Source organism: Cyprinodon tularosa, unplaced genomic scaffold, assembly GCF_016077235.1.
Source record: "Cyprinodon tularosa strain WSP-4 unplaced genomic scaffold, ASM1607723v1 ctg212, whole genome shotgun sequence".
NCBI classification, from domain to species: Eukaryota; Metazoa; Chordata; class Actinopteri; order Cyprinodontiformes; family Cyprinodontidae; genus Cyprinodon; species Cyprinodon tularosa.
The window spans coordinates 1,166,821-1,395,039 of NW_024038786.1; the positions used below are offsets into that span (position 1 = coordinate 1,166,821).

Here is a 228,219-nt window from a genome sequence, read left to right on the forward strand (position 1 = left end):
TATAATGGTATTACCCGTTAACTTGTCTTTTTTTTTAATGCTAAACTAACACTCGAAACAATAATCTATGAACTCCATATGTTCAACAGTAAAGATGATAATTTGCATTTTCATTCACAAAACATTCAATTTTAATAAAAATAATAATTCTGAAACAGGAAGTTACCTGCTGTTCCGCAATGGATTTGCCGACTTTTCAAAATAAAAGCTGGAAGTTTCCTACCGGAATAGCTTCTCTTTTTACAATCTAGTGTAATAACATCACACTGCTACACAAAAGTAGTATTTTTTTTAAGATAACTAGGAAATGTACTTGCCCAAACAATATTACAGTATGACAGATATGGATAATGAATAATATAGAGTTAACATCACTTTATTGTGAACAAAATTTCTAATCCTTCTCAAAATACCTAGAGATTTAGTGACTTTTTTGCAGACTGTACCAATTTGTTCTCTCCAAAGGAGTTTGTCGTCAAGTTGGACACCCAAAAAACGAACAGTAGAAACTTTATCAATTTGTTGGTTTTGAATACAAATTCTTATATCATCAAATGTATAATTTTTGTGCCCAGCAAAAACCATGAAATTACATTTTTTCACATTCAAAGATAACTTATTGGCTTGGAACCAGGTTGAAAACTGGGCTAGATCTCTGTTAAATTTCTCTGTAATAGTAGTCAAGTCTTTATGAGAGATTAGAAAATTTGTATCATCTGCAAACAGAATAGGTATTGTAGAACTTGTGACATTAGCAAGATCATTAATGTAAACTAAAAACAATAAAGGTCCTAGGATGGAGCCCTGCGGTACTCCAAATTGTATTGAGTTTTGCTTTGAATCAAGACCATTCATTGATACATACTGATGTCTATTTTTTACATAACTAGTTAACCATTTATGAACAAAACCTTGAAACCCATATTTAAATAACTTTTTCAGTAAAATTTCATGATGAACAGTATCAAATGCTTTAGAGAGATCCAAGAACACTCCTATTGTATATTCATTATTGTTTAACGCAGTTAATATTCTGTCAGTAAGTTCTACAAGTGCCATATAGGTGGAATAATTCTTCCTAAAACCATATTGATACTGATAGATTATATTATGTGTATTTAAATGTTTTAATAATCTTTTATAAATCAATTTTTCTAGAACTTTTGAAAAACATGGTAAAACGGAAACAGGACGGTAATTTGTGAACATACTTGGGTCACCAGTTTTAAATACAGGGATGACTTTAGCTACTTTTAAATCTGCAGGGACAATACCAGTAATCATTGACAGTGCACATACACTATATTGCCAAAAGTATTTGCTCACCCATCCAAATTATTGGAATCAGGTGTTCCAATCACTTCCATGGCCACAGGTGTATAAATTCAAGCACCTAGGCATGCAGACTGTTTTTACAAACATTTGTGAAAGAATGGGTCGCTCTCAGGAGCTCAGTGAATTCCAGCGTGGAACTGTGATAGGATGCCACCTGTGCAACAAATCCAGTCGTGAAATTTCCTCGCTCCTAAATATTCCACAGTCAACTGTCAGCTGTATTATAAGAAAATGGAAGTGTTTGGGAACGACAGCAACTCAGCCACGAAGTGGTAGGCCACGTAAACTGACGGAGCGGGGTCAGCGGATGCTGACGCGCATAGTGCGAAGAGGTCGCCAACTTTCTGCAGAGTCAATCACTACAGACCTCCAAACTTCATGTGGCCTTCAGATTAGCTCAAGAACAGTGCGCAGAGAGCTTCATGGAATGGGTTTCCATGGTCGAGCAGCTGCATCCAAGCCATACATCACCAAGTGCAATGCAAAGCGTCGGATGCGGTGGTGTAAAGCACGCCGCCACTGGACTCTAGAGCAGTAGAGACGCGTTCTCTGGAGTGACGAATCGCGCTTCTCCATCTGGCAATCTGATGGACGGGTCTGGGTTTGGCGGTTGCCAGGAGAACGGTACTTGTCTGACTGCATTGTGCCAAGTGTAAAGTTTGGTGGAGGGGGGATTATGGTGTGAGGTTGTTTTTCAGGAGCTGGGCTTGGCCCCTTAGTTCCAGTGAAAGGAACTCTGAATGCTTCAGCATACCAAGACATTTTGGACAATTTCATGCTCCCAACTTTGTGGGAACAGTTTGGAGCTGGCCCCTTCCTCTTCCAACATGACTGTGCACCAGTGCACAAAGCAAGGTCCATAAAGACATGGATGACAGAGTCTGGTGTGGATGAACTTGACTGGCCTGCACAGAGTCCTGACCTCAACCCGATAGAACACCTTTGGGATGAATTAGAGCGGAGACTGAGAGCCAGGCCTTCTCGTCCAACATCAGTGTGCGACCTCACAAATGCGCTTCTGGAAGAATGGTCAAAAATTCCCATAAACACACTCCTAAACCTTGTGGACAGCCTTCCCAGAAGAGTTGAAGCTGTTCTAGCTGCAAAGGGTGGACCGACGTCATATTGAACCCTATGGATTAGGAACGGGATGTCACTTAAGCTCATATGTGAGTCAAGGCAGGTGAGCAAATACTTTTGGCAATATAGTGTATGTGTGTCAGAGGTTTGCTCAATGGGGTCTGCACATCTTTTATCAGAGATGCTCTAATGCCATCATGCCCTGGAGCTGAGTTTTTTAACTGCATTATAACCTCACACACTTCATTAATGTTTGGAAGATCAAAGCTATCCATTATTGGAAATGAATCTTTAATATAGTCAACTGGATCAATCGTTGTGTTTTGGATCTTGTTGGCAAGTGTGATACCTATACTTGAAAAAAAATTATTAAAATGACAAACAATTTTATATGGATCAGACAGAACAGAGTTTCCATTAACAAAAGTTGAAGGAAACTTTGATGCAGCCTTTTTTCTTTGTAATAATTGGTTAATCATTTTCCAAGTGTTTTTTATATTATTTAAACATTTTCTAAACTGATTGCTGTAATATTTTTTCTTAGATGCTCTCAACAAATGAGCAAATTTATTTTTATATAATTTATATGTAGCCAGATTTAGTGGAGTTGGGCATGTAAGATATTTTTTATATAATTTATTTTTAATTCTAGAAGATTTTTTCAAGCCACTTGTAAACCAAGGGTTATTTTTCCTCACAACTCCATACATTAATGGGAAACATTTATCAAAACAAGAATTAAACAGTTTTATGAACACTTTATAGGCAGAATTTGGTTCATTTTCATTATAAACTTCATCAAAATAAATTTCTCGTATCATTTTTTGAAAATTGATTTTATTTGATTTACTAAAATTTCTAAAGTATTGAGTTTCAACTTGTCTTGTCTTCACATTTTCATTATATTTTGCAAAAAGAAATACTGGTAAATGATCAGTTATGTCTGTAAATAATAGCCCAGACATCGTATCATATGACAAAGTATTAAACAGTACATTGTCGATCAAAGTTGCAGATTGATTAGTTATCCTGGTTGGTTTGTCTATAGCTGGAAAAAAATAATTAGCATGCAGCATATTTAGAAATTCATTTGTCGGACCATGAATTTCACTTTTCAAAATATTAATATTAAAATCTCCCATAATATAACATTTTTTGTCTTGATTTATTTTTCCAAGAACCTTGTTCATTCCATCATTAAATTTAATAATATCAACATCAGGTGGCTTATAAATTTGACCACAATATTTTTGTTTTTTGAAGTCTCAAGCTCGACAAACGTTGATTCTATATTAAATTCTTCATTATTGAGAATTAGATCATCTCGTTGAATAAATTTAAAATTTTGTTTCACAAAAATTGACAGCCCTCCCCCTGTCCGGCTCTGCCTGATAGTATGGACAGAGTTGTATCCTGGCAGTTCATATAAACCAGATTCTTTAGAATTTTCTGTAAGCCATGTTTCACTGAGGCCAACAACCGAAAATGAATGATTTAATGTAGATAAGAATGTGACCAAGTGATCATAATTTTTAGGAAGACTACGTATATTCAAATTAAGAAGAGAAAATACACTATCCTTAGATGCAGACTCCAACAAAAGATTACATTTTTCTTCATTATAATATTTGCAGGAACGATTATTTAGAGCAGTGGTTCCCAAAGTGTGGGGCGCGCCCACTAGGGGGGGCGCAATGCCATTGCAGGGGGGGCGCGGGAAGCGGTATGAGTGAAGGAAAAAAAAAAAAAAAAAAACAGCGCTTGCTTGACTGAGCATAATGGACAGTTGTGACACTGCAACCCAGATTTGAGAAGATCTACAGCAAAAAGCAGGCTCACTACAGCCACTAAAAAGATGGGAGGATTAAAGTACAAAGAAAAAAAACTCTCAGGGAGCTGTTAAATGTTTTCACTCCATTTTGCACAGAGGCTTTTTTATGTATAGATTATAGCACAGTTAAATATTGTTACAAATAAAAAAAAAAGAAATATGTTTAAAATAACACAGACAACAAAGAATCCTCTTCTAATCTACAGTATAGAACTATGAAAAAAATACAGTTACACAAAAGTGTTCCACTGTAAAGATGGTGTAGTTTGTTTTGTTGCAACCTGAAGTGTGAAATAAACTTCAGTGGAGTTTGAAAACAAAATATGTGTATAGGTTTATTATATCTGTTTGAACGATGTGTGTGCCCAGTTGATTCTTTTTTTTTTCTTTTTTTTTTGGGGTCGGGGGGTTATGGTGGGGGGGGGGGGGGGGTTGTTGGGGGGGGGGGGGGGGGGGGGGGGGGGGGGGGGTCGTGGACATCTTATTGTAATCCAAAGGGGGGCACAGAAGAAAATCTTTGGGAACCACTGATTTAGAGTACCATAAAAGAAGTTAATATCAGGATCAAAATCATCATTATAAGAATTGTCAAGATCGTTCAAATCAAAGGGGTGAAATATTAATACATTTTCATCTAAATTTCTATCCATAGTATTTTCGTTATGACTTGAAAGCAAGTTCTCATCATCAAGCATGTAAAAAGGAAACTCAGCAGAGCAGTCTCTACAAAACCAAGAGAGCCAGAGTTTAGAATAATGTCCAGTTATATGAGTACATTTTAAATGAAATCCTCTCTTGCAAATAGAACATAGTACTTGACATTTCATTGCCTTTTGGCATTTAGAACAACTATCTTTGCTGTCCATGTCAAACATAATCAAGTAAAGTCATTCACTTCATGATCATTTACATTATTGTACTTTTGCTTTGTTTGTGGGACGGTGTGTTATGAGCTTATCAAATCTCAGATAAGCTATGTCCCCTCGCTTTCTGGCTTCTTTCATGGCAGGAATAAGTTCTTTGCGCTTTTGTCTCACAGTCTCAGAGTAATCCTTATTGATGTAGATGTTCGATCCTTTGAGGTATCTTGCCTTCTCCAAAACAGTATTTCTGTCTTTGTAACTTTGTAATGTAATGTTCTACAAAGCAAGCATCCAACTGATAAATCCAAGATCAGCAGGAGGTTAAATGTATAGGCGGAGGGGGCATATTACAGCTGCATTCCAGAGCCATTTAGGGAAATATGGTTGATATATAAAACCTGTCTGAGGAAATATAAAATTCAAAGAGAGTGCCAAAAATAAATGGAGCACAATCAGACCTCTATGTGAGCAACCTCAGAGGGGGGGTTCAGTTGGCTGCTGTTCACTAACATCTGTGAAATCAAGTTTGGATAAATAGGATGAGGTTCATGAAGTTTGAGTCCTCAAGAGGAGCAACAAACATGCTTGTTTCATTCCTAAGGCTGCACAATACACAGTTTGAAATGAGTTGAGACGGAATCAACCTGAGACATAATATCGCCCTCTAGTGTTTATCATTTATATTACAGCAAAATTAAATCCACAAATAATAATCTTCATTAGAGTCCTAAATAACCATTCCTGATCATTTACCTGGCCATGGATTATTTTAATTAAGCCCTCATTGATGGCTGCTGAATTCTTATAGAGAACATAGATCTCATAACTGTCTATTTATTGCCCAGCTAGTAGCTAGAATGAGAATACTTATAATTGTGACATTCCATTATTAATATTTAAATTCCCTTTTAAAGACCAAGTGATTCATTTGTAATAGATAATGGGGAAAAATAGAAACACAAATATTTATTTATGGAATCATATCTTGACAGTGGTAGTGGTTTGCACTAATGTCCACCATTTTCCTTTATTAATTACTAATACTTTTTGATGCTGGTGAAGATTCTCAGTCATGCAGGTCATATTCATTTAAAAAAATAAAATAAAAAAAATTCCGCTGGACTTTCCCTTCCCATCCAGGAAGCTTTTTCAATTCAAAATGTGGTGGACCCCTTCGTCTATTTCAATTTGCATGTTTTCAAAGCAAAAACATGGTTTTGATGGGCTACTGTATAAAACCTCGAACTCAACGCTATTCCTAACATTTTGAATTGAAAAAGCCTCAGGGATGAAAGCGAAACATCTTCAAACTTGGAAACAAAGTCCAGTGGATGTTTTTAATTTTTTGATGAACAAAAGGAAATCCCTTTATGGTTTGTAGAAGACTCTGTATGCATTGGCTTTGATTTAAATCACTGCACAGTGTTTGGGATTATCCCAAAAAAAAAAAAAAAAAAAGATTTTCATGGATTTTACATTAGTATTAAAGCATTTTTATAGTATATTTAATTAAGTGGGAATGCTTATGCATTTCAACAATTTTGGTATCAAAACGCTCAGCTTGTTCAGGAGAATTATGCTATGTCTTTTGGTAAAGATATTTTTTGTAGTTTTCGCGATATTCAGCTTTTTCTGCATTTTTTTTTTTTGTCCCATTGAAATGCATGTAGAATTCTTAGATTTCAGCAAAAATCAGCTAAAATCTTTGACCTTTAAATACTTCAGCATACTTTCAGCTAGAAACACCATTCAACTTTTAAAATGTTTCCGTATCTTTCTGCTATTGCTTTTTAACTCAGCTTTTTGATAACTTTTACAGTTTTGCTTCAGTGAAGCTTCAAACTTTAAAAGAAAATTTTAAGATTTTCAGATTTATAATGGAAGTCTATAGACGTAATTCTTCAACTGTCAGCGTGCTCTAGCTTTTAAGCTGTTCTGGTTTTTCCGAACAAATTCTTCTCACTCCCTCATTTTTCACTCAATTGAAATAAATTATACATCAAAGCGTAGGTATTTTTGTCAGGATTCAGGAAATGTTACCCTCATTTGTGTGGCATTTACAGTTTTCCGACAGTGTGACCCAGACCGCGAAGAAGTCCACACTTCCCCAATAGAAATCCAATGAGAGACTTTCCAAAAATCACAGACAAAATCCAAAACGATACATATTTTCGTATCGCTCCCATTTCTTAACTGTACAAACATGAAACTTGGTATACACCATCTCCAGACGCTTCTAGCACTCACATTGAAGGAATTTTTTCAATATAATTTATGGTTTAGCTGTTTAGCTGACTTGTTTGGGCATAGGAAAACGCTGATTCTGAGAAAAATCCTCATACTCAGAAAAAACACATATTTACATCGTCGCCGTGGCCAAATAGTTTTTAGTAGAAACATGAAAGTTGGCACAGTAGAAGCCAAAGGATGGCTGACGCCAACAGTGAAAGAATTTTTTAAATACCTTTTACGGTTTGGCTCAGCGCTCGTTTGTTTGGAGGGGAAGTTTTGCTTTTGAGAGCTATGAGCTACAACCATGAAAGTTACCCCAATCGGAGACAAAGGATACCTGTCGCTTAGACTGAAAGAAGTTTTTAGATACCATTTACGGTTTGTCTTCAGCACTCGTTTGTTCGTAGCTGATTTTCCCATTCAAAAAAGCCTGAGAGGAAAGGAACGAAAGTGAAGCGCGTTTCTCTCTGTCACTGACAGGCTCGTTAAGCGTTGTCAATGTAACCGAGCTTCGAAGGGATTTTACCTCTGCCACTTTAAACAGCACATTTTAATCTAATTTAGGGAGACAACACTGATTTAACATTGGGAAATGGATAATATATGACTACTGGCTATGACCCTTCCCTTGACACGCAACCCTGATAGACTTTCAAAATAAGACTCCGGGGACCCTACAAAATAAAAGCCCCTACATTAAACACATATTTTTTTCCCCAGCATATGGCTCAACATTATGACCCAAACTCAACCACTTTTTTAAAATTAGAGTCACGGGGGGTTTTCAAAACACACCCCACAGCAAATTTCAAAATAAAAGCCTCCCATTGCCACTTCATCTACTGCCCTAATATCAGGGGAAAAGAGTGATTTAACGATTGGAAAGTCATCAAGTATCACTGCTGGGACTGACCCTTTTCTCAACACACAACCCTGATAGAGTTTCAAAACAAGACTCCAGGGACCCTACAAAATAAAAGCCTCTTCATTATACTCATATACTTTTTGCAGCTTAAAGCTCAACATTATGACCCAAACTCAACCACTTAAAAAAAATTAGATCTAGGGGGTTTTCAAAATGCCCCCAATGGCAAATTTCAAAATAAGAGCCTCCCATTGCTACTTCATCTATTGACCTAAAAGGGGGTAAAAGAGCACAAAATAAAAGCCTCTATATTACACTCATGCGTTCATTAATGGAAATGACTCAGCATAATGACTCAAACTCCACCAGTTTGTTTCTATTAGACACTTGGGACCTTTTCAAAACACACCCCAGCAAATTTCACAATAAAAGTCTCCCATTTATGCTCTAATATAGAATCTATTCACCCAAAAACATGGAAAACTCTTTTATATGCACACTCTTTCTTTGTGCCATATTGGTCATAGGTATGACCCGAACTCAACCAATTTATTCAGATTACACTACCAAGGGCTGTTGACATCACACCTAAGTGCACATTTCTTAATGAAGCTCTAACATTTCTACTCTAATAATGCATCAACTAACGTCATAAGCAGATGCTTTGCTTCTGTCAACTTCCAGGTAAACAGATACTTTTAGACTTTTTCTTCTGGTTAATCAACTTTAACTAAAAATGTTTTGCTTTTAAGATGAGGGTGTTTCTGCCATTATTCTGCCAAATGATTCTACCCTACAAAATCTTCAGATGATTCCACTTTTTTCTGTTGTTTGAAGTTTCTGGTTACTTCCTATCACATTTTTTTATATGTTCCTCAGCTAATTTGTGCTTCTTTTCCTTCTTTCAGTTTCTTTAGCTAATTTTCCTTTTCATTCAGCAAAAAAAAAGCATTCCCACTTTGCTGTTTCTCCGAAACAGCTTCTTCTAGTTTATATTAATTTCAATTTATATTTTATTTATATTTTAAGTATAATAATCTTTTATAACAAATAATTTTAACAGTCAACCTCATTTACAGCAGTCTTTGTGGCTTACCTGGCTAGTTTAGGGTTTTCAAGTTGCCTTCCCCATTATTATACCAAAATCAGTTCAGTATTAAAAATCTGTTGTTTTTTATTTGATGGAAAAATTTTCTGAGAAACAAAAAATTTAATTGCAGTAATCCATGTTTATTAAAAAATAAAGGTTCAAAATAGATAATCCTGTAGAATAACTGGAATAACATAAGATATTGTTCTTGACTAAATCTAATCATCAGATAACAAATATAATTCCTTGGTTTGATTGCAAGTAAAGCTGTTAAACTTCCCAAAACCTTAATTTGTGAAGGCATGATATCCACAATGCTTTTGAGATGAAACATAAAAAAGAAGATATTTATTGCTGGCTCTGTAATTACTTTGTTATAAATATTTATACCATTTCCTTTTTGGTTTTCTAGCTTTTTTTCTTACACTTTTAACATTTTAGATCACTGAACCTGAATAAACTCAACAAAAATATAAATGCTACACTTTTGATTTTGCACCCATTGTTTAGGAGATTAACTCAAAGACCTAAAACGTTTCCCTCATATGTGAATAGAATTCCTCTGCAAAGTGCCAAACGCCAGCGAATGTGAGCATTTGCCCATTCTAGTCGGTTACCACGAAGAACTGGAGTCAGGTGGAGACCCTGATGAGAGCGACAAGCATGCAGATGAGCTACCCTGAGACGGTTTCGGATAGTTTGTGCAGAAATTCTTTGGTTATGTAAACCGATTGTTTCAGCAGCTATCCGAGTGGCAGGTCTCAGACGATCTTGGAGGTGAACATGCTGGATGTAGAAGTCCTGGGCTGGTGTGGTGACACATGGTCTGCGATTGTGAGGCCAGTTGCTTGTACTGCCATATTCCCTGAAACACCTTTGGAGACCTTTATGGTAGATAAATGAATATTCATTACACAAGCAACAGCTCTGGTTGACATTCCTGCTGTCAGCATGACAATTGTACACTCCCTAAAATCATGCAACATCTTTGCCATTGTGCTGTGTGATAAAACTGCACCTTTCAGTGGCCTCTTATTGTGGGCAGTCAAAGGCACACCTGTGCACTAATCATGGTGTCTAATGAGCATCTTGACATGGCACACCTGTGAGGTGGGACAGGTTATCTCAGCAAAAAAGTGCTCAATATCACATATTTAGATTGATTTGTGAACCATATATGAGGGAAATGGTGATATTGTGTTGTATTTATATTTTTGTTGAGTGTAGATGTCTAACATTAAGTGGGTAAAATACCTCCAAAAGCTGATCTAAAGAGTCAAAAATCAAGTTAAATCATCTCTACTCTCAGTCTGAAAGTTTTCTAAGCCATGTTCTAGAACTGAAGTGAGAGCAATAATCTCTTTGTGGAGACTCCCAAAGAACCCACAAGAGGAAAAGCACCACCAGTCCTACTTGGCTTGGTTAAGGTCAGTCTTCATGGCTTAATAAAACTCTCCAAAAATGGCATCCATGGGAGAACTGAAGGGCAAGGCCCCTGGGAACATACGGAGCAAGAAAAGAAAGCAAAAAGGATTTCAGATGAACCTCTCCTCAGCAGATATGATGGTAGATTGACTGTCTGGAGCTCAGACAGTTCTATTAACCCAACTCCTGCTTTATATCAGAAAAAAAAAGCATTTTAAAGTGTCTGATTGTGGGTTAAATCAAAGCTCATTTGGAATTTGCAGAACAAAAATCCAAAACTGAGCAGCAGGTCCACCACTAAATGATATTAAACAATAAGGCAGGTTTTAGAACTAATTTAATATATTGTATATTAAAATATGAAGATGTTTGACCTACAGTAAATTTTACTGAATTAAAAACATGCAAAGAAAAGTAGGTTAGAAATGAGGCGATCTAAAAGCAAATCTGTAGTTATAAACCACTGTTTTGTATGTTTTGGCACATATAGCCATGTTGTTATGGGTGGCTTTTATTCCCCAAAAAATATATTTTGTACCTTTTATATCTGATAAAATAATTAAAAGTAACAAAGGAAAAGAAAAATGCAAATAAAATTTTAAATGGCTTAAACTCTGATCCCCAACATACAGCAGACAATTTAACAATCTAAAAATATCAATTTTAATACCCACAAATTAACAGCAGTCAAATGATTCAAGAGGTATCAAACTATATTTATTGTTTACAGATAGGGACAACAAATAATGTACAAATTAGGAAGAAAAGTCAATGTCCCTGGTAGATCTTAAAAGTTACATTTGGAACATCAGAGAAGATTATAAAAAAAAAAAAAAAAAGTGATGAAATCTACAAATTTATGACCGTTTGCATGTTTTTAAAAGCTTACAGATGTCAGTAATGGACCAAAGATGGTGAAGAGTTTTTCCGTATTCTAAAAAGGTTTTGGTAGATATGAAGAAGTCAATTTTAAATCAAGGAAATGGTTTCTCACCTGTAGGACGAACAAACCAACAATCTACAGTAACTTCTAGATCTACAACTCTTAGAGACACACTTTTGGTCCAGCAAACCATTCAACAAACTTCAGATTTTGTTTAAATATAATACAGATATTTAACCCCATCTTTGATCAAGAATTCATCCTGTAGATACTTAAACAGGATCTAAAAAAGAAAAAAAAAAAACGCTACCAGAGATCAGAATCTGGCTCCGATTCACACACAAGCCAAATCAGTATGTCAATCAAAACAATTGAGCCAGATTTATATCTAAATGCTGATAAATTGGAACACAGAATAAGGCAATGAAGCTTAGGATTCTACCCCCCTCCCTCCACCCCCACAATACTTCAGAGCTTCAGACAATTGTTAAATAGTTTCTCAGAGAATAAAACACTTTTAAAAGGGCTCCCCTGCATCATTTTCGGGGTCAGGACGGCCCCTAGAATGTGTGCCATACACATTAGCCTGACATTAAGCCAAGCACAGAAAGATAAAAAGAAACAAAATTTAAAATTGTAGAAATAAACAATACAACATAAGCTGACATTACACCAACACCATTCAGTAGACTCCTCCCGTTTGCTGCTGAAATACATCAATAGTGTCCTCATCTTCCATCTCCAGCTGCAACAGAGAGACATCAGTGAACAGACATACAGAATAAAGTATATCATATACATACCAGATTGATGCGCATACATATATATATATATATATATATATATATATATATATATATATATATATATATATATTTTAGGGCTGTCAGTTTGAAAGCGTTATTAACGCGTTAACTGCTTTAGACTATAACGCAGACATTTTTTTTAACGCAAGTTATTCGCGCATCAAAACAAACGCACCGTGCGCTTTTGTTCTTTATTTTTCCGCAGTGCTCGCTAGGGATGGGAATCGAAAACCGGTTCCTGTTCAGAAGTTGATGCTGATAATCAAACTGTTTGTTCTCCTTTTTTCCCCAAATTGGAATCGAAAAAAGAATCGATAAAGAATCGAATCGTTTCATAGAATCGAAAAGGGAATCGGAATCGTGAAAATCTTTTCAATTCCCAACCCTAGTGCTCGCTGTACTGTTTGTTTTACCCTCGGTGCTTTCCGTAGCTTCAGGAACGCTAAGTTTTGGGAGAGACCGCAGCATAACAGACCCGTGCTTTGAATGAGCAACAATGGCCAGCAGACAAGGTATCCTGAATGATAAGTTTCATTTTAAAGTTATCCCAGAAGGCTGTCTTGACAAAACCTGAGTCCTATGTCTATGTTGTCCAGAAGAAACGAGCGTCTCACTGGCTTAGTGCCAACAAGACAAAGAAATAAATTAAGTCATGTGGAACGCACTGCTGCTGCAATTCCTGTTCAGACCAAAGAATTATTAAAGCATTTTGAAAAAGTTCTACATGTAAAATGTTATGTTGTTGAGATGACTGCAAAGCCCAGTTATTGTAAATTCGTTTGATTTATTTATTATTTTGAGTAACTTCATTTTATTTGAATTAAGTCTGAATTTCATAACATACGGTCAAATAGAATCATTTCCCTTTAGAGATTAAAGACTTTTTTTAATTCTTTTTCCTAATTTATGATTTTCTGTCAGTGTGATGAAGAAGCAGCATTTCCTCTGCCTCAAGTTGGCTTTTACACTTGCTGCCAAATTCCAGTGAGCCTGCACCTTTGCAGAGTCGCTATTTAAGGGCTGAGCGGTCCACTGGCTCTACAGTCTACGTGGTTTTAGACAGCCCTCGATGTGGCGGGTCCTCCATGGAAACACGCCATTGGACGTTTAGTGCTTAGTGTTAGAACTAGTGCTTAGGGGACAGTTTGGGCCTTAGTTTCACCTTTGCCCCTTCTCAGAGATCCACTCCTTGGGAGCCTGGTCACTGAATGAAAGTTACTCATTTGGGAAACTTCAGTTTAAAATTAAACGCAGACATAGCTCAGTTAGCAATAAAGTGTGTGGGGTAGGACTTGTTTGGTACATGCAGACCGGCCTATTGCATCAGCAGTGAGAGGAACTGAAAAAGGTCCTTGCAGGGTTTATGTTCCAGGGGACAGACTCCTCACACCAACAGATAGATGGGATGAAGACCTTACCAATTTTAAGATGCAGCCTAAATACTTTATCATCATGTTTGATATAATTTCCGACTAAGTCTTAAATATTCCAGAAAACTTGGATGTAGACTTAACCGCACAATGAATGACAGTAAACTCATTTCATTTAATATTAAATAAGAGCTTTATGGGGATAGAGTTAAACAGGTTTTAGGTACCATAAAAAGACAATGAATCTACTGAATTAACCAACAGAAGATCTCTGATGTGTATTGGTGCAAAACTTGTTTAAGTTTTCAGCAGTCAATCAAGAATAATAAACCCACTTTAACAAGTTGCACATTTCTAAAGACAAATGCTTGATGGGGAAACCCCTCCCTTCCTGCTGTACAAATCACTTCTACCAAGAACACTGAAATGCACCAGTGAGCAAAGCATCATTAAACTGACTAAACCACTGCTTGCATATAATAGGATTTATGCCGTTGTTATTACTGTAAATTGTTTTGAGTGGAAAAATATCTATAAAGTTGCTTCATCATTCTGCTGTCACCTTAATATTTTCCCTTCCTTTTCTTACAGTGGACTTCCTCTCTTTCCCCCCCAACTCTCCCTTCCTTCCTTACTTATACTTTAATCCTTCAGTCACTCTGGGATACTTTTATTCTAATCTGTGATTATAGTGTATTTCCATGGCTTTATTCGCTGCCTTTTCTGCATCCTTCATAGTCTCCTTCCCTTCTTGCCACCTTCCTACCATCAGCCCCCTAGGTATCCCGAACTACTAATCTAACATCTATAGATATATCCGCCAAAAATCAATTGAAAATGTATGTTTTATATAGATTTTCACATTACATTTAATGAACTGGACTATAAAAATGTAATATGTATATTACTGTCAGGAAGAATGGGAAAGATTTTCATTATTTGGTTACCCAATAGAAAAAAAACATTACTTTAAACTTTACCACATGTATTTGACTGGCAAATTAGATGACTCCATCTTTCTGTTAAAGTTATGAAAAATAGCTCAAGGGGAGGACTTAGTGCATTAAAGATTAAGTTAAAACATTACAGATCTATTTGTAAAACATTTATAGTTTTGACACAAATCAGGAATTAACAACCTTGGTGCCATTCTGAGTTAAACTGAAGTGAAAAGCAGTCTCTTGTTGCAGCATGACACTCTACTGGAAAAGTAGCAGAGGCGCAACCAGAAAGTTTTAATAAGGGTGGCCAGGCAATAACCAAAGTACACTGAGGGGTGGCCAAAAGTAGATATGCACCAAAACCTCAGGGTCAATCCCTACTGTTCCAACAGGAAAATGAAGACAAAGACAAACTATACTTTCCTACAGTCTTTCCTAACAAATAGAGGAATATATTATAATATCCGTGCTTTCTATATAAAAGGTATAGTGGGTAAAATTCTTTTGGGTTTGAGTTTTGGGTGAACATCTTTTCCATTGTCATTACTTACCTACTTTTATCAGTAATTAATCTGAATAAAACTGATATTTACAAGTACTAATATCTACATAAATTGATAATTTAATGTTTTTATTAAAAGTTATTCATCCATGATTTCACTGAAGACTCCCAGATGACTGAAAAGAGCATGAATTCTGTATTTATTATCTTCAATGTTAGTATATTGATGTGCATAATTAACCACAGTGTTTTTGTTGTTAATATATGAAAAAATTAATGTTTTGCCACCATCTGTGTTAGAGGGAAATAAATGGTAGGGGTGGCCAACGATTGGCTAAAGGGCTGGTTATACTCCCAGCAGCGTGTCGTTTGACGCAGACATCTTTGATTTATGCTCAATTGTGAAGCGTGGTCTGTGCCATGTTATATTCCAAGCCACAACACAAGAGGGACAATCTATGGGTCTAGATAAGGCCGAGGCGGTAAAGAAGTGGGGGCTTTTTGTGCGACAACGGAGGGACATGAGGGCGAAAGAGAGCGGGGATCCAGGTGGATAAAGGGCCCCAGCGTTCTCGCCCACCTCCCTCTTCTAGCTGGTCCATCTTCGCGAGTTGTTTTCTGCCATTGCAGTCATAAAAACAAAACAAGCCGGCCTCCTGTCTGCAGTCACCTACAATTTGGGAGAGGTGCAGCAGAGTGTCTGTGGAGGGGGTGTCTTTTTGTTCACTGCGACACCTATGCAGTAGGGGTATAAATAACAATCGTTTTGTATCGATGCATCGATCCAACAGCCGACGATACAATGCATCGACAGGTCCGCAAGAGTATCAATTCATGTTTTTTTTTTTCTCCAGTCTATTTTTATCCATTTGCTCATGGGTGTAATTCTCACTCCCGTGCTGCAGTGGCACTAAACCTATTTTGCCGTCCTACCTCGCTTCCTGCTTATCCTCCCGCAGCAGTGTGTTGCAGCGAGCTTGAAGACATTTTTGATTTATGCCCAATATTAAAGCGTGGTCTGGGCTACACGTACACGCTGTGGGTCTAGATACGGCCGAGGCAGTGAGGAAGTGGAGGCGAGTTTGTCCGACAATGGAGGGACACGAGGGCCAAAAGTGGAAAAAGGGTCCCAGCATTCTCGCGCACCTCGCTCTTCTAGCGGGTTAAACTTCAGAAGCTGTTTTTCTGCAATTTGGTCATAAAAACAAAACAAGCCGGCCTCCTGTTTGCGGCACTGTCTGTGGTCAGCTACAATTTGGGAGAGGTGCAGCAGAATGTCTGCGGAGGGAACGGGGACGCCGACACTCTGGAGCCGAGGTATTGCACTCATTGCACTGATTTTGTGCAGTTTTTTTGTTGCAAAGCCTTTCAGAATCTATAACGCAGGGGGCATTATTATTTTTCAGCGAATGAGGTTTTATGGGAATAGGGAGTACAACTTTTCTACTTCTGTTAGTTTCTGTTTCTCAAATAAAATGCATAACGATAGTACAGCTTTCATTGATTTATTTCAAATTTGAAACATTGTCTAGCCTGTAAGGCTAGACAATGTAAAAAAAAAAAGAAAATTATTCGAATCGAATCGTGGTGTATTCTTGATTATCGAAAACACTTGAATCGTTGGGTCAGGAAATCGATACTGAATCGAATCGCCACGATGGGTGTGATTTACACCCCTACTACGCAGACGACCTAGTTTCAAAGCATAAATTAAGGGTGGCCATGGCCACCCCTGGCCCCCCATCTAACTCCGCCCCTGAAAGTAGAGGTGAACATAGCATGGAAGCAACTGCTTAACAGACTGCTTCCAACATGCAAAATTTTGATCAATCCGAAAAAATAAAACCTTGCTTTATATCAACATGTGAGATGTGTTGAACCAACCTGTGCAGGTGTGTCTGTTTCATTGATCGGCTGTCCATCAAACCTAAACCTTATCTGACGAATTGAAAGCCCCTGGAAAGAGAAACACACAATCCTGATTAGAGTCAGATTTTACATCTTAAGGCAGCTGTTGTGATGACAAGGTTTAAAAAACAGAAAACAAGGATCTCTATTGGAGACAAACAGGGAGTATTTGAGGTGGCTTGCCTGTCTTTCGCAGTAAGCCTTCATGAGTTTGCTGAGCGGAGTGTGCCTCTTGATCTTAAACTGGACCACTGATCCATCCTGACCCGCCACCTTCAGGTTGATGTGGTCGTTCTCTGTCTTCACTCCTTCCTGCAACATAATCAGCCATCATCACCATGAGCGCCTACAGCTGCCATGATCACCGTTCCCCGCATCCATGCCGCTTCTCTGTTCGTCCAGGAGGTTAGCTTAGCATGCTAAGCCCATGCTGAAAACTGGCGCAGAGCTACAATGGCGCAAACACTGAGGGGAAAACGCAAACGGTTAACCCCCCCCTAAACATCCTCTATGCTAGTATCTGGAAACGGAGCTTGCTTCAAACGCAGCTTAGCATGAAAGCCTTCTGATAATCAGTTAGAAAGAGGAAATTTAGGTGGAATATGCGCAAAAATCTAGAATATCCGCAAACCTTTGTTTTCCCCGTCTACCCGCTCAAACAGCATTACCGCAGCCTTCGGGGATAACTTACAGCGGGAATGAAATATTCCCCTTAAACTGGACCTTTCGCGGTTCGGACCCTTTACCAACCTTTGGTTTCTCCTCAGACATTCTGCTACTTTCTCCGGTGTCTAGAAAAAACGTAGAGCCTGCTGTCGATGCTACTGAGGCGGGTTATTCTCACCTCCTACGGCCCGGCTATTTGGTTTGGAGCAGGAGAAATTCTTCATTCTGATTGGTCCTACCGAGGTCACATGATCTGCCGACCTCATGGGCGCGCGGATACATGAACGCGTACGGAGATTTTGCGCACTCCCGCGAGAAAACTGGAACGTGTGTTATAACAAAATCTGTGACCCAAGGGGGCGCTACACTTAGGTTTAGGTATTGTTTTAGGGATTTTATGCTTAAGCATTAATTTTGTGACATTAAGTTTGGACATTAATTATTTTTTTCTATTATTAAGCCTGGGATGTAGTAGAGAGCAGTCTAGTGAGGAGACTGCCACAGCAGGCAATTGAGTCACAATATATAACAGGTCACAGATTTTTTTTTCCTAATATAATTTCACATTTGTTTCATTATAGGGGAAAAAGCAGCTGAGACCAGATGTTCACTCAGACATAATGAAATAACTGTTGTTTTCTTCCCCTAAACTTCTAACATGAAAATATTTCTTATTTCTAATTATTTCTTATTCCTGTAGGTATTATCTACAGGTACTTAGAGATTCACTTCCATACACAAAGCCATATTCTTATCTTCAGCTACCACAGTATACATGTCAGATTAAATAATACCACTTATACCTTAGCTTACCAATTATAATTAATATTTATATTAGACTCAAGACTTAGACTCAGCTTTATTGATCATTTGGGGAACTCCTTCAGGGAAATTCTGGTTCCAGTAATACACTCACCGGCCACTTTATTAGGTACGCCTGTCCAACTGCTTGTTAACACTTAATTTCTAAGCAGCCAATCTCATGGCGGCAACTCAGTGTATTTAGGCATGTAGACATGGTCAAGACAATCTCCTGCAGTTCAAACCGAGCATCAGTATGGGGAAGAAAGGTGATTTGAGTGACTTTGAACGTGGCATGATTGTTGGTGCCAGAAGGGCTGGTCTGAGTATTTCAGAAACTGCTGATCTACTGAGATTTTCACGCACAACCATCTCTAGGGTTTACAGAGAATGGTCCGAAAAAAAAAAAACATCCAGTGAGCGGCAGTTCTGTGGGCGGAAATGCCTTGTTGATGCCAGAGGTCAGAGGAGAATGGCCAGACTGGTTCGAGCTGATAGAAGGGCAACAGTGACTCAAATAACCACCCGTTACAACCAAGGTGGGCAGAAGAGCATCTCTGAACGCACAGTACGTCGAACTCTGAGGCAGATGAGCTACAGCAGCAGAAGACCACACCGGGTGCCACTCCTTTCAGCTAAGAACAGGAAACTGAGGCTACAATTTGCACAAGCTCATCGAAATTGGACAATAGAAGATTGGAAAAACGTTGCCTGGTCTGATGAGTCTCGATTTCTGCTGCGACATTCGGATGGCAGGGTCAGAATTTGGCATCTACAACATGAAAGCATGGATCCATCCTGCCTTGTATCAACGGTTCAGGCTAGTGGTGGTGGTGTCATGGTGTGGGGAATATTTTCTTGGCACTCTTTGGGCCCCTTGGTACCAATTGAGCATCGTTGCAACGCCACAGCCTACCTGAGTATTGTTGCTGACCATGTCCATCCCTTTATGACCACAATGTACCCAACTTCTGATGGCTACTTTCAGCAGGATAATGCGCCATGTCATAAAGCTGGAATCATCTCAGACTGGTTTCTTGAACATGACAATGAGTTCACTGTACTCAAATGGCCTCCACAGTCACCAGATCTCAATCCAATAGAGCATCTTTGGGATGTGGTGGAACGGGAGATTCGCATCATGGATGTGCAGCCGAAAAATCTGCGGCAACTGCGTGATGCCATCATGTCAATATGGACCAAACTCCCTGAGGAATGCTTCCAGCACCTTGTTGAATCTATGCCACGAAGAATTGTGGCAGTTCTGAAGGCAAAAGGGGGTCCAACCCATTACTAGCATGGGGTACCTAATAAAATGGCCGGTGAGTGTAGAGTACAAGTAGTTAAAGCAAGGTGCCATTAAAAATAATAATATGACAGACAATATAAAAAGAGTGTATTTAGTACAAAAAAAGCATAAAAAAAGAAAAAAAGTTGTAATATCCTGGAATATGTTTCCCTTAAATATAAAATTATCTGCACAGTAGAGAGCTATGGTAAGACTATATAGTTGACTTGGGTTATTGCACGTGCATTGCGGACCTGTACTGACCATATAAATAAGTGACAATTATACAGGCTACACAGTAGTTGGCATGTGTAATAGTTGGCACAGTGAGAGAGAGGAATATTGCACAGGAGTGACAATAGGTAATGTTTTTCATAAGATGTCTAAGGAGGGGGTCCCCCGTCCTCCTTCCCCCAAGAGAGGAGTTGTACAGCTTGATGGTTTGGGGAACAAAGGAGGTCAGCAATCTGTTAGTCGTGCAATCTCCCACCTATTTACATAATGACAGAATAATGCTAATTTTCAAATTTTTTGAGAGTTAAAAAAATGTAATAAACATACATTTACTATGTAAATGTACACTTGTGTTTTAAGCTTGTTTTTGCCCATTATTCCTAAAGAGAACTGTTCTAAATATGTCAGGCTGCCATATTTGCATAGAACATCAGGGTATTTTGACGACTGCTCCAACACACTAACTTTTTTGTCCTTGTTTTTTTTTGTTTTGTAACTTAAATAATGGTTTAGGGTTATTGATCAGTTAGCAGAACCGTTTGGACCAAAACTTAACTGATGTCTGTTTTTTTCCACGTGTCTAAACATTTAGCCTTTCTGTCTCTGTGACACAGAACCAATACATTTCATGAGCATTATGACAGCTGCGAGTTTCCATGGTGTTTTTAATTTGGTAGAGATGTTTTACCAAAAGAACAGACTATCTTCATGCTTCAGATTTAATCTAAGATTAAGGTTAGAAGGTGATTAATTTACAGAGTGTACCAAACCACTGTAAGGGATTTCTCAATTTGGGTCCAAGTCCAAAACCACGCCCTGGTTCCTGGCATACTCAGCAGGTTTCTAGCTTCATTCTGTCAAGAAGAGTGCAGATCTTCAACACTTTATATTACTTCTCTCTTTTCTGCATTGAGGTCAAGAGAGAAAACAAGGTTATCCTCAAGAGACACTGTTTCTAATGAGAGGAAAAAAACATCAAAAAGTTTGCAAATCCAAAGGAAGGATTTTTTCATCTGCAAATAATACCTGCCTATGTTAATAATGGAAGGAAACTGAAACAGAAATGTCAAAATAAACTAAAACTGTAAGCAGTAATAAAAAGGATACAGCCTTGATCTGTTCTATACTATTTATACCATAGTTCAGAGCAACATCTTACAACTGGAACAGTTGTTTTTTGTCAACAATACATACAATTTGAGCATTACAAAACTGGACAACTGGGTCATGATAAAGGTATGATGTTAGCATGTAAGCAATGATTAAATAAGACATGGGATTCTGTGCAAATCTTTTACCTGAGATAAGGAGAAAGTGATCAAACTGCTGCTCAGTAATCCAGAGTCCTTAAATGAAAGTAAGGCTGGGCAATATGTTGAGATTTTAAAAATATTGAGTTTAAAAAAAAAAAAAGAGAAAGGCGATCAGTCTATACTGTTAACATAGAAATGGTCTCCATTTCAATTTAGTTATACTCTTATAAACACTGAACGTTTTTTTGATATCAGGTTTCTCTAAAGCTGTTAGAAAATGTGAAATTTTACATTAGGGACAAAGCCTCCTTTAAATGTGTCTTTTTATAACTACTTTAGGGAAATAGAAATGGATATGATTTTGCCCAATTTTCCCAATTCCTAGATGAAAGTTTACATTTCATTATGGAATCAAGGTCCCAGAGTCTGGAGGAAGAGTGGAAAGTCTAAATACTTCCTTATGCTGACAACCGTTAAGGAGATGCTGTCTTCATTTTCAAACAGGACTTGGTACCAGCACAAACTTCTACATGGAACAAACACGGGTTCTACTTGGCAGCAAACACACAGGAACTGAACCCCTTAGAGAGGTTATAGTCACTTTTTGTAATGTTGGGACAAAGATGTTACTCAGCAAAATGTTACTCAGCAAAAATCAACATTTGATGTATTTTAAAATTAAAGCCCTTTAAGATTCTCTCTGCCATGTTGCCGTCAGTATTGCAAACAGAACTGTTTACCTCAGCAGTGCCACGGGCTGATGGCCTCCAGGCCACAAAGCATTGATCCAGTCATATAATAGCTGACAAAGTGCTGAGTGCATATAAATACTCAGCAGTGGTTCAACATTTCTGTTAGAAATCCCATTTTTTAATCAATCTATCGAAATGAAATGACTTTATCAATCAAAGATAACAAAGCAAACTATTGTTTATTCTTTTTATTTTCAACTTTATGATTCTCTGTACAAAGATCTGATTTACATGTGATTAAAGGACACCGACTTTAAAACAAATCTAATAAAAGGTTAAAATCAGATGAAACATAAACCTGTTAATGGGCCTTTAAAGCAGACCGCAGTAGTAGAGTATGAAAGTGAGGCTTGTGAATCCTGTAAATACTGTTGGGTCGAAGCAGACCAGCTAAAACACAGATGTTTTAGCTTGTCTTGTTTGATAAAATACTCTCTTAACACATTTTGTTCTTGAACAGCTTGTTTTACATGTGTCCAGAACCATATTAAAGGAATAGTACACCCAAAACATGATTAGCCTTCATTTTCTACTCACCCCCATGCTGAACAACACTCTGGAGTACTTTTTTGATATCTCAAATGCATCTGGAGATCTGGGAGGCTTCTTGCTGTCTGCTGACATTCAAATAATGGAGGTCCATGGCGCCCGAGACAGAAAGGTCCATAAAAGTCCACAAAAACGTGTCAATATTCCTCCATACTGCTCGTCCAATGTAATCCAAGTGTCCTGAGTGGGTAGCATCCAGAATTTACTCGAAACGAAGTCATTTAGAATGTTTTTAGAGCATAAACAGTAGTGTATAGGATTTCCTAATAGCGCCCCCATGCGCGCTCACGACGCTACGGAAGCCGGCAGACCAAACCGGAAGAAAGTGCGCATTCAGCGTCTGGTCTGCCGATAATGCAAGCGTAGAAGAAGAAATGTGCTGTTTACCTGTGCAAAGAAAGAAACAACGAAAGAAAAATGTCTGAGGACTTCAGTGTTGAGGAAGAGCATGAGTTCTTTGCCGAGCTGAATGCGCTGGTTTGGTCTGCCGGCTTCCGTAGAATCGCGAGCGCGCATGGGGGCGCTATTAGGAAATCCTATACACTACTGTTTATGCTCTAAAAACATTCTAAATGACTTCGTTTCGAGTAAATTCTGGATGCTACCCACTCAGGACACTTGGATTACATTGGACGAGCAGTATGGAGGAATATTGACACGTTTTTGTGGACTTTTATGGACCTTTCTGTCTCGGGCGCCATGGACCTCCATTATTTGAATGTCAGCAGACAGCAAGAAGCCTCCCAGATCTCCAGATGCATTTGAGATATCAAAAAAGTACTCCAGAGTGTTGTTCAGCATGGGGGTGAGTAGAAAATGAAGGCTAATCATGTTTTGGGTGTACTATTCCTTTAAGTCCTTTTAATCAAGCCCAGACATTAGAAAGCATTTTCCCATAAACAAACGATAAGCAAAGAGAAAGTTTTCATTCTTAACTCCGTCAAAGTGAAATTAATTCAGAAGATCATAGTTTAACAACAGACACTCTGTACAGGCAAGTCTCATTGTTACTGCCACCATTAAGATCCTCTTCACTGACATTCCTCCTAATGATCATTCATGCGGGCATATGGATTCTCCTTTGTTATACCTATAAAACATGTGATCAAAGACCAAAGTTAAGGAAAACATAATAGCTTTATTGTTTCATTTATTATTTATTTTTATTATTAAAAGTGGATTAAATGTGTGCTTTACAGTTTTGCCTTTATCCACTAGATGGCAATGTTGACAATTTAAACATGTTTCTCAACCTACCTTATCCAATAAATCTTTATTGTACTTTTGTTTAAATTGCATATTAATGATCCTAAAACCTCTCACTGATATTCTCCACTTTAATTAGCCGTCATGATGAGAAACATTGAAGGAACAGGTCTCACCATATTTGTGCCTGATTTCATCATGCCTCATCTGGATCTCGGTTTTCCTAAAGAGGAAGAAAACATGGACAGAGTGTTTATTTGTACGCTAGATTTTAATGTTATGTGTAATTCACAAGATTTATGTGCAGAGTATGTTAGAAATTGTTTTTTTTTTTTAAGTGGCATTAATGGAATATAGGTCAAATTAGATGTTCGCAGAAGAAAGAGGAAGAGGGAGGGTTTGATTCGGTACTTAGCAAACACATACTGAACAGCCATTCACCTGGCTTTCTGACGGGCTTTCCTCGCTCGGGTCTGTCTCTCCACCTGCGCATCTTCTCTGCTGCTTCTGAAAAAGAAGATTACGTATTTTTATAATCATCACGGTTTTATTTTACAGGTTCAAGTATGAAATGGTTTAAAGATATATTGAAGGATGTTCTTTTTCTGGGTGGATCATCAAAATAAGTGGTCCTCCCAACTGTCAATCATTCTGGTGATATGTTTACGTAACGCCGTCCTACATGCTTGTCCCCAACTTCACTTACTGGGGGCGATGCTAACATAGTGGAAAAATTGCTAATTTTCTTTTAGAAGGTGCAAACAGCAACTTTTAAACAGAGCGTGCACAAGGAGAAATGGGCTTGTGAATGCCCTTGCACGTTGAATTGAGCTGAATTTAATTCTGATCAGCATGGAGGAGAGACAAGAATAAATACATTGCTGAAGGAAAGCCAAAAGACAGTGTTTGTTCTACTTAGATGAAGTAAAAGTTAAAATGTTTGTTATCAGAAATGAATTATTCAATTTGTGTAAAGCTAACAGTACTTTAACCGAAATATAAAGCAGCCCCGAAAAAAAAAAAAAAGGTGGTGGTAGTGTGATGCTGTGGGAAAGCTTTGCTTTGAAAGGGAAAGGGAAGAGTTGATTGGTAGAAGCATGGAATGAAATACAGGGCGGTTTTCACTTACTGGGGCGATGCTAACATAGTGGAAAAATTGCTAATTTTCTTTTAGAAGGTGCAAACAGCAACTTTTAAACAGAGCGTGCACAAGGAGAAATGGGCTTGTGAATGCCCTTGCACGTTGAATTGAGCTGAATTTAATTCTGATCAGCATGGAGGAGAGACAAGAATAAATACATTGCTGAAGGAAAGCCAAAAGACAGTGTTTGTTCTACTTAGATGAAGTAAAAGTTAAAATGTTTGTTATCAGAAATGAATTATTCAATTTGTGTAAAGCTAACAGTACTTTAACCGAAATATAAAGCAGCCCCGAAAAAAAAAAAAAAAGGTGGTGGTAGTGTGATGCTGTGGGAAAGCTTTGCTTTGAAAGGGAAAGGGAAGAGTTGATTGGTAGAAGCATGGAATGAAATACAGGGCGGTTTTCACTTACTGGGGGCGATGCTAACATAGTGGAAAAATTGCTAATTTTCTTTTAGAAGGTGCAAACAGCAACTTTTAAACAGAGCGTGCACAAGGAGAAATGGGCTTGTGAATGCCCTTGCACGTTGAATTGAGCTGAATTTAATTCTGATCAGCATGGAGGAGAGACAAGAATAAATACATTGCTGAAGGAAAGCCAAAAGACAGTGTTTGTTCTACTTAGATGAAGTAAAAGTTAAAATGTTTGTTATCAGAAATGAATTATTCAATTTGTGTAAAGCTAACAGTACTTTAACCGAAATATAAAGCAGCCCCGAAAAAAAAAAAAAAGGTGGTGGTAGTGTGATGCTGTGGGAAAGCTTTGCTTTGAAAGGGAAAGGGAAGAGTTGATTGGTAGAAGCATGGAATGAAATACAGGGCGGTTTTCACTTACTGGGGCGATGCTAACATAGTGGAAAAATTGCTAATTTTCTTTTAGAAGGTGCAAACAGCAACTTTTAAACAGAGCGTGCACAAGGAGAAATGGGCTTGTGAATGCCCTTGCACGTTGAATTGAGCTGAATTTAATTCTGATCAGCATGGAGGAGAGACAAGAATAAATACATTGCTGAAGGAAAGCCAAAAGACAGTGTTTGTTCTACTTAGATGAAGTAAAAGTTAAAATGTTTGTTATCAGAAATGAATTATTCAATTTGTGTAAAGCTAACAGTACTTTAACCGAAATATAAAGCAGCCCCGAAAAAAAAAAAAAAGGTGGTGGTAGTGTGATGCTGTGGGAAAGCTTTGCTTTGAAAGGGAAAGGGAAGAGTTGATTGGTAGAAGCATGGAATGAAATACAGGGCGGTTCTGGAAGAAAACCAATTGGAGAAGGCAAAACATTTCTAAATTGTTGGCAGAACTTCTTTTATTGGGATAACTAACCTAAGCATAATGCCAGAGCCACAATACAATGGTTTATAGATTAAATTATAGGTCTATATAAATACTAGAATTGTCCAAGGAAGGTGCAGACTGTTCTAGAACACCAGCAGGCAAAACCTGAACACTTCTGTTCTTAACACATTCCAGTTCTTGTTACCCAGAGAAGAATTGGTAAACACTTTAGTCTCTAGACACTGAAAGCAGGCAGACACATTTATCCTAAAGGTCTTGCAGCTGTAACTGCAGCAAAAGGTGGTTCTGCAGAATACAAAATGTACACCAGACTTTTCTTTTTTTTTTTACTTGGAAAAAATAAAACCACATATTTTCATTCAGCTTATAATTATTTTCTTTGCTTTGCTCCATCGTGTCACCTTGAAATAAAATACATTAAAGTTTGCAGCTTTTAATGGAAAAAGTTTAAAAGCTTTAAATACTTTTCAAGACAATCTACTTTTTAAACTTTGCAAATAACAGGAGGTACAATGTCTTCAAAATTGTGTTTCCAAATTTTATGAAATAAAAAAAAAAAAAGTTTAAAAAAATACTGAGCATTAAAAAAATAAAGTGTATTTCTTCTCTTCCAACCCAGCCTTTATTCATCAGTGAGAGAAAGTTGTTTGGAGATAGCGGTGTCAGCCCAGCTGTTCACAATAATAGGCCTTTGTCTCACGCTCACCACCACTCTACCTCCTTCAGATTGCACTACCAGTGTGTTTCCTTAGACTCATTGCTTACCCAATTCGCTCACACTTGCAGCAGCAGAAGCAGCAAACGAGAATGGCGATGATGATGACTCCAGCCAGCACCGACATTGTGATAATCAATATTTGGAAGTTGACTGTAAATTTTAAAAGAAGAAAGGTGTAATCCTCCATCAATAAACAGAAGAGCCAGCTATGCAACAATCTGACCTGCGAGGGTTTAAGACTATTATTTAATTTGGAGTTAAAAGTTTCCAAGATAGAATCTGATTTTAAAGTGTTTTTAAAAATCACAGCAAGAGTTCCCACATTTTAATAACATTTTCCTGTAACTGCTGAGATGGTCAAAGAGGCTCAGAATTACAAGAATAACAACCAATGTTGGCAATAGTTCACTGACTGACATGCCAGCTAGAAAATAGGCTAATTCCTGTACTGAAAAAAAAAAAAAAAAGTGCAACAGTTTTTGGCTTTTACTTAATCATATTTAGTTTAACATATTTTTTCCTCTTAGAAGGAGGACATAAAAAATGTGTTAAAGTAACCAATTGTCAATATGTAGATGCCAAAAACGGCTATATTGGGAATCGCTGATGCCTAACAAGAAGGATCCTGTTGCCAAAATAGGTTTGATGCAGGACACGTTTTAAGCTTTTATAGAAAATGTGTTTTGTGACTGGGTTGTACTCAAAAGGTTTTTAAATGTTATATCATTTTTTACTTTGCAGTTTTGAATTTTAGACATCTGATAAACTGAAAATGTGATTACAATAGTGATAGATTTCATTAGAAAGGCTATTAGTCACCTTGGAAATCTAATTTTATATAATTAATCATTAGTATTGTAATGTTTTTAATTTATTAACACTATATACTTGTATATCCTTTCATGTCTAATTTAATGTATAAAATATTTTTTGTTTACAAAGAATACCAGTTTTACATTACACAGGTACATTCTGTGCGTAAACCAAGTGTTAGAAGCTAAAGATTCCATCTAAAAATATTAAAAGTTATGCACAAAACTAAAAATACAGTGAAAAAAATAATGCAACCCTTATTAGCCTTTACTTAATCATATTTAGTTACTTTAACACAATTGTTTCATATTAGCAGGGTAGGACATAAACAATTGTGTAAACTAAATATGATTAAGTAAATGCTATAAGCAGTTGCATTATTGTTTTTAGTGTAAACTGCAGCCGAATAACTAACAGAATATTAACATTTAGTAAAAAAAGATCATAATTAAAAAAAGAAATGATATTGTGAGAAACTATAGTAAGAAAAATAATAATAAGTGGAGATCAACATGTAAAGTGCACTAATAATATCTTTGGTACGTGAAAAGCTGACGAGTTTGGGACAATTTTTTTAGTCTTACCCCAACAAACCCCCCAACGTGCATCATTCAGAGGGCAAACACTGCTGGGGGGCAGGATGTTCTTCACTGGGTAGTCAATGCACTGTTTGTTCAAAGAGCACCACAAGCACTGCAACAGGAAGGGAGACACAACACTTTTATTGGTATGCAGGGTAAGCTAGATATGTCCATGTTCACTTGCAAAGGAGAAATGAAAATCTGACCCATATCTATCAATCTATCTGGAGCTGTTTCCTCTGTATACCTTGAGGGGGTGGTCGCTTTTCCAAAATTAATACAGTTTAACAAGAAAACTGAACTAAACAAAGATAAAATATGATCCATTTGGATGAAGACAAGTATCATTTCTCATAGCAGTTACCACATTTTGTATGGCAGTGCAAGATGCATGTTAAAACACTCTTCAACCAATTTGGCAGTGACATCATGAGGGGAGTTGGCAAAAGATAAAGTTTCAGTTTTATTATATATCTTTTTTGTTTCGATCGAATAATTTCAATATCAAACAGAAAATTAAATAAAAAGTTGATTTCATTTCGGGGAGGAGCAAAAAACTAACAATCACATGATTATTGACCAAATATGATAGGGTTTAAATAAAACGGGTCACAATGCAAAATCAAACAAAATTTGTTGGCATTATAAAAACAGATAAAAATTGAAGATATTCTTTTAACTTTGTATTTTAAGTAAATCTATATGTTTTTATCGGGGAAGACGTGGAACAGGACAGGTAGGATGTAAAGAGGAAACAGCGCCACCTAGAGTCATACTCTACTATATTTGCAGAATTTGATGCAAGGCTAAAAATCTAAAATTTAACTTTAAAAACAATACAAAATTAAAGGGTCAATAAGTAGGCCTAAATAGTACAAAAGACATTAAACCCCAGCCAGCATATTTCTGCTGATCAGAATTCATTTTTTTTTCCATTTGCTGACCATGACAACACATCAGGATATAGGAAACAACAGAGGGGTGGGAATCTTACAGCCACATTCTGCAGACATTCATCACAGCTTGTGTTTGATGCCAGGCTACAAGGAGCTGAAACAAAGGGAAAAAAAACAGTGAAGATTTCTGCCTCTTATCTCTGAATTCTGACTTTAATCTAAAAAACAAACAAACAAAAAAAACAAAACAAACAAAAAAACAACAGATTTTTACATTTTGTTTCAGTTTAATATGAGAAAAAAGTCAGAATTCTGACCCTAATCTCAAAATTCTGACTTTTTTCTCAGAATTCTAATCTCTAAATTCTGACTTAATTCTGACAGCTAACAAACATGTTAGCATCAAGCTGTAGCCATGTCTGTTTTAGAGACTAGCTCTCTTGTTTTAATGACCTTCTGCTCCTGCATTAATGAAATAGCATCACCAGGGACCACTTGGGCACATAAAAAGTTGCCTAATTGCATTATTTTCCACCAATGTGTTATCAGCCCTCCCAAACCACTCACATCTTTGTCATTGAAGCTGCTTGCTCCCACATCTCTTCCTTCATGGTGTCCATCTGAGATTAAAGACAGAATTCTGAGATTAAAATCAGAATTCTGATTTTTTTCCTCATATTAAACTGAAATAAAATGTAAAAATCGGTTGTTGTTTTTTTTGTTTGTTTTTTAGTGGCCCTAATCCTCTTCCATACAAAGAAGAGGAGTGCTCCCAAATCTCTTTCTTTATGGTGCCCACCTACATTAAGATCCAAAATTCTGAGATTATAATCAGAATTCTGAGAAAAAAAAGTCAGAAGTCTAAGAAAAAAGTCACAATCCTGAGATTAAAGTCAGAATTCTGACTTTTTTCTCATATTAAACTGAAAAAGAAAACACACACACACACACACACACACACACACACACACACACACACACACACACACACACACACACACACACACACACAAAAAACAGTTACCTTTTTATTTTTTCAGTGGCCCTAATCCTCTTCCCTATAAAGAAGCTTGTAAAAGTTGGAGTGTTTTGTAGCCAGTTTGGGTTGATGCTGACCCAGACTGACCAACAACTTTAACTGCCAAAAGCAACAAGAACCCAGTTTTTACAAAAAGCTAATGAGAAAAAATCATTACCTAAATCGCTTATCTTTGCATTTCCTTACTATAAAACCAATTTGCTGATGTCATGTGACAACCTCCTGACCACAAAGACCGCGCAGGAAAAAAAAAAAAAAAAAAACTCAGAAAAGTGAAGAAAGCTTACCCGGAGCAGGGGAAGGCGTTGTAGTCTCCGCATCTGCTGCAGCAATAATGAACACAACGAAACAGATGTTAGAAAAGAAATAAAAGAAAGACGAAGCTGAGCTAAAAAAGCCGAACATGGTGCCACTAGCGATCAGTAGAGAGGAAAAAATGCTTTTGTGAGGAGGCAAAGTGAAGGCTGGACGTCTGCTTTATGACGTCATGAGCAGCTGACTCTTCTGTCATTAAACAGCTGCAAACATAATGATACTTTATAGGGTGAAATAAACGCTCAGTTTAAAACCAGCAATATGCTTATTTTCTGCAAGGGATTGCAAACTAATAAAAACCTAATTGTACAAAATGAGAACTTTACTCATTTTAAATTACAGGGCCCATGATGAACCAATTTAGGGCAAACCATAGAGTCATATAACCCACACGTTTTAGGCTGAAATGGCATTTTCCTAAAGATGATTGGCTGACTGAGGTATGTCTGACTGTAACTTTAAACAATGGATACTTTGCAATAACATGGGTTAAGAGTCCCTCTCTGCCAAAATCGGTGATCTACTGTGTCTACTCTCCTAAATAAAACCACTAAAAGATCAAAGTGAATAATCCTGTTTCTGTTCTTTGAGTTTTGTGTGCATGCTCATCAATAAATAATGGCCTGTACTTGGTAAACCATTAAACATTTTTTAAACAACCTCAAGTAAAACAAACAACATTTTTAAAAGCAGGATTTCATTACTGGAGGTATATGGGCTGTACTTGTATAGCTCTTTAGCAAGTGCATGGACTCCAAAGCACTTCATATTACATTCAGTCATTCATCTATTCACAAGCTGTTGGTGGTGAGCTACAGTTTAGCCACAGCTGCACTGGAGCAGACTGACAGCAGTAACAAGATGAACCACTATATCCTGAGCCATGGTCGCACCACTATAGAAAAATATTCTTGCTCCCTTTTTTCTAATCTTTTCTGTCAGTTTTGGGTTTTTCAACAGTGATGTGTAAAACATGCCAAATATAAAATTTTCCTCCATGTTAATCTTTTTCATTTTGATTTTCAAAGCTATTGAAAAAAATAGTGAAGTCTGGAAAGGTGTTTCCTTTGGCGGATGTGAAGAATCCTATATAAGGAGTGTAGTATTCTTTATTATTATAAAGGACGTCTCAATAACCCAGTGTGTGTCTAAATAAAGTTAAACTGCTGTTGTTTTTCAGTTCAAACAATGAAACATATTGATTATGTTTAATTTTTTCCTGCTTTTTTTATTGTCATTACAGTCACAAGTACAAAGCAATAAAAGTTACTCTCTGCTTTTAAACGATCCCCTTGGGGAGCAGTGGGCTGCCATCATGGGGCTCCTGGGAGCAATCGGAGGTTAAGGGTCTTGCTCAGGGTCCGAGAGTGGGAGTCTAAGGGAAAGGAGCTGGAACTCAAAACCCCGGGATACCAAGCGCAATGCCCTAACCACTAGGACACCACTCCTTCACAAAACTCTCAAGACTGCAGTTATCCTTATCTATTGTGTTTTTTCTTTTTTTGCCTTTTTGGTGTCCTTACATTAAACATTTTTGCAATATTTTTAGATAAACCTATCAGGTAACAGCGAGTTTCTTTGGCTCTTAGCTTTTGCGTCTAATAGAGGGTGTCAGTGAATCTCTGTTAACTGTCTGGTCAGCAGCCTTCTCCATGACTGACTAGGCTATTAAGTAACATTTCTGGTTTAGCAATGTATTTGTTCTCCTTTTTTGCTTTAATGTCATCATATTATTCAAGAAATTAAAATCTGAGTTTTCATTGGCTGCAAGTCATAATCCTCGAAATAAATAGAAATAAAAATATTAAATATATAACTTTTTCCACAGTTAGTCAGTCCATATGTTTTAGCTCTGAGATACAAAAATAAATAAACTTTTGATAAAAGGGATTTTTTATAGATTTTTTCAGGTAAAAAACAAACAGAATGAAATATATGAGAGAATAAGAAGTTTCATCCATCCATCTTCTTACATGCTTAATCCCAAGTGGGGTGGTGAGGGGTGCTGGTGCCTATCTCCAGCTGTATACGGGCAAGAGGCGGGGTACACCCTGGACAGGTCGCCAGAGAATAAGAAGTTAACTAAGGTTTAATATTTATCAGTCTTTTGTAACTTATTCATGTTTAAAGGTCCCATATTTTGCAAAACTCACTTTAAAAACATTTTCTAATAGTCATAGGTGTCCTGCAACCTGTGTACGAGGTTTACAAATGAAAAAAATAAAAGCTTTACCCTTTCTCATTGTTTTTTTCCCCCTCATAGTTAATGTGTGCTGAAAATGCTCAAGCCCTTTATCATGTCAGGTGGGGACATCAGGCACTCTCTGCTCACCAACACCCAGCATCCAACCAGACATGGTGAGGCTCCATTCACACTCCCGTATGAAGGGTCTCAAATCGGATTTTTTTTGCTCCTGTTGATTAAGAAATGAAAGATGAGCTTCAGCCCTACCATTCATGGTTACTTCCACAAACAAAGAGCACACTCGCATGCATGCATGCAGTTCAGACGGGAGATCACATACAAGTCGCATATATTTGGAAACATGAACAACCATGCAAAGCAATTGGATTTCACAGGAAAATATCAGAACTGAGCATTAAGGCCGGAAGTGTAAACAAAGCTTTTAAAGCAAGAGCCGGAAACAACTTTACTGTGTTGGAATGTTTAGCCCGCAAACATGTTAGAAATGCAGCTAACGTTTGTGTCCTCAGCTGTTTTGATTTTTTATATTTTTTTATATACATGGATAATCTTCTCTGTGGTTTACAAACAGCCTTTTCCTTACATGACTGTGACAACCTGCTGTCACACTCTGAAGCTGTGTGGTAACTTTTACATTTTTCATTTTCAAAATCAGTTGCACATTTCATATATTTTCATTAGCCTGACTTTAAGTTAACTTTTTGCAGTGCACACATTTAGTAAACTTTATTTTTCAGGCTGTTTTTTTTTTTTTGTCAAGTTGCAACTGATTAATTTTTTTTTTCTTTGAGTTGCTAGTTTCCTTGGGATCTGCTGGTGGAGGGCTGCAATGAGCTCCACCTTTCCTCAATTGATGGTTGCTGCTGGCTAATCAGTGGGTCAAACCATTTGTAATTTGAAGGGAAATTTGTTTAAATATTCTTAGTTTGGGTAATTTTGTTAATTAGTTAAATTTAAAAAGTATTTAGTGTCTGGCCAGTATTTATCTGTTTAATTAAGTTTATTTGTTTATTAGTTTGTGTGTCAACAGTGGTCTGATCAGCCACTATTTGAGTTTCCCTCATGTCCTGTTTGTTAGGTCAGTTTGTGCTTGAGTTCTTTATTTTAAAGCCTGAATTGAATTCTGTTTTCTTGACCTCTGTTTTTGGGCCCAGTTTATAATTTTTTTTTTTTACATTTTGGGAATAAATTAAGACTTTATTTGAAAGATTTCAGTGGTTTTCTGGCTGGTTTGTGCAAATCCCTCACATTGACATATGCAGCTAGTCTACTTTTTTTTCAGTAGCTGCTTGGTTAGTTCATTACAGCAAAAAGAGGCTATAGCATCACATGTTTGTTTATTTTAAGGTTGTTTATAATCTAGGTTTTCAAGCTCCCATGAAAAACAGTATCGTTCCGTATGTACAAGGAATGCTCTGTACTGAGATGATTAGAGTGAGATTTGTCCATATCTTGATGGAATAAAAAATGTGTATGATTGTTTTTAAAATCATAAATTAATGGCAATGAGACATTAATTTATGATTGTCAAGCTGATCCTGTTATGTGTTTTTTTTTCATTTTTTATTTATTATTCTGTTCTTCTGTCTGCCATCATTATGAGCTCTGACTGGTTGTTGTTGTTGCAGGGTGTTGGGGTACATCCTTCGGGAGGACGAAGAAAGCCAAAACAGCTCGTTCCAGAGAGGGGTGAAGGGGGAGGTTATCGGCACATGCCGCTCGTCTAATTTGAGAGGAATTTTCCTGCTCAAACTGTAAAACCATGCTCTGAAGGCATCATTTTTAAAAATGCACTGTAATATGAGCCCTTTACAGCTTAATATTCAGACATTTTCATGTATAAATTACAACACAGACCACATTTCAAATACAATAATTTATTAAAGCATTTTTAAAATTCTGATATAAAACATTTTCAGTCTTTTTTTTTCTTTTCCACAATTTTTTTGCCTCATCAAACAATCAGAAGTCTGAAAAAAAAAACAACAACACAAAAAACAGTCATTGTCAACGGCAACGTGGCTCGCTCTCTGGTGTGGCCGCCGGCAGCTGACCAGAGCGCCAACTGTGGGTGAAAATGGTCAGAACGCAACAGAGTATGAACAGTGATCTAACGTGAGGTAAATACTAAGCTCATTAGGTTGAAATGACATTACTCTAACCATAAACTATTCTGCAATGATAAAAAATAGTTTCAGTTTGTCTCTAACAGTCAGGGAAGCCCAGGAACATGGCAGAAAATGTCGATTATACATCTTGTAACACTAAGCAACATTTGCTTTGTCCATAAGAGAACAAATAAAACTAACAATGAATTTCAAGCTTCGTTCTCGCTCAAATCAAACGTTTTTATAAATAAATATCAGACCCCTAATTGGGCTGCTAACATTTCTAAAAGCAAAAAAAAAAAAGAAAAAAAGCACAGAATTAAACTTTGCTCTCAGATGCGATGAATGCTGTCATGCTTTTATTCTAAAACACACAATTTGGCTACTTTTAAACATACATTCAGCTCATGTTTGTTTTTGCTCATGGAGAGTAGCTCAAATATTCTAAAATTAGTCATTTTCAGTCATGTTAACAAAGATGTTATATTTTCAATTGATGTATCTGGTTAATCAAGTTTCATTAGTTGCGGTTCTTTTTTTTACCTGTTAGAGAAGTGTTTTTTGCCTCACACACGAATAATAACAAACCAGTTCATCTTCTGCTTCTGCAAGGCCACATTTATGCTGTTTAGTAAGGCAAGAGGAGGGGGACTTCATAAATACCCTGAGGGGATCTCCATTCAGGAGAACATTCATTAGAAAGGGGCCAAAAACACTTTCAGTGTGTGAATGCTACTGCAGCACATTCACAGATGATGTCTGAGATTTTCCAAATTGGTCATTTGGATGTTTCGGTGTTTCCAACTGTGCTAAAAGAAAGATCTTTAAATTATATCCAGTAAAAGAACACACCAGATTTTTTTTTTTTTTAAACAAGTGTAAAGGTTTTTGGAAGAGTACATGGCAGAGAGTGACATTGTGGACGTCCAAGGGGATAAACATTCAGATTTTCCGCCCATAAAAGTAGGAGAATTAAATATTAGGTTAATATTGTGGAGATTTCTAAATGGAAGAATGTTAATATCAACACTTTGTGGCAAAAAACTCCATGTTGTTCCTCTTTTAGTCCCTTCACATCGTCTCCATCTCGGTTATGCAGCTGAGTAGGTATGGCGTTGGCCTCCAGCAGATCACCGGATCCAGTTGGTTCCGTAACTGGACACAGATTTGACGCTGCAGCGCTTCTTCACGATCATGTTTATGTAGGCTTTCATGATCTTTGTAATCTCTCCAACCTGACAAAAAATGCAGCAAATTAAAGGTGAGTCTGTGGCTTTGGAAGCAAAACCAAAACTGCATTATCTACTGAGGCTTGCTAAACAAGCTATACTCCCCTAATGTTTTTTTTATTTGTATAGCTAAAAACACAGATTATTATGCATTTTATCTGTAATTTATTTGATAAACTTACACAAAGTAGTATAATATAGTATTTTTCTTTCATTTTTTGTTTAACAAATGAAAACTAAAATATGTGCCCATTTGTATTCAAGGTATCCTAATGCCCCAGTGGATTTGTATAAGTTCAAGTGCAACGAATACGTTTTTTTATTAAATAGGCAGAAGATACTGCTCATTAGATGCTCATTTAAAATATGGCCATTAAAGTTTTAAAAAACAATAAAAGTTCTTGTCAAATGTTTGACAGTCTTGTTTGAGGACAAAGCGATCATGTGGATCAAGTGTTTTAATCACATCAGAACAAACAGGAGTGTTTTAGGCAGGGTGTAAAGGAGTATTTGGAGGTAAATAAACACAGTATTTAACTTAAGAGTAAATAACAAATAACAGGGGGGGAAAAGGCGGATGTCAACATTACACAGGGGGAATGCTTTCTCTTAGGTGAGATCTAAGGGGATCAAATTTAACATGAAGATGGATTGAGCTGAGTAGGGGAAAGAAAAATAATTAGTGATTGCAAATGGGTTTTGGGTTCACCTTCTGGCAGGATGCCACTAAACATGCAGCCAGGTTTACAAGGGAATGGTTTAGAGCAAAGTACGTATATTCATGTTAGGATTACCCAGTGGAGCTTTAGACCTAAATCTTATTGAGAATCTGTAGCAAGAAGTAAAAATGACTAAAAGCGACTAAAAGTTTGAGCTAATTTCTAAGAAAAATTGCACAAAATGAAATCTCTGGAGAAACTCCATCAAATATATTGCTAACAGCAGCTAAAGTGATTCTTCAAGCCATCATGACGCATGGATGGGGATCCGAACAAAGTATTGACTCAGAGGGGGTAAATATAAATACACACCACATTTCTGATTTAAAATTCTGATCTAAAAATAATCTGCACCTTTTACTTGCTTTTTTTAGTATCATGCACTGCTGTGTGGACTGTTATGTAAAATTCATGTATAATACACAAAAGTCTGTAGTTGCAATGCGACAACATTTTAATAAGTTAAAGATGAGAAACTGAGAAGTTAAAAACTGAGAAGTTAAAAAAGTGTATAAAAAGTGTACCTCTGGTGTCTCAAAGAACATTTCCCTCTCATCCACAGTGATCTTGTATGTGCAGGACTGCGGGGCACCGAAGAAGACAATGTGTTCATACGGGAATGTCTCCAGAGGCTTTGGCTCCCCTCTCTTGTATACAGACACGTTCTCGGCGCTCACGCTTAACCAGAGGTCATGAGGGAATCCTCCTTCTTTACACTGCAAAGACGCATACAGGAGATTTTTTTCACATGAAAAAACAAGAACTTCATATTGGGGCAGTTTCAAACTTTACAGGAGTAGCACGATGAAATAATAATAAACAACCTGTGTTACATATATATATATATATATATATATATATATATATATATATATATATATATATATATATATATATATACAAATTTTTTCATCAATTTTGATTATGTAAATAATAGACATGCTTAATATGTGCAAAAATGGACCAGGCTTTATACTGCATTTTTAAAAAGATCCAAAATATTCCACAAAAGATTAGGAAACATCGACACTATGGAGGCTGATGAGTGCCATAATACAATAAATAAATAGCCTATGAAATATTTACTTAAATGTGTCATTAATTCATTAAAACTGGAAATTAAGAAATAATTTATTTAATAAATATATTATTATTATATTGGGCTCTATTAAATGTTTTAATTTTATTCTAAGAAGTAAACATAATTACATCATATTCCTACACTAATGTACTTCATTCATTAATTTAAACTCAGGCTGCAGCCTTTATAGAAATCCTGGGACCTGATTGGCTGCTTCTCGATGACCAAAATATAACAACTTCTTCCTGGTTTTCTTTTACTCTAAAAGTCAACATTTTTAATGGAACAGAGGTAAATAATCTTCTACAATTTGTTCCCATTTATACATTAGACTGGGTGAGCAACTCCAGTCTCTATATACGCAGATTGGTCTGCGTATATAGATATATATATATATATATATATATATATATATATATATATAAATATATTTGATATATTTTTTCAGACCAAATTAGTGACAGAGGCTTCTGCTGCTCATCCAACATGCTGTAAATAAACGCATTTTTAAAGTTATTTCCACCTTTTTCAGCGATAACGTTGACTTCAGAGTAAAAGAAAACCAGAAAGAAGTTGTCTCATCTGGCTCAGAGAGAAGCAGCCAGTCAGACATCAGGGTTTCTAGCCCCGCCTCCTTGACTTTTTTGAATATGTGACAGTTTGAATTAACTTAATAATAATGGTTTGCTTTAGAGCAGGAACATTTAAAAATGTATAAAATCATGAAATTATTACGTTCACTTCTTAAAATAATTAATAATAAATAATACATTGAATAGAGACCCAGATAATTCCTTATTTATTTATTAAATCAATTCATTTTTCCCCGGTCTTAATTAATTTGTGACGCATTTATATAAATATTTTGTAAGTTGTTTATTGATTGTATTGTGGCGCTTGTCAGCCTCCATATGAAGCATATTTGCTCATACTAAATCGTATTGATAGGGCAGCTGTTTAGTTATTTTCTTTGTTTTTCAGGGACTAAATATTTCTTTGAATATATCCACAAAGCTAAGGTATCAAAGCCAGCTATAGGTGCAATGCTGCCTGGATGTTCTTGCTAATATGATCAGTCTATATATCAGACTATAAAGGTCTGAGTAATAACACTTCCTTTTATTTGCTGTTGCTTTCAGCATATTTATCTGACTCTCTATTTACCTCCCCAACACATCTATTTGAGGCACAGCTGAGATCTGTAAAAGAAAATTGCTTGGTTTTGTGTATGCGTGCATATGGTTTTATAAACCAGGGCATACTGCCCTTTTCTACAGTATGCTGGTGTATGTAGATCTTAAGTATGGGTCCTACACAAAGTTTTATAAATGAGTGTACTTTCATGAACATGACAGCTACCTCAACATCAAACAGTGTGGATCCGTATCCAGGCCATTCCTTTATTATGCTCATGTATTTGAGCATAGCTTGGTGCTGATCCAGACCCTTAAGGTGGGACCATTTCTCCACTATGCTCGCCCTGGTGGCGGACATCTCCTCCTTTATCCACATCTCCAGCATCTGCTCCTCCTCCATGCGTTGTTTCTTCATGGAGCCTGTCTTCAGCCCGCGGCGTAGCGTTCCATCCAAGAAGCTGGTCCTCCTTCGCTCCAGAGTCTGGCCTGACCCGGAGGCCCCGCCCGCTTTGGTGAACTGCAGGATGCGGTGGCGCAGACGGCCCACAGGGTAGACGTTCTCCAGGCTCCAGGCGATCCGGGCCTTGTCTCCGAACAGGAACTGCAGGCGCAGAGCGGCGAGATGCTGCAGGGTCTCCTCACGGGCAGGAAAGTGGCCACGGGTCAAACTCTCATGGGCCTGACAAATCAAAATGTAGATTTGGAATGTCATAACTGTTTTTTTTTTTTAAAACAGTTTTATTAGAATGTTATCAGAATTAATCCAACAAACCTGCTCAAACATAAAAGCAAACTCTACTCCTTCCTTTGGCATGCTTTCAACATCCAGGAAACAGTAAAGTTTGAAATACAGCCTCCACTGGCCTTCATCCCGAGCTTCCTCACTGCCAGCAAGTCTGGAGGGAAGAAAGCCACAACATTTTCACTTCCTCATCTGGTTTTGTCACAATTTATTACCTTGTTAACATATCATTGTCATCCCCAGGAATCAGATTTCTGTTTAAGTCTGATTAAAAACAGACAATATCTGAAAATATGAAATCAAAACATGCCTTTCAAATTTAGCCAGAACATCAGCCACCAGCACCCTGCTTTCCACAGCTTTGTCAACAGTACTATTATGCTCAAATAGTGCAAACATGTTTCTGCTGTCCTCCATAGCCAGGCCTCGTATCAGCTTTTCCACCACCTGGAAAAAAAAAAACATTAACATATTTTCTAACAAAGCAGCTTTTGATCTTTATGGCACCCATTTTTAAAATATGCAAAAATGATTAAAAACAAACATTTGTTTGTGTCAGCATAATAATAATAATAAAAACCTTTATTGGAGTTGATATGCTACTCATTTATGATTCCTTACAGTTTAGGCTGATCAGTTTCAAGGGACCTAAATATAGTGATCTATACCATCATATTTGGTAGATAAATATTCAAAAAGCAGCTAATCCCAGGATACACAGCATGGGCCCATTTCCATGGCAGCTTCCAGGAAGGAGGAGTTCCCGACCTGGAATCCAGGTGATGTGACAGAGCTACAAACTCTATGGTGCAGAAGCATTTTTTTCTCTTGTCTACAGCTATCCACATGCTGCATTGGGGGAGGACATGCAATGAAATGTCTTTAACCCTATAATGCCAAATGTATGATATTTGATACATACGGTTTCTGAAATGTTTTGCATCTGACACCTTTTGCATAATTTAATGGTAAAAACTTTGCTCAAAATCCTATTGTACACAATCAGATATACCTGATAACAGCCAGTAGAAGACTACACAAAAAATAATCTTGACTTATCGCATAGTACTAAATTATTAATATCAAAAATGTATTTCTGTTTTTTCTTTTTACATATTTTGTTAAAAAGGGCAAATAAGGAATTCAAACCAAAAAAAAGTAATTTTCTGTTTTGTTTTATTCTTGGATCAGGCTTTAAAGGGTTAAGAGTAAAAGACTAGCTTCCTGATACTAACCAAGCTCATTTGGAAAATAATTGGAGCCAAAGCTTTGGCTAGGAGTCATTTAAAACTACAAAGAAGTCCCCCCCCCCCCCCCCCCCCCTTTCTGTCCTGAAGAGGATTGCTGTGAAAAAATGCAGCTCCTCACACTTGATGTGTTTGCGAGTCCCAGCGGCTTGACTGAGAGCAGTCGCCACATCTTCTCTGCACATCAGACCTGATTTAAATGTGATCTTCTGTTCAACAGGACGGTTCACAGTAAGAGTGTCTCTGGCCTAAGAAAATAAGAAATTCAGGATAAAACAATTGAATTTTACCTTACTTTTTTTTTTTTGCTTTGTTTTGATACAGGCGTTGATAAAACAAGAGCCAAGGAGATCAGTGGGTTTCTTTCTCCTCCCCTCACTGACCTGCGTGCATTTTGTCTGCAGTCCTTATGAAGGTGCTAAATCTCGCTGTTATTTTAACTACTAATGTAGCGACACCAGGAGTTTAAAACAGAACTTGTTTTGATCTCTATGTGATCAGCCGTAGAACACCTATCCACATACTGTATTTATCTGCAGGGGCGCCCTATTGGGGGGAAAAGTTTGGATGATTCTAAGGGCCCTTGACTGAGGAAAGAAGAAAATATTTGTCGCGCTATATTTTTCAAATTGAACTTTATCAACCAGACCAGGCAACAGGAAAACGCCATAGTTCTCAGAGGGTTAACATCAGACAAATGCTAGTAGACGTTTAGCAGGATAGGAGTTGAGGTCCCAATATCAAAGTCCTTCATGGGGCACCGAATTCCTGGCGACCCCCCTGTTGTCTCTGACCACGGAAGTGATTGGAACATCAAAGTGATTCCAATAACATTATAAAATTCAGCAAATCCCTTTGGAAATATACTATATTTATACTGAACAGTGATGTCAGTGTTTTATTAAATATTTGTTTTAGTTTTTTCTCCTTTTTTGGATCTGTACTTTATTATTTCTCCTTGTTCCTCTCATTTTCACTTAATCCTTAGAGTTGAATGTTACGAACCTAGCCCAGTCACTTTCTTAAAGGTACAGTTGAGGATTTTCACCTTTAGCACTCTTTACATGCCTACCATTTGTTAGGGAGGCATGTTACACTAAAGGCCTTTTCTGACCTATCATCAGCAGCTTAAGGGTAACAATCTTAGCTATCTTTTCTTTCCCTACCAACTAATCTAGTCTATAAATAAATAGGCCATCACTGTAGCCTGCTTACCTCTCCAGCGGTGGTGTGAGAGTTGATAGAGATCTTGCAGGAGCCTCCTCCATGGCAGTAGACTGTAGTGGTCATTTCCTGTCTGGTGAGAAGTGCCATGATCTCCTCCTGGGATTGAACAAACTCTCTGGTCTTTGTCTTCTTTAGAGACTCCCCAATGAAATGGGCAAACATTTCTATTTCTGTTCCGGGAAAAAGCTCCTTAATCCTGAAGAAAATAGAAATTTAGACAAGGGGCCTTATTTAAAAAAAAAGTGTACCTACAAAAAAACAAAAACAAACAAACAGCCACAAAATATTTGGATCAAGAACAAAACTGGTATAAGCTTTCCTGACAGTTATCCTCTGTGATGGCCTGACAGCGCTGTTGCCTCAGTGATATAGACACTAGGCGGCTGCTTTCTGGGTATTAATGCTATTTATATATGCATTTTAGAGACACTGGCAGGTTTGGTGATGCTTTTGTCAATTTCATGCAAACTGGGATGTATGAGGCTAATATTTGCAGTAACGCATGTACAACCGCTTTTTATACATCAGACGTTTTTTTTGTGTGTCCCAAGTTTCAAAATTTCTTACTACTACCATAGTATAAAAGCCAAACACTCAAAACTTTGACATGTTTGTGAGCCAAGAGTTAAAATTCAGGAATAAACTTGGCTGCTTAGTCCAAACAGATGTTCACCTTTTCAGGTGAAACTTGAGGTAGCGCAGGATTCCACGGCTGGGCAGGAAGGTGCAGCTCATGCAGGTCAGGAGATGCCAGTGGGTACGGTTGGCGGGACTGTTGGGGTGCGGGACGTGATTGGTTTGTTTTATCAGCTGACAGTAAACCTCATCTCTTAATGGCCTCAAGTCTTGACAGGTTTGCAGGATTCCCTGGATGATTGGCACAGGGTCTGACACAGCCTCCATCTCCTGAAGAGAGTTAAAAATCTTCACGGCTTCATCCTGCAGGCTGGTGTAACCCTTTTCCTTTTGCACTGGGAGAAATAGATAGGGCTACCGTTAACTTTTTCTAAAGAAACCTTTTCATTTGCAATCATATTGACGGCAACACCTTGAACTAAAAAGCAAAGGGATACAAATAAATCCTGTTAGACAGTTTGCAGTAAAATAAAAACAGAAGATAAGGAAAATGTAAGGTCCACTGAAACATGTATGAATATATAAAAATAATATATCTGAGATAAAACAGCAAATGCACAGAAAAAAGTTAAATCTCAAAACACTCACAGTGGACGCTGACATCCCCATAAGGCAGAGGTAGAAGGGGGGAGTGCAAAGGATGCTGGGTATGTCTTAGGATGGGGTTCCTCCAGTACGTCTGCTCCACATCATCCACATTCAAACTGCTCTCCTGTACCACCAAAATAGCAGATTAGCATTCGTATGCCTTCATCTATGAACGGTTCTCTCAGAGGACACTTCACACCATGTAGGACTAGGACAGGTTGTCAGTGCATCACAGAGCAATACCGATTCAGAAAACTTTCATTTAGAAGTCTTTGACTTGGTTTTTGATAATACTGCTGAATTATGAACCGACATGTGACTTTTGCAAAAATAAAATCTATGATTTGTGGCTTTCCATCTTTTTGTGGGACATAAGGTTATAGCTCCAACAGCATCAAAATCCTTCCTTCTGTCTCCCAGCAACAAGCACAGGCCAGTCTGGACAGAATTTGAAGATATATGCTCTGGAAGGCATTCTACAATGGTGAGGCCAGTGCATATTCATTTCTATGATGCACAGGGTGTCTAAGGGCAGCGCAGCATCCAGTGGTGCCAAGACACTAATCTTCTCTGAAAGGCTCCAGCACAGTAGGTATAATGAGTTCTTAACTTGGGATGAAGCCAACGGAGTCCTGCTTTAACCATCTGCTGATTAATTGACACTTGAGCAACCAGCTCCAACAGTACTCTGAGATCCTCCTACTTCAAGAATCAACCAATTCAGCCTCTGTATGGAAGGTTTTTGCATGCTCAAAGAAGTGGAGAAAAAATCACACAGAAGCAGAGAACACTGCATTCTTCATAGGCATTAAAACACTTCCTTAAGACACAGTGGAGATCTTTTAATTGGGTGTATCCGCAATCTAAATGCAGTGTTAATTGGTCCTAATAAGAATAGATGTGTGCTAGGATATAGCAAAAAAAGCACTGAATATCATAAAAGGCAATAAAACAAATGCACAGCACACTGTTCAAGTACCTCACTTCACAGCCGTCTGTGTCCCTGCCAAAGGTTTGCTAGACTAGAAACAATATTTGTCATTGCCCAGATCTCACTGAAAAGTTTAGCAGTACTGGGAAAATACATAGACAAGTCTTAAAGCCATGAGTTATGAATAACTCAGGAATGCATCACAAAAGACATAAACAAACAATAAGGGGGAGTACCTTAATGTCCCTGATGAGTTGCTGGGTCGGCGTTTCGATGGGAACTTTGTTGTCAATCACTCCCTGTATGGCGTTCGCCCACCGCATGGCTTCATTCAATAACTTTGTATAAAGTCTGTAAGAGTGTTTACGGCCAAAAACAATAATATTCCAGTAACCTATGTGAGGAAGAGGAAAGACACAATGCGTAGTGAGGAGTGATGTCAGGATACGCAAAAAAAGACCAACAACGCTTCAAGTTCTGCATTATAGCACCAGCTGATGTTAAACTGACCAGTGTCCTTGAAGACTTTCTCATCCGGTTGCACCACAGAACACAGACTGTTCAGGACCAGTGTTCCCAGTTTAGTCGCGTTGCGCTCTGATGACTTGTAATAATCAAGGGAGTTGGTGGTGAGAACAAACCAGCGCTTCTTCAGCTTCAGAGAAGTGCTCTTCACTCCTGACTTCATCTCTTTATGCAACCAGCCTGATAATTAGAATAGACATGCTGTCAACGATTGCAGCTAAGAGTTTCTATATTACATCAGTTTTCTCAACTTTAATCTGCTGTCTTATTCATGTTAATCCCAGGTTCTTCTGACTAACCTCTGACAAGGAACTCCTGCCCATCCACTCTTGTATCTCCTTTAGATTTTTGCAGCAGACCAATCCAGTGGTGCATCTCCTCAGGTGTGTCTGTGTTACAGTGGATCACTCTGTTGGCTGTTATGATCACAAAGGAGTTTGGTCTGGGGAGAGAAAATTTTACATTGTGGATATTCCTTAAAAGAAAACTAGTGATTAGTTGTTTTTAAAGCACATTTCATAAATATGGGTTAGTTAAACCACATTTCAGATTTTTATATTTAATCTCCAAACTGTCAGACTTTCTTCAGATATTCTAAATATTCTCGAGAAAGGGTTCTTAAAGCATTCTGGAAATGTCTACCTTGTTTTCTATTTATTCCTCTTCAGTAATTTGACATTTTCAGAGGAATGTATTTTCCCTTTTAACTCACTTAACACATTTCTATCACTTCACCAGTTTGTAGTTTTCTCTGCTTCGGTTATTTTATAACTAATGTTTTCTAAAAGATCTGCAATGCAACATGCTTTGATATTAGGGACAAAAATCAGTAATGCAAATAATTTTCGCAAATCTGCTTAAAAGCTTTTGCTTATTATGATTTAAGTAAAGAGAGCGCGTAAAAATAATAAAAACAACAACAGATTATCTGCATTCAATTATACTCATATATAAAAGCAAAGAAACTAAAAATCCAGTTCCATGATAATTCACTAAAGGAAGAAGACATGGTTTTCAGATACAGGTTTTCGAATCTGATCCCAGCATTTTCAAATGATTGGTAACATTGTGCCTCAGCAACGCTTTTACTGTCTGTCATTGGTCTATTGTGATATTATCTCCGGCGCAACCAGAGCAAAGCCACGCTTTGTACAGCGGATCTATAAAAACAATAAGCCTATTTTTGTGCAAACCTATCATAGACTCTACATGGTATTTTGTTGACCAAACATGTCTGGATTATTCCCAATTCACCCCCCACAGTAATGTCACTGTGTCTGTCTGTGTTATCTAACCTGCCCTTTTTTCTTAAAAAGAGAGAAGGAGCAGCGAAGCAAAAGTTCCTGAATCTAAAAATATGTTAAACAAATTAAAAATTTTATCAAACAGGAAAATTACTTTTTTCTGCAATGAATTTTTTTTAGGGCCAATTAATCGAGACTCTAAAATATTAAGAAAGCATGCATATGTTAGCAATACTGTCAGCATTATAAGTTTTTTTTGTATTTGGAAAAAACTGATACAGCTACACCTAATAAACTACAAGAAAGTTTGAATGCTTGTTAATGCTAATAAAATCTTGAGAAAATAAAGTTGTTTTTTTCATTATTATTTAGCCACATCAAGAATATTTAGAAAACTCACCTGTCTGGGTTATCTGATGCACAAACAGAATCAATCAAACCCACATCTAGTGTACCCTAGAAAGAAAAAAGTCGTGTTAATTGAATTATCTGCCTGTTTCTGATACAAATAATACCTTCAACAATTTTTCTGGTAGTACCGGCAACAAGGAGGGCTGAGGGTTGGCTAAACTAACCTTGGTTCAGATCAGAGTGCTACAGTTTCAAATTCATCAAGTTTAATTTCCTAAATTACAATCTAACCTCAGTACTGGTCAGGACCATCATACTTAAGCAGAATCAGTGACATGTTTCTGCACTACTGTCTGTAAAATGGAATAAAAAAATGTCTGAGGCTGGAGCCGAGGCACTCACCACAGCATTCTTTGGGTTGGCCTGTTCGTGGTGCATCTCCAGGAGCTGCTCTGGGCTGGCGCTGTGGACCCGACTTAGCACATTGAACCAACCACTGAGTGGGTCAGAGGGAGTTGAGAAAGCACAAAGTCAGCAAACATATAATTGCAAATTAAACCACAAAGTTCCACAAGCCAACCACAAGGGGGAACTTAATTTCTACACTTTAGGAAGAGACAAAATAAAAGCACTTGGAAGAGAGTAAGCTGTGTGGGAATAATGGGACTATAATTTACCTGGCATCCTCAGGGGACTCGGCATAGATGTGATAAGTCCTCTCCTCAGTGACGATATTCAGCGCGTTTTCCTTCTCATGATTGTCCACAATCTCCCTTTATAAACACCCAGAGTTAGTTTTTGACACTGACATATTCATCACCAAAGTTCCTTGCAAAATCACTTTTACCATTTGAAACTTAACATTTTGAAGCCAAACATGTCAAAGAATTACATCGGGATTTTATGCAATAAACCAACTTAAAGGAGCGCATGATGATAAAGAAGTGCATCATTGTAATGCAGACATAACATTATGCAGAAATGAATTCAGCATCATCCTTGACTTAAAATCTCGTTGAACCAATATACCCGCAGCATGATGCTGCCAATACCACATTTCAGATTTATAGCGGCCTTGGATTGTTCAGGGTGATGAACAGGATTAGTTTGCTGCTTCTTTACCAACTTGTTGCCATGTTGTCCTTAATGGCAACTGGGTTGCCATTAAAGACAGACTTTTGAGAGAAGATTTTATAGATTTTGATCTTATAGTTTGTTCACCAAAACTATGGCTGTTTCTTTGTACTCGTGAAACGTCATCAGCCTTAGCCCTAGCACTGTTGCAATTCACAAGAACACAAGACCGAGAACGGACAAAATCCCCGGATGTTGTTCTTGCCCCTCCCTCTTTATCGAGTATGCATCAGAGCAGACTTGTCCGGTCTTGAGATTGACAGCTGTCCCAGCATGCACCACGGCAGCAGCATCTTCCAGTGGAACGCTTACAAAGCTCAGAGTATTGAGTTAAAAGTTTCTGTTGTTCAATGAAAGTACGTTTTAAGATCATTTGAGGCAAGAACATTCTATTTTTAAGCATCACTATATGGCACATTTACTGATTTAGTGCATAATTTAAAAAGAGGTTCAGATGTTCATAGGACAGTGGCAACCAGCAGACCTAAGCTTATCGCAGCCTGGGCTAATGTTAGCCCGTCTGCAGCAGGCCTCTCTCAGCACTGTGGCTCTGATGCCGATTTTTCTGTTTTATTTGGCAAAATGTTTATTTGATTTGTGTTCATCTGACTGTGTTAATTATTATTCCCCCACTACATGAAAGACGTAAGAATTTATTGTCATCTAGAGACTAAGAATACCAGGAGGTGAAATGCAGCTCCAGATGAGCCAAGCATGTGGTGACGTCACGAGTACGCTTCTCTTTCAATTGACTCATATTTATGCTGCATGCTCCAGTTCTCCCTGAGTCCATACTTGTGAATTGAGAAACGGTCTATGTCATCTTTAAAGAATTTGCTCCAGTTCATTCGGAAGCATAAAAATAGGTCTAAATGCAAATGCAAACCACACTTTTCAGCTTTTTTGGAAACTATTCTGAAGCCGTTTGTCATCTTCCTTCCATTTGACAAATGTGCACAACTTTGTCAAAATAAAAGAAAAAAAAGTGACACAAATACATTTGAAAGGTGTCTCACTTGGCTGCACGGATGTCTATTGTTCCTTTCAGCTTCTCTTCGCTGTCGTTCTCAAAGTACATCAGCTTCGCCTCACGCAGAACAAACCAGCGCATCTTCCAGTTGCGCCGAGACAAGGTGGACATTCCTCCTCCTTTCTTATAAAGCCAGCCGGACTTGAGGGAGTCCTGTTTGGCCCGGAACCACATGAAGGTCTCATCTTTGAGCACGCACCAGCGCCGACGCCACGGGATCATTAGTCCACCTGTTAGTGTGATTAAAGTAACAATTTTCTAAGGTGACAAAAGGTTTAATATGAAAAAAAATGCTTCAAGTAACTAGAAGTCGAAAATATCAAGCAGCAAAAGAGTCTAGGGGACATTTAGCTCAGCTGTGCATTAATCATTAGCATTCCTCCTGGGCAGTGACTTGGTCCTCACCCTTCATGTAGAGGTAGCCATGGAAATATGGAGGCCCGCTGCCATTCAGCAAATTCACTCTCCCATTAGAAATCTCCTCATCTGTGTCCACGTAGCCGTCGTTTTCCTCGTCACTGTCAATGAACTGAATCACAGCAGCATAACGGAGTTGCTTAATGTTGGGTGAATGTGAAATAAACATATAAAAAGAAGGCTAAGACATATGAGTATACCTTCCCACATATTAGATGCATGAGCAGAAAGTATAATGAGCAGTTACATTAGATCTGCACCATTTTGTAAATTTGGTTCTGACATAATGTCTGACAGAGGTCTTTTAAAGACATCCTCGAACACCGACACAGATGCACGTTTCTACATGCAAACACATTTAACCATCTTTCTTCTCCCTCTGACATTTCGCTGATGAGACAGAGTTCGGGTCGAGGGCTCTGCTAAGCCAGCAGTATCTTGCATTTAGCCTCAGATGCATAAAGCAAATGTTTTTTAACTCAGGTCCACTGTTGCTAAGCAGACTGCACAGCAAAGGACCACGTGTAGAGAAGCAAACTGATGAACATTCTTCATGTTTCAGCGTATGTTAGAAATGTTAGGGCAGAGTAATTTCCAAGATTATTACACATCTCATCTCAAGGATTTTTTCTGATCAATTTACTGGATGTTAGCTCACAAAAAAAAAAAAAAAAGAATCCCCAAACTATTTTAAACTCATCATCACATTTAGACATGTCACAACCACACACTTGTGTGATAGACCAACACAAAACTGATCATAACTGTGAAAAAAAATCCAAGATAAAAATCTGAGAATCCTTATACAACTAAATAATTTATTAATTACCCTGATAAGTCACCTAATGAGTAAATCAATTCCACATGGGTGAAACTTGCTGACGGTTTATATAAAGCTGCTTTTTGAAAGTTGCAGAGGTTTATTGGAAAATTTCTTTGTTAAAACAGCATCAAGACCAGAAAAAACATCAGGGATTAAACAGCAAAACTTTCATAATGGTGTTATTTTGCTTGTACATCACAATTACCCATTGATTGGTTTGGTTTTTCTCACAAAATCACAACTGAATTAATAGAAGTGGGAAAAATTATAAAGATTAATGAGTATAAATACAAAGCTGCAATAATGAGGAGCGACGTTTTCCATTTCTTACCGAGTCTGAGCTGCCTCTGAAGGAGTCCAGGCTGTTTTGGGTGCAGGAGGATTCCCGTAACACCTCCTCATCTGTGATATGGCCATCAATGATGCTAGCACCTGAACTCCCGTGGGCCTCCTCAAACTCCTCCTGATCATAATCCGACTCTGCGTCTGGCAGGTTTGACTGCAATGGCACATCATTCAAAGGCACAAAATCTGATGTTCTGCTGGTTCTCTTGCACGGCTCTCCATTAGTCATTATGTGAGGAGAAGGAGAAGGAGGGGGTTGTGTGGCCTGGGAGACTGTAAGACAGGAGGTGTGATTTAGTCCATTAGGGATAACGGCGGTGGGTTTTTCTGGTGCAGAGTGAGCTCCTGAGGATGAGGACACCAAGACTCCTTCTGCAAAAGCAGGAGGAGGAGGTGGAATACTTTGAAACACGTCCTTATCAAGAGGAACCGAAGCTGGGGGAGGAAAGTCTGGTAAAGGAACGCATTCCTCCTCGGCGGGGAAACCTTCATCCACCTCCTCCTCAGCTAGAGGAGCTGCAGATTCATTCGCTTCGTGGAGATTTTCCTCGCTCGAGAGGGATGGCTCTAACCCACCAAAGTCCAGCAACTCCAGGAACTCTGTAGCTACGCGAGAAGCCTCCTTCTCCAGCCTGTAAATCTCAGCGTCCCTCATCCGACGCAGCTCCTCGTGGGAAACATCCCCGAGGAGCGACACGCCATCCTCCTGCTGCTTCTGCAGGCGTTCGATCTCCCTCTCCAGACGTAGGATCTCCTCCATCTGACGGCTCTCTTCTTCTGAGGTGTGGTTGTAGGACAGAGTCTGGGTGAGACCCGTCTGTTAACAAGAGGAGCTTATAAATTCAAACATCTGCACTCAGAACATATTTGAGTCATTATTTTAGAAGCAGAAGATGAAATAGACTTACCTTAGGGCAAGCACCGTTCTCAAGGGAGCTCCTAAATATAGAATATTGATTTATAACTCAGAGCATAAAGGAAGGAAAGTCATAAAAAAAAAAAATCACACTCTACCTTGTTTTTTCTTCTTTAGCTGCCAATTTCTGCTGTTCTTCTTTCTCCTTCATCAGTCTCTGCTTCTCCTCCTCTGCCCTCCTCTTTCTCTCCTCCTCTGCTTTTACTCTCTCCTCTTCCTCTTTTCTAATTCTCTCCTGCTCCTCCTCCTCCATCCTTTTCCTCCTCTCCTCCTCTTCTAGCCGCCTCCTCTCCTCTTCCTCTCTCCTTTTCTTCTCCTCTTCCTCCTGTCTCCTCTTATCCTCCCTAAGCTTATGGCAGAGGGATCGGGCAAGTTGTCCCCTGAGGTGTTTCTGCAGGACGACGGCAGCCAAGCGCAGACGCAGGAAGGCGCGTCTCCAAAAGTGAGCGCGGTAGTTCTTCTGGATGGTAACGACGCTGGATAGGATCCTCTTATATTGTTTCCTACAAAAAATTATGAAAGAAAAAAAAAGATGTCAGAAAATGTTGACGAGACCAAAAACCTTTTCTATCTAGATGTGCATTGAGAAATCTGTTTATGACCAGAATTAGACAATTTCAGCTTTCACAGTCTTCACTGTGGAAGTTGTTACTGACAGAAGGCTAACTGATGTAGGGGACTGTTTCATCTTGGGGACAAGTAAGTTTTTTCTTCTTAGTCTAGGTCGACCTTAGAGTCTTATCTCCAAGTCCAAGTTAGGTAAAAAGACTCTAATGGCTGAAATGAAAATTTTCTCACTTAGTCTGCAAATAGCACTGATAAAATTGGCCTAAAATAATCGAACAAATGGTTTGTGTTTTCTTCTCCTCACTGATGTTTTTCAAGATCTTAAGAAAACCACATTCTTAGTATAAACTTAAAACCTTTATCGTAAAAATCAAATAACAAACATGCTGTAAATAATAAAAAATTACAAGATTAAGTCCAAAAGTCCAAGTCAAGTCTGAAGTTTGTTTTTTGACTCAAGCTTGACTAAATTCTGAATCTCCAGCCGCCATCTCTGAATGTCACAAGGGAGTTCAACAAGGAATGGTATGAAAGTAGCAGAGCTAATTGCTAATATGTTAAAGATGGTAATTATATTAGCTTATCTTAGGACTAATCTTTAAAGAATCTGCTCTTGTTATATGACCAATAAACAATCCTCGCTAACAGCAAGACGGCTAAAAAAGAGAGAAAAAGATCTAAAGGCAATTCTTCAAATTTCTTGTAGATTGTTTTTGAAAAGAAACAGGTTAAAAGTGAATGTAAAATCTTAAAAAATTCAGATGGGTGCATTTTTTCTCCTGCACACTCTCCATTTAAATAAACACCCTGGAAATAAAAAGCCCTGTACGTCTGGTGCAGCTGTGCTAATCCTCTGTGGGCTGTTGTGTTTAGCAATGTGACTCAGCCCCAACACCCACGCACAGCATTAGATGCATATAAACATGGACACGTCCAAACAGCACATGGCTTTCTGGGGACCACACGCAATTTTGCCTCGACTCTGTCACCCTCGATCTGACCTATTCTCCACATTAATCACAGAACTAGCTTCCTCTGGAGCCAGGACAGACTCTGAGCTGATATACTGTTACGTGCAATAACACAAAGGCTGTACTTGTATCTTTAGGGAACTTCCCGAGGCTCTAGCTTCAGTAAGAACGAGTCAGAGGGGAAGGAAACCCACAATCTGAATGCTGTCATCAACCCCATTATACTCTCCCAGCAGAGCTTTTTACAGTACTGTATGTAACCTTATATACGGCTGCACACAGGTGGAGTACATTTAGATGAAATGCCTGTGGGGTGCCTGCATGTATGGATGTTTAAAAATCCTCCAGAAAGGAAAAAAAACAGAGCTATGCAATGAGTCCAAAATTAGATTTTAATTCTTCAATGTCTGCATTTCAGTCCCTCTTTGGTTTTCATACTTGGTTAAATCCATTGCAAAATGTTGAATATTGAGCAACTGTAGATCTGAGTGAAATAAATCTAAGTATCCCCCTAAAGTTAAAAAGTGTTACAACCTTAAACCCCTTGTCTCATTGCTCCCTCCTTACAGTTGATGTTAACGTAACAAAAAAAGTCAATTTTGGGGCCTCTAACGTAGAGGGAATTAAGTACTTTACAACATTACTGTTGTAAAACTAGTGCCTTCACATCGTTTTTTATACTACTGCATGTGTATGGGTATCATAGGTATCATTTTCACAGTTTTGGGTGTTAAAAAAGATGGTAAAACTTTTTCTGTGATTTCAACATGTAGCTTGAAATATTTTGTTTAATTAAAGGATACACTTTTTTATCTAGAATGAAGGTTGAAATCTCCATGAGTGCTTTAATAATTCAGAAAGTAGGTCAGGCTGCCATCAGTTGGGGCCACTCCAATTTTTTTAGGTATGGAAACCATCATAAAAACATGATATAGTTCTACTATTGCTGAATATTACAGTTATGATACTGACTATCCTACACACATAGTCTCCTGGTTCTTTTCTCAGTGTCTATCATTACAACATCCCATCACTCAGGGCTTGGGTCATAGTTTGCATCTCATGCCTGTAATTAAATTGCATGGATAGCATATTAGGACACAATTTGTGATATTATTATATAAAGCATTCAAACAGATCATACATACCAGGAAATTGTGACTGTGTTTCAATGTAATCAAGGAGATTTCTTAGCTCTAATGTTTTACCTATTCCCCCTCTAAATCAGTTCAGAAAGACCAGAAAGAGATCATTTGTGAAGATCAATTTTTCAGAATTTTTTCCCATTTTTCAGTTGAATTTAGGTCTAGATGTTGGCTTGCGAACTAAAACCTAATGGTCTACTTTGATCTAAGCCAATTAATTTTTATATATATATAAATCCCCATCCCCACAGCATGATGCTGCCCCACTATAGCAAGATGTAATGAATGTTGCAAATTATCACAGTGAGGATTTGTTGATTAGAATGAGTGGCAGTTTTATAAATATCTTTGCAAAGCAATTGTTAACTTGCAACCAGTTTGTAATTATTTACCAATGAAATAGCATTCTACTACATAAGAAGACCCATGAAAGTAATGTATCAGTTCTTCTCCCTTTGAAAATAATGATATAGAGTTGAATACTTTAGCTGTCCTGTGATTTATGCTAATAGAATAAAGAAGATAAAAAACCATGTTCAGTTTTTTAAGCTATTGAAGCTTACGTAATTAGAACCTAAATATACCAAAAAGAAGGCTCTCAAGAGATATTTAGGAGTTCTGCAACAATGATTCTCAATCTAATAACTGGGCCATGAATAGCTCAGTAAGATCCAAGTCCACAAAGCACGCATGTACATAGAGAGAAAAGATAACTCTGCCAAAGCTGTGCATGAAGGTACCTAATCCACCCTCAACCTCCCCCATGTGCAGACACACACACACACACATAAGCTGCATACCTCCACCACAAAACAAACACTGACAACTGCTGCTGCCACTCAGCCACCCACCCCCTATCCCTCCCCCCACCACCCAATCACTCACCTTGCCACATAGCTAAGGATGTGGGCGCGGATCACCATGCCAGCCCTGCGCCGCACCTCTTCCCTCTCCTTCTCCAGCCTCTGCTCCAGCGCCTCCTTCAAGAACACCTGTAGGACGGGGAGCGCCACGGCCAACGTTGGGGTGACAGGTAGGTGGGATGGGGCGAGGTGGGGGTGACAAAGAGGATGAGTTAGCTCCTACTCTGTGTAAAACTGCAAATAATAAAAAAAAATACACTAAAAAAATTGTGGGGGCCCACAGAGATTTGAAGGGCCCCTGCTTCAGTTGGTCACTGCAGAGGAAGCTGTGATGCAGCTGCAGCTACCAGGCAAGCTGCTCTTCGTGACTGCAGAGCAGATCAGCCAGGAGAACTGGCTGACAGATCACAGCCTTCCTGCTGCTGCAGAGCCCCATCGTGTTCAGGGAGTTCTTCCTGAGCTTTCCTCTTCTGCTGCTATTGCTGCCTTGGTAGCTAGACTGACGTATGCAGGCAGAAAGGCACAGAAAATGGGCAGGAGAGAGACAGGGAAAGGGAGGGATGAAGGGATATGAGGGGGAGGGATAGTGGCTTGTGTCCAGATAGAAAGCCACACCTCTTCTTGGTCTCATGAGGGAAGGAAGGAGTGTTTTAGTTAACCCTTCCCTCACTCCTGGAAACTTTTTCAGCATTTTCACCCTTGCTAGCATGTAACCTTGTCATTTTACTCTCCTGAAGAACAGGTTTGCTTTTTCCTGTGTTGGGTAAGACCCGCAAATATTTGTGTGTTTGCTTCCCAGATGTTCCCCCCAATCCAAGGATCTCACAGCTGCAGCTCAGCCTGACTCTGTGAAAGTCTCTGAGAGGAGGAAGCTTCCCCGTCATCCACATCCTCCTCCCCCGTCTGTAAAACAAACGTCCTCTCAAACAAATGCACAAGCCAGCAAACATCAACCCTAGTCCCTTAATTCAGGGCACACACTTCCCCCTGCATACAATCAGTGCACACATAATTACACACAGCCCGCTCCACCAGGAGGAAACAGACCTTCATTCCCACAACGCACTCAATATTACCCAGAACTCAGGAATAAAACACTGCGACACCAAGTCTCATCCAGTAACTTGACTTTTTAAACTTTTTAAATCTTACAAACACAAACTTCAACCTGTTGCACTGGGATTTCATTGTCATATTACAGCACAATGTGTATGTTTTCTTTTTGGGGGTGGAAAACATACATTGTTTTAAAAACCTTTTAATTCAGCACCACAGAGTGAGAATCCTATGCAGCTGTAATTTCAACCTGCCGTCCCATTCATAGCCCAATGTGTGTGTCTACTAGCTTTTTTCAATCAAATTTAGCCTTTTTTACAAAATAGCTCTTAAAACAGATGCATTTCAATCCGGATGTTGAACTTTTTATTCCATTCATTTGATATACTTTGATCCACAACATAATTTACCATTCGGGTGGTGCATTCAGGGTGATTTGTAGTGATAGTTTTTCACCACTTCCATTTCACAATTATGTACGTGTCAGGCTTTGGCAATAACTCCAGATAAAATATCGAAGGCTGTGATTGTAATTTTACATAAGGTGGACAGGTTCTCGCAGTACGATTACCTTTGCAAAAGAGTACCAGATTAAGGTCCACCCCTCTCCTTTCTGTGCGTGTGTGGGACTTTTAATTTACACTGACATGTGCATATTAGCGGTCATGCACCACTTATGTATTCAAAGTGAGCTGTACATATGGCTCGCATCATTTTTCATGTCTCACCATAAATTTTGGCATGCCGTGTGTTGCAGGCTGACAGCGTTCACAGTGTGCCAGCCATGAGCTATCACAAGAAAAAGTGTCCAAAAGAGAAACGGCAAATCTGAAATGTCTCAGCCGCACAGCAACCACATCTGACAGCAGGAAGGAACAGGGGGTCAGATGCGGGTTTAGCTGATTTCAAAAGAATTCTATAAAAGCTGTTTTTTGTTTTACTATTTTTGGCTTTGTGCAGGATGGTTAAATAAATTAGTCCCTTAAAAAAAAAAGCTGAATAAGCTTCATATTGCGGTAAAATCTCTTCAAAAACTTCGGCTTGCAACATTCATGACAGTAGGTCTGCCTCCATCTTACTCACGCGGGGAGTTGTTTGTTTTATGCAAAGCTCTGTGATAGCGGTGCAGCTGCAGGATAGCAGCTCCTACAGGATAGTCTTGTCCCTGTTCTAAGTCAGAGTTACAGTAACCGAGTCAGGATTTACTTTTTTCAGGGGTAGGAAGCTGTCAACATGAGAGCTGCAGCTTGGCCACAACTGGTCAGGCAAATCTTTGGGACATGACTCACAGGGACTGTGGTGCACATTAACAGTTGAGGTATGACCCAAGCTCAACTTGGCCTCAGAATTTTGCAGATTTTCTCAAGCATTCTTAGTGTTTTGGGCTTGTTTATAGACTCAGAGCATAAAATCACTCCAAAGCAAGATTTTTTAGAACATTATGCTAACCCAATGGCATACCATGGTCTTTCTGCAGCCGATACATAAAAACCCACAAAAAAGCATGAAATAACTTATAAACTTCTAACATAGTCTATCTAGGTCAAATCTCCTTTTCATATTTTAGAGACCAAAAAGCCACAGGGTTCATTTCTTTCTTTCTTTGCATAATTAAAAAGTAATAGAAAGAGTTTCTCTGAAGTTCTACTCATGATTACTGGAAGTAGCCAAGGCATGGATCTATTGCTCCAAAGTGACATAAAAAAACAAGTCTGGGCATGTTTCTTTTACATGTTTATGTGTCAGGGTGAGGAGTGTAGGTGTGGGACACTGCACCTTTGTCTTTCCCAGCTGCCACTCTTTCTTTGTTTTATCATGAAGTGTGAGGAGCTCTGAACAGCAAGGTTTTTCTTCATCTGAGATGTTTTTATACTTCTGGATCATTTTGTATCTGTGAAAACAGACAAAAATGAAATAAATATTGTGGAGCACCATCACTTTTCTTATCTCTTATATACATTGGGTTAATAATGAGATCGCATTTAGTGAAAATAGTAAGTTATTGATATAAAATTAACAGAACATTGTTAATCATATTTAGGAGATTTATAGGCAAGCCATACTGCAATCTAAAAAGTAAGATAGTTTTGTAAAACCCCTGATGTAACAGTCACATCTTTGTAATTAAGAATCACATGTATTTTTTCAACCGGCCGTTTCCAGTTAAGATTAGTTAAAATTACAATCAGTTAAATTCAATTGACTATATGATCCCAAAGGTAAATAAAGAGTTGTTGTCGTCATATACGCAGGTTGCTCTGAAATTGATGGAAAAACTAGGAAAGGTGTAAAAAAGCTTAACATTAAATTACTTTTGCTGGAGTAGTATAGGACACCATCTGTTTTAGTAAGTTTATATTTTAATACATACATTATTTTAATGGGAAGACAAAAGACCTTAAAATCTCCTGCTTTTTTTAAGATGTCATGCTTCGACCACAGTTCTTTAAGGCACAGGCCCAAAGCATCACACATCCTCTACCCTATGTTAGAGCAGGCATGAGCTACTTTTCAAACATTGATCTTTTTATTCCAAACTCATCTAAAAGGGGCTCAAAAGCAGGTTATTCCTAGTCTCACCAATATGGCTTGCATCAGGTAAATAACCAGGAGAGTCTGAAAGTTTACATTTCAGTATTATTTGTTCTGAAATGGTTCTTCACTTGGCAGCTTTCCAGCTGTGAACTTAGAAAATTTCTTTGTACTAGCCAAGTTAACTATAGCCTGACGTAGTCCTACTCAATTCTAGTCAGAAAATGAGTCTGATACTGCTCCATAGAGCTGTGATTATGGGGCGTGTTTTGAACGAACCAGGAAAAAAAATGCCTCTGCACTCAATTGGATAGACCTACAACCAATAAGAGCAACGGAGTGCGTGACGTATGTTAAGCGACGCATAGTTGTTGTCAACAAAAATCAAAGCGTGCAGTTGCACGCCTAGAATAAGAAGATGAGCCTTGATCGCGTTTCTCTGTTCCTCTTTTAAAATTAATTTGCTGTCGATATCTTCTAGAACAGACCTAATAGCAGTATCTACACACCTCAACTCTCTAGCGGCAGCCATTGTTTTTGTCACCCAAGCGCGCTTTAGTGACATGGTTGATTACGTTACTGTTGATCATCTGTCCATCATCATATAAAGCCCGCCCTGACGATTTGATTGGCCCGCCAGATATTGTGCAAGCATACTCGCGCTACTATTGAGCAATGCCAGACCGAACTTCCTGACCTCAAACGTTGTGGGCGGGACTAAGTTCAGAATGGCACCCGGGCTAAGTAAACTAGCCCCACCCACCAGCGGCCAAAATAATTTTTGCCTGCGAGTGGTCTAGCCTCGATCAATGCCCCAGGCCCTAGAACTGGCAAGCCAATCACAACGCAGAGATGTGTTTTGAATTTCTGGATGCCAAGCGGACAGGGTTTTGAGGGTGTGACGACATGGTTTAAAAAACAACGGTTTGTTCTCATCAACAATCTTCCGATATCTCATTCATCAGGGCCAGACTAAATTACACATTTAATCTCACATTTAGTCTGGTTTATCAGGCTATCTTTGTACCATTATTTGAACTGAGCCACTAGGGGCACTACACCTGTAACTTTCAGGTTTAGTGCCTCCGAAGGCCACTGGCAACAATGCATTGTCTCAAAATCAAAGTGTCCCTCCATGTTTTAGAATCTGATTGGAGAGCACTTTGGACTCACAGATTGAGAAGCCATGGAATTACTGCACTAGATTAAATCCTACATTAGAGAACTAAATATATGTCTGATCTGTTATGAGTTAAATGACCCATTCAGTGATGGATCCAACTTTCTCAAGTTAGATAGGCCAGTTTTTAAAATGAGCAGAATGCACAGACCATGCACCATACTTTAAAATATTTTCAATTAAGTTAATACTTGGGTGAAAAGTTAGTTGCATTGATGTCACACTATAAGTTCATTGTAAAAATTGAAGTATTCCTATTTCTATTTAGCATCTGTTACCAAACTTGTAAAAAAAAAACCCACATCTAACTTTAATTGTATGTTTTTTTGTCTTTCCCATTTTGAGGTGCGGCTAAGACTAATGACCAACCGATCATGATGGGTAAACAGAGCTTCAATGGGAACCAGTTTAAAGCTCTAATACAATCTGCTCACTTAAAAAAGTAAAGAATGAATTCAATAAAACTCACTTTCATTTAAAAAAAAATAATATTAAGAATATCAACAATTGTGGAGATTATTTATACAATTATTAAGCCAAGTTTATTTGTTTTCTCTACTGAATGCTTAAGCTAAAATTAAAAGTTTAATGTTAAAATTTTGTTTTCCCACTAAAAGGTGATAAATGTTCTGTAGCAGATGACAAGATGAAAAATAAAAATGCTTCTTGTACATTTACTGTAGTAACACTAACTAGCCTTCTTTTACAACAGAAGCTTCTTTAATGAAGTAATTGTAGTCGGTGTCACTGTGCAGCTTACTTCCTGCTCTCTTACCTGCTGATAAAGTCTTTAAATGTTCTGCGGACAGGAAACCCAGCCTTGCGAATCTTTACAGTCTCCAACATCCCAGAATATCTCAGTTGGTTCAAGACGACATCAGGGTTGAACTGATTGGCCTTCTGCAAGAGACATAAGAGCAAGAAGGAGTCTATTTTATTAGTAGCAGAAATAATCAGTTTTATAATGTATTTTTATTTTATTTTTTTAATGGTTCAGTACAAATGCATATCTGATTTTTCAGTAGTTTTTAGCAGAGATGTCATCTTTTAAGTATAACCTTCAGTTAAAGAAAGTTATGACACAGCCAAACACTGCAGGCCTCACCCACTCAAACATCCGCTCCGCAGAGTCAGATTTAACCTGAACTAGAACGAAAACGACCTCAGAGAGCTCTATCATTTAACATTAACAGTCGGGTTACTGAAAAGAAAAACACAAACAGCGGCAGATGGGAAACATGAGCCCTGTTAGGCAAGGCCATGACAGCGTGGGGGGGGCTTTTTCTTCCTGGAATCCTCAGCTGCTTCTTTAACTATAATCCTTGGATCTGCTGTGTATCAGTGACATTATGACCACCGCATCACTGGGGTCCAGGTGAAGGCCATTGGTCACACGGCGGACCCTCACAGGATCGGGCCATTCTTTTACATGGCATTCTTTTGGTAATGTTTATCAATGAGACTCCGTCTATTTATGTGTCCAAAATTTAACCCACACATCTCTAAACATGTCGCCCTTTGATTTCTGGAATGTACCACCCTAGAGAGGGTTTAGGGAGCTGAAAGAGGTATCACATGTTGGTTTGACAGCAATAAAAAAAGTAGACGCTCTTTTTCAGCATTCAAAGAAAACGAGCTGCATGTAAATCCCACACACACACACACACACACACACAGTCTCCGTTTGCATGCTTGTCATTCTGTTGCAGGGCAGGATGAACAAATAAACTGCTTGTTTTATCTAAACCAACCAGGGACAGATAAGGGAACAGGAGTCATGGAGAATGACAGAGGGGTGTCTATCGGAGAGCAGAGAGAGGTGGGTCAGAGAAATGAGAAGAAACAGGAAGAGACACACAGGTAGGCAGAGGTGTCAAGTTACAAAGTACAAATACTTTGTTACCTTACTTAACTAGAAATTCTGTCTATTTATACTTTACTGGAGTGATTATTTTTTAGAGACTCCTTATATTTTAAAAATATACTTGTTAGTTTTGTTTCATCTAAGCTCCTTTTATTATGGCCTGTTGGTATTTATAAAAAAAAAAAAAAACATTGAAATAATTTGTTTTATCCAGAAAATGTATTCATTTGTGGTGCTGCAGCAACTTGTTGTTCACCACATGCTAAAATAAATAATTTTCCAAGATGATGCAAAGTTAAATTTGACACTGTTGCCATTAGTTAGAAAACTAAAAAAAAAAAAAATTAGGTACAAGAAAACTATCATCCAGAATTATAGAAAAATGTTCCTTTAATAAGCTATTGCAGTAAAAAAACTTTTACCTTTATACTATAAATAGTTTTAAAATAGTACTTTTACATTTTTACTTGAGTAAAAAGCTTAAGTTCAATCTCTAACTTCTACAAAAGTGATCTAAGACATTAGGATTTATAATTCTACTCGAGTAATAAAGGAGGAAATCATGTGCACACAATCAGCATATAAAGCATTCTTTTATAAAATTTTTCCATTTTTTTCCCTCTGCACCCTGAAACATAAATCTTATATTTAATTCAAGAGATTCCAGATTTCTCATAATAAAGACCTGTAAAAAAGAGTTCTGCAGCACAAACTTTAGTTTAATTTAAACATTTTACACACGCATCCTGATCAGGAGAGCTTCAACTACAGCTAGAGGAGGCTGCCATCACCTCTGACCTCAAGAAAAATAAAAAATATCTCCTGGCAGTAATGAGTTGCCACAATGAGAGTATTTGGACCAAAAGAGAAGTCTAATGTTAGAAACAAATATCTACAGCTGAGCAGTAAAGCTACTCCTGAGAATCTTTTATTTGTGGTTAAATCCATCAGAGAACAGAGCCTGAAGCAAAATAAATAAATAAGCACTGGGTGCAGAGGGAGCTATGAATAGCACCTCTGAGGTTGAACTTCACATGCGACCTTGACAAGACCTGGCAGGGTTTCAAGCTGCTTTTTTTAAAATCTGCAATTAAATTTGCATGACTTACCTTGTCCATGTTTGGTTTGATGCAGCGCACAAAAAAAGGATTAGAGGCACTCAATGTGGCCATCAGGGAATGGAGAGAGTCCTGAAAGATATCAGTGGAAAATGTATAAATATACAGTATATGTGTGTATGGTTGTGTGAAACTTGTTTTCTACTTTTTGAGTTTTGTTTTTCACCTAAAAACACAAGAAAAACACCCTTAATGAATATTTAAGTAGTTAAAAGTCCCTAGTTTTGGAGGAAGCAGCAGCTGCTTTCCGTTACCTTTTTCTTACTTCTACGTGACTTCCTTCTTTCTCTCCCAAAAGTTTAAACTGGAAAATTCCTGCTCAAGTGTCTGTATATGTTTCTGTCAATAAATAAAACTGCTTCCATGTCCAATTGTGACTGCTTAAAGCATATTTGCTTAAAACACCCCCAAAAAAAACAATCTCCAAGGGAGTTCCAAGGAAATGGCTAATATTTAAAATATAAGCTGATGCAAATTGTGTGAAAATTTGTTAAAAATAAAAGATACATAATTTTTAATTTAACTTTTGTATTGGTTTGTGTATTTATCTCTTAGAAAGACACACTGATACACACCTCCCAGACTTTTCTCACTACTACAGACACTCTGTCTCCAGCAGGACTCGGCCTGAAGGAGCTGAGCATGATTGGCCCCTGGTTGGCCCCTTTCTGCCCAGCCGTCAACCCTAATCCCCTGGATTTTTAGACCTGTATGCCAGGGCTACCTGTCAAATCCTCCCCTGCTCGCTCACCCCATGCTGCAGTTAGGACATGTTTGAACTGAGTTCTCTGTGGCATCCCCTCCTCCACATGCTGCACAGCTTACAGCCGTGTTTTCCTCTAATTTATCACCCATCATCCTTCATGGATACAACACAAGCTGTTCTTCTTTCCCTGTGTGTGTATGACTGCACCTCTTCTCTTTAGTGCTGGAATGCACTACAGTATACTCACTATACTCCCTATATTGTGACTTTTCTGTGATTAATGCTTGATAACAAAGTTAAGATGAGACATTCAGAAGTTTTTGGCCCCTTTCATGTCTTTTTCACTTGTAAAGCCTCAACCTGCAAGTAGTCAAATTTCTTTATATAATAGCAGTTTTTTACAAATTTACAGTGTTTTTTTTGTTTCTTTTTGTTAAGAGCAAGCTTTATCCTTCTTACAAACCTCATCTCCTTCTCTGGTCCGATCAAAATATTTCAGACCATGACAATCTGAACAATACAAAACCTGTTTTTGAATTATTTTTGTTTTGCTCTTAAATAAAAAAAAAATATCCCAAGCCAGCTTATAAAAAGTACATCATGACTTTAATGTGAAAACCCACATATTTTCCTGAAAACTTGAGTTCAATTTTACTAGTTTCAGCACACCACCAACCCAATTCCTGTCTGACCTGCAGAATAAAGAAATCAAACAGACCCTGACCCACAAATTGAAATCTCCTAAAAGATAAAAAAAAAAAAAAAAAAGATAACCCCACTCTCCAGAGAAATGGAAAGCAAATTCACTAACATCGACCTATCAGTCTGGGAGGATCACAAAGCTATTTATAAAACTGTAGGACTTCAGCAAAGTCTTTATCAACAACTGAAATAAGGTAATAATGTCCCATAAATGGCCAACTGAGACAAATTACTTCACAAAACATATCCCCAACTCACCAAGAGGCCACAAAATATAGCACAGTAACCACTGAAACACAACAGACCTTGTTTGCATCTTTTAAGGTCAGAGATCATCAACCAACTATGATCCAACAACAATCGAAAAGGCCAGTTTGACATTTACTGAAATACAAACATCCTGATTATACCTGGAGAGAAATACTCTGTAGGGTGGCGAGGCAAAGGGGAACAGATTTAAAGGTTTAAAAAATAAATATATATACAGTCAAACATGTAGATGGTAGTGTGATGGTCTAGGGTTTCTGCTGCTTTAGAACCTGAGTAACATGATCAGACCAGGGATTCAGTTTATGACCTGAAGCTTAAGCAAACTAGTCCAAATCAGTCCAAAATAGTCCAAATCAGACCAAGCAAGTGCACCTCTGAATGACTAAATAAAATCAAAATAAATGCTTTGCAGGGGTCTTGTGCAAGAAAAATAAACAAAAGCTCTTAATAAGATTTAAAATTATTTAAAAAAGCAGATCACTTAACGTTAGTAATAACAAGCATTGATAGCATCCAATCACTACCAAGGTTAACAGAGCAAGTAAACTGTCTCACCCTGAACTGAGAGCTGACGGTGGGCTTCCGACGAGCTGTCCCCATCTTCAGGGTCTCCTCTCCACCTCTGCTGCCTACACGTTCAAACAGGTCATAGATGAAGTCGAGCCTAAAAGACGCAGCAGATGAGGACCTCCGGTTAGAGAAACATATCCATCATCCCAGCTTACAGTAGGTTATGTCAGTCAGGGGACGCAATTCTCACCTACTGTCTTTGAGAATGAACAAGATATCATCTCTGAAGGTGTCTCTGTTCTTCTCCAAGATTCCTCGTACATCATAGAGCACCTAGGGAAAGATATAAACAGTAACACAGATAAAAGTCACTTCAAATATATAAAAATGAGAACAAATCTGTAAATCATGAAACCTTAGATTCATCCCATTTTGAATCTAAAGAGATAAAACAGAAGGCAAGAACTCCTTAAGGTTCCCCTTTCTGTGTCATAATAACAAAAGCAGTGGGAACCTCAGTGAGGAGAGCGCATGTATAGAACTTGTAAAACGTCCAGATTAATTTTTGCTCTTCAAAACCTTGTGATTATTAGAGCTTTTAATTAAAGCTTTATTTTAACAAGCAAAGCTTAAACACTAAGGTGGAGCCGCCTCCACCTCCTGAGGATTCTGGGGTCCTTTGGAGTGAGCAGGCCCTTGCTCTAAACCCTCTTTGACTCTGTGGTGGCATCAGCCCTTCTCTGTGTTGTCTGCTGGGCCCCTGGCAGCGCAGAGCGAGACAGAAAGAGACTGAAAAAACTAGTGAGAAAGGTGATTTCTGTCCTAGGCTGTGCTCTGGATTAAGTGGAGGAAGAGAGGTGGGTGCTATCCAAGCTTACACCTATCATGGACAACACCTTCCACCCTCTGCACCAGTCTGTAGATGAGCTGAGGAGCTCCTTTACTGAAAGACTCTTACACCCTGTTTGTAAAAAGGAGCGCTAACGCAGGTCAATCATCCCTGCTGCAACCAGATCTTACTATGCAACACTACAACGGCAATAACTTGTGCAACATCTAATATGCAATTACTGTTTAATACCTGTTTGGATTTTTATATTTGATACTCGGTGCAAATACCAATCTATATAAATACCAATGTACATACCCTGTGCATATATATATATATATATATATTTCCCTTTTGGCACCTTCTTTTTTTTTTACTATTGAGCCGATGTAATAAGTACATTTCTCCACTGTGAGATCAATGAAACCAATCACTAAGTAAAACTTTTAAGCTTTATTCAACAAGAGAGTGCAAAACCTTAAAATAATCCAATGTTAATATAAGTGATTTAAAATTTTCACAGTAGCTGTGTTTAATGGTTTGCACATAAAGACAAGAAAAACCTCACGACTTAATGTAGAAATGTGGATTTATAAATGCTGCAGTAACAGACTTCTATCAACACATTAAAGTCACTTTTCTCAACACCAAGACACTTTCAATGTGCTTTCTAGGGGAAGGGTTTGTTTACTAAAAATAAAGGTGCGTGTCGAATATTGTATTCAAAAAATGTGGTTTTCATTTGCATACAAGTGTCTAATTTCAGCACACTTTCTTTTATTTTTGGGTAAGTGTATTTGTAAGCCTGAAGGCTCAAAACCAGATCCAAGTTTGATTAAATGTTTACACATAAATCAGAGAAGCACCAATTAATTTCACCCACGCCCCTGTTTAAAAGGAACACACTACGAAATACTGCTTTTGGAACAGTTCCCATTTGTTAACTGGCACATCATCAGAAGTTCGTAATTAAAGCAGGTTACTAAAAATGAAACTCAGTGGCAGAAATAACGACTGGATCCTTTATAAAGAAAATAAAGGTGCTGCTTTACAGGCCCTTGCAAAAAGCATTGACACCACTTATACTTTCCTATATTTTTTCATTATTCATTCTGCAACTTGTAAATAGTGCATATTGTGAAATTAATTTTTTTTTTTGAGATTTATACTAAACATTTGAAAGGCATCCAATGTTCTTGCATTCAAACCTCCAGAGTAAATACTTTTTGAAAGCAACTTTTGTTGCAACTTTCAAGTCTTTATGGGATATATCTGACTAAACTTTGCACATATAGATACTACACTTTTGGCCCTTTTTAAAAAGTAGTTCTTGCTCAAGTTAGCTCTGAATCCTTCATGGTCATTTATCATGTCTGACCAGAGAACCCTCTTCAGCCTGCTGTAACAAAAGGTAAAATAAAACAAAAAAATCTTATCATTTTTTTTCAATAATGTCATTAAATTTTTATTCTGACCACTAAGACAAGATTTGTAGTGTGAGATTGTTATCATTTTATCATTTTGCACCATACTTTTCTGATCACTGTCACACTTTATAAATGGAAATGTTCATTTCACGGTTGTAAGCTGCTTATTCCCTGTTAAAAAGCTGTATGCATTGAAATTTTGACAATAAAGTCAAAGTCTAAGTCTTATCTGTCCTTTGATAGATGGATCTCTAAAAGGTCCTCCAGTTACTGTTTATCCGTTTTCTCTTTCTATTTCAATCTCTAAAAACTCTTCATGGAGCAGCTGGATTCATACCACCATTAAAATACACTCAATTGGCCTTTTTTTTACTTTTAAGATGACATTAACAGGAAATTAGTTTCACTGGACTATTTTAAGGAGCCTAAAATGAAAGAGGCTGTATTTAGATTCATTAATTTTCTTCTGCTTCACATTAAACCATACAGATTTTGTTGGGTTATCACATAAAATCCCAATAGAGAACATTTAAGTTTTAAACTGCAACATGAAAAAAAAAAAGAGAACAAACTTGAGGTATTGAGTGTTTTCCTAATTGTAATATTTCATATAAATCCGTATCTGTTGTGGGTTTAGTGAGAGGTTATTTTACATTAAATGCTCAAACCACACATATAAAAGCTTGTTTTTTGAGCGGCGAAGGCTAAAATTGTTTAAGACTAACAGAGGGAAAAAGAAACCTGCCAGCTGCTGAGGGGCAGATCAGACAGAGGACACAGAACCGCATCATTACCATCACTATCGATGCCTGACTCCTGCTTTAGCTGCATGTTTTACACTGAAGAGACCTTGTCTAAGGCAGGAATCACAAAGCCGGTCTTTACGAAGCTGAATCCTATCTAATCTCTGTATTCCCCTCCCTTTTGTCCCTGATCTTTTCCCTCTTGTGCTTTTCTATACCTCTATCAGGTGGAATTAGTGTTTTAATGCCAACAGAGGAAGGGAAGGATGATGGTGAACTTCTTTGTCCTGACTAAGGGGAAAAACACAGTGGAGGAGGAGGGGGTGAGACACCAACATCCTAGAGAAGATTTTGGCAAGAAACTACTTCTGTGCATCCAGCAATTACCTCACTCCTCTAAAAGACAAAATCATGAAGAAGGAGACACTGATGTGTGTTCATGTGTGAGTAGGGGTATATGTGAGTGTGGTGGTTCAAGAGTAGTGAATCACCTCTCCTGCATAGTGTTTGATGCCAAACTGGTGGTCAGTCACTCTGGGCTTCACATAGTACGGGTTTGTCTGGAAAGAAAAGACCACAGATTTCTTTTTAGGCATTACGTCCATCTCTACCTAATAAAATGATTACAAAAAAACAGAACTCGGGGTTCTTCAAGAGGTCAACAGACAATTTTATGATACTTAGGGCTGCAGGCAACACAACTGTTTCACTGTTTTCTCTTAACTGCTTTGCTTTTTTAACAACCAATTAATGGAAAGTTGTCCTATTGTAGCTCACTTTCTGAATTATCAATGCATTAACACCAGATTTGCTCAAATAACACATTTTGCTATGGTTATTGCTTTATTATCTTTCTATATTTGCTCATATCTTGAACATTTTTAATGAACCGAAAAATCTGGGATGATTTACACTAAGAGTAGTTACAGATTTACGTAAGATCCTCAATCCTCTTTTTTTTTTTAAAGACTAAATCTTTTGTTTCCTCAGCAGCCAGAATTATGTCTTGATCTCATTAAAATGTTGCTTTAGAACAAAAAAAAAAAAAGATTCCAAGTTGTCCACCTGACTCTTGCTTTTTAAGTAAATCGTTAAAGCCTCAATTCATACCGAATGTGTATGTGTGTTTAACCCTTTCACCGGCGTGGTATAATACAATGATCAGTGCTGACATTTCTTTTAAAGTTTTGCTTGTTGAATGAAAGGAAAAATCCTTATACCCCTAAAACACAGCAAAAGGCTCTCCAGCAATCATCAGAGGTGAGGTGAGGTGGTTTTTACAGTTTTTTTTTTCTGTGCACACAAAGAATGTCTGATCAGATTTCAGCATTGTGTGTAAAAGCATGCAGGGAGGGGTTTGCTCAAGGTGCAACAAAGACTTTTTGGCACATCGAGCAGGTAGCAGACGCAACCCCTCTGCTTCCACAGATATATCCCGATGGGTCGTTTGGTTCTGCAAATGTCTCGGACGGACTAGAGAAAAACTGATTAAATTTATTTATTTATTTTTTTTTTCTGTGTGGACTTACTGCATGTCGACTGTGCAGTTTCTCCAGAAGGGTGTAGTCGGTGCCTTTGGGGAAGCGGCTCTCCTCGTTGATAAGAGCCAACATGCCCAGTTTCTAAAGCAGAGACAGACAGAAGGAAGAGGCTAAAGCACTCTGCAGTCATGATTGAACAAGTTATAATCCCACTAGGCCTCATCTGGTAGCTTATATTATAAAAATATCAGTACGAAACTTTGAAGTCACTTCCTTTATTTTTGCTTTACATTGATTCATATGTTTACCTGCACAACATGTCACTAAAGGAGCAGAAATACTCTGGAAGAATTAATTATAATCAGAGCAATATGTAGAAAAAAGATCTTTAGTATTGTTTCCCAGGTTTTAACATATTTTCTATCTCCGGTGGTGAAATAACAAATTGTTGTCGTGCTTTACTTCAGCCACTGACTGGTGTGTATTACTGTGAAAACAGCATGCAAACTGAGACTCTGTAATGATAGACTGGAAGAAGGGAGTCAGTGCATGTAAGCACAGAGTGGCGTCTGGGTCGGCTCGCTCTGGCATGGCGGGCGGTTAGCGGTTGATGCTGGCGGTGACTGTGCTCTCTCACGTTTGAACTGCTTTACCTTTTCTATGAGATCCAGACACTCTGCGTTATCCATCCAGTCTATGGCTTCCCACTGAATCCCCTCCCTGTTAGAAAACACACACATACATACACAATTATATATATATATATATATATATATATATATATATATATATATATATATATATATATATATATATATATATACACACAAACACAACAACCAGATGACACAATGGTTGTGTTATCCAGAATTGCATGTGGGGAAATGAGCCATGTCCAAGCTGCTGGTCTATTATGCTGAAAAACAACCGGCTGAGAAAGAAACTGAGTCTGATCCAAATGCCTGGCAGTTCACCCTGACGAGGCCAACCCTCCACTTTAGCTAACTGCCCCTTCTCAGCCGTGTTGTGTGTTCAAATGATGTGTATCTGTGCGTTACGTTGTAACCTGTTGTACTCCAGCTGCTCCAGTGAGAAGATGTGCTTGTTGAAATACTCCTGCAGTTTCTCGTTGGCGTAGTTGATGTTAAACTGCTCGAAGCGGTTCACCTGCCGGCCAGAAGGACGTCAGTTAGAGAAAATCAGTTCAGATTAAAGGCCGAGAAAAAACCCTGCTCAGCTTAAAAAAAGGGGATCTGAACTTTATAACCAGGGTGGATCACATTAGATTTTATGCATGCAAATCAACTTCAAGTATGAAAAGTTGAAAGTTGTAATAAAAAAATAAGAATAAATGTCAGAGTTGTGCATTTGTATTTAATCAGTGCTTTGTAAAACCACCAGCTGAAGGTCTTCTATGGAAAACCGGAATGCTTGAGTGTTAAAGTCTTGCCACAGATCCAGTCTGGTCAAATGCCAGAATGGCTCTATGCTTTAAACGAAACAGCTCCATTAGAGTTTCCAGATGTATAAGATTGTTGTCCTGCTGGAATCTCTGCTCAACTCTGAAGCCTCTAACAGGTTTTCAAACAGATGTTATTGTATTCAGCTCCATCCATCTTCTTCATCAGGTCTAATGGTGGGGAAAATAACCTCCACAGAGTGATGCTGCCACCACGTTTCAACATGGGGTTAATGTATTCATTTCCCCTCTATTTATGGAGCCTGATCTTAAAAACACATTCAAATGCGTTTGTAAGCACAAAGAAGATCCTCAAAAAAGGTGCAAAGCGATTTTGTATTTGGAGTTCAGCAGAAAGCAGCACAAACCGATTTTAGCACATTTGCCTTAATCAATATGCAGATAATTGTCTAATGTGCAAAAAGTATAAATTTGGGGACGGATAAGAAAATTAAAACATTACCTAATGCAAACTGGTTTTTCAAATCTGAAATTTAACCATGGCAGCAGTTTTCGCACCTTTTTTCAGTTCTATTTAAAAGTGAGGTACAAACTGGCAGGCAAAAAATTCTGTTGTCGTCTACAAATTATGATTTATTATAATGTTAGACAATGGAGAGAGAAGTCAGAAATAATAGTAGAAAAGTATTGATAGAGAAAAAATCTCAAGAGGGATTCTACAAAAAGCCCAGTTATGTTTCATTAAATTATTTTAGGAATACATTCTTTGCTGTATGTTGGGTCAAGCAGCTGGCAGAGGTAAATCCAGCTGTTTTGACACTAATCTGCTGCTTTGTTTTATTCAGCAGATGCCCTTCCCATGTTTTAACTTTTAACTTTTGTTATTCTCATCATTTTATATATATATATATATATATATATATATATATATATATATATATATATATATATATATATATATATATATATATATATATGCTTGTAACACTTTGAGTTAGGCTACTAGTATGATGTGCACTATAAATTATATTTTGTAGGCTTTTATCATTGGAATTAATCTTGATTATTTTATTCTAATTACTACCTCCAATTGAATGGCTTGAATCTATCTTTATTTTAGTACCTTTTTCAGTCTGCATAGTGGAGGCTGGTTTAACATCAGTAAACTGCCAGTAAAACCTAAAACAGGACTGATCCAAAATGGCTTGTGTCTCTTATCTTTTGTGATAAGAGACACAATGCTGACTCAATTCATGTGAAAAAAAAAGTGTTCCCAAGAAGATCAGGCCTGTGGCGTTTATAGATAGGCCATAAAGAAGAGTCTTGGTTAGTGGTCTTGCTCTGACCACTGTTGTTCATTTTCTCACCTTCAGTTGGTGCAAAATCCTGAAGAACATATCACTTTGGTCATAGCTTCTCTTTATTCAATCCCAGCATATCTTACAGTTCATTTTAAAATTATTTAGCTTTTTATTAAGCTCTTTAACAACCTGGCACCTCCCAACTTGTCAGACCATCCTTTTCTCTACATCCCCAGGCAGTCACTGAGCTCCGCTGGCCAGGTGCTCCTGGTAATTCCCAGATCTCAGTGGAAGCTTAAAGGAGTCAAGGCCCTCTCTCTTTGGGCCCCTAAGTTATGGAACATTGTCAATTCAACAGGTCCCTTCAGTGTCTATTTTTAAATCTAGTCTAAAAACGTACTTTTAGTCACAGGCCTTCGTACAAAATGAGATTGGATTTGACTTAATTTGAACTAGTATCGTTTCCATCTTTTTTCGTGTTGTTTTTCCTTCCTCAACTCTTCAATTAAGATCAGATTCGCAGCTTGTTGTCTGTTTTATAACCTAACCTTGCATCAAACCTCTCTCCAGTCTTCTCCCTGACCTACCTGCTGTGTTATTGTTCTGCATGTTGCTGTTTATTTAATAATGCTCTTTACTAAAACTCAGGACTTAGACTTAAACAAACGCTACTGTCATTTTGTATACAGAGAGCGTATTCCAAACAAAATTTCATTTATGCAGCTTTCAGACAGTGAATGAGCGGCAACTTAGCAGTGAATAAGAACATTTCCATTCATAAAGTGCAGGACCTCACAGTACAGCATATTTCAGAATAACATAATGAGATTACAACATACACAAGTCAGTTATAATAATTGAATGACTCTTGAAAGCCATTTTGTTATTTTTCTTCAACTTAATCATGTTTTGCTTTGAGTTGGTATATCAGTATACAGTATAGTTGCATCATAAGTTCATGCATAACAAAATATTAAAAAGTTAGAGGGTTTTAGCTATTTTAGGTACTAAAAGGAAATCTTTTATGCAGTTTTACCTTAAATATACTCTCATATCGACTTTGAATGATTTAGATATCTCTCCTGAAGGTGCTGCAGGGAACAAGGTTTGGAGTTAAAAGTGTTTCATTTTAATTATCTTGTGGTGGATTCTGAGGAAGATGCAGTTATAACAAATGTTGTGTAACCTTATTGATTGTTCTGAGTTCCAGATTATTTTGTCAGGTGTAATTCATCACTGATGCGTAGAATTAGACATAATTACATCTTCTAAACCATTTGAACCCTTTGGAGTGGCAAAGGGAGAAGAAGGGGGGAAAAAATTATTTGAATGAATTTTGATGCTGTTGCTCTTTCACCTCAAAGTTCTCAAAGCCAAAGATGTCCAAGATGCCAATGGACTTGAAGTTGTCTTTCCCTTTGATCTTCTGGTTGATCCTCATAATGATCCAGGAGAAACACTGAGAGTAAAGAGCCATGGCGACAGAATCCCGCGAGTCCACCGCCTGCAGATGATCGCGCAGAGAGATAGCAGATAAAATGAACATCACATAATGCATATGTTATGGAAAGGAGAACACTTTGTAGACAGTATCGCAAAAAAATCAGCACAGAGAAGATATTTAATTTGTTTTGTCAGATGGGGGTGAAGAAGATTTAAACAATGATTTGTTTAACTGATTCTGTGTGAGGCCTTCGTGCTGCAGTCATAAAACAAATAGTGGTTTGGAGACAAAGGTGTGTTGTGGCAGCGTCTGTCTGATGTCTTTTGTCACAACAGAAACTGTTTATCGCCTGCATGTCTTAGGAGTGACAGACTGCAGGTATGTTCTGCTATAAAAAAAAAGTGAAAAACTGCAGAGAAATGCATTAATAAGCTTCCAGTTTTTGACATCATTTATATTAATTTCGTAGGCGGTAAGAAAGAGATAAGACACAGATGGAAATCAGGAGTTTCGCTCTAATAGTTGTCACATAATCAGATTTTTCCACCTGAGCTGAAGATCTCTGCAGCTCCTCTATAATTTTAACTATAAATTTTATAGGTGGACAGCCTTGGTATGGTACATCTGGAATAATGTTTAATTTTCAAACCTAACCCTGCTTTAAGGTTTAGGGAACTTTCTCCCCAGCCTGTTTGCTGTGTTCAATGACCGCCATGATGCATTTTTTTTTCACAGGCCTTCAGAGAAAAGGCTGGTTTATTACCCAGGGGTGGAATCTGCTCTGGTTCCACATGGTGCTGTTTGATTTTTATTGAGGAAATAGGGGTAGATATTCAGTAAAGGGGCTCAAAACCAAATGCAAGATCTGCTGTTCAGATTTTTATCTGTAAAGGCCTCTAAAAGATAATTATAGGTTTCCTTACATTTCACATTTCTACCCCATGTTATTAATCTTGAGCTATAATCCCAGAAAAATGCATTCAACTTTATGGTTCAGATGTGAGAAAACTGCCATGAGGTTTTAGGAGTGTGAATACTGTAGCCACTGTAAAAGATGCAGATGAACATGTAATACATGTAGGATTTGGTGGCACTCCAACAAGCAGAAAGTTTGTTGTTTTCTCAGAGCTCATTCTGTCGTCCACCATAGCAGATTTTTTTTTTCCTAACCACATTATGAGCTGTATGAGAACTAAATAAAAACTGCAGAAAAAAAACCCACAGGAAAATAAAACAAATCCCAAATTAGATTAAACCAAAGGGTCTAAAATCTAATTATCCCAGGTTCACTGAACTGAGCTCTTTCGTCCAAAGCCCTATCGATGCACAAACACAAGGAGCTCGACCTTCCCGCTTGCACTTCCTCCACAGGTATTGTGCTGCAATAAAAAAAAAAAAAAAAAGCCGGTGGAGTGTAGCGTACTGTACATGTAAGCGACAATGGACTGTGATTTCTCAGTAATCCATCAAGCTTCTTGTTTCTTGTGGGTATAAAGACGGCGCTGGTGGCTGCAGGATCTCCGTCATAGCATTGAGAAGAATGGCTGTTTGTGCATTTTGGTGGAGACCAAAGGAGGAGGGGGGGTGATGACCTCCGGCCGTTGTGAGAAGAAGTCCTTCTTATGAGACTCCAGGACTAGAATAATGAGGTCTTTTAGGGAGAAGCACTTTCAAAGGCCAGGCACAACGGACACGTCCAGCAGTGGCAGGGCAACAGTACCAGCTCTTTGTCTGCTCATGAAAAGCTGACTTGTGACTTTCGTGTCCCTGTGATAATAGCAAAGGCCTGTGCTGCATGTTTACTGACATTTATGAGCATGAGTAGGCTGAGGACACTCTGCTCTGGCCAAAATACTAAAAAAAAAAAAAAAAAAAAAAAAACGTGGGTGGTATCATGGGCCAAAATGTTCCTTTGACATATGGTGAAAGGGATAACACTGGACGACTCGTGAATTATTTACATGAATTACAGGCGGCAGCGTGAAAATTCAAAGCTTCAGAGTGACATGAGTGAATTATGGTGCCAGCCTTTTGGTGCCTGGCTGCACTGCCTCCTGAGGAGAGGACTCTTACTTCACCCCCCACCCGGCTTCTGGGTCTATTGTGCTTTTGACTCAGATCACTATCATGATGGCTTTATTGTGCCGGGAATCTGGTAGACAAAAAGCAGGAAATGGCTGGGAGTCACGCAAGGGATCTGGAGAGGCATGTGTTGCAGAGGGCAGCAGAGTAAAAAAAATCAGTGCGTTACTGTGTGAGAGCATACAGGGAGAGCAAATACACAGATTAAATCTCCACCCATCCTACAAGAACATGGGAAAAGCCAGCATTATAGAGCAGTTCAATGGATGTAGGTTTTAATGTGCTGTTACCTGCTCCACAGTGAGAGGGGAGCAGATCTCCTCTCCTCTTAGGATCATAGAGCGCTGGGTCAACACCTCTGACAGCTGGAAGGAGTCCAGACCGAGCAGCTCGCTGACATTACTGACCACTGAAACAAACAGACAGTCATTCATTGTGCTGAATGTATAAGTAATGCAAAACACTGGTGGTTCACTTGAAATTATGTGAAACCACAAAGATAAAGGAGGATCTACTCTGCAGCCTGGGCACCACTGTACTTTACAGGTTCCTCAGAAAAAGAGGTCAGACGCAGGGAACAAAGGAGCCCTGAGCTCATGTTACAGCCTGTTCAGGCCTTTGTCTGCCTGAGAAAAGCTGATCAAACTGAAGGGAAAACTGGCTCAGCGGCCCAACATTACGACAGGGTGACTCCAGATTGAATATGATTAACAGGAATCTCTCAATGAGTTACTTGGGTCTCTATTTGTTTTTTAATGAAGCACCTGTTTAAAGTCAACTCCTCATTCCTGTAGTTAATTTTAGCTGCAGTTTCCAAGTAAACTCAGGATATATGGCCTGTTTTTAAGGAAATTACAACACATTTCTACACAGCTTGCACAACTTGACATAAAGAAGCAGTGGAATGATATAAATGGCTCATTAAATTAGGCAATACATGATACTTTGTTAGTGAAAAGACAAACAAATTTGCAATATTTGGGGTAAACTACTAACCATTCTTAAGCTAATTCTGTTGGATTAAAACAGTGACTGTTATTCATCAAATGTAAGAAAAGTTAAGTTGGAGTTTACAAGTAACAAAACTAAAAATAAACACAGAAATCCACAAATATTGTTGACCTAACTGCCAAAGATATCAAATTTGTAATCAATTTAAATAACTAATAATAATAATACCTGAACTTTATTGATCTCACATTGGAGAAATTTACCTCAGCATTTAACCTCTTAACATACACCTCATTTTGGGTAATCCTTGCCTGTTTTGCATACCCAAATGGAAAAGCAAATAACTTAGGAACTGTAAGCCTAAATTACATGTGCAATACATTATTTGAAAGCTAACACCCTCCCCTCTAGTTTCTGAATATTTAAATTGAGTGAACAGAACACAGACCAAGCTGCATCAGTTCAAACATAACTCAAATTTTATTTTTTTTATTCTTGGAAATTATAGGTATATTTTGAACTGCAGTGATAATACATTGTAAAGAAAAGGCAGGTATCATTGTATTAAATTTGTTCTACATCATGAAAACCACAAATGCAGAAAATTTCAGACCTCTAGCCAGAGCTTTGGGTTTTGAACTTTTAGTGTCAGCTTGGAGCGGCGCGCAATGGCTCCACCCGCTGGCGTCTGCGTTTCTCTCTAACACAAGCCTGTAAACCTTTAACCCATCCCCTTGGGGAGCAATGGGCTGTCACTGTGTGGTGCACGGGGAGCAGTGTGGGGTTAAGGGTCTTGCTGAGGAGTGCAGGCTTTGAGGAGCGAACCGGATACTTGCAACCTTATCAGAGCACACGTGCACATTTCCAACCAGTAGGCCAACACTCCTCAATTAAATGACTCAGATCAGCAACAGGCATAAAGGATGCTGATTGGGGCATCTATTTAAAGCTCATCTAGGGATGTTTCGTCATTTTGAAAAAGACAAAAACTAACTTGGAATGGATGACAGGAAAGCTGAAATATTAGATCAATTTTGCTGTTTACATTCAACCCTTTAAACTCTGATATTGAGCAACGTGGATTAAGATAAAAGTTAAGGTAACTGTCCACAGGGAACACATTTTAGGGTAGATTTTAGAAGGAGGGGCTAAACCAAGGCTCAGTGATAAATTTTCAATACTTTTACCAAACTTTTGGACTCATTATTATCTTCATGAGGATATTTTCAATTTAAAATGTAGTAAATGCGTTTATATGTTGATGCCTCAGTGCTTTTCTTTACCGCCGTTAGAAGTGATCTGAGCTCCGCCTGCGGTCATGAATTCAATGTTTCCCATCTGGAGAACTGCAGACAGCAACTTGAACATGTCTCTGATCTCTTCTTCATTGAATTCCATCACTTTAAGAGCCTCCTGTAAAATAATACATCATGTTACGGTTCAGATTCTTCAGACTCAGTAAATCTGTCAGGACATCTATTAAACTCGTCCTTGTCATTTCCTCAGAGGTTTTTTTTTTTTCCAGCTGTCTTTCTAAGGAGTGAATTGCTGATTTATATGTTTTCCATTAACCCATAGCTTGTAATAGCTTTTCTACTTATCATCTGCAAAGGTTTATGGCGTCCCCTCGGGGTGAAATGAAAAACTGCAGAAAAGTAAAAAATGTCTCATCTCCTCACCATAACGCTGTTAAAGAGCTGCTTGTCATCCAGACTGCTGTCTTGAATGCAGCCCGCTTGGCTCAGATAGTGATACGACTCTGGACCTTCAGACAACAGGTACATGTCTGAAACACAAGAAAGAATCACACCATGGGTGCAAGGAATAACAAACGTAAAAAAAAAGGAAGAAAAATCTGTTTTACGTTGGATAAGCAGGTATTACATTATTTAGTGAAAATTAATCACAGGATTAGAACTGTAAAAAGTGAGTTTATTTCCAACCTCTATGGTCTTTGTCTGCTCCTGCCAGCAATGCGTAGAAGATGTGGTAATTTCTCTCTCCGGGATTTTGTCGAACCAAACGGTTCTATTACAGAACACATGATTAGAACCCAGGTTCCTTTGTTTCAGTTGTTCTAATAACCATCCCTGTGTATAGAAAAAAAAAAGAAAATACAAACTACCTACAGACTGTAAAAACTCACCTTTTCAAGTAAATCTGGTGATTAAAAGTCAAGGAAATAAAAAATCTGATGAATTTATCACGATCCGGAAAACACACACATGTACATTTTCAGAATGTACTACAGGTTTATGAAGGATACAATCAATGATGCATCCTCCCTGAATGTTCCCGCTCTGGGAAAAGTGGAGCTGTATGAACTTCCCGAAGCGGCTGGAGTTGTTGTTGTAGACAGTCTTTGCGTTCCCAAACGCTTCCATGATGGGACTGGAGACAAAAAAAGAAAAAAAAGTACTAAGTGTTGCAGATCCAACAGTTGTGGTTGTTCTTTCACTATCAGGATGAAATCCTTCGCATGTGTCCTTTGACTAGATACAGTAGGCCTAACATTGGTACTCTGAGTTTTTGGTTAACCCAATGAAAACAAGATATATTTTTTGGACTTCATCAGAAGTTCAGTCCTTTTCACTACATGTTCAAATAATGTTTTTATGGAAAATTGATTTAAATGCTGTTTTTTTAACTATTAGCTGGCAAAATAAAACAGAGTTTATCCCAGATGATGCCAGGTTGGCTGTTTGAAACCTTTCTGGCTTAAATGCCATCTGCTGGTCTCTGACATCCATCATAGGAAGGCTTAGCTCACTCCTCACTTTCAGCTATACAATGTTTGACAGGCATGTAACAATTGCAATTGTTTTAAGCAATCTCACAGTGTCTTGATGGGATGAAGATCTCGTTTTAGATCCCAGGACTTTGCATTTATGAATTCTCACTGTGTCCTTGCCTGGCTTATTGTTTTGTTCGGTCATTTTAATGTTGCCAGTCCTGTTCTGGTCCAGCTTTGCTTTCTTATAGATGATTTTTTACATTTTCCTGAAACACCCACTAAAGTATTCATGCTGGATTTATATAATAGTGAGCGAGTAATGGATCCCCAAACCATGACACCTGACTCCTCCACGTTTTGCATATGTGATTCGGTTCTTTCCCTAGAAAGCTGCATGTGGTTGGTACTATCAAATGTTCTCCGTTCTGGTGTTGAAATACTCCAACTTTAGACCTTAATTTCAAAGAAACTTAATGTTTTTCATAGAGAGAGAAAGGCTTCCTTCCTGCACACCTCGGATGAAAGTAGAACTTGTGCATTCTCTTTGTGGTTGTAAAAGCATGAATGTTCACACCGACAGCAGCTACCATCTGTGGATAACATTTGAAGGGTTTAGCAGATTTTGTTTAGCATCTTATGGTGTACCCTCAGGGTGAACTTGTTTTGACGGCCAGATAAAGGGATGTGCCAGTCGTTTTCAAAATCCTCCATTCGTAGGATATTTTCTTTACAGTGGAAGGGCTCATTTAAATTTCCTTTGAGACCATCTTTAAACCCATATCACACTTATGAGCTGCCAGTTATCCTTTCTGGAGGTCTCAGACAATTGAATGTACCTTTAACAGTCAGAGACGCACTAATATCTCTATATTAAAATGCTGAGTTTGCACCCGATGGTTACAAATGAGTTAACCTTCAACATCGGCTTTTTCAATTTATAACCATATTTCTCAGGGTTAAAGTTGGTGAAAAATATCCATATTTCCATACATGTTAGAAAATCATACTGGGTGTCACATAAATTGAATATTATTATGGGGAACCATTATGGGGGCCCATCAAGATAACAAATTTTGCCGGACGATAAATTGTCCCTGAAATGATTGCGATACACAATAGTAATGACATTTGGGTTTAAATCCAAAGTATTCCTACACTGCAGCTGTCATGTTCGGCTTTAAAGGCATTTCCATCTCTGTTTTTCTAAATCTTATCTGGCTTGTTGCGCCTCAGTCATGAGGCTCTTATGCTACGTTTGCTACGCCACGAAAACAATGGAAGTAGGTCAGTGCAGACTGATGCTCCGCAATGAAACTTTTTGTCATCCAGAGATTTTAGCAGAAAGAGATGAAGACACAAGGGAAGTTGTTGAGAAGCTGTATTTTTCTCTTTTTTTTATTCAAAGGGATCCCTGAATGTCTCTATAATTTCTTGATCCAAGCCAGAGTTAGGAGACAATGACTCAAATAATTTTAAAACCAATCAATCATTTATCTTGAATAGGTTTGCTTAAAAATTAGAGTGATGACAGGAAAAAAAAAGCTCATGAAAGATTAGCATATAGTATGAACACTGAAACTGATGCAAATCCAATAAAAGAAGGTTGATAACTAAATCAGTACCTGCTCTGGACGAGTGCCTGCTCCACTCGGGTGGTCCTCTCTGACAGAGGAGTACCAGACGAGTTCTGACTCATCACTGAGAGAAACTTCAGCAGAAGCTTGGTGCTCTCTGTTTTTCCGGCACCGCTCTCCCCGCTAAATATTGAGACAAAAACACAATAAGTGTTTTATTCTCATAATCTTTCTCATCACTGCAAAAAGCTGAAATCTAAATAAGTATTTTTTTCTTAAAATACATTAATTTTATCTTAATTGAGGAGGTAAGACACTTTTCCAATGGCACAAGACAATTTACATTTAAAATAAAAACAAACAATTGCATGGTATTGTTTCAAGTGTATTTCATCTAATTATCTTATTTTAAGAGTAATTATTCTCATTTTTACTTATTTCTAGATCATTTTTGCTGTGTGACCTAATGGGAGGGGAAAAAAAGAGTTGTTAAAATCATAGGGTAGTCCTCACCAACCTGATGAGAACACACTGACTGTCATGTCTCTTCCACAGGCAGCGGTAACACTCGTTAGCCACAGCAAAGATATGAGGAGGCAGCTCCCCCATCTGGTGCTTGCTGTACAGGTCGACTGCAGTGGAGTCATACAGGCCCGCTATCTGCTTGTAAGGATTTACTGCGGCCAGAATCGAACCTATATTGGTCTTTTTGAAGGTGAAAGGAGGAAAGCAGAGAAATGAATCAGGAAAAGATGACAGAACATTCAGGAAACTCCTGATGAACTTTGTGCTTTTGTATAAACTCTTCTATAATCCACTTGCTCTTCCTTAATAACTGTTGAAAATATTATCCCTCCAACTACAGGTTGCTCTAAAGAACTTGACCGGATGATAGCTGTCCAAATGATTTCATAAAAAGTAGTAGTATATCCTAAGATTTAAGCCTGTTGTGTGGTGACTGAGAATTTGGACAGGCAGCCATCAGCTGTAGATAAACCCTTCCTCTCATCTGACACTCTAAGTCAGACTCTACAGCTACTCCATGTGGCCTACTTTAGAGGACTGCTAATATTCTGGGATTCACTCGTCCGGCTGTGGTAATGCGCTTGGAGCAAAGTGCCTCTTGAAAGTTTGTTTTTGGGTCATCAAGCCACAATGCTAGGGTACGCTCTTGGATGAGATTAGATGGTAGGATTTTCAAACGAAAATGAAAAACGTACCATGTGATTGTTTTATTAAAGTCTGCCGTGTTTCTGCACAATCTCAGAGTTTGGCTATAAAATGTATGCTGGCACTGAGAGCAGATAAGGCAAGGCCAGCTAGAAATAATCTAATTAATTACTTCATTTCAAGGCTAATATATTAAAAAGCTAAATTAATGATTAAATAAATCATTTAACTGCTCTTGTATCCATTCATCTTAAAAGAAGGAAGTGAAAACAATTTTTTTATGCATTATGGAGAGAGATCAGTATGATGGCTGATGCCCAGTCACTTTTAAACCTATTCACACCGTCTTGCATGAGACCAAACATTTCTTGTTATTGTTTGCCAGGAACTCAGGCCAATAACAGCACTACTTATCTACTATTGTTCGGTGATTCCAATATGAATGATTGAATGATTAGACGTGCAGAATGGAACCTCCAAAAAGGCAGTTTTTGATTAAACATTTTCACCAAAAATGTTTAAATCCAGTTATTTTTTGTTCTTTGTAACATTTTTTTGGAAAGTTGAGAGCAACAACTGGAACAAAAAAGTACTTCATCAATCTAAACGCTGAAGTTATAATGTTTAGAAAAGCTAAACATTACACATTTAAAAGCAGGCTGAATTTATTACAATACGTTTCAAGAGGTCATTGGAATTAATATAACTATTGTGAGCTAAAATCTAATTTAAAGAGAAAATGCTTATTTTTGCTGCTAAAGCAGGTTTCTGCACTACATTTCCTTCAGTTTCATGACTTCAAATCAGCTTACAGTGTAAGAGTGCATATCTTTCCTCCATAAATCTCCATATTTGTTGTTTCTCCGGATGTTAAAAAATGTGCTCACTGTATAAAACTCACATAGATGTTGTCCTTTTGGTAGCGCAGAAAGAGGTTGTGCATGATGGCAGCTTCATGCAGCTCTGCCAGTGTGGACATGTCTTCAACGCCATTGATGCTGCTTGGGTGCATCGGGTACACAGTCTCTCTGTTCAGCTCCTCTCTCTGTAGACACACCACCTGCATAGGCACAAGCACAAACATTTAACTTTATAAAATTCTGAGCTTGAAAGGGTTTATGGCTGAGCAGCAGTGCTATTTGTAGCACTGGTCAACTGCAACATGAAGGTCCTGGTTTGATTCCCAGCTTTGGTTCTTTAAGCATTGAGTTTGCATGTTTTTCCAGTGCATATGTTGGTTTTCTCCATTACTCCAGCTTCCTCCAACAGTCAAAACACATGTCTGTCTGAGTTGCCCTTAAGTGCGTGTGCACGGTGTGTTACCAAGTGATGGACTGACCCTGTTGAATAAGTGGCAGAAGACGGAAGGATAGACAGAGGATTTATATATCCTGCAAAGCACTTTAATATTTGTTTTAGGGCAGCAAATAACAATTATTTAGGAAATCAATTAATCTGTTGATTATTTTTTAGATTAATTGTTTAATAATCGGAAAGCCAAATGTTTGTTCAAGAAGATTTGTACGAAATTAAACGGGTTGAAATTAAAACGTCTCCACTTGAGGAGTTCTGGATGGACCACTGTAACAGGAAAAGTTTTTTAATCCTAAATGCAAAATTTTTACAGATTTTTTTTTACAATTTTGATATAATTACTGCTCTAATTGTGCCGCTCTGTCAGCTAAAGGCATGTTTTAGAGTCTCTATACTCCAGTTAACTATTAATCAATTACTGAATTAGTTGACAATGATTTCAATAATTGATTAATCCGATTGTTTCAGCCCTAAGTTGTTTGAACCAAATAAGGACAAGAACTACTGTATGTTGGGAATTCTTAAAGTTAAAACCATGTTCCTGCTCATAAAGTGAATATTTCACATTCTCTCATGTCTGAAGCTATATACAATACATTTAGAGAATATCTATCTATCTATCTATCTATCTATCTATCTATCTATCTATCTATCTATCTATCTATCTATCTATCTATCTATCTATCTATCTATCTATCTATCTATCTATCTATCTATCTATCTATCTATCTATCTATCTATCTATCTATCTATCTATCTATCTATGGCTAATTCCCTCTTCTAGATTCCTGGATTTCTGGCGCCCCCATGTGGTCTACTATTTGCTATAAAAATCAAGTAAATTATACCTGGTTTTAAAAGGTTCCAAACAAAACTTTAGAAAAAGTTGAATTTGTGTGTGATTTCTTAGAAATTTGGGAAAGGTTAATCTGTTAAAAACAAAATGTTATAATTTTTATCCATTGCAGACTTCTCAGGTGTTCTGCACTCAGGTAAAAAAACAGTTATTGCCATCACAGATAAATGAACACATTTCTCAGTTCTTGAATAATATGCACAAGTTTATGTAAATTAATCCTTGAAAGACCAAAACTATTAACACTGCAGCAATAAGATAAATAGAATGATAACCCAACCTGTCCTTCAGTTATTACAATATTGCACAAACCAGGCACAGCACAAAGAATGTTCACACTTTGGTGGTGCTCAGGGTTTAACATATCAAAGATCCAGATTGCAAACTCTGTCTTCCAAAGGTTTTTTCATAACATGCAGGTCTTTAGAGAAAAATGAAAAAAATAATCTGATAAAAAAACAAAAAAAAAACAACAACACATAAACATGCAAGAACATGCAAACTCCACATAGAAAAGGCTGCCTTGCAGCTGCAATGTAATATTAAATCCTGCATCTTCATAACCTAGAACACTATAATAGAGATTGATGCTGGTGGAAATGCTGCATGTGGTGATCGTTTTCGGACACCATCTATAGATTCTTCCTTCTGTATCGATGACAGGTCAACACACAAGCTCAAACAGGAGTGACATAGAGGCAATGAAGATAATACATGCCATGTCTGTCTCTACTTCCTTTTATAATTCACCTTTCATAGACCTTAGCTTTTCCATGGTGTCTCTGATCAACAAATCTTCCACCCTGTAAATCAGCTCTAACAATATAGTGGATAGAGCAGCAAAATAGACTTTTAATGTAAGACAGATGAAGGACTGAAAGATTTAGAAGACTGCCGCCACTGAATTTAACCAACAACCATCCACAGAGAGGATCATGGAGTTTGTGGCTAACAGAGCACTAATGTTCCAGGGACAACATAAGAGGAAAGACGGAGCATGCCTCTGCTGGCCTCTTGATGGGAAGATGGGTTCAGATCGATGCGAATAGACTTGAGGCAGAGTTGTGGTGTCCCAGAGCATTTATGCTGGCTCTACTGGCCTATCAAAGCGTATCCCAGGCGAGGGGGGAGGGCATTTCAGGGAACTGCTGAGTCAGCATGGATAAGAAAGTGAAAAGCTGATGACAGTTTAAGGTTTAAAAGGAGCTGGTTGATTTTTTGAAGTCGTGATGAATATTGTCCATTATATATTAGCCATTATTCTGTAACAAATTAATGACGTTTACAACGATTCAGGGAAACTATTGTTTCACACAAAGGTGTATCAAAACAGTTTTAACCACATGAGGGAAGAAGAACAAGCAGTGCACAGATAGTAAATTCCAGCCTTGTAAAATCAATAAGATTCACCAGACATGGAGCAGCTCACTTCTAGACAGCCAATAAATGGATAGCATTGACTGCTGTTTATTGGCATTTATATCCTCTATAAGTTAACAACAGGCTCTAGTTAAGACCTGGGAATAAAAAACATTTATCAGACTGTTACTCTTTTATAGAGAATTTAAGGTTAAGGTTTAAAAAAATTAATAAAAAAGACAACAAGACAAAACAACATGACTTGAAAACCTAAAAGTACTTCTTCACCCAAATGACATATAAATGAAAAAGTAACTCATCTGCTTAAGTCTTTGGTGCAATTCATAAAACAAAATATGCAAATCCAGTTTGAATGAAATTTTAGACCATCCAGTTCAATTTAGTTAATTTCTGCTCTGAACCCAGTATGGTGCCCATTTGGAAATTGTAACTGAATGAAGAAGAGGCAAAGATATTTTTTTACTAACTGTGTTGTATTAAGGAGATTTAAGAGATAAAAAAAAAAAATATATATATATATATTTTTTTTTTCTTTTTTTTTCTAGGATATGTTAAAGGCAATCTTTTATTTCCCCTTTGCGTAAGGTCGTCCTACGTGCTCGTACTGTTAGCCATCTTTTTGGGCTCATATATATATTCAGGCGTTTTTTGTGGTGAGCTACGGTTTCAGTCAGTCATTGAAGCTCACCTTTCTCACCGCGATTCTTTGCAAATGGCTGAGGGTAGTAAGAGAAAAGGTGTCTATGAAGTGCATGAAAAGAAAAGAAAGGCCTAAGAAGAGACAGATATATCCCAGGACGCTTTGAGTGGAAAACTCTCCTTCCAAAGCATTAAGGGATTTGCTTTCACAGCGGGCCACTGTCCCTATATGATGTCACTACCCAACAGCGGTGACAAATAACAAAGGTGGCGCAAGCTCTGCGCAGTTGAGGAGGAGTTATGTGACCAACGTGTAGTAAAAAGGAGTAATCATCTGTCTGTATAAAGTCCCCACTCTATGCAGTGATTGAGGGATTTAGGCCGGATGTTCGGAAACAGTAAGCTTGTATGAGCTGTAAAAACAACAAATTTTAGTGTGCACGAGGAGAAATGGGTTTGTGCATGCTCGTGAACATTTTTATAATTTTCCAGTTGCATGCTCTTGCACATGGAGAGGGCGGGTCTTTTTTTAAAAATCGCAAAAATCCTCCACAATGCCTTTAAGAGATGTCAGCGGTTTACTTAGGCTGATGGGGAGAGAGAGACTTTCAACAGATAACAGTAAGGTTGAACAGATATAGGACAAATGCTTGTCATTGTTTTAAAATAAGATAAAAGCCCTTCTTTACAACCCCTGGTCTCTCATATTGTGAAGGAATGCCGCCAATGCTGTTGAAAATAGGGTAAATGTTTACCTAGACCAATTATTTTAATAGATAACGTATGCAATTTGGGTACTTAAGCGGATAGATCTGCTTTTTTAATTTGTATTATTCTATAAAGATCAAAATACCAAAGGTTTTCTGCACAGAAAGCACTGTGCATAAACTTACAACTTATCCAGCTAAATTAAGTTAGCTACGGTAGATAAGTTGTAAATTGTCTTACTTTTCTGTTTTGAATAAAAAGGACGTTTTTGATGTAAGAGATTTGTGAAAAATTGTGAAACCGGAGTATTTTAAATCTAGCTACCATCTTGAGCTGATAAGTGTTTTTATCATTGAAAAAAGTTAGGAAAAGTATAAAGATCTCATTGGAAATCTGGCCTGGTGGGCGTGATCTCGTTTATTCAGCAGAAACTGGGAGATCTCCAGAAAATGCCTTATCCACATCTGGTTCAACTTCACACCCTCAAAAATGACGCAGATTCACAGAAGGACCCAAGCAAGAAGAGCTGTCAAACAAAACCATGTTTTATCTTAATCTTTTGTTTACAAGACACGGTATTTGTTTGATTGGACAAACATACATCTGAAGTGGTGCTCCTAAAGAAATAGAGTATTCTTACATGCCCTGACATGGATAAAATAACAGGTAAAGGTACTGAAATCTGTTTAGAAATGCTTATCTTCACATCTAAACTAAACCACTGCATTTGGTAGCATTTGCTGTATAACATGCAGTTTCATGCATTCGTTTTGGTCCATTTTTAAGCAGATTTAACTTATACAAAAATATCTGTCAGCAAAATGTGTTTCTTATGAAGCATATGTGTATATGTGCCTGCTTTTGATCATTTAAAGGTATTATAATTTTAAGGCAGTTTTAAATAATTAAGCCCCAAAGTCATTTGTACCCCTTAGAGATTTAAAAAGATTTTCTTTCAGCAAGAACTTTGTTTCTGACAGGAACTGAGATAGCCATATAAAATGATGGTTAGACAATAGAAAAGAAGAGCCAATTTTGTCTGAATATTGCTTGATTGCAATTGGCATGTTAAAACTTCCATACATTAGTGACTGAACCCATCTTTTTAAAAGATGAGCAGTTTTTTGCATTCCACTGCAAGTGTTTATTTTTAATGATGGGTTTTAAGTGTCTGAGGTTGGAAGGCCTCCTTGACCATAACCCTTATCTTTAGCTCTCTTCAATCCCCACTAGATTTAAATAAGGGCCCTTGCTGGGAAGCATCAAAACCTAAATATTACTTTCAGCGAGAAGAAACATTCTGGTAAAATTAAATAATTTCTATAAATCTGGCAAGAGAACGATTATCTTCAGGCTTAAACTGTGTCTCCATGACTTAACAGAATATCCTTCCATCCATTTTCCGTCACGCTTATCCCAAGAGGGGTCGCGAGGGGTGCTGGTGCCTATCTTCAGCTGTCATGGGGCGAGAATTTACCAGAGTATTTAACAGCCAAAATAAATAAAGCAATAGAAAAGTTAAGTTTGTGTGTAAATGGATTATTAAGGAAGACGATTGGGACATTGGGATAGAAACTCATGACGGGTCAAACGTCAAAAAGTCAAAAGGGGATGGTTGAATATACTTACAGTGGGACAATAAAAGATATTTCTATTCTATTCTATTATATAATACATTTTCTATAAGCACCCATTGGGGGAAATGGCACTAGATAATAGACATTAGTGCAGTTCTTGGGACTTAATTCTATACAAGCTCTGGTTGAAGGGTAAGGAATGTCTTTTAGTGAAAAACTACTGCACTTTCAATGAACAAAAGAGCGCTACCAAAGATCCTTCCTCCCAGTCGCTGTTAAACTTTATAATCTTCACTCCTCCCGGAGGGCCAAAGCAGTTTACAACTATGCTATTAGTACCAGTTTTACATCTGTCCAGTATTTTTATACATAGTAGTTTTATCTGCTCCATGCTATTATTTTCATTTATTCTATAAACAGGCTGCTAGTTTTCTTCTTGTAGTCAAATTTTTTTTTTTTTCATTTAAACTGAGTTTTCCATTACTGTTAACCACATGGAATATTTTTCTTTTCTGATTTGTGTATTTTTTTTCTCCAAACCAGGACCCTTTCTGTTCTTCAAACTGACTCTAACCTCATTTCTATCTCTGCTTAATTTTTTTTCTCCTCTCCAGAACCTTTCAGAACCTAGTCTTGACCTGCATCAATTGCCTCGTCTTTATTATAAATAAAACGTTGTGATTTTATTTGTTTTCTACTTGAACGCTCTGCATGTGGGTCAGAAGCCTCCCTAAATTTATGTCATACAAGGGTTGAGATCGGATCATTGTCATGTGTCCAGACCTCAAATTAGCTGAGAAATTTAAATGGTGATTTTCCCCATCTAATCTCACTAAGGTTGGTTTACTTTGCAAACCAGGATGAACCAAAAGATGTGAAAAGCTTAACTAAAGAGACTAAATTTGCAACTCCATGGTAATGACTACAAATGTAAACAATTATTTGTAAAAACTCTTAAAAACATGCATTTTCTCTTTGTTTAATTTGTGCTTTGTGTTGGTCAGTCATGTAAAATTCCAACGAAATACTTTAAGAACTGTGGTTAATATTTGCCAAAATATAAAGAAAAAAATTGAAGGGGTGTGAATACTATAAGACACAGTAAACAGTGAGTGAAAATGCTTCTAAACCCCAACACAAACCCCTCAAAAACTTCACTGTTCACATTTCATAGTGCTACCTTCGGGGCTTTTTATCTCTAAAAACATGAGGGACATTCATGGAAAGCTGAGCTGGAACATTCAACATCAAAAAGGGTTTCATTTTTTTCTGGGTTGCCTCAGAGAGTTCATGGTGAGTTGAACGGTTACTGTAGCTTCTCATTGCTCTTGCTTATTTCAATAAACTTCATAAAAAACAATCAAATTACTAAACAGGATCTTTTCAGGACTTCTTAAATTACAATCTTCAAGAACTTGTGACGTAATGCTCCGTTAGAACCATAATAACTAGTTCAGTTTCTAACTAGAAGGTAAAAATTACCAAAAATAAGCTCCTGTAAGAAATAAACCCAACTGCAAAACAAAGCCCTTGAAAAATCTTAACTACTCGTCCACCACAAGATGGACGTGGCTCCATGGAGGTTAGTGATCAGAGCTGATGTGGTGGCAGTCAAAGACCGCTTCAGGCAAATACGTGCGGTTTAGGATTGATTAGTGTAGTTGTTTACCGCACTATTCGATTCTTTCCGCGCAGTGATGACACTGAAAAGCTGGAAACCTATGCTGCAGAGCACATGGCAACATATATGAGAGCAAATCACACGCATGACATTGGACTCTCTAACAATAGCAATCATAATCCCAGAACGAATGTAGGCTATATTCTATATGTAATATGTGATAATTTCTTAGGATATAACCTTTGGTTGCCAGTTATATATGTTCTACTGAACAAATTGCTTCATTAAATCAGTAAAACATAAATAAAGACAAAAACAGCAGCATAACTTGAAAAAATAAGATATTTTCCCATATATTTTGTCATGTAAAATTATATAGATATGAACATTTTTTAAGCCTCAACACTATAGATAAATCATTCAAATATACTTAATCCTGTAACAAAATTAAGTATATTAACAATACCAAGTTCAAATGCCCTGAAATCTTCAAAAATGTCACATTTGAGGCTGTAGAAACAAATATTTCATAGTAGGAGCTTCAAGTGCATTTAAACTTTTTGGAGACTGTGATGTTTTTCCCCTTTTGTTCCATCTTTCCTCTAAAGCCCCACCCTGATGCTGCTGCGCTTTGTTCCCCCTGCCCCACTTAATATTCACACATACTGTAGGTGGAGTCGGGCTCTGCCGCTCAAACCTGCTTCCTATAAATTCAGCCCTTTAGGAGGGAGATATGGACGCCAAAAACACTGAGGCTGGAGGACACAAAGACAACACAGTCTTTCTTTGTTTGATTCTTTGCTTGTCTTACAGTGATCCATCTGCTCCAAAGGGGATCCTGCCCAGAGTCAGGAGAAAAATCAAAGGGAGGTAGTGGTGTATGACAAAGGAATAATGATGGTTAAAAAAGGAAGAAGAAAATGAAAACAACAAAAAAAAGCACAAGGAGGAGAAGTTGCACATAAAGTGCAATCCAGATTCTTCACTTTACCAGCAGCACATAAAGCTGCTGGTAAACGTAAGAATATTTAGTTCATTTACATTAATTCCATGTTAATTTTGCACTAAAGTAAAAAAAAAATCTAAATATCTTTAATTGCTGGTGAATTTAATTTAGTTGTATCCCAATTATGTGATGCATTTTTTAGATAGAAACTTTTAACCAATCAGACTGTATGATATGATTGAATTATCTCTGTGATGTCTTGTGAGTTGGTTCTATATATAAAACAAACTGAATTGAAATGTGTCATAAATAATAATTAAATTTGCAATTATTTTATTTATTTTTATTACTAAAAGTGTATTTTTTCTTTCTTTATAGGAAAAAGCCTATAAAAACAACAGAAAAAAAACATCGACACCAGGAGTTCTTTCCGCGTTTTCTCTTCTTTGTGGAACGCCTGTCTGAGAATAACACACACACTGTTATTCCTGCGTTGTAGGAGTCAGAGAGCCATCTGTCCACATAAGACATGTATGATGCTGTTAAATTGGTTAGTTATACTTTCTGAAGCAGAGGTTTGTTGGGTGGATAGAAAAGCTGACATCAAAGTTGGTTGGTTTCAAGATGAATCTTATCACCCCCCAGGTTCAAATTTATTAATACACCTCTGACATGCAAAAAAAAGAAGTTAATTATAAGCATCTGGACATGGGCTATCTGATATCAGGACTTCACATGGAACATGGATGCCCTAGAACTCAGCCTGGTTCAAACAGTGTTGATAAATCTCTGATAAACGTCCCAAAAGAAACAAAGGATCATATGTGGTCAGTGGAGGATCCTGAAGATGGAGACGGGCTGTTGCTCCATCTCACATTCCTCTCATTCCTGCCTCTTCAATCCTTGGACTTAAAAACAGCAGAGAAAAGCCATATGTTTGGGCTGATAACCAAAAATGCTCTGCTCAGATGTTGCAATCATACAAGGCCCTTCGAGATTGGGTCAGATCTAAAAAGTTTCCCTTAGCATACCGTCACAAACATGTCAGCATTAACCCACCAGTGACTAAGTCATAACGGAGGGTTTAGAAATTCCTTTCAGCTGAGAAAAGCTTATTTTGCTCACAGTTATTTCTACCACTGACCACACAGACATCATAAAACACCCCCAAAAGGCCATATAAACAAGTATGTATGATCGGTCTCACAGCCTTTAATGAATGGACCCTAGGCTAAAAATGTGACCCATTACCCAATCATTGTGCTACTTCTTAGCAGGACGTGACTACTGAGCTGCATGCTTCACTTACCAGCAGCATGATGAACACAGATAATTTGCAGGCAGATTAGTTATAAATCAAAGGAAAAATGCAAGGCTTTCAAGATTGATTTGTTGTCTTAAATGGTAAAAAAAAAAAAAAATTCTAATTCAGACATCCACCTGTTGAATCTGTGCATCTTACAGCAAAATATATGGCTGTCTGCAGGTAATGATAACCTGTGCTGAGCATGCAGAAGTTCAAATTAAGATTGGAACACCCTGTTTTGGGTCATTTGGAGTGAAAAAAAATCAGTTTTTATACCATAAAGTTAAATTGTTTCTTTCAAAGAGACTCTATTTGAGTAAAATGTGAAGTTTTATGAGAGTTAACTTGATCTTTCATGTAGAAGCTTTAGATATGAGAGATACAGCAGAGATGAGATGCACCAAATGTTTTTAGTCACTTTTTATTCTGACCATCAAACAAATAAGTATTAACTGAAAAACAGATGTTTTCCTTTTTCTTTAACTGAATATTTTATCTTTTTGTTGTGTTATAAAAATAGAAAACATAAGAAATGTATTCCAGTAGGACCAATTGGTAAAATTTTAAGACTGATTTTTGCTTCCCAACCTCAAAATCTGTACCATATAAGAATAGGAGCAGGTGTTTGGAAAACATGCAAGCCTTATAAAAAGTAGAGTTTATGAGGTTGAGGACATCACTATGCAAACTGGCTCTTCAAGCTATTTCCATCAAATAGTTAATCAGTCAGAGATGAAGCTAGTTCTTCGTTGGCTCCATTAGAAAAAAGGTTGTTCTTTTTTCATAACCAACCAGGCGCCAACATCCTTTCATCACATTCAAACAAAACTCTAATCCAGCCTTAGACTAAAGGGGTTATGTGTTTGATAAGCTACATACCCGGTGCTACCAAAGCCATGTTTTAGATCATGGAAGTGATGCTTTGAGCAGTTGAAAACAAACAAACCCATTTGGATTCAAGCGATCTCTGAGCTACGTGTTACACATCCAAACTAATGTTTGAGTCTACAGCCAGCACTTATACTTCCTGAGATCCGCTCATCCACGCTCTCTGCATTTAAAGTCAAATTCCTGTTACTGCTTCCAGGCCAGGTACCAAAGCTCCCCCTTTAAAGACTGATCTATTGTTATCCAGGATTAGCCCAACCTCTGGGATATCATCCACGGGCTGGATGACGGTTTGAGAGTCATCAACAACTTTGTTTGTGTCTCACTTAACAGACTGGAATGTGTTATTCAGGAAGTTCAGTGTCCAATGTTTGCCAACGTCCTGAAGACAAACATCTATACTGACTGAGCAGTACTGTCTACCAGATTGATTAAAACTCTGTAGTAATGTTAATGCATTCAACTTATTGGGATAACTCAAAAATGTGAATATGGTAGAATATGTAGCAAATATTCTGTTGATATGGGAGGACAATGGGAGGAAGTTGTTGAGGCTTAACACCTCAAAATCCATTGGCATGGCATGAAGGTTAATGTTTAACAGCATGGGAACAGTCTGGATTAGTGACGAGCTGAATATTACAAACAGGGCGGGAAATTAATATGCATGTCTTTATCAAAGGAATAATGCCTTTGCAGATACAGAAGATTACTTAAAAACATCTAATAGTGAACCTCCTGGATCATTATTAGAATTTTAGCCACATTAGATGGTCTAAAGGATAAGGCTATATGGATTTGTTAGAAATCTGAACAGAAAACGTCTTACAGATTATTATTTAACTTCCAAGTTGCTGTGTTTGACACACAGACCTCTCTAAGCCTCTGCTCCACTGACAGGATTTCCTTCAGACACAAAGACTATTGCGTTCTGCCAAACAGATAAGCTCAGCTCAATGACTTGTCAGTGGGACTTCATTCCTGTCATTCTTCCTTTATTACAAAATGTGTTGATCTAACTGCAGAGCCATCAAATGAAACACTTAAGGTAAAACAATCAGCTCGCTTACCATGCATGCACAATGGACTATTTCCCCCACCCTCACATTTCAACAAAACCAAGCGGAAATGTTTCATGCACACAATAAGCTGCCCCTAAGACTCAAATGCTTTTTGTTTTCCTTATGGTGGACTTGGAAGAGGTTCTTGCAAGTCAACTTACAAGTCCAGCAAACAACAGAATGAAGGAGAAAGGGGGAAAAAAATCCTCTTACCTTCCCATAGTCAGTGGTTAAAAGAAGGGATAAGTCATCATATGAGCTGACGGTGGAGGGAAGGAGCTGGTCTTTATGCCTCAGCCAGACACGGGCTCCCTGCAACACAAAAACAGGGCTTTTTATTCACATAATAAAAGGAAAAGTCTCCCTTATAAAATCTTTACAAAAATGTATGTCTTCTAATTGCATTTCCACTTTTAAGCAATATAAATGTAACACAGCCAGTGATGTTTCATCATCACATCCAAGGAAATAAAAATGGTTTTAAAGTTTCCAGCTTTGGTCACATCAGATATGTCACTATTATTGCCAAACTACAGTTATGATTTATCCAAAATATGATCAAAAAAGCTTTGTTATGAAGATGTTTTTCAAGGAGAAAATAAGATCTTAAAATTTTTGCCGACTAATCAATAAAAATGTTTTATCCAACCCATCTTTCTTTTTATGATATTCCAGACAATCAGGACATAATAATTTTTGTCAAAGTAATACTACCTACTGACTGATTTAATTACTGACAACAATTTACTGACAAAAAAAAATAATAAAACACATATCAGAGGTTTCAAAATATGAATTGGCTGATGCAGGTGAGTCGCATGGGTGTTTGCAAACAGAGGTGTCAAGAAACAAAGTACTAATACTTGGTTACTGTACTTAATTCGAAAATTTAATATCTATTCTTTGCTGTAGTAATTATTTTTTAGACAACTTTTCACTTCTACTCCTTACATTTTTTTTGCAATTATCTCTACTTTCTACCCCTTACATTTTAAAAATATATTAGTTAGTTTTGTTTCATTTCAGCTCATTTTCATTACTGCCTGCTGGTATTAATAATAAATAAAAACCATCAAAATAATTGGTTTCATCCAAAAATTTAATTTCTATGTGTTTAGACACGGTGCTGCAGCAACTTGTTGTTAACTAAACACCAAAGTAGTTTTTCAGGATGATGGAAAGTTACATTTAATACTATTACCATCACTTATAAAACTAGAAAACCTAATTATAAGGAAGTTATCATCCAGAATTGAAGAAAAATGTTCCTTTAATAATGGAGTGCAGTAAAGCATCTGCAAAAATTTTTACTGTTTTACTTTTACTTGAGTAAAAAGCTTAAACAAGTACTCTAACGTCTACAAAAGTGTTTAGACAGTAGGATTTCTACTTGAGTAAATAAACACTTTTGATACCTCTGATTGCGAAATAACTCAGTATCAATATTCAATAATTTCACTCTGAAACAAACCACACAGATCAAAATATTGTTCTTATTTATTTATTTGTGTTTTTACTTTTCTTTTTTGGAGATTTTTATGAGCTAAACTTTTTCTTGATTTTTATTACCTGGTTTAATATTTTTTTATTTTATTTTTAGATGCAAATCCAGCTCCATGTAGGAAAACCCATTTCTCTCTCTTGCAGACTTGTTTTTAAAGAGCTAAGAAATTTTGAGCAAAACAGGAATCTAAAGCTGATTGCTAAGATGAGCTGTCACTTCCTTACAGTGCTAGATGTGTAATTATAGAACAGGCTTTGTCTGAAAGACTGTGAAGGATTAAAGCTCTAGTCTACTCAGTTTAAGGTCCTCTAATTTTACCAAAATGAGATCTGTTGTAAATATACAAACTGCTGAGATAATCATACATTAAGTAGTTTTTAGGGAATGTTCTGAAATGTTGGAAGTGGGAATGTTAAAGCAAGTTTAGTTGCCTTATATTTCAGTTTAAAGGAGTCAGGCTGCCTCCATGAACACGCCAGTGTAAAGCACGGTGGTGGCAAATCATACTTTGCAGATATTTTTTTCTGTAACAGAGAGTGGGGTGCTGAAAGGAACATAGATGTAGCTACATACAGGATAACACTAAAATACAGGATGTCTGCAAAAGACTGGAAATGTAGGCGTTAGAAGGAATTTTTCGAAGTCCAGACCTAATTTCAATTCATATTTGGGTAAATGATTTGTCCAACGAGACAAAGCTTGGTTTATACAAAATATCCTAAAAAAAATCCCAGTAAAAATAATTAAATGTTTGGTTGTCTTATGAATCTACGTGGAAAAAAATCAGGCTACATTTTTACTTTTTCATGACACAGTAAATGTCTTCAAAAACAAGAGGACATCATTGTAAAAACATAAAGCAAAACAACATGATCAACATTTTCTTTTTAATGGTCAGCAATGTGGTGGAGAGATAGCAAAAAAAAAAATCAGCCCTGTGAGTCTAAAACTATAAATCATGTCGATAAAAGCTGAAACAAAGAATATTGCTCCAGTCAAAGATATCAAGAAGGACAGCTTCCTTGGACGGAAACACACAAATAAAAGAAAGGGATAAGTTACATCCTCATGCAGTGTGGGGTAAGTCTGACATGTAGGATTTTAGCTGGACACCCAAGTTGGGCCATCTCAAAAAAACGTCTCTATCCAGACATCAATCATCAGAAGTGCTGCCGATGAGGCGGTCGGTGGAGCGTGGAGCCTAAATGAATTGTGTGTCCGACAGAGCATAAAACTAAAAAGATCAATATGCATGGATTCCACTAGGAAACCTTAGATGAGGTCACCCCTCCTAGACATCAATGCTCATTAACAATTAACAGCAGGCCGCCATGGAAACACACTCACATCCATGAAGTGCAAAGGTTTCTAAGAGGAAACGTTAAGATGCTTCTCTATGATATGCTCTGGTCCTTAAGGAAAACTCAAGCTGCCTCTGGAGCTAGTCTGTTACAAAATCTAATAAATGTATTTCCCTAACAGCTCAGAGGAATCATTGGCTTTAAATTTTTATTTAAGTTGAAATTTAGGCTTTTTATGAGGACAAAGCACTGCTAAGTTCAACCAGCCCATCTAAAAGCCCTCTTCCATCAAGGATTTCTTTTTTCCCTTCCAGTGCTAATGGACCAGAGCTAAAAGTGGCCCTCAAGCCTCAGGGGACGACAGCCAGTGGGATAAAGGGGGTCCTATAAATTAGGAGGGGGCTTGGGTAAGGGGTGGGGGGAAGAAGGAAGGGTGTGGGCAGCTGATAATGTCCCGCCTCCTATTGTGTGGAAAAGGAGACAAACACATGTGTAAGGGAAGTATTCTGCAACACGTGGCCTGTCATTAACACACGTTCAGGTTTTTTTTATTGTATGAGGTGGTTGGTGAGCTCCAACACAGTCTCAGCCTGGTACCATCTCAGTGCACAAAGCTAAATCCTGGAAAAGCTGCTTCACGGGAGACAAGCGAGTGGATTAATCCAGCTCATTGTGAGGATTTTAAATTAATCTCTTTCTGTTATATAATCATGGAAAGGAGGGGTTTCAACCGCCCAGAAAATTACTTGACTTCTGGTCATTAAGCAGACAAAGAGGAAAAAGATTGAATCATGTTGAAATACTGAACATAACAAAACAGCCAGACAACTACAGGAGCAAGCCACAACTTGGAAAGGATGGGTCACGGATTCTAGTTTTTTCCCACTCTCCATATCCAGTGTTACATCAGTAGAAAATTCCAATCTTGCAGACATTTGGGAAACATTTTTGTGGGTTTTAGGTGGATCAGCTGCTGAGGCACAGACCCAGATGTTTTCAAATCATCTGGATTGTTTTTCCCCTTGCAAAATCTTACAAATGCTTTTAAATTTCATTCATGACATGAGCACTTATCAAAAAATGCATGTAAATTAAAAAAAGAAACTGAGGTACTGAATAAAAACTTCCACTTTCAGTGATTTGAAAAAGTATCAATATCCACATATGTTTCTCCATCATGTCACATTAAAACCATATTTTGTTTTACATCACTTAATTGTGATCGATTGACTAGTATTAATTTTTTTTTTACTTTCTAATAGTGCTGCCAATATTTTGGGTTATTAGGATATATTGCATCTAAAAACTAAATATTATATTTTCAATGCAAAATCTGAATCTCAGTCTCACTTTTTGGAGAGTGCCTGAACAAAAATAATCCTAGCTACAGATTCTAAATTGGTTTTAGGTCTGGACCATTCCTAGGCATTAGTGTGCTTTGATCTAAACCACTGCACTGCGGTTCTGACTGTATATTTAGAGGCATTGCCTGCTCGTGTGTCTTGGATTTCAGTATTTTGTTTGTAGACTTTTGCTTCTGTTGCTCCTTTGGATATTAAACTTGCAAGAAACCGCCTCAGCTTCCATCTCTGCATTTGGATCCTTCAAACCTCCACTCAACCTGACAGCAGCATTGAAAGCATGATGCTGCCATCATGATAACAGTGCAAATGATTTTAATAGGTGTTTAAGGTGATGTGCTGTGGGATTTTTTCAACATATATTTATAATAATATTATATTCAAATTAAATTTAGGGATTCGTGATAAAAATGAAACCAACAGAGAAGTCAACTGAATTTCCATATTTTATTGATCCCTGTTAGAGAGAAGTACCCTCAAAGCATGATGCTGCCACCACCATGCAAAAAGCACAATAATGATTGTCTGAATTCAATAAAAGTTCTAAAGATCTTATGAGATCTTTTTTATCATAATTGAAGCTTCTTAAAACTCTACCACAAGTTTCAAACAGAGACAGACCAATTCTTCGCCGGCGATTCTGTTTTTTCTTGTGTTGCTATCGTCCAGTATGTGCATCTGGTCGATGATTCATTATGCATTAAGCAGCCATGCTTTAAGATTCTGACTTAAGTCAAAATAAATTGTATCGGCATCTGCTTTGCAAAACCTTGTATCTATCGATCTCTAGTCTCAAGTCCTGTGCAGTCCATAACAGATTTTATTCAACTCCATCCACATCAACTCTAAACCAATTTTCTGTCCCTGCTTAAAAGTGGAATTAGCATAGCATGCTGCTGCTTCCAGCCCTGTGATTCAAAGGGGGGTGGTGTGTTAAAGATGGTGGCAGAGTTAATTTCCACCGCAAATGATACTTTTCATTTAAGCCAAAAAAAACTCAGCTGGTCTAGAACATCTTTCAAATGTTTAAGTTGTCACTTACATGGCTTGTAGAAAACTGCAACTAGATCTTGTTGGGGCGTTCACCAATTAGGGAAACCAAATGTCACAGATATCTGAGTAAATATGTATTTAATCTAAGTACATTCCATGTGAGTGTTTGTGTAAAAAGTCTGAGGTGGGAGGGTAAAAAGTCAAGATGAATTGTTTGAGCAACAGATGGCCCAAACAAAACTACCCCCCCCCCCCCTGCACTCGCCTCTCCATCCTCAGGGGCTCTGTCACTAAGTCTGGACAAAGGCTTCCTCCTCTAACTCCGGGTTCGGAAGTTAACCAGGCGGAAATATCTCAAACAAAGGCCAGCTGGGACACAAAGGGGGCACGGGTATCTGCTCATGTTTTTTTATCCTTGAGACTTGAATTACCTGCTGCACAGCCAACCATTTTAACCCAGTAAAAAGGAGGCTTCTTGCATGATCATCCCTGGAAAGTTCAGAGCATATCTGATAATGAAGCACTTGCCTCTGGTTTTAATTACAGGGTGTCATTTGACTCCAGTCCCATGTTTGTTCTAGATGTATTTGAAAGCTATGTAGGAAAAAAAATTAACTGAGCTCCTGCAACTTTATTTTCCCCTGAGAGTCATTTCAGGTTCCTATTCCTGCATGTCACGACCACGTGCAGCAGCACCGAGGCTAAACCAGTTGACAATAGTAACTAGATCCACCACAACAGGCCCTGCAGCGACGTCCCATCATGCTCTCTGACACAGAAACCGCTCCGGATAAAAGACGAAGTCAAGGCTTGAGTTTCCAAGGCTTGTATGATGACATCCAGTCTCCAGATTTCCTAATGAACGGCGCTTTAATATTTAAGGACGTACACGGCACAAGGTGCCACTGCTCTCTATCTCGCTCTCTGCTGTGTGCCATGGTTCGAGGACATATCAGGTGATCAGATGGGCCACAACAAAGGAAAGCTAATTAACTGGACCTGAATTGGACACGATTGAACAATTAGTTATGATGGCCTAATTTCTTGGATCACAGTGTGAATTCATGGAAGTAATGAATGAGTTCCCTGTTCAGTGAGCACCATTCAGCAGCTGTGGGTCTTTGAGGATGAAGCCAGAGTACATACAGTTGCTTTGCTTAAAAAAAAAATAATAATAACAATAATTATGCTGCTTCAAAATGGAGAATCTGATTTAAGTGAGTTTTGGGCAAATTTTCTAATCATTGTGAGAAGAAGTGGTTAAGTCAAACAACATTGCTTTCTACTGAACTGGTTTAGTTCACAGCAGGTATAGATGCCTTTTTAAGTTCTATATAGATTATATAATATGGCCTTTCTGAGCTTCAGTTAAAAATTCCTACTTATTAAAATATTTTGTTTCTTTGTACTGACTGTTTATATTTTATGCTAGATTAGATTAAATAATGCAGTATAGCTAGATGATCATTTCTTTATTGTGTTCTGCAAAAGTTAGTGAAAAGATGTAGAAATCTACAGATGTCACTTTTCTGTTTCTATCATCCACTTGAGATAAATAAGATCTGATAAAATGCTAGAAGCTAACTGGCTTCCTTTGATGGGAACAAATTAGCTGAAACATTCTTGATCATCATAGAGGTTAGTTTATCTCTTCAATATCTTACATAACACCAGCAAACTTATACTTCAGTTTCTTGTGATCCAACACCCAGCAGTATAATCTATATAAAATATAGTGACTATATATAAAGTCTGACTTTTTGATGGACCTCTAGATCTAGGAGAGGTTACCCAAAGCAGCTCAGAAAAGAGACGAAAGCCAAAGTGTTTACTGCATGGATAGATTTCTGTGAGTATAAATAGACTTTCTAAATTTTAGTTAGTTCACTATGTAACACTCTCTCTTTTAGCAGCTTCTAGCTGTTAATCAGAGAATGGACACATGTTGGGCCCAAAGGTTCTGCCTCTGCTTAAACCCAGATGGCAGCTGTTCATTACGAGAGAAACACATGTAAATGTTCAGACCTGCCATTAACATGCATCCTTGCTGATCAGGATGTAAAAAGACGAGCTTAAAAATGACCATTCACACCTGGAAACTGTCTAGTAACGAACATACCTTGTTGCTTCATTGAGTTAAAAAGTATTTTAAGAAACCATATGAAGCATCCATCTTTTAGCTCCGGTTTGTAACCTGATTTGGAAGAAAACTTTATTTTATTGAGTGTTCATGTGGTTCTGAAGACATAAAACTCATAAAAAGAGTCTCCGGCCTGGAAGCGAGAAAGAAAGGAACTTAAGAACAACAGGAAACGTAAAAGAAATCAGTGCATTGCCTCACTAAAAGTAATTTAATTTATGTAGAAAATGCTGAAATGTGATCCTCAAAGTGAAAAAGACAATTAAAAGTGCAATATAAGGAAAGAATTCTAGATGTTTTTAGTGTTTTTTTTTTTTTACCTGAGGTAGTAATATGTAACTTTAGCATTTATACAGGAAATATAGTTGTTTTTGTTTTTTTAATCGATTCATCTCCTCCCTCTTATTCCGTCAGTAAGGCGGAGGGGGCGGTGCCTATCTCTGGCAGTCTATAGTCGAGAGGCGGGGTGCACCCTGAACAATCAGCCAGTCTGTTACAGGGCAAGACAGAGGCCCCGTCCACATGAAGTCAAAACGAACACGAAACGCTGATATTTTCCAAAACGTTTGCCGTAAAGACGTAGACGTAAAATAAATGTGAGCGTCCACACGAATGCATGAAAACGCTGCAAAATGTATGCCAGGCCTGCAAGTGGCGCTGTGGTGCCAAAGCAAAAATAAGCGACGAAATGTTGGGCATGCGCACTAATATTTATACATGATTGCCCTGCGGGTCCATTTTCGTGGTTAAGTCAAATTCAGGTGCTGAACTATGTCGTCGATATTGCTCTGTTCTTCCTGGAGATATTCCAGAAGAAGAAGATTCTGTTGTAAGCCCGACAGCAGGGTGAGTAGCATGAGCAGCAACGGCGCCATTGTTGTTGTGATACTGTGTCGCGCATGCGTGTTTAGAGGTGACGCTATGACGCATGCGTGTAAAAAAAAATATGCGGTTAGAGCGTAAAGATGGAAACGCGAAAACGGCGTTTCGAAATCTTCCCACTCTGAAGGCTGAATAAAAAAAAGATCGTTTACAGACCCCCGAAAAGCCGGCTTCGTGTGGATGAGAGGCTGGTTTGGTGAAAAATTTGTGCGTTTAGGCCAGGGTTCGTCTTCGTGTGGACGGGGCCAGAGACACACAGAGACATGGAACCATGCACACACACAAACACACACACCTAAGGACAATTTAGAGAAGCCAATTACCCTAACAGTCATGTTTATGGTCTGTGGGCTGAAGCCGGAGTACCCAGAGAGAACGCATGCATGAGGACAATACTTTATGTGTGCTTTAAATTAGAAACAGGATCATGGAGGGATGGTAAGGGCATCTCCTGAACACAGGGAATGGAACGAGCAGAAATGTGCCAAGAGGCTGTGAGATTAATTAAGTGGTCTGAATTAAACTAAGAGGGGAATCTGGGCAAAGATCCCACTGGATTAAGGCTTTGCAGTAGTTCTAGAATTACAAAAACCCAAAACCTCAGTGGCTTTTGTTGACATCATAAAAGTAGAAGTTTTTCTCTTAACTATAAGTAGTTAGGCATCATACTCGAACATGCTACTTCTCTTCCATGTTTCAATGTTTTTGTTTCTGTCGCGTCTACCTCCTACACACAGCACAGCCAGGGCTTTGAAGCCAGAATTGAAAGGGGAAGGAGGGAGGGTACTGATGGAGGGGGAACATCAGATGATTAAAAGCAACCTCCAACATCTGTGCAGGAAAAAAAAGACGTATGAATTAATGATAAAGTGAACAGCTGATCAGAGAATTTGCTAATGGAGTAGGAGGAGTCCCCATGGGGAACAGGGCTTCCCCCAGTCTGTGTCTGAGAGAAAAGTCATCAATTGTTCCTCGTACTCATCCCCTGCCGAGGAGACTATAAACACGTTCAGAGAATCTGCCTGGAGGCGCCAACAGTGAGCGCCTGACACTGTTTCTGTTATGACAGAAGGGCAGCAAACCGATTAACAACAGTGTCACATGCTGGAAGACAATCAAACAGAGCATTTTTCAGTCATCTTCATTTAGATTGGGTTAGATAGCTGAGTGTGTCTCTTTTACTGTCAGAGAACAGACCCGCCCTGTCTGCAGAGGGTGAAAGGGGTTAAAATGCTCCACCCCCATCATCATCCCATGTAGCTAATCTACTATGTTGCTAATATGTGTATTGAAGTTCATTTGCATTACAATCCATGTTTTTAGGAGCAAGGCAGAAATAAGTGGAGCACTTGACTCCCTGCCAGGCTCTCGACCCAAAGTTATCTTCTGTGAACATACATTCATTCTAACCAGATCAGAACAACAAACTGTTTTCTTTGTTTCATAACAGACATTTGGAGCTGGGTGAGGCAGGCAGAAATGATGAGATTAAAATGTGTTTTATTGGATATCTAGCTAAGCTTCATGAGTTCATTGGATCTCCAGGGCCAACTGGCAGACCCCCTTCCTGTCTGTCCTCGACATATCTGACCTCCTCTGGACCCACCTGACTTTTATAGGGGGGGTCACACAGCAGGGATCCTGAAGGTATCCCAGGAATGCTACTCAAACAGATCAGACATTTGAAGTGGGTTTGATCGTCTGTGGTAAGCATTCTGGACACGATCAATGGATACTGAGCTGTTAGGAGATCCATGGATAGCTGACTTCCTAACAAGAAGTAATGCCTTAAGTGGCGTTGTTCTTGATACACAGAGATGATGAGCTGTCCAAAGTGACCGATCAAAACATTGATCTGTCAATAATTAGCTTGCAGTTTGTGTATATTCATAGATGAAGATAGGTGCATCAATTAGCCCGAATGAGAGTTTAAGTTATGTGAATATAATATTATAAACAAACTTGTTATAAAAAAAATATGCATCATTGGGAGCCACAATTATTTTGTCTACTGAAAGCTTATTGGTAAAATTTTATTTTCCATCTGCTGAGTCTGCTGTTTCGTTTGGAGGTCAAGTGACAATACAGTAAACAGTCTGCTGTAATTTAAACTATTCTATTTGTTTACTCTTACTTATGTAATTTCTTTAAAGGCCACATGTTACTTTTACTTGTGTAAAAATATGATGAATTATTGCTAGTTTTCCTTAAGTACAATTTGAAGGTGTTCCACCGATCTCTTCTGAAAAGATGGAAAATGGTGGATCAGTTTGGTGACAGGCTGCCTATTTTTTGTTCCTGTGTTACAGGAACAAAATATAGGCACACGGTGCACAATCACAAGCACTGACAATGAACCTCATACATGCAATGAGACAATCTGGCAGATACTGACTGTGGTAGGTAGGTACAAATAGATACAAATAGGCAGGGCAGCAGCTAGGGCAATAGAGGGTAATTATGGGAGAAACAGGTGTATCTGCTCACTCTAATTAGCAGAGTAGATCAGGGTAGAAAGTGGCAAGCAGTCAGTGAGCCCCAAAACAACATGTATGACATGGACAATGTAATTTTAGGAATTCATGGGCACTTTTTAATAAAACAATAAAGTATAAAACAGAATTCCTCTGTGGGTAGGAATGCTGCCTTGCAGAAAGAAGGTTCCAGGTTCAATTCCTGGCCTTAGATCTTTCTGCATGAAGTTTGCCCATTCTCCCTGAGCATACGTGGGTTCTCTCCGGGTACGCTCACTTCCTCCCACAGTCCAAAACATGACTGTTAGGTTAATTGACTTCTCCGAATTCTCCTTAGGTGTGAGTGTGTGTGTGAATTGTTGTTTGTCCTGTTTGTCTCTGTGTGGCCCTGCGATGCATTGGCAACCTGTCCAGGGTGTACCCCGCCTCGCCGGTAGACCCCACTTGGGATAAGCATGATGGAAAATGGATAGATGGCTGGTTTAAAACTTTTGTTTTCTTCCATTTCTGCTTGTTGTTAGACTTAGATGAATTTCAAATAATAACATTTCTAAACTAAGATACAGCTGTTTAAAGCAACCTGAATGTCTAAAACATATAAGTGCAACACAAAAACATAAACACAAGATGTCAGCAAGTGGGGAATATAGGTTTTTACAGTACTATATAATAACTGTAGGTTAAAGTCTTCAGATTACGGATCACCCTGTAAGAGATGCTTACTTCCATCCTGATGAATGTTTGTCAGTAAAACTGTAGTTTTGGCAATAATCTCGTCATAGGACACAATTGCTTACAAATGTTTTTTCCTACCCAGGCTATATTTCCATGTAGTTAACCTACACTCATGGGATAGTGTAAGTTAGAGACATGAATGCCCCATCCTATAATAAGCTGCCTCTCCACTGACGGAGTAATCATAGTAGGTTAAATAAGGAAAGTTAACATCTGGGCAGGAAGCAGTAATCACAGGTCGACTGTTATTAAGCTGCCTGTCGGGACTTCAGAACCAGAGGATTTAGGAGACTGGTTACTGTTACAGAGCAGAGATATGCCGAGTGCAAAAACATTTTTTTTTTTTTGCTCTGGTAGATGAAAATACTGTAAATAGCACATTTCTTTTGCAAACGAAAAAGCACAAAAAAAACCAACTGTGCACCAGATGGAAAACATGAATTTGAAAGAACTGTTGAAAGTCATTTGACATGCTAAAGATAGTTTAAAATATTTTGCAAAGAAACTGTTTAACTGAGATATTGATATATTTTTGAAAATGTGTGCCATGTCACTAGATTGACTTTTAAGGATCTGTTCAAGTATTGCTTGACTTAAATATAAATCTGGATTATTGTAATTGTTGCGTTATAATGCAAACAAGGCTTGAAAATATTGTTGGGATTTCTGTCTTTACTATTTGAGGAACAGCTTGTTACATTAAAGCCCCAAAAATATGAATGCACTTGAAAATATGTTTAAATGCTGCTATGGCAAGCAGTCACATCCCCACAGTTACCTAAAAAAATGCAAATAACTTTTAAATAGTAGTAATGTCACTTTTATAATCAATATAAAATATACAAAATATACATTTTTAAAGTTTAAATACATATTACCCACCTTAACTGTAAAAAAATAAAAATAAGCCCTTGATTGATTCTGATCAGGGATTAGAGGTAAAAAATCTGACAAATCTTATGTTTTTAATTTGTTTGTTTGTTTTTTTCATGAAATGCACAACACCGAAACCTCTGACTGTTTTTTGATCAGTAAACACATCAGCCAACAGCTTCCTCTATGGCTACAATCAAACCCAAGGTCTTGATGCTCAAATCTGATTTTTTTTTATAAAATAATTTTTTTCCCCCTGGTTGTTCACACTAGTATTTACATGGAACTGACAGATTGAGAGGTTAAAGACAGCAAACCAACCCACATGGAAAGAGGAAGAAAGTAGAAGTTACACAGCCGGCTCTGCACAGCACTGCAACATATTTCCCTCGTTATTTGTTTTCCATGTTAAGAAATAACCCAATTTTGTTAAATTCTTTGAAATGAACTGTGTTCATACATCCTGTCATGCAAAGGATTGTGGGAAACCGTATAGCTCCTAAACGGCAGATAGGAAGACCAGAAGGTCCCTATGCTAAATGAACTACTGAAAGGAAGCATCCTCCTTCCTTACTACCAGCAGTATTAGGACAACACTTATCATGGTCAATACTGACACACTTCTGCTTTGGTCTTACTGATGTAGCTCCTGTCTCTGTGTTGCCCTGTAATTGACTGAAGATGTGTCCAGGATATACTCCAGGATATATATAATGATGAGAGAAAAGCGGTTTGTAAAGCTAAACTTCAATGGTCATGACGGGACAACTCGGATCTCCATATGGCATGTTGGACATGCTGAAACCTGCCATGAAAAGCACAAAATTATATATATATATATATATATATATATATATATATATATATATATATATATATATATATATATATATATTACTGAGCTCACCCAGTTAGCTGCCTAAAAGAAGGTTGCTCGTCATAAAAAAAGACAATGACATTGCTTTGCATAAATATTGCATAAATATTTGCATAAATATTTACACATAAGAATTTTGGAAAATAGAGCAACAAAGACAACATTTCCTATCTCCCTTATTATAATAAAATGGTGAATATATGGTAAGCTAAAAGTAAAACCTAATGCCTGACAAATTAAACTACTATAAAACTTTTTCAACTTTTAATAAAATAGCTGTTATTTATGTTTTTACTCATAACCAAAGATAAATGTGGGAGATGAATTGTCATAAATGAAGAGGTTTTTACGTCGATAACAGCTAATGCTGATTTTTGAACATTTAAAAATGTTAAATTATTAAATGTAAAATAAAATTGAAGCTACAAAGCTAAAATGAATTATAAACAGCTTCATATCTATCACAAAACCTCTAAAACTCCCTAAGGTGGATCAGCTGATGTGAATAATAGACGTTCCATGCAGCAGCTGTTTGTCCATCAAGAACCCAGCAGACAGGAAGCTCTGCATTATGCTCTCCGTTATTTGTTATTTATGAAAATCTGTCGAAAGATGAGTGTATATAATTTCCATCTATGAGAACAAACGCAGACAGCTTTGTATGAAGAGCTTAGAGATGTAGCTGATAAAGCTAAAGTCAACAGCTGGGAGACAGCAGGAGGTTATCAGAGCACCGAGTTCCTGAGATGAAGCTGGGCTCACTGATAGCTGTATCAGGGTTACTGATAGTGAGGTCAAACATAAATACAAGCAGCCAGGCTGAAATCTATCAGTAATTACCAATGGTCCATTGTAGTTTGAATGCAGAGTTAAAAAAAAATTGTCTTATGAGCCTTGGTCAGTCGTTTTACATTACTTTTAAAATGTTGCCCATGCCTGACTCTAGCGTCAACCGTCAGCATCTTCAAACTGACCCACATGTGCAAAAGATCAGTGATGTAATGCCCAGCATGCTTTGGTCCAGGAAACATGGTAGAAAAAGATGTAAAAGTTTTAAGTGTCCAAAGAAGACCTTTTGTTTGTTTATTTATTTATTTATCATGTCAGGAGGAGTTTGGGGGAGATAATTGAATACTAACAGTTAAATTCTGGTAATGAACAGCTTTGGCTGCCAGCTCAGCATAGAGGGTTTCGATGTAGGAACCCTAGGAGTGGACGTTGAGGAATGTCATTGAGGCCATCCATCCTATCTGTTAAACAGAGGTTCTGCTCAATATATTTATGCTATTTAAGCATCTAACAGAAAGTGACGTCAAAGTTGCATCAAATGCACCTTGCCGTTGAAGAGATCTGATTTGGGCCAAATCTGAGCGTTCTTTCTTGACTTGACCCCTTGACCCCTCCCTAAAAAAAATTGTATTTGGGCCACATTTCCTTGCAGCGATAAAGGTGCTTAAATGAGGATAATCCAGGTTTTCTGCTTCATGGACAGACAGGTGTCTGTTGCTAATTAGCTTGTGCCCTCCTGGGACAGATTAAACCAACTGTGAACTGAAACAAAGCCTCTTGATTCACATATAAACCAATACCTTAGTAATAATAATCTCCACTGATTAATCCTAACCAACAAGTGCTGCAATTCACCACAACTTGAACGGCACATTTTGACAATCCCTTAATTCGACCCGACAGTGCTCACAATAACCAATTCACTGGTAATTAAGAATTAGGAGTGCTACTTAAAGAAGATTTGCAGGAATACAGGCCCCATTTTTCAAGCTTTCGGTCCTTCCTTTATCACTTCCTAACTGTTTTCCATCACTCATTGCTAGTTAAGATTATTTGTACACATTTACTAACACACCTCTTTCTAAAAGTGTTTCATAAGGAAAAATATAGGAACTAAAGGACTGCATTACAGTAAGAGAATATAATTGTTATTTAAGCGTCACGTAAAGAGAAAGAACCTGTTGAAATGCTAATCTGATAAAAAATTTATAAGGGTAAAACGAGGTAAAATATAATGCTTAGGTACGTTTTAGGAACTTTCTTACAGAAGTTCAGGGCATGGGAACTAAATCTTACTTTCCCCTTATTTATTTCGGGTCCAGCAAACATTTTTTGAATAGAAGGACTGACTGAGGCGTATATATAGTTCATACCTGATCAGCAACACTTAAACAAAAGTAGACAAAAGACAAATTGTCTTACAGTTCAATGCCAACTTTTAACAAAGAGCCAGCACAGTTCCCAGTCTAAAATGATCCATTTTCCTGGTGTTGATCAGAACTCTTGCAAAATCACTAAATTGGCAGTTAAATTATAGGTAACATGTACTTATGAATGCCCTAGTTACTTGAAGAGTTTTTATCCTTAACGAGTCTGGCTGAGTTCTAGTTTTGAACCATAAGTTCTTTGGATCAATAAGGTTAGAAATGGCTAGAGATATTGACCCCGTCACTCGATGATACTGACTCAGTTATAGCAGTGGTCATGTTAACACAGCATAAAGTACAGCAATGTTCAATTTGCTTGAAAAAGACAATACATATCTCTGAACTGGTGGGAGCATTTAGTTATAGAATCGAAATGACCCAGAGGTACAGCCTTGAGGAATTCCCCTTTTGATGATTCTTTACAATCATTTCGAAATACAAAATAATAGCCTGGCCAGCCTAACGGACTTACACAGGGGTGAGACTCACAGCATGCGAGGTGGGCCCATAATGTTACCCTAATACTAAAGATTTCAGCTGCAACTGAGCAAAGTTTTGTTGATGCCTTTTATTATGTACCAAAGTTGTTATATTTTTAAAATATCAATAACTGGGTGCTGTAAAAGTTTTATTTATTTAATCTTTTTTTTTTTTTTAAGTTCTTGCATCACATCCATATTTATCTCATATCTGGTTGAAAACTGTTTCTGCTGACTACAGTAGGGTTGGGTATTTTCCCCAAAGTCCTGAATCGATTCGATTTTGATTCATACAGTTCTAAATAAATTAATTTCGATTTGATCTGTTTTTAAAATAATGAAAGTGGTTCAACTGTGTTTCAAAATACTCATGTATTTTTTTCCCCCTTCACATTAAACACAAAGTGCAAAATTGTAAATCTGACAGTTTAAACTTGAGATGAGAACAAAACTGTCTCAAAAGTGCAAACTTATTTGTATAAAGTGAAAAAGTGAAGCCTCACTCAAGTAAGCAGACATGACACAGCGGGGACAAAGCAGACATGCATCAGCTGCATTATCTCCACTGTACAAACCCTATTTTCAGTGTTGTCTGTAACAACTACAGATTTTTTGCAGGTCAGCCCCCATTTCTTTATGTCTTCAGTCCATCTTTTGGCTATATTTGCAGCTGTCTGGCTTGAAGTAATCTTGAGTGCATCTTTCCTGCTCATTTGAATGTGAACGTCATGCGCGTCACTATAAAACTAATTGATCTCATTCCCTAGACATCGATTTTGCAAAAATGTAAAGGAATCGATTCAAAATCGATTTCTTTACCCAGCTCTACTGCTGACTCTGTCAGTCCCGGCTTTGGAATCGCATTCTAAACGCTCTTTTCAAGACAAATATGTCCTGCAAATTAGTCTGGCTGTCCAGGCTAACAAAGTGATTGCACACTTTCAAAACATTCAGGAGTGTTTAAGAAAGTTCTCTCTTATTTCACTTAATCGATAATATTATGAAATATTACATATGCAGCATGAAGATCCAGTTCTATGGCAAGCAAACTTTTTAGTCTCATGAAAAGATTCTAACCTAAAATTTTACATAATTTGTCTGGAAAGCAAAGCAGAGATTTTTTCCAAGTACCAAGAGGTAATAAATGTGGTGGTAAAGATTATATTTAATGTTCCTTACATAAAAAATGCAATGAAGTTAAGAATAGCAACTTTAGATTCTCAAATCCACATAGGAGTCAATGCAGGACTTCTATTATTCCAACATAACCGACATCACCACTGATGGAGGACCAGGGACTACAAACAGGTTTCTCACATTATCCTTGTCATGACTAATTTTAAAGACTTTCACGGATCCATAGCCCCGACTATAGGGAGCCAGCCATAAACAGCTCATCGGCTTCTTAGGGATGCTTTAAGTGTTTGAGCCTATATCTGTGTGTAGAAAGGTGACAGCGTGAAACCTAATACCTAATGCTACTACAGCACTACAACAGACGGATGACAGGAAGCCTTCACCCGGAATTTGCAGGGTCAGGGTCGGGAATTTGGGATTCTCCGTCAGAGTATATAAGAGGAAGGAATTTGCAGTGTAATGTAAGGAAGGAGTTAACGGGTGTAGTAAACTCCTCGTGTGGCCTTACAGTGTGCAGCTGCTGCTGTTGCTATAGAGGAACTGACATCCTAGTTTGGAAAATAGCTTAAGTTCTGCTTTATCAGCAGGATTTTTTTACAAAGGAATTTAATATCTGAGGAGTTTGCACTTTTATTAAGGGTTAAAAGTCAGAAAAAAAAAGATCTGTAAGTCAGATATATAAGTAAGTTGCTACCAGATCCAGCAGCTGCTTGACTTTAGAATGGCGGGCTGACTGGGTGTGGAGTCATGGTGCTGAGGTTTTTATGGTGTCGTTTCAGCTCCAGAGAGCCTTCGCTGATGGACAGGATGGGCGTTCAGGATGAAGTTTTAGAGCACACACCCTTATAGTCACCACTCCTCTTGACAGACTGCCATGATTGCCTCCCTGTAACCTTCTTCCACGGTGCAAACAGCTTCATGCAAAGACAGAGTCAACCATCGGAGTATGATCCCCAAACCCCTTTTTGTTGTAAAATCTTCCACAACTCTGGCATATTGGATAGTTTAATAACAGTAAGTCAGCAAATAAATTAGATGATCTTTATGATATATAAGAATCAATATTGCAGTTTCTACATATTTGGTATTAATCAAGGCAGATAAACAGTTTTTGAGGAACTGTGGAGGAGCTGCAGAAGTCCACAGCTCATGTGGGAGAATCAGGATTGATACACTCCACAAATCAAAAGGTTGATATGAAATGCCAACAGAAAAGCATTAGGCATCCTATTTACATGCTGCAACAAGCCATGCAAAAGAAAACAGACAAATGTGAAAGAAGCTGCTCGGATCTGAACTTTCTTTCCTGCTTGCAGAATGTTATGCTGCAATCCTAGAAGTTATTCCTAGAAGAAAAAAATGTTGACTGCTGCAGAAGCTCAAATTCCAGCAGGACATTAACCCTGACGTTGTTAGATTTTTAAATAATCATATATTCCAGATATATACACAGATATATAAACTGTAATAAAAAAGGGAACAAAATCATGCCAGACCTTTTTTTACTTTTCAGATTGTAGGACCTTCATTAACAAATCACGCCAAGGGTTTGGACCCTGTTGAACTTAGTTTCATGGGCTTGAATTTAATCTCTCCTTTCCCATCCAGAATTCCTGTTTAATTAAATCCCAACTGTTGCTCTGCAGTGTTCAAGATGCTGGCTTCCTTCCATGACACCAAAGGTCACGTAAAAAACAGGACAGTTCAGCTGATTTATTTCTAACAGCTTAAATAAGAGGGGGAAAAATGGCCGATCTGGATGTTCCCACACTTCTTATATACTGAAAAAATCTTTTTACATGATGCAGAGGTAGAGCATGATTATATGCACAGGCCAGCTCTCAACACAGTGGTCTTGGGTTCAAATCCCAATCATTAGAACCTTTGCCTTATGCTTTAAAAAAGGCTTATTATTAACTTTAAACAGGTAGAAATGGCAAAAAGCAAAATGTTTTAACAGAAGCTAATATTCAACAAAAACAGTAAAGAACTTCTTGTTGTAGTCTATCTAAAAGGCTTTGTTATTTAATAATGTAGTAATTTAAAAACACCATTGATATTTTTTCAATCTTTTGGGTCTTAAAAAGGCATCACAAGTTCCCTGCTAATTTTTTATTCTTCTATTTCTTGTTAGGCTGTATATAGATTTTTGGTTTAAGCAAAGAAATGTTAACAATGTCTTTTAGAAGGTGTGAGGGATGACAGAGTGCTAACGAACATCTACTCTTATCTCCTGCTCATCTAGGAGGAGCGAATCCTGCAAAGTCAATAAGTTGATGCAATGATCTGGTTTTCCTTAGATGGAAAACTTTTGCCAATCTGGCTGTACAATCTGACTGAATTGTCTTAACTAGGCCAACACTCCCCTTTATATATTAGACTATTAGCGTCATGTATTTTCAAAATTGCGAAAACCTAAATTACCAAAGCAAAAAAGTTTGGATGTAAGCAGTCTTTGAGTCAGAGCCATATAAATGGAAACCACACACAGGATAAACAGTGAATTACAGATTATCCTAAATATTAATCTCCTTGTGCATGGGATATCACTCTAATAAAGTCAGATTATTCAGCCTAATCCAGGACAACCCCATCTGTTGTGACTCAAGAGAATACAGACAGTTCAAGTTTAAATAAATAAATGAAGCAGGGTTTACTGAGGCTTAATCATCTTTTTCTTTTCACTTCACTTTAAATAAAGAGAGCCATTCAAATCAGTTAATCTACAAATGTCAACATAAACAAGCTCAAAATTGTAAGAACAGCTGCATAGTACCATGAAAATAGGTTGTTAATAAGAATTAACTTACCGTATATTTTTTCTCTTTGCGTCTCTATCATTATACCATGTCCCTATTGGCTTCAGCATTCCACAAAAAATATAAATATATCAATTGTAAGCATCAATTGTAAGCATTGGGATATATATATATATATATATATATATATATATATATATATATATATATATATATATATATATATATATATATATATATATATATATATATATATATATATATATATATATATATATATATATATATAGAACATCTAATCATTTCTTTGTGATTGCCACGTTGTACAAACTGATGCACTTATTCGATATATTGAGCAGCTTTAATTGGGAAGCAGAGGAAAAGTATTTCAAAAGTTCCCGACAAAAGCAAAATGTTGTTATGAATATCTAACCAACCCATTTAATCTACCTGCAACTTTAACAATTAGTATCAGAGCCTTCCTGTGGAATATAAATCTGACTTTGAAAACGCCTTTAGAGGTTTGTTAAAGAACATTTGTGATGAAGCAGTGAAGGAGGACCATAAAACACAGCTGTAGGTTTATTGGATGTTTAAAGCAGGCTTAAACGTCCCGTAGAGAGGAGTTCCATCCATCTTTTGGAAATGAAAAAGTATGACACAACTGCTAACCTAACTTAAAATGGCCTTTCAACCACACTGACAGGCCAAAGAATGAGTGCATTAATCAAAGAAGAGGCCAGTGTATAATCTGTAGTTACAGCAGAGATCCACAGCTAAGGTGAGAAATCTGCAATTATTTCATAGATGATGTAACAGAAGAGTAGCAAGCAGAAAGCTATGTTGAAAAAAGTAGTCCTGCATCGTTTTCATGTTGCACTCTATTTGGGATTGCTTATTGTAGTTTTTATTTTCTCTTTGTAAATAAGGTATACACTACTTAGTGTTGGTCTGATAGTTTAAATCTCAATAAAATACTTTGATATTTGTGGTTGTAAAGTGACAAAATGTGAAAAGTTCAAGGTGTGTAAGTAGTTTTAAGTTAGCACTGTAGGCCTACATAAAAAAAAAAATACATTTCATTTATAAATTATAAATAAGCATTTCTGAAACTAAATTATGTCCCTAAAAATAAAAAAAATCCCCATCTTAGAAAAACTGTTTTTAGGAAATGTGACTGGACCTTCTGGGTTGGTTGGTTCTGGGTGATAATACGCAGTTTCTGCTTGCAACAAGCATAATCTATGAGTCTATGTTGAGTCAGAACTCAGCAGTCCATCAGGGGGGGCGAGGCTGATGCTGACAGCAGGAGGTGAACACTGGGAGGAGAGTCCTACCAGTACCAACATGCTGTCTGTGGGCCCTCCTCTGAGTCACAGGGGGGATGACAAGCCAGACCTACAGCCATGATTCTCATTCAGATATTTGGCTTACATGCCAATATTGGACAAAGAAGCTTTTACAGATATTTATGCTAAAATATATACATAAATAAAATTATTTATATCAGGCTCATATGATAAGTTAAAACCAATTTGTTATGTAAATGATCATTCTTTAGGATTTGTATTATGCATTATTTTTCTAATTAGTGTTTATTAATAGGAATATTTATATGTTATTAATATAACATATAAATATACTGATTAGAAATGATCTAAAACAACTATTAAAAAAAGAACAAGCTACTTAAATCACCTTACAGGTGAACGCGTCAGCAGGGCGCGCGCCGCGTACGGGAGCCAGACAAAGAGCGTCGGGGGTCCCACGGTCACTCAGGGTTCACATTAAAAGCAAAGATCTCCTAAAAGTGGGTTGAATGTGAGGAAAAAGGATCTAACTTACCTCTGCAAAGAAGAAATCCATCTCCAGCAGCCCAGCCTCTCTTCTCTTTGTGATCTGAGCTTTAGGGTACCACAGCTGAGGAGGGGAAGAAACACAAATCCTGAATAATTCCCATCCGCTTCCTTGGGGCGAATACAACTTTTTTTGTTTTTTATTTTGTTATCAGGCTCATAGGACTCGTCTGCTTAAATGTAGTCCATTTCCCATTCGTACTGTGGGACTTTTTCAGCTGTTTCCTTGCCCGGTTCTCCTGCGTCCTGACCGGAGTCAGCTTTCCTGCCGTCTGCTCCTTTCAATGGGGCAGCCGGCACATTATGCAGAGAGGAGGAGTCTGCAGGAGGAGCGCTCCTCCCTTTGGCATACGCCCTCTTTGTTTCCCTTCTACACAGGAATCTGTTGGACAGGATGAGCACATTCAAGACATGTTTAGAAATATAACCATGTTGATTAAGTTTTTAAAAAGTTCCCTTAATTAGAATAAAAATCAATCAATATCAGGGTATACAATGAAGAAGGTTATCAGTTTCCTACGGGACACTGAAGCTGAGAATTAAAGGCCCCCTTTTAAGCAAAATTCACATTATAAAGTCATACGTGTCCTGAAGTCTGATGTTCACAAATGAGAAAAGCACTTTCCCCATCTCTCACTGCCTTTCTCCTCCTCTTAGCTAATGTATGCTCAAAATGCTCTGCTTGGAAAGCATTCCCCTTATAATAATAATAAAACTTTATCGATCTCATATTGGAGAAATTTACATCTGTATTTAACCCCTCCCCCTGGGGGCTGCGTCCAGGGAACAATCAGGGGACCCAAGGTATACGCAGTGGGATTCTTGAAACCTTCTCAGGGCAAACGTGCTCTGCTCTAACCCACTAGTTCAACTCCCCCTTATGATGTCATAAGGGGAAATAAGCTGAGCAGTCTGTAGCAGCGCATCGGTCAAGCTCCGGCCTTTATCTAGGTTACTATTCTGTACTCTTAGCCAGTATCTTTACAAACTCCGATTCATTGTCATGGTTGAGGGTTGTGAGGACCTTTGTGAAGATGGGTAGCCTCGTGAGACCATCCTGATCTCGCAAGCTTTCAAGGTTTCACTCGCAGATCAGTCTGGAGACTCTCAGTGAAAGAACATCCAATCCAATCAGCGTTGGCTTTGATGCGGGTTGAGGTGTGACGCAACGAGAAGCGCGACAGTTCAGTCTAAAGAATCTGGCGGCTTCAGCCAATGAAACTAGCGTTAGCGTGGCTATCAAGCAAGTTTTATCGGAATTACAGAGTATTTCTTCACTGAAAGAAGAGCAAAACACTGCTCTGGAGGCTTTTCTCAGAGGAAAAGATGTTTTTGCTCTTCTCCCGACTGGTTTCGGCAAGAGTTTGATCTATCAATTGGCTCCTCTTGTCGCTCTGTTAGTACGTCATATGCTTCGTTGATCTGATTGGTATATTTGGCCCGTCTATCACCAACAAAGGCCAATCAGCTAACCAGTATTTTCGCCTCTTTCCAAAATTACTTCAACGGAAGGTTTCCAGATGGATATGCGGAGCAAATCAATCTGGCGGAGTCAGGTTAGAAGATGGGGGCATGGAAATCCAAATGGCTCATCCAGAGGAGGAATCTTTGGTACATGTGGTCTGCCTAATCTGAGATTACTTTTCCTGCACAAACAGTAAGAACATGCTTTAGGGGCCTTATATATATACATATATATATATATATATATATATTTATTTTTATTATTATTTTTTTTTTAATGTAGCACAATATGGGACCTTTAAACAAAAACAGCCCTCACTCAATAAATTAGTATGTTGCTGATTTTTTTTTTCCAATCTAAAAAAAAAAAGAATCAGGCCTTTCTTTTTGTTCTTAAGGTTGATTTTCTACTTACAAAAATTTCAGAATACAACATTAAAGATTAGAATATCAGCCTCAGATATTTTAACTCTTTGTCCACCCTTGAGTGAACTTAACTAAAGCTGTTAAGAAAGGCTGGTCCCTTAAATAAATAAATAAATAAATAAATGCAATAAAAAAAAAACTAAAATCTCTTTAATCTAATGTAATCTCTTTTTTGTGTTTTTATTCCTGTAGAGAAAGTGTCATTGGTTGATTTGCACAAGACGTTTCCCCAAACAGGGCGTCTTTCTACCATGAGGTGGTACAAACAATTACAGTCATATTTGGCCGTCCATTCAGTGGGAAGAGGGAGAGCGGTACTGAAGATGGAGAAAGCATCAGACTCACAGCCTCTGAATTTATTAGTTTTAATAAATACCTTTAATGCCAAGTGCTGCAACATGATAATATGTTTTACAGAAAGGTTTATGTTTAAAAAAAACAACCTTTTTCTGTCTTCAGGTCTAATGGTTTTCAGTTTAGCCATATGTTTGCTTTAGTTATTCATGTTTAAGCAGCAGGTAGCCCTCTGATCTACACATGCTATCTTTTATAAACAAAAGGAATTAACATGTGTTTAATCAAATCAGGGAACCTCCTCACACCACGTTACTATCACACAGGTTTGAAAACAAAGCACTAATTAAATAAAGGTATTTATAAAGTTTATGAAACTGTTTTCATTTCCAAATGTGTGAATGGATTCTTTTCTTAAGAAAATAATAAAATGATCAGCATTACTTTTGTGTCTTAGTTTTATTAAATCTCTTCCAGGTAAAGGAATGGAAAGGCTTGTTGTTGTTCCTGGTTGCTGCTTTAAGGTTACAGTAAAAGCAGCTTTTCAATAAACAGTCCAGCCACTGTTTTTTGTTCCCATAAGGATTAATTCTGGATCAATTCTTGCATTGCCAAAAGTAGTCTTTAAGAGGTGTTGACTGGTAATGATGAAAAATAACTTAGGGTAATCAAAGAATCACTTGTTTCTCAGCTGATTACAAAGAATGGTGTATGCGGTGTGTGTTTCTCTCTCATTTTCTGTAACTGTAAATAAAAAGTAAGAAATTTCTTAACTGTAAAGAACAGATTCTCTCTCTCAGATGGCACTTTTCTCTGTAAGGAAACACAAATGCCAGACAAGCAAGAGAGTATTTGGAAAAAGAGGAAGATTTTCAGAAATGTGTTTGTCAGACAAACATTCAACTTTTTAAAAATACTTTGACAACAGGTCCCTTCTCACACTGTCTCTAAAGTAAAAGCTTGGCTGTCCATGACGGACTCTGAGTAGAGCCACTGCTTCTCCACGCCGAAAGGTGCCAGGCATCTGGTAAGAATGTCTAATGGATGCCTCCCTGGTGAGGGTTTCTAGGTACACCCCACTTGGTAGAGACCCAGATGAAGACCCAGGACACCCTGGGGGGACTATGTTTCGCGCCTGGCCTAGAAATACCACAGGATTCCCAGAACTCATAACAACTGTGAAGCACAGAGGTGGAAGTGTCAAGATTTGCACTTGGGATATTTTAGTTTTTTTGTTTGTTTTTTGCTAAAATTGAACCTGGCCAGGTCACAATAACACAATTCCCTTCCTGTAAGGACTGACCAAGAATTAGGGAATGGAAAGTTCAGGGCTCAAAAGTCCACATTTGGATCTCATTTGGGGCTGCTCAAAACTGGCTGCATATGAAAGAACTCCCTTAAATGTCTCACAACTAACATGTATTTCAACCCAAAGAGATTAGATTAGCTATATTAATAGGGTTAAAAATAATATTGGACATTTATATGTGAATATATGTATAGGTTTAATGTAATCAAATTGTCACCAGTGTGTTAAAGATATAGTGAAGGATTTTTCCCGAATTTTTGAAAAAAATCCACCGTCTCCACTTAAAAAAAATGCACATGCACAACCCTCTACCCGCTCCCGGGAGGAAATGTTTATTAAAGGAGTGTGAGAGAATGCATGAGTCCATTTCTCCTTGTGCACGTTCTGTTTTAAACTCACTGTTCTCATCGCTCACACAAGCTTACTTTCCAAAAGAAGATTTGCAATTTTTACACAATGTTAGATTCACCAACAGTAAGTGAAAATTGTGATGAGCACATAGGACGGCCTTACGTAAACTTATCAGCAGAATGATTGACAATTAGAGGATCACTTATTTTGATGATCCACCTGGAAAAAAGAACATCCTCCACTATACCTTTAAGAGAAACTTTTGAGCAACATGATACAGAATGAGCTTAGTGTACGAAACAGTGTAATTATCAGAGAAAAATAAATGCAGTTTGGGTTTGCTGAACCTGTCTCCCATTGGAGGGGAAATTACATTTAACAAAACCAGTGAATTATTGTAAACAAGGTCACTAAATTGAATATTTCAAGTAAACCCCTTGATGTAGAATCATGAGACGTTAAGAATGAGCTCTGCCAAATAAGGGGGGCAAAGAGAAGTGGAATTAAAACTCTGTTTAGTCATCAAAGTTTGCAGACTGTTTATAGAAAAAAAAAAAACTAAGAATCCCTCCTTTTTTGTTATTACAAATAGCTTGAACACCTAAGAAAAAACAAAAGCCTTTCAGGGGTGCATTTAGCAGTGCTCCTGGGCCACTTTAAGGCCCCCAAAATATGGTAATAGTCAAAAGAATTTGTTCTAGAACTCCTTTAAAGTACTTTCTGATTGTAATCATATGTAACAGGAGTGGGAGTATACATGTTCTGGGACAAAAACAATCCACCAATTTCCCCTGATTTTGCTTTTTTCACACTTGAATAATTCAGGTCATAAGAAGGAATTATAATCAATTCAAGATAACTTAAATATATGGGGATAAAAAGCAGTTTTAAAATAATGATTTTTTTTAGAGGTTAAAAAAGCATTTAAAATAATCTGGTAACCCTTGGTCACAGCAATCCTTAAGTGATTGCAATCACTAGCATGAAGTGTGGAGTATTTTGGCTAACCCCTCTGCAGAATTGTTTTAACCTAAAGGAAATTGAGTTTCATCTATCATTTGACTTAGCTGTTCAAAACAATCAAATTTTGTTTTTGATTTTTTTGAGTAATCAGAAATGAAATTGTTGGTATGCAGCAAATTATCATCCTCCTGCAAACCTAGTGTGCGCTTATGCCTTAGGTCACAGCCGACAGATGTATATTCTTCTGTGGGATTATATGCTGGAACACAAAACTCATTGTTTCATCATTGTGATTTTTATTCATCCAGATCTTGAGGAGGTAAAGTATCCAGAAACTATCATGGTTTCCCTATCATGGTTGGATCGTCATTCGTTTTCGGCCAGATATGCTGAGACCTACACCCTTCCAAAATGTTTAATTTGTCTGAGAGATAGTTTCCTAAAACTTCTGGCAATCCTCCATGTGCTTTTTTTTTTTTTTTTTTTTTTTTTTGTAGCAAATTGAACAAATTTGAAAGGCGTTTTAAATTTATTTTGACCAGAGCATAATAATATGGGTTTTAAGATCTAAAGCCTACTTCATGCTGTCAAACAGGTGCTATTTCAGTTATTTATTTACTCTACAGGTCAGGGATTCTTCAATTATTATCGAGGGTCATAAAACTGAATTAAGCTTTCGGAGCAATTTAATAAATTCTAGTTGGTTTATGATATAACAAAACGATTAGGTTGAGCTTCAGATGTGGCCAGGTTGGCTGGGACAGCTCACTCTCCGTTAGCAAAATAAATCATTAACATTTCTTTGGGGGGATGTGGAATGAAATAAATTAGTAAGAGCTTAAATAAGCTTCCACAGCATTTTACACCATTATTCATTGTGCATTTATTGTAGTTTCTGAGGCTGTGGATCAATAGCCAACAATTTACCTCACAAATATAACAATTCACCCCGGGCAAAGTCATTCCGGTCAGCTTAGGGCCCCTTTTGATAGCTCATGACAAATAATTGTAAAGGCTGACCTTGTGACATCTGCTAAAGGCTCCCGCTGGCTGAGAGTCAGTGGTTAGCATCTCTAAAACCTCAGTCCCACTCAGACCATATTATGGGTCTTCTGAAGGTTTTTGGTTACATAAAGCCTCCCCATCCACATTTGCTGCTTTAACAGTGGATGCTATTGATCCGCATAGAGTTATGTCATCAAAGCAGCAGCCGCTTGTTGTAATTTATGCTTCAGGCCGATGGTAGCAGTCAAAATGTAGACTTTTTGTGATTTTGAAGTGACTAATAATTAAATCATACCAAACAGGGGTAAGACGGAACAACTTTTTCTTCTTAATTTCCCAAATAGAATTAGCAATGTTCAAAGGATCAGGGTTGTACATCTCTCACATGATAGGACCCCATTAAGGCAGGGGAGCAGTGGATTAAACTATTGGACACACCCATGGAACAAAACAAACAGAGGGGAAGGTGACAAAAAGGTCAAAACGGATTTAATCTATTATAAATCAACAAAGATAGATACGGAAAAAAAGAGCAGACATCCTGAAATACAAACAGAACACCTAACAGAAATAATTCAATATTTATTGCATCACTCCAGCGGAGAGTAAGACATTAAGGTGTAAATTCGGTCGATGATGAATCTGTCTGCTGCGTTTATTGAATTACAGGGAACATGACTGAGCCAGTTTGTCTCCAATACAAAGCATTACTAACACCTATAGCAAGAATATTTGCTAGTTTTATGAGACATTAAAGGTTCCATGAAGGGAATATATGTTATTTAAGTAAAAACAATCAGATTATAGTTGATTTTTTTTTTATATCAGGCTTTTTTTGTTGTGTTCTGTTTGCACCCATGAAGTTACAAAAGTTAACAGACCTCTAACTCATTTAACCTTAAAGGTAACTGTAAGGTTAAATGTATACTGTATACCGCAGTATGTCTCATTGAGGAAACTTCTATATTTTAAAGGCAGCAGACAATCTAAAACGTTACAGATTGAAATAACCAAGTCTTTAAAATCATCAACTTGTGCACATTCTTACTCAAAGCATGGTTTAACTCATATGTTTATCTTGTCCTCTTTTGGTTGCTAAAATTGCTTAGCTGCTTCTATTTTAAAGTCAAATCAGCTAATTAACATAGCCAACCCAAGCCAAGCACCATAAAGAGCATCCTGACCAGCTGTCTCACTGTGTGGTGTGGAGGCTGCAGCACCTCAGATTGGAAGAACGCAGAGAAAATCATCAGGGCTCCACACCCTTCCATAAAAGATATTTCATCCCTGCGCTGCGTGTCCCGAGCTCGTCACATCATCAGCGACCCTCATACCCCCACCATGGACTGTTCTCCCTGCTGCCCTCTGGAAAGAGACTTGGCAGCATTCAACGCAGGTTCTGCAACAGATTTTTTTCCCACAACCATAAGACTGTCGAACTGTCGAAAACTCTCATCAAGTCACAAATGAAGAGCTTGCATCACACTGATAACATCATTTTTGCTCTACATGGAGAATCTTCAAAATAGAACTCAACTTAGTGTTCCTACTGCATTTTGCACCATATCTATTTTTTTGTTTTGAACTCCTCAGAACTTCCACATCACTATCTTTTGCACCATGTCGCTCCTACACTCTTTACATTTTGATCATTGCTCCACTTTTTAAATGAAAATGTTCATTTCGTTGCTAAGTTGCTGCCCATTCACTGTCGATAAGGTGTATGTATCAAAATTTCATTTTGTATACTGTGTATAAAAAATGACAATAAAGTTAGTCTAAGTCTAAGTCAGATGTCAGCAATTTAATGCAACTTTTGTGGTAAAACTGTGGGTCAAAGGGAGATTTAATTGGCTTTGATCTTATAATAGTTGTCAGTGGCAGATTAGCCTGTCTGAGTATTCCTCACAGCTACTAGAATATGAATTTACAATCATCTGGTTATAGAAAATGGTCCAAAACAGAAAAAAAGTGCCAGTTGTGTAGAATATAGAAAACACTGAAAGATAAAGTTCTGCTGCTCTGGTCCATGTGCTTTACCTGCTGCCTCAGTAGGAAGCTGAACACTGTTTTCTCAGGTCCACCAAAATTCAAAAGGAAATTGGGAAAATTTCACTTGTTCTGATTTTTTAAACAAAATGGCATAATCTTTATAATCTTGTGACATATGTCATCAGGCTGATGGTGATGTTATAACGTTAAAACACTTCAGGTCCCTCAGAGCAGGCTGTGAACGCCAATGGATACCTGGACACTGTTGCCGACCTTGTTCATATATGAACACAGCGCCTTCCAATGGTCATCAATATCGCCAAATCCTAGTTTAATAGTTTGCATCATGGACGTGGAACAAACAAATGTCAATCTGGACCAAAATAACAGAGGAATGTTTCCATCGCCTTGCTGAATAAATAAGATTGATGCCAGATTTGACCCCAAATTTGGTTCAACCCAGTTCTTTTAAAGTGTCTAATAATTAGGAAGAAATAATTAGGAAAGTTTTTGCTTGTGTAATTATCTTGGGCTGGAAGTTATGTCATTTTATACAGGATGTAAGCATACTGAATTCCTTAAAGGAATAAGATCATTATTGTATGTTCAGGCAGAACATGTGTAAAATGTGCAGGGTTGGTGCCAGAGATGGGAAGTAGTGAAGTACAAATACTTCGTTACTGTACTCAAGTAGATTTTTCTGATATTTTTACTTTACTTTACTACTTATTTTTATGGTGACTTTTTACTTTTACTCCTTACATTTTTACACAAATATCTGTACTTTCTACTCCTTACATTTTAAAAAAAATGGCTTGTTACTTTAGTTTTGAATCATTTCAATGGAGTTACCGTTATTATTTTTCACGTCATCAATACCAAATACAATCTAATTGGATGGGAATCTACGTTGCATTTGATGCACCACTACAAGATGAATCGACAGATTCGGTGGTATTCATTTGCGGCAAATCATTGCAGCTTGGTGGCGGTGGCGTTAGCATAGTAGCATGGACGACGACATGATTGAAAATGAACACAACGGAGATCTAGTCCTATTGGCAGACATCCATTTAAAATGTAGGCAACTGCATGAAAAAAGTGGTTTCTACTTTTACTTTTATACTTTAAGTAAATTTACAAGCCTGTACTTTGTTACTTTTACTTGAGTCAAGAAGTTTAATCAATACTTCCACTTTTACCAGAGCATTTTTTAACACAAGTATCTGTACTTTTACTAAAGTACGGAAAGTGAGTACTTTTGCCATCTCTGGTTGGTGCATATGTTTAGTAGTGGAACTTTAATTATCACAAATTTACCTTTCCAAATGCTTGGGGAGCAGTGGGGTGGCATTGTGGGGTGCCTGGGGAGCAGTGTGGGGTTAAGAGCTTAGCTCAGAGAACCAGAGTGGCAGTCCGTGGGAGTGGGGCTCGAACTCAGAACCTCAGGATTCCAACTATTAGGCTGCCACCACACAGTGAATAAAAACCACGTTCAGCTATTTATCTGAAGATCAAATTACCTCTATTACTGCATTTTTATGAAAAGCCTCTGTTGGTGCAGTACTCATTTATAGCCACAGATACAACATTACGTTTCAGATCAAATTTTCCAGCCATACTGCTAGATCCTGACTGTTCTTTGAAAATTGGAGCATAACTCACTGTTTGGACTTGAAAAGAGGAATTTTAAAAATAGGTATCATGTGATTCATTTGGGCGGTAGAAGACCTTTTTATGTGCTATGATGCATCTCTGGGAGTTAAGTGCTATTAAATCCCAAGCCCCAGACTACCACCACAGACAGTCCTCTTTAGACAAGCATGTGCCCCAAAGGCATACTATACCTACCAATGAGAGCCAACTCACACTCTTCCCATGCTCCCTTACAAGTTCATCTTCCTGTTTGTTTGTTGAGTCTCCTGTTTTAAAAAACTCCCACACTAAGACGGCTGTCTGTTTCTAATCCAATTCATTTTTATGGCTTAATTATTTAAAGAGACCCAGAGAACAACGCCGGATCTACAAAATGTCATAGAGCACAAACATAGCAGGGGTATTTTGTGAATGGTCTGGTATGTTTTTGTTTATTGATTTGTTTTTTGCGAATCAATTCCTCTTAGATTCCAGAGTATTAGTCCGGCAGTGACTCAGGGGCCATTCAGAGCCTGAGAAGACGGATAAGGTACATTCCAGGCTGTACCCTGAGCTCCAGATTGATACAGAGACTTTTAAGGAATTCCCAGCAGTTTCTCACCATGTGATTCATCACCCTTGTAATTATTTCTCAATAGATTTTAACATAAATGTTGAAAGATAATGTTCAAAAACATTCAACTGCTAATTCTTTAGTGACTTCAGGTTGAAAAAATTTCCTTCTGTGTAAAAGTCTATAAAGTGTGATTTTTTTTCTTTCTTTTTTTTATATCTAAATTAATGTAAGGGCAGCTCCTTCACGGTAACAAGACCTCGAACACTGCGTCCCCCCATGTATGTCTGTGTTTTGTCTTTTCTTGGAAGGGCTGAACTGAAACAGAAATTTCTAATTTTTGGGATGAATAAAGAATTTTTGAATTGAATTGAAAATGTTTTATACTATATTAAAACAAATAATGGCCACAAGTAATTTATGAATAATGGAATAAATCATAATAGGATATAGTAGATTATGAGCCTAGAGGAAAAACCTGAGCAAAGTGACCAAAGGTAATTTCAGAGGAATTTGGTGCTAATAGTAAATATCTAAACCGTGCTGTGAGTTGGAGGGAAAAGACCTTGGAAATAAAATCAAAGAGGGTTGTCCACAATGCAACCTTTACATTTTTGTGCTTAATCAAGTTTTAAGAGAAAAAAAAGCTTTGTTAAATATGGGAGGCAAAAATAAATATATAAACAAACTTTTTTTTTTTTTTTTTTTTAACAAATACAAATCATAGAAGTTTCATCTGCACATGTTTGCAAAGGTATAAGAATTCTCCAGAAATCAAAATAGGAGGCAAATGAACCAACTGTAATTAATGGTTATTCTTGATTAATTTCCTGCTACCACAATGAATAGCACTAGTTATATATTTAAATTGCCTTCATTATGCTTCTGTGGCAGATTAAGTCTTGTAGATTTTTAAAACAATAGCATTCAAAAGAAATGTTGTCTCAAGGTACTTAAAATACAATATTATAACCCATAAAAGAAAATCTGCCTGTATGTAATTCTCTAAAAATCCATGCAAACAAAAAGAAATCAAATAAAAAAGCATTCTCTTTGATTTCATAAAGAGGACTAATTCAGCTGATTATACATTTTATTTTGAAAAGATGTAACAACCTAAAAAAAACATGAGCCAAAACCAGATCTCTGTAAATATAGTAGAGGAGCTTTTTGGTTGGGCTTCTGGTCTCTTTTAACATCAGCTGCTCCCAGTGAGCTGGACTGTACATGTGTGTGTGTGTGTGTGTGTGTGTGTGTGTGTGCGTGTGTGTGTCGGGGGGGCGAACGCCATTGAATACACCTGCCTCCAGCAGAGACAACAAAGACGCCTTCACTCTGGGGGCGGTGGCAAAGAGGGGAGGGTCCAATATAATTACAGACTCTGGGGAAATGACTTCATGGGGTTGACGCCCAGCCCTCGGGTCAGTGTCTTCATACTTCTTCGTGCGGTAATAATGAAAAAACTGGACTGTATAGGGCTTATGTTAAGAAAAGACGTTCTTTTTTTTGTAAGCATTTGTTATCTCTACACACTAGCCACTTCACTTCCACTTCACCCCAAGTGGGTCAGTAAGTGTTAACACTCCCAGTGCATTAGTAACTGCAATGTTTTTGTGGTTTGAGCATCCATCAGGATTTCTTCAACAATGCAGACAAGCTATCATCAGGCTCCATCATGCTAATAACCAGATTACAGGGCAGCGTATACTGTTGATCCTCTTATTTGCAGGACAATAAAGTGCAGGCTAATGAGTCACAAAGCCAGAACATTTGTCCTATCTCCTCTCTAGATCTTGTCCTTAGCCATTAGAGTGCACAGAGATTGAATACTTCTATGACTGAGCTTAATAAAGGAGTAGACATGAAATAAGATTAGAGTTTAGAAATGTTCCTGGAAAAAATCATGATGGAACTGAAAAAGACAGCGTATATATTCTAGAAAGCATCTATTTGTAACTGTACACAAGACATAATTTTTGTCTTTTATTTAATGAAAAAAGAAAACCCACAATGGTGAAAGAAATAACTTAAAGCGGACAAAAGTAATAATTTATATATATGTATATATTTTTTACTCTTTGAAATTTAACCAATGAAAGTAAGAAACTGCTTTTTAACCATGCTTCAACAGAGTGATTATAAAAAAAATAAAACAATGAAACAGGCCTGGACAAGAATGATGGTACCATAGAAAAGACTGAAAGTAATGTGACCAAAATGACATGTTAAATCAAAGTGTGTCCACTAATTTGCCTCACAGGTGTCTACAATCTTGTAATCAGTCAGTGGGCCTATGTTTAGGGCTACAAGTAGTCACTGTGCTGGAAATGCGCCCTGATTCACTGCATGTTATTGGGAAGCATCCAACAGGAAAATGTGACATGTGTAGTCAACCAGAAACAGTAGAACATGTGCTGTTTGAGTGTATTAAATATGCAAGTCAAAGAATAGATTTAAGGAAAGGACTGGAACATGAAGGAATCAAACAACTGGACATTAAAAATATCTTCTCAAATAAATCCAGAAAGACAGTACTTAAAATCATGTCATCTTATCTTCAACAAACTGGACTAAACCTAGGGATTTAAGGAACCATAAATAAGATCAAGTAGGTGGCAATAATGCTCCATTTGGTTGCAAGACGCCAGTAAAACAAGAAGAAGAAGAAGAAGAATGCGCCCTGATGCACTCAACATGGACCTGAGGAAGCAAAGCACAGAGGAAATTATAGACAAGCATGTTAAAAGTAAAGGCTTAAAGACCATCTCTAAGTAGCTTGATGTTGCTGTGAATAGAGTTACACGTATTATTCAGAAATGTAAGATCCATAGGACTGTAGCCAACCTCCCTGGACATGATTACAAGAGGAAAACTGATAACAAATCAAAGAGACAGATAATAGGAATGGTAACAAAAGAACCCAGAAAAACTTCTAAAGAATTTAAAGGTGAACTTCAACCACAAGTAAAATTGGTTTCAGATTGCAGCTATAATTTTAAGCCGAAATGCACTTAATTGAAGACAACAAAGGAGCACACCATGAAAACAAATAATAAAAATCCCGACTGGAATTTGCCAAACTAGGTGTTGACAAGCCATTAAGCTTCTGGGAGAATGTCCAATGAATTGCTGAGACAAAAAATTTAATTTTTTGCCCAGACACATCAGCTCTATGTTCACAGATGGAAAAATGAAGCACATCAAGAAAAAGAACACTCTCTTTACAACATTGAGGAGGCTTTAGTCAGAGACTTAGACACCCTGTCTGTAAGAAGGAGCGCTACCGCAGGTCATTCATTCCTGCTGCCACCAGACTTTATAATAATGCACTATAACAACAATAACTCCTGTAAAAACCACTGTGCAGCTATATTATAGTTTTTTTTATTTATTGACTGTGAACAATATCCTGTGCAATATGTTGAATGTGCAATATTTCTCCCCCTGTATATAAGCCATCCGGATTGTACATATCTTTATTTCTTATTTTTTTTTTATTTATTTTTTTCATTGTGTGCGATACATGTACACTTCCACCTTAATCCTATTTATCTTGATATACTGTATATACCTGGATATACTGTATATATATTGCTTATTCTTAATGCACCTTTTCTCCTTTCACCTTTCACCTTCCTCCCTGTTTGCACCTTCTGTAACTTCTATGCCAATATGTGACGAGTGAATTTCTCCGCTGTGAGATCAATAAAGCTCATCTAATCTAATCTGTTATATTCTAGGGTTGCTTTGCCTCATCTGGCATATAGAGTTCTAATTCTCTGATATCACAAGACTATCAAGAGATTGTGGGGAGAAATGTGCTGCCCAGTGTCAGAAAGCCTGGAGTCAGTTGCAGGTCATGGTTACGTTACAGAATAATGACCCAAACACAGCTAAAAGAATGGCTAAGAGGAAAACATTAGAATATACTGAAGTGGCCCCCTTTGAACCTGGATCTAAATCCTTTTGAGCATCTTTTGAAGAAGCTGAAACATGCTGTATGGAAAAGGCACCCCTAAAAACCTGAGAAAACTGGAGCCTTTTGCAAATGAGGAGTGGACTAAAAATACCTCAATAGTACCTGCTGAGAGGAGCAGAAGTCTTATTTGCGGTTATGGCCTCAAAAGGTTGTGCAACAACATATTAATTTAAGGGTACCATCATTTTTGTTCAGGCCTGTTTTGTGAGTTTATTCTTTTTAAATCATTCTATTGAAGCATGGTTGAAAAGGGATGTCTGACTTTTATTTGTTAATTTTATATAGAATCTTTATCATTAGTGACTATTATAGGTTTTGCTGCCATTAAATAGATATACCAACAATTTTTTCAATGTGTATATAAATACAATGAATGCAATCAAAAGTGTTGACAAAAAGATATATGTTTTTGGTTTTAAAACAGAAAATGGAACAAAAATTGGATTAAACAAGACACTACAGCATTGGGACTGACCTCTAACTTGAGGTATTAAAGCGCCATCTAGTGACAAGAGAGCACAAAGCTGGCTCCTTGTTTTATTGGTGGCTCTAACATATTATTTTCTAATATTTTCTAGAATAAATTTAGACTCATAGACACACATATAGTTGGACGCACTCAAAAAGATTTTAAAAATCCTTTGTTAAAATCCTTTCAATCCTGGTTCAAAGAACATTCAGGAAAAAACAAAATCAGTGAAGCTGAAATAAATCTGTTCCTGAACTGCCTGCTTTGTTATTTCCCCATGCTGAACATAAAGGCAATTGTCCTCAACCTACATAATGTATAGCATGATAGCAGGTATGGAGAGCATTATGTCATATAGTACCAACATGTTTCCTCTGTTCATACAACTGGCTTAAATCAACTTTTGGATAGACATATAAACTTTAAACCTCTTGTATTTTATCATGGTTTGAGTTTATGGTGCAGTTGAAGGAAAAAGAATACATAAAGTGAATTAGAGTGCTTATGTAACACTTAAGTCTAGTGTGCAATTGTATTCAGAATAATGTTTCTGTGATATTCCTAAAAATAAAATACAGAGAACACATTACCTCTATGACCTCAGAGGTCTGTGAATGAAAAGTATGACAACCAAAGTACACACTGGACAGGCCTTGGAAAAAGATCAAGAAGAGAAATTATGGAACTTTATTTACTTTTATCTATATGGGATGACACTTAAATGCATTAATATGCATTTATCAGAGAAGGACCAGAAACTAAGCAGCTACAGAGATCTACAGCTCAGGGAATCTGTCAGCAAGACGGCAGTTAGTACAATTGCATCCAGAAACCTGGTCAGGATGCAAAAAAAGAGGAAAGTATATTGCTTAAAGAAAGCTATACATAGTTCAGATAGCATTTTGTCTGCAGAGGAGAATGTCAATGTCAACTTTATGTCTATAGCACATTTAAAAACAGCGACATCTGCCCAAAGTGCTGTACAACAAACATTATAAAATGCAGCAAAAAGATAATTACAATTTAATAATAATAATAATACAAATAATAAAAATACATAAGACCTGCTTAGGTTGTGTTAAAAGCCAGAGCAAAGAGGTGAGATTTTAACAACGAAAAGAAAGTTAAAGAAGTGGAAGAACTCGGACCGGATGGAATCAAAATTAAAATTCCAAAATGTTTTTCTATTGCATTTTTGCATCATATATTTCTTTACACTGCTCTGAACCTTCCACATCAATGCATTTTGCACCATATTTTTTATTTTTACCATGTTTACATTCTATCACTGCTGCACTTTATGAAATGGAAACATTCATTTCACTGCTAAGCTGCTGCTCATTTACTGTCTGAATTTTACACTGTGGACACAAAATGACAATAAAAGTTGTCTAAGTCCAAGGGCATAGGTTTGATCTCTACTTTGGTAGGGACACTATTGGTCTTAAGTTGAATTGGTTTGATGTCATTGGTCCTTCGCATTATGCATGCTCCTATTTTTTTTGTGCTTGACGTAAGCATAAGGGCGCATTTCCTTTAAAGAGAAAACAGCATTTTTTGCTACATTTATAAAAATTTTATAAGGACTACACACACAAGATGGTGTTTATCAATGTTTGAAGCATCAGTGGCTCAGAATAATGTAAAATTTGGACATTACACTTTGAAAGGGGTTACATTTGAACTTACCAGTGACTAAGACGGAGGGTAAATATGTGCCTTTTTAACCAAATATAGCCTAAATATGTCTTTTGTATGTGTATTTATCCAATGTTTTCTATAGGTAATATGCACTGAGCATTTAAAATATTGACTCTATATACAAGTTGTGAGAAAAGAAGCGACTGCTGCAACAAACGCTGGATTGTAAATTATAAACATGTTATTCACATAGAATTATTGGTAGGGACAAGTTGGTCTGGCCAAAATGTTGGTAGGGACATGTCCCTATGGTCCCTATGCGAACCTACACCCATGTCTAAGTCAAAATGTCATTTTTAGACTACAACTACAATTCTGTCTCCTTCAGAGACCAGTACAACTGCAGAAGCATGGTGGTGGGAGCACCAGCTTGTGATTTTTTTTTTTAACAACTGCAGGAAAGTAAGAAAGTAAGAGGTATTTGATAGATAATAATAGAAAAATGATTGAAAAAAAGTTGGAAGCTGTTTTAAAAAGCAAATGTCAGTGTCCTGATGTGAAGAGCTGATTCCTGAAAGTTTTTTTTATATATATATATATATATATATATATATAAAGAAGGTGGGTTAAAAAAAAGATGCATAAATTAATATAAAGCATTTAACCCTTAACTGAAACTACTAATCATTTGTTTTATGAATGTAAAGAAGTAAGAAACCTATGGGATCAACTTCAGATCTTTCTATCTTCTAGATGTATAAATGTGGACTTTAATTCCTTACAAATAATTCATTTTGGTTTATATATTAATGAAAAAAAGGTGGAATTCTTAGTTAATACTTGATGATTATAACCAAATATTACATCCATAAATGCTGTTATGCAAAATGCTCCTTCTCATTCTCTGCTCTCAAAAAAGAATTTTCCTCCTTTAACCAATGTCTGGAAAAGATGCAGAACCTTAAAGCAAATAAATTGTCTAATTTATTGGAAGAATTTCTGTTTGTCCCCTCTTAATAATTTATTGAAGTTTTTTTTCTTCTTTCTCTTCCTTGTTCTAGCCTCTAATTTTTATTGGAGTTAATAGGAGTTGTGATCTTATTTGTTTCTTATAATGTTCATTATTGGCGTATTGTTGAGTTTGTCATTGATATTCTGCATTTTTCAAAAAAACAAAAACAAAAAAACTCAACTGGAGCTTAACATGGAAGGCTTTAGGACCCTGACACTACAGACCATGATAATCACATGACTGTGTGTGAAGCGGTTGAACTTCAGCAGAAATAAGCAAAATGCTGCTTCCTTGCATGCAGGGGAAACGCAGAGCATCAATTCTTTGAAAAGAAGACGATAAATTAATGAATGTCGGTGCATTAAATCAATCTGATCCCAGGAGGCGGTGGAAATGGCCTCTGATGCTTTTTTCCTCTTTGCAGTCAGCATGGTGCTTTCAGCCCTCTGTGGAACTTTGGTAAGAAGGGAAACAGCCGTAGTTCCCCTAAATATATATTTTTAAACACTCCCAGATAAAGATGTAATTATCTATAGAAAACAGCAATTATCAGCATGTTTCTGCTGCAGCCAGAAGTGAGAACATTTTAACTTTGCGTGTTTCTTTTCTCTATCGCAGGTCTCTGGAGCGAGATCTTTCTCTATAGATTACAAGAATAACTGTTTCCTGAAAGACGGGAAGCCTTTCCACTACATCTCAGGTAGTATCCACTATTCCAGAATCCCACAGTATTACTGGAAGGACCGCCTATTGAAGATGTACATGACTGGACTCAATGCCATCCAAGTGTGAGCCAAAACACACCCAGTTTTTATGCTTTAACAAACCAATTCACTCATTTCTCCTATGCATACCTATTGAACTTTTTTGTATTTCACTGGACTGATTAACACAAAACCATGGAAAACTGTGACAGAGGGGGAAATAGATAATGGCATAAATAATAAAAGTGTAGCGTGGACATCTATTCAACCCCTGACTAATACTGCAGGAATATCAAGCCCACAGCATCATGCTGCCAACATGTTTGACTATATCAGGGTTTATATAGTAATGAGTAACTCTTATTTAATGCTTCTAAATGCTCTTTTAATGCTCTTAGAAATAATCTTAATGCCATCAACAAATACCCATAACTTGTGTTTATCTATCTATCTATCTATCTATCTATCTATCTATCTATCTATCTATCTATCTATCTATCTATCTATCTATCTATCTATCTATCTATCTATCTATCTATCTATCTATCTATCTATCTATCTATAAATATATACGGCAAAATCCTTCACCATCTTCACCATGGACAGGTTTTCCCGCCACTTTGGTTCAGATTTGCATTTTCCCCATTCTCTAGCCTTTTCTCCGACTAAGGCTTCTTTTCCGAAGCATTTTAATGCCATGGTTATCAAATCTAATGAATTTTAATTCCAATTAAGGCCTTAATTTAAAAAATAAGAATTTTAATGACCCGCAGAAACCCTGTTTATAAATGTAGTGTTTAGGATCTCACTATGTATTGCTTTCGATTTATAGTAATTTTTGGTCAAATGCAAATTGTATGTGTCCACATACTCCCCTACTTGTGATGAAACTGCAAATAAACCTTTTAATGATTTTTAACTGGAAAAAAATATTCTATATCTAGTTTTCGGTTAAACCCTATTGAAGTACATTGAGTTTCAGGGGATCATTTGCAAGCATTCCTAAATGTCTCCCATGTCTTTGCAGATATGTCCCCTGGAACTTCCATGAAACGGTCCAGGGAGTCCATGACTTCACAGGAGACAGAGATTTGGAGCATTTTCTGAATCTAGCAAACCAGACAGGCCTCCTGGTGATCCTACGCCCAGGACCGTACATCTGTGCAGAATGGGAGATGGTGAGAAGCACAACTTCTGACATAAAGTCTTAAAAAAAAGACCATAATTTTCTCAGTGTGTTGCTAGAACCATCACAGCAAATCAAAATTAAACTGTAAATAAATGTCTGTTCACATCAAGGGCCTGTAAAAACAAAAAAGGAAAGAAAACAAAAGCATGAGATAAAATACGTTGAAGTGCTGAAAAAAAACAATATATATATATATATATATATATATATATATATATATGCCGTTTTGTTTTTCTAAAATGAAAAGACTGTGATTGTGATCTACTTATTGCTTACTAATAGATACTTAATACTTGATAGATACTTAATTAATAGATACTTAACTAATAGTTATGACATTGTGACGATGAAGCTGCTGCACTTCAAGCTTCTTTGATATTTCTTGTAGTAGCTTGTTGTAATGAGAAACCTCTGAGAACCAGATAATCACCCCAACAAGGTGTTGGATTTAAAGGAATACTGAAAGTGTGTGACAATGAGAGAGAGGACTGCCGCCAGGAAGACTAGAAGTTAACTCTAGAAGGCAGATGAAGGGAGAGCAGACCGAATGCCCTCACAATGACTAAACAGACTGCAGGCAGGCTTAAAGCAGGCAGATCATCGCTGACAGACTGATAACTGGCTTTGAGCAGACTGGAGCCAAGAAACCGGTGACAGGCAAAAGCAGGCCGGTCGGAAGGGGATGAGAATCCAGTGAGGACAGGTCAAGCTCAGGAAGGCATGCAGTGAACACTGACACTGGAATAATCCTCGTATGGGTCAGGAGGAGACAATCTGGAGAAGACTGACAGAGTGAGGCTGGTTTTACTGACATGCTAACAGCTGTGAGGAATAAAGAGGAGAGACTTCAATGAAGCAGCTTAATAAACTCAAAGAAGCTGCATCAGCAGCCAAACCACTTTATGGGAATCAGAGGTTGGGCGGTACTTTCCAAATACTGAATTAGAAGAAGACTAAATTAGATCAAAAATAGCTACAGAAACAGACTTTATGTAACTCAATCGAGGATCCTATGTTTTTCTGCAGAAGCTTTTTTTGTAAATAAAAAAAAAATTGTTCTAGTGTATGTTTATAGCTTGAGGAGGAGACTGCCTCCCCCCACTACCCTTGGTCTGAGACAACTGATCTGATTCATTTATATGAATAGCAGTATTATTAGCTGTAACATGGAAGTAACGGGGCTCACCTGTTTTTTCAAAACAAAATAGGCTACTGAAGGTTCAGCTGAGGTTTACCCAAAATAAATTTGTTCCTATTAAAGTTATGAGAAGTTACCACATAAACTGTTTCCAATATTCACTTACCGTTAGACAGTCTAAGTATAATGGTAGATTGAAATTCCTTGGTTTTTTTAAGATTTGATAGAGATAGATGTAATCAGTATATGAAGCATGAAGAAAAGAGAGCCTATGACAGAACCCTGGAGAACACCAGGATATGGTAATCAGCATAGAGTCAGCAGCCATAAGGATAACTGATATGGTTCGAGAATCATTTTGCCAAAAACAAATATCCTTTCTGTATTTATGTTCCAGGGTGGATTACCAGCATGGCTTCTCGAAAAACCAAACATCATACTTCGCTCAGCAGACACAGGTAACCAGGCACCTATTGTTCATGCTGTACTCCAAAATATATTTATAACCAATTAATTTTCGGTCTACCAGATTATTTGGATGCAGTAAGCAACTGGTTTGCCATCCTCCTCCCCAAACTTAAGCCATGGCTCTACATTAATGGTGGTAACATCATCACTGTCCAGGTAAAATAATGGCACAAGTATCAATAACGCTTAACCCCTAATGTTAGGGGCTAAGCATTATTATTATTATTAACGGCAGGTTGAGAATGAATATGGGAGCTACTTTGCGTGTGACTACAACTACATGCGCCACCTGCGAACACTGTTCCGCCTCTTCCTGGGAGAGGATGTTGTTCTTTTCACCACTGACGGAAACACAGACATGGAGATGACATGTGGCACATTGGATGGGTTGTATGCCACTGTAGACTTTGGCACAGGTTAGTGATATGTGACTGTGTAACTGAGACAGCAAGGCTATATTTTCTTCACTTGAATAATTAAGGTGCATCGCTCATTGTTAACATGATTTTCCTCAGACACCAACATAACTGTAGCCTTCAATCGCCAGAGAAGATTCGAGCCTCAAGGACCCCTGGTTTGTTGAAAACCCGTCCATCAACGATCGTCTTCTCTCCTGGTGATGTTCTACTTATGTAACTGTTGAATTGTCTTGCAGGTGAACTCAGAGTTCTACACAGGCTGGTTGGACCATTGGGGAGATCAGCATGCCATGGTCAGTGCTCAGAAGGTCAGCAGAGTGCTTGAAGAAATGCTTACCATGGGGGCCAGCGTCAACATGTATGTCGTCTTGAACTCCCAGGCTTCCAGCTTTCCTTCTATCTGTAGATGTTTGATTAGTCAGCAGACAAAAGGCTTGGAGAGAGACTATCTTTGCCTTCTAGGAGAAAACCCTTGCCAGTTATATACTTAGGGTACTTTATTTACATACCTTATGTAGATTTAAAAAAATAATAAGTGCAACACTCCAGGCTTTTTGAAGATACTTATAAGTTGTGTTTGGACGTCGGCTTCTTTCCTACTCATTAGCCATTCGGTCTTTGAAGCATATCAGTGGCCAAAGGAAGACCAATGAGGTGTCGGACCAAACCAAAATAGATGAACAGTAACTGAATAACAGATATAGCAGCAGATTCATCCTTACCTTAATAATTTTATATTTCCCATGTTTTTGTTCTAAGGGAATAAACTTCTTGGACTCTTCAATACTCTTTGGCCTTTTTAAAATAAACTGTAATGCAAAGACATTGGTGTTTTTTGAGTATAGAGAGCACAGGTCCATCCCTTTTGTTTTGGGGAAAGGCCTTATATTTCCTAATGTTTCATAGGCTACAGTTCAGTAGTTTAAACAAGAACATTGGAGTGGAAAGAAGAAATTAAATTTTTTTAAATCACAGACCTTACCCCTCTTTCCTCTCAGGTACATGTTTGAGGGAGGAACTAACTTTGGCTACTGGAATGGTAAATACCTTAATTTCGATTATTGTGCCCATTTGTTTAACATTGATTGCTTGTATTGGCTCACTCCTCTTTACAGGTGCTGACCATGACACCAGGTTTCGCTCTGTGGTAACCAGTTATGATTACGATGCCCCACTAACTGAAGCGGGAGACCCAACAGAGAAGCTATACGCTGTCAGAGATGTTATAAAACAGGTAAACCTGTAGCAACAATCAATCTGTCAAGTTGTATGTAATTCTCACGAAATTTCATTATGAAAAATGTGACCCATTGACGTTTTTGTATATAATATATATTTCCTTTAATTAGTTTCCAAATCGAAATTTTTAAACTTTTTTTATTTTAAAATAAATAGAATTTAGGTGTATTACAATTCAGATTGGGATCACAAATGGAACATTCTCACTTCTTCAGACAGCAGGACTCCTGCTTTTTTTGATTGAAGGGTTTTCCTTTTCTGAAATACAGGGGATTTAATAGGTCATACATCATTCTCTATTGTCAGTCCTGGAGTATTAATATCGATAACATTTACAATCGTATAATATAGCGGGCTAAACTGTACCAACGTTCAAAAACTCTTGTTTATGAAGTTTCAAAAATAGTTAAGAGCTTGAGCTTTGATATGTTACCTTTAGAGCAGGATTTGTCTTTACAAAAATGATCTTTTGAAGTTTACCCTGTCTGCTGCAAAAATCATCAGTTTTGCCAAGAATGTGTAGCCTGGTGTAAGAATTAAATCATTTCTGAAATATCAAATTTGGGATTTTCTTTCACTGTAAGCCATACTCAAATGGAATAAACTCCTGAAGAGCACTATAGCACTTTTTTAGTATTACTTTTTAAACTTAATTTCTTATATTCTGATTTACTGAGATGTCCGTGTTGATTTGTGTGAACGTAACCTGTGATTATATCTGATTAGTTTAGAGACATCCCCTCCGGCCCCATGCCACCAGCAACTCCTAAGTTTGCCTATGGCTTTGTGAAACTGCAAAGGGTAGTATAATTTAATCAAGTTCGCGAACATTTTTTTTTTAAATGTTTGGATATCTGATTCTGATTTCGTTTTACAGGTTGGCAACATTAGCAGTTTGCTAGACACAATTTCTCCTTTTGGGCCGGTCCAATCCAAGTATCCTCTGACCTTTGAAGAGATGAAACAGGTATGGTGCTGGTCAGGGGAACAACACAGAACAAGCTAGCAGTGCAGAGACAGTAGACCTCTTTAATCAGAGTAAACTTCTAGACTGTTGTGTCTGCTGTGTTCATTGTGTCCAGTACTATGGATACATGCTGTATAGGACCACGCTGCCACAGGACCTCTCAGAGCCCACGCCACTTATATCTCCACTGAATGGGGTTCATGACCGTGCATATGTGTCAGTCAATGGGGTAAGGGCTTTATGTTGACCTTTTGTTTGTCTAGCCATCCAGGCTCGCAGGGAAAACACAGGCTTGACATAAGCTTACTTAATGTTATACACCCAGGTAGAGTATGTTGTACCTTTGGAAGCTAATGAGTGATTAATGTGTTCAAACAGGATTTCCAGGGGATGCTACAAAGAGATACTTCGCTTGTGATGAGTGTAACAGGACGGCGGGGGGACACCCTGGATATTGTCGTTGAAAACATGAGTAGAGTTAATTTTGGCAGCAAGATCAATGATTATAAGGCAAGGCAACCACATGAATTATATATATAACCAGATATAAACTATAAACATGAACTGGCGGGGGTCCTCTTAACACGTTTTCTGTGTTTTAGGGCCTAGTGAGCAACTTGATCTTAGGTAAAGACATCCTGACAGACTGGAAGATCTACCCATTGGACATTGATGGGGCCATTTCTAGAGGCTGGCCTCATTCAGCCAGTCAGAAGGCTGTTACATCCTCACAAAGAGAACCTTCAGTTGGGCCAACAATCTACATGGGGATTTTAGAACCTAACGGGCTAGCCTGGGACACTTTTCTCAAACTGAATGAATGGACAAAGGTAAATCCTCATGTCATTCCTATTGTACCCTATACCCACTTACTGGCTCATCTGATAAAGACGTGTAAAAAGCTCCAAAATGACCTCCCACATGAGAAATTTGGAGAAATCCTACATTTTAATAAAAAAATCTGATTGGGAATGGGGGTAATTGAAGTTCTATCACAAGGCAGGATTAAATTGGGGGTATCAAAACTTTCATGCGGTAAATTCTGGAAAAATTTCAACACCTGTCTAGAAGTCTGTCAATTCAGTCAGCTTGCGGTCGTTGAAGCGCTGATCTTTTTAGCACTATGGAACTCCATCCTTCTGAGCATATTCCAAGTAAGATGCCAATTACTGTCTCACCTGTCATCCTCCTGGGTTGATGGAGTCTGTTGTTTTGTGTGGGTCTTGTGTTTGGGCATTTGAATCATGATGAGTGTGCTTATGTAAATGGATCAGAATTTTTTCCAGGACCAAATTGTAAATGCTTGGTAAACGCAATCCTGCCCCCTCACTCAGGGATGCCTTTTCCTTCATACCTCTTTCAATCCCTCAGTCCTCTTTGTCCAATAATCTGAACATTTTACTTGTCAAATGTGTGTCCACTGTTGTTAAGGTGTTACCGTACAGCTGAATCTTACCTAGAGTTGCTGGTTCTTCTGTGCTGCCTCATGTTTTTGTGTGGCTGTTTGTTTCTGCACTGGATCACTTAAAAAATGCTGCTCAGCTTAGGTTAGGGTGTTCAGTTTTTGGGATAAACCCATTTTTGTCTGAGTGTGTTGTTGGGTTTGAAATCCTCTGGTATGTTATGTTCAGAGGAAATCCTCTTGAGTTTCTCAGAGACTCCTGACACACGTGGAACAACGTTTTGTTCTCCTTTGTGTTCGAGGCAGTGTTGTTCTTTCTGCTAGTTTTGTTGGCCAATTTAAACACATAGTTTGGATAACCACATGCTTCAAGTGATTTCCTTACATGTTTGTGTTCTTTTTGTTTCTGCTCCATTATAGGAGGAAAGTTTTCAGCTAGTAACTCAAGAGTTCTGATAGCAGAGAGCTTTTGTGCCAGAAAGAGATAAAATGAAGGTATTGGTCTATATGAGTAGGTTTCTGGTGAACCTCAGTATTAAGACTCCCACTGTCCTAAATGTGCACAGCACATTCTAGAAAGGGCAACATCTTGTTTTTGGCATCATCTCTGGTCAACCTGAACTATGTCCACTGAGTTGCTGTGGTTGGTGAATCTATGTTCTTTTAGTTTGGATGGATATTATCCCCGTCAAGGTGGTTACCGGTATGTTTTCATCTGCATTGGTTGTCTGTTTTCAAAATAAAAAATGTATGGATGGATTTTGCTGAAATTTTAAAAGAATTGTGCATATTATGAATGGCAACAAATGATTGCATTTTGGTGATGATCGACATAACCATCTGGATCCAGGACGTTTTTGAAAGATTCTGTGAAAACAGTTAACTTCAGGTGGAAGTTAAAAAATGTTGGGGGGAAATAAACTATATGCAGCAGGTCTGCAATGGCATTATGAACTCTCTGATAACCCGGAGTTTCTGAGGATCAGAAAGCCAGCTGTATGCGCCGTTAGACAGCATGACTAACTTTGTAAATTAAATATTTCTTAATGCTATTCCTTCACTAAATATTTGTATTCCAATTAAAGGTTAGATTTGGCTCTTTGTTCCATGTGGATTGCGCTACTGAAAAAAGATCCTTCTATTTAAGGTTTTTTACACGTTTACCAGAGGTTCCATTAAGTGTGGGGAAAGTTATAATAGATTTTAAATGTGGGCATGATAAGAACTCCCTTTTCCCTGATCAGGGCCAAGTTTGGATTAATGGAGTGAATTTGGGACGATACTGGCCAGCATGGGGCCCTCAGCAGACTCTGTATGTACCTGGACCCCTGCTGAGCACCAGTCTGCCTAACAACATCACAATACTGGAGTTGGAGAGAGCCCCAGCACACCTGCGAGTTCTCTTTATGGACCGACCTCAGCTTAATGTCACGGCTGGGAAATCCTGACTGCTCTACACATACACGGAAAAAAATAAAGGAGATGAGATCTCAACTGGGAAAAACAAAACTGCTGGATATCTGTACTGGTATGGAGTAATGTAGGAGTTAAAGGGTGCCACACCATTTGATGGAAATTAAAATTAACTCACAAAGCGCTTAAGTAGAAATCATAGAAGACATTTATTGCTAAATAAAAAAAAAAAAATGTCCCCAGCCTGTATCGCCCCACGTGATTGAACAACATGTAAACAGCAGAGGATGGCCCTCATCTCCCAGAACCTGGAGCAGAAACCAGTTAGCACTGCTGGTAGGACAGGGGAAGAACCTCTGATCGGCCTGTCCAGCTATACTAGAGCAACTGTTTACCTCCTGAAATCATGATCTTGATCCTTCCTGAAGGAGTTAGGCTGCTCGTGCATCCTCTGAAGCTACCTAGTAGGGTTGTCACGATACTAAACTTTTCAACTCGATACCGATACTAAGGAAAATATTCGATACTCGATACCATTTTCGATACCACAAGGATAAAAACAAAGACTCCAAAATTCTACAGAAATATTTTCATTAATAAATAAAATACAATAAACACAATAAAGGTTGTATGCTGTGCACAATATTAAGCAAGCTTGATATAAAAACTTATGAAATTAAAATTAAGTGTTCCTTCCTTGGCTATGCTTTGCACACATAACAATGACACTAGCCAAACCAGTTAAGAAACAAAAATAATTCTCAGCAGCTGCAACTCTTACAAAAAAAAAGGCTGAAACTGAAAAGTGCACAGAATTATTCAATCACAGTGTTCTGAACGTGCATTTTCCTCTATTCTGCACTTTAGATGAATGACTGCTTAGGTGCCACTGGTGGTGGCACTGTATCGATACTTTTGAAAACGAGTATTGTATCCGGATACAACGTTTAAGTATCGATACTTTTTTGAGTTTCGATACTTTTGACAACCCTACTACCTAGTGATGTCTCCTGCTATCAGTAGAGACACTGACCCTGTTCAAATTTAAAACTACTGAAAAAATGTGTTAAAAGAAAGTCCTGGGTCTCCACCTATAAAACCATAACTGTTTATATTGCTGGCTCTTTAGTGAACCTGTTAATTTCATTAACCGACCAGATCGATATTCCAGAAAATTAACAAACTTGCATTTTTCCCTGTTTATTTTTTTAGCAATGTATGCTGATAAAACAGGAAATATTCTTTGCTTCAATTTTGCAAATTCTTTATTGGCTCTATTGTCTTTTTTTTTCTTTTACTTTGAACTTGTAATCAAAGCAGGCGATCTTCAGCTTTTATAATCATCTGTATTCCAGTTTCCCACCATTATTTGTAACTTTACATTGTGTAAATATATAATATACAGTTGTAAACATGGATTAGTGTTAAACAATTTACAATTTTTAATTAAAAAGATGAACATTTATATTCAACAAGCCAAAGAGTCTTGTGCTTTTAGGTTTCAACCTTCTAGATTCATCTTTCCAATGTTTGCTAGGACTTGCTTGGAGGAGCATTTGCTTTTCGATGTGCTTGAACGCATCGTGGAGTGCAGAATGAATAATCCAGGTAGGTAAATGGGATCTTTCCGAGCAGAGATTCTCCACAAGACCAGCACCTCCTGTTGAAGAGAACAATTACACAGATAAAAAAGCACACTCCATTCTGATATTAAGCCTGTTTATCATCATAGATGACCTTGTGGAACTTACTGGACATTAGACAGGCTGACTCCTGATGCAGCTGCTTGTTCTGCCAGCCTTTTCTCTGCTGCTAGAGCTCTCTGTCATCAAACAGGAAAGACTTAAACATGTTCTTTCTTGGTTTTCTAGACATCACGCCAAAATGTTTTCCCACCTTTTCCCGATCTGTCAGAGATGCAAATCTTTTCTTCTCTTCTGCCTCCAACTCCTGTTTTCGCTTTTCCTCCTTCTGCTCTTTCTCCCGCTGTTTTCTCTGAGCTCTCTGGGCTTTTTTCTTCTCCATCTTTTTGGATTCAGTCTCTGCTGTTAGTGGCCCAGGGATCTGGAGTTGCACAGCAGGGAAACTAAGCTTCTCTGCCTCAGTGTGATTCAAGTCAAAGAAATTGCTCCGCGTTCTTACCTGTGCTTTGCTGTAGTCGTGCCTATCAGGGTTCTCGCCCATGTATTTACGAAAGACGTTCCTTGTGTCTTTGTCAGGGGCGACAATATACGGCGTCCGGGATTTGTTATCTCTGTAAAGGAATATTGTTAAGTCCTTTAGCAGGTGACAACCAAAAACTTTTATATATTATATAGATGTTCCTGAAAATATTAGTATGTAAGAGTCAGCATGGAAAAATGTTTGTCCTTTAAATTATATTCCACTTCCTACAAGACAAAAGGGCTTTTTATAATGAATCTTATTTAAAAGATGATTAGTTTTAGTTCTACAACTAAATATTTTTTTGTTCAACTCACTTATTTTGTTTCAATAATTAAAAAAAAAGCCATTTCTCTTATTTTGGCTTCTAAATTCTTTATTTTAATGGTTTAAACCTGAATTTGGGTTGATATGGATTTAGCCTAGATGTTAAAAAAGCTATAAATTTCATATTTTTGCAATTTGGGGAATTAAAAAGTAATGCTAACTTCAAAATATGAGTTGAGGGAGCTAAAAATAAACTAGTCAAAGTTTTTTCAAGTACTATACATTGACCTAAATTTGTCTCGAAGAAAAAAAAATTTAAATATCTTTACTCACAATTTTAGCAATGTGTTGCTTAATTTATAGTTGAATCTCATGGTTTTGTAACAACAAAAAGTAAAGAGGCAGCTATAAAAACATCAGTAAAGCCCTGCATGTATCTACAGATGCTGATACCTGCATGCAGGATCTGCTCCTGCATCAAGCAGCAGCCTGACCACAGCCTTCTGTGCAGCTGCTGCTGCGACGTGCAGTAAAGTGAATCCTGATGAGTCGATCGGTTTATTTAGGAGGCTTAAAGGGGACGTGAGAAAATTCTCCATCCTTTCAGGATGGTTCACCATTTCCTGAGGTAGCTGAAGTAGACTGCAAACAGTCCCAACATCTCCAACTTTGCATGCGGTAAACAGAGCATCCCTGAGGCCATAATCCACCGACTCATCAACATCTAGAGAGAGAAAAAAACTTAACAGATTAAATTAATTTATATTATTATGCTACAACAGCCAAATACATACATCTATACTCACCATCTTTATTCTCCAGTTTCTTCTTACTTGTTGTTACAGGACATTCTTGCTCAGGAACCTCCTCCTCTCCTGCAGGTGTAGTCCCATGCTCCCCCTCTTCTTCCTCACCTGCTCCTGCATCCATCCTTCCTGTTTCTGCCAGATACAGGATTTATAAAAAAAAAAAACTCGCATTTAAAGCCTTCTAGTGTCTAATTAAAGTATACCAACCTTGATCATGAAGTTTGATTTGCTCCTTCTTTTTCCTCCTCCTCTTCCTGTGCCTGGAGGGATAAATTTCAGACTCTCTCAGGTCCAGAGTTCCTATTGTGACCTCAACCATCTCCAGTTGGGTCTCCTCTCCCTCTTCTTCTGAGCTTTCATCGTTTTCCTCCCCTGGTGCCGGAAGTTTATCTGCATTTATGTTTAACCAATTAAATATTGTTGCTCAATATACCTAGATGATTCGCTTATTGGGGCGTTCATGTCATAAAACGCACCTTTCTCCTCAGCTGCAGTTTTCTGTGCTGCAGCTTTGGTCGTGTTTTTCCATCCCTTCTTGGAGGGACTAAAAACAGCAGACATGTCTGCGTCCTTCCCTGCACAGTCACAGTATGGATCATTATTAACCTCAGCCTTGCCAGACAACATGCAGTCACTCTAAACGTACCATAAACCTGAACAGTAGAGAGGACGCCATGCACTCTCTGCACTTCCCGAAACGTCGCCCTGCGCGTGGCGAAGGGAAGCGAACGGATCCGGGGGTCTTTTTTTTGCAGTGGACCCCCACGGCCTTCGAAGAAGATGGTCTTGTTGTAGCTGGGTGCTCGAATGAAAACGGCAGAGGCTCGGTTCAGGTGCTCGGCCCAAGTTAGCAACAGATCCTGGATGTCCTGCAGGGAAAGAGGAAAGCTGAATCTCATTAACATGGAACATCATCAAAAAGTCACTTTATTTTACAGAAGGAAACATTTAAAGTGTTAATTTGCATCTAATGAAAAGAGCATACATATGACATAAGATAAAGAACAAATAATAAAACGCATCAATGCATAATGAAGGCTGCAGTCAAAGTGACTAGGGGAAAGCCACAGGTCTAATTCGTCCATTCCTGGTCGCTTTGATGCAGTAAGTCATTCAAAAGGAAGCAGAAAGGTTTCTGAAATGACAAACTCTGACGTTATCAGGTCTTTAAGTTATCTGATCCACTGACATTTTAGTTTTCAGTTAATCTAGTTGTAATAAAACTAAGTAAAACTTAAAGCTAATTAGTGGGTTGTGAAATCCATGTTGAAGATCTGTTCTTTACAGCATAGGAAGATCATTTTTCCTTTGGCTGACATAATCCTCTCTTCAGAATATATCTTGTGCAATATTCCTTCCAATGCATGCGCATTCTCAGCACACAATAAAACATGCAGAGTATAAAAGTGTTTCACTCATCATCCAGCTTGAGTTAAAAACTCTAAACAGCATAATGTTTTATTTGCTGGGTTGTGTTTGTAAAGTGTTTTTTATTCCCAACAAAACAAACTAAGGCTGAACAGAAACAGATCAAATATATAAAATTAAAAGAATTTGAGGGAGTGGGAATTGGATTCAAACTATGATAAAGAAAAAAGTTAAATTAATTTGTATTATTTGAATGCATGTTTGAAGATATCAGTTTTCTAAAGATAAATGACGGAGCAGGTGGATCCACCGTGAACCTGCCTTAACGAGCGCGGCCTCGTTGTATCGCCTCAAAGCAGCTCCGGCAGATTTGGCCATGTGGCTCCGGTTCTGGGAATCCCGCAGCCCTTGGGCAGTGCCTCTCTTTGCTCGCACCGTGTATCGATGGAAGGTCTTGTGTTGGAGAACTTGCCTCCTAAAACAGGCATCATGAAGATTTGATAAAAATGAATCTCTTAGCCTTTTCTGACAACGATGACACCGATCTGAACAATGAACAAACGGTCAGATTTACCCTTCGAAGACGGCTCCAGCAAAGTGTCCTCCACCCGTCATAAGAATGACCCAGACGGTTTTCAGATTTATAGCCTTCAGAGAGGAAACCGCATCCTGTTCATCAGAATCTGACTGAAATATGAGACCAGAAGTAATGCGTCAACAATAAGTAGCATTACAAGTTATTTGAACATGAGCTGAACCTGTTGAGCCTCACCATTCCCATTAGCACGCAGCGATAGACCGACAGATATTCTCCTGCATCGTTCTGAAACAGCACCTTACAGGAGAGCCGACCATTCATTAAAATAGACTCGGCTGAACACTCGTCCTCCGTTCCAATGATGTTACCCCCACCTCCTGTGCTGTCGCCTTCATCTTCATCTGAGTCTGACTCCGAGCCGGAGATGCTTGACAGGTCTCCTACAAAATAAAATGCATATTTCCTTGTTTTCCCTCAGTTAATGTCTAAACTATGGCATGCCAGCTGTATAAATATTAGAGATCCTTGATGTCAGCCATCATTTTCAGGAAAGCACTGCAACAGCTAGGTAGCTGCTCTCACAAAACTCAATATTTTGCTCCACTAGTTTAAAACACACTCCTAGTGGAGAGTTTTTAAAGATCTAGTGGTACTAGTGGCCTTTATTCATAGACCAGAATGGAAGTAGGCAGAAACAGAGAGGGGGAAGACGAGCGACAGAAGTCCTGAGGTGAGACAAATTTCGCCTGAATTCACCTCGCCTTCACTATGCTCCATACATACAACTTTTGCCAACTGACAGGGGCAGTTGTAGCACAAGAGCTAAAACTAAATTGCCTTTTAACAATCTGGTCAGCGGATAGACCAAGAAAGTACATGACTATATCATACTCTATACCCACAGTCTGCAACTTGTTAAAAATATTCTACCTGCTTGTTAATAATCAGATCATTGCTTTTTAATGGGGGTAAAAAAAAAAAAAAAAAAAACTGCAGGCCTCATTAGTCTCCGGTAAGGTTCATGATTCAACAATAAGAGGCAGACTAAACAAAAATGCAACACTGACCAAAAGGAACAAAATAAAGGCTCAAAGACTCTTTCAGACTTTTCCTAAAATAATCGCTGGACTGACGAGGTCAAAGTGAAGGGTTTTCTTCCCAAAAAATTAAGTGTAAAAATAAAATAAATAAAAAGAAGTGCATCAATTTTCATATAGGGTTAGTGCATCCCTAACCCTAAAGCAAGCATGGTGATGGTAGTATCATGGTCTGGGGTTGATTAGCTAATTTCAAACCTGAAATTTATGGGAAAATTATTTCTCTGCTCTACTGAAAAAATATTAAGGAGAAAATGTAGCTTTCAGTTAGCAACTTCACGTTAAACACATCTGGGTTATGCAGCAGGACACCAAGCCTACTTCTGAATAACATTTCTACAGAGACCTTGTCAAAGTCTGGACTTCTTAATGGAGATGTTATACTGTCAAATGAAACGCGATGGTGATGCTGGTAAACCGTCCTCTGAGAGAAGTGACCTCAAATCCTCCATAGTTATAGAGAATTAAACATTCAGTGCAAATGACTGAAAATACATGGCTTAGACCAGGGAAGGCAAGAACAGTGATTATTAGGGGAACAATTAGAGTTTCATCCAAGTGTAGGTTTGTTTGGACTGACTTTATTTCTAAAATATAGTATATTCTGTGTGTATTAAAAGAAAACAACAAACCTGTGACGGACACACAGGTTCCCCGCTAGCACAGTTGACGACATGCATGTTGTTGTTTTTTGCCGTACTAATAAATTAATGCAACTCAAAAAAGGAGCCAGGATTTTGCCCTTGTTGACTAATACAGTCTCTTTTGGCCTACATGTTCACTTATAATGTCCAGAATATGATTACATATTTCAGACATATATCAGTTAACTCTTAAAAATGTCAGTTGGTTACAAAGTTGCACATTAAAGGCTGTAGTAGTATTACTTACACAAGCGCTGTAGATTGCCCTAAAATGTTAGTTGTTATATATTATTAGCCATTCGGTTAGAATCTCTGGTCAAACTACTTGCAAACATTTAAGGGCACTACAGGTAGAATATTGGCCAGCCATTTTAATGCTAACGAGCACGCTAGAATGAAATGGTGTTTGATATCAGATTAGTTTTTCCACTTGTGTATCAAAAAGCCTTTAAGTGGACACTTAAAATTTTTTATTGAATTAGAAGAGTGGTTTAAATATTTTTAGGAGAGTTTCATTGAGAACTAGTGGGTGAAAACAACTTGACATCAGGGATATGTAATATCTACACAAACAGCTTGCCTATAGCAGCGTCGTTTCCCTACCGGCTTTGGTCTTCGTCTCAAACTCCTCCACCGTGACCGGGGGTGAACCTGCAATCTTTTGTCTCAAATTAAACCGATGCCAGTCAAGCTTGTAATGCTCCCTCTGCAAAACAAACGCAACCAATTAAACAAAATAAAAATAAAAAACTAATGTTTGGCAACTATAAACCAATCTGAGTCAGAGTCAATCTTTAAACTGATTTGCTTACCTGTTCCTCTCTGTTGACAAAGGAACATTTGCAGGCTGAGCAAACCATTCTGTCAGAAACCTCTCTCTTCCTGTCATCATCTGGACCTTGAACCTCCGCACCTAAACAACATGAAGCACAACTCAAATTAACACGACCAGGCAAAAGATCAAGTGTATCAATAAAGTGGAATATCATGGAAACTTTATTTCGGAAAGGATACCGATATACTGAAATGCAGAGTCATTGCATATTTCGTTATATATTTCAAGTGTTAATTTCTGTTAAGATTTAAAATCCGTTTGCAGTAATGAAAACTCTATATTCTCTTTCTCAGATCGTTTGGATAAAACATTTTAATACAAAAATGTTGGCCTACTGATATAAAGGTCCATCTACTGTGGAGTATATAGACTCAATATCTGGTTTGGAATCCTTTTGTATGAATTACTGTATCAATGTGATGCTTCTGGATCAGAGTAAAGTTCTATAATTTCTCTTTTTTAAAACCACAACATATATTTTCTATGGGGTTCAGGTCAGACGAGTTTGCTGGTCACTCAAGTTTAGTCGCATCACGGTCATTGGGGTTATGGTACCTATGGTGTCATAGTACTTGACTAAATAGTACTTGACTAAAGCCAAGTCATGTAGGAATATATCAGGGCTGCAACTAACCATTATTTTGCAAATCAATCTTATAATAATCTGATAGCAAAAGGTTCCTTAAAGAAGAATTTTTAGGATATTAAACAAGGTGAAACCAAACCATTTCCACTTGAGGAGTTCTGGATAGAGCCTATTCACAGATGCACATTTTAAAAATATTTAAATTACAATATTGGTATAATTACTGGTTTAAGTGGGTCGCTTTGTCAGCTAAAGGCACATTTTAGAGTCTCTGTACTCCAGTTAACGAATAATCGATTACTACATGTGTTGACGATTATTTAAATAATTGATTAAACACAATTAATTGTTTCAGCCTAAGATTATATATCAGCATCTCCATAAAGCTTGGCTTGTCAAGAAGTAGAAGTGCCTTAAAATGTCCTGTTTGAAGTTGATTAGACAAAGTGGACAAAGGCTAGCAGATCTAAATGGCATTCAAATTATCACTTACTTCATCAAGCATCACTGTCTCTGCTTAACCTGAAGAATCTGGGAGCTTAATTCCCAAATGAAATGCTAAAATGTAGTATACCGGGAAAAGATGCCATAGGAAAAATTCAGCTACAGTTTAAGCATTATTTCCCCCATAAAGCTTTGTATGAAGCTTAGTACGGCTCTATGAATCTTCCCTCAAACTCTGGAATTGGATTTCTTTCACATTACTCTCAAAATTCAAAAAAAAAAAAAATTGAAAGAATTCACTTGACTTAGTTTCCAAGTTTGAAGAAGTTTCGCTTCCCATCCAGGAAGCTTTATCAATTCAAAATGGTTCAAAAAAAAGTTTCCTGGATGAGAAGCGAAACAACTTTAAACTTGGAAAAAATTAAGTCCAGGGGATTGTTTTTAATTTCATTTTTTTGAATGACTATGACCTGGATGACTGAGAGCCTTCACCAGCACATTACTCTCAAAATTTGTTTTTTTTTTTTGGCCTTTCCTAGACTATTGCATTATTATAGTATTTAGCATCGACCATTTGTGTCTAACCTTTTTTTCCAAGAGGTGTTAATAATTGTCTGCTGGACAGCCATCAGGTCAGCAGGTCCTTCTCAAAATATTAGCATCTTGTGATAAAGTTCATTATTTTCCATAATGTAATGATAAAACTTGAACATTCATATATCTTAGATTCATTGCACACTAACTGAAATATTTCAGGTCTTTTATTGTCTTAATATGGATGATTTTTGGCATACAGCTCATGAAAAATTCAAAAATTCTTATCAAAAAATTAGTGTTCTTATTAGAGAATCATCCGAATTAAGACAATAAAAGACCTGAAATATTTCAGTTAGTGTGCAATGAATCTAAAATATAGGAATGTTTAAGTTTATCATTACATTGTTGAAAATAATGAACTTTTTCATATGCTAATACTTTGAGAACAACCTGTATGTGATGGCAGAACATTTACCTTTAGTTCTTATAGTTCCTATGTAATATTCTAATCCTCTGGGAAACAGATTTTCAAGCTTGAATTAACTGTTACTCATAATAATCACAGTCAGCAGAAACAAATGCTTAAAATTAAACGCCCTCTGTTAAAAATTGGTCAGTATTTAAAATACAATTATTCCTTTTTTGGGTTTCATTATAGAAAATATTGTTCTCATATTTTAAGCTGTTTGGTTTCACCTGTGAGGTCTGTGGATGGTTCAGTCTCCTTCAGGACAGGATTGACCTCCTTCAGCTTCAAAACTTCTTCATTGAAGCTCAAATCAAAGATGGAGCGAAGGTTGGCAGCAGCTGTCATCGTGGATAATTACCTGCTCAGAGCAAAGAAAAGAATACTTTAAACTCTATCTAAAATACAACAGGCTACACATAAACAGAAGTAGCTTCATATGTCAATGTTCTCGGATTACGGAGATATAAAAAGTACTCAAAGTGAAAAATCAAACCATTTTCAGTGGTCTTTAAAGCTGTAGTCAGTGGCTATTTAACACGGTGTGTGACGCTAACGACACGTGTAGAAAAGATACATCGTGTTTATTCTTTAAAAAACGGCTTTATCTTTGGTGAAACTGTTACGCCATAGCTTCAAATCTAGTTTAATAAATTGCCTAAAAATAAATAGTAACTCACCATATAAAGAAAGCTCGGCAAGCTTGTCAGCAAATTGTATGCTTCCTCCAACCTACTACGGCAACTCACTAGGGTCAATAATGCTGCGGCAGCTGTGTAGGTCTCAGGAAAAGCAAAGGTTGCTGACAATCAGAAATAACTGTACAACGGCATAATAAATTAAAGAAAATGAAAGGAAACAATCTAAACAGAAAACTTTCTTCTTCTGTGTGTATATCTATCTATCTATCTATCTATCTATCTATCTATCTATCTATCTATATATATATATGTATATACATGTGTATGTGTATGTATATATATATATATATATATATATACATATGTATATATATATGTAAATGTGTATATATATGTACACTACCATTCAAAAGTTTGGGGTCATCCGAAGAATTTTGTTTTCCTGAAAAGGCACACTTATTCACCACCACTACGTTGTGAAATGAATAGAAAATAGAGTTAAACAGCCGCTTAAACATTTCTCATTTTGTTCTGCAGATTCCTATCTTTTTTTTTTTTTCGAGTTCTGGAATTAATTTCTGAGAAATGGAATGAATATGAAAAGTGAACGAACTGAATTAGTTGTTTGTTCCAATGTTCGATTTTGGGGCAATTGTTCAAAATTTTTGAAATATAAATATTTCAGTTAATTCAATCTAAGTGGGGGTCTGTGTCTCATTTTGGTTGGAATAATCTTTCACTTAAGCCGGGCATACGCTGTACGATTTTTTCAATCGTAGCACAGCTACAGCTCACACTGTACAACAAAACCACAGGGTTTAAAAGTTCACAGCTCAAGATTCCTCCTCTCACACTGTGTGGCCCGACGCTCTGATGTGATCTATACATGTCTAAAAACCATGTCGGACTCGGCTCCGCAGTGAGATGGCGCTACTCATACTATTGAACAATCCGGAAGCCAAACGAGTAGAAGAGGAAAAAGACGGAAGTGTCAATTACTTCTGTTAAATATGAAGATAGAAGGAAACACGCTGACTTAGCAATTTGTGCAATTTTGTGTGTTGAAAGCCCTGAAAAGAAAAGGCGACAACGTATTTGGACAAAGACATGGCTGAGCAATGTGGCTACTACTGTCTGTCAATTTTACAGAAAAACAAAATTTCAGTTGCACCCCTGCCATGCTTCCATGTTTTTCGTCTGAGAGGAAGAATCCTTGTTTGCGCACTGAGCGATTTCCCCACAACCACCTTATGATGGCCGACTGAATTTCAAACATGTTAGATTTTCTCTCGACCTTATGATTCCTCATCGGAAGGTGGGGGTGAGAGATTAATCGCCCCTCGTTGCCCCCTCTACACTACAAGATGCACGTTCAGGCTGAAAGTCAGCTCGATCGAAAAATCTTCGCACGACTAGAGAATCGGTGCAAAAAATCATAGAGTATATGCCTGGCTTTAGTGATTTACCCCTGCCAATCACCTTACGAATCTAATTGAGCCCCAGTGAGTAGGTTTAAGATGTTTATTTTGGAGTACTCTGCTTAAAAGGGTGATACTAGTGAGCAATGGCTTGCACAAGAGAGAGATGGACCTGATGACTGCAGTGCACCTTTTTGTAGTCACTGCATAGTTAAATTGCATCACTAAAAGGGCGCTTTACTGATTTAAAAAAAAGCCCAGGCTATTACAGGTGAGACCCAACCTACCATTCTGAGACCCACCGCGTGAGTAAAAGAATAATCTTTGATGATGAAACAGGTGACAATGAAGTTGTTCTCAGTGGGAGTAAAAAGTTCCAAGTTGAGACATTTGTCATTATTGAAAGCTTGCTGTCAGAACAGGAGAAACACCTGGATACATACGGACATTAAGGGTCGTTCTGGTCTCCTATTCGACATAGACTGTTAAAACACTGATCTCTCCAAACGGGCCAGTTTTTTCCTCATCTTCATAGCCAACTGAATTGGAAAATACTGTATCGGATGTGCTGATCCAATTTAGGTCTTTTGTGAGTAGTGTGAAAGATAACACACCTGTTAATCTATTGCAGATTTTGCTGAAAAATGGACAACAGTCTACCGTTCCTGACATTTTTGTTGCTCTTCAACTTTTTCTTGCACTACCTGCATCCGATTGTGAAGGAGAGAGGAACTTTTCACAGCTAAAACGAATTAAAACGCATTGTCCTTGATGGCAACTGAGTCTGAACTGGTGAGAGGTCTGGACTTTACTTTACAAAGACCAGAAAGAAGAACTCTAAAGGTAAGGAGCCATTGTGCTTTCTGTTATAAGTTTATTTTACTAATTTGATATGCTGTATGTATAGCATGTGTCTTGCAAGGGATTGTGGTGTGACACAGAGGGTTGTGGTGCTGTAATTGTTTTCTGCTGAATGGGATGTGGTCTGGTTCACATGTTGACTCTTTTTATGTGAACTGTTTTCAGCTGTGTTGCGTGATGGCATTGCTATATTTTGACTCCCATTTGAGAAGAAGTAGCAGCGTGCTTTCTGCTTGGGTAAATTTCAGTGAACACTTTATTTTTATAATCTTTAGTCTTGCTCGCTTAGTCTTGATGATTTATTTTATTGTATTATTTTGATTTGAGTGAGATGGGAGATTGGTTTCTCATACTGGAAAGGGTATTCTTGAGTTTTTGACCAACAGACAGTGACACACACACACAACAAATATATATAAATAATGTTAGGTGCAGGAATGGGGGGCCTGTGAGCCACAACGCCCAGGGACCTCTGGGGCTGCTAATCTGGCCCTGACAGTGAGGGCTAATTTTACAAACTTTACTTTTAAAAAGTTACTATTTGCAGAAACATTTCTTCTGTAGGGAGTTATTTTGTAATCATCTCATTTTAAACATATTTTAGTAAATAGGATGTGAGGATTCAAGAGGTATTTAGTACTTGAATAGCCTTTTTACCAAATACTATTTTACTCTTTACTTGAGTTGAATATATACTAGTGTAGTATATAGATTTAGACTTAAGACTCAGACAAATTTTGTCATTTTGTATAGAGTGTATACAAAACGAAATTTTGATGCATACAGCTTTTCATGAAGCTGACACCCCACTGACATAAAAACAACTCAGCAAATTGACAGAATGGTTATTGCTTCTTTAGTACAGGTTTGTGCATTTAAAATTGTCATTTGTAAAAATGACAAATAAACGAAAACACACATGCGGTCTTAACACAACATTAAGGGTTGTGAATATTTTTTGTCGCAGTCTATAATGCTTCTCTTAAACCAGTAAAACAGATTTTTCAGCTGTTAAAAATAAGTCATTAATGAAAAGGTGTCTTTTCCTTCTTTTTTTTTTCTTAGACTTTCTCCTAAATCTTTGGAGAGCTAGACCACATGCAAACAACTCATTGCATGTTGCAAGACATGCAAATGAAGGTGGAATCAAACCACAGTAGCTTTGGTGGAAAAAAATGATTTTATTGGTTTAAAACAAACAAAAAAGTAATAATAATGATAATACATGTAGACTCAAAACACCAATTATTACAGAATAACTTGCCCTGGAAACATCAAATTACTTTTTTCTTGGTTTTCTTTTTGCTTTACTGGCTGGGACAATAATTGAAGCTTGTGCTGCAAACAAAAGAAGACAGTCTTTATATTTATATATTGGCAGGATACAAACAAGCTGAAAATGCTCCATACCTGCACCACCACAAGCCTTTGGCTTTGCCAAACGCTCTTTCACCCGCTGGATTTCAGCAGCAAGACTTTGGGCCGTACTAGAGGCACTTTTCATCTGCTCCTCCAAAATGCTCATTTGATTTCTTGAAAGAGGTCAAATTATAGTGTCACGTAGTTTACATGAGGTTTTTTCTTTCAGCAAACAGCCCTTCCAGTTACCTGTGCGAGTCAGCCTCTTCATCCAGCCGTTCTGAGAGATGTTTTTCCTCTTGCAGAAGATTGCCTAGTTCATGTAAGGCGTCAAGGATTTCTCCATTTTCCATCATGAGCGCCAATTTTATCTCATTTTCTCTCTTACTGTAAATGAGACCAGATTTTAAAACCAACTGGAGATCTGTGTAATCCCTAATTCAATCAAATCTGAGATGTAAAATAACTGAAACCTTATAATTTGTGAGCAGCATGTTTGTTTTACTTTATTTTCATGCTTAGGAAACTGATGGCAATAACAGAGTCATGCTAGTTGTTTTAGCCCAGATGTTCTTAGTTTTAAATAAACTAACTTTGTTTTTAAGGATTGTAACAAAATAATTTCCTATACCAAAATATATATATTTTTTTTTTGTAAAATGCATACACTACTAGCATTACCGTTGCCTCATAACAACAAAATCTATAAGGTTCTGTTTTAAACTTGTGCCAAATGCACACATTGAAATATGGAGGTTAAAAGATTAAAATTTAAGATATTTGTTTCCTAAAAAAACAAAAAAACATTTATAGAATAAATACTAATTTCTACCAATAAACATTCTGTTATCTTGAGTTTTAACCTATATTGTGTTTAATTCAGTTTTCATCATTGTGTTGTGCTACAGGCATATTTTAACAGTTTCTTTCTGATGATGTTAAGCATTTAAAGTTATTGGTTTCAAAAACTTTGGTAAAAGTTTTATTGTGCTTTCAGGTAAGTCTTCTTTAACTTTCCCTCCAAATATAGGTTGTGGAAAACTAGAAAACCGACTGATTTATAAAATAACTGCAAGCAAATAAAATTTAGGGGTTATGTACCGTTTGAAAGATGATGGTAGATAAATTTAGGTGCCTTGCAATTTAGCCAATGGAAAATATTTAATCATATTTTTTGTGTCTAATAAGCCAATTGAACTTATAGAGTAATTTGAGTACTTCAGACACCCTTATGTTGAAATTCATCCAAATGATGTTGATCTACAACACTATGTTAAAAAAATATCTAAAATGAAAAATATTTACAGTGAAGAACTGCAGTCATTGGTTGGCAGTTCAGTGCTCAAATAAATCCTACAAAATTTCTACATGCAAACATTAGATGGTAATTCATAATTTTTATTATTATTATTATTATTATGAAAATGGTTGACACGTATGGAGGACCAACTCTGCCATATTTAAAAATAAATACAGAAATAAATAAATGCTCAATAAATATAAAAGCATACAATTAATTGCTAACAAAAATATTATAAACAAATAAATGTAAGTAGAAATTAAATTATACAGTGAGACATAAATGTATATAACTCTTTTAATTAGCTTTTTTATTTATTTGCTTTTGTAATATTTACCTTATTTATTTTTTTTGTCCTTTATATATATATTTTTTTATTTCTGCCTGCCATTTTTACATTTTTGCCTTCCCTTTTTACATTTCTGCCTTCCCTTTTTACATTTCTGCCTGCCCTTTTTACATTTCTGTATGCATTCTGTCTCATTATGCAAATGAGGAGGGGGGGTGTCCTAGAGGGTCAACTTCTCCTCACTGGTTGGCGGTCCATCTTCTTAACTCACAGAGCTATGCCGAGAGAGGGCCACTGCAGACGGGCTGCGGTTCGACCTGGCTGCCGTCAGCTTCAGAGCTGGTTGCCACGTTCCTCTCAAGTTCGGAACATTTTCTTTTAAATTACGCATTAAATCTGTGAATTGGCCATATGGCGATGCTTAAAAGTATAATGTTCTCGCCTCAAATGATCTTAAAACGTACTTTTATTGAACAACAGCAACAGACAAGAGAACATTTAACTTAGTACTCTGAGCTCTGTGTGTTAAGAAGATGGACCGCCAACCAGTGAGGAGAAGTTGACTCTCTAGGACACACCCCCTCCTTATTTGCATTATGAGACAGAAATGCATACAGAAATGTAAAAAGGGCAGGAAGAAATGTAAAAAGGGGAGACAGAAATAAACAGCGGCGAAGAAATAACTAAGGTAAAAAAATACAAAGGAAGAATAAAACAGACAAAAATATAACATGCACATAAATAAATACTTAAAAATATAAGTAATTAAACAATAAAGATGAAGATTATAAAGGACAAAAAAATAAATAAGGTAAATATTACAAAGGCAAATAAATTAAGAAGCTAATTAAAAGAGTTATATACATTTATGTCTCACTGTATAATTTAATTTCTACTTACATTTATTTGTTTATTGTATTTTTGTTGGCAATTAATTGTATGCTTATATATTTATTGAGCATTTATTTATTTCTGTATTTATTTTTTAAATATGGCAGAGTTGGTCCTCCATAGACACGACCAAGCACATTGTTTTTCAAAATATATGTTTTCTTTTATGCCCTCAGAAAATAAAAATACACCCCTGAGTTGTTAAAAGATTAATCACTACAAGTCAAATGTGAACTTTACAAAAGACGATTAGGGCCATTGAAAAAAAAAAAGTTAACTGATTTTTAAATTTTATATCAGTTTAATTTGGGAAAAAGGTCAGAATTCTAAGAAAAGAGGTCCGAATTCTGAGGGGGGAAAAACAATTCAGAATACTGACTTTTTTTGTTAGAATTCAGATTTTTTTTTTCTCAGAATGTTGACTTTAATCCCAGAATTCTGACTTTTTTTCTCAGAATTCTGACTTAATGTCAGAGATTAAAGTCAAAAGTCTGAGATTAAAGTCAGAATTATGACTTTTCTCTCTCACTTTTCTTAATTAAAAAACAATACAAATATTTTGCCACCACTAATATGGCGGATCGTCTGACGTTTCGATTCGGATCAATCGCGTGCAACGTTCAATGCATGTGGAGTGACGTCGATCGGGGAGATAGCACACTAAATAGCCACAACTATTTAGTCCTAGACATCTTAAAAGTGTGTGAAAAGTTAGTACCAGCGAGCGGTCTCCTCTTCGACACACAACCTCTCCCTCCGCATCTCCCCAAGTTTCTGTTTGGCTTCATTGACAGCACGCTGCAGCTCTTTAATCTCCACCTAGAAGAGAAAAGCGAATGCGTTTCTCATCCTCAAGAAACTTGACCCTCAGTTTTGCAGGTGAACCTACAGATGTTTCCTCCTGTTCAAAAACTGTGAGGTCAGACAACGCTGACATTTTTTCCGCAGCTGAGTAGAAGCAGAATACCCGGCAGGTCAGTCTTAGATGAAACAGCGCCACGTGACGTAGTGGTCATATACAGCACTACATCCGTAGAAAATGAATGGGAAACGATTTCAAAACAGTCTTCTTGAAGGGGGGGGGCGACTTCAGGGTTGCGGGTTCGATCCCAGCAGATGCAAAGTTATGTTTGAGTGAAAAATGTTCCCAAAGTAAAATTCAAGAAAGTAATTCCTGTTGTCTTAATAAAAATTGCAAATGTAATTTAGTGGAAATGGTCTCGTATTTTATATTACAACATGGCACATTGTATTTGCTAAAACAGCTAACCCATTAAAATGTTATTAATTAAAATATTAAAATACTTTCTTCTGTTTCAGTGATATATAAAAAAAAAAATTCCAATCATACTGTACAGTACCTATACACGGTACACTTTAATATTATTAATCATATACAGTGTTCATTTTTATTTTTCACAGAAAATTATCAGCTGAAAGTATGGATTTTTTTTTTAAGTATGTATATTTCCTAGAGCACTTTCATAGTGAATTGCATGATAGAAGGTAGAAGGCAATGCACCTTATTTTTTTTAAAGAACCAAATATTTATTTTCCAACAGTGAAAGAAAAAAAAAAACTCAATAAAAATAACCCAAACTAAATAAATAACTCTATGTGAAACAAATTAAAAGATTGTCAGCTCTGAAACAGCACTAACTATGTACAAGTAAAAAAAAAAAAAAAAGTCTAAATGCTATTAAAATGAACACACTTATATTTTCTTTTTTATTTGTTCCAACCATTGCTCTTTAGTTAGATTCTCACTAGACAGACAGTATATTTGCCCTCTATATTGGCTGTGTTTCAATAATTGCAATAAAATGCAGATGTTATGCAAAACTTTGCGGTTCAGTTTTCGGGGTGCTCTCTTAGGATGAGTGGAGGATGATCCTAGAGCTGGAGCAGGGGCCAGAGGAGGGCCCAGAACAGGACTGCAGCAAAAACATGTGGAAGAGTGACAGAGAATGTCCAAAAACTCTGTTCCTGTAGAGCCGTGGGGATAACATGACCCTGTGAGGCCACCTTGAGCAACTCTCTCCGTTAGTTAAGACCTTTTGGGAGGAGCAGGGAGAAGCTGCCGCTGTTGTGATGGATATTTAGCATCGGAAAATAACTGCTTTCTTTTTAATTTTGCCTGTCCCACAGTGTTAGCTGGTAGACTGTAAACATGCATCGGTGCTGAATGGGGTATGGCATAATGGGGACAAGCATCAAATCTGGTCGCAGTTTGCCAGAGCGAAAGAGGGTATTTGAAATCCATCTTTGATCCTGTACAGGGATGGTTTTCCTCATTTCACTTGGCAACCAGAAATTAGCTGCATCCCTGGCTGCTGCTGACTGTAACAGGGACATTCTGGGCTCCCCATGAAAACAACACAAGAGATTTGGCAATCTGCATAAATATATCTCAATAATTGGACCTATAAGTCTTTACTTTCATGAAGAAAAACTGTTGTATTACTATTTACAGATGAAACTGTCTCGCAGCTGTATGCTGGGGTCCCGTAGGATGAAGCAATGCTAGGGCTCCTCACAGCAGATGAAGAGGTCAGATGCATATACCCTGAGCCTTGCCATCCATTCCCCATGTCCCATACATTCATGGCTCTTAGGCTTGGTGCTCATCTGAAGACAACATTAAAAAAAGAGGAGAATCAAACATAATAAATTATTAATGCACTTTATAGAGTTAACAATTGCTATGAAATGAAAGCATTTAAAATTTCTACTGACATTTTGAATTAAAAAGTTACTGTATTGTAAACCTTAACCTTCCCAAATGTGTCAGTTTGCTAACAGAACATGACATCATAATACCATTAATTTACTTTATCTATGGTATATTATTTTTAGCTAATGTGTAATAAATAGGAAAAACGTGACATTATAATACCATTAATTTATTCAATCTATGGTATATTAGTTTTAGCTAATGTGAACAAAAGAGGAAATTAAGTTTGTTTGAATGGAAGGAAATAAGAAACAATATAAATATATACTTTTTGTTGTATTTTTAGGCCAGCAGAGAAAACGGATCCATGAAAACAAGTTGGTCACCGAGAGGAAAGTTTTATAATAAGATCGCCAACCTGTTTTTACTCTTATTATTTTTTTTAACAAGTTATGCTTCACCTTGATTGGCCGACTTCCATTGTGAGCTCATACATTGATTGGCTCGTAAATCGTGATGGCGATAGGCCGAGGTCCATTGTGAGCTCGGACGTTGATTGGTTCCGTATATCGTGGCGGTGATTGGCGGAGTTCCATTGTGAGCTCGGCCGTCGATAGGCTCGGTCCATTGTGAGCTGGTGCGACATTGGTCAACTTTCAACGGGTGAATGGAGAAGGGCGGAGCCCGTTAGACGAAAAAAACAGACAAGTAATCACGTGGTACACGTAGCCGATACGTCACTTTACTTTTTAAAACCAATTGCCGAAGTAGCTTATTCAGAGCCCGGATAGCTCAGCCGGTAGAGCATCAGACTTTTAATCTGAGGGTCCAGGGTTCAAGTCCCTGTTCGGGCGATCGTTTCTTTTCTTTTCCCATTTAGTAATGAATTTTCTTGCATCTCGTGTTTTAGGTAAGATAGGAGACTCCAGGTGTCCGACCAAGAGCACCACTTAATTTCATGGAGTTTGCAACATGAAATGCACCAATATATATATATTATACTGATGTATGGGCTCAGGCAGCATATTAGCTGATACCGGCCTGACACTTTAGTTGAAGAATTTAACCATATACCTTGTGGATAAAGGCATCATGCTTGACATAAGCATTATTAAAAAAGGTATAGAAAATAGATATACACGAATTGTATAAAATATAAATAGATTTTACTAAAATTAAGTTATACTGGGTCTCCTTACAATATAATTTCAATCATTTTTCAGTTGGATGGAAAAAAGTGATTGGTATGAGGAAGAAGGTCTGAGATTCCAGACTGTATTCAAAATAAAAACTTTTAAACATAAATTACTTTTTAAATTACATACTTTATTTTTGATCTTTCACATTGCAACATTTTTTCCCTCTTTATCAGCTTGCATTACATCAGCAGGTAAAGACCTAAAATTCACATTGTCATCCCCTGTTCATTAAATGCAATGCCGGTATGAAAGGATAGAATACAATAAAAATGAATACATATGTTTAAATTATTTTAAAGTAATTTTAGCAGTATTTTTATTTATTTATTTTTGTTATTTTGCGCCCTATTCTTTAGGTTATGAAAGTATCAACTATATCCATTAATATCTAGCAGAATGTATTGTTTATTTATACACAAAATGAAATGTATTTGAATTTATTAAAAACCCTTAAAAACTAAAATAGCATTAGAATCCCTGCAAAGTTTTTCTGAAGGGAAATTAAACTGTTGCTCCTCACTGTATTTGCATAAGCCAATATATAACATAATATAATATATCCAGTGCAAAATCTTGTTTTTAAAAAAATAAAATAAAATAGATTCCTGCAGTGTGTCAGTATCATTCTTGCTGATTTTATTTTAAATGCTCAGAAGTCAGTTAGAAAAACATAAGCGAACAAACAGCATAAATAAGACCAAGGAGCACAGTGGTAGGTCAGGGGTAGGGATATAGAGTGTAAGAGTATAAAACCAAAATCAAAAGCATTGAAAATCCAACAAAGCACAGTGCAGTCTATCATCTGATAATAGAAGGAGTATGCAAGAAATTAATATCTGTAAATATATGGTGCTCAGCTAAACAGACTGATCTGTTATTTAAAAAAGAAATGTTGGAAATTATGCTGTGAGCTGTTTTATTCCACAATTTATCTCTTGCTTGTGTCTATAACATACAACAATAATAGATATTAGAAATAAAATAATACATATAAAATATTATTAATAATGATAAAATAGGTTTTAATGGTTGTGACTGATTTAGTAAGGCACTAAATAAAAAAAAAGTGTTGTTTTTTTCCAACAAATTAGATAGGTTTTTCTAAAGTAGGGAATAACACGATCATATCTTCTTCTCAAAATATAAATATGAACCCAAACTCTAATAAGTAATCCTGTTTGTATGGAAGGACACATGTGATTAGAGAAAGGTACTGTTTCAGAGGCATAGATTGTGTGGTTAAGAATATGTTATGATGTGAAATCAGCTGCACAACACAGCATGTGGACCATGAGCAAGCTTAGCCTCAGTCAAAAAGAAAACAGTACTCCTGGTGAACGTACACACTAGCTAAATCCTAAAATTGCACCAATCCAGGGCCAAACATTAGACCGTTTAATTTAAATTGTAGTCGAGCTGTTATTAAACAGTGAAAGACCTTGCATTATGCTCTTCTTGAAGATGTTGTTTTTGGGGGCAAAAAAAAGTCAAACTAATTAGGGGATTAAACTCACTGACAAACAAATAACAGCAGCCCAGTAATTTACCTGGGATAATCACAGGTATTATCTCTGGACAGCGGCCTATAAAACTGGGCATAAGCACGGGTCAAATGGCAACACTGAAGACAGATCTGCCAGGAAAAGATGGAGCAGATTATCTTGCTGTGTGCGCTCTCAGCCTGTCTCTCAGCTGTGAATGCTCAGGTAAACATGCAGAGGAACCTGAGAGAGAATGGCATTCTGTGTAGAAATCTGCTTATGACTGATTGATGTTTGTTTTGTTCTTGCAGAAGTTTTTACTCAGTCCCAGATGGGTTCCTGTTGGCTTACAAGGTAACTTCTTTACTAAAAAAATAAAATCATAATTTTGTGAATGCTTTTGGAAGAACAGCTCAGCTAACATTAACTCTCCATGAAAGAGCCTGCAGGAAAAAAAGATGGAACTGCAATGGATAAAATCATAAAAACCAATGACCTTTATGGTGAGTTGATTAGAATTTTTACCAATTTTCATGCAATTGGCAATACAAACTGAGACTTGTATTGAACTGCCCTGAACTATCCCCGTATAAGCTTCCAGTGTCATAGAGGGCTCCAGCACCCTCAGAGAGGGAGACATTGCTGTATCCACTGGAAGGCGCTCCAAGATCTGCTTTGCCCGTAGCTGCCTCTGGTCCAAATCTGTGGATGGACACGTTTACATTGCCTATACGCTCTCAAATGAGTACTGTAGGTTAAGGGATTGGTAAACCTATTCAAACTGAATGCTTTTTAAATATTCGTATTCCCCTTTAGTAAGTTGTACATTCTCTGGATAATTATACAGCCGCCCTTGACACAAAGCTGATAAAGGAGGGAATGGACAATGTAGAGGACAGTACCTGCATCCGCTTTGTTCCTCGGACTCACCAGAGAGATTACATTGACATCCAGCCAAAGTCTGGGTAAGTCATGTCAGAAAAATAAATAAAGCCATTGCTTTAATAAATGTTTTTTTTTCGTTCCAAATATATGCCGTTATATGAAATGCTGATGCTTTTCTATTTTTGTGCCAATAAATGAAGGTGTTGGTCCTACCTTGGTTCTCGTGGTGGAAAACAGACCCTGTCTCTCCAGAATCCGAATTGTATGGAGATCGGAGTGATTTCCCATGAACTAATGCACGCTTTAGGCTTTGTGCATGAGCAGTCCCGCTTTGATCGGGACAATTATGTCACCATCATGTGGCCGAACATTTGGAGAGGTCCCCTTTAACACACATATTTAAAATGCTTTGCACCATGCAACAAATATAAAAGATGTACTTCAATTAGTTTGTTTCCTCCAACAGATCGGCTGCGAAACTTTGAGAAGTTTAAAACTGACAGTCTGGACCTGCCATATGACTACAGCTCAATCATGCACTTTGGGATGTAAGTATTATTTTCCAGGTTTATTATAAGGCACATTTCAATCATAGGAATATTGTCCTGTTTGTGTGTTTTACAGCCAAAGGAAATGCAACATTCTTTTTTATTTAAATCCGTAGGAAATTAGAACATACAATAAAAGCAATAAAAGGGATTTTTTTATATTAAAATGGTGCATTATGTTTTACAAAATGTTGATCATATTAATAGAAAGTCTGGTGCACAAGTAAAGCACATTTAAGAGTTTCTGGGAGATGCACAACACACAGACTTTTCCAGGGCATGCTCACCTTCCTTGTGTTCAGGCACTCCTCAAGTGGAGCCCCTGTAAGAAGTATATTACCTGCTGCACAATGGTCAAACAGCCTTCTTTTCAGATGAAGAGTCTGAAAGAATAGAGGCATAAAATTTAGGTTGGGTGAGGTCCATGGTTAGTTTCCACAGTCCAAAGTCAGTGCAGCTGTCTATTAGGAAATTTACTGCACTTCATGCTTCACTCTGGTGATGAGCTTTATGGAAAGATGTTCATTTTCCAGCAGGATTTGGACCCTATTCTCACAGCCAAAAGTACCATTAGCATGTTAAATAACTATGGTGCCACAGTGCTTGCAAGCTGGCCTTAGCTGAACCTCATAGAAGATCTATGGAATACTGTGAAGAGAAACATCAAACCAACAATTAGAGCTACCTGGGCTCCCTTAACACCTGGGCACCTCAACAGGCTGTTCACCTCTTGAAAACAAAGAAGGAGTTCATGCATAATAATCTTTTTAATTATTCAAATGAGTGACATTTTGGTGTTGATTAACTTTAAGCCATAATGATCAAAACAAACAGCAACAAATATTTGAAATATCTGTCTGATCAATGAATCTACATAGCATATACTGTACTTCACTTGATTAATTAAAATGCTCTAGAAAGTGCCTCCTTAATCATATTCTCATTTACTGAGACTTACCTGTATACTGATGTGTCCAGGTATGCCTATTCAATGGGCGGGCAACCAACCATCGTCCCAAAGAATGGAAGGAACGTTAAGCTCGGCCAAACATCGTCTCTCAGTCACATCGACAAGCTGAAAATCAACAGACTCTATGGATGCGGTTCGTACTAAAAAAAAAAAAAATGAATTACTATCTTATATTTTCGAGCTCCTCAATGAAATAGTGCTTCTTTTTCTTTCTTCCTGCAGCTATGACTGATGATTAGCACCTGAACCGAGTCGAGGTGGAGTCCTTTGAAAGCAGAAATGATGACTTGCTGCTGATGTCCCTGCAGAAAACTCTTACTAAAATCTCCCTATAAAGCTTCCTGTGTTTTTTGTGTATCCGAACTGTTTGTTTAAACGAGACGTGCGACTTTATGTTGGATGGGCCATGAGACAGAATTGGCGTAAACCTTTCCTGTTGTACAGAAAAAAAGATAAGTTGAAACTTTCTGCCTGTTTTTAAGTAGTACTTACTGCAATAAAGTTGTTAATGAATCAAGAAATTTTGATTGCATCTTAATTATTGTTATTCAATAAGTTACTTTATGTAAAATAACGTCTCCAGTTCACTTGGTTTATTAGATAACAGTCCAGTCCATACTAAAATAATGCCTCCTTGCCCTATTTTAGATAATTTTGGGTGGTATGATAACCATGACCTGCAGATTTCACATCTACACACCAGTCCTACATTGTTTGCCCTTCCAAATTGCCCCTTGATAAAAATAGCTATAATATTTGAAGAGGGATATCATCCTGTTTATATATGTTTACCTGTACTGTTATCATCAGATCGTATATCACTAAATCACTGGTTACCAGTCAAGTCAGAGTCAAATTGCTGGTCTTGCTGGACTGGGTGGACAGCTATTCCTCTAAGAGCAGCTGCTTTGATAGCAAAACACCTCTAAGTGTCTCATTTCAGAAAGTGCTGAATAATGAAGGTCAGCAGAGGGACCACCTGTTGCGGATCAGTAGTGGACTTGAGTAAATTACACCCCCTGGATGATAAGAGGTTTTCGGGTCACGCATTCATCACAGGAGTTGGGCCCAATCAGTACAAAGCTGTGGAGGAGAGGAGGGTATAAAGACTCTGTGAAAGTGGTAACATTAGTGAAGTCTGACATTTGAAGGCAAGGATCTGAAGCCAACTGAAAGGCAACGATGGCCTCTATGACTGTGCTTCTGGGCGTCTTGTTGGGTGTCCTCATCCCTGTGGATATGCTCCCAGTTCAGGTCAGTACCAGGAGGAAACATTTAACAGAGAACCGTCTGCAGTTCATATGTTTTTTACAAAAATTCTAACTTCACTGACAGAATTCAACTGGTGTACATGAGGGCAAGCTGAGGCTGAAGAGGAAATACTCTGGTGAGATCTATGAAGAAGGTATTTACATACAGCTGCACCTCTGTCAATTAATATAACCAGAGCTCATTCATCTTGAACATTCATTTCAAGAAGTGAAACTTATATAACTCACAAGTTCTAGAGAAACTTTACACTTGCAGTGACATATTTCAAGACTTTATTTCTGTTGAGAAAACACAAATCTTATTTCCTTAGAAGATTTGAATATTACATTAGACCTGACGATGTCAGCCTACCAAAAAATATACTAAAGGTACTTTACAGTATATGTACTCAATACCTGACTTAGGTTCCTTATGGATAATTTAGTGTATAAATGTAAATTGGCCTAAAGGTGGTCAACCTGTGCTCCTGTTTATGAGTAAAGATCATCCAAATGGCGTTGATAGTAGATATGCAGCTGCTCTGCATCAAATCTAGTATCTTTACTCTTCCTCAATATGATATTGATATATTTGGTGGTTTGGGCAGGTCCCAGGTTCTGCTGAAAAATGAAATCAGAATCTGTTTTTACAGCACTTCTTCCTTCTATTAGACTTTCTATTAATATGCTGGCATACGGCTCTCTAGGAAAGGCCTTTTTTAGCAGTGGCCTTCTGTGGCTCACTGTGTCAGGGACTGTTGGGGGCTTTAAAGTCAGCAGTTTTCCTCATGACAACATCTCTGCATCAAAAACCATTGCGTTGCTCTGTGGTACTATTGCAATGTTCAGAGACGCTGGATATTGGTTTCTTTACAACGTCATAAGCCATAACTGTGAAAACTCACAGAAATAAGTACTTGAAATATTGATATACCTAGTTTCACTTTAAGTTTTGAATAACCCAAGTAAGTGACCTTTCAGTTATATTCAGATTTATTGACATGCATATTAACATGCCAGTAATATTGTTTGTCTCATAATATGTTTGCAAAAAATGACAAAGACTGCTCTTTCTTTATGTCAAGATGAAATCACAGACCGAGACCAAATGACAGCGATGGATCAGATCCTTGAAGTCAACAGCAGTAAGTGGGATGTAAATTGAAATGAAGTTTGTCGACTTACTCTCTGTAAGTTTTGTTAAATGTTACACCTTAGGGCTGCGAGCGCCTAGAGGACTGTCATTCAGAGAAGGAGATATTGCCTATTCATACGTGCGCAGTGCTATAAACTGCCCTGGGAGTGCCTGTCTGTGGCCTAAATCAATTGATGGATTTGTTTATGTCCCCTACATCGTCTCTCCTCTATATGGTATGGATCAATTTAAAGGGGTTTACAGATAGGCATGCTTTGTAACTAAATGGTCCTGTTTTTCATCTGTAGATGACATGGATAGAATCACAATTGAAACAGGAATGCAAGAGATTTCCTCTGGAACCTGCATCAAATTTGTTCCTCGCACTCATGAGGCCAGCTTCCTTGACATCCAGCCAAGATACGGGTGAGACAGGCTCCTTACTTATGGATGTTCCTCTGTAAAGAAATGCAATAAGATTTGCTCTGTGCCCTCCCAAGCTGCTGGTCGTTCCTGGGGCAGACTGGAGGAAGCCAAACCCTGTCACTGCAGACCCCTGGATGCATGTGGTCGGGGATTGCTGCTCACGAGTTCATGCATGCCCTTGGCTTCGTGCACGAGCAGTCCCGCTCGGACCGAGACCACTATGTCACCATCGTGTGGAAGAACATCATGCCAGGTTTGGATGAATGGCCACTGCTAAGGATTTTAAGTACATTTCAACAGAATATGACTAATGTTGTTTTTTGTGCGTTTGACAGCCCAAATGCATAACTTCAGGAAACAGGAGACAAACAATCTGAACAGCCCATATGACTACAGTTCGGTCATGCATTACGGACGGTAAGCTGCTGCTTCAGATTTAGTGATGGGAAAATGTGTTTCCTCTCCAGAAAGATTTGTTCCGTTTATTTCTTTTTCTGTCATTTATATTAAAACAAATTCTAATGCCAGTCAAAGAGGAGTATAGTAGGTAAAAAAATGGAGTTCTCAATAAGGGGATTTAAGTATTGAAGGAATAGAAAATCTACCTAAACCAACCCGGCCCTGTGTGAATTCATTAACACTCATCGACAATTTCTTTCACTAACCATACATAGGTCTTTTTTTTTATTTCCGGTCCTAAAGATGTAGAAATCACAAAAACAGAATGTGTTCAATGTGAGGTGAGCACTATAACAGAACTTTAAAATCAAAACATAATTTAATCTCATAATTTAAACATAATTTAATAGAAAAATACCAGAACGGATAGGAAACAAAGACTTTAAATCCAAAACGAGTGAGAAAACCACTGACCACCATGGCCAGCCAATTAAAATGACTCCAAGACCACTTCTGAAAGACATAAAGGACATCACAAAAGCACACAGAATAACATCTAAAGCACAGTAGGCCAAAGCTAATGCAGATTATTTTGACATCAGTCCAACCAATCCTTGATCTTTTTTTTTGGGCCGATTTTTGAAGCCATTATTGCTTTTTCTTCCTGCATTTGCATGATAGAAATAACACAATGATAACAAATGTTACACATATCTAAATTTAAAAAAAGAAACAATGCCTTAAGATAAAGCTTCACATAATCTTAAGGCATGGCTGTGGTTTCCAATAATGAATCAGTGAATGCATGCACATATCGGCCCAATACCAATACTAGGAAAAAAACTAGCTAATGCACCAGTACACCCCATTACTACAGGCTTCACTAGCCTGAGTTGAGTTAGAAACTGCAAACTACATATTGCTACAAATAAAGAAAAGATCATCGTCAAGTTTGTCAAAAAAAAGAAAAGAAAAGAGAACAACCATCTAATTGATCTAAAAGACCTTTTCGGGAAAATGTTCTGTAAACTAAGAAGGAAGAGGTGGAACTTTTTGGAAGATGTGTGTCAGTTATATCTATAAACAGCCACATAGAAAAAGCATGGTGGTGATAGTGTGATGGTAAGGGGTTGCTTTGCCACTTCGACTCTAAATGGCTTAAATAAAACAGAGAAAAACAGAGACTGAAAGTTCTGAATACGTGTCATCAAAACCTAAATCCAATTGAGATTGCATAACAATATCATGAATAGTCAGTTCCTGCTCAAAACCTGCACAATGTTGCAGAACTAAAATAACCCTGTGAAGAAGAGAGGGATGAAACCTTTCCAGGGGGATGTAAAAGACTCATCCTCCCTGTGATGAGTCTCTTGGTTGCATTTTTTTCAGCTAGGGGGGTGCAAGCTTAGAAGAAATTTTATCAATTTTAGAAAACACTTAGAAATGAAACTCTCATTAACAATTTGTTGTTTTCACTCAGGTGCTTTTTTATGACACTGTGTGAATCAAGTGTGACTGAAAAAAACTATTTTCAAAGGGAAAATACTTTTTCAAATCACTGTAAATGCACAGTCTTTGCTCTTGAGGAAAAAGGGGCATCCTTAAATTTTCTACACCTCTGATTCAGATACGCCTTCTCTGAAGACGGCGGACCAACGATCATTCCCAAACCAGACCCCTACATTCCTATTGGCCAGCGAGACGGACCTAGTGCGCTTGATCTCCATAAAATAAATGTCCTCTATAACTGTGGTAAGTCAAATGACGCACAAACCGGTCCAGTAAAATAAAAAAAATACATTGATTGTTATTCTGTCTGCCTTACAGGTGTTAATGAGTAATGACTGCAGACATCTGTGAGGTCCTGTCCCATGTGTGAATCACTTTATATATTCTTGAGTAAAAATACAGACGATGCACCTGAAGATAGTTAATTTTGCAATAGATGTGCTTTTATTATTTATAACGCAGCATATGTTAAATTGTATTCATTCACCTTTTTGTGCAATGCTTTTTACTCACTAAATGATAATCTATGTTTATCTCTCATATGTATAATCGCTATTAATAACCCTGTCCAGTGCCAAAGCTCTTTAGATAATTATTTAATATCTCTGAAAAATAATTCTGTACAACTGTAATTTCTTCTCAAATAAAAAAATGCAACAGAAAATATTGTGGTTCCGTTTTATAATCTGTATTTTTATGGTTAAAGGGCTAAAAAAATTATTGTAGTCTTGAATAAATGAATTGTGTTTTCTCTCTAACCAACTGCTTATGAAAGAAAAAAAAAAAACCCCACCATGGCTCAATTTTTTTGTTTCCTTTGCTTTTGACACCAGCTTGCCAACATAAAAGAATATACATTTTTACCGATAAAATTTTAAAAGACTGAGGCACACAGATTATCTATGACAAATTGTCTTGGAACCACATAGATTATACTTAGTACAGTTTGCTGACATACATATTAACTATTTCTTTCACCTGTGTAATATATTTGATATAAACTGCTATTGAACAGCCTCAACAAATGTAAAAATACTCTAATTCTCAATGAACACATATAAGGTCTATGTTTTGTGTAAAAATGTAAGCACCATTGGACATGAGGTATATAAGCCACCTGGCTTGGCTGTAGGCAGGAAGGATCTTCTGTCTTGCACCGGATCTCTAGAAACTTCTTACTGAAGACACTCTGTTGTTGTTGAAAAATCTTCTGAAGAGGATGCTCACTGTTGTCCATAATTTCTCTTCATTTTATGAAAAAATCTCCAGAGGTTCTAGAGTGGTTCCTAGAACAGAGCTGACCTTCTTAATTGGCTTGTTGAGCTTTTTTTAAGTCATTAGCTCTAATTCTGTTACCCCAGCAGAGGATGGAAGAAGAGATCTCTCTCTCCACAACAGACTTATGGAAGATTCATAAGCTTCCTTATGAAGTAACATCTGCTCTGTTCTTCCCTAGACGGCTTTACAGTTGTGTGTCTCAAAAATGGAGGAATTAAAGTTCTCTTAAAAAAAAAATCTGAGTCAAGCTAGCAGAGCTACTCCAACATGTCGTCACTTTAAGCAGCGCAATTCCAAAACTATATATAGAAAACAAATGGCATTACAAAAATAGACAGACAGACAGAAAATAAGTAAAAGTAAGTATAAGTACACCCTGCTATTTTGCAAGGTCTCCCATCTAGAAATTTTGGAGGGATCCCTACTGTAAAGCATGGGGGTGGTAGCATCATGCTTTGGGGTGTTTTTCTGCACATGGGACAGGGCGACTGCACTGCATTACCAGGCAAGATGTTTTGGTCCCCTGCACGCCGTGGAGGATTGAGATGATTCAGTGATTCAAATGAATCAACTCTATCGCTGCGTTATAGATTTTTGAGAGCTAAAACCTGAACACCCCCCTTCTCTCTTATGTTTTCCTTTTTTCCTTTCTTGAAATGAGTATGACCTGGATGACTGAGAATCTTCTGTTTCTCAGTGACAGCCCAGAAACCTGAATAATCTGGAGGAAATCGGTGTGGAGGGGCGGGCCATACAAATAAATAGTTTTAAATAATTATCTTCCTCAGTGTGTATATATATATATATATATATATATATATAATATATATATATATATATATATATACAGGTGCTGGTCATAAAATTAGAATATCATGAAAAAGTAGATTGATTTCAGTAATTCCATTTAAAAAGTGAAACTTGTATATTATATTCATACATTACATACAAACTCATATATTTCAGATGTTTATTTTGTTTAATTTTGATGATTACAAATGACAACAAATGAAAATCTCAAATTCATCATATCAGAAAATTAGAATATTACTGAAGACCAATAAAAACAAAGGATTTATAGAAATGTTGGCCAACTGAAAAGTATGAACATAAAAAGTATTAGCATGTACAGCACTCAGTATTTAGTTGGGCCTCCTTTGGCCTGTATTACTGCAGCAATGCGGCGTGGCATGGAGTCGATCAGTCTGTGGCACTGCTCAGGTGTTATGATAGCCCAGGTTGCTCTAATAGTGGCTTTTAGCTCTTCTGAATTGTTGGGTCTGGTGTATTGCATCTTCTTCTTCACAATACCCCATAGATTTTCTATGGGGTTAAGGTCAGGAGAGTTTGCTGGCCAATTAAGAACAGGGATACCATGGTCCTTCAACCAGGTACTGGTAGCTTTGGCACTGTGTGCAGGTGCCAAGTCCTGTTGGAAAATGAAATCTGCATCTCCAAAAAGTTGGTCAGCTGCAGGAAGCATGAAGTGCTCTAAAACTTCCTGGTATGTGGCTGCGTTGACCCTGGACCTCAGAAAACACAATGGACCAACACCAGCAGATGACATGGCACCCCAAACCATCACTGACTGTGGAAACTTTACACTGGACTTCAAGCAACGTGGATGAAGTGCCTCTCTTCTTTTCCTCCAGACTCTGGGACCTTGATTTCCAAAGGAAATGCAAAATTTACTTTCATCAGAGAACATGACTTTGGACCACTCACCAGCAGTCCAGTCCTGTTTCTCTTTAGACGCTTCTGACGCTGTCTGTGGTTCAAGAGTGGCTTGACACAAGGAATGCGACAGCAGAAACCCATGTCTTTCATACGTCTGTGTGTGGTGGTTCTTGAAGCACTCACTCCAGCTGCAGTCCACTCTTTGTGAATCTCCCCCACATTTTTGAATGGGTTTTGTTTCACAATCCTCTCCAGGGTGCGGTTATCTCTCTTGCTTGTACACTTTTTTCGACCACATCTTTTCCTTCCCTTCGCCTCTCTATTAATGTGCTTGGACACTGAGCTCTGTGAACAGCCAGCCTCTTTAGCGATGACCTTTTGTGTCTTGCCCTCCTTGTGCAAGGTGTCGATGGTCGTCTTTTGGACAACTGTCAAGTCAGCAGTCTTCCCCATGATTGTGTAGCCTATAGAACTAGACTGAAAGACCATTTAAAGGCTTTTGCAGGTGGTTTGAGTTAATTAGCTGATTAGAGTGTGGCACCAGGGGCCATCAATTTTGAACCTTTTCACAATATTCTAATTTTCTGATATGATGAATTTGAGATTTTCATTTGTTGTCATTTGTAATCATCAAAATTAAACAAAATAAACATCTGAAATATATGAGTTTGTATGTAATGTATGAATATAATATACAAGTTTCACTTTTTAAATGGAATTACTGAAATCAATCTACTTTTTCATGATATTCTAATTTTATGACCAGCACCTGTATATATATATATATATATATATATATATATATATATATGTATAGAGTGATGTAATTACATTATTATTACATTATTACCCAGAGAAAGCCCGGCTTCAGACAACTCCCATTTCTCTCGCGAGAGTTGACCGAGGCATGGAGGAGGAGCTACACGTTTATATTCGCTCACACACTACCTGCTATGGTCAAAGCATTGCAGACTATTAACTGGTCTAAGTACATTCCTCAATTTTGTCCGTTCTTTAGCCTTAAATATGGGCGACAACGACAAAGGCCGGGTACGTAAGAATTTCGTTGCATGTTTAGTATTTGATATGAAAAAACGAGCATTTTTTTTCGGAAACTCCTTGATATAAACGTTTTTAACGTTTAACACTAGCACCAGCAATAAGCAATTTTGGTATCTCAAATTTCCAGTTGCAGTCTCCAATGTTAACCCATAAAGTTTTATATAACAACATATGTGTGTTTAGGAATATAATTAACATGCTAACATTAGCTTCCTGGCTAATACTAGCATTTTGGTGTTGCTAGGCCTCGGATACGAAGTTAGATTCCGAATTGTCGTCAGTGATTTTTTTTTTTTTTCTTAAAGTAATACGCAGTTGGATCCAACTTTGTTTTTTTTTTTCATAGCTCTAAATTCAGATTAGATCATGTGCTAAAATAATAATTAATACAATCATTCAGATTAAGACAAATTGTTAGTTTTAATTAAGGTCTCTGGACTGAAGGGGGGTTAAAATATTTTCCCCTTTTTTCTGCTGTAAAAATATGGTTTGAAAATATTTACACGAATTGTGATGAGTTTTTTTCCTTTAGGCAATGAAACTACATGATTTTATAAGGATACATCCACGATTCGGAACCTAACTTCGGAGTCGTTTATAGCTGGTGCAAGCTTTTTCTTTCGATTTATCAGTTCGTTTTTGTTGTATAATATTGAGTTTTAAACCAATAAAAAAGAAGAGTATTCGAAGTCACCTTAGCCGTATTCTTGTTTCACATGAAAATCTTAAGTATAGGTAATTAAACCTTTAAAAAGCAGATTGGTTTCGACTTCCCTTGATGGAAAGTGCTAGAACGAAGGGAATTTTCTCGAACGCCGTTTTTTGTTCTAGAGGGAATCGAACCATTTCTTTACGTAAATTAATTTAAATTTGCTCATTTTTATTTTGGAGTTAGAACAATATATTCTAATAACATGAATTGCATTTAATAATATTTACATTTATAGGAATGTTTTTATTGCTCTTTGGCTCGCCAAACCGGCGCTATTGAACTAATGTGGAGGAATAAATATAAATGCTTTAAGCCAAGCAGCCTAAAAATACTTCATTTGTTTTATTCCCGCTGTAGGCAGCGTTTTATATTCACATTTTTAAACCAGCTACTAGCAGGGCGTGCTGAAGTTGGCATTCGATTCGTTGCTACGTCAGCTCGAGCTGTTCAGTAAAGGATAAATTATCTAAATCTTACTAAATCAAGCTTGATTCTTGATGATTAAATGTACAGGTGCTGGTCATAAAATTAGAATATCATGAAAAAGTAGATTGATTTCAGTAATTCCATTTAAAAAGTGAAACTTGTATATTATATTCATACATTACATACAAACTCATATATTTCAGATGTTTATTTTGTTTAATTTTGATGATTACAAATGACAACAAATGAAAATCTCAAATTCATCATATCAGAAAATTAGAATATTACTGAAGACCAATAAAAACAAAGGATTTATAGAAATGTTGGCCAACTGAAAAGTATGAACATGAAAAGTATGAGCATGTACAGCACTCAGTATTTAGTTGGGCCTCCTTTGGCCTGTATTACTGCAGCAATGCAGCGTGGCATGGAGTCGATCAGTCTGTGGCACTGCTCAGGTGTTATGATAGCCCAGGTTGCTCTAATAGTGGCTTTTAGCTCTTCTGAATTGTTGGGTCTGGTGTATTGCATCTTCTTCTTCACAATACCCCATAGATTTTCTATGGGGTTAAGGTCAGGAGAGTTTGCTGGCCAATTAAGAACAGGGATACCATGGTCCTTCAACCAGGTACTGGTAGCTTTGGCACTGTGTGCAGGTGCCAAGTCCTGTTGGAAAATGAAATCTGCATCTTCAAAAAGTTGGTCAGCTGCAGGAAGCATGAAGTGCTCTAAAACTTCCTGGTATGTGGCTGCGTTGACCCTGGACCTCAGAAAACACAATGGACCAACACCAGCAGATGACATGGCACCCCAAACCATCACTGACTGTGGAAACTTTACACTGGACTTCAAGCAACGTGGATGAAGTGCCTCTCTTCTTTTCCTCCAGACTCTGGGACCTTGATTTCCAAAGGAAATGCAAAATTTACTTTCATCAGAGAACATGACTTTGGACCACTCACCAGCAGTCCAGTCCTGTTTCTCTTTAGACGCTTCTGACGCTGTCTGTGGTTCAAGAGTGGCTTGACACAAGGAATGCGACAGCAGAAACCCATGTCTTTCATACGTCTGTGTGTGGTGGTTCTTGAAGCACTCACTCCAGCTGCAGTCCACTCTTTGTGAATCTCCCCCACATTTTTGAAGGGGTTTTGTTTCACAATCCTCTCCAGGGTGCGGTTATCTCTCTTGCTTGTACACTTTTTTCGACCACATCTTTTCCTTCCCTTCGCCTCTCTATTAATGTGCTTGGACACTGAGCTCTGTGAACAGCCAGCCTCTTTAGCGATGACCTTTTGTGTCTTGCCCTCCTTGTGCAAGGTGTCGATGGTCGTCTTTTGGACAACTGTCAAGTCAGCAGTCTTCCCCATGATTGTGTAGCCTATAGAACTAGACTGAAAGACCATTTAAAGGCTTTTGCAGGTGGTTTGAGTTAATTAGCTGATTAGAGTGTGGCACCAGGGGCCATCAATTTTGAACCTTTTCACAATATTCTAATTTTCTGATATGATGAATTTGAGATTTTCATTTGTTGTCATTTGTAATCATCAAAATTAAACAAAATAAACATCTGAAATATATGAGTTTGTATGTAATGTATGAATATAATATACAAGTTTCACTTTTTAAATGGAATTACTGAAATCAATCTACTTTTTCATGATATTCTAATTTTATGACCAGCACCTGTATATTGCATGTTCATTAGGGATCCAGTTTGACTTTTGTTCTATTCTGTTTTGTATTTACAGTCCAATCTTAAACGGGAAAATCTATTTTCTAAACTCTGTCCAGGTTTGACCTGTCTGGATCATGTGGTGTTTAAACTTAAAATATTTGTTTGTTTTCCTTTTTCTATTAACTATCAGGTCAGGATCAAATTGCTGTAAAAATAGCCATATATTCAATAAACAAAGCCAAGGTGCAATTGGATGCCAATTTCAGGGTCCTTACTGACGATTTGATTATCTCTACAGTTGTGGGTTTACAAAACCTGTTGAGGTGTGGAGCCATTACTGGTTTCTATTTAGCTGCTGCTGTTCTTCTTCATTGCAAACAGCAGACAAATATAGCCTCTACCATCTTGTGACTGTTAGGATTGTTGATAGACCAGCCAGTTGAATGCAGAAGAACATGACAGATCTGTTTATTGTTTTTCAGAAAGTACAAAATGTCATGTAAAACAATGAATGCAATCCACTTCCTCCTTGTTTTATACTCTGATTAGTTCTGAAATGTAGTCCAAAGGTCTTGTGCTTGTTTAGCATTTAGTTGTCGGCGTTGTATGCAAATGAAACTTGCTTTACCGTGAGGTTGTTTTTGATTAAACTAGTTTGTATTTGTTTATATTTTTTCTGATTTTGACCCTTTCACATTCAGTGATTTTATGTTCGCTATGTTGAAAGGAAGATTATTATTCTAAGATAAAAATGTTTTACTCCTTTTCAAGGAAGAAAAAAGGTAAAATATTTCTGCATGTAGTGTTTTCTTCAATAAAATTTGCATGATACTTTAAATATGAGCTTCTGTTTGCAGGGCTATTGAATCTTTTTATAGTAAGACACAGTAGTGAATGTGGAACCACTGAAGGTGAAATGTATTAAACTGACAGTTGTGCTTCTGTAACCTTGAACATTTGTCACAAATCCTGCTGAAAATTTGAATGAGCGTGCCGTTTTAATTATAGTCATATATTCTTCATCCTTTTCTTTTCCATTAAGGTTAAGGTTCGACGAAGAAAATGCAGAAGAAGTCTCATGTCCACTTTATTTTCAATAATATGAAGCTCAGATGCGTGAAGCTGAATTATTGAATGCATGCTAAACATGAGGAGGGAAGAACTTTGAGCAGTGTGTGAGAAGGGGAAGTCAGAAGATGTAAGAAAATTGAAGAAAGAAGAATAATGTGAAGTTACAGAAATGAAGTTAAGGAAGTAATCTGGATAAGGTCGCTGCGCTAAGTAATTTTCTGGTCTATTTATCAAATGCGTGCATGTCATTGTTGAATACATCACACTTTAATTTATTGCTACTTTTTTTTTACTTTTGTATTTTTAAATCTTAACTACATAATTTGTTGATGTAATCCTAGTGATTTCATGTTCTCATTGGTTAGACAAAATAACATTCATAATTGACTATATCTACATCTTTTTTTCTTTTGTTCAAATTTTCCAGGATAGTTTGAATTCTCTACTCAAATGTTTTGTAGCATATTTTTTTCCTTTTTGACCACCTTGTCTGTGGTTACAATGCGCTGGTGTGTGTGTGTGTGTGGTTCGTTCAGGAGTCCCGCTCCGCTTCCAGGAGCGCGAGTCCCCGTGGCTCTAGGAAGTCGATAAGCCGCTCCCCAGCTCATTCCAAAGATGGATCCCATCGCTCCCGCTCCAAGTCCTGGTCTGGCTCCAGGTCTAGATCAGGGTGAGAGATCATTCTTTTAGAGCCCCAGTGGCACTTAACTGCTCTCCTTCAAACAGTTGTTTCCAAAAATGCTTATGTTTTTTGCTGCTTTGCAGCTCCCATTCTCACCATGGCTCTCGCAGACACTATAGCCATTCCCGGTCCCGCTCCAGGTCCTACCGGCGTAGATCTCACAGCAGGTCCTACAGTGGAGAGCGCCGGCGCAGAAGCACCAGTCATTCACCCATGTCCAATAGGCGCAGGCATATTGGTAATCGGGTGAGTTGCAGAATTTGCTTTATGAACTGTTGAACTGGGGGGCGCTGATGTATTAAGGCAGTATGTTCACATCCAGACCTTTTTATTTGCTCAAATGCAGGCTAATCCAGATCCAAATGCTTGCCTGGGAGTGTTCGGCTTGAGCTTGTACACCACAGAGAGGGACCTGAAGGACGTCTTCTCCAAGTATGGGCCTCTGGCAGATGTTTGCATCGTGTATGACCAGCAGTCAAGGCGCTCCAGGGGCTTTGCTTTTGTTTACTTTGAAAACACAGATGATGCTAAAGAGGTAACGGAACACTTAAATCAATCATCATTACAAAACATAAAATTAATTCTTTATATTAAAGATGTATGCTAACTTCATTTGGTATCAGGCAAAGGACAGAGCTAATGGTATGGAACTGGACGGCCGTAGAATCCGGGTGGATTTCTCAATCACAAAAAGACCTCACACCCCCACACCAGGAATCTACATGGGCCGGCCCACATAGTAAGTCAGCTGTTTATTTGGAATAAGTCTGTTGCCTTTTAAAAGGGATTTCTTATACCCTTTACCTAAGTTTCCTGCTTTATGAACCCACAAATTTAAAAAATATTTCATCGTTTGTATGACGGACCTAAATGGACCTAATTGTATGCCTGGTCTTATAAAGCGTCAAAAGTAAAATTCTGAAAGTCTGCCCTGGAAAAATATTTAGCCTCTGTTTTTTACTTTTAATCCTTCAAAGGCAATCATCATAACTTAATTTTCTACAAAAATGTTTACACCGTTGGTTCATTATGGAGACCAAGAAGTGCTCCAGTAGGTCAGGGATTAAGTGTGACTAGCTTGGCCAGCAAGACTGACTTACACCCTGCCATCAGTCTGTAAAGGAGCTGGTAGTGATAGACTTCTAAGGCTGGTCCAACTAATAGTCATTGAAAAGGGTTCTAACCAGTCGAATAACTACAGAGACGTGACACTAACACATGAATAAAAAGAAACTCCTAAAGCAGCCAGTTGTAGATGTATTTATTAGAGCATAGTTGAGACTATCTTGACTGGTTACTGAAAAGTGATGCCGCTTTGGATAATTTTCAGGCAAATGCTGTGAGTCTAAGCCTTCCTAGACTGATGAGCTGGCTGGTCATGCTAAAGCTATGAAAACAATATGAGCAAGAATACTTTTTTTTTTTTTTTTTTCTTTCCTCTAAAAATAAATGGTTAATTACCTAAACTTGTAGATGGAGCAAGGAAAGCATCACTCTGGTAAGAGATTGTTCACAACTTGGCTGCTGAAAATATAAGCCTATCCTGTATGGAAATGTGGCAAAAGGAAAGTTATTGATTAAAAACAATAAAATTCATGCAGTCTAAATAGTTTCCTCTTCCTGTTTTGTGGCCAGTTTGGGGACAATAATACTCCAAACCAGATGGGGGTGCCAAATGCACAGCAGTAAAATATTTTTAGATCATGTGCAGAGGAAGGAGGGTTTGCTGTTTTCCATGGATTTGAAAATCTGTGCCAAGGCTATAAAATGACATGTTGAGACACACTGCATCCAGTCTGATGGAGCGGGAATTCTTCTGCTGGGGCTAATGGGCTGTAATTTCAGACTGCATGTCTGTAAAACTGTTAGAGGTGTACCCCACAAACACGCTACGGTATGCAATGGAAGGTGGCTTATTAAGAGTTAGCTGAGGAGGGGCTAAATAGGTGTGTTAGGGAGACAAGTTTCAGATTTTTTTTGTAAGTAAAAAAAAATCCTTCTGCTTTACAAGTAGTGACAACTTTCTTTTGGTCTGTTACTTTTTATAACCTGCCAAATACATAGATGTTTTGTGGTTCTTTTGGACATTGAAGCTGTGATTTGCATGTCTGCCTAAAATGAAGATATCCTGATTTCAATTGCTTTTAAATTTCAACTGGAATAAATCATTTGTTCTTTTCTAGTGGCGGAGGTGGTCCTGGTGGACCCAGACGCTATTCACGTGACTATGATCGTGGATACGACCGCGGATATGACAGAGGCTATGATCGCTATGACGACAGGGATTACTACAGATCATACAGGTGACATTCTCCCTTTGAGAGCTGCTGTTTTTTGCTATTTAATGTTGGGGAAAAAATACAACCTTGGCTTCTGATTTTTCTGCCTTTATTTTTTTCGTTGCTAACAAGCATATTAAATATACATATATTTTAGACGAAGATCTCCATCACCATACTACAGAGGAGCGTACAGATCTCGGTCAAGATCCCGGTCTTATTCTCCCCGTAAGTCCAGATATCAGCTATCTTAAAGAGTTGTCTGTTATTTTACCTAATGACTGTTTTCTTTCGCAGGTCGATATTGAGCTGTTGAGGCAGACATTAATCCCTTCTTTCCATGGACAGATGAGAGTTTTCTCCTAAAGATTTGAATTTCTTGTAGATATCCTACTCTACATGGGGACAAATGGGTTTCTTTGATATGAAGTTTTTTTGAGGAAGTTATGTATTAAGTGCTAGAACACCAGCAGTGTAAGCTTTTTAATGTAGGTATGTGAAAAAGGAGAGCAGAAAACCTTTTCCCCCATTACTGCCCCTGGAGCTGTTATCTTTCTGCAAAATGTGAAACTTGGGAGTTGTTCATCTGCCTATTTCTCAGTTGGTTAGTTTGGTTTTGTGTAATCTGGTGTTTAAATGCCCCAACCTGGTGTAGCCTCTCAGAATTGCTGCGTCTCCCACGGTCTCCAGGTGCAGTTAATGTTCCTGTCAGGAAAGGCTTTGTAGCTTCACAAAATATATACAGCATCATTAGTTTCTGAGAAATACAGTATGCTTTTATTTAAAAGACCAATTTCTCATCCAGTGCCACATTAAAGAAACCAAACTCTCCCACACAGTTGATCCGCATTCTTCCTCTTACTTATTTTTGATCAGTATAAATGGAATCACATGTAAAGCAGTGCCCTCATTGTTTTTTTTTTTTTTTTTTTTATGTACAGAAAAGGTTTATTGTTGTAAAAGCCGTGTTAAATTATGGGTTTTGTTGTGTACGAGTGAAAATTCAACAACCTTAAAAAGATTAAAAGGAGTTGTTTTTTTTCCCATAATGTCTGTCTCATTCTTTTCACAAAAAAATTGTTTTTTGTTTTTTCTTTTGAAAAAAAAAAGATGAACATAAAGCATATCTTTGCCAATTCATTTAGCTTGGAAAAAGAAATATTACTAATATTTCTTTCTTTCTTTTTTTTTTTTTTTTTTATTATGATTTTAATTATGTCATTATGATTGACATGAACACACACTTTTCTCAGTTTAATCATATTTGGCTTCCGGGAAGTTTCCCTGCTAAAAAAAAAAAAAGTTAAAGCTGGGGGAAAAAAAAAATGTTTTAAATATTTATGTTGAATAAAACCTGTAGATATGCCCAGAACATGATTATAATTAATTTACAAGGTAAGAAATTAGAGCTACTGAAATGTTTTACATTTTTAGTTCCCAGGTTATATTGACCACATCTCATCACATGGTGAGAGTAAAGGCTTCATTAATCTACAGGGGCCTGAAGTCCTACTGCTACCTCTGCTGGTTAATATAAAAAGCTGAGAAGTCCTTAGGGGGGCGGGGCAACAGATTACATGTCCATCCAAATATAGATTTCACCAAGATGAGATAAAAAAAAAAAAAAAACTCATGTTAGTTAAATTCATTCAGGCTTTTCTATTTTTATCTCGGTTGACATGTTTTGTCTGTAAGGTGGACTGGCTCTAATTCAATTTATATTTTACTCCAATACGCATATTTTAAATACGAACCGTTTGAAATGGTGGTTTAAGAAGAAAGACAAAATATAGTTGTCATATTTAAAGTGACATCAGGAGGAAGTAGTGTTGAGAGAGTTATTTCCTTTGACAAAAACAAGGTCCTAGTAATCCTTTTGGTAACTTAAGAGATTCCCATGCATTCATCTATGATTTTTGTAAAACTGTCCTGGTTATAGATTTGTCAGAAAAAGCTGCCACTAGAATTAAACGCAGGTTTGTGATATTCAAAATTCTGAAAGTTTGTAAAACAGTGGGGAATTGGCGCAGTGAGGAGAGAAACCACAACAGCCTTACCACACCTTGAAAATACAGTTCCATGTTCCACTTCAAGTCCACATATGTGTCTCCACGTTCTCCCAAATGTCACATGCGTTTCCACTCAGGACATTTGTACAAAACTTGCTGCGCAGTGGTTCAAGCAGAAATAGTTTTAAAAAAAGCTGATTATTCAATTTTATTTGATTTAAAGCTGTTTTCCTTAGCTGTGTATTTGCTGGCTGGGTTGCAGAAAAATGCCCCACAATAATGGAGAATGTATGCATGCCATCAGGAAAGTAACTAAAGAGCTGTTTTGTAAATAAGCCACAGTTTGGACATTCCTCTGTTCACACACTGACGTAAAGCAGGCAAGAGAGAGGGAGCTGGCACTTTCTGCTCTAGAGTGGGGTGGCAGTAATGCTCCAAAAGCTCAGAGAAAAATAAAACATGTAAGAAACACAAAAAAAAAAAAAATAAAAAGGGAAGGATTAGGCTCCTCCTCCTCTGTGCAACTAGGTAGGAAACTACACATCCCATGCATGAGCACAGTTGCCACCGCCTTGCAAAGCTTTTGTTTGCAGTCCGCCTTAAAACATGCTTCCCTCCCAAACACACCCATTTGCAAACACTTAACGGCCATGGCAAACGAAAGGATCCCTGTGCAGAGCAGGGAGAAGCTCTTCCAGGAAATACCCTCCTTATCAGCATTTGTTATTTCTACTGCCTTGGTTACACTCAAAATGAGATTTAAAAACGAAAACAGAATTTGGCAAAATTTGAATTTTAAATTTGCCTTGAGGTACAAAATACTAACAAAAAAGAAGGGGATGTGGTTTCACTTTATTGCATTAAAAAAGTAATCTGTATTTTCAGTTGCAGGAATATTTTTACTAATAAGATTAAAGAAATTAAAGTAATGTAAAGGCCTAAAAAAAATCTAATATTTTTCAAGCAGGTGCCGACTGCAGTGAAAAAGATCTAATAAATCCATATTTCTGTCTGGCTTATACATAATTAAAAACGTAAACTGAGCGAGGGATTGGTGGTATTCTGTTTTAAGTAGACAAGAGCAATGACAATGACTTGGATTTTCCACACAGCAGCTTTTATTTTTCTTTACTTCCTCCTTTCTCTTGTAGCTCAATGGAAGCAGAGGAACCTACAGGGGTCCAATGACCTGGTGGTATTTGATGCTTTTTATTGAGCTAAACACAATAATTTCATGAAGTGTGCAGTAAAATTGCAGAGGTTTCTCGAAAGGAATGCATTCATATATTTATGTATGAAAACAGGAGGAGATCAAGTTGCTAAACAAGACGGAGAAAAAACACACATAGAATTAAACTTTATTGTCATTGCACTGTCATGAGTACAAAGCAACAAAATGTGGTTTGCATATATCCAGCAGTGCTATACATATTATTATTAGGTGTATGTACAAGCAAAAAGAAGAAGTTAGGGACTCTAAAAAGTTGTGTTTAATATCATTATGGGAGCTACATGCACAGATTATACATAATGTACAGGAATGTTAGGAAAAGGATTATATCAGAATCAGAAATACTTTAATAATCCTAGAGGGAAATTACTTTTGTTACACGCTCCAGATACAGTTTTACATATATATATATATACATATATATATATATGCATATGTATAGCTAACTCCAAGTAAAGTGATATATGTATGCAGGTCCTATGTGGATGAGGTTATACTTGATATGATAAACATTGCAGTTCTCATACATCGATAAACTCTTAATGTTTTTTTTTAATATGTTGCTGTGAAAATCTGCATTTTAAACCAAAAAATTAGCAAAACAGGAAAAGGTTTGGTCAAATGTATTATTTACTTAATTACATCAGCATGCTTTTTTTGTTTATTTTTGGATTTTCTCTTTTTTTGTACTGAAAAAGAAATTAATATAGTATTAAATCAAAAATCAAAACCGATCAGCCGATTTAAAAATGAAAAACATTGATTTAAAAATAATTAAATATAGTATTATTGTAAAAAATGAATAAATAAAAAATACCTTGGACCTTGAGCACCAGTAGCATAGTGCCTCTGTAATCCTTCAGTTCATGATTATTTCACTCTGGTTTTGTGTCACAACCTCTGAATTATTAGTGGCACTCCTATGGCCACCCCTCCCTTTTGCAAAAGTTTTGGAGACGCCCCTGCCCTTCCCTTCTCCTCCTATTCCTTAACCAAGCCAAACCCCTTATCCCATGCAGCCTATGGGCCCTTATTATGGTTTGATGAAATAACCCCCCTCCTCTGCCTCCTTTAAGCCCATCCCTTCCAGTGAACGCAGCCTAGTGATCACCATGCCCCTCTGCGCGCCGGACCAGCGGCACATGCACCTCCAAACAGTTTTTCTTGTGATTTTTAAGGGAGATTTTATTTAGAGGCGGCGCTTGTTGGCTCCGGAGTAATAGCGTCGTAGGCTGGTAACGACACTTTTTTTTTTTTTAAACCTCACCTCACCACCCCCCTAGTCCCTCTTGAAAGAGTTTGACCGGGGCCAGAGTTGCTTGGTACAGGGGGGGTCCCTCATTTAGCTCCAAACAAACCTGGAGGGGGTCGTTTTCTAAAGACATATTTTAATTTTTTTTATTTTTTATTTTATTCTTTTGTTTTTATTCTATTCGTAAGATCCGAAAAGCCTTTTGAGATTTTACCCCCTTCAGTTCTTCAGATCATGAACAAACTATACGTTGGGAATCTAAGTCCTTCGGTCACAGTCGAGGACTTGGAGCAGCTCTTCGGGGAGAGGAAGCTGCCAGCGCCCGAGCAGGTCCTGTTGAAATCCGGCTATGCTTTTGTGGACTTCCCCGATCAGAACTCGGCCATAAAGGCTATAGACACTCTCTCTGGTAAGTGTTTGGATTTTGATATTTTGCGCTGAGTGATCCTGCTGACAGGATCCAGTGGCTCAAAGTGAAAATGTGCAATATTTGTTATTGTTTGTTTTTTTTTCAAACAAAAATCTTTCTTTTTTGTGATCAGAGTTATATCTATATTGTATAAATGATCGATCCCACACAGGAAAGAGTCGGAGGATTTTTTTTTAGAGGAAAACACGCGCGATCTGAACGCACATTTTTACGCGCAGAATCCCCTTTTAATTCGTTTTATTTGGAGATTCCGATAGTGCATGGTTCTACTTTCTCTCCCCCCCTCTCTCCTCGTTTTTTTTTTTTCTTTCGCGATCAGCCGCTGGAATGTATATGGGATGGTCTCTGACTGACTGACTGGGTTCGGGTAGGCATAATTATTTTTCACTTATTTTTCGTCCTGATTTTATTGAGGAGCGCAGCGCGGCTCCAGCGCGGAAAACTTGTCGGATCCGGGTTCCCCCGGTGTCCGGCTATGTTTTTACGAGGTGTCTTGGAGGTGGGTCACGGGGGTCCGGAGGAAAAGGGCTCATAAACAGGTAGCTGAGTGTTGGAGGAGGAGATGGAGAGAAGGGGGGGGGGGGGGGGGGGGGGGGGGGGGAGGACGAGGTGACACGCTAATTCCGTGCTGCGCCAGGCCACTCACTCATTCCGTCTGTGCGTGATAGTATGACATTATTTTTATTTTTTTCCAAAAACAAAACAAAAAGAAAAACAGGAAGTACCCCCCCTTAAGATCTGTTTGTTGTTTGGCATTCTTTACAGGACAAACATATAGTCTCCCCTCATTGCACTGCTTGTGGGAGTGGAAAGCATGGCTGCCCATTCCCCTTACCTCCACACCACCTCCACTCACACACTTCTATATAAGCGCACAAAAAATTACCTCTCCAAAGTGGATGGATTTATGCAAACATGTGCGCCACGGCGCGCGCACAGTAGGCCTACTTTCTTTAAATCATGAATGGGGACGCAGCCACCTCATGCATTGTTGCAAACACGTCTCACACTATTTATTTTCGCCTCTGCAGGTAAAGTTGAATTGCACGGAAAGCTGATAGAGGTAGACTACTCTGTTCCCAAAAAGCTAAGGTAGGCGCCTGCATTTACACCCATACACCTATGCTGCTCTGTTTCCATCTGTGTGTGTGTGTGTGTGTGTGACCTGTAGGCTTCCGCTGTGAAATATAGTAAGCCACATTTCCCTGTTTTTCTGGTGAGATTTCTGCCAGCCTGTTGTTGTAGCTGCTGTTTGCTATTGTTGCTTGGCTATTGAAGCCCCTAATTGTGCCTGTGATCAAAACTGAAGAAAGAAATAAAGAAAAGCGATTTAAATAAAGTGATTTTTAGTCCCAGCATCCGCAATGCCCAGCCGTGGCTGCTGCCATGGTCCACTAAAGGGAGGCCCCTATCCTGCATACATGCAAACATATTGTTAGGCTTGATTGGATTTATTTTGTTGTGATTCATGTGATTCATGAAGACAATAATTGTCATCATGTTTTGGAACTCTATGGCACAAGAAGTTGCAGTTAATCGACCTCCTCTGGATAATCTTTGGACGTTTAGATATTTTTGCGGTCAAGCGCATTACAAAAAGAAAAAAAAATATATAGAGAGGACTATACAATCTTAAATGTTTAGAAAGCACGTTTTTTTTTAAGTGTGCAACGCCCTTTTTACGTAAAATGCGCCTCCACATTCTTGCCTGCTTATATAATTATTAATCTATAAGGAAAAAAGTACATGGCGTGACAAAAAAGGTAAATATTCAACCCTCTTGTGCAAGAACACGTGACCCCTACATCGTGTGAGTCCTCCCCCTTTCTAGTGCAAAGCCACACTTTCCTACATTAGAGCCATTTTTAATCGCCCCCCTTTCAGAAAGTGTTATTTATGTTTAAAAATGCACAACAGTCGAGGAAAAACGTGCAGTTGAAACACTTTAAAGCTTGATCTGCGAGGCGCAAAACATGGTGTCAAAGCCATGCGCCACTCCCCTGAGTTAATGTGCACGTAGGCCGTGCAAAAGCTGGAGGAGCTTCTCCTGTAATGGCTGCCATGATGATGGCCCCTTTGCGCTCTGCTGCAGCCTGCCCGGCTATAGGCGCACAGCAGCGCCGCAGGAAACGCTCCATACGGCGCATGTGACTGAGCGCATGTGTCCAGTCGGCAGTGTGTATGTTCAGCTGCTGGACCTGCTGAGCGTGACTCACTGTTAGAAGAAAAAGGGGGCCTTAAAGCGAAATCTCCGCCATGTCTGTGAGGTCCATGAGCGGGGAAGCGGGTGCTGCGTACAGGTGTTCATTTGGAAACCCAGAGCCTGCTGGTTGAACGGGAACCTTTACAGCTTCTTAATAGATATGATATTATGATTTATGACGTAAAAAGCACAAAGGAAACAGGGAAATCCCGAAATCTCGCATGAATTTGCGGATTTGCCTTTAATTGTATATATACCTCAATGAAAAAAAGGCATAATTAATTAATTTTGGCTATTTACATTATTTTTGTTGTGTTGAATTTAAACTTCTCAGGGAATCTAAATATTTGCAGGTCATTATTCTAAAAGTGAGTCATTTTGGATACCTTGAATTATACAAAAGCAAAACTTAATATATTGAAGCCATACTATATTTATATTTGCAGATTAGTTTATTGATAATATTTAATTAAGAAATTTATCACATTTGAGCAGAACTTAAGCCTTTTTAAAAGATTGCTCTTTTAGAATTATTGGATCTAATTTTGAAAAACAAAGTAAAATATTTTTTTTCTGCCCAGAAGTAAAACTATACTAAACTGTATATATATTTTGCTCACAGAAGTACTAATATAGATATAAACATTGTCCTCTATGTGCATTCGAAATGCATTATGAGTGCATTCTTTTTTTCATAGAAAATATACTTTTGATAGTAAAAATTACACCATCAAGATCATGGAGCCCCAAGACAAGGCCAAGACCTTATATGGTCTTGACCAATAAAAGGTATCGATACTGTTGGTTTGATCTTGAAAACAACAGTAACTTTTAAAGCATTTTTATGACTTCAGTTAAATTTAATTCTTTGATTTTTTTCCCCCTTACATATGAAGGTCATCTCTTATTTGTATTTAGAAAGAGAGTTTAACTTCATTTACAAAAATACATTATTATGATTCAAACAAAACTCGGTTTGGATTAAATGACATGACTCAGTCTGATGCATTATGTAATTCAGTAGTCTAACTCAGTTTATAGTTCCTACCCATTAATTAGTTACCCGTCTTTGGTAAATATGTGTTTTTTTTTACAACTTAAAACTATTCTAAAAGACACACTTCCGGTTGTAGTTTATTACTTATATTATACTTATATTCTTTATGCATCATACAGAGTTAAAAAATTAAATATATTTAATTTATGTAATTTAATTCTACTAATATTATCTTTATTTTTACTTGCAAGGAAGGATGCAGATAATATAATAAAGACAGATATTTGTTTTAATATATATATAATTAAAAATCATATTTAGAGCGCTAAATGTATATTGCCTTTATGTGTGGTTTTGGGTTGGTTAATTAAATAACCCTAAAAATTTATTCCCACTGCATGTTTTATGAATTTATAATTAAATGGGCCTCAAAAATTAGCAATCTTTAAAGCTTGTTGGTTGTGATTATTTATTCTTTATTTTCATTCAGGCCTGTTTTAGTTTCAGCTGTTGTTTTTACTGCTTGTTAATTGCGTGTTGTTGTGTAACAAAGCGTATAATGCGTATTTGTGCTATTTAACAAATTTAGTCAGACTTTGCGCAAAATAAAAACATGCATTACCCTGGTTGATATGATGTATTTGAGGTAATACGTTTAAATGCTTTGCTTTAAGATCTGGGCCTTTTTTTTTTAAATGTGGTTTTGAGGTGTAAGATCAGTAGGTTTTCATGTTGCATGTAACAATTAAACAGGGCTCCTATTTGTGCAGTTTTATGCTTTGCTGTTTTTAATAATTTCAGATTAACAAGTAAATTATTATGAACCACTGAAGCTTTTTAAACTTTTAAACAACTAATTAAAAATACAATAAGTTGATCCAGATAATTTGCAATGTTCTAATAACCTTCTGCTTTACATGATGGGACAATTTTATACTTGTCAACATTGATTTACTCACGCAAAATTCTTATAATTCAGAGGTTTGTCACTGTAAATAAAAGGATAATTTAAAATATGTCTATATTTGGCAGAATTGTCACATCGTTTTGATTTAACACTGTAGATTACTCTATTTGTTTAAATAAATACTGCAACAGAAGTCATGAAATTATAGCAAAAATAACAGATTATTATGATATTATAGAGATATTAAATACATTTAGAAATAGTCAGGAAAATGTCTTTATTCTTGCTTTGAAGGAAATTCTAATAACAATTTTTGATGTTGTTTTGTGTATTTAATTGTTGCTTGTTTATTTGGAAATGTAAATTGATCATGGTGTGACTTAAATGATATGCAAGTTGATTTATTGCCAAATAGGTGGATTAAAAGCTCCAGTTCTGAGCCTGATCAATAGACTGTTATCAATATCCAGGAAGGTGTCATAGTGGTAGCTGCTGGTCTGTGTGAGCTGAAATGTTTGTGGTTACCTGTCTGAATCCTCGCTTAAAAGCTTAAATAAAACAAGTGATAAACTTCAGATTGAGTGCTGACTCTCGAGTTGAAGCAGAATGAGAATAAGAGCTTCCTTTATGTGCTTTTCTTTTAATTATGAAATTACCTCCTTTTATTTCTGGGTGTTAACATCTGCATTGCACCACAGCTCTGGCCCCTGGTGCACATGTGTGTGTTTGGCCTGTCAAAGAGTGCAGTCTGAGTCTAAACTGCGAAACACGATAGCCATCAGTTGATCCACTTTGAATCCATTAATACTCCGCAGTTGATCCTGGTGGAAGGAAGGCGAAGCTCCCCCCCCCCCGTCCGGTTTGGGCTCAGGTTCTGACATCCAGGGCCCCATCCAGCGCTCACCTGGCTAAAGGAAGGGAATGTGTGTTGCCTGATGATGTTTGGAGATGTTCAGAGCTCCTTAGTCTAATATATTCGACACTGAAGTCTTTGGAAAATTGTCAGCTATTTGTTAGTGCTTATATAAAAATGAGATAATCAAGAAATAGCTCAGGCATTTAGTGAGAGTGTTGAATTTTAATTGAGCACCTTTTAAATTCTACACAATTTGTACAGCAGTAATTCACGTTGTCCAGAAAGCAGGTTTTATTCCCTCTTCTGAAGTGAAAACCGACTTTCTAGTGCAAACAGAGCACATATAGCTTAAGGGAGCAGCGAGGATCAGATGTGAGAGAATTGTAAATTCATTGTGTGCCTATCAGACCCGTGAGATCATTGCCTAAGCTCCCTTAGATTTGGAAGCCGTCTCCAACCCTTACATGTGTTTCACTGCAGCATCTGTAGCGATCCACATCTCAGGAATCCCCTTTTTTTTAATGCCTTCTCACTTTAAAACCTGTTGCATGACTGATGCCTTACCGTCGTAGTGCGCTCATTACAAGCAGGGTTTAAATATACAGGCATGTGACTGAACAGCAGCAGCAGTGAGGAGGTATGGCAGGCTTGGATCCCTCTGAGATGATTTCTTGGTGTGTGACTAAGCTATGGAACTATATGACAAATGGGAGCGGGTATTTCTCATCTGAGGGGAATTCACACGGTGATCGACAGTTTCAGCTTTACAAACAATGGTTTGGATTTGTCCTTGTTGAATCTTTGAATGGTTATATTAATATAGATACAGTTTGTCATGGACATAACATAGAAACTCTCATTGATTAGAGAGGAGAGTCATAAAGCCTCACGGAGCAGAGCTGCTAAAGCCACTTTCCCTCAAACTTCCTGCGCCAAAATCCGACCCTGATGATTTATTCTTATTGGCTTACAGGGGTTAGCTGCTGTTTGCGGAGAAGAAAAGAGAACGTTTAAATTGTAGCTACACATGGGAAGGTGACTTGTGTTGAGGTATGACACGTACAGTAACTACTGGAAAAGGCATTAGTAGGTTTATTATCTGATTAAATTTTCATTTTCCGGTTAGAGGTCAGTTCATTCTTTCTCGTATTATACATACTTAATGAGAGACTCTGCTGTGTAACTCCTAGAAAGTACCATCCTCTGTAGCTTATGCCACATCCACACAATGTCAGAGAAATACATTTCTGCTTTTCCTACAACTGATCACACAACAGTTATTGGACACACCGCAAGAAACAAAGATCTGCCCAGATGATGTGTCGATAAACTAGCAACCTGACTGCCAAAGCCAGGGCTGCGGGAACAAAATGGCATCATTCTGAAGCGAGAACAAACAAACTTTTTGAGTATTTAACTGACTTATTGGTCCAGACATTATGCTGCTCAGGAAAGGAGAAGTGCTTCTGTGTCTAAGACATGAACATGATTTGATGGGAAATATGTGAGTGAACTCCACAGCAAAAGCAAAATGCTGTGTGACGATGCTGGCCGTAGCACTATCCCGACATGTGCTGAAAGGCTACTCAGGAACGAAGAAGCCATTCCTTTAACATACAAAAGCGTATTAGTGTTTGCAAATCCACCCTTAAGCCCCATTTAAACTACCCTACACTGCCCTGAAACCTTGCAGAGATCAGTTCGAGCACGTTAACCGGGATAACTGTTGTGTGTAAATGGCACGCCAAAGTGAAGCAGACTGTAACAGACACAACCAAACTGGGCTGAACTGGTACTAGTTCACCAGTATGGCTCGGCACGGTTCAGTTCTGGCACAGTTCCCAGATAACAAAGAGCGCATGAGCAGAGGCGTCATCTCTTTACAGTCAACCTCCGTAATCATGAAATTTAAGACATTCATTAAAATACAAGTTTCCCTACCTTGCCACCCGATTTCTAGTGATGATTCTGCTTAGCCGTGTGATGAACCTCAACGTCTGTCGGTATTTTCTGTGTCTGTAAGCCCTGATTAGCCTATCGTTTGTCGTATCCACTTCCCTAAAGCCGACTCTGTCGAACAAATTCAGCAAAGGCTGCATTTTTCGCCTGACACTTTCTGAATGTTACGGGCACCACCATGTTGATTTGCTTGTTTACCTCTAGAGAGCAGTAGTACCATAGATTGTTACTAGGATGTGAGGAACCGTGTTAGCGTGATGTGTAAATGATTGTAAGGAACCGAGCTCGGCACGGTTAACTGATCCAAGCTCGGCACGGATCAGTTTTCAGAGGGTAGTGTAAATGGGGCTTTATTATCTGATTGACCTTTATTATCTGAGACACTTATTTTTTGAGATTTGTTTTATTGTGTGTTTGGCCATATTGACCATTCTTACATTTGGAAAAGGTAAAGCTTCTAAGACTTGAGTCTCTTATCCAAAGTGCGGAGAGCAGGGGTGTGAGTATCATGATGTATGAGTGTTGCTGCAGGATGGAGCTGTGCACGTCACCACACAGATTGTATTATGAGAAAAGCAAAAAATATGTAGACGTTGAAGCAAAGACTCAAAATATAAAAAGTCATGAAGTCAAAGCCTGCGTACAAATAGATCTTCTTACCTACCAAAGTAGATATGGGTGGCTTAAGGACAACAGTCTGTGTTTTGGAGTGGCAAATGCAAAGCCTGATCCTAATCCCATAGAAAGTTTCCAAGCAGATATAAAAAGGTGTGTGTGTGTGTGTGTGTTACGTGTTGCAGCAACTCCAAATCCACAGTTTTGTCATGAGGAATCAGCAAAAATCCCAAGTGACTCTGACTTATTCAACAAAATACCAAGAAAATGTCTGTAGAACTTCAAGAATTAAAATAAAGTAATCTATTTCTATTCTGGTATTCAGTAAATGAAATGGCAAGGTTAAACATTAAAGTTTAAAAACATCATAGCAGCTTTATTGCCGCAGCAGTATTTAACACGATCGGAGGAATTAAGGGTTATTAGTAGTGTCTATCTAGGTGTGATAGACGTGCATCTCTGTAGCCTATGTATAAAAAAAACAAGATTATCTCAACATTTCTAAGGAAACAGTGGATGCTCTTTATTTTCATGCATCATTGCATGTTTCACCATTTAGCTTTAAATCTCAGTGTAAGAAATTTATATGTTCATTGTTTTCCTTGAAAGTTTTTTTGGCTGTGGCAACCTCCCACCTCTACAAATACAAACCTCAGTTTTTTTTTATTCCCTGGAAATCTCTGACACTCAGTGACACAATTGTCTGTCACCATCACAGCACAGTTAGTGAGAAAGGAAAATGGGTCTGCTCTCATCTCATTTGGACGCTGATGTGAACAGATGTTCCAGGTATAGCTGCTAATCAGGGTTTAATGAGTCGCCGGAATCCTTAAATTTTCAAGATGTGATTCAGTGACATATAAATCAGGATTACGAGTCTGAACCCGTTATTTTATCAGGGCAAAACAAAAATGAAAGGAAGCCCAAGCTGCATGTGCATGTCTCTCCTTACTATTCAGAGAACCCCCCTGTAGTTCTGTTTATGTACATGTGCAGCATAAGGACAGAGGATTCATGTATGACTGTCTCTGCAGAGTCAGAAAGGATGACTGCTTCCTTTTAGTTATTAAGCTGAACACCTCCTGGCCTTCGGAGAAGCCGGGTTGATGAGGGTGTGGCGCCCTGAGAGGGTGGGCAGCTGAGACCCGCAGCAGGTGGCATTTCTCACACAGGCAAAACCCCACCCATCCCCCGTCCTTGTGGCATATCATCACCATTTAAAATGGCTTCGCTTGTCCAACTTAAACCCCTGATGGTTTTCTAACAGGTGAAAATCCTAGAGGAGCCAATCAGGGTTTGAGAGGGAGTGAAGCTGGGAGTGAAACGCACCAAGCTGCTGGCTGAGAGGTGTTTCCTGGTAATGCTGTTAAGCAAGAGCTGGTTAACGCTAAATGTGGGATTTTTTTCGTCTCTGAAAGTTTTTCTTACTATATAGCTTTAAAACAGACTTGGCATCCCATTGTGGGAGCGATTCCTCTTGGAATCATGTGAAAGGTATTGCTAACATGCATCAAATACTGATCGCTCAGCCTAACCGAACTTTGTCTGACTCAGATTGCCTGTCATTTTCTACAAGTAGGTTTGATTAGGCCATGAAAAAAATCTATTGACATTTGCCAAAGGTAATTACCCAACTATGTAATTTATGTAAAAATTACCAAGTTGGGACACATCCAGATTAACAGGAATTACTAGCCGTACAGCTCTCAGTCTCCGTCAGCTATTGTTGTATTAAACCCTGCTTGGTGTGGTGATATAGAACGATATACTCAAGCTCTGCTCATATATACAGAAAAAAACAAACGCTTTAACTAAGCTCGTAACATTCAGCTAAACTACAAAGTATAAGTGGAAAGAATAAGAAAGCGTATTATATATTAAAAAGGTTAAGAAATGGAAATAAAAATAAGACCAATAAACAATGATATAATGCAGTGAAATCTTCTTTCTGAGTGAATATTCAGTTCAGTTTATTTATGTAGTGCCAATTCCCAACAGGTCATCTAAAGGCACTTTACAGAGACAATTCAACCAGATAATACAGTCGGATTTGTTCAAAGTTTTCTATGTAAGGAAAGCAGCTGATGGCATTGACTTATTGACTCAAAGGCAATCCCTCACACCAAGCATGCTTGTAGCAACAGTGGAGAGGAAAAACTTCCCTTTTACAGTAAGAAACCTCCAACGGAACCAGGCTCAGTGTGAGCGGCCATCTGCCGAGGCCGACTGGGGTTCAAGGAGACAGAAGCAGAGATACAAAAATCGACTGTAAAAGGCGGCCCCGTCCAGGAAACACACAGCCAGACAGACGAGCTCTGACCAGCTCCAATGTCAGAGGTTGAAGAGAGCACATCCAGCCTGTCACAGTCAGAGAAACAGGACTACACTGGAAAAACAGGCCAAGCTCCAACATCTATAAATAAAGGCTTTGATGGCAGCAGCACAGCTGATATTTCTCACTTAAGCATTGGACACTACAGGCAAAAGAAAACACAATAAAGTTTACTAGATAAAAAAAAAATTCTGAAATCAATTTTCTCTACTAGACCACATCATTGAACGACTCTCGGTGTGATTTTCCTGAGGTCCAAGAACCGAATTGTGTTTTAGTGGCAAAGTTGGCTGGCTCTTTGAGCCACAGTCCTGGTGCCGTCTCATCTTCAACAATGCAGAGGAAGATAGTTTGTTGGCATAATAAGAGATGAATCTTTTGAGGAATGTGTAATTTGTTTATTTTTTTTTTTTTCTTTATTTGCAGAAGCTCAGACAGCAAGGTTACAAGTGGCTAGGAGTCCACAGGTTCACAAACAACTGATCGTACTTATTTTGGATGCAATTTATAGGACACACGTTTCTTCTTTGAGTGGTTACTTGCTATGGCTAGCTGCTATCAGAATGGCATGTTTTTTTTTTTTTTGTTTTTTTGTTTTTTTTTTTACAGTGTCCTGTCTGGGGATGTGGCAATAAAAAATTTTTTCTTGATGCCAAAACGAGCTGAACAGATTTTACTTTCACAAATGGAGCAGTATGGCTATCGCCATTGTGTTCCGCTTGATTGATGCATATAAATTGCTTAATTATTATTATGGAGGGAGTTTTACAGATTATATGGGCGCTGTAATGTAAGTAAAACAGGAAAGGAATGACATGTTTACATTAAACATATTTAATCTGATCAGCCATTCAATTGCAATTACTTATTTCCATAGAAACTTTAACATCAGATTATTTTTTGCTTATTAATCCAATTCCATTTCAATCTGATCGATAAATTTTGTGCATGTTTAGATTGCTGCTGTTGGAAAATAGAACCAAATAATTGTCAAAAACAAACAAAAAAGAACAAAAACCTCAGAAATGCAAATGTTGTGATCAATATAGAACTGAAATGGAAAAACAGCAGAGTTATATATATATATCCAATCTACCAATGCCCCTTATTTTTATGATTGGAAATATTTAGTAGAGCCAGATGCATCTTTCATTTAAATCAGGAAAAGGTAAGTTAATGTATAGCTCAGATTATAGTTTTAATTGTGGTTAATAAACATTTTAGGCCTTTTTTTGTTTTCTATTACCAATTGTTTTTAGCTTGAGAATTTTGTTGCATCATCAGGGTTTTTCATCAATCCAACTTGATTACAGCAATTATTTTCATGCAAAGCATTACTGTATCTCACTTAAAACATAACAAAAAAAAAATATATATATATATATATTGCATCCAAGCAGTTCTTAGAGAATGGGATGATGCACACTGAGATGCAATGTATTGCGTAGCTCTACTGGTAACTCTAAAAAATGTAAAGCTCCATAGTTCAAAATATTGTCTAAAATGTCAGCTAAAGACAAGAAAGACAATTTACATGTGGAAATTTTATTCAGGATTTAGTAGCACTTTATTTTGTTGACAGCAGAAGTAAGCTGATTTAACAGTGGAGGCCGAAGCTGCACTTAAAGATTGAGATATTGTAGCTTTGGGTGTAGCCACTGAAAAAAACTTTCTTATTGCACCTCATATTAGTGCTTGTGGCATTTTGTAATACGTACATGATGAAAAGTAGTGCGGCATCCTCAGGTGTTCAGCAACAAAGCGCTGAGGGAGAAATGGAGAAGCCACAAGAGGTAAGTTTGGCTTAGCTGGCCAGGATACTGCAAAAAGAAGATCATTGATGGATCGTGTAAATTGTGCAGAATCCAGACAAGTCCATACTTGTACATTAAAGTTTGGAAGACTCTTAGTAAAAAAAAAAAAAAAAAGAGAGCAAATCACCAAGAGAATCAACGTGCAACTCAGACTATACACACAGAATCAGCTCCTCTTCCAACAAGCTCTCACAGAACAGTTTCCTGGCAAGTGAAAAATCAAATCCAAGTGCCAACCAGATCACACAATATCACTCACTGAAGAGAAGATGCCACCTACACTATTCAAATCAAGCTTTCTTCCTTAGAGGAAACAACAGAAAGGGCTTTTAGGATGTTGAATTGGGAAAAGAAGGAATTTTTCCTGTGTGGATAGCATTAGTTCAGCCTTACAGATTCATTTCACATCTATGGAGTTATAATACAAATAAAAGATATGAGTTTTTGTTGACAATAAAATGGGGGATAATAAAAGGGCTTTTAAGTTGGGTTTTATTTTGCAAGGAAATATATTTGGTAGTCAAGTTGAGATACATTTTTGGGACCATTACACAAGAACAGAGAAGCAGATAACGTTATCATCAAGTAGTAACCAAAGTGGGTTTGACTGATTTTATTGTTGATGCAAAAGAAAAAAAAAAACCCACATAAGATGATGCTAACTAGATTAATTAATCTAGCATTCTTATTTTATAGGTAATATTTGAAGCCAAATGTATCTTTCTTGTAAGTGAGGGAAAAGTATTACAATCTTCTTTCAGCCAGCTGACAAGCAGTGTGCTGGAACACATGGGTATTTCTGTTGTATATTTTGCATCATATTGGGAAAGAATGAACAGCTGGTATCTAAAAGGCTCAGGATAAACGGCCAGTCACTGGAAAAGACAGAAATCCAGGTTTGCTGATGTTATTTATTGGTGTGTCACACTTAAGCATTACAATAATCAACATTCCTCAGTGTGAAAGCTGAACTGAGTGAAGAAGACCTAAATTTGAGCTACTTTCAGTCACATTGAGAGTTTTATAGATGAAATAACACCGATCTAAGGAGCTCTGTAGTAGTAAACTCTGAGCACGTCTGCAGATGTTAACGAGCTTGTCAGACGCAGACAATTCTTTCATACACTCCTTCCATGTACTGATGCTGACTCTCTTCACATCAGGGTCTTTGTGATGTCGACTCTCTGTAAAGCATCAAAATATTGAAGGGTAGTGAGGCAGCAGTCTTCTGACATTTACAGCATCCTGATGTGTGAGCAAAGCTGCACCATTTAGCTCCTGTATGTGTGTGTGAGTGTGTGTTCAGTGCGTGTCTATTCACCTCCAACTGTTGCAGGTTAGGTTTGCCGCTTTGCCATGGGAACCGGTTTTGAGTGGTGTTCTGAGTTAAAGAAAGAAAGGCTGAAGGATGGAGGCTTGTTTTTTTTTTCTTTAAAGGAAAAGAGACCCGAGCTTCTCCAGAAAACAGTGATATTAGTTAAGCATTGAAACTCTGCTTTATGTGATTACAGCTTAGGTTTGAGATTCCCAAATATCCGCAGATGAGCAGAGTCAGTGTTCAGTCCACTGATTTTACATGACGGTGAATGCATGAGTTAGAATGATGCCTCTGCAGAGCTCTGTAGGTTTGAGTTACTCCCTTCTTCATTCATTTCCATCCCTTTCCATATGTATGGGACACAACCTTTGAGCACAGTCTGACCATTGTGCTTCCTCTGTCTCTGACGGAATAGGAAGACAGAGGAAACGACTTCCAAGGACAAGACTAACGCAGCCTTGTGTGGCTCTCCCACTGTCGAGGGTTACATGTGTGGCTTCTCCTACATGGGGTGAAATGAGTGCCGCTGGTAGAGGGCAGCATTTCTTCTCCCACGGCTCAAACTCTCAGTGTGTCCACATGAGCAGTGTTGGAGTTTTAATATTTGGCTTTTGGATACATTTCTATATCATATCAGACCTCCACTACCCTACTAACAGCTCAAATGCATCCAACTCGCAGGCTTTTAACTTTAAATATGTATATAAACCCAGTAGCTTTACACCAAGCAGTATATATATATATATATATATATATATATATATATATATATATATATATATATATATATATATATATATATATATATATATATATGTATATATATTATATATTTGTGGAAGAAAAAAAACGCTTTTGAATTCTGCTCAGTTTCAAGATTAGATTTTTTGTATACCTGATTCTGAAATCAGTAGAGATGCACCAATTAAATGTATTTTTTAGTCAAAGCATATTTCTGGTTCCCTGGATTTTTTATGTCTAAAGATTACGACACATTAAAGCGACAAAAATGTGCAGCTTTGATTTATTTAGATAAAAATATCAATTTTGATTCCAGCAGAAAATGTAGAAACAATGAAATAACCACAGTTTATACGAGACATGTATCTCTCCATCCTTTATCTGAATTTTATCAATCTCCAAAAAGTGGATCCCTGAAGGAGTTTTATTTTTCTGTTTCAATGTATTTTTATTAGTTTATAACTTTGTTTAACTTTGTAAAAAGCTAAACAAAGTAATAAAAAAAGTCAGAAAAAATGGTTTCATTAACAGTTGTATTTGTTCCCCCACAAAAAGATGTTTGTTCAAAAAATAAAAGATGTTTTCAAACTTTAATCAATTTAGCAACTTTTTCCCTTCGGGAAATGTGTTTATTTTAAGTTCTGTGGGGTATATTTCTATAGAGTTTTTTTCTTTAACTATTATCCTGTTATGCTGTTGTGTTGGTAAATGTTTTCTTAATTCTTTTATCAATCTGATTTATGTCAAATACCCTATTTTATCATTTTGTATTTGGGCTTAATGATATATATAGTTTGTTGTTTTAGTTTTGATTGATTATTTGTTGTAAAAAAAATTCTTACTATGCTATACGTCAAATAAAACACGGAAAAACAATAAAAAGAAACCAACTAAAGAACCATCATGGTGCCAACCAGACAAATAACAAAACCAGACGATATCTGCAATAATATTTATAACACCGGGGCTTGTTGTGGTTTTATTATGTTTTACTTTGCTGTTTTTTTCTCTCTGGTGTTGCTGTATTTTGCCACATGTTTAGTCTCCAACTCCGTCAGGGCCACTGTTTTTCTAACATTCCTGTGTGTGGTTCAGTGCAGGTCCGCTCTCTGCAGCGCAGCGCTCGCGGGCTCTCCTGTAGTCTCAGCAGAAGTGCTGTTTTGTATTTGGCTGCTGTGATACGCCGTGAAGCCTGTTGTTTTTTACGCAGCTGTGCCTGATCGCAGCTCTGGTTTGCTGAGGCCAGAGATGAGCCGGGTAATGTGGGCCAGGCAGGTGCTGGGGAGTAGGACGCCTCCATCTGTCTTCCTGCCAAGTGGCCCAGTCAGTCAGCTTGGAGGAGAAGGACAGAGCATGCTCTGTGAGAGAGGGACAGCGAGGAAGAAGAGGGTGAACAGAGAGCAAGAGCAGGAAGTTGTTGGGTTAAGGGGTCTCTTGGGGGGGTCCTCTTATTTTCTTTCACAGCAAAATCAGTTTGTTGGAAGAGTGGTAGCTTACTCCTGCTATGATAATCAATAAATGAGAAAAATATAATAATCTAAAGGTTATGTAAACTTGATGTTTTTACCCCACAATATACCCTGAAGAGCTCCTCTTGCTTTAGTGTTGATGAACAAATCATGAAAACTAACCAGTTTGTCGATAATGAGCTGGTATCTGATTCTTGGCTTTTTTATAACTCTGCACACACACAAAAAAACACACCTGTGGAATAATGCTATTAATCCTTTTATATGGCACTGTGAAAATCTGAAAATCGACATTTAAAGCCAAGAAAAAATATATTTTCATGGTAAAAATCAAGGTCAGTGTTATTTTAACAAAAACGTCCACTTGCCCTAATGAGGTATAAACCAAAAACAAAAAGCGTTTCTGTAAGAATTTCCTAACCAACAGATTGAAAGAAACTATTTTTTTTTCTTACAGCATAACCTCACTTATTTATTTATTTTTTTTACTTTTTAAAACTAATTTAGGTAACATCTCATAGTTTACTGCATCTCATCTGATTGGTCGAATGTAAAATAACATTTACTATCTTTGCTAAATGGCTGGATATAAAGCATGGGCTTCAGTTAATAAAGGTTAAAGAGAAAAATTGCATTAGCTGTTTTTTTTTTGTTTGTTTGTTTGTTTAGAACTGATATAAAACTATTTTTCATGATTATTGCTAAAGAATGATTTCCTTGATTGGTTTTTATGAGATTCTTCCTTTTTCCAGTTTCATGGTGTTTGCATCTAAATTTGAAACCAAGCATGGTCAAATATCCGATTTGGGTATAAAAATAAAAATAAATTCTATTTTCTTTATTAATTTAAAATTTGTACATAACTGTTTTATAGCTTGTAGCAGCAGATGAGGAAGGGGGGACACTGCTCTAAGTGTTTTTTGTTTTTGCCCAAATCTTCTACTTTTATTGCCAAAAGGTCTTTTTTTTCATGTGGACATTTTACCCAGCTGACTGAAGCCTCATGGAGGAATACTCTTCACTCTTTTACTACTAAAGCAGAAGAAGTGACTTATGAAAGATCACAATCGAACACTGTCAATGCCAGAAACAGTACATGCAAAATGTTCAAAACACACGAGGTTTCCATAATCAAGGTCCATTGATCGGCGTGTTTGTGTGCAGCGTGGATCTCCATCCAAAGCGCCTGCAAACCAACCTGCTCCTCCTTCTATCTGAGCTGCATTTAAACACCACTGTGACGCCGCCTCAAGGGGTTTGCCTGTCCAGCCCCCGTCAGATCAACTAGCACTGACACTCATCCAATTAAAACTAAAGAGGGTATTCAAGACTGTCTTTAAGATAAAACAGCGGACATTTAAAACATGGCAGAAGACTGGGCATCCTCAGCTCAGCCGGTTAGTAAATATTTGATGCCGAAGCAGCCAGGCATGCTTTCTTGCAGAGGAGGAAGGTTGGGAAAGACACTCAGGTCACTGCTTCAATGAAAATGTTACTAGAGGTGCATTTTTTACTTTTTTTTTGTTCATTACCCTGATTCTGTGTCCACTTAAATCATTTTTATTCTTCCAAAGCGTGAATGAAATAAATTAAGCTGCATGGGTTGTTCCACCTCCTTTCTTCTGCAGCGCTCCCCTCCTCCTCACGTGTGCATGTGTTGTGTCAGCATACCACCTAGATAGATGCCGTGTATTATTATTGTCTTTCGCTACCTCCCTCCAGCTCTCAGCGTCACCACTCCTCCTGCACACGCGCAAGGGAACAGCAGGACGTGCATGAGGGGGTGTAGCCAGCGTACAACTCTATGTTATGTACTATAAGCTGAATGTGAGCCGCCCTATCAGATAGTGTAACCAAGACAAGCAGGTTATTCTTAGTAGAGTTGTGGTTACCGATATTCAGATTCCTCAACAGTTCAGTAGAAGGCTGTGTGTGTGTGCGTGTTACCGGTATCTTACCGAAGTGGGAAGGAGGCAGTCCATTTCTGAGATGATTTTGTTTCAAGTGGTGTGGGGACTGACGCCAGGCGGCTTGGTTTCCGCTAGTTTGACGTTGTGGGGTGATAAATTACAGAGATGCAGAATGACAAGCTTCAAAGGCAGGTTTGATGTCAGATAGGCAGCGGTGGAGATGTGGAGCCACTGGAGATCATGCGTCAGATGTGCTGCACTTTAGGAAAAACAAAGGGGAACCTAATCTACGCAGACTCAGGATTGTTTTTCTAGTATTTTAAATTTTTTTTTCTACTCAGGCGTAATTGTTGCACCCTTTTGATGGATGTACGCCCACCTCAGGCATTTGTTCATTTGTTGAGTGTTTACAGCACCTTACAGAAGATGTGATCTCGCGTGTTCTCCCCTCAAACTCCCAAACACAGATGGTGCTTTTGCTTCTATCAAATATCAGCACTAAAAAGACAGATCAAACCAGCTCTGACTTTCTTTTATTTCCACTCTAACCTTTTATTCCTCAATGAAAAGCTTTTACCAAGTAGCTGGTATTTACACACACTGTAGAAAAGGGTACTCTATTTCCTACTGTTCATTCAGTCCAAGGATTACTAAAACGATTTAAGCTTCATTTAGGAATAAAGTGAGATTTCCATTACATTATGTTTTCATTAAAAGGCTTACATACAATCCCCCAGTTTTAAATTGTATGAATTGGCTCAAACATGAACTGTATTCTTCTGCCAGCCTCTCGTTGTAGTTTGCAAGAATTGGATCTCTTCTTCCTACCACCTTGCTTGCAAAAGCACCCATTTTCACCTCTGCTCACAGATTATGTGTCAGGAGTCAATAAGATGTTCAGCATGTTGAATAGATTCTCTCTGCAGGAGCTATTCACACCTGATGAGGGTGTCCAAGATACTAAAGGTCATACAGCATGTTAAAAGAGAACGAAACTGTTGCTGCAGTGCAACTCATATTGTAGCTTTAATAAAACATTGGAATAGTTTTTTATTGGGTACAGCCATAGTCTTTTTTTCCATGTGTGCACTCACAAATTGTGATTCAGCTTTTTTATGTTTGTTTCGAGGGAAATTACTATTTATTATTCCAATTTTTTTCCAAGTAGCCCTTTTTTATAAGGAGGAGATTTGCGATTCTCAGATATTTTGGTTGATTTCTTTAGATTTTTTTCTGTCGTCACAAAGAAAGTGAAGACCTTTGAGGTTTTGTCTTAAAATACATCCACAGAACTTCCTTAATTTATTCAAATGATGTAAATTTAGCATTTCAGATTCACACAAAGACATGATATCATCACCTGAGCTTCGTATAAAAGTTATTTTTTTAGTAATATGTTATGTGCTGCAAGGAAAAATAATTTTGCTCACCCTGATTAATGGAAAGGTTTACCTTGATTCGGTGTTAAAAAGGAGAAAATAACTCAAGTGAGGATGATCACAAATATGATGTTCTCAATTCATTCGTGCCTCCTGCCTTTTCAGAGCTGCCCCTTGCTTCTCATAACCCCCTCTTTAACGTCATTCGTTTGTTTGTGAACCAGCCTCACGTGTATTCTGCCAGGAAAGATGAAAGCAGCCGGCCTTTAAATGGTTGCAGATTTGTTTTGATGTTTCTCTGTGGACGAGGAGGAGTGTCGTTAGGTGGAGGGAGGATACTAATATTTGTGTAAATAGTAGGCTGAACCCTTGATCGCTCTTTTTTCATAAATGTGAGATCTACACCCCAGTCTTAGTGTGATTAATGTTTTGATTGCATCTCAGGTGGTACTTGGCAACGTTTGCATTGAGAGAGTGGGTTCTTTTTCACTTCTGTTTGTCCTTCAGCAAAGTAAACCTGTAGATTTCTTGAGGTTTTGTTCTTTTTAGGTCAGGTTGGAAATTCCACCCAAACTTTTCCGCTCCTTTGTGCTCTGTTCATCACCACATTATGGTAATTAACTGTTTTTTTTCTGCCTTTTTACTTGCAGTACCTTCCACTCACAAATGGAACTTAAAGCTTTTCACGTTTAATTGTGCTGCAGCTAGAAATTCCAATTTATTACGGTATGTCCTTCCAAGAGATGCAAAATGGAAGAAATTTTTTTTAGAAAATTTGGTTGATAATTTGGTAATGTCTGTGCATGACACACTTGAGACAATGTAAAAATTGCAAAGGTTGCGTAAAAAACGCAATTTCACTGCCACGCCACAAGTAGGTGGTAAAAAAACCCAACAACCTCTGCATGGGACGAAAAACTGCTCGCCGCCGCTTGATGAACTCTCTGAATGATTGAGGCTTAAATGTTAATAAGGACAAACAACGAGGTTCAACTTATCTGCAGAAATTCACCGTGCATTCATTTCTCATCTGGCAGTCATTCTGCACGTGCCAAAACTTCCCCTATGCATCAAGATTCTTTGTTTGCCATTTATATGACAACAGAGACAAGGATGGTTTAAACCCTTCCACTAGAGTACCCATTTTCAAATAGTGTGGTAGTGAAAATTTATAATTTTGCTGCACTCTAAAGAAAACACAGTTTTTTCTGTTTGAGCCAAAAAACCTTGACACGTATTAAAGGTCTTAGGGTGGAGTTGGAAGTTTTGCCCACTATGTAGCTCCACCCATTGCTGTCATAGCATGACACTGCCACCACCATGCTTCAGGATGGGGTTGGTGTGCTCAGGCAGAGTGCTTTGCTGTGTTATGTGCCCCTCATGCACAGTGCTCTACACCTTGGCCAGAAGTTTAACATTTGGTTGATGTACAGAAGAACCTTTGCCCATATATTTATTGCATCCCCTATATGATACATGAAAAATGTTCCACAGGACGTTTATACCTAGCACACTTTGGGTAGCAAAGTGTACGGTTGACGCGCATCAAAAGATCCTGCGGTGTGTCTAGAGCAGCAGGAACAGCGCATCTTGATGCACCTGAGCAGCTGAAGCAGCACCTCATGAGGTTCTGAGCATCTGAGGCGCGTGACGCGTTTCACAATCAGCAGCTGTTTTAGCTGGAACATACCACATACCTGAAATCATCAGAAATGAAGCAGCAGGTGCTTTTTGTTGCTTGATTTCTGCTGTGTGAACAAGGCTTCCCTTAGCAGTGGCTTTTCCTCTACCAGTCCTCCATTGGGCACAGATATATGCAGTGCATGGCTGATAGTCTTTGATAGATTTCCCACCTGAGCTGTAGATCCCTGCAGCTCCTCTAGAGGCAATGTTCTCAAAACGCTTACCATTTTACACTCTTTCCATTGCATGATGACGCGTTTCTTTAAGGCGTTTTAAGCTTTTGATGCTGTTTTGTTCTCTAAACCTGATTTCTTCAACTTTCTCCCTGACCTTCCTGCTGTGCTCCTTCATCTCAAACCATCAGTAAACAGCTGCATTTACATTGAGATTAAACTAAACACATGTGGCATCTTTCTACTAATTAGATGACCAGAGAAGGTGTGCTACACTGTTCAGATTTCCTGAGCTAAAAATCGATGTGTTTTACCACCTCCACTTGATATTCATGCTACTTTATGGTTTATGATTTATTAGTTTTTGGCTATAAACCTGAAGAATGTTAGAAATGTTTAGATGAATGAATAGTTTTGTATAAACGCTGTTCTCTCATTTCTGCTGATTTACAATCGGTGTAAAATGTTAGGCCCCTAAAAAGAGATATTTGGTGAAGTATTTATTAGTTATTGATCATCACTAAGAACTCCAACTGTGAGAACTTTTCACAGCAATAATGCATCTTCACTGAAACGATCGCAACCACATATCAGCTGCGCTGCGTCGTTTGACAGATCTGGATTTGTAGCTGCGGGATAACATTCTGACAGGGAAGATGCCTCTTCAGCCACTTGTGGGTCACATGACACAAGAAGATCAAAGGTTTTCTAAAGTGCAGCGCTGTAATTTAATTAATGCAGTGACTACTTTTAACTCTCCACTCATTTGTAGGGCTGATAGAAATGGCGCCACACAGATAAGCAGAACCAGAAGGAGCTGTCGCTGCACTTTAGAACTTAAACCTGTTATTCCCCACCACCCTACCTGCACAAATCCTCCCTGTATGCGTAATCCCACCTCCTTCTTAATCTCTGGATGTCTTAGCAGATTTAATTTACTTCACTGGACTTCAACTCATCTGTTTAAAAGGACTTCTTTTATTTTCAGGCATGTTCCTCTGGAAGAGATAACGTTATCTTCTTTTTTACCAATAAATCTACATTTAAAGGTTTTGCTTGGTATCATTATAAATTTAATCTAATGTTCTCTTAAAGAATCCTCCACGGTGATTTTCAGCCGTAGTAAAGATGTGGAAAATGCCTTAAAATAAATGGACCTTTTACTGCAGAAGCTTAATGTCACAATAAAAATGAAAACTAGTTGCAGCTATTGAACCTTAGAGAGCATTTTAACTTTCCTTCTCTATGCCTGTTGGTAAGGTAAAAGTAACGCATGCCTTGTTTGTCTCCGATGCAGTTACTTAAATGTTTTCCTTTTTTTTTTACTTGACAGTATATTAGGAGTATAGCTGCATAACAATCTTGGAAGTTAACATTTAAGAATAAGATAATGAACTTGGCCTAAATGGTAATGTTCAAGCAAATATATATAATTAGATTAATTCCATTAAGGTGTGTTATACTAAAAAACCTGTTTGACAAATTGAACATGGCTGAACCAAGCTTTCTTTATTGTTGCTGTTGTACTGTAGCGAAATAGCAGACAGAGCTCTGCCCATAAACCATGTATCTGTGTACAGTTTAAATGGACTTTATTCATTCGTTGCTTATTAGGTACAAACAGGCTCATCTTGGAGAGTCCGGTGCAAAATGCATGTTGTATTAAACCCCAAATTTACTTCTGTCTGTTTTTTGTTTGTTTTTTTTTTGCCATTAGCTGATATTCAAATCAGTGCACCTTTGTCTTTTTCTTGTCTTTCCTATTAAAAAAAAAGACTGTAAGATTAATAGTTCATCAGTGTTCTTATCAACCTATATAAAGTAACATTTTAAATGCATTTGCAGTTGCATTCATTGCTCCTATGAAATGCATTCCGTTGCTTTTGCAGATTATGTTTTTATTTTGCATCAAATTAAGATGTTTTTTTTCTAAAATTGGAAAGAACTCTAATATAAACCCCAAAATAAATGAATAAATAATATATTAATAATTTGCATGAGGCACTATTGAATTTATTTGATAAAAATCATAATAGGTGTTTGAGTGATTCATTTTGAAAAATATAATTTCATGATTTCTTTTGTACGTGTATTTTTCTCCAGTAAAAACGTGTACTTAAATGTTTTATTTTCCAGGATAATTTGTGTGACGCTTTTAATTAAAACTTTCCCAACATCTTTATGAAATGAAATGAAAAGGAATTTATTTCAGACAATTTCAGACAATTTTGACTAAAAACAATAAATAAATCAACTAAATAAACACAAAACGAGACTGTCTAGCATCAAATCAATATCATGGATACCTGCATGTGTGGGGTGCCTTTATTAGTAATAATTTTCTGACCAAAAATCCTCAGCTTGTAATGCTTTTTATTATTTGATCTGTTAATTAGATATTGTAATTGGACTCTATACAACTTATAATCCAACCTTCTGGAACTGCTCTGAATTGGAATTACCTCGACTGAATTGGATTGCATCTAACCTGATTTGAACTGGATCCCTTTGTTCCCTCAAATGACTTCCAGCCCTACATAGATACACTGAGCTGAAATGATTTAAATTAAGTTATACCTTTTTTTAGCTTTTTTTGTCCTTTTAGCCTTAAGATAAATATTTCTTTACATTATTTGTATATTCCTCTTAATTTGATATCTGTTCAGATCTTATACATTTCAATATGAATGCAGACATAGATTTATAAAGCAAAAAGAGACAAACATACACAAGAAGTTTACTGCAAACGAAAGTGAAACTAGATTGCATAACAGCCTTTCTTTAGAAACAAAACTACATGCCGCTGTTTGGTAATTCAGGACTTCTCTCTGACAGCAGCTCCGATTTACAAAGGTTTGTCTTTTTTTTTTTCAACTTACCCTTCTTTTTTAGAGGGTGGATATGAGCCTCCAAATGGTTACAGAGCATATTCCCCACTCTGTTAGAAGAGCTTCTCTGCACACAGGTGGAAGAAGCAGAGGAGAGCTAGTGTGTGACTGTGTTTGTGTGCATGTGTGAAGAAGCGAGGCAGGCTGACTCCAGGGGGAGCAGGAGGAAGGAGTGAAGTGACCAGAGAGAAGGACGACGAGACGCGACACACAAGCAGAGCAGAGCAGAGCAGAGCACTTTGAGGGCTTGTTGATTGGTGTGTTCGCTGTAGGTTGACCCCACTTGGACGTGCACCTATGGGCTGAGCCCTCCAGCCTCAGTGTAATACCTGATGGGTGGCAGATTAAAGGATGAGACCTGAGGAGCAAGGCACACGGCTCGACATAAAGCAGCTGAAGCAGCCATGAGGAGCAGCCAGCAGTGGGTCCACTCTGCAGCACAGCAGCATGAGTCGGCGTCCACCTGTCAGTAACTCCGAGCGCTGAGGTGTGTGAGACAATCAGTGGGTCTGAGAGGGAGCAGGCGACTGACTGTACGTTAGGATGTGTGTTTTTTTGGCTTTCTCCCTGTAGGCTGGCTCTGTGGTTCTATCAGCAGCTTTGCTGACTGCATGCTTTTGGAGGGGAGAGGAGCTGGCGGGCATTTGATGAGCACAGGATGGGACAGCACATGGCACTACATGTCCATTTGAATCATCTCTCCATGTGTGTTTTCTCTAGCTTTGTGTCACAGAACAGTACTGCCCAGTGCTGCATGTTTTAAAGTCTCCTTCGTAGGGGTTTGAAATACCTCAACGGCTCGTCATCAAGTTCTGCACGAGTCGGTAAATTACTCATCAATGAAGGTCAGAGGAATCGAAGCAGGGAAACGTCTAAAATATGTAGAATGGTGGTTTGATGTCGGGAATCGCTGCTATGGGAAGTGATCCCAGTACCAACGGATGTCCTACTGCCTGCTGTTTTTCTACTTTATTCAAAACCTGTAAGCAAGATTCAACATGATTTAGAAATGTGGATGACCTGATCTTAAAGCTTCTCTGTGTTGGAATTTTGATTGTTTTCTGTTGCCTTAAAAATTTTTAAGAAATTCATTTAATTTTGGCTCCAAATGAGCACAGAAGCAAGACATTTGTCCCATATTTTGATTTTGCTCACTTTTACAGACAGAACTCGTGTTGTGAAATTTTGACTCACAACGCATCAATTAAAAATGGTAGATGTGCCAGATTTGCTGCTTTTTGCAACCTGCACCATTCAGCAAACATATTCACTGAGTCACTGTATAGTTTAAACACCGGTAGAATAATGAGTGACTGAGAGAAAAAACCCTTTAATAAACATGTAGAATTCGCTAACATAGGAGCAAATCTATTTGATTAAAGGAAGTTTCCATTATCTTTACCCATGCAGCTGATTATTTTCTAAATGTGTTGTCTAGAAAATCTGTATATACTAATTATAAAAAGTGCATACATTAATTTAGATTTTAAAATATTTTTGTTATTAATTAATTAATCTTATTTTTGCATTTTATTCTCCAAACATATTTGAAGGAAACAGGGTTATTAATTGGGTCATTTGTTTTATCCTGTAGTCCTAAACTTCAGTAATAACAACTTTTTCCTATTTTAAGCTAAGGTGTAACAAGATTGGATTTTTCTCACCAGATAATTCTTATAGGAGCTTTTTTTGCTTCACTATTATCTCAGCAAAATTATGTGTCATCTCTTAAAATTAAATTGGCATGTATGTAAAAGTTAAATATTAGTTTGAATGACTTCTAGTACAGACATGTAACACTGAGAGCTCGCTGATGTTTTTTTTCTGACATTATGATTGTGATTTTGTTTGTATGCCATTATCTTTCGATCAGAGGAGATGGAGGATCTGGTGTACTCCTTAAGTGTTGTTACCATTTATTATTTTTCTCTATGAAGTTTTTATTATATTTTTCCTCCTACTTCTAAACGGAGTGTTAGCAGGACATAATTATTTGAATTATACATCTACCCAAGATTATTGCCTTGTGTTGGACTGACTGAGTTACATGGAATCACAGCACCAGGCTGCAGAACAAATACAAATAAGGTATAGGGTTCACTGATTATAACAGTTTGAAAACTGATAATATGGATAAAAATGAATCTTATATGACATATGTTGCAGTAGTTTTAGCAGCGATGCTTAAAAAAAAAATCACTTTTCTTTAATAATTTTAATTATTTTGTAGCATTAGGCCATTTTCCCTCTAAATATCACTGTTATAGTGTAAGGCTGGTATCTTCACACACAGGGATTATATCTTAAAATTGTCACACAAGACGGTGTCCATTACAAATTGGGTAGAAAAGACAAAGTAATATGTAAAATTTAAATCTAAAGGGTAGAAGTACAAGAAATAAAACCTTGTACCTCATAAATTAATGGTATCTACTAAACAATATCTGACATAAATTTAGGCAGTGAATTGTTACTTATTAAAATAAAATTCTAGATTGTAGCATAAAAAAAAATCCTCTCTCTGTTTCTGTATTTTCATTTTTTTTTTTATCAGCCTGCTGAGAAAGTACAGTCAACAGAGACGAGTCAAATGTCAACAGGAAGGCTGTGGCTTCCATTAGAGATGCATGCGTTTCCCTGCCAGGCCGTCACGCCAAACATTATCCTATGAAGTAAGAGACCGGCAGATGAAGCTACTGAATCCCGATGAGTCCTCACCCACTGAGGTCCGGGAGCGAAAGAGAAACAGGCACCTGAGCGCTACATGCTGAGATAAAACGTTTAGCAATGCCGTGGAGCAGCAGCTTGGTTCACTCTGCCACACAGAGTGTGAAATGTGTAAGATGTGGTTAGGGAAGAAGAGCAGATCGACTGTGTGTTTTCCAACAAACTCTGTAGGAATCTTGTTTAAACTCCATTTATAGAGAGAGTCACTTTGTACTTTTTATGGAAAAATGAAATACTTTACTTTTAATGAATATTATTGTAGATCAACTAAAGCCATTTTTTGCAACTAGAAGCAGCTTTTTTATTTATTTAAAATATTTTGTTTTTCTAAAGATGGAATTACCGGTAAAGAATTAATAGAATTAAGAGGAACTTTCTAAGGCATAATACTTTAAAATATACTTTAAACAAAAATGTATTTATGATTTTTGAACTATGTTTAAAATAGAATAGCAAAATCCTTTGCACTTCTCTTAGAATAAAAAACTGTTTATTACATTTGTGTTTGGCTATCTTTGGCATTTTTCAATGGTAATGCAATTTTAATGTCTAAAGCAGAGAAATAAACTAGCAGAGTAATAAAAAAGTATCACCAGCCGCTTTTAGCCCCCAGCAGGTATTAATTCAGTTTATTTATTTATTTATATTTATATGGCGCCAATTAACAACACATGTCATCTCAAGGCTCTTTACAATTCACCAGATCATACAGTCAAATTTATTCAAAGTTTTCAATCTAAGGAAAACCAGGTGATTGCATCGACTCATTGACTGGGATGCAATCCCTCACACGAAGCATGTTTGCAGCAACAGTGGAGAGGAAAAGCCCCCTTTTAACAGGAAGGAACCTACAGCAGAACCAGGCTCAGTGTGAGCGGCCATCTGCTGAGGCCGACCGGGGTTCAAGGAGACAGAAGTAGAGATACTACAAAAAGTAACTGTAAACTGTAAAAGTCCAGGAAACACACAGCCAGGCAGACAAGCTCTTAGCCAACTCCCATGTCAGAGGATGAAGAGAGCACATCCAGCCAGTCACAGACAGAGAAACAGGACTACACTGGAAAAACAAGCCGATCTCCAACATCTATAAACAAAGGTGTTGATGGCAGCAGCAGAGCTGATATTTCTCTCCAGGGTGGTGTCACAGCCAAACAGGGACAGATGAGTCGAAGCTACCATGAGAAAAGGAAGAGAGAGCATACCGTTAAGAGATTAAGCTAACAGATTCTGCAGAGTGGAAGAATAGAGATAGAATGAACCAAAATGATAAAATAGGGGTCCCTATGTCCTCCAGAAGTCTAAGCCTATAGCAGCATAACTATAGAGATGGCTCAGGATAAACTGAGCCACTCTAACTGTAAGCTTTATCAAAAAGGAAAGTTGTAAGCCTACCCTTAAAAGTATATTAGTTCAGCTCTCTGCCAGCTTGCCACCAGCTGCTTAACAGAGATGTTGCCAGTAGCTTAAAAACATTCGTTTTAAAACAGTCTAACCTTAAAAGTAGTGATGATAGTTATACCATGGTAAAGCTGCTTTCTTTGAATGCAAAAAGATAACTTTTTTTTTTACTTTCTCACACCTAGCGTAATTGCAGGAAAATGAAGGAGGGGCGGGCATACTCCAAGGTTGGAATTTCCCCCCAAAAGTCAGCATAACAGGACTTTCATATTCAAGATGGACGCTTCTCGTATCAACAGTAGTTGAACTTTTATAATTTGTTTTTATTGTTGTAACAGTGACCATATGCGGCGCAATGGATAATACTGGGAATAATAAAATGGGAAACTGGAACACCATCACTTTAGAGATTACGTCGCTCCGACTCTCCAGAAAGCAGCGTTAGCTTTAAGCAGTTGGAAAAAATCTGGGTCTTCTGATGCTTTTGTTTTAGAGCTCTAACTGTTTAAAACCTCAGCATACAGGATATGGAAACCTGTAGAAATCTGTCCGTCAGTTGTCTGTCCATCCATCCATCTTTAATCAACAACTGAATCTTTTTGGTGAAAGTTAATATGCTACCATCTAAAGAAAAGCTACTCCACAGCATGATGCTGCTACATTTATAATACAATGCGGGCATTGTGTGATTTTAATGGGGATTTGTTTCTCTCTTAAACTTACCAATTAGATCAGAGGTACAAACCCTAAAGTTTAATCGGAGCACAACACAAACAATGGAAATGTTCGATTTGAAACCAGTCAGGCCTGGATTTTTCTTTGGAAAGTCAGGCTTCTTCCATTTCACCCTACCTACCCTACGATTGCCTGGAGACATGGAAAAAAACAGCAGTTATATCACATGTCGAAAACAACCAATCCTTGTTGGGAATCCCTGCAGTTCTCTCAGTGTTGTTGTTAACCTGTTGGCAATCCTCCCTGGCCACTTCTCATTTTGTTTTAGCACTATGCAGAGGCTGTTATCCAAAGTGATTCCCAAATGAGGATATGTTGGTTGTTGTGTCCTTGGGCAAGACACTTTAGTTGCATTGCCTACTGATGGTCGCCTCTGTACGGCAGCCACTGTCGGTGGGGCCCAGGGCAGCCTTGGCTACAATGTAGCTTCCCACCATCAGTATTTGAGTCAATGGTGAATGACTGAATGTAGTGGGACTTTAGTATAAAGTTTATTTTGTCACTGATTAATATCAATAATAATAATAGTGATAGTAAGGAAGTACAGGGGAGTTAAATGGGAAGTCTGCCTGGCTGTGTGTTTCCTGGACGGGGCCGCCTTTTACAGTTGCTTTTTGTATCTCCTCTTCTGTCTCCTTGAACCCCAGTCGGCCTCAGCAGATGGCCGCTCACACTGAGCATGGTTCTGCTGGAGGTTCCTTCCTGTTAAAAGAGAGTTTTTCCTCTCCACTGTCGCTACAAACGCTTAGCATTAGGGCTTGCATCCGAGTCAATGAGTCGATGCAATCACCTGAATCAATTTGACTGTATGATCTGGTGAACTGTAAAGTACCTTGAGATGATGTGTTGTGAATTGGCGCTATAAAAATAAACTGAATTGAATTGAAGAATTGCCCCCAGTACTGCTAACATGTGGTGGTCCATTGTATCACCATAGATTGACACAGCTGCTCCTCTTTTTGATAATATATGGAAAAGGTTCACTTGTGCTACTGTCACACTTTTCCCCACATTTTGTCCAAGTACTGGCAGCTGATCTCCATTACAGTCCTTCAGAACCTCTCTGCAAATAATGAATTTTGCTGAAGAATGCAATTCAGTAAATATGTAGAACACATACAATAAGGGCGAATGAACTGATGAAGCTGTCCACTTAAAAAGACCCACTGCTGGAAATGGGTCTATTATATGTCATAATGTTTAAAGTTGTACCCGTTTATACAAATAATTTTTCACAGACTTAAGTTTAGTTAGTTTGTTCATTTACTACTGGAATCGTTTTTTGTTGTTTTTCAGTTACATACACCTTGAGGATTGCACTTGCTCAATTTCATTTAACATTAACATTCTATTCTGCTCTATTTAACAGGATTATGAACACTTCTAGGATCACTATAGGATTCAGTGTTTCCTGAAAGACACTGGCTGTTGGCACAGCTGTTGGTTGTTCTGTGTTTTAGAAGCAAATTATATTCAACCTGGAGACATGGAAAAAATCTTGTTGAATAAGCTAAACTCTAGTTTTTTACTGCGGGTGAAAGAGGGCAAAACAAGCGTAGACAGGGAATATAAAGATTCGAAGAGAGAAAGCAATGCTAAATAAAAATGTTACAACCAAAATATTTCCAACCAATAAACCAGGCTGGTGTTTTGATTTGGAAGGAGCTCTTTCCTGGTGCTGGTTCTCTTAGACCATTGTTCTCTCAGTTTGCCTTTGCTTCCACTCAGAACTGAGCACACAGAGGACATCTCATTTTTACCTTATCAGGCCTTAAGGAGTTAAGTGTAAATTTTCCACAGGATTGAGAAAGACTTGCTAGACTTGCTCTCCGTTCAACCCTTTTTGTTTAACACTTTTCTGGGTGGAGCTTCAAAGCAAAGATAAAACCGGCTGGGGCAGATGTTAGACATAGTTATCAACGTGATCTGAGATATTAGCTCAAACACCTAATAGAGTTTTGAAGGTATAGTGGAATATGTTCTTTTTCCGGGTAGGTCATCACAATAAGTGGTCCTCCCAATTGTCAATCATTCTGGTGATATGTTTACATAAGGCAGTCCTTATTGGTGGTGAGTCTGACATAGAGGAAAAATTGCAAATCTTCTTTTGGAAAGTAAGCTTGTATGAGCGATTCAAACAGCAACTGTTAAAAAGAGCGCTCACAAGGAGAAATTGACTTTTGCATGCTGTCGCTTTAAATAGTGTTCCCTCTCAGGAGCGGGTACAGGGTTGTGCATGTGCTTTTTTGTTTTTTAACAGTGGAGACTGCAGGTCTTCTTCGAATATTTGCAAAGATCCTCCACTATACCTTTAAGCTATAAAAAAAACTGACTGGTTCAGGTCTTCACATGCATAGGAATAAACTATTCATTCAGCTTGTTTCATAGTCATAAATATTACATGTGGGTGTGGTTTAACTGGATATAATATTGTTTTAGCTCAATGGGTTGTCCTGATTGAGGCTTTTTGCCAAAGCTTTGGACGGAGTGTAAAATGTGCAAATGTGTGCATTAGAGAATGCATAATTGTTGAAAAAGCTGTTTTCCAGGAATCTTTAGATAAGACATGTTTATTTATATAGCACATTTCAGTAGCAGGATCATTCAAAGTGCTGCACATGGAAAAAAACAGAATGGGAATTCACAGAGAAAAGTTCTTTGTAGTGGCATGGGGGTAATTAAATAATTGATAAACAATAATAATTAAAGAGTGAGTAAAAATGAATAATTAAAATGATAAAAAGATGAGTAATAAAATGATTAATATTAAAATGAAAGAAAGTTGGATTACAAACTGAAAGAAATTATGTTTTTTCATTTTATAGTTTAAAATGCTACTTTAAACAAGTACATTTTTAATATTGATTTATAGCAGCGGAGGGTTTACATTTTCAGGAGTTTGTTCCAGATTGGTGGAGCATAAAAACTAAAAGCTGCTGTTTCATCTTTGGTTCCAGGTATGCCGAGTCAATTTAAACCAGAAACACTGAGAGGTCTGAACGGCTGATACTCTGACAATTAATCTGTGATATAATTTGGTTCTAAGCCATACAGTGATTTATAGAATAACAGAAATATATTAAAGTCTATTCTCTGAAAGACGGGGAGCCAGTCTAATGATTTTAGCATTAACTTTCGTTTGCTCTTACTTTGATCCATACATTTTCTTTTGTTTTGATTCAGCTGAAGAAAATGTTGACACAGTAATGTATACCTGTCCCTTTAATTCTACAATATCCTCTTTTAAGGATCTAAATGAAATAAAAGTAACTGGAGTAATGTTTTTATAAATAAATGTTATCCCTCCATATAATTTGTTTCTTTATTATAAGAATATTTACATTTAAGAAGTTAGAATAGCCAAAGGTCAATTAGAATGACTTTTTATTTATTTATGCATTTAAGGTCTTCACTTTGTTTCAACAAAACAAAAAACTAACCCTAAATTCATTAGAATGTTTCCTCTACTTTGCTCCAGCTCTTCTGCAACGTACTTCAAATTCAGCCTTGTATTTTTATTTTTTGTAGCCTGGGTGCCAGTCCGAACTTAGTCGGACTACGTCAGGCTATATTTTTTGTATATATTGTTTTTTACATTTGCTCGAAGATGTTTTACTGGAAAGATTTAATGGTTCAGCATTAATTGGAGGAGAGATATCGACGTCCTTGAGAGAAGGTCATGAGTATTTATTAATATTTTTGTTTGTGTTCATGTCTGCGGGCCTTTCCATCGAGAGCTGCCCTTAGGGCATCATCTAAACCCAATTACAATGCAGGTATATATTAGATCTATCTTATATGAAACCCACTTCCCCATTTGAATAATGTGATGCAATTATTTAGGAAAGTTCTTCTAGAAGAAAGTATTTAGAAATGAAATGTAAAATTAAAGTAAATGCTTAATACCAAGAATGAAGCAAAAGCAGTGCAGATGTTTAATTTTACAACCTATGCTAGGATTTAACATTTCATTTGAAACTTGATATGTAAAGATTACGTTTTTAATGGTTTGCATGGATTGTATTTAACATCCACCAAAGTCTTTTGTGTTTCAGTATAAAAATAGTTGCCATGCTCAGAATGAAAAAAAAAAAAAACTAAAAACATTCCAACACATTTTTATAGGTTACATGTTGGATCAGGTTTTTTGAGTCATGTTGTGGAGCAACACTTCTTAGCAGCTGTAGGATGACATTTAAGTACTTCCCTCATACAAATCCTTTTATCTCTGCTCCACAACAACTGCATAGGCCTCAGAGAAGCACTTAAGAGGGCAGCCCGGAAATGGACTGTCCTCTTCCTTAATCCTGCAGAGGAGAGGGGGGGACACGTTGGGAGAGCGGCCAGAGTCTGAGAGGAGGATGTCCTCCGCAGTGAAGGGGTATCCTTCTAAATATTGTTGACTTGTTGCTGCCTCTTTGAGATTTCAGAGCGTTTAAGCGCTTAACGGCTTAAATGCCAAACCAGAAATTGGGTTAATTGAGATTAGACAAATCTGTCGTTGGTGTACAAGGACCACCGGCTCAGTTTCCCAGACCTACCTGAGTTATTTCACTGCTACGTTATTCTGAGAGGCTTGCTTTAGTAGTATGAGGCAGACTGAAAACATACGAGAGACATTAGCTCACAAACATCTAGTAGTAGGTGCAAACGCAGCTGGTCATTAAGATTATCACATTATGCTGCACTTAGCAATGCACTCGAAGTATAAAAGGAGCCGGAGAAATTAGTGTTGCTTACACTGTGCCTAGACGGCATTGGTAATGCGAGCATAAAGTAGGAGCATGAGCACATACCCCGGGGTTATTTATGACCATAGTGTTTTTCAGTTCATAATATCACTTATAGCGGAGTGATCGACTACTATTTGGTTTAGTAGAACATTTTTGTACCGATGAGGCATTGCGGACAAAAGCAATGTCCTAAACTTGGCCGCCAACCCCAAGAAGTCCTGATTTCAGTTGTTTTGTTTCAAATCAACTCTTATTTCATTAGATAAGCAGTAAATCTGCTCCAGTACTTATTTGAAACAATTTTGTTATTGAAGTTGATTGTGCAAAAAAAAGCAGATCTGACTGTTGACAGCCAAATGGATGCTGTAGGGAATGAAATGGTGGATAAATGGAGGAAAACAGACTTTATCATTCAGGTCAGTTAGGTGTGAGCTCTCTAGTTGTACGGTAATGTTCGTGGAGTTTTACTCTGTAAAAGCTTGATGAAAGGCCATTTGGGAAGCCATTTCAGTCGCCAGTACAGATGCTCCCCTGCTGTGTGGAAGGTGGCAGGGGCTAACAGAGCTGTTAAAGGGCTCGTTAGGTTTAAATTTAATTACTCCCTACAGCAGAAATCTCTAATGCTGATTTTTTATGTTACGGGGAGGTTTTAAAGGCAAAATATTATCAAAAGTGTGTAAGAGATTAGTCTTCCAATGGGGTAACCATGTGTAAAAATGACATGCATCACTTTATCAACGTGCCAAATACTGAAACTTTCTATTTAAAAAATAAACTCACCACTTATTCCAAGGTATGCATCCAACCTTCCGTTAAAGGCAGCAACAAATATTTCAGTTTAGAGAAAAATTCGAAAAGTCCTCCTTGGAGAGTCGAGTCCAATTAGACGGTTATTTGTTCTCCCTAAAATGATTTAAAACACAGAAGTAGTGGTTGGCACTCATGTTCCTACCTGCTGTCAGGATGTTTTCTGTCTTGTGAATCATTTAGAGTTTCCCATGGGGGAGTCAAGTCAAGAGGACAGTCACATTTGATCCATCTAAAGTATTTCAAAAGTTTGCCTTCATAAATTCTCAGTCATCAAGGTCTTTGCAACCACAAAGCAGGTTGAAATCGGAGGCAACCAGACTTACGCTCAGTTTTTCAGAAGACTTTTTAACACCTATGCAAGTCTTTGTCAGTTCTGTCAGCTTTCACCAGAATAATCTGTAGTTTGAGGGCTGATGCTGTTAAGCAGCAAGGAAGTCCGTCCTCCGGAGCACATTCTAAAGGGCTGGTTATATTTCCACAGCAGTGTGTCATAGTGAGCTTGTCGCAGGTATGAAGCAGACATTTTTAATTTATACTCAATATTGAAGCGTGGTCAGCGCTATGTTTATTTCACACCTCAACGTAAAAGGGGAAAATCACAAACTTGGTGTGGATCTAGATATGTTGTCCGACAACGGGGGGACAAGAGGGCGAAAAAGAGCGGGGATCCAAGGGAAAAAAGGGTCCCAGTGTTCTCGCGCACCTCACTGGTCCAACTTCATGAGTCCTATTCGAAGTATAAATCAGCCTTAAGTCAGATGCAAATCAAAGACCCACTCGTCATTCTTCTGGGTTGTTGGAGTCTGTTGTTTTACATGTTTTACTGTATTCGTGCGGCCATTTGAAACACAATGAGTGTGCTTATGTAAGTTCTTCAGAATATGTTCCTGGACTTAATTGTAGATGCTAGGATCTGGGAACCTAAACACCCCTGCTCTATTCAGTGAGCCTGTTTTTTTTTTTTTTTTTTTTTTTTTTTTTTTCTCAAAACTGAAAGACTTAAGCATTTTAGTTTAATTGTCTGCTTTTGCTTTAAACAGAATCACTAACCTCCATCAGATCTTTATCCTACCTGAGCGGGTGTTCTTATCTAACAGAGAACACAGTTAACATTTCCTACATCTATCTTTAACAGACCCCAAATGGAGCAGCCAATTACGTTGCAGTATTACTGTTTAATATGGTTTGATGTATAGCTTGCAAAAAAGCTAGAGCTGCGCAGCCCACAGCAGAACTAAAACAAACCTAAAATCGAAGGCTCTGGTTCTTTCTAATCTGTTATATCAGAATCTATAATTTAATTTTTAAAGAGGAGGAGGAGAAACATTACATACAAAAATTGCTGTTGTTTCTCATGCTGTCTGCTGCTATTGCATTTGTCATCATGATTGGCTAAAACTTTGGTAGGAGGATACAAGGGGTTGCATCGCCCAATCAGTTAAAAAAGTTCTGCTGAAAGTTTCCCTGAACAGATCTTGCAATTTACTGCTAATAATTTTCATGTGTGAAGGCTGCTGTTTCCTGTCCGACCTGGCTTTGCAATGGGTCATAATACAGTTTCTTTGGGGTCATCAATACTGCAGCAATCTCCCCCAATCAAGACTTTTTAATTAAAAAGGCTGAGGGGGGAAAAAAACAACCAAACATGTTTGACTGGTTGTCCTCTTCATTATGTATGAAGAGGACAGAGGACCTTGTTGGGTTGAGCAATCAGAACGGGAAAAAAAGGAATCTGTGCAGCAAATGGTTATCTGCAGAGCGACCTGACCTGTGGGCAGGCACAGCTGATGAAATTGATGAAACGGGCTTAACGGTCATAAAAGTAAGCGGACAGGGAAGTATGACTTAAGATAGCTGAAATAGATGCAGAAGGGCTTCAAAGAGAAAATCCACAAAATTGCATTTTACTTGGAAGGTTAAAAGCTTTCTGAGTCTTTAAATGCAGTTAGATTCTCCACCAGAAACTTGGAATCCATTATTGACGACTTTTCTCAAGCTGTTTGTGAAAACATGACCTTCTGTTAGATTTTTTTAGGCAAAGGGGACTGAAAAGGATTATTCATCACACCGTGGTGTGTTTAAACTGTGTAAACTTTAAAATCCGACCAGAAAAATCACAAAAAAATGGAACATGTCAGCAATCAGGAGCTGTTATTATTGACCTCTTTGATCAAAATCCTGCAGATAGGAGGCCGGATCAGACCTGACTTTGGTATGTTGGAGTCCAGTAAATTAAATGCCCCGGTGAACGAGTCCTACAATTTTGGAAGAAAGTAAATGGTTTACCAGAGTAGCAATTTTTTTTAGCAATCTCTTGTTTGTTATGATTCATTGCTGAAATGCTGAATGTTTTCCTACTCTCAAATTTGGTTGCAAAACATAATTTCCTTTATAGGGAAAATAGGCCTCTCAGAAAAATAAAAATGATTTTATTTTACATTTTTTGTCTAACTTTTACAGTTATTTTTATAAACAGTAGAATTTATTATAAGTATAATTTATTTGTCTTCTCTAGCCTTAATATGCCCTCTGAAGGTAAAATGCAGTTTTAAATATAATCCCCATAGCTCATCCTGTCTCTATTATATTAATATGATAAATCTTTCAGGTGTTTTATATTTCCATTTACATTATATGTTTTGCTTAATTTTCTGGTGCTCGTTTAAGAACAGCTTTCTCAGATCGTTGGTGTATCGACAAATTACCTTTCCTTTCTCTAGAGCAAATACCATTTCAAAAGCTTTCATTTTTGAATTAATAAGATACTCTTGTGACTGACGATTGGTGGACATGAATAATTTTAGTGCAAGCATCAAGTAATGTCTCACATCTTTCCCCTCTGCTGCGACTTGATCAGTTGGTTGCGTTTCATTTCTTTCCTTTTGAGGTTAAATGAAAGCTGCACCTTCTTTGTGACGTTGCAGGAAAAGAATAAAAAAAGGCTGCAGGTGTGTCTAACAAAATAAAACAAAAACTTGCTCAGAAACTCCATTCAGTGGAGACCTAAACGAAAATCCATGGGAATAATAAGGCTGGCGAAACAGGAGAAAACCTAAGAACACGGTAGACAGCGTGAATAGAAGAGGTGACAAAAGGAGAAGGAAAGATGAGACTGCATCTACTCACTCATAGGCTGATAGACGCACGCAAAGAGGACTCTTTTTTTTCTTTTTCTGTGTTTTCACAGTTTTGAGATTTTCCATGGTTAGGATGCCAGTTTGTGGGGTCTAACTGAGCTGCAGTAACACAAAAAATTAAAAAGGCCTATTTAAAAGTATTTTGGTAATCAAGCCTCTTAGCAGACCCTTACTTCACTAGTTTGTCAGCACTAGTAAAGATATATCTGAGGCCCAAATTATTTAAAGATTTCTTTTTAGGCCTGAAACAATTCATTAGATTAATCAATTCGTGAAATATCCAGTCCTCATTCCTAAATAACAGTAATGATTAATTGTTAAATGGTGTATAGAGACTGTAAAACATGCCTTTAGCTGAGAGAGCGACCCACTTAGTGCAGTAATTATATCAAAATTGTAACAAAAAAAGGAAGAATTTTGCATTTAACTTTTTCGTCTGTCAATATGTTTAAGAGGAAACATGTTAGTTTCTCTTGGTTTAATTTAGTAAATAAATCTTTAAGGAACCTTTGGTTGTCCAGCTGATTAATCAAAAAATAATCGACAGATTATCCAATTTACAAAATAATCGTTAGTTGCAGCCCTAAATTTTTTGTTCCTGTCTAGAATTAATCTTTAGCATTCATGAAAAATCTTGTCCAACACTTAAACATACCTAGTTTAAACATGATAAACATGTATACTTCCTTATAAAGGATTTGTTTTTCCTACCTTATGATATTATACCCTAATACTATATCTCAATGAGCTGCTGTAAGCATGTGATGTTTACAGCAGCTCAACCCTTATGAGAAGCTACTTGTAACACCCATTTTCTATAACCCTCATTAAAAAAAACAACTATCCCTTTAAAGTCTTATCCACAGTGTCAAATTCATGCTCAGTATCTGCCAGCCATTTCCTTAGACCTAATTCCTCACTGTGTACAGGCGTGACTGCAGTAAATATTAGCTTTTCAACTGAACATGGCCACCCTCAGATATTTCAAGAGGATTCCTTTTTTTCTTGGCAGACTGTTTTAAAACCAACTGCAGGTAGCTTCAAAAATTGCTGTAAATAACACCAACTCAAACCTGTGTCTTCTTCCATAGTTCATTTATAACAATAATAATAATAGATTTTAAAAGAGGAAGTTAAAAGAGGGCAGTGAGTTCAATTTGAATTCAAACTGAAATCTCCCTGGTTATAAAGTAGCTTATATTAGTACAGGAGAGACAGATGATGTGTGCGGACGGCCCTGGAGGCTGCAGGCAGCAAACTGCAGATGTGGCAGGGTGGCATGTAGCGCGAGCCGCTCCCTATGCTGGAGCCAGATGGAAAGACAGAAAGTGGTGGACCTCTGGTCAGCCACAAATATGCTGAAAATGAGACATTAAAGGATGGTTAAGGAGGCACTGTCACATTTTCCACTACATGACCCATCAGAGAGCTTTCGCCTGCGATAAAGTGTGGCATGCAAGTGAATCTTTAACACTTAATGTCACTATTTGAAGTGAACAGAGTTAAAGACGCTAGAGTGACACGATCTTAAAAAAGAGAAACTTGTTTTTAAAACACATGAAAGTCAAGCTGAAAAATTACTAAGGATGCTGCAGTGTGTGGCATTCTGTTGTCTTGCTCTGCATCAAGATTGCAGCTCGCGTTATCATTTGGCAGAAACACAATGGAGGACTGGACCTTGGAATCACAGGATTTTGACACAGACAGACTCAGTGAAAGGAGCTTTTAGTTTCCATATGTGGCAGCTCAGGGCTGCCAGCCTTTGGGGCTTTTCAGAGCTTTAAAGTTGGCCATAAATGCTTTTTAGAAATTGGCTGCTTTTTGCTTGCCATGTGGTTGTCTACTACGTTGGAATAGGTGATGTATTTCACCCGTGTTTGGATATTGGCTGCCAAAAGAGTTCTTTCATCAAGCCTTTTGCTTTAAACCAGACAGAAAGCTTGCAGGTCACAGTGTGGTGCGATCCTCTGGAGAACGTTGGCTTGTTTGTTGGGCCCTTTTTGATTTTCAATTTTTTCCCCCCGCTACTGTTTATCTCTGAGTAAAGAACACACTTGGCCGATGGTACTGCTGTGGTGTTAGGATTGAGCTTTTGAAATGATAACCAATGCACATCTGGATGGACCTACAGTCCAAGAGAAAAATATACAAAGCCTTACCTAGTTTACCAAGGAATGAACATACTACTTGGTTTTAATGATGTATTTGACTCCTTCAGTGTTAAAGTAGAACATAGATTATAAACCGACAACCTCAGTCATTTTTTAAAAACAGCTGAATGTATGCTGAATTTTCTCCTATGCAAACACACTTAAAAATATTAGAAAAAAGGCTCAAATACACATCTTATCCCAGAGAGGAGGTGATAATAATTTTGTGGCCAAAGTCAGAACTGTAGATCTATAAGGTTTTCACATCAATGTTAACACTGATCGTGACACTGGTGTTTCTGCAGTTTCCAGTGTTCTCTGGGTTGTTCCTTGTTTCCTATAATCTAAAAGCCTTTCATCTAAACATACTGAATCCAGTTTTGCATCCGATCTGACAGAAAATGGCGTCAGACGAGATCATGCCGTTTAGCGCTCATTTAAAGTCAATGGGGATGATCACACGTGACACGATTTTACACAAGGGGGCTTGCGTAGGTTCCACGGAGATAGACCCCAGGACTATTTTAGTATGCAGCAATACAGCTGGAAATTCATGACTCTGACAGAAAGAGAGATACCTTTAAAAAGTATAACACATCCGCTTTGGGGGAAAATACAAAATAAAATTTGTTAAATGCATGGGGAAACAGTAAGTTTGGGAGCTGCATGGCACATATAGGTAGGTCAAGCTGGACAGACGCAAGCGAAAATGAGAAAAAATCAGATCAGAGGTTAAAAAGTCATACGCAATTGGTGTGTTTCTATCCTTAAAGATGTTGATTTGGGCTTTCGTCCACACATTTGGCATTATATGTGCATGATGTGATCTTTTTACACACAATTTTTAGAGGTGATGATTATTATACCTGCATTTATTAGAAAAAAATAAACTTCCAGAGATGTTTTCAACTTGTGTAAATCAAGCCCCTTCTTCAGTTAAATGAACCTTCATGTAGCAAGGATAGAAGGAATGCAGCAAAGAATTCAATCCAGGCATCTTTAGGATGGGACTTTGAATAGAACAGTGTGTTTTTTGTTAAAACTGCAGTATTTGCGGAATCGTGAACATTCACAAAAAAACTAAGCTTTGCATCTATATGCTGTTTTAAAAATCTTGTTTTACCTCAGCCTTTTATTCCACCATGAAAGACCCCAAATAAGAGAACATTTATGTCCGTCATAAGAACTCCAATCTTTGACTGTATCTATGTTCCGTCAAGTATTTTCGAGATAGTATTAGAAGTATTTTATAAATTCTTAGTACTTCTTCTGTGTTACTGAAGGTTAGGATGGATGGATAGATGTATAAGGAGAATATTCCTTCTATTTTTGTTCTGGAGCAGCAGAGATGGTAAGAGACATAGCTCTCTGACCAGCTGCCAGCGGGAATATTTTCCCTCCCTGCAATAAGACAAATCCAGAACCAAAGATGTTTGCGCCATTGCTTTCGAAGAGTAGAAATCTCAGATACAGAGATTAGAATCTGCATCTGTCTGTTGCTGCTTTTTGTATTGATTCCTTTTTAATTTCCTCCTTTTCATTCATTAACCTCTGTCCTATGTCCTACTCCTGCAGTTAAGGCTCTGATATGCTTTATAAAAATGTCCTTTCAGAGTAAGTCAGGTCCGCGGTCAGGGCAGAGCCGCACCGCACTCTCACGTTAATGCTGTTGTTAACAGCTTGTGGTTACGGGTGGTTTGTGTGGCTTTGCTTTTTAGCTGAAACACTCGCTGGAGGCACAGAGACACAGTGTGGAAACGCTGGATCCTAAAATGAGCAGAGTAGGACTCTATCCAGTCCTCATTCCTAAATAATCTGATTTATTTCTATTAAATAGTTGGAGCTTATCATGTTAGAAACTCAAGTTTAAACATCATTGCCATTTAAATCAAATAAACTTAATTTGTGGTGTTTTGTGCATTTATTAGATTGCTTTTTGTATCTCTACTCTTCATGAATAATTCAAAGATGAAACAGCTCTGGTTAGGTCACTGAAGATGCAGAAAACCCTTTATTTTATTCTAAGTAATATCCGATTGTTCTGTCTCCTGTGTCTTTTTTAAACATTAAAGTCAATTTGCTAAAAATCTGTGTTATTTTTTTAAACAAAGGATCTACATCAACTAAGACTGTTTTTTTCTTAATTCATGTTGATATTTTTGAGAAAGCAATTTCAGCTCAAAACCTTGAAATACTGAATAAAGACAAAACTTTCCTTCAAATACTAATCATAATACATTATTATTTTTATTGTCATTATTACAAGGTGACAAATGTGAAGACAGTGTGAATTTTTTCCAATAGATTTGCATTTTGTTGCTTAATTATTAACCATAATAGTTGTTATTTTTATAAATAAGTATTATATATTGAATATTATGGTATAACTAGAAAATTTCTAAAGAAATTTTGAGGGGGGCCACCTACTGCCCGTCTGGGTAACTGGGCCAATACGGCCCTGGCAAGTGACATTGGGGCTCCCCAGACCAACTGCTTACGCCTTTGAGGGCTGCTGAGGAAGGAAAGAGGGCTAGGTCATGGGCAAAGAGAGGTGTGTGCCACTTGTGCTGAAATCTGGAAATAGACGTGCACAGCATATGATGCACAAGGGTAATATGGTTGT

The 228,219-nt window shown here is 37.6% G+C and overlaps 9 protein-coding genes and 1 non-coding gene across 16 annotated transcripts; 6 read left to right on the forward strand and 4 right to left on the reverse strand.

Annotated features, from left to right (window-relative positions):
• Window positions 1–11,416: 11,416 nt before the first annotated feature.
• sumo3b (small ubiquitin like modifier 3b) lies at window positions 11,417–18,039 on the reverse strand. Its single transcript, XM_038285623.1, has 4 exons — window positions 17,882–18,039; window positions 17,315–17,443; window positions 17,108–17,179; window positions 11,417–12,349 (listed from the first exon to the last, which is right to left on the reverse strand). Exons 1-4 carry the CDS (start codon window positions 17,900–17,902, stop codon window positions 12,287–12,289), a joined length of 285 nt encoding a protein of 94 aa, XP_038141551.1. The 5' UTR covers window positions 17,903–18,039; the 3' UTR covers window positions 11,417–12,286.
• Window positions 18,040–23,531: 5,492 nt separating this feature from the next.
• On the reverse strand, window positions 23,532–30,836 carry pttg1ipb (PTTG1 interacting protein b). The gene is made up of 7 exons (XM_038285580.1): window positions 30,651–30,836; window positions 29,423–29,478; window positions 28,432–28,540; window positions 27,082–27,184; window positions 24,322–24,387; window positions 24,057–24,103; window positions 23,532–23,764 (listed from the first exon to the last, which is right to left on the reverse strand). Exons 1-7 carry the CDS (start codon window positions 30,766–30,768, stop codon window positions 23,721–23,723), a joined length of 543 nt encoding a protein of 180 aa, XP_038141508.1. The 5' UTR covers window positions 30,769–30,836; the 3' UTR covers window positions 23,532–23,720.
• Window positions 30,837–35,317: 4,481 nt separating this feature from the next.
• Window positions 35,318–116,111, reverse strand: myo10l3 (myosin X, like 3). Its single transcript, XM_038285600.1, has 41 exons — window positions 115,826–116,111; window positions 94,463–94,561; window positions 82,855–83,013; window positions 81,301–81,488; window positions 80,832–80,966; window positions 78,742–78,866; window positions 78,622–78,635; window positions 78,419–78,503; window positions 78,155–78,261; window positions 77,759–77,888; window positions 75,815–75,933; window positions 73,356–73,502; window positions 70,344–70,444; window positions 69,931–69,997; window positions 69,326–69,418; window positions 68,288–68,356; window positions 65,048–65,130; window positions 64,843–64,951; window positions 62,601–62,681; window positions 60,403–60,527; window positions 57,692–57,806; window positions 54,882–54,988; window positions 51,412–51,816; window positions 51,306–51,336; window positions 50,384–51,214; window positions 49,218–49,341; window positions 48,799–49,042; window positions 47,326–47,421; window positions 47,051–47,144; window positions 46,698–46,753; window positions 45,353–45,495; window positions 45,039–45,233; window positions 44,765–44,922; window positions 43,598–43,721; window positions 43,047–43,344; window positions 42,362–42,569; window positions 40,210–40,346; window positions 39,930–40,053; window positions 39,381–39,836; window positions 37,465–37,656; window positions 35,318–36,227 (listed from the first exon to the last, which is right to left on the reverse strand). The coding sequence occupies exons 1-41, from the start codon at window positions 115,844–115,846 to the stop codon at window positions 36,123–36,125; spliced, it is 6,300 nt and encodes a 2,099-aa protein (XP_038141528.1). The 5' UTR covers window positions 115,847–116,111; the 3' UTR covers window positions 35,318–36,122.
• Window positions 116,112–133,343: 17,232 nt separating this feature from the next.
• On the forward strand, window positions 133,344–142,123 carry glb1l (galactosidase, beta 1-like). Its single transcript, XM_038285624.1, has 16 exons — window positions 133,344–133,409; window positions 133,569–133,738; window positions 134,682–134,832; window positions 136,379–136,439; window positions 136,511–136,605; window positions 136,685–136,865; window positions 136,965–137,023; window positions 137,105–137,226; window positions 137,867–137,907; window positions 137,984–138,102; window positions 138,834–138,908; window positions 138,985–139,074; window positions 139,190–139,303; window positions 139,453–139,584; window positions 139,677–139,904; window positions 141,721–142,123. Exons 1-16 carry the CDS (start codon window positions 133,344–133,346, stop codon window positions 141,922–141,924), a joined length of 1,908 nt encoding a protein of 635 aa, XP_038141552.1. The 3' UTR covers window positions 141,925–142,123.
• A 1,048-nt stretch (window positions 142,124–143,171) lies between these two features.
• ankzf1 (ankyrin repeat and zinc finger peptidyl tRNA hydrolase 1) lies at window positions 143,172–152,433 on the reverse strand. 3 transcript variants are annotated; one of them, XM_038285629.1, is made up of 16 exons: window positions 152,324–152,433; window positions 151,874–152,004; window positions 149,588–149,688; window positions 149,379–149,481; window positions 147,269–147,474; window positions 147,071–147,183; window positions 146,818–146,971; window positions 145,775–145,997; window positions 145,605–145,703; window positions 145,336–145,518; window positions 145,126–145,260; window positions 144,773–145,043; window positions 144,032–144,143; window positions 143,786–143,953; window positions 143,641–143,711; window positions 143,172–143,549 (listed from the first exon to the last, which is right to left on the reverse strand). In XM_038285629.1, exons 2-16 carry the CDS (start codon window positions 151,989–151,991, stop codon window positions 143,423–143,425), a joined length of 2,184 nt encoding a protein of 727 aa, XP_038141557.1. In that variant the 5' UTR covers window positions 151,992–152,004; window positions 152,324–152,433; the 3' UTR covers window positions 143,172–143,422. The 3 variants fall into 3 exon arrangements, with proteins under 3 accessions (XP_038141557.1, XP_038141558.1, XP_038141559.1); XM_038285630.1 differs by lacking the exons at window positions 149,588–149,688; window positions 151,874–152,004; window positions 152,324–152,433 and having other exon boundaries at window positions 147,269–147,331; window positions 147,409–147,474; window positions 149,379–149,444; XM_038285631.1 differs by lacking the exons at window positions 149,379–149,481; window positions 149,588–149,688; window positions 151,874–152,004; window positions 152,324–152,433 and adding an exon at window positions 149,356–149,374 and having other exon boundaries at window positions 147,269–147,331; window positions 147,409–147,474.
• A 9,424-nt stretch (window positions 152,434–161,857) lies between these two features.
• Window positions 161,858–161,930, forward strand: trnak-uuu. The gene has a single exon. It is a non-coding gene; the product is annotated as a tRNA-Lys (tRNA).
• Window positions 161,931–163,863: 1,933 nt separating this feature from the next.
• Window positions 163,864–166,680, forward strand: LOC119783870 (high choriolytic enzyme 1). The gene is made up of 9 exons (XM_038285574.1): window positions 163,864–163,981; window positions 164,068–164,110; window positions 164,197–164,259; window positions 164,351–164,506; window positions 164,604–164,721; window positions 164,842–165,020; window positions 165,108–165,189; window positions 166,168–166,292; window positions 166,382–166,680. Exons 1-9 carry the CDS (start codon window positions 163,922–163,924, stop codon window positions 166,396–166,398), a joined length of 843 nt encoding a protein of 280 aa, XP_038141502.1. The 5' UTR covers window positions 163,864–163,921; the 3' UTR covers window positions 166,399–166,680.
• A 574-nt stretch (window positions 166,681–167,254) lies between these two features.
• On the forward strand, window positions 167,255–171,542 carry LOC119783869 (high choriolytic enzyme 2). Of its 2 annotated transcripts, none has more exons than XM_038285571.1 (9): window positions 167,255–167,413; window positions 167,495–167,564; window positions 168,495–168,554; window positions 168,628–168,780; window positions 168,853–168,970; window positions 169,045–169,223; window positions 169,306–169,387; window positions 170,997–171,121; window positions 171,197–171,542. In XM_038285571.1, exons 1-9 carry the CDS (start codon window positions 167,342–167,344, stop codon window positions 171,208–171,210), a joined length of 873 nt encoding a protein of 290 aa, XP_038141499.1. In that variant the 5' UTR covers window positions 167,255–167,341; the 3' UTR covers window positions 171,211–171,542. The 2 variants fall into 2 exon arrangements, with proteins under 2 accessions (XP_038141499.1, XP_038141500.1); XM_038285572.1 differs by having other exon boundaries at window positions 167,495–167,546.
• Window positions 171,543–174,744: 3,202 nt separating this feature from the next.
• tra2b (transformer 2 beta homolog) lies at window positions 174,745–182,669 on the forward strand. 3 transcript variants are annotated; one of them, XM_038285614.1, is made up of 8 exons: window positions 174,745–174,883; window positions 179,316–179,449; window positions 179,545–179,707; window positions 179,808–179,996; window positions 180,085–180,200; window positions 181,645–181,764; window positions 181,898–181,968; window positions 182,038–182,669. In XM_038285614.1, exons 1-8 carry the CDS (start codon window positions 174,860–174,862, stop codon window positions 182,046–182,048), a joined length of 828 nt encoding a protein of 275 aa, XP_038141542.1. In that variant the 5' UTR covers window positions 174,745–174,859; the 3' UTR covers window positions 182,049–182,669. The 3 variants fall into 3 exon arrangements, with proteins under 3 accessions (XP_038141542.1, XP_038141543.1, XP_038141544.1); XM_038285615.1 differs by lacking the exon at window positions 174,745–174,883 and adding an exon at window positions 178,925–178,976; XM_038285616.1 differs by lacking the exon at window positions 174,745–174,883 and adding an exon at window positions 178,946–178,989.
• A 3,399-nt stretch (window positions 182,670–186,068) lies between these two features.
• LOC119783876 (insulin-like growth factor 2 mRNA-binding protein 2) lies at window positions 186,069–200,225 on the forward strand. Of its 2 annotated transcripts, none has more exons than XM_038285586.1 (3): window positions 186,069–186,641; window positions 187,694–187,754; window positions 200,079–200,225. In XM_038285586.1, the coding sequence occupies exons 1-3, from the start codon at window positions 186,467–186,469 to the stop codon at window positions 200,176–200,178; spliced, it is 336 nt and encodes a 111-aa protein (XP_038141514.1). In that variant the 5' UTR covers window positions 186,069–186,466; the 3' UTR covers window positions 200,179–200,225. The 2 variants fall into 2 exon arrangements, with proteins under 2 accessions (XP_038141514.1, XP_038141515.1); XM_038285587.1 differs by lacking the exon at window positions 200,079–200,225 and adding an exon at window positions 199,857–199,905 and having other exon boundaries at window positions 186,072–186,641.
• The last annotated feature ends 27,994 nt before the right edge of the window (window positions 200,226–228,219 follow it).

Coding starts and splice junctions, on each gene's coding strand:
- sumo3b (XM_038285623.1), bottom strand. CDS start 17,902: ATGTCTGAGGAGAAACCAAAG. Junction 17,180..17,314: donor AGGCTTACTGCGAAAGACAG/GCAAGCCACCTC, acceptor TTCTCTTTCCAG/GGGCTTTCAATTCGTCAGAT. Junction 12,350..17,107: donor AAACAGACACACCTGCACAG/GTTGGTTCAACA, acceptor TCTCTGTTGCAG/CTGGAGATGGAAGATGAGGA.
- pttg1ipb (XM_038285580.1), bottom strand. CDS start 30,768: ATGTTCGGCTTTTTTAGCTCAGCTTCGTCTTTCTTTTATTTCTTTTCT. Junction 29,479..30,650: donor AACGCCTTCCCCTGCTCCGG/GTAAGCTTTCTT, acceptor CCTTTGTTTCAG/CTCCTTGTAGCCTGGCATCA. Junction 27,185..28,431: donor ACGTTGGGGGGTTTGTTGGG/GTAAGACTAAAA, acceptor TAAAATTTACAG/TCAACTTCCAAATATTGATT.
- myo10l3 (XM_038285600.1), bottom strand. CDS start 115,846: ATGGATTTCTTCTTTGCAGAG. Junction 57,807..60,402: donor TTTAAAGACTTTATCAGCAG/GTAAGAGAGCAG, acceptor CTGTTTTCACAG/ATACAAAATGATCCAGAAGT. Junction 45,234..45,352: donor GCAGGAGTTCCTTGTCAGAG/GTTAGTCAGAAG, acceptor TCTAATTATCAG/GCTGGTTGCATAAAGAGATG.
- glb1l (XM_038285624.1), top strand. CDS start 133,344: ATGGCCTCTGATGCTTTTTTCCTCTTTGCAGTCAGCATGGTGCTTTCA. Junction 133,739..134,681: donor GGACTCAATGCCATCCAAGT/GTGAGCCAAAAC, acceptor ATGTCTTTGCAG/ATATGTCCCCTGGAACTTCC. Junction 134,833..136,378: donor TCTGTGCAGAATGGGAGATG/GTGAGAAGCACA, acceptor TTTATGTTCCAG/GGTGGATTACCAGCATGGCT.
- ankzf1 (XM_038285629.1), bottom strand. CDS start 151,991: ATGACAGCTGCTGCCAACCTTCGCTCCATCTTTGATTTGAGCTTCAAT. Junction 149,482..149,587: donor TTGTCAACAGAGAGGAACAG/GTAAGCAAATCA, acceptor TTTGTTTTGCAG/AGGGAGCATTACAAGCTTGA. Junction 145,998..146,817: donor ACGAGGCCGCGCTCGTTAAG/GCAGGTTCACGG, acceptor CTTTCCCTGCAG/GACATCCAGGATCTGTTGCT.
- LOC119783870 (XM_038285574.1), top strand. CDS start 163,922: ATGGAGCAGATTATCTTGCTGTGTGCGCTCTCAGCCTGTCTCTCAGCT. Junction 164,111..164,196: donor GGTTCCTGTTGGCTTACAAG/GTAACTTCTTTA, acceptor TCTCCATGAAAG/AGCCTGCAGGAAAAAAAGAT. Junction 164,722..164,841: donor GACATCCAGCCAAAGTCTGG/GTAAGTCATGTC, acceptor CAATAAATGAAG/GTGTTGGTCCTACCTTGGTT.
- LOC119783869 (XM_038285571.1), top strand. CDS start 167,342: ATGGCCTCTATGACTGTGCTTCTGGGCGTCTTGTTGGGTGTCCTCATC. Junction 168,781..168,852: donor CATCGTCTCTCCTCTATATG/GTATGGATCAAT, acceptor TTTCATCTGTAG/ATGACATGGATAGAATCACA. Junction 168,971..169,044: donor GACATCCAGCCAAGATACGG/GTGAGACAGGCT, acceptor TGCCCTCCCAAG/CTGCTGGTCGTTCCTGGGGC.
- tra2b (XM_038285614.1), top strand. CDS start 174,860: ATGGGCGACAACGACAAAGGCCGG. Junction 179,450..179,544: donor GGCTCCAGGTCTAGATCAGG/GTGAGAGATCAT, acceptor GCTGCTTTGCAG/CTCCCATTCTCACCATGGCT. Junction 181,765..181,897: donor GATTACTACAGATCATACAG/GTGACATTCTCC, acceptor CATATATTTTAG/ACGAAGATCTCCATCACCAT.
- LOC119783876 (XM_038285586.1), top strand. CDS start 186,467: ATGAACAAACTATACGTTGGGAATCTAAGTCCTTCGGTCACAGTCGAG. Junction 186,642..187,693: donor GGCTATAGACACTCTCTCTG/GTAAGTGTTTGG, acceptor TCGCCTCTGCAG/GTAAAGTTGAATTGCACGGA. Junction 187,755..200,078: donor TCTGTTCCCAAAAAGCTAAG/GTAGGCGCCTGC, acceptor CTGACGGAATAG/GAAGACAGAGGAAACGACTT.